The following is a 288,358-nucleotide window of genomic DNA, read 5'->3' on the forward strand; positions in this document are numbered from 1 at the left end:
GAGTTTTCAGTGGTCAGCCTCTGGAGTGTTTATTTGAGATTTCTTCTTCTTACGCCCATCACCTCTACCAGGGGATAGGCTGCCGACATCAGCTCGCCAGAGTTCTCTGTCCTGGGCCAGTCTTTCAAGTTGTCCCCAGATGTAGCCCATCTTTAAAGATCCTTCCTCTCCCAGGGGTGAGGTCTTTGGAACTTTTATTGGCCTCTGGGTTTTTATGGGATGGAGTTGCTAGCTCCATGCACAACCCTCCTCCTTTCACCGCTGGGCTTGGGATCGCCATAGCAGAGTTAACTATTTGGAATCTGTAACCCATCAAATTGCACTTGTCCACAGAATGTCAGGTTCCAAACATCCCACCTGCTGGTTTTGTCCTCCAGACATCTCACAGTGTGATGCTTATAATGGGATAGTCCACAGAGCTGTAAAGCTGTTTCAGCTGTGTTCTCATTTGATAATGACCAGGTGTCGATTGCATGAACTTACTGAGCTGGTTTGTTCTGCCATTTCCAAATGCTCTCCTAAAGCAACAAAACATCCTCCCAATGCCTGCTGGGATACTTGACATAGCTCTGGGTGCTCATGCTCAGTTTTAATGTAGAAGTCATGAGCAGTAGCCGATTAAGCGATCACAGTGGGTGCACATATTCACTGCAAAGTCCCACCCATTGCAGAAGTGGACAGCTGTCACAGTTCACCCTGAAGATGATGGTAATTTTTTTTTTGTGTGTAATAATGTTGTTCGTATACACAGTGCATCTTACTTAATGGCAGCAAATGGATCAAAATGTCATGATTTTTGACCTGCATAGTCAATAAGCAGTACCAACACTGGAATAAAGACACCTGTGTGATTTCAAGTGTCCACCAGAATAGCATTTATATATGTTGAAGTAATAGTTATTCCTACAGGACTTTATTGCTGGCAGTTCTTGGAAGACATGGAGGTTTCTGTGAATTGATAATTCACTTCAAAGATCTTTTCATTGGTGATCTAATGCTGACACTAATCACGGGGGCTTGAGACCACATTGATCAGGGATACCTTCAGGCTGAAGTTATCCAGGACCTATCTGCCAAAGCATGCAAGTACTATTGGTGTTGCCAACTAGAAAATGGCGGTGTGTACAAAACGTGTTGGTTGGCTTTCAACATATCTCAAAGGGAGGAAATCATGATAAAGGCGTCCCAATTGTTCTGTAATTCATGATAAGCTGCTACAAACTTCTGAAACGCTGGCAAAGTTCTATAGATGTGTGGTGGAGAGTATATTGACTGGCTGCATCACAGCCTGGTATGGAAAAACCAATGACCTTGAATGGAAGATCTCTCACAAAGTAGTGGATACGGCCCAGTCCATCGCAGGTAAGGCCCTCCCCACCAATGAGCACATCTACATGGAGTGTTTTCACAAGAAGGCAGCATCCATGCTCAGAGATCCCCAGCACCAAGGTCATACTCTGTTCTCACTCTGCCATCGGGAAGAAAGTACAGGAGCCTCATGACTCACACCACCATGCTTAGGAACAGTTATTACCCATCAACCATCAGGCTCTTGAACCAGAGGGGGATAACATCACTCAGCTTCACTTGCTCCATCACCGAACCATTCCCACAACCTACAGACTCACTTTCAAAGACTCTTCATCTCATGTTCTTGATATTTATTGCTTATTTATTTATTATTATATTTCTTTTCTTGTTCTTTGTTTTTGTATCTGCATAATTCGTTGTCTTTCGCACACAGGTTAAGTGCCCAGTTGGTGCAGTCTTTCATTGGTTCTATTTTGGTTGTTGCATTTATTGAGTGTGCCCGCATGAAAATGAATCTCAGGGGAATATGTAATGACATACAGCATATGTACATTGATAATAAATTTACTTTGAACTTTGATGTGGCATTAATCCATTAGCATAATCTTAACATAAAATCACCTCTTCACAATTGACTTCTGAATGATTTTCTGCCTTTAATTTTCTAGATGAGCTCGATAATTCTTAGGCTAGAATCATGCTTTTCAGCTGCCCTTCAGAAAAGCAGGTTAACATTGGTTAACAGTATAAACATTGGTACTGAGAATAGGTGAATGCAAAATGTATTGTTGCAAGCCTGGCCAGTGCTGGAACTGATCAGGCTTGCAACAATGCCATCATAAGAAAGCCTTCATAAATTGAAGTGTTGAGTACAGGAGCTGGGATGTTATGATGAACTTGTATAAGGCATTGGTGAGGCCTAATTTGAAGTATTGTGTGCAATACTGGTCACATACCTACAGGAAAGATGTCAATAAGATTGAAAGAGTGCAGAGAAAATTTACAAGGACTTTGTCTGGACTTGTGGACCAGAGTTATAGGAAAAGGTTGCTTTATTCCCTAGAGCGTCGAGCATGAGGGGAGATTTGATAGAGGTATACAAAATTATTAGGGTAAATGCAAGCAGGCTTTTTCTGTTGAGGTCATGGGTTAAGGGTGAGAGGTGAAATGTTTAAAGGGAGCTTGAGGGGGAATTACTTCACTCAGAGGGTGGTTAGAGTGTGGAACAAGCCACCAGTAGGCACGGTGAATATGGGTTTGATCTCAGCATTTAAGGGACATTTGGGTAGGTACATGGATGGGAAAGGTATGGTGGGGTGCAAGTTGATGGGACTAGGTGGAATAGTTCAGCACAGACATTTGGGCTGAAGGTCCTGTTTCTGTGCTATAGTGTTCTATAACTCTAGGAAATAGATTTTGATGTTTTTCAAGCTTGCTTGATTTTATCCTGTTTGTTATGATCTCGACCTAGTGATTGCCTTCAGATCAAAATTGCCACAATGTGGTTGGCTCTGATTTGCTACTCTATAAAGTTTCAAACTGCAGCTACGAAAGTTTGTTACCACATGAACTGCAACATCTTTTTCATACGTCAGCAAACAAACTCAGAGCTGGTGTCTGTTTGAACGTGTATGGTTGAACTGTATAATGGGTGCTTGCCAGCTCTATCTGTCAAAGCTCCCACATGAAATTTGTATCACCAGGAAACAAAATGTACCCATTTACATCAATTAACTATTGATGTCATGCCATTATTTTTAACAGAAAATTAGAATTCTCACCAATTTCAGGTACTATTGTACACTGCAAGTTGCTCTGATTGCTCAGACACAACCAACCCAATTCCCTTCCTTGAGTGCATATCCAAAAGATAACTGGTGGGTGGACAGCTGGACTGAAAACTGGCTTGGTCACAAGACAGATTGTAATGGAGGGGTGTTTCTCTTCGTGGAGGCGCATGACCTCTGTTGTTTGAGACATCTGGGTGTTCCAATTCATAATATTTGAAGATGGCTTAAAAATCAGCGGAGTTGTGGATAGTGTGGAAGGCTGTCAAATGCCACAACAGGGATATAGATCATTTAGAAATTTGGACAGAGAAACAGCGGATGCAATTTGATCTTTACAAGTGTAAGGTGTTGCATTTTGGGAGGTCAGATCTGAGGGAGGATTACAGTATAAAGTGAACGATATACAGAGAGTACTTTGGTTCAAGTATATAGCTCTCTGAAAGGAGTGACACAAGTGGGTAGGGTAATAAAATGTCATATTGCATGTTTACCTTCATCAGTTGGAGCACTTGAGTAAAAAAATCTGAAAGTCAAGTTATAGATAATTTTATGTGGAGTATTGTCTGCAGTTCTGGTCACCGTGCTCCAGGAGAGATGCGGAGGTTTTGGAATGAGCACAGAAGACGTTCATCAGGATGTTGTTTGGACTGGAGTATATCAGCTAAACAAATTGGATTGTTTTCCCTTTAGAGTTGAAGGCTGACATAAATATATGAAATTATGAGAGGCATGTAAAAGGGAGAGAGAGAGAGAGATTTATTTTCCCCAGGGAGCAAAGGCCAAATAACAAAGGGCAAAGGATTAAAGTGAAAAAGAGGAAGTTTAAAGGAGATGTGTGAGGTGAAATTATTACACAGAGCGTTAGGTGCCTCGGGCATACTGTCAAGGGAAGTGATAGAAGTAGAATTGATGGAAAAGTTTACGAGCCATTTAGATGGCCACATTCATAGGCAGGGAACAGAGGGATACAGACCATATGCTGGAAGATGGGATCAGTTTAGAATGGTATCATACTTGCTGCAGAATTGGCAGCCAAAGGGCCTGTTCTTACACGTCACTGTTCAGTGTTCTATATAATATCAATAAATAATAAACTAGGATCTGTGAAAGGGCAAGAGTTTTTGTAGAATGCAATAAGATAATACTAGATGGACTGAGAATACAAAGGATTTCTTGATCTTTCAAGAAAATAATAAATAGGGAACAGAAACTTAAAAGAATTGGTTGGAGGATTCCAGAGATGAGGGGAAAAATCAGTCTGGACTTTAGGGTAGGAACACAATGGGAAAGGCCTTTTCTCCACTAACTCAGTAATTGAAGACCAGTAGAATAAGTCAGTTAGGGTTGCAGGTCAAGAGAATGGAGGTGTTAATAAGGCAAATCAGGCTTGGAGTTGGGGGCAAGGATGGTTATTTGGAGAATGGGACAACAGGGAATGATTTTTGGAGGATGAATTATTAACAGAAGCGAGCCTCAAGTTGCGGGTTCAAAGTTTAGATTAAATTTATTATCAAAGTGCATATATGTTACCATATGCTACCTTGAGATTTATTGTCTTGCAGGCATTTACAGGAAAAAGGAAATATATTAACATTTTATGCAAAAATATACATAAACAAAGACTGCCAAATAAAGTACAAAAGAAAACAAACTGTATAAATTAAAAAAATGAGAACATGAGTTGTAAAGAGTCCTTGAAAGTGAGTCTGTAGGATGTAGAATTAATTCACAGTAGTGCGAATGAAGTTATCCACGTTGGTTCAGGAGCCTGATGGATTAGGATTGTAACTGTACTGGAACCCGATGGTGTGGGAGCTAAGGCTTCTGTACCTCCTGTCCAATAGTAGTAGCCCTGGATGGTGTCAGTTACGTGATTGTACTGGGACCTGAAGGGCACAGGGTGCTGCATAAATCTACAAGCAGGTCCTAAGCCCATTGGCAGTGAGGACTGAATACTACTTCAAGACAATGAATGTGTTGGGCCCAGTGGGACAGCATGGGTATCTCCTGAAGTGATGCCAACACAAGCCAATTCACAAGTAAAATCTGGAATCGTGTGAGTGCCCACCTCACTCATGGGACAAAACTGCACAAATGAATTTTGTGCGAGTGACATTAAAACCTGTATCCTGCTGTTTTGACACAAGCCTGAATGTGTGCTGCTGTCCATCGTAATAGACATCATAGTCACAGAGAACCCAGGTGGAATTTGCGGAACTGAGCAAATAAACCGTGAACACGACACAAAAACCCTGTCTAATCCAAGGTTCATGAAATTGATTGAGTAGTGACTATTCCTTAGTTTATTTATAAATCTTCCTAATTTATTTCTGAATAGTGGCAAAAAAATCTTTATATTAACTCAAGAGGCCTGGCTTAGATTCTCCAATAAATGAAAGCTCTGACTGTGGAGTACTCCCTCTGTAGAAGCACCAGCCAAGATCTTATGCTCAAATGAAATGGCAACTGAACCCTTGAATGTGCGGCTTAGAAGATCCACTGAGTCACAACTGTATGTGATTTTACAATCACACTGTATGAATGTCACCTGTAGCTGTTCCAAGGAAACCCAGTGTGTTCACTGTCTCAGAGTAGCTACACATTTAAAGGTGAGAATGTAGTAGGCTGTAAACCAAATATCATTAATCTTAAAAGGAAGGGATGAAGATAACAGACGGCGAGGTGCAGTGCAACAGGGCCACAACACAGGATCGAATAGCCAGCTATCTTTGCAGCGTCAGTACTGAATTTATTTCTTGCAGTTTGGAAAGCTAAACATGACACAGAACTACAAACGGTACAGTACATTTCCATGCTCTGAGTGCACACAATAAAACCCAAACCATTAAAAAAAAGGAAAAATTCATTCAATCTTATTCTCCCTACTTCCTAATGTGGAAGGCACATCCAGATTTCAGTGCAATCATAAATAGTAACATACCTGAGATTTAGGGCATTTGACTTCTCACAGAAGCAAGGAGTCAAGTGTTAGAGACTCCTGACTGTTGGTGTAAGTTGTTTGGTAGCCTTTATACGATGAGTTATTATAATTTGGAAGGCGTTGTCTGAAGGGGAGGTGGAAGTAGATTTAATTAAGCTACTGGTGAAGATGGGCGCAGATTATTGCTTAGCTCATGCAAAATGCTGGCACAGGCACAATGGGCCTCTTTTGTATCATTGTGTGGTAACAGGAATGGGGAAATCAAACATGACTGCTATTATCATTATCAAAAATACATGTTAAAAAATACACCCCACCTTGAGAGAGTCTGCACAGCAGATCATCTGTATTAGGAGGGGATGAATTAGGCTGGCAATCTCTCTAGCAGCAAGGCAGTGATGTGCTACAATGGGAAACTTCTGCTCCTTCATACATTTCCTCCTTCCACAATACAGTAGAACCACTTTGATGGTTTCTTTAAGTGCTGATTAACTGGAGGCCAGAACAAATCTGAAAGACGTTTTACTTCCATTCACTCTGTAATGATGGCAGCCTGAAAGGAAGGAGTTGGTCCACTGCAAGTGCACTTGACTGTTTAAAATACCCTGAGAAATTACTTCCTTTAGCAGTCATGGCTGCCATCCTGTTATTCGAGGCAACAAAATGAAGTAGTTTTCAGAGAAATTGAGCTCAGTTATCTACCTGCCCTGCAACCCTCAGCACCTTCACCAAGACCTGCACCACCGACCCTGACTGGGCCCTGCCAGTAGCAATGGTGCCTACTAGTGCAGTCTTGAATTCAATCACGAAAGAAGCTCATTGCAAAAGGCCAGAACCTTTGGGGAAACTGGAAGGAAAAGATAGTAGTTACCACCTTTCTGCCTTCCTCATCTTTCGATTGACCCAATCCAGTGGTAGGGCAACCTCAAAATCAAACGGCACTTCTTCTAGGAACCTTCTAAAGAAGATGAACGAAACTGAAGTACGGGGGCTAGGAGTTCCCCAGTACTTTTCTATGTCTTTCTTGGATTGTGGAGTGTGGATGGAGGGGGGAGGGGTGCAGTGTGGGGCAAAGGGTACGGAAATAAAGGGCAGCAAATACTTAATAAAATTAACTATTTTTACTTAATTACTTTACATTTAGTAGCTGAGTATTATTGAGGCACACTAGAGAGGAATGTTGCAATGACATTTCCCACAGACTTGCACTGTGTAAGAGTGGGTGTTTGAAGGAAATCAGTCAATTCTAAAGACAAAAAAAAACAAACATTTTGATAGAGACAATCAAGACTGACAATACATAATCTAAATCACAGGGAAAATCTGATGGTTCCAACCACCCATTGTTGCTCAGCCCCTCTGCGCGCTCCGCTTCTACTTGGCGAATGTAGCCAGGTCTGTACCTCTGGGTTCTGACAGAATTGCGATTTTCTCATCATCCTGTCTGCCGATCAATACGAGGAGAACCGCAGAGGTAATATGGTAAAATTCAAAGGTGAACAGCAGGATAAAAACATAGAAATTTGTGGCCAAGATCCACTCACAAATGGCTCCTATGTGTTGCTTTGAGAGATCTGGATGGACAAAAAAAGCCAAATCTGGAGCAGCGTTAAGGATGATACACAGTAAAGACTAATTCACAGTGACGTAGCATAATAGAGCATGGAAACAAGCCCTTCATTATCACTTAAATCATACACATTGATGTTCTTTCTCCCTGCCCCTCCCTCACACATGTACAAATCTTCCCCCACCCATTTCCATCTCCTTTTGAACGATCAGTCCAACTCTGTATGCCATCTACATCATTAGATGAATTGGAAAATTTATCTGAAGGTTGCCACCAAACCAGATTCTGAATCTGATGCACAGACAGCTTGCTTTTAAAATTACTTCCTAATTTTTACATTAATCCAGAGAGTCTGGCCCAACCCCTTACCGGAAGGACATATTATATATAAGAAAAAGAATCAGGATTAATGTCGTAAACACTAATGCCTGCTCTTGTCACTCAAAAAGATCCTGATCGACACTGTGACTTGTTCATTTTCCCATCTGATTCCATATCCTCTGCTCCACCAGCCTCCAAAATTCAGCCAAACTCAGCCTTGAATTCAGCCTGTCTGAAGGGATGTGAAGGGAGTCAGAGAATTTCAAAGACCTACATAAAGACAGTTCTCCTCACCCTAGTTCTAAAAGATCAATTCTTATCCTGATTCTTTGCCCTCCAGTTTAGATTCTCCAGTGCAAGTCACCCTTGGAATGTACCCTGTTGACCTTCCTAGATTCTTGTTTTTCTTAATGCAATTACCTCCCATTTGTACAAACCATTTGTTCTCAATCTCTTTTTACTGGTCTATCCCCTCATTCCAGGAATTAATCTAGTGAATCTGCACTGCAAGGAAAGCAGATCTTCTTTTTCGATATGGAGACCAAATGAAATCACGCCATAGCTCTGCGCAGCTTTGGTTTGAGCTCCTTATTTGTGTATCCGGTCTTCATGAAATAAAGCCAAGGTACAAGTTGTTTGCTGTACTTACTTGTTTACTTTCTCTCTCTCATGAATCGGAATTGACATTCGCTGGTGGTTCCTATAGCTCTCCAATCATCTTCCTGACAATATTATAAATACTGTATTTATTCCATCATTATATAACCGTATTATCATTAGCCTTATTATTTAAGAAAAAGATGATCAGATTTAAAAATTTTTCATTACAATGTACATTCATTGATTACTTTGGAATACAGTGGATTCCATTTTATTGGGACAAATCAGGCCCAGTGCATTTTGGTCCAATTAAGCAGCTGCCCCAATTAGTCAAAGTTTCATGAAAATAGATAAAAAGATATAACAAAGACAAACTGCCATTTAACTGAGTAGAAATTTATGTATTTAAATAAAATATGGAATAAATTAGAACACTACCAATACTTCTACAATGCTATAAAACTGTGTATTACTTCCTAATAGTTATCAACGGAGGAATTCATCTGCCATGTTCTTTTGATTGACTATAAATTAACAAAACCGACGCAGACATCTAAATGGACTGCCTTCATAGAACGCTTTAGGTGATTGCATCCTCCAAGTCTTCATTTTCATTGGAACATTCAAGATGGTTATCAATTGCATTGTAATTCCTAACTAGAAGAAGAAGTGAAATGGTTTCATTTTCACTTCCGGTTGTTTGGGGCATCTCCAAGCCTGAATGCTTGAAACTGCGGTGAACAAAACAGTTCTCAATTATCTTACTGCTTATTTCTCACCAACATTCAGTGACAAAAATCACTGCTTTTTGCACACAGGCACACGCAACTGATGCTAACTAAAAAACCATCACTCTAAGCACGGTCTAGTGTCTAATGGCCACGCAAGTGCATGTGGCTGACGCTAGTTAGAAACTGTTTAGCAACAGTCTCTGCCTCAATGAACAGAATCCACTGTATTCCTTTAAATGTTTTCACAAATCATCCATTGGCAAGTCATTAATTTAATTTCCTATCTAACCTATTCAAATCACGCATAATTAGTTTCACTTAATGGGAAGACTGCCTTTTGTACCTGGACTGTATGTATCCCTTTCAAACTGGATATATTTCATTTCAATTACCCTTACTATGGGTTTTACTATGGGATTAATGATCAATCTTGTATTGTTACAGAAAATATGTCTAAAATGGTCCCATGCCACCTTGCTTCAGAAAATTACATTATATGTATTTTTTATATATATTCTATACATTGGAATGTACATTCCAAATATATTCTATGAATCCATCCCTAAACTGCTTTTGCCAGTTTATTCTGCCTTCATAAAAATGAAAATCCCCCATATTTATTATATTATTTTTGGCAAAACCTCTTTTTATTTCTTAATTAATTTTATTTCCAATCATGGCGATAAACTAAATCTGTTTATTTTTATTCTATTTTAATTGCCACTTATGTTGATACTATTTCTTGTTTTCTTGTACCACCATCAAACATGACAACACCTCATCTTATTTTTAAAAAATCAGATGCAATGCCCAACCAGCCTTCTATCTCCTATAACTTGCAGGTTAACTATTCAACCTTCTTTCTATCACGAGTGTTGAGCCAAAGCCATGTATCATTCCTTGTAACACACACTAAATGCTGAAGGAACTCAGCAGGCCAGGCAGCATCTACGGAAATACGTACAGTCAGAGTTTCAGGCCAAGACCCGTCAGCAAGACTGGAGCAAAAAAGCTGAGGAGTAGTGTTGAAAGGTGGGGGCAGGGGAGGGAGAAACACAAGGTGATAGGTGAAACCAGGAGGGGAAGGGGTGAAGTAAAGAGCTGGGAAGTTGATTGCTGAAAGAGATACAGGATTGGAGAAGGGGGAGTCTGATAGGAGAGAATGGAAGGCCATGGAAGAAAAAAAGTGGGGAGGAGCACCAGAGGGAGGTGGGGAGCAGGTAAGGAGCAAAGGTGAGAGAGGGAAAAGAAGATGGGGAATGGTGAAGTGGGGGTGCTATTACCAGAAGTTTGAAAAATCTATGCTCGTGCCATCAGGTTGGAGGTTACCCAAATGGAATATAAGGGATTGTTCCTCCAATCTGAGTGTGGCCTCATCACGGCAGGAGAGGAGGCCATGGATAGACATATCGGAATGGAAATGGGAAGTGGAATTAAAATGGATGGCCACCGGGAGATCCTGTTTTTTCTGGCAGACGGAATGTAGGTGCTCGGTAAAGTGGTCTCCCAATCCACATTGGGTCTCACTGATATACAGGAGGCCACACCAGGAGCACCAGACACAGTAGATGACCCCAACAGACTCACAGGTGAAGTGTTGCCTCACTTGGAAGGATTGTTTAGGGCCCTGAATGGTAGTGACGAAGGAGGTGTAGGGACAGGTGTAGCATTTGTTCCATTTGCAAGGGTAAGTGCCAGGAGGGAGATTAGTGGGGAGGGACGAATGGACAAGGCAGTCATGTAACGAGCGATCTCTGTGGAAAGTAAAAAGTGGGGCAGAGGGAGGGAATGATGTGCTTGGTGGTGGGATTCCATTGGAGATGGTGGAAATTGCGGAGAGTTATGTGCTGAACGGGGAGGCTGGTGGGGTGGTAGGTGAAGACGAGAGGAATTCTATCCCTAGTAAAGTGGCAGGAGATGGGGTGAGAGCAGATCTGTGTGAAATGGAAAATGCGGTTGAGGGCAGCGTTGATGGTGGAACCTTACTTGTATTGTGTTTCCCTCTGAGCCACTAATTCATCCATTTTATTATGAACACTTTACGTATTTGAATACAATATCTTTATCTTTAATGCTGTATGACTTGCTAGAGGTGGTAGTATTTCCATGTTGCCCTCTTCCTTCTGTTCAGGAGGGGAGTAAATTTTTATAACAAATAAAGGAACTAAATATATGTTAGCCAAATTTGCTGATGAATCAAAAATATACAGGAAAGCAAGTAGTGAGGAGATGGCAAAGAATCTGCGAATTGATATGGGCAGATTAAGCAAATGGACAATATATGTTGGCCGACTGAGTATAATGCATGGAAATAAGAGGTTATCCAGTACAGTATAATAAGACCAGGAAAACAGAATATTGCTAAATAGAGAGACCTGTTGTGCAAAAGGATATAGGTGACTCCATACAAGAAGCTAAGAAGTTAATATGCAGCCACAGGTGGGAATTAGGGAAGCAAATGGAGGATAGCCTTTAATGTAATGGGGTGGGGGAAGTGTAACATAAATATGGGGAAGTCTTACAAGTACAAGGTGAAGGTACTTGGAGGACTGCAAACAGTTTCGTAAACAATTGTTATTTATGTTTGCGTTAGAGGGAATTCAGAGAAAGTTTACTAAGATGGAAGGTTTGTTAATTGGGAAATGGATGCGGAGATTGGGATTCAGAAGAATATCACATGACCTTATTGAAACATTTATAAGATACTGAATGGGATTCATAGAACAGATGCTGAAAATGGTTCAGATTGTGCTGGTCTGGGCTGCTTCATTTTCTGAGGAGGTGAAATGGAATTGAACATGGTGAAATCACTAGTCAAACTCTTTGAATGTGTTAACACTACTCTCACGTTCCATGGGAAATGTAGTTTCGAACGGTTCCTTCTGTACATATCAAATCCTCCGTGCCTTTACTACGTTTACTGATTCTGGCTCCAGAATTACCTGGTAAATTAGCTTGTGCGGCAGCTGGATGGAGTCCACACTGTGAAACTCTGAGGCTAACGCACTTGGGAGACCCACACACGTACATTCACTCTCCGGTGTGAGTCACCAGACTGTGTGCAAATGCCCAGAATCAGTTTATTTGGCTTTCCACCCCTGCACTGTGACACCAACTAATGCAGCAAATGGCATGGACGGATATTACATGAGCTTGGAGGATTCCTTTCCAAGCAAGAAATTTTTTGCATTATGGAAAAGGGCAAGCAGGTAAATATTGACTATTTAAATAAAACCAGCAAAACCACGATGGGCTGAATGGCCCACTTTTATTTTGTAAGGCCCCATAATTCTGGAAATAAATGTTCTGTGCATTCATCTTCCTCTTTCATTCAGTTTAAACAAAGCCAGGAGCAGGGTTGAAAGCCACTCATCATCAAGAAAGGATACAACTGATAGAAAAGATCACTTGAAGGCTGCTCAGCACTCCACGTATCGGCACCAGTAAGTATTCTTTTCCTGTTATACATAGCCTGTACGTTAAGATAGTCTGTAATATGCAATAAATACAACCGCTGACAAAACACAGTGAGGCTCCAAAGTAGTGCAGCACCATGAGAACTGACGGCTGTAAAGAAAGCAAACCATTATTGCTCTTTGACTTTAACACAATGGGTTAAATTACATTCACATTAATTCACAAATTGAAGCATCACACACAAAAGGCTGGAGGAGCTCAGCAGGCCAGGCCACATCTATGGAAATGAACGGATAGTCAACAGTTTGGGCCAAGACCCTTCTTCAGGACTGAGAAGGAAGGGGGAAGACGCCAGAATAAAAAGGTGCGGGGGGAGGGAAAAGAGGATAGCCAGAAGGTGAGAGGTGAAGCCAGATCGGTGGAAAAGTTAATGGGCTGGAGATGAAAGAATCTGATAGGAGAGGAGAGTGGACCATAGGAGAAAGGGCTCAGGAGGAGGATATAGGCAGGTGAGAAGAGGTAAGAGGCCAGAGTGAGAATAGAAGAAGAGGGGAGGGGGAAGGAATTTATTTTTGAATTGAAGTCGAATTAAATTGAAGTTGTAATCTTAAGAAATTCTAGCTGGCTTACTCTTCAATCATAATGAGCAAATGAAAGAAAACTGTTTGTCAAATAATACCCAATCTTTTCTGTCAGCTGTATTCCTGCTGTTCCCACTTCTAATCACTCCCAACATTCAACTTCCAGGATTTTCAATGATGTTTCATTTTTATCATTCAGCATTTTCATTGGAATTTCCGTTTACCCCACCTCCCATCAACAGGATGCTCATTCCTTCCAGTTCCCATCTTTTGAGACATTGCATCTGTTTCCTGTCTTCAATTCCCAAACTCATTCTTCCATCAGAGCTAATATCTTTGATTTTTTTCATCCTCTGTCCATCTCTTTAATATAATTCCTTTTGTTGATTTTCTACTCTTCAGTATGGATATCATTTAATAACCCATCCTAATATGCTGCCCCATTCTAGAGGTATTTATTAGTCCAACCAGGTTACTTATGGCAAATATTACTATGAAGTTCATTTTATCATTTTAAGGTGATCATAATATTTACCAAATGGGAAGCAAAGTTAAAATAAAATAAACATTGAGGATAGTTTAAAATAGGAATGGTTATATTTATTTTGACAGAATAAAAATGGCTATATAAAAATATAAAATGGCCATATTGCATTGGCCACCAATGGAATTGAGGGGTGCACATTAAATCGATATTTTACAAAATTGCACAATACTCAAATAACTACCAGTGACTTACAAATTAACTTCAGGAAAAGCACCAACTTCAGCTCATTGAGTAATATATTTCTGACATTCACAAATTTTTTATATTTACATACTAGTTTAAAATGGCAAATTCTGCATCCATCTAATCATTTGTTTATTGTCCATTGGGATAGGAACCAGCCTTTTATAAACCAATTTGAAATGGTTTGGGCAGCCTCAGCAAAATCACTGATAATGGGCAGCGGGGGTCCCACATTTGATGTTAGTTTGACCATTTTGCTAAGAGATGTCCAAGTCACTTTTGAATCCACATCCCAGTTTTAGATCCACATCCAACTACATATGTTCATTATTTACATTTTATTAATCAGGAAAACACTTAACTCTGGGCAGTCAACAACTAACAGATCAGTCATCAATTACATCCCAGAATAAAGTAAATCGGTCACATCTTATTCACAATGACTTACGTTACAGTTTCCAGCAATGAAGCCTCCCACGGAACCAAAGAAGCCAACAATCATAGCAACCTTACTCAATGCAGCATCATCCACTTTTCGGTCCACTACCTGAGCATGTCGAAAAATACACACAATGGCGACTGGAAGAATCAGACCAGGGACACGTTATTAAAAATGCCTAATTCTAAGTCATTTGTCAGCCATTTGTTCTCTTACAGACACATTCCCTCCCTTTTTTGGGAACAATTGGAACCATAAAGATTTACTGCTCAGAATATTAATCCCATCCTGTCTAAACTGACCTTTGCTTGTGAAATTTAAACTAATTCTATGAACTTTTGTCTCCATCTCATTCAGCCATTTATGGTTTATTTCCTTATAGGGGATAGCTGATTCTCCTTCAGATACAATGTGCATTCCTATTTACCTTACCCTGGGGCAGGCAAAATTGCAGTCAGTGGGATGAGTTGTAATATAAAAGTGGGACAAAATTGAAAAGGGTGACGGATGTGGGACTGAAGGTGTTATATTTGAATGCACACAGTATACAGAATAAGGTAGATGATCTTGTATCGTAGTTAGAGATTGGCAGGTATGATGTCACAGGCATCACTGGGTAGTGGCTGAATGAAGATGATAGTTGGGAGGTTAACATCCAAGGTAAAAAGACCCTGATGGGAGTCATATACAGGCTTCCGAAAAGTAGCCATGATTTGGGCTACTAATTCCAATGGGAGATAGAAAAGGCATGTCAAAAGAGCAATGTTACAATAATCATGGGGGATTTCAGTATGCAGGTAGATTGGGAAAATCAGGTTGGTTCTGGATCCCAAGAGAGAGAAATTGTAGAACGCCTATGAGATGGCTTTTTAGAGAAGCTTGTGGTTGAGCCCACTAGAGAACCGGTTATTCTGGATTGGGTGTTGTGTCATGAACTGGATTTGATTTGGGAGCTTAAGGTAAAGCAATGTTTAGGACACAGTCACCATAATATAATTTGAGAGGGAGAAGTTATAGTCAGATGTATCTGTATTACTGTGGAGTGAAGGGAATTACAGATCTATGAGCAAAGAGAAGCTGGTCAAAGTTGATTGGAAGGGGACACTAGCAGGGATGATGACAGAACAGCAATGGCTGGAGTTTGTGGGAGCAATTCGGAAGCCACAGAGTACATATGTCCCAAAGGAGAAGTATTCTAAAGGTAGGAAAGCACCACCTTGGCTGACAAGGGAAGTCAAGACCAACATAAAAGCAAAAAAGAGGACATAAAATAGAGCAAAAATTTGAGGGAAGTTAGAGGATTGGGAAACTTTTAAAAACCAACAGAACATAACTAAGAAGTGACAAGGTGCCGCACATAAGGTGCGGATGATATGAAGATAGGTGGAGGGGTAGATAGTGTTCAGGAAGCAAGGAGGCTGCAGAAGGACTTAGGCCGACTAGGAGAATGAGCAAAGTAGTAGCAGATGTGACAAAGTGTTGGGAAGTGTATGGCCATGCACTTTAGCACAAGGAATAAAGACACAGACTACTTTCTAAACAGGAAGAAAATTCAAAACTCTGAGGTGTAAAGGGACTTGGAAGTCCTCGTGCAGGATTCCCTAAAGGTTAATCAGCAGGTTGAGTTAGTGGAGAGGAAACCAAAGGTAATATTAGCATTCACTTTGAGAAGACTAGAATATAAAAGCGAAGGTGTAATGCCTTAGGCTTTAAAATGCACTGGAGCAGCCTCAGTTGGAGTATTGTGAGGAGTTTTGGCCCTTTATTTAAGAATGTATGTGCAGTAACGAGTTACGGGATACTCCTGCTGTTCAAAACTGACCAAAGATGTTTCAGAGGCTTATACTTTATATTAGAAATGTATCTTCATCTGAGAACCCAATGTCAGGACTTGCAGGTCACCTTTTGCACTGAGCCAATCCCAGCTTGTCTTTTAAAGATTAGCTTCATTAACAATAAAGATTAATTTTATTTGTCAAGTATATCAAACTTTGAAACATGCAGTGAAATGTGTTGTTTGCATTATCAACCAACATGGTCTGAGGACGTGCTGGGGGCATACACAAGTGTCACCACACTTCTGGCACCAACATAGCATGCCCACAGCTTATTAACCCTAACCTGTACATCTTTGGAATGCGGGAGGAAACCGGAGCACCCAGAGGAATAGCATGTGGTCATGGGGAGAACGTACAAAGTTCTTACAGACAGCGGTGGGAAATGAACCCCACTGCTGGTGCTTAAAGCGTTACACCAACCACTATGCCACCGAGCTGCCTATAAAATTTAATAAATTTGATTATTAAGTGTAACCAAGTGGCACCATTGCTCCATCGGTTGACAGATGTATTACCCACAGGATTTGAGTGAGAAAAACTATTTCACATCAATTGTTATCACTTTTTAACTCATTTTGTGTTGCAAAGCAAAATCTACTTAGAAATGGACTGAGACTATCCCAAGGGTCCTTACTGCTAAAGGGTGCAAACCTTCATACTGCCAATGTGGGTTGACTCAGCTCTAAAAGGTATTGCATTAATCCCTCGTATACATACCTCAACCAGTAGAAACAGATCATAAAGGAGCATGGATTTCTCCAGGTTAGGGTTATCTGGAGGGATTTTTCCAACTTGGTATGAGGTAGAGAGGTGATTACAACCTGGAAATATCTATCATTAACTCAGTGTGTCAGAGCACAGCCTGTTTGTGCTGTCACTCTTGTTTTAACATTTTCAACTCGCTCTGACACATGTATAAATCGTACAGCCACGATAATCCAGCACTCAAATTCATTACTTCATCAAGGCATGTTCTGATTAAAATAGTGTTCTGGAGCAATCCATTCTGAAAAAATAAAACATTATTCGTGCAATATTGCCGTTGCACTATACTCACATAAAACAGACACTGCGTTGAGCACCGCACTGTAGAGGGAGTTTTCAGGGAGGTTCATGCCACTGGTGCTGGAATCAGAAGCAAATATGAGTACAGAAACAATGCAACCTATTCAGCAGTGAGGAAGGAGAAGAACATGAATCACAGTATGGCTCCGGATAAGAAATTGTCTATCTGAGATCCTAGACAATCACTGACTCAGAATTAAGTTTAATACCACTGGCACATATCATGAAATCTGTTGTTTTGTTGCAGCAGTACATTGCAATGCAGAATAAAAAATTATAAATCACAATAAGAAATTTATATAAAAAATAAATTAAATAAGTAGTGCAAAAAGAGAGGGAAAAATAGTGAGGCGGTGTTTGTGGGTTCAATGTCCATTCAGTAATCTGATGGCTGAAGGAAAAAGCTGTCCCTGAAATGCTGAGTGTGTGTTTTCAGGCTCCTGTACCTCCTCCTTGGTGGTAGCAATGAGAAAAGGTTATGCCCTAAGTGATGGGAGTCCTTAATGATTGGATGCTGCCTTTTTGGGGCATTGCCTTTTGAAGGTGTCCTTGATGCTGGGGAGGCTGGTGCCCATTGTGAATCTGGCTGAGTTTACAACTGTCAGCAGCTTTTTCCGATCCTGTGCGGTGGCCCCTCCATACCAAACAAGATGCAGTCAGTTAGAATGCTCTCCATGGTACAACTGCAGAAATTTGCGAGTGTCTTTGATGACACGCCAAGTTTCCTCAAACTCCTAATTAAATATAGCTGCGGTCACGGCTTCTTTGTAATTGCATCAATATGTTGGGCCCAGGAGAGCAGACATCCCACCTCTTCCGGGAGTCTCGCACATATTAATAGTGGCTCCCTGATGCCCGCAAATTATATACAAAGTCCCGGAAATTGATTTTTTTGAGAGCGAGCATGAGAGATCGCGCGAGAAAGAGCGGGAGAGCGAGCGCAAGAGCAAGAAAGCAAGCGCAAGACAGCGAGCGCGAGAGCGAGAGAGCGAGAGCCAGAAAGTAAGCGCGAGTGAGAGCAACCACGAGAGAGAGAGAGAGCACGAGAGCAAGAAAGCAACCATGAGAGAGCGAGCGCGAGTGAGCGACCACGAAAGAGCGAGAGAGAGTGAGAGTAAGAGCGAGAAAGCAAGCGTGAGAGAGCGCGGCCACGAGCGAGAGAGTGCATGCACGAGAGAAAGAGGGCGAGAGTAAGAGCAAGAGCAAGAGCGAGAGTGTTCCAAAAAAAGAAAATGTAAAACGTACATCACCCCAGACTACACTAAAGTGTACCCCTGCCTAATAGGGGTCAAAAATAATGACAGTGTTGCTCACTGCACTGTTTGCAACAGTGACTTTTCTATCGCCCATGGTGGGTTAAGACTGTAAAAGACATGTTGAGGTGAGTTTAACAGGTGTCATTCGTTCATTAGCATAGCTAATGTTATTTAAACTAGCTGGCTAGCGGCTAAGGAGCTACTCTATTGCAAACATCCCACCTCTCCCGGAAGTCTCCAGCAAATTGATGGTGCTACCTTCCTGAAATGAGTTTTTGCAGGGTGGGATGTCTGGAATTCTCAGGGATGTTGACACCCAGGATCTTGAACCTGCTCGTTCTTTCCACTGCTGATCCCTCAACGAGGACTGGTGTGTGTGTCCCCCTCCCCCGACTTCCCCTTCCTGAAATCCACAATCTATTCCTTAGTCTTACTGATGTTGAATGCAAAGTTATTGTTGTTACACCACTCAGCCAGCCAATCCACCTCACTCCTGTACGCATCTTCGTCACCATCTGAAACTCTGCCAACGGCAGTGTTGTTGCCAGTTTTATAGATGGCGTGTGAGCTGTGCTTAGCCTCGCAGTCGTTGGTGTAGACAGAGTTGAGCTGTGGGCTAAGCACCCTTGAGGTGTGCCAGTGTTGATTGTCCGCAAGGAGGAGATGTTATTTCTGATCTGCACAGACTGTGATCTCCTGGTGAGGAAGTCGAGGATCTTGTTGCAGAGGGAGATACAGAGGCCCAGGTTTTGGAGCTTGTATATTAGAACTAAGGGTATAATTGTGTTAAGCGCTGAGCTGTAATCAATAAGCAGCAGCCTGATGTAGGTATTACTATTGTCCAGGTGATCCAAGGACAAGTGGAGAGCCAGTGAGATTGCATCCACTGTAGACCTATTACGGCGATATGGAATGTGCAGTGGGTCCAGGTCCTTGCTTAGGCAGGAGTTGATTCTGGCCATGACCAACCTCTCAAGCACTTCATCACAGTAGATGCGAGTGCCATTGGATGATAGTCATTGAGGCAGCTCACCCTGTTCTTCTTGCGCACTGGTATGATTGTCACCCTTTTGAAGCAGGTGGGAACTTTCTGCTGCAGCAGTGAGAGGTTGACTATGTCCTTGAACATGACCACCAGTTGGTTGGCACAGGTTTTCACTGCTCTACCAGGTACACCATCAGGGCTTGATGCCTTGCAAGTGGTCACCCTTTTGAAAGATGTACTGACGTCGACCTCTGAGACAGAGATCACAGGGTCACCAGATGTTGCAGGGATTTGCACCGGTGTAGTTTTATTCTCCTTTCAAAGCGTGCATAAAAGTTGTTGAGCTCACCTGGTAGTGAAGCATCATCGCAGCCATTCTTGATGTTAGGATTTGCCTTGTAGGAAATAATGTTCTCAATTATTAAGGAGCTAACGCGCGTCCAATTCCACCTCTAACCTCAATCGCAATTGCTTTTTCACTCTCAAAAAGCCTTCTGTAGGTTGTATTGTCACAACCACATACTCTGCCATGGGGTCTGCACACACTTGGAGGTGGGCTGTGAAACATATTCAGCAATCATGCTCGTGAGTATGCACATTCCAACCAATTAGTGCTTCATTGTGGTGGTATTTACCTTCCTTCCTCTCATTCCAGTCTTGTCGAGACATGACCCAAAGCAGAGAAATGTCAACAGTCCCTGCTTACCATTGTCCTGGTTCCAGGACTATCGTTTAGTCTGACACCATTAAGGAGTATTATTTATTTAGTTTGAAGCTACTACTGTCCAGCCACTGTTTCAATGTTAGCTTTAGTTTGACAGTTCTAGTTAATGAACTGTCAAACTAAAGCTAACATTGAAGCAGTGGCTGGACAGTAGTAGCTTCATACTAAATAAATAATACTAATAATGTTGGCCTAGCATTTATTGTTTCTCCCAATGTAATATGTTAGCCTGACTTTGTTTTAGTTTAGTTTAGTTTAGTTTAGTCTTGCTTAGCTCAATTTAGTGTGTTTTTGTTTTGTTTTTCCTTTATTTCTGTACAGTTCCCATTAATGTCAGAGAACTATTGATCTGCTTCAGTGTCTCTCTCTTACCGCTTTTGGGACATAAACACACATCTTTGTCTCATACCTGGACTTCTTCTGTAGTTCTAGATCACTGGTCTTGAATGCCACAGATCTAGCCCTCAGTAGACTACAAATCTCCTGGTTCATTCACGGCTTTTGGTTTGCATATCTCTGGTATGTTCTCAAAGGCACACACTCATCCACACAGGTCTTGATGGAGTTGGTGACAACAGTGGCATACTCATTCATAGTAGAAGATGAATCCCTGAATATCGTCCAGACCACTGACTCAAAGCAGTCCTGTAAGCGCTCCTAAATATCCCTTGACCATACCTTCTTCATCCTCAGCACTGGTGTTGCAGTCTTTAGTATCTGCCTATATGTAGGCAGTAAGAGTACTGCCAGGTGATCGGACTTTCCAAACTGGGTGTGAGATGGCACGGTAAGCTTTCTTGATGATGGTACAGGTTCAATACCCCTTATCAGGAATCCCAAAACCCAAAGACCTCTGAAATCTGAAAATTTTTTGAGCACTGACAAGATGCCACAAACAGAAAATTCCAGAAGGCGCTGGGAAGTTTCCCAGCCAATACACAGGTCTTTGTGCACCACAGACAGTTCTGAGAAGTAATAAACAGAAATTAATAAAAAAAATCAAAAATCACTGCACAAAGTGAAAAATGAAGATCTTGTTTGTGTATTGAAAGAGTGGATTCATCAGCGTTGGAGTGAACATATGCAACTAAATGGCATGCCAATCATGAAACCAGAAAAGATCTATCACGACAAACTGAAAATTGAAAGTAGTTATGAATATACAGCAGGCTAGATGCAGAAATTTAAGAAAAGGTGCAGCATTACATTTTTGAAAGCTTACGGCGATAAACGTTGGCTGATCACGAAGCAGCTGAGAAATTAATTGACGAGTTTGCCAAGATCACTGTTGATGAAACTACAACACTCTGAACGGCTGCATCAGTACATATGTATGATGAACAAGTGTAAGACAAAGATTGTTTGCTGGTAGCACATAAATTCAGAGTCAGAAATGATGGCGATCCCAAGCTATCTCATTATATATTCCAAAATCCAAAACACTTCTAGCACTATGCATTTTGGATAAGGGGTACCCAACTCGATCAATTGTGTTGGTTCCTCTGGTTCCACAGGAGATATGTTGGTGATAGTTGTTCAGAGATTCCTTTAAGCTGGCCTGGTTGACATCACCCGCAATGACAGGAAAGGCATCAGGGAGCCTGTTTCTTGCCAGCTGATTACGGTGCTGAGTTCCTCCAGTGCCTGCCTGAGGTGAAATGTACACCGCTACGAGGATGATAGCGGACAACTCCCTTGGCGGATAAAAAGGATGACAATTAACCACTAGATTTTCTAGGTCAGCTAACCAGGACTGAGCCAGAACCGCCACATCTGTGCACCAAGGTGAGTTAATCATAAAGCGTACTTTACCTCAGCTGCCTTTAAAAGACTGTCCTGTCCTTGTGGAGAATAGCAAAGTCATCAGGCTGCAGCGCTGTGTCCAAAATGGCTGCGGATAGCCACGTTTTTGTGAAGCAAAGTACACAGTAGTCCTTGATGGTCTTCTGGTACTGCAATCTTTGCTGTGAGGTTATCAGTTTTATTTTCCAGATATTGTACATTTGCCAGCAGGATAGTTGGCAGTGGGGGTCAAAGAACTCTGTGTTTCGATCGTACCTGCAGGCTGTCTTGTCTTCCACGTTTCCATTCTTTGAAAGGGGAACTGCACTCACAACCTGAGTCTACAGTCCAGGATCTGCCGATTTTGAGTATCAATTGTGTTTTTAAATGTTTTCAAACGATGTTGCTTACTGAAGTACCTGCGGCTATGACTGTGGATTTCAGCTGTAGTAGTTCTAAACAGGAATATTTGATGATTCCCATTGCAGCTGCACACAAAGGGTCACCACTTATCAGTGCCATCTTAACTTCTATCTTTTTGTTGAGGTTAGTGTATCTGTGTCGATGTTCCCAGGGAAGACTGAGCAAAAGTGAGCACATTCACTCTAGAATGAATAACTCTCACACCTCAAAGTGTATGTCAGCCATGCACTAACATCCCATACACAAAATTTGCGTTAAATCTAGATTCAAGACTGTACCTTCAACAAATAATGGAACAAATGTTTTGTGAGATCATGTTGACTTCATTGAAAAGTTTGTGACATTGCCACTTCCCAGCAACAAAACCTATCCTGAACTAATAAGACAGCTCTAATTTTTGGTTCAGAGGAGCCAAAAAATTCAAGAATTATTAAATCCTAGTTTTTACTCTAGCACAGGAGATGTAAAGACAGAGGAAAGATGATTCTGCTCATCAGAAACCCAGATTTTTGTTTTCACAACTGGAAGGATGCTTGGCACTCAAGATGAGGTAGTAAATTGAATGAACTATTGGCCTTGTGGGATAAGCCAGAGAGTGGTTGTGGATGATTGCCTCTCTGACTGGGAGGCCTGCAGCTAGTGGTGCGCTTCAGGGACTGGTGCTGGGTGAACTGTCATTTGTCATCCAAATCAGCGATCTGGATGATAATGTGATAAACTGGATCAGCAAATTTGCGAATGACACCAAAACGGGGGGTATAGTGGATAGCGAAGAAGACTATCAAAGCTTCTAGCGGGATCTGGACCAGCTGGAAAAAAGTGCTGATTGATGGGAAATGGAACTTAATGCAGGCAAACATGAAGTGTTGCACTTTGGGAGGACCAACCAGGGTATGGGATGGGGCACTGAAGAGTGTGGTAGAACAAAGGGATCTGGGAATACAGATCCATAATTCCTTGAAAGTGGTATCACAAGTAGAGAGTGTCGTAAAGAAAGCTTTTGCACATTGGCCATCGTAAATCAATGCTTTGAGTACAGGAGGAAAGATGTTATTTTGAATTATTTAAGACATTGGTGAGGCCCAATTTGGAGTATCGTGTGCAGTTTTTGGTCACCTGCTTACAGGAAAGATGTAAAGTTTGAAAGAGTGCTGAGAAAATTTACAAGGATGGTGCCAGGACTTGAGGGCCTGAGTTATAGGGAAAGGTTGAATAGGTTAGCACTTTATTTCCTAGAACATAGAAGACTGAGAGGAAATTTGGTAGAGGTATGCAAAATTATGAGGGGTATGGATAGGATAAATGCAAGCAGGCTTTTTCCACTGAGGTACGGTGAGGCTACAATTAGAGGTCATGGGTTAAGGGTGAAAGGTGAAATGTTTAAGGGGAACTTTACTCAGAGAACTGCCAGCACATGTGGTGGACGCAGGTTCGATTTCAACGTTTAAGAGAAATTTGGATAAGTACATGGATGGGAGGGGTATAGAGGGTTATGGTCCGGGTGCACGTCAATAGAATTAGACAGATTAATGGTTTGTCACAGACTAGATGGGCCGAAGGGCCGTTTCTGTGCTATAGTTTTCTATGACCCTAAGATACAACACTTAACTGTGTTTAAACAAAGTAGAGGAAGGGCGGGACGGAGATAGGATACACAGGAGATCTTCTGACATGTCCTCCTCTTCCCAGAAGGAGTTTGGGAATTTGTGCCTTAAGTTCCCTCTGCCACCTTTTACAATGTCATCAGGGATGCTGTTTGCTCTTGTATCTTTGTTATTTTTTCAGTTAACATTTTAACAGAGGGGGTGTCAATCTGCATGGATACTCTGGGATGGGGGTCACTGAATTATACAGCATGGAAGTAGGCCCTTTGGCCCAACTCATCGATACTGACCAAGATGCTTCACTGATCTCATCCCTTTTGCACAGACTTACAGTAAACAAATGAAAAAGTAACAGTCGTTCAACTGGAAGAATCACTATCCCAAAGCACCAGTGACTCAGATTAAGGACACTCGTGTCAGAGATAAAGTAACAAATAAGGAGATCACCAAAGTGTTCCTTGAACAAGTGCCCGATGCTGTCTGTCCTAGGTCAGCACACCTTTACTCTTTGCTCTCAGTTTTTGGGCCACAAATGGCTTCGTCTGCATTATAGAGTCCATGCACGTCTGCATTATCAGCAAGCTGTTGGACCTCCTGTGCTCTTTCGATCACCATCTGTTCTTTAGGTTTAACACTCACAAATTACTGAAGGAGCTCAGCAGATCATCTACAGACGTTTCAGACCTAGACTCTTCATCCTAATCTCACAGCCATCAGGATGAAGGGTCTCAGCCTGAAATGTCAATTTTTTATTCCTTTTCACAGATGCTGAGTTCCTCCAGTATTTTCTGTGTGTTCCAGCATCTGTAGAATCATTGGTGTTCTTTAGGGTGCAGCTTTTCTGTTCAGATTCAGCCTCAAAGAATCTGCAGAGCTCTTTCCTTTCCTTTGAGCTCAATGGCGTTCCCAGTCCAACTTAATTAGCTCCTTGATCTCCTTGTCAAGAGTGAGCTATCCTTTTGATCTAACTGTTTGCTGGTTGAAAAAAAAATTCAAGAGCTTTTTCACAGGTGCTAATTACAGTGAACTTCATGGGAGTCCATGAGCTGTGGAGACCCTGAAGGTCCTGTTGTGTGGGAGTGAACTGACTGTGAGATGCCGTCTAAGATGAGGTACCTTTGAGGTGACCTTGCTTTATTATTACGGTCCAGGACAAGGTCATCTAGTCATGCAGAACTGATTATTTTACGGTAACATTCCTGTTCACACATGGGATCACAATGACGGTGCTAACAGAGCGAATGATGTGGTGGTCATTCCAACAGTCAGCCCTTGGCATGTCAGGTGGGATACACACATCCTTGCCTTCTTTTCTTTAGTTGATGATGTAAACCAATAGATTGGGATTGGTGCCTCAAATACTTATACTTGTCTCTGATCAAAATCAGGAGGTTAATGATAAAATATCACTCTAGGCACTTTATCAAGAGGAGGACCCTGAAGCTGGCCTTCTAAACTTCCTCCTTGCCAATCATAGCTCTCCAAAGGCTTGCCCCCTTTCAGGATCTGGTATTCAAATAATTTAGAAGAATCAGTTGCTCTCCCTCTGAGACCTGGGCAAGGGGAATTTGTCAAGGTACAAGTAGAAGTTCTCCTTGGCCACATTTCCTCAGCCTCTTGATGATCGTAGTATTCTAACTCTGCACTGGAGTGGGTCAGAGGATTATGAAACATTCACTTAACCCACTAATGAAGTCACTGAGGCACTGGACCAGCTCATTCTTAGCAGCATAATCCAATCCATGAGGCAGCACTTCTTTTCTGTTTTGCCTTTTCAGTAGAAGATTCATGCATAGCCTTATTCTTTTAGCTCAGGGGTTCCCAAACCTTTTTAGTGCCATGGAGCCTTACCATAAACCAAGGGGTCTGTGGAGCCCAGGTTGGGAACCCCTGTTAGCTGGACGTTGGGTCTCAGCCTGAGTGGTATTATCAAGAAGAGGTCCATCATTGTCAGAACTGGCTATTCTAGGTTGGGGAGGTGCACGTGCATGACTTCCTTTAACACAAGGTGGTTGTTGCATGCCAGCTACCAGCATGGACGTAGTAGAATTTGTCCTTAGTCTAATGGTCAAGAAGGTCCAAGATGTCTGAAGATCAGGCTATACTGAATGGATTTTAGTAAACAGACATAAATGGTATATGGATGGACAGCTGAAAGACACACACATAGAAATATTGATATGTTATCATTGATACACTCCCAAGACAAATTCATATCGACACACACACACACACACACACACACACAAACAGTGTGGGCTCAGGCTCAAGGGATCTGTCTGTCAATCACTCTATTCAAGCATCTCCCCTCACCATTTTCACCCTTGACCCCATCTTTCCCTGAATTCCTTTTTCTTCAGTGTTCTTCCAGCCCCTTAGCTCCATTTACCCTCCTTCAGTCACCCTCTCTCTCTCTCTCTCTCTCTCTCTTTCTCTCACACACACACACACACACACACACACACATCTTCACTGGGGTATGGATCTCCCTCTCCCTTTCTCCCTCACCCTCACCTTCTCCCTCACCCCCCCAATTTCTCTCTTTCTATCTCCCTCTCTCCCTGATTCCATAACACTCTCTCTTGCTGCCTGCCACATGACCATCTCCTTCCTTCCCTGCACCTCTCTTCTTTTCTTCCTCTGACCGTCTGCTTGTATGGAAATCATTTCATTCACCTGGCTCCTGCCCCACTGTTTGCCAGTCAGATCTGTGAATCCAATGAAGCAATTTTGCTTCTAGATGCGTGTTCAATTTTTCAAAGCTCTTGGCAAGACACTTACTGTACTCTAACTTAATTCCCAGTTATTGAAAAGATTCAGTCTTCCAACCCCAACAGGATAAGATAATTCATCCTCCAGTCATCGTTTGTACTCTTCAGCAAGCTTAAATGTCAGATTATCATTTTCTTTAAACTCTCTGAATGCCCCCATGACATTATTGTCCCTCACAGTTCACCAGGGGCTGTGCAGCGATTGTAGCCAACTTTTGCTACGTGTAATCACCAGAGATACAATGTATTTCTAAGACAAATTCATATTTCTGTGAGATGGAAATGTATTCACTTCATCACTGACATGGTGCTGTGTGCTGTGGCTTGACCCCAGAGCTGTTTCTAAATTATAGTTCAAACTCAAATCTGTGGCTACATTGTTTATATTCAGACTGCAAACCATGCATTTCTAGATGATACAATGTGTGATTTCTATTGTGAATACGGGTGATCTCTACATTACGGTGGGGGGGGCGGCGGGGAGCAGGGGAGGAGGGTCATTCCGAGAAAATGGCCCATTTGGGATTTTCCATAAAGCATCATTTGCACATGTGTAAAGAAATACATGGGGGTAGCCCGTACAGTGAATCTATGAACGAAGCAGTACAATAAATTCTTTAAATGCTTTCTTGCAATTATGTAACTAACAGTATTAACTTCCTTGAACACATTATCTGATTAAAATATTAGCAAGGCAGTTCAGAGGTCATTATGATCCATCTAATTGGGTAACAAAAGAGTTTCTTCCGAATGCCTCATAGAAACAGTGAAACAACTGCAAGGTAAAGTGACTTAAGCGTCTACCCACCCACCAACATAATCTTTTTTTGCTTTTCTGTCTTACAGTCGTGTTGAGTTTCCTTTAAATGCACCTTCTCCATTCACCTCAAGCTCCCTGTGATGGCCATCTTTCTCGCAAAAAATTTGCACTAGATCTCCAACATACTTCGCTTGGAAATGGATCTTCAGAAGCTACACTCCAGAACCATGGCCTCCCAGATCTCCTAGTCAAACTCCAGCAAACAAAGCTTGTTTTGCTGAGATCCCAGCTTTCATTGACTCATTTACTGAAGTACATGAGATGGTTGGCATTATACTAAACATCTGCAAGACAAGGATCCACTATCTGTTGGCCTTCTCTACTCTCTGACAGTAAAGGTTCATGACAAAATCCCAGAAAACACTCAGGATCCACTTCTTGACAATGACAAAACTCACCATTTTCTTCAATGAGCCTTTGAGGAAAACAGTGATTGAAGATCAAGACCTCAGACCTAGCATAAACTTCATGGTCCACCAAGCCTTACTATATGATTGAGACTTGTATTACATACAACAGGGAACCTTAAGACCCTTGAAAAATATCACCAATGTTGTCACTGTTAAACCCTCCAAATACACCAGAACAATAAACAGACAAACATTGGTGTCCTCTCCCATGACAACACCTCCAGCGTTGAGGCCCTATGCTCAGTTGGTGCCACTGGACAGGCCATCACTCACACAACCCACATAAACCCCCCGAAGCAAACAATCTATCATGGGAAGAGATTACCAGAAAAACAGGGAATCCAGATAAAAGCTTAAAGTCTCTTTGGAATAATGTAACATCCCCACCAATTCTTGGGAATCCTTGATATAAGAACACTCAGAGAAAGAACATTATATTGGTATATTTAGGTCGATGCATAAGGAGCTTACAGCAGTCCATCACCTGACAGTCTGTCCACTGTCCACCCTTCTGCTTTCCCCCAACCACCTCCTGCCACACCTTTGGAAGAATCTGCAGTGAGCCTATATTATCCTCAACCTCACAGCACTGCTGATGAAAAAGAAAAATTGTTATCTATCCTCAGCCATCCCTGGACCCATTCTCTCAGCTCCTTTTTCTGATACATCCTGCACTCACACAGAGCTCAGCAACTTTATTACATCTTCTGCCATATTCCACCTTTCCCTATAGTTCTTCTCTGTTCCCAAACTCTCCGTCTCCATCTCAGAGAATAGGTTAGCCCATCAAGCCTGCAGCTTCCCAGCAACTATACTTCCTCCCATCATTCTCCCATTTCTTCTGCCTCCATCTTTGTTTTGTTTTCTCTGCTGATGAGGCATTATACAGGTGCCTCTGAAATGCCTTCCTTCTTTTGAATCATAGTTTCCATTCTACAACTGCTTTGCTTTGTTTAAGATATGACTCCATCCATTTAACACCTACTGCCAAGAGGGTGAGTCTTCGAACTAGGCAGGTAGGGATGGCAGGTGGTTTCATGGGGTTGTATTGGAGGAGCCTCAACCCTTGACCTTGCCCAATAGGTCCAAGATTGTTGCCCCCTATGAGGACGAGAGTGGGGTCTGTAGGAAGGATGAGCACCTGCACTGTGGCACTGTGGCTCAGTGGAGCATTCAAGAAGGGGGAGAGAAGAGAAATGTAGTTGTGACAGGTATAGTATAGTTGGGGGGACAGGCACAATTCTCTGTTGCGAGGATTGAGAGTACCGAAGGCTATGTTGTCTGCCTGGTGTATCTCATCTGACCCGTGGAAGAATGTGGAGTGGGAAGGGAATGATCCTGTTGTCATGGTCCATGTGGGCAGCAATGACCAAGGAAGAACAAGGAAAGAAGTTCTGCCGCAGGAATCTCAGCAGCTAGAGACTAAATTAAAACGCATGACCAAGAAGGTAGTAATCTCTGGATTGTTACCTGAGCCACATGCAAATTTGCACAGGGTTAATGAGATCAGGGAGTTATACGCATGGCACAAAGACCGGTGTGGGAGAAGTGGATCTGAATTAATTGGACATTGACATCCAGAATTGGGAAGGAGCTAAAAGACAGGAAATTATAGGCCAGTTAGCCTGACTTCAGTGATACTAGATGTCAGATAACAGCAAGATATTAGAGTCCATTATTAAAGATGAGGTTTAGTGGTACTTGGAGGCACATAATAAAATAGGCCAAAGTCAGCATGGTTTCCTTAAGGAGAAATATTGTTTGACAAATTCCACTCCAGAGTTTGAAGTGAGGAACTCTAGGTTAATACTCTAGTGAAGTACCAAGACAGTGCTGTGCTATTGGAGATGTTGTTTTTCTGACAAGACGCTAATTTGAGTTTTTAAAAACCCTCTAAGGGAATGTAAAAGATCCTGTGATGCTATTTTAAGAGTACAGAGGAGCTGTTCCCATGGGCTGGCTAATATTCATCCCCTAATCAACAGCGATTATCTAGTCAGTATCATCTGGTACATATTACCTACGTTTCCCACACTACACCAGTAACTAGACTTCAACAGATTTTGGGATGTTAAAGATGTTTTAGTGAATGCAGTCCTTTTAAATAGTCTTTATGTGTAATTTTAAGTATTTCTATCAAGCTGGCAAGTGAACTTCAATAAAAAAAATAGATGAAATAAATGCTCAGCTGACCAGGCAGCATTTGACTGAATGTGGTATCAAGGAGCAAGGAAAATTCCATAAGACCATAAGATATAGAGTCAGAATTAGGTCATTTGGTCCATCAGGTTTGCTTTGCCATTCCATCACGGCTGATTTATTTTCCTTCTCAACCTCTTTCTCCTTCCTTCTCTCCGTAACCTTTGGCACCCTTACTAATCAAGAACATACCAACCTCCGTTTTGAATAAATCCAATGACTTGTTCTCCACAGCCATCGGTGGCAATGTATTGCACAGAATAACTACCCTCCTTCTCATCTGTGTTCTAAAGTGATATTCTTCTATTCTGAGGCTGTTCCTGGACTCTCTCACATGGAAACATCCTCTCCATGTCCACTCTACCTAGACCTTTCAATATTCAGTAAGTTTCAATGAACTCCCACCTCATTCTTCTAAACTCCAACGAGTACAGGCCCAGAACCATCAAATCTCCTCATACATTAACCCTTTCATTCCTGGGATAATTCTCATATAACTCCCCCGGACACTTTCCAATGCCAGCACATCCTTTTATAAATGGTGGGGAGGGGGTGCAAAATAAGTACTTTGATAATAAATTTACTTCAAACTTTGAAAATTGCTCAAAATACTCCAAATGTGGTCTGACTAATGCCTTATAAAGCTTCAGCATTACATCCTTGTTTTTATATGCCAGTTCTCTCAAAATGAGTGTTAACATTGCACTTGCTTTCTTCACTACTAAATCAGCCTGCAAATTATCCTTAAGGAAATCCTTCACTCAGACTCTCAAGCCCCTTTGCACCTCCAGTTTCTGAATTCACTCCCTGTTTAGGAAATAGTCTATGCCTTTATTCTTATTACCACAGTGCATGACCTACACTTCCCTACTCTATATTCCTTCTGCCACTTCTTTGCCCATTCTTTAATCTATTCTAAGTCTTTCTGCAGACTTCCTACTTTCTTAACACTACTTGCCCTTTCACCTATGTTTGTATCACAAAACTTGACCGCAAAGCCATCAAGCCCGCCATCCAGATCACTGACTTAAAACATGGAAATGATGTGGCCCTAACAGCAACCCCTAAGGAACACTACTAGTCCCCTATATTTCCACTCTTTGCCTTCTGCTAGTCAGCCAATCTTCTGTCCATGTTAGTATTTTTCCTTTAATACCATTGGCTCTTATCTTGCTCAGCAGCCTCATGTGCAACACCTTGTCAAAGATCTTTTGAAAATCTAAGTAAACAACAACCACAAACTCTCTTTTGTCTATCCTGGCTGTTATTTGCTCAAAAGCCACTAGTAGTGTGTGAGGTGAGGATGGAAGGTATACTGGACTCAGAGTGCCCAGAGACAGAGAATGGTATAATATAATCATGCAATTATTTTTAATGTCAGAGCTGTAGTGTCATTGTATCAATAATCTCCCACTGTGCTGTGTTCTGTAATCACACAGGGCTATTGGTGCAGCAAGTCTGCTCTTTATAAATAGTTTACCAGCTTACAAACTCAATATTTCCCACTATCCACAATAGATATATCAGCTTAAAATGACTGCTTGGAAAAGCAGGTGCAGATAACATTTATGAGCATCGAGGTGTCCTTGGATACAGCAAACAGCCAACGACATCTACTTTAAATTAAATCAGGTCATGAATACACCCGAGGACAACATTTGCACACACTGAGCTACTCTTCACCTGAGTGTGATTGCATCTGATTAATAACATGTGGAGTTTCTATCTCTCCTTCTCCCTCACCCTTTCTGCAACACACCAATAAGATAATCAAAAGATCAGGTCTTATTGGCCTAGGTTTCAGCGCAGAATCACCCTTTGCAGACCCACCAGTTTGTACTTGCTGATCCAGTGGCGGACAGGTTATTCCGCTGATTTGAAGGACCCTGGACACTAGCTGCCAGGCCTAATCAGCAAGAGAATCTTCTCTGATACTTTGAGGAAAATCCATCCTCAAGTTCCCCTGAATGATCGGACAACTGGCAAAGCCCTGCCCCTGACTTTACTGACTGTAAATCTGAGCAGCTTTAACATCGTTGACATTCAGATAATTAAAACATATTATACCTGAAATAATGAAAACATTTTATTTCCCAAAAACCATTTATAATCACATAATTTGACAAAATAATCTAAGGCAAAGTAATTTTTCAAAAGAAGAGTATCTTTGCCTCCTAATCCATAGGCCATAAAAAATCAATGATATATTGTTCCCTGTGTCTGGGCTGAACTGGGGCAGAGTCAAAGAGGCAATCTCCCAACGCAGCACTGAGTATTCTCAGCAAGACTCTTCTTTTACAGTTTACAAGCCTGCCCAAATTCTTAGAACCTTGAATTCACAATGATCATTTCTTCAAAATCTGGGCATTGTTAGTGAAGCTACCATTTATCAATCTTTCCATTTAAAGGAGTTTTAAAATGCCCTGGAAACAATGAAATGATTGTGTTGCCTTCTGATAAACAGTCGAACAAGCTAGGCTTATACCTGCTGGAGTTTAGAAGAGTGAAACATTTAAAACCCTGAGATCTCATGTTGAGTTTGGAAAATCCAGAGCTAGGGTCACTGCTAAAAAATAAAAGACAGATTTTTATTTAAAATAAATTTAAGACAGAGGAGAAGCATATATTTCTCCATCGGAGAATCATAAGTCTTTGGGACCTTCTTCTTTAAAGGAAGCTGCTTCTGTGAATATATTGTGCCCCACAAGGCTGTGTACTCAGCCCCCTGCTGTACTCACTGTACACCCATGATTGTGTAGCCAAGTTTCCATCGAACTCAATATATAAATTTGCTGATGACACAGCCATTGTAGGCCGTATCTCGGGTAATGATGAGTTTGAGTACAGAGAGGAAATTAAGAACCTGGTAGCATGGTGCGAAGACAATAACCTATCCCTCAACGTCAGCAACACGAAGGAATTGGTTGTTGACTTCAGAAGGAGTAGTGGACTGCACGACCCCATCTACATTGGTGGTGCGCAGGTGGAACAGGTCAAAAGCTTAAGTTCCTCAGGGTCAATATCACAAATGACCTGACTTGGTCCAACCAAGCAGAATGCATTGCCAAGAAGGCCCACCAGCGTCTTTACTTCCTGAGAAAGCTAAAGAGATTTGGCCTGGCCCCTAAAACCCTCACTAATTTTTATAGGTGCACTGTAGAAAGCATTCTTCTAGGGTGCATCACAACCTGGTATGGAAGTTGTCCTGTCCAAGACCGGAAGAAGCTGCAGAAGATCGTGAACACAGTCCAGCACATCACACAAACTAATCTTCCGTCCTTGGACTCACTTTACACCGCACGCTGTCGGAGCAGTGCTGCCAGGATAATGGAGGACATGACCCACCCAGCCAACACACTTTTCGTCCATCTTCCCTCCGGGAGAAGGCTCAGGAGCTTGAAGACTCGTACGGCCAGATTTGGGAACAGCTTCTTTCCAACTGTGGTAAGACTGCTAAACGGATCCTGACCCAGATCTGGGCCGTACCCTCCAAATATCCGGACCTGCCTCTCGGTTTTTTTGCACTACCTTACTTTCCCTTTTCTATTTTCTATTTATGATTTATAATTTAAATTTTTATTATATTTACTATTGATTTGTACTCCAGGGAGAGTGAAGCGCAGAATCAAATATCGCTGTGATGATTGTACCCTCTATTATCAATTGTTTGGTGACAATAAAGTAATAATAATAATATTTATGTCTGAGGTAGATTATCAGAGATAGGCAGAAATATGCCGTGGAGATTGGATGGCTTTAAGAGGCTGAATGGCCTACTGTTACTCTGAATTCATATGTTTGCACATTTATATGTATGTTAATGTACATATGTGGAAAACTATTTTCATAGAAAAGACTGTCCAATGAATTCAATTTTACAAAGTGTTGCTTTGAACTGCCTGTATCTCAGTCTCAATCTGATTGATTTTATTTGATGACAACATACTCTTCGTGTGTGGGGTGTGGGGATTCACTTCGGGCTTTTGCGAAGTAGCGCAGGAACAGATCTGAGTTTATCCAGATGTCAGCCTATCTAGTACAGTACATTGGTTTGGTTCAACGCTCCACTCTCTTCCAAAGGCAACTTTTAAACCTCGGGAAGCTCCTCTAGCTCAAGTATTTAGTTGTTACCAATCCACCTTCGACATCCCTTGCTTCTCCATTGTAGCATTAGGGTCTATTTAGTCGAAGCTCACTTGGAAAGGAAGTAAAAACAGAAAATGGTGGAAATATTTAGCAGGCCAGGTAACATCAAGGGACAGAGAAACTGTCAATGCTCGGACTGATGACATTTCATCAGATCTGATGAAAGATCATCAGCTAGAAATGATACTGCTGTTTTTTTGTAAAAGTTCAATCCCAAGGAGCTGCATAAAACGATTTGATCTGCAGTTTAGAGTACAGAATATACATTAGTTTTCAAGAAAGTTCCACACAAATTGTTAAGACGCTCGTGATACATGAAGAAACTATTATTTGATGTGCCTCTCCATTGCCAAAGGCAGTGGCTCCATCTGGTTTACATTAGCGGTGTTAGTTAGCAACATAATGGAACAAAGATTCAACACAGACTGGGAGGCATTGGTCTCGGAAGCTGTTTTTACCATAATGCACCATGTACTTCGCTGCACTGCCAGTGACCTGTTGGTTCATTCATTCTCTTCCACGAAACCACATGGGGTACTTCAAGAAAGTGGCCTTTGCTAGTCAGATAGAATTCCCAGCCATTTCCACCACAGGTTTACTCCAGTAAAGTGGAGTATTAGTAAAGGCGTCAAAGGTTATGGTGAGATGGCAGGAGAATGAGCTTAAGAGGGAAAATAAATCAGCCATGATGGAATGACAGAGCAGACTTAACGGGCTGAACACCCATATTCTGCTCTTATGGTCTACCCCAATACACTCTCATACCAGTACATCCTATTCTATGTTAATGGCAATAATGAACCAGCACACAACCAGCAATTTTGCATTGCCCTCACACTGCAAACACTTTTTGATTACCGGTACAATTCAATATATTCCTGCAATCTCTCGTTCTCAGGCAGTCCCTTCAGGTTAAGGGTAACTTGCTCCTTGACCAGTTCTGTGGGCTCTCAGGAGGCTGGAGAGATTAGTATGGAAAGACAGCTTCTGCCACAGATGGGTGTGGAGTCACTGGATGGGTGTGTGGACTGAGAGGCGCCGAATTCCTTGCATTCACTCTGTGCCTCACTGCACTGTCAATATTCCTGGAGCAGTCATATTTTATTTTTCTTCTTGGCACACCATAGCTCAGGGCTGAACTCTGGATCCAGCCAGTTCGTAGAACTGATCGGATCTGTTAAAGTAGCAGGAAGTGTTGCGGGTGCTCAGGGTACCTTGGGTAGAGACGAGGTTCAATGTCCTGGTCAGTAATTTTTCATTACGGGGCCATCATTAGACTGAGACAATTGTTCACTTTCTCCCTGGGAGGGGCTGCCAAGCCTGCTTCCGATTTCCAGCATCTGCAATGTAAATGGAGTTTTTCCTCTCACCACAGGTACTACCAGACCAGTTCAGCTTGCCAGCACTCTCCATTGTTTCACATTCTCAGCAACTGATCCGTGCTGCTTCTCACAATTCCAGCAATCTCTCGTTGTCTCCATGCCCGACATCTCTTCGCCATCCCCTGGATTACACCTCTTGCAGACAGGCCTGTTTCTGTTAACTAACAGTTATCATTCTTGCCCTTCAGTTCTGGTCGTTCCACTGTCGTCATTCTGCACTACCAGCTGTTGGTTTTTTTTTGGTTTGATATTATTATCTCAATTTAAATTCCATACCTGGAACGGGGAGAGTTTCAGCCCAGCGATCTGGATTGTTACAGCAGGGCTCAGGGCAGCAGATTACTTAGTGCGTCAGCAACACCACGCTCGAGCAAAATGTTTCTTGTTTTGTTCCTCATCCTCTTTACAATAAAACAATATCTATGTGCCTTCCTAATTACTTTCCGTAATTGCACATTAATTTTCTCTATTTCATGGGCAAGGTCATCAAGCTCCCCCTGTTCTGCACATGTTTGCACAGATTTGGCATGACTTTGATGAACTTCTACAGATGTTAAATGGAGAGTATATTGACTGGCTGTGTCACAGCCTGGTATGGAAACAGCAATACCCTTGAATGGAAAATCCTACATAAAGTAGTGGCTACATCACAGGTAAAACCCTCTCAACCACTGTGCATATCTATATGAAATGCTATCACAGGAAAGCAGCATCCATCATCAGGGACTCCCCCCCCCCGGCCCCCATTACCTAGGACATGCTCTCTTCTCACTGCTGCCATCAGGAAGAAGGTACAAGAGCCTCAGGACTCACACCACCAGGCTCAGGGACAGTTATTACCTCTCAACCATCAGCCTCTTGAACCAAAAGAGATAACTTCACTCGCCCCATCACAAAAATGTTCCCACAACTAATGGACTCACTTTCAAGGACTATTCATCTCATGTTCTCAATATTTATTGCTTATTTATTTATTATTACTATTTCTTCTGTTTGTATTTGCACAAGTTTGTTGCCTTCTGCACTCTGGTTGAATATGCCAGTTGGGCAGTCGTTCATTGATTCTGTTATTGATATTATCCTACAGATTTATTGAGTATGCCCAGAAGAAAATGAATTTCAGGGTTGTCTATGGTGACATATAAGTACTTTGATAATAAAATTTACTTTTGAATTTTGAACTGTAGGCTTTCTCTATTTAAATATAAACACAACAGATTCTGCCAATGCTGGAAATACAGAGCAACACACACAAACTGCTGGAGGAACTCAGCAGGTCAGGCAGCATCTATGGAAGGGAATAAACAGTCGATGTTTCAGGCCGAGACATGATGGAGGGTCTCAGCCGCTGTGGTGACTATTTATTCCTCTACTTAGATGCTGCCTGACCTGCTGAGTTCCTCCAACATTTTTAGTTGTATTACTCCATTTAAACATTCTGCTTTTCTTCCTATCACAGTGGATAATTCACAATTCCCAATATTATACTCCATCTGATAAACTCTAGCTCACTGTTTAACCTCCCTACACCCCTTTGAATTTCTATTCACTCTCATCACAACTTGCTTTCCCATCACTCTTTGTATTGTGAGCAATGTAGCTAGGATATCTGGGGTCATTAACGTGGTTTATAAATAGTCAAAGCTCCAACAGTGGTCTCTATGACACTTCACTGCTTGCCAACCTGAAATAATTAATTGGGTTATTTCAGGTTGGGTGGTGGGGTGGAGATACATCTCTCCCAAAGGAGGTGTAAGGCGCTCCTTCCCTCCACTAGCCTGCAGGTCACCCTTGGGCAAGGTGTAGCACCTGCCTAGCTCCCCTTTCCCCCACAATCAGGGTTATACAAAGCCATGGGAGCAGATGGTGGATGGTTGTATGAGCAGCTGGTGTATATCACAAGTCCTGGTTACGCGATCACTGACGCCAGGCAGACATTCTCTGAAGTGTATTGGTCATGGCTGGGCTCATCCATCTTGTAAAGACACAGCCCAGAAGAAGGCAATGGCAAACCACTTCTGTAGAAAAATTTGCCAAGAACAGTCACAGTCAAAGACTATGATCACCAACGTCATATGACATGGCACATAATGATGATGATGGTGCTGACCCCAAAATATTTCCATGACTAATGCAGTCCAGTATTTTCTAATACACTTAGATCATCTGTACGTATCTCCATCCCCAGTAAACATGTATTTTCCAGGGCTCTACCATCAGCTGACCATTTCCATTATCAGAATACTTCTACTTTAGCATCTCACAGACAACCTGACAACATCAATCCAAGAGGAGCTTTAAGTCCTCACAGCATTTACACTACCTTGAAGCCCTCCATAGTCAACATTTGTGAAGAAATTCTTGGTTTCTCCACCAGTAGACACAAGAGCTGGTTTGACAAGAGGGAAGAATTAATTAAGTGCAAATACAGCACTCTTAGATTAGGCGTTCCATGTTGGTGTTATGTAAACTTCTTAGACAAAGGTAAGAGAAGAGATAAGTCTTTTAATGTAATGGCTTCTTTGTAATGTTTCACTGCTAAGGCTAATGTAATGGCTTCTCTGTAGCAGCAATGTTTGGGTTATGGCTGGAGATAACGGGATGCATGTTAGCCAATAAGAGATTGTTGCTGTGTCTTGTGAGTCTGGAGAGATGTTTTTTTTTCATGGTCTTTTGTGGAGGAGAGATGAAGAGGGAAGACATGTGTGGAGGGAGCTGGTGGACCACCGGACGGAGTGGACTGGGATCTGAGGGTCCGAAGGTCGGCGACGCTCGGAGGAGACCGATGGTGGAAGAATGACTACGTGAGCTCCAATATAATTTTGACTTGACTTTGGGTCCTTTTTTTTGTTTATTTTCATTACTAACCCTATATTCAGATTAAGATTCATAAAATTCTATCATTTAATTGCGTATGGTGTACTGTCTGATATTTTGCGTTGTGAGTTTGTAACTGGGGGTACATTACACAGCATACACACGAACGTGATTACCCAGTTTGGCGGGGCCGAAGGCCGTTTCCCCTAGACGAACACGAGTTGGGCGAGGCTGAGGGTTACATAAAATACACAAACCATATCCATCAATCTCTAGTATCCTTCCATTTTGTCATGATTGTGCAAGATGATTTGAATCTGTAAACTATAATCACTGAAAGTATAATCTGTGCGGTTGAATGTAACTTGACCAAACCTGATTAATTGATAAAGCAAGTTTCAGAAGGCCATGAACAGGGAACAGTGCTGGCTGCTCAAACCGTATAAGTCTGTTCAAATACATTTTGATAAGGTTTATTGCCTTCAAAGTTGAGAGATAAGAATGAGACAGGAATCATAAGTGCAAGATATCATCAGGTCTAACTGAGAGAACAGATATCTCCTGTCCTGGTTTATATGCAGAGTGATGAGAACAACACTGAAGCAGAATGGATGGGTTAAGGTGCCCACTCAGAATAATCAGGTATGGTTACATCATTAAATGGTAATTGTCTTTGTCTCAGTGTGTATAAGATCTATCTATCATGACAATCTGGGAGACTCCTCATTGGAGAGTCTCTCATGCCTGCTCATATTGATTGCTTAAAGACTTGCTACATCCCTGAGTAGTGATTGGACTCTTACAGCAAGGAAACAAACCCTTCAGCCCATCAAGTCCATGCTGATTGTCAACCACTCATTTACACCAATCCCATTTTATTCTCCCCGCATTTTTGTCAGCAACTTCCCCCCCCCACCCCAGATTCTATGCCCCCTTCCTCATACTGAACCATAACAATATACTACACCTCAAGGGAAAAGAAAGGGAGCTAAAGGGGGAGCTTCAGCAGGAAACCTGTGAACTATATTCCAGGTGGTAGATGGAAAGAACAGGGAAGTCCACTAACAAATAAAAACCACAACATGTGTAGAACCTTCAGCACTCTCAAGATTTTATGGTCCATATATAAAGGCCACTTGCTAAAGATAAAAAGGAGGAGGCTGATTGAGGTCGGAGAAGCAGCCAGTGACTGCTAGAACTAACAATTCAAAGAACTCCTCAGCTGTAACTTTGCCATTGACACACATCCTTAACTCCACCCATAACAAACTATATGGTACGGAATTGCTGCCGACCAAACCAACACAAAGTTGAAAAAGCCACATCCCAACTGAAAATAGTAAGATTTCAGACACAGATAAAGTCCTGCTGAAGTTCTAACACTTGGCATTCACAATTTCATAATTTCCCACATCTGGGAAGAGGAGGATTTGTCAGGATGTCTCAGGGATGCCAAAGTCATAGCTACAAGAAAAGAGACAAACCCAATGGTGGTATCCATCAATGGGTATCCCTACAGTCTGCTCTGGGTAAAGTCATCACAATCCTCAAGTGTCTCTTCTCAGTGGCTGAATAGCTGTTCTCCATATGAGAGGCAAAATGGGCATGGTCTTTCTGTATGTCAAAATGTAAATGCAAAGAGGAGCATCAACCACTGTATAATGGCTTCCAAAGCCTTTGACTCTGTCAATCAAGAGTGTCGATGGATCATCCTTCTCAAATTAGGTGGCCATAGCAATTTGTTTCCATCTTATATCTGCTGCATTGTAGCACTTATTTGTCACCTTAACTATAGGTCACAGTACACTGCTGTCAAAAAAAAGTCTGCTTCATCATGCCAACATCTTTCACAATGCAAGGCTCTACCTTACCTCAAACAAGGTTTCCTGCTGAGGTATAATATGAGTTTTTCTGTAACTCCAACCTGTCAACAGAAGAGTCTCAGAGACAGCTGCGTGAAAGTGTTGTTGGGTGTGCATAGGATTCTGGAAATCAGAAATGAGGGCGATAGATCCACCAAGGTTATGACGAGAAGGCAGGTGTATGGGGTTGAATGGGATCCGGGATCAGCCTTGATGGAATGGCGGAGCAGACTTGATGGGCTGAATGGCCTAATTCTGCTCCTATGTCTTATGGTCTATGGTCTAAGGTGAGCACCCTTCGTAAGTAACGCAATTTTGTTTGGCTGTATTCATGGGTATTCGCATATAGCTAAATGGCACTTAAACTTGAACTTGAACTTTCGACACTGCTTATGTATGAGGGAGCAGGAGTATTTCCCTCTAGCCTAATTTGCTACTGAAACATCCTAATTTCTACCTACTCCAGTCCTTGACCTAGAGTCATTGACATAGTCACAGTGCAAGGGAAAAGGCCTTTTGGCACCTTATGCCCAGACTGACCACTAATTCTGTAATTTCTTCTTTTCACAACTTCATTAAGTCCACCACCCAATTAAATTGGTAGTTATTGGTTTATTATTGTCAGATATACCAAGGTATGGTGAAAAATGTTTTTTGCAAAACCGTTCATGCAGATCAATTCATACAGAATTCAATTATCTTAATAACTACCACCTTATTTCTCTCCTACACATGGGACAGACTTCAGTGGCCAATTAACCTACCAAGCATGTGGGCTGAAATTGGAGCACCCGGAAGAAGCCCCACATGGTCATATTGAGAACATGCAAAGTCCACATAGACAGTCTCCAAGGTCAGGATTGAACCCACGTCTCTGAAGATGTGAGATTAAAATGCTAACCATTGTGCCACTGTGAAGCCATCTTCTTTGCTCACTCAGTCTCTCCTCTCCGCCCTACTCCCAGACTTCTCCCATGTTCACACAGTCTTTGCTCTTTCGTCTATCCATCCAACCACTCCTTCACAATGGCATAGCCCATAAATCTTCTGGCTCAGTGCCTTGCAAAGAATGGTTATGCCCATGTTTCTCCAGATATAGGACAATCAGAGCAGCCTTTGAGATCTATTACTGTCACTTTTACTGAGGTAGAGTGAAATACTTGTTTCACTTGGCATTCATGCAGATAATTCCATTACAACAGTGCATTGAAGTATTATGAAGAAAACAACAACAGAATGAAGAATAAAGTGTTACAGTTACAGTGCAGGCAGGCAATAAGCTAAAAGGCTGGATTGAGAAAGACTATGAAGTCATAAGTCTATCCATACTGAGGGACTGTTCACTAAATTCATTACTTGCAGATGAGAAATCTTTTTTTTAGCCAGAGGGTGGTGTATTAATGAAGTTCATTGCCACAGATGGCTGTGGAGGCCAAGTCATGGCATATGTTCAAAACAGAGGTGGAAAGGTTTTTGATTAGTAAAGGTGACAAATGTTATGGGGAGAGGAGAAAGCGTTTGAGAGGAATAATAAATCAGCCATGATCAAATGTTAGAGCAGACTCAATGGGCCAAAATGACCTATGTCTTATGGTCTTATGGCTTAAATAAAATACTTAACATATTTTGTTTGCTCTTCCCAATGGTGCATCCTCTGTCCAAAATTTCTTATATTTAAAGCCCCCTGATTAATAGAAGCAGTCTTATTCCACCAGCTTTTGTCACATTCCTTCATAACTTTTTAACATCTCTATCAAATCAACTACAAGCACTCTGCAATAATAGTTACTGAGAGAATATTACACTGGAAACCCTGTCAGATGGAATTCATTGGCACCACTGGTAAAATTGTGATTGATCTGCTTACCTTACAAATGGCATGTTTTGAATTGCACAGCATTTCTCCAAGGAAGGGACAGAACAGGATCGATTGTACACCCTACAGAAAGGAGATCAAATACAGCTCAAACAGGTTAAACCAAAGCATATCTAGTCAAGTTTCATGAGTTTTAGTTCATAATTACATGTTTCAAATTTAGTAAGTAGTTCAACATAACAGCTCCCACTCCTCTCCCCTTCAGCGTTGTTTCACTACCATGGAGCATTAAAAGAGAGTAGACCAATCACTGCTTCAGGCTTGTTCCATCAATCAGTTAGCCGATAGCTCATCTACACCTCAACTCTCTTTTTCTTCTCTAGTCCTTACTCATTGACACATTTCCCAATCAAAATAAAAATGTATCCCAGACATGGGATTTTGAATAATTCCAACATTTAAAGCGTTTAAGAAGAGTTCCAGATTGCCAAAAGCCTTTGTGAAAAAAGGCATCTACTGATCTCACTTCTGAATGATTCGGCTCTAATTTTCATTGTGCCCATTTGACCTAAACTCCCCGGCACACCAATCTATATCTAATCACAAGAAAGCCTGCAGATGCTGAAAATCCAAAGCAACACACACAAAATGCTAGAGGAACTCAGCAGGTCAGGCAGCATCTATGGAAATGAATAACCAGTCGACGTTTCAGGCTGAGACCCTTCTTCAGGAGACTACATCTATATCTACTCCAAGACTGCTATACTCAATAGAATACAAACTAAGCTTCTGTGATGTGCCCGTTCATTCTGTGTCCTAATTACAGCCAGTATATTCTGCATAAAGAGAGATGTACAAAAAATGATTGAAATATTCTGAGTAGGACCAAAGACTCTACAACTGAAGCACCACTTTCCTTTCCCACCCCTGCACTTCGTACATCAGCTTTCATAAGCATTCAACGGTGCACAAACTATTGTATAATTACTGAAAATGGCTTAATGGAATGCTATTTTCTAATGCCAGCTTTGTATTTACAGAAAACCTTTAAAAAGTCCAAATAAGGTTTCAAGCACAGATTTTAGAGAACCCCCATCTGACTGGGATGACCATACCTAGGGAGCATAGCATCATCATGTCAAGAAAAATTTACTTTGCCCGTATTAGAATATTAAAAAATGTCAACCCACCAGTTGTATAATGGACATACATGCTCATTTGCCAGGGCAAGACCATACCTGGAAAGGAAACACACACACCATTAGAAATGCACTCAGCAGCAATTAACCCTCCCAGGCACATTGGATATTGCAAATAATGAAACCATGACAACATTCTGATGTGATGGATACACGTTTTCATGGACCAGTTTCACAGCATTCCACTCCAAGAAACACTGCATCCTTCCTGTGGAGATAGAAATGCCTGTTTTCATCAGTCACCAGCTTTATTTCTGCCTTATCTGGCAGTTTGAATGGAACTCCACATCATACTCTGAACTATAATCTTGTCAAAGGTAATCAAAAATCACAATGCCTTTCATTCATCGAAGTATTTCCCCATTTTCCTAACCTAGAAAATGGTGTCATGGAAACATTTCTCTGCCAAACTATTTTATATTTGAGGCCAGACCTGAACATGATTACTTCATTTAAACACCGTATTGTAAAGATTGGGCTGACAGGCTGGATTCTGCAGCTGAATCTCTAATACAATAATGGAACAAGGTTTCTAACCCCCTTTCTCTGTTTTGGGTGGTGTTCTGCAGAAACAGATTGAAACTCTTCATTTCTTCCTCTAAGACATGGTGAAAATTTAAGGTGCCATACTAATCCACGGAAAAACACAGCTTGCCGTACAGCAATGAAGAAGTCCTTAACAATAGACAGAAGGTTGACCTTGTGTACAGCTGTGAATTTTGCTCACTAGTGACTTTGGAGCCTGGTTTTAATCCTGCTTTTCACACTATTCATGGTAATATGAACAAATTTGCTTACAATTATTGACAGTGTGAAATATCCACACTGAAGTCCCTCAGACTTTCTGCCATTGCACCCACTTCAGGTCTGGTCTCAGAACCAGAATAGATATTAGTGTGTGGCAGACAAATGTTTCAATGATACTATTTCTAGGGTTAAGGAAATGGGGAAATACATTGACATTGCATGAGATGAATTGTGATTTATGATCATCTTTGATTAGCTTGTAGTTCAGCATCTGAAGTGGAACTTCATTCAACCTGACAGATACTAATGTACAAGGCCTGTAGTCGCTGAAATTTAGAAGAATGAGGGGCTACCTCATTGAAACCTGCTATATATTGAAAGGCATGGAATGACTGGATGTGGAGAAGATACTTTCAAAAGTGGGAGAGTCTAGATCCAGGGGCCACTGCCTCAGAATGGAAGGGTATCCCTTTAGAACAGAATTTCTTTAGCCAGGTGGTGGTAAATCTGTGGAATTCATTGTCACAGAGATCTGTGGAGGCCAAGTCATTGGATATTTTTAAAGTGGAGTTTGAATGGTTGTTGATTAGTTAGGGAGTCAAAGGTTATGGGGAGAAGGCAGGACAATGAGTTTGAGAGGGAAAATAAATCAGCCACGATTGAATGGTGAAGAAGACTTGGGTAGGCTGAATGGTCTAATTCTGCTCCTCTATCTTATGGTTATGCGTTCTTAACCTATTTCAAGTACCTGGTCAGGGAACTTATTCCCTGAAACCTCTCTGGCTTTCTGACACTTCTCCCTCCTCTAAGATACTTCAAACCTACTTTGTTGATCCTGCATGGACATTATTTATCTACAAGCGGCTGAATGACAATTTTTTTTTATTACTCTACTGCATTTGGGCCATTTTTCTTCGATTGTTATTTTTCAGAGCAAACAGCAAAAAAATGTTTTATCATTCTACTTTCAAAAGGCCAAATGGGTATTGGTGGAGGTTTGAGGGAAGCTGTGATTGCAAGTATTTGATACACTTTGATAAAAAACACAATGAAGAGAACACACATTCCAAAAATAACTGCATTACCTAACAATAGTTAATTAGAGCAACACACACAAAAGTTGCTGGTGAACGCAGCAGGCCAGGCAGCATCTCTAGGAAGAGGTACAGTTGATGTTTTGGGCCGAGACCCTGCCAGTTCCTGTATTCAATATTGCAGAGCACCAATCAGAAGCAGGGTATTGACCTTAGTGCTGAAACAGCAGGGAGTGAAAATGCTTTGGGCAAATGGTGCTATGCTCTGATTTATGTCAACTGTCAGTAAGAAAGGGGAAATTCTGGAGTCAGTGCAGAGAAGCGACGAGAAGCCAATCAATTATGAGATGTGAGCGTTGTGGATAGATAGACTAGTGACATCCAAGCTGTGTGTAAGGAGTTTGTACATTCTCCCAATGGCTGCATGGGTTTCCTCCAGATGCTCTGGTTTCCTCCCAGAGTCCAAAGAAGTACCAGTTGGTAGGTTGAATGCTCATTGTAAATTGTCCCGTGAGTGGGCCAGGATTAAATCTGGGGATTTCTGGGCGGTGTGGCTCGGAGGGCCAGAAGGGCCTACTCTGTGCTGTATCTCAATAAATAGAAATAAAAATAAGCTTTTTGAATTCAAAAGAAGACAATTGAGTGAAGAAGGATACAATATAACTAAATAAAGCATAAAAGCAATAACTGCAGAATTATTCTAATTAAATTACGGAAGCTGGACAAAAAAAGTATAAATTAATGAAAAATAAATCTAGGGCTGATATCAGGGGATGTTTCATCATACAGTGATTAAGAGTTGGAATTGATTTGAGGTTAGCTTTGCTTTTATGATGCCCTCTCGCTTCTAAGCCAGAGGTTGTTGATTAGACTTTCGTCCACAACAAATGCTTTTAATCTCAATTGACATTCTTGCTGTACTGAGGCATAGCTGAAATATGGTTTTTGAATACTAAACTATGACCCCACCCACCCTCTCAGGTAGACGCGAAAGAACAGATTCAAAACACAAGAGATTTAGCAGATAATGGAAATCCGGAGTAACGCACACAAAATTCTGGAGGAACTCAGCAGATCAGGCAGCAACTATGGAAAGGAATAAAGAGTCAACGTTTCGGGCCAAGACCCTTCATCAGAACTGGAATGGAAGGGGGAAAAAGCCAGAATAAGAAGGTGGGAGGAGGGAAAGGAGTCCAAGCTAGAAGAAGGTGGTTGGTGAAGCCAGGGGAGGGGGAATGTTGGTGGATGGGAGAGAGGGGATGAACTGAGAAGCTGGGAGTTGATAGGTGGAAAAGGTAACAGACTGAAGAAGAAATAATCTAATTGGAGAGGAGAGTGAACCACCGGTGAAAGGAAAAGAAGAGGGGCACCAGAATAGAGTGATAGGCCTATCACTCATTACTAATTCAGAGTTTGTTGAGAAGACTTTCATCCTCAACAAATGCCTTTAATCAGATTCATGCTCTCAGATGAAGACCAGGGAAGCTGATTAGGTTTCTTAGTTAATACATGCCACTCTACTAATACGGTGGCTTATCTGGCTCCATAGCACAATGATTTGTGAGACATTGTATTATGTTGATACCCATCCTGCATCATGACTGTAAAAACAATTCAGAAGTAGCTCATTGACTGTGAAATGCTTTGGAATGTCCTGAGGTCAGCAACAGTCCTGCCCTCACCCCTTGCCCAGATTTTACCTTCTTAACATTGTCTATATTAGTCATGCTTCAACAAGTCGTCCATGATTTTGTTACATCTAGGTAATGCCTATTCTAATGCTCTGATGACCAGCTTCTATTGTAACTTTCACTCCTTGAAATCCTGGCTGCCCACATCTCCAGTTTATATCAAGTTCCTTTCCTCTACCATACTGAGGCTTAGTTACCTCAACTGGTTCGCAAACAAACAAAAGCTGGAATTTAAAACACTTACAACGTGTTCACATTTCATAATAGTGATGACTCGTCCTATTACCCCACCCATATCCTTGTGGTTTCTTCAGTCTTTTATAGTATTTACTACTCCTCAGCTTTCAACTTTCCAGACCACACTTTATCTCAGGGATTCCTCTCCAACAGCCTTCTGAATACTGTATCATTCATTTCTTAACAATCTGAGGGTCATATAACACAGAAGCATATCCTTCCTGTTACATCCACACTAACCACCAAGTACCCATCTTTACTAATTCCACTTACCTGCATTTTCTTACATACGGTCAAGTCAAGTGATTGCCTAGATACATGGTAAACGTTATGAGAGTACCTGGCTCCACCAGGCAGTGCATTCCGGATTATCACCCTCTGGATGCAAGGGTTTTCCTCAGTTCCCACCTAAACTTCTTATTCCTTATCTTAAACCAATGCTCCAGTTTTAGATACTCTTGTTTTGGAAAAATGCTTCCTGCCACCTTCCCTAGCTATACCTTTCATAAACCTGCTTCCTGCCATCTTCCCTATCTACACCTTTCATAAACCTGTATATTCAATCAGATATACCTCTTCACCTCTTTCTCTGCAAGGAAAACAAACTCAGACAGTCCACTTGTGTTATTGTTATGACGCAGAAATTCAAGTTGTACTCCTTTAGTTAACCTCACTGTGAGGTATTTTTGATGGTTATTTGTTAATTTCAATGTATTTTACGTAGAAACATAGAAATCTACAGCACATTACAGGCCCTTCAGCCCACAATGTTGTGACGGCCATATAACCTACTCTTGAAACTGCTGCATAGGCCTCTATTTGTCAGGTATAATGTGTTTTTTTTCAACTGTATATTTTATAGTAGTTAATAAAATGCAGAATATTATTCTTCAAGATATGAATGCATACACTAATAGTATCCTCTAAAACAAACACCTACAATTTTCATTTAGTTCCAAGAAGTGAGTATTATCGTTAGGCAAGTATTTACCTTTCCACCCGCCGCCCCACCTTATCTCATTCCGCTTAGGAAGACGGTGGTCAGTTTTTTCTTAAATCATTCAGTGTGGCAACAATATTCTAAAAGTGTTGTTAGATAGTTAGTTCCAGGCTTTGGATCCAGCAATGATAAAGGAACAATAACTTACACTCAGTGGCCCCTTTATTAGGTAAACATGTACTCCTGCTCATTAATGCAAATATCTCATCAGCCAATCAAGTGACAGAAACTCAATGCATAAAAGCATGTACACATGATCAAGAGGCTCATTGTTGATCAGACCAAACTTCAGAATGGGCAAGTGACTTTGACTCTGGCATTATTGTTGGTGCCAGATGGGGTGCTTTGAGTATCTCAGAAACCGCTTATCTCCTGGGATTTTCACACAAAACAGTCTCTAGAGTTTACAGAGAATGGCATGAAAAGCAGTTCTGTGGGTGGAAGTGCCTTGTTAATGAGAGAGGTCAAAGGAGAACGGCCAGACTAGTTCAAGCTGACAGGAAGGCAGCACTAATTCAAATAACTACAATGGTGTGCAGAGAGCATCTCTGAATGCACAATTCACCAAACTTTGAAGTGGATGGGCTACAGCAGCAGAAGAACATGAACATACACTCAGGCAACACACATAAAAATTGCTGGTGAATGCAGCAGGCCAGGCAGCATCTCTAGGAAGAGATACAGTTGACGGTTCGGGCCGAGACCCTTCATCAGGACTAACTGAAGGAAGAGCTAGTAAGAGATTTGAAAGTGGGAGGGGGAGGGGGAGATCCAAAATGATAGGAGAAGATAGGAGGGGGAGGGATGGAGCCAAAAGCTGGACAGTTGATTGGCAAAAGGGATATGAGAGGATCATGGGACAGGAGGCCTAGGGAGAAAGAAAAGGGCGGGGGGAGCCTAGAGGATGGGCAAGGGATATAGTGAGAGGGACAGAGGGAGAAAAAGGAGAGAGAGAAAAAGAATGTGTGTATGTAAATAAATAAATAACGGATGGGGTACAAGGGGGAGGTAGGGCATTAGCAGAAGTTAGAGAAGTCAATGTTCATGCCATCAGGTTGGAGGCTACCCAGACGGATATGATCCTCTCATATCCCTTTTGCCAATCAACTGTCCAGCTCTTGGCTCCATCCCTCCCCCTCCTGTCTTCTCCTATCATTTCGGATCTCCCCCTCCCCCTGCCACTTTCAAATCTCTTACTATTGTGACAAGAATACACATAGATTAAGATGTTAGCTGTCCTGTGTGATCAGCAGTTGGTCTGCCACCTGTCTTCAGGAGAGAGAGAGATAAGGAAAACAACGGAGCAGCATTTGGAGATGTGTAATGAAGGGATGGGAGAGAGAGTAACAGAAGGAGGGAGCTGTCAAGAGCGGCTCCCCCTTTGAACCCTGAACTGTTTGAAGTGATGGACAGGCAATACCCCAGCAGGGGGATAAAAAGGGACAGGTTCGCTAAGGCAGGACACACACGACACCCAAGGTAACGAGACACTGGAAGCGGTGCGCCTCTCACAAGTCGGTGGAAAGCGTTTGGACGGCTGATCGCGGGATCAAGCCATAGACGCTCAGGGTGGAAAGGCACGATCGGCGGGAACCTGGTGTGTGTCCACCCTTGCCTGGGTGCCAGGTTCACCGCAGGGAAACGATTCATATCTGGAAACGGAGGGGTCACGGTCGGTGACCTCAGATGACATCACAAAGGGCTCGCACGAAAGCTGATTGCGAAGGTCTGTGTGTGGAAGCCGTTTAAATATTCATTCGTTTTGCTCTCTCTCTCCTTCCCCCCACTGTCTGTGAACTGAACTGAACTAAATTGAACTGAACTTTGCGTCACTTTGAAATTGGTCATTTACCCCTAGACAACGATAGAGCTTGATTGATCCTGTTATCTTAATTCTGTGTACATGTATGTTTATCATTGCTGAACTGTTGCATTTATTATCCTTTTGATTAGAGTACTGTGTTGCTTGTTTCTTTAATAAAACTTTCTTAGTTCTAGTAATCCAGACTCCAACTGAGTGACCCATTTCTGCTGGTTTGGCAACCCAGTTACGGGGTACATAACACTATCTCTTCTTTCAGTTAGTCCTGACGAAGGGTCTCGGCCCGAAATGTCGACCGTACCTCTTCCTAGAGATGCTGCCTGGCCTGCTGCGTTCACCAACAACTTTTATATGTGTTGCTTGAAATTCCAGCATCCGCAGATTTCCTCTTGTTTGCGAACATACACTCAGTGCCATTTCAGTAGGTACAGATGGTGCCTAATAAACTGGCCAGTGTACTCATAAAACAGGATGATGTGTGATCGGAGGGAAACGTTCAGGTGGTGACACTTTCATGCCTCTATTGCCCCGGTCTTTTAGAAAGTAAAGATCACAAATCTGGATATCCTAAACAAAAAGCTTTGTCAAACAAATGCTGGGTAATTTGTGAAAGGTTTACACTGCAATGTTGGTGCAGAGAATAAACACCAAGTGTGTTGGGTGCTAATCATCTAGACTGCTTTGTCCTGAATATTATTGACCTTCTTGCAATAACAACTTTTAGCAGATAGTTGGGCAGGTATGTGTATAGGAAAGGTTTAGAAGGATATGGGCCAAATGCTGGCGTGGGACTAGCTTGGATAGTCATCTTGGTTGGCCCAGACGAGTTGATCTGAAGTGCCTGTTTCCAAGCTGCTTGACTCAGTGACTCTTGGGTCTGGATGGAGATAAGCTCATTCTGACAAGTGGAGAGTCTTCCATTGCACTCTTGACATGTACTTTCTGGATAATGGGAAAGTAGGGGACATCAGGAGGTGAGGCACATTGCAGAATATTTGAAGTCTATATTTACGCAGTCAAAGGCGGTTCCCTGTTATGTGGATAGTAGGTTGGGCAGGTGGGATAACAAATACCCTGAATGTCATGAGTAAGTTCTTTCGTTAGTGATACTGAATGTGAGGTACATTTGTGTGACACAAATAATTCCTTTCCTGAATGTTGTCTGGGTCCTGCCCCATAAGCCACAGTAAGTTTCACTTTATGAGTGGCTGCAAATGGAATTCAATATTGCAAGGTCATAGGTTACAGTCCAACTCCAGACCTCATAGTGGAGAGGGATCATTGATGTAAGGTGGAGTTATGATACCACCCTGAGTTACTCTTGCAGATATGTGCTAGGTCTAAGATAAAATACCTCCAACTATCTATCTCCTTACAGAGAATTTCTCCTGATTATTGTTGATTTCAGTTTCATCAAGACTTACTGATGTCAGACTTACTTATAATTATTACACATTTGATTTCATCATCACCCACTGAAGACTCAGTACAGCAGATAAATCCTTCAGGACTCATCCAGTCCAATCAGTGGAGGCACCCTCCTATGAGTGATTCTGTGCCTTTGCTAGTCTTTACCTCCTCAGTGGGGAAGAGTTCGACATAACAGCTGCCTGATATCAGTAGGGTGTTGGCTTTTCGTTTGGCCTGACATTATAAGACTTCATGGGAGTCCGGAGTCACGGGTGTAGACTCCTAGGGTCCACATTCTCCTCACTGCATGCGACTGTGCCACCGCCTCAGATACATCATCTGGTTGAATAGAACTTTGCAAGGGACATTGATCTGAGGCCAAGGACTGGAGGCCCTGGGGTTGGCATCCTGTAGGTGTGAGGGTGTGGGAAAGGCCTTTGCTTTGTTGTTCTTGCCTTGTTCTGTTCTGTTGTTGCTGCTTGTGTTGCATTAGCATTGAAGGCATGCTAAGTTGGCCCCAGAATGTGTGGCAACACTTACGGGCTGCCCCCTAGCACACCCCTGGGTGCGTTGGTTGTTTAGCACAAACGGCACATTTCACTGTAATTTTCAATGCACCTGTGATAAATAAATCTGAATCTGAAGCTGAAGGAAGATCCTTGAACACCACCCGAACATTATGATTCTGTGAGTTTGCCTGTGCCAGACATTGTTTGTTCAATCTCTAAGAAAACTCTTGCAAATTGGACACAAGTCTTCAATTGCTCATGAAAAAATTGTAGGATCAAATAAACCATAATCTGTCTATAGACATTGTGTAAATGATAATACTAGGATCTTGCTGATAAATAGAAGGAACACACATCAAAGTTGCTGGTGAACACAGCAGGCCAGGCAGCATCTCTAGGAAGAGGTACAGTCGACGTTTCAGGCCAAGACCCTTCGTCAGGACTAACTGAAGGAAGAGCTAGTAAGAGATTTGAAAGTGGGAGGGGGAGGGGGAGATCCAAAATAATAGGAGAAGACAGGAGGGGGAGGGATGGAGCCAAGAGCTGGACAGGTGATTGGCAAAAGGGATATGAGAGGATCATGGGACAGGAGGCCTAGGGAGAAGGAAAAGGTTGGGGGGGAACCCAGAGGATGGGCAAGGGATATAGTGCGAGGGGCAGAGGGAGAAAAAGGAGAGTGAGAGAAAGAATAAGTGTATGTAAATAACAGATGGGGTACAAGGGGGAGGTGGCGCATTAGCGGAAGTTAGAGAAGTCAATGGGCAAGGGCAAGGCGAGAGAAGGATTGGATTACTGTAATCGCTGCCTCAGTGATAATACGGCTGCTGATATCAAAAAGTTGTCAAAATAAAAGCTCACTCCAGGAAACTGAGTACACAATCTGGTTTGAAATTCCATTGCACTAAGAGAGTACCAAACTTTCGGATGAGCTTGTTAAACTGAGTAACACACTTAAAATGCTGGAGGAACTCAGCAGATCAGGCAGCATCTATGGAAAGGAATAAAGAGCCGTTATTTCAGGCCAAGACCCTTCATCAGGATTGGCAAGGTCCCATACAGAGGAAAGAGCATCAAAATTTGACTGCCTAAGGAATAACTAAAGCCAATATTCCAAAGAGTGTTTGTTTAAAAAAGGATTTTCTTATAGGGGAAAGAGATTGAGGAATTTAAGACAAGTAACTATAGAGTCTCGGGCCTGTTCAGTAAAAGGCATGAAACAAATAAATTAAGGGATAATAAAGAGGCGAGATTTGAAGGAACGCAGACATCCCGCGTTGTTACAGACCCAGAGAACATCATGGACATTGAGAGAGACAAGGTCATCGTGATACATGAAAACGAGTTGAGCTTTGCTCAATGAAGGTCAGAGAGCAGATATGCTCAAAGTTCAAAGTAAATTTATTATTGAATTATGTATACATACTGGCTGTGTGGTGAAAAATATGCAACAGTGCCATTTTTACCTCAGATGGTTGAAGAAGTTTGGCATGAGTCCCGATACCCTCAGGTCAATTGAGAACATCCTGACTGGTTGTGTCACTGCCTGGTACTGGAACTGTACTACCCTCAAAAGCAGGGCACTGCAGAGAGTGGTGCGGGCAGCCCAGCACATCTGTGGATGTGAATTTTCCTCTATTCAGGACATGCACGGCAACAGGTGCGTTAAAGGAGCCCGGAGGATCACCAGGGACTCCAGCTACCCCAACCACAAACTACTTCAGCTGCTTCCATCTGGCAAACAGTACCGCAGCATTAAGGCCAGGACCAAAAGGCTCCAGAACAGCTTCTTTCGCCAGGCCATCAGAATTATCAATACGTATTGATTTGATTGCATATCCGGCTGAGCATAAATAAATTAAGGGATAATAAAGAGGCCAGAATTGGAGGAATGTAGATGTCCCACATCTACAAAACAATTATACAATCTTAGTGTTTGGGCAATATCCTCCCAAATTTCCCTTCCTTATTGCTTGTACATCGTGACAGAGATGCAACATTAAGATAATTACTCCATCAAGTTGTGAGATGGATGTGAGAAATAAAATTCGAGTTCTAATTATATGACCTTGAGATTCATCTCCTATCAGGCAGCCACAAAATAAAGAAACTCAAAAGAACCCATAAAAAAAGACTGTCGAACACCCAGCGTGCGGAGAGAAAATCAAATCATGCAAACCAATAACTGCAAGCAAACAGCGTTCTGAAGTGAAGTCCGCAAAGAGAGTCCCGTGGTTCAGCATAGTTCATCGCAGAACCGAGTAAACGTCGTAGAGCAGTGATCGGAACCGGCTCGTCCCTCACCTCGAGCCCCGACACCCTGACCCTTTTAATCTGGCCCGGCGGCTAAATCAACATCCAAATAATGTGACAGCTGAGTCAGAATCAGATCAAACTAGGACATGAGTAACAGAGCTCTGGATAAAATTTTAAGGACAAAATGTACACCCATGTGCACTGAAACAGTTATCTGGAGCAATAAATACAATTCAGTCAACAGCAGAGAACTGAAGGTAAGATGAAGACTAGTGATATAGAAAGGAAGAAATAGTGGTCTTCCTTGTTACGGATTATGAGGTCAAAATCAGCTCCAAAGTTTCAAACTGTTTTTTTTGTTCAGTGCTTTATCATACTACTAATAGCATCAGAGTTACTATTTTGCCTGAAGTACTATAGTGACCATACTTAAAAGTTTGTGCATGGCACTTTATTTTTTTTAAGTAGTAAATTCATAAAACAAAGATTCTGATGACAGTATCTACTAAACTTCTTTATTATAAACACAAGCGATTCTGCAGAAGCTGGAAATCTTGAGCCACACACAAAATGCTGGAGAAAACAACAAGGCAGGCAGCATCTATGGAGGAGAACAAACCACAGATGTTTTGGGCCAAGACCCTTCATCAGGACTGAAAAGGAAGAGGGCAGAAGCCAGAATAAAAGTAGGTGAGAGAGGGGAAGGAGTACAAGCTGGCAGGTGATAGGTGAAGCAAGGTGACGGAGAAGGTGGGTGGGTGGGGAAATATTCCTCTTCCACTTTTCATCTCCCAGCTTCTTTCTTCATCCCCCACTTCCCCAACCACCCATTTTCCCCCACTCCTATCACCCACCTACCCCTTCCCCCACCTTCTTATTCTGGCTTCTGCCCTCTTCCTTTCCACTGCAGTGGAAGGGTCTCGGCCTGAAACATCGACTGTTTATTCCTCTCCACAGATGCTAGCTGACTAGCTGATCCCTCTGGCCTTTTGTGTCTGTTGCCCAAACTTCTTTGTTGTTATTTTTCAAACACATTTGAATTCAAATTGAGATCAGTCTTCTGACTCCATGGCCAATTTTTGCTTGATAACACTCACGCCATGATTTGGGATATTGTGCCAAAGGCAAGATTCTTTTACATCTATCACAGTGCAGTGTCCCTGGATCCTGAAGCTGGAATCTGAGTGGAACTGCCTGTAGCTATCTGGATGCTGACCTGTGATGAGTTGAATGACTTTCCTCATGATCTGTTATCCTGTGATACAAAATGTCTCATTTTTCAGCTTGCCCAGAGCTATCTTTTCAAACAGATGCTTTCTGCCATGTTTAACCAGCTGTAGGGCATTGATATATTACCGTGGTGTAAATATCCTGCTCTAGCTACTAATGCCATGACCATGAACACCCTTATTAAAATATACAGTGAATGAAGCAACACACCAAGCTTCTGTATTCACTTTGATACACAGCAACGTCAGTGTTGTTCAGACCACAGAATGTTTGTCTAGCCCTCTTTTATGAGGATGTGTTATGAGGATGTTTTATGAGAATGTGTTAACTTTAACATGATCTTTCCTAGAGCATATTTGACAGCGAAAGTGAGTTGTAAAATTATAGATCGGGAAAATTAATTGCTGCAGCCCATTGATTCTGATCAATAGCTACGCAGCTAACTTCCAACCTGGTACTTGACCCACTGCCTTACAATTCGTGGCTCTTGCTGTACACTATGAACATTGAACTTAGAACAGCACAGCACTGGGTAGGCCCTTTGGTCCACGGTGTCGTGTTAAGCTAATTAAATTGGCAATTCAATAGCTAATTAAACTAATCTCTTCTGCCTATTCATATCCCTCCATTCTCTGCACATTCACATCTCTTTCTTGCCTCCAATACCACCCTGGCAGTGCATTCCAGGCACCCACCAATCTCTGTGTGCACAGCTTGTCCCACACATTTCCCTTGAGCTTACGCGCCCCCCCCCGCCCCCCCCGCCACCTTAAATTGGCTGTCTACTTTGTCTATGCTTCTCATAATCTTCTAACAGGTCTCTCTTCAGCTTCTACCGCTCCAGAGAAAACAACCCAGGTATATCTAAGTTTGTCAAGTTTCTCTTGTCATAGGACATGCTGCCCTCTACTCCAGGTAACATCCTGGTAAACCTCTTTGTACACTCTCCAAAGCCTCCACATCCCTCCTATGATGAGGAATCAGAATCCCATGCGATACTCCAGATGCAGCTGAACTGGAGTTTTATGCAGCTGCAACACCCTGCCTCTTCAAGTCAATGCCTCAGCTAATAAGGCAAGCACACCATACAACTTGTTTACCACCGTATCAACATGTACAGGTGCCTTCAGGGAGCGATGGAATTGGACCACAAGATCACTCTGTTCATCAGCATTGTTGAGGATCTTACCATTAACAGTTTACTGTCTCTGTAGGTTTGAGCTCTCAAAATGCAACAACTCACGTTTGGCTGGATTAAACTCCACCTGCTATTTCTCTGCCCGTAACTGCTACTGATCTATATTCTACTGTATCCTTTGGCATTCTTCTACACTATCTAAAATGCTACCAATCTTTGTATTGTCAGCCACCCCCCCCCCCCCCATATTCTTATACCTGCCACAAACAGCAGAAGTTTCATTACAAATCATTGTGGAATATCACTTGTCACAGACCTCCGGCCAGAATACGTCCCATTGATTGCTACCCTCTGCTTTCCATGAGCAAGCCAATTCTGAATCCAGATAGCCAAGTCACTGTGAATGCCAGGCATCTTAATTTTATGGTTGAGCCTACCATAGAGCCTTATCATTAAAATCCATGCAGACACATCCATAGCTCTACTTTCCTCACCTCCTCAAAAAAACTTTAGTTAGACATGCATTGCCCTGCAAAAAGCCAAGATGACAATCTGAAATTAGGTCATGTTTTCTAAATCATATCCCTAAGTACCATCTCTAATAGCTTCCCTACCACTGACATCAGACTCACTGGTCTATAACTTCTAGCATCATCCCTATTTCTCTGATAAAGGAAAAGAAGAAACCCTCTAATGTGAGTGTTTCTGCATCCACCAGCCTTTGAGTGAATTCCAAACGCTTCTGCTGAAACATATTTATTTCTTCTTTCTATTGCCAATTACTTTAAATCTGTATCTGTCGGAGCAGTGCTGCCAGGATAATCAAGGACACAACTCACCCAGCCAACACACTTTTCGTCCCTCTTCCCTCCGGGAGAAGGCTCAGGAGCTTGAAGACTCGTACAGCCAGATTTGGGAACAGCTTCTTTCCAACTGCTGAACGGATCCTGACCTGGATCTGGGCCGTACCCTCCAAATATCCGGACCTGCATCTCGGTTTTTTTGCACTACCTTACTTTCCATTTTTCTATTTTCTATTTATGATTTATAATTTAAATTTTTAATATTTACTATCGATTTGTAATCCAGGGAGCGGGAAGCGCAGAATCACATATCGCTATGATGATTGTACATCCTAGTATCAAGGTTTGGCGACAATAAAGTATAAAGTATAAAGTATATCACTGGTATGTAAAAACCCTGCAGAGGTAAGTAGCTCTTTTGTAGGTAACTTATCCAGTGATCTCTACCTCAGGTTAGAGATCTCTCACCAGAACTGGGAAAGTGAGTACACAAACTTGTTTTCAGCTGCAGGAAAGACAGGGAGGAATGGGCAGAACAAAGGGAATATCTCTGAAGGGGCAAGACCAATTGGATAAATGAGGCAATGACAGGTGGCTGATACTTCTCTTTCTGAGTTATGTTTCGCTTACAGCAGGGCTAAAAGACAATCCCGGAGCAGGATAGAGCAATTATTGGGAAAAGAGCCAAAACCATAAATGGATGACAGCTAGAAATAAACAGCAAGTTACCTAAATCAAAAAGGCTACAATCTACACAGACAAAAGATAGGGTATTGGTCATTCATCTTGCATTGGGTCTCACTGTAACACTGTATTCCACTGACAGTTAGGTCAGCATGGGAGTGTGATGGAAAATTAAAGTTGCAGGCAACTGGGAGCTCAGGACCATTCTTTCAGATAGAAGGAAGTTGCTTTTCAATACCATCACCCAATCTGTGTTTGAGTTCTCTAAAATGAACACTGAATGCAATACACTAAATTAGAAGTGGTGCAAATGAATTGTTACTTCATCTGAAAAGACAGCTTCAGTTCCTGGTTGGTGTGAAAGAAAGAGGGAGAGGAACAGGATGTAAGTTGCATGGGAAAGTGCTAGGACAGGAGGAGCAGAGGAGAGCAGTCCCTCTGAAACGCTGAGAGGATGGTGGGTGGAGGGGTAGAAATTGGAAGAAGAACCTTGTTAAGCTGATAGGATTGTGAAGGATGATAAGATGAAAGCAGAGTCTCAAGTTGTAGTTGGATTTCAGGAGAAGCAGAAATGAGAGCAGAGGTGTGGGAAATAAATGGGATGTGGTCAAGGACTCCATCGATTATGGTAGAGGGGAAGTTTCATGAGTCTCACAGGTCAGATAAGTCTCTGGAGCAAACATGACATCAACTGGGGTTTTTGGAGAATGGAACGACGCCCTTACAGGATGAAGGGAGGGAGGAAATATAGTCAAGACAGGCTGTAGGCTTGTGGTTTTGCTCCTGACTAACCTGTCCCAGAGACGGAGATGGACAAATCCAGAAAGAGATGAGAAGGAGATGGAGCATTGAGAGCAAGGGTGGAAAATGGCAGCAAAATTGATAATTCTTTGAATACTGTATGAGTGCAGGAACTGGCACCAAAGCAGTCACCGACAAAAAGAGTTGGAGTGGATGAGTAGAACTGATACAAGACTGTTCTACACATTCCACAGCTTGGTCTCATTCAAGTGTCCATGGCTACACCATTAATTTGGATAAACTGAGTGGAGTTGAAGAAGTTGGTTAATGTGAAGTTTGGTTCAGACAGGTAAATGAGTGTGTTGGTGGATGGGAACGACTTGGACCTCCATCAAGGAAGAAGTGGAGAGCCTTTAGAACTTCCTGATGTGTAATAGAGGTGTAGAGGGATTGGATGTGCATTAAAGACAAACCTGTTGGATTCAAGAAACCAGAAACAGTGGCAGAGGGTATCTAAAGTGTCACCGATGCACTGCTCAGTGGACCAGGGAAGAAAGATTTCTGAGTTATGTTTTGCTTGCAGCAGGGCTACAAGACAAGCCCGGAGCAGGATAGAGCAATTAATGGAAAAAGAGCCAAAATCACAAATGGATGACAGCTAGAAATAAACAGCAAGTTACCTAAATCAAAAAGGCTACAACCTACACAGACAAAAGGTAGGGTATTGGTCATTCATCTTGCATAGGGTCTCACTGTAACACTATATTCCACTGACTGTTAGGTCAGCATGGGAGTGTGATGGAAAATTAAAGTTGCAGGCAACTGGGAGCCAAGTTTCCATCAAACTCAATATATAAGTTTGCTGATGACACAACAATTGTAGGCCGTATCTCGGGTAATGATGAGTTTGAGTACAGAGAGGAAATTAAGAACCTGGTGGCACGGTGTGAAGACAATAACCTATCCCTCAATGTCAGCAAGACGAAGGAATTGGTTGTTGACTTCAGAAGGAGTAGCGGACCGCATGACCCAATTTACATCGGTGGTGCGCAAGTGGAACACGTCAAAAGCTTTAAGTTCCTCAGGGTCAATATCACAAATGACCTGCCTTGGTCCAAACAAGCAGAGTTCACTGCCAAGAAGGCCTACCAGCGCCTTTACTTCCTGAGAAAACTAAAGAAATTTGGCCTGTCCCCTAAAACCCTCATTAATTTTTATAGATGCACCGTAGAAAGCATTCTTCTAGGATGCATCGCAACCTGGTATGGAAGTTGTCCTGTCCAAGACCGAAAGAAGCTGCAGAAGATCATGAACACAGTGCAGCACATCATACAAACCAATCTTCCATCCGTGGACTCACTTTACACCGCACGCTGTCGGAGCTGTGCTGCCAGGATAATCAAGGACAAGATCCACCCAGCCAACACACTTTCCGTCCCTCTTCCCTCTGGGAGAAGGCTCAGGAGCTTGAAGACTCGTACAGCCAGATTTGGGAATAGCTTCTTTCCAACTGTGATAAGACTGCTGAATGGATCCTGACCCGGATCTGGGCCGTACCTTCCAAATATTCGGACCTGCCTCTCGGCTTTTTTGCACTACCTTACTTCACATTTTTCTATTTTCTATTTATGATTTATAATTTAAATTTTTACTATTTACTAATTTTAACTATTTTTAATATTTAATATTTGTAATCCAGGGAGTGTGAAGCGCAGAATCAAATATCACTGTGATAATTGTACGTTCTAGTACCAATTGTTTGGCGACAATAAAGTATAAAGATAGAATCAAGGTAGAAAGAAATATTAGGGGCAAGAGGAAGCGGAATGATAGATCTGCCCAGACAGCCCTGAAAACACCAGCAAGTCAGCCAAACTTTCTTCACATTTTCTGGCCTTTACTCTGCCTTCCAAGCTCTCTCATTAATTTTCTGCTTTCTGTTTCTATCTTCTGAATCTATTGCTCCCACATTCCCGCCAAACTGGTGTAAATCTTCTCTGGCAATAGTAGCAAAACTGTCCATGAGGAACAGATCCCAAACCTGATATGATGTTCCTTGTAAAACATAGCTCAATGTTCTAAGAATCTATAGCTCTCATCCACGCAATTTTTGAAGTCACACATTCATCTCCACTGTCCTATTTCTGTATGCATTGCTATGTGGCACAGAGGATAATCGAGAGATTATTACCTTCACATCCTGGTATTTAATCTCTTTCTTATCTACTTAAGATCCACCTGCTGGTCTACAATACCTTCTCTAACTTTGCTGTTGAACAAATACCCAATTGTTAAAGTGGCCTCATAAATTCATTTAAGCAATTTCAGATATTAGTTTCCCTAATTAATGCCACGCTGCTATACTTGTTATTCTGTCCTTAGCTGTTGACAGCAGAATATATGAAAAATATAAAGTGTGGTGAAATGACTAGTCTGGTATTCCAGAACCCTGGAAAACATGATAGAGTGAAATCCAAACTAGCTTTATGTTTCCCAGTTTTTCCTCTTTTTTCGAACTTCTTTGATGTGTTTATCAATTAAACCTCTAAACCTTCTCCCTTTCCCATTCCCTCTGCTCCTCTTTACTTCTTTATCACTACAACTTCACTGTTTTCTCTTCTATTTTCCTATTCTCTCCCTCTTTTTCATTTTCTCTTTATGTTTCATAAAGATATAAATATATTGCTTCCCATTATTTTGAATAAGACAAAATTGAATTTCATGTTCTCAATTTAGAATGCATAAGCATCCTATGAAGTTAAATTGACTCTCCGTTGCTTGACAAATTCTCGATTCTAATATCCAGCCCAGTCTCCACTATTGTGTTCTCCTCCACATCTAACCACCTCACTGGTACAGACACAGTCACGGACAGTCAAACATTGGCTTGTCCAAATTAATCTTGTCACATTACTCCACTGCATACTGTAGACAGATTATGGAGAGGGGCTGGAGAGGGAGGTTGGACAATGGTTCATATTTCAATGTTTGATTTGTTGAAGGCCAGTTGAACCCTATGGTAACCAGTAGCTCCATCATAAAACATACTTATGAAATGGACAGAATACACCTCTCAGTCACGTGAGATGCCATCGAGTTCAGACTCAGTGTTAACACTCTAGCTGCACCAAGCACATCATTCAGGCAGTGCTTAGGTTGGCTTTGCCTACATATAACTATAACTATAACATATAACTAAGCGTCATGCTCTAATTCCTTCCATTAACCATCCTCTACACAACCTCCAGCGCTCATCCAACACACCCATAATGGCTTTGTGCTTACTGCATCCACCAAAAGCAAACAAACTGTTCAATAATGGAGCAGTTGTCAAATAAACACTTTTTTTTCCCCACAGCCAATAGTTTGAGAACAGTAAATACGCTCAAAGAAAATCTGTGCAAAGCTTTGCTTGAAGGAAAGGTGATGATCAGCCTTTAACTTCTGAGAGTTAGCAACCCCAGTTCAGACTGGCACAGGAATATAATCAGATCAGATCAGTTCAGTGTGAATCCATTAACCAGAAAACCATTACTCTGGACCAGCCTCCACCATCCTTGGTTCCAGGGGTGCAGGCTCAGGTGGGTTGAGTGGTTCACGGTCAATGGACTTGAGGCAGGACACGTGGAAGATAGGTGTAATCCTGAGGGATGGTGGCAGCTGAAGACAGTAAGTGACTGGATTGATCCGATTGCTGATCTTGAAGGGACTGATGAACTGGTGAAAAGGTGTAACCCAGGAAGGAGATGACTAAGGGGGTGGAACTGGCAGTTCTCTAACTTGCAATACAGTTGGTTTTCGAGGAGGCGCTGAAGGACTGAACGAACGTGACTCATGTGGCCATGGGGGTCCTTGGAGAAGATGAGAATGTCATCGAGGTAGACGAACACATACCGATGTGGCATGTCTTGGAGGACCTCATGAGTGAGGGCTTAGAAAACGGCTAGACTGTTGGAAAGTCCGAGAGCCATCAGCAAGTATTTGTAGTAGCCAGTGGGTGTTATGAACACCGTTTTCCACTCATCTCCTGGTGGATATGGATTGTACACACTCATTATTCAAGGATACTCCCCGGAACGTAGTCAGGAAATTCCTTTCTATCTTTGCTCTCTACATTATTCGACCAATATTGAAGCCCCTATAAACCACACTCCTCATTTTACACACATTACTGTAATTTCCTTGCAGATTTCTCTTTTACCCTCCAAGTTCATGTTCAATTGTCATTCAACCACACATGAGTATATCCATGAATACAAGCTAAACGAAACAGCGTTATTCCGGGGCCAAGGTACAAAACACAATACCAACAGTCATACACAGCACATATAAGACAGCAAACTGATACTGTATAAGATTTCAGTAAAATACAATCACATATAATAATATAGTCCAAGACCCTGAGTCCATGAATGTTGCAGAAATCTGCAGTTGATCTCAATACAGCTTGTCTTCTGATGAGAGGACACGGGGGGACAGCACCAACTCCAGCTGCCACACCCAACACCTCTCTCCGGGCAGCTGTAAACAGGCGACAATGTGGCTGGAGGGCTAGTCCTCACTATGACCGAGGCTGTGCAGCTCCCCAGCTGGTCACCAATAAACCGGTGAATCGAACTCGCAGCATTCCACACTAACAATGTCCAAAAGGGTCTTGCAATCATAAAAATACATTTAAAAAGTGCAATAGCACCTTTTGTTGACCCTGTAGAAGCCACTGCGATGGAACACGCCGCCATATTACCAGTTTAGTGGTGAACAATCACTTTAATAGTAAACTGCAAAATAACAAGCCACAAGCGGCCACAAAACAAGTTGATTTGATGGGTAAACAAGGTCTGTGGATGAGAGTTGGGTTTAAATAGGCTGCAGGTAACGAGTTGTAAATGAGTGGCAAGTGACCAGTTGCACAGAGAAGCAGTGTGTTATTGGATTCTAAATATGAATGGAATGAAACTGCAAATGGCTCAAAGATGTTCCTCAGTTCAAAGAATTTATATAACCTTCTTTTAAGGATGTGTCAAGAGTTACACATTTTTTTCAAGCCAACTCATGTACATAGGAGAAACTCAGGGTTGATCTCCCCTAGCTGGTTCTGCCTGCTTCAGGGACTTGGCAAGTTTATTAACATTCCATAGGGCAGGGATCCCTTCACATTGCTGCCTGAGACGTTCTGCATTTAAAATAAGTACGTCAACAAATTGTAGCCAACCCTTTACTCTTAGATTCATAAAATGGTGTAGCACAGAGTGTCATAGTCAAAAGGGATACCAATTAAAATCTAATGTGCCTGTTCTTTCCCAATGTTATTTAGTACCCATTGAGTATACAGTGGATTTTGGTTAATTGGGCCTTTGGTTATCCGGAGCAGCTGCTTATTTGGGACAACCTTGAAAGAACAAAAACTAATTGAGAAAATAGCCAAGATTCCCTCTGTTTATTTGGGACAATATGCCACTTAACTGGGGCAGGACCTGTTGTTGAACATTTTCTAACTAACGTCAGTCACGTGCACATCATGTGGTGGTAAGACACCACACTGTGCTTAGAGCAAACAGTTTTTAAATCGCGTAGGTTGGATGTGTTGGTGTTCAAAAAGCAGTGATTTTGTCACTGGTGACAAGCAGTAAGACAATTCAGAACCATTTTGCTCACTGCAGTTTCAAGCATTCAGACTCGGAAATGCCAGAAACAGCCAGAAGTGAAAATGATTTCATGACTTCAACAAGTTCAGAACTACAAAGATTTTGAAGGTATTGACAATCATCATGAATGTTACCTTTGGTCCCCACTGGACACTCAGCTATTAGCCATAGTTCCAAGTAGCTGTTTGTATGTGACAGCAGCCACACACTAGGACACCACTTTGACAGGCGGGCTAAACCAGGTGAGGGTAGCCAGCAAGACTTATACCCTGGCTAGATAGAGACATGTCTGTCCTAGCACGCAAAGTCAGCTCCAGCGGACTAGCAGATGACATCTACAGTGAGATCCGATGGCCACGAAGGCAGTTCTGCATCGCTTCACTGGAGAACGAAGGGCATGGCACAGAAGATGTCATGATGATCCACTGCAACCAGGGAAGACTCCGGTTGTGACATCTACTTATCCCAATGGATCCGGACCTCTGAGGTCGAGAGAATCGAACTGCCCCAGTGCAGCAGCTATTCCGGTTTAAAAACTCTCACACACAGGTTTCCTGTCACTGTCAAATACAATGGGCAACCTAATTTGTTTTGTATTTCATTTAGATACATAATTTGTTACTCAGTTAAATGGTGGTTTATCTTTTTTATAGCTTTTTAACTACTTCAATGAAACTTCGGCTAATTGGGCCAGCCGCTTAATTGGGCCAAAATGTACCGGTCCTGTTGTGTCCCAGTTAACCAGAATCCACTGTATTTACTGTTGCCTATTTAAAGTTACTTTTGAATCTGATTCTCCCATCCCTCTGGGCAATGCATTCAAAATCAGAACAATCGTTTTACTCTTCAGTTAGACCATGGCTGATTAGTATTTCAACCTCAAGAATTTGTCTTTGCAAGAAGTTGGATGTTGCAACTGTAATTTTTGAAATTTCTTGCTTTCTCACGTGATAGCAAATCGCTATCTTAAAAATATCTCTTCATCACACCTCCGGTTATTTACCAAAAACTGTCAAACTCTAAAGCCATTGTACTAAAATTTGCACAACCCCAATTTATTTTTACTTCCATATAAATACTGTGGATTCCATCCTTTTTAACTATTTCTACGAAAGTTCAGCTGATTAGGACAGCCGCTTAATTGAGCCAAAATGTACTTGTCCCAATGTGTCCGAATTAACCAGAATCCACAGTATATGCTCCGCATTCTGTTGTATTCATGACAGGGCTGCTGTTACAATCAGTCTATGTCCTGTTCCTAGAACCCCAGCGCAGCACTCCATTAGACAGAGACTCAGGAACCTGACATGTTGTGCAGCAGTTCTGGTGTAATGTGGAGGCAGATTCCAGGGTCCAATGAGTGAAACACAAGTTACAGGTTGCAAATGGGCACATTAACTATTTATTTAAAATGAATAGTGGACCACTAAACTGAGCACCTAGCTAAACAAGTGCCCATCTAAACTACCCTAAAGTTTACAAAACCACAATACTGAACATCCAGTCACCCTTTAACTTAATGGGTACTCCATTAAATCTCCCCAAATTATAAGACTAAAGAACTAAGCATGCTGAAATGAATACTTAACTAAACAAATGTGGGGCAGGGTGGAGCCTACAATGCTCTTTCTCAATGGTCCTACAGCGTTGGTCATGATTTCAGCCTGAAGCGGGTGCTGGAGACAAAAGAAAGAGGCCAAGCCTCCCTCAAGTCTTATTCTTATACCCCCGAGGTGCCCAGAACTGGAAACCAGTGCCATGGCATGCAAACCAACCATTGGGAAGGAGCGGCCACATCCTTTAAGTGGGCCAATCAAACACCAACACGGTGGAATTAGCAAGTAAGCCAAACTCCTCCACCCTGACATGACGTCACATAACCTTAACCACTCTTCTGCTGAACTGTGGGACAAGTAGTTGGCTGCCCACCACCACTGGCCCCGCTGTTACCACATGCATATGGTTCTTTCATTTTATAGCAAAGTCTGCCTCCACTGTTACTGGATTTCTTCCACTCACTCAGTAGCATATTCCTCACTACGAGCACATTGTCCCTTCCTGGAGCCGGTGACCCACACTGAGGTTCAGACTTGTAGGTACCAGTTTCTTTCAGTGCTTCATTCAAGATGCCACTCTTCATGTGTAAGCCTGGACATTCATTACTGGCAAGTTATTTGGCTCTCTTGCCCATCACAGTCAATCTTTGCTCTCATCTCATATGAGACCTACATTTATTCAAAGTGTGACAACTAATTACACGATACAAAGGCAGCAACTAGATTGTGCACAGCAATATGATACAGACAAGATGATGCACTCTTTGACATATTGGTTGGGAGATAAATATTCGCCAAGATATCAGAGATGGCCCCATTGTGCTTTTATACAATAGTGCCATGGGGTATTTTGTGTCTAAAAGGGACTTGTTAAATGTCTTAAAGATGGGATATTCAAAAGTGTAACATCTCCTTGTTACTGTAGTGGAGTATCAACACAGGTCAGGTTTGCAATTCTCCAGTTTGGGACTTAAATCCACAACCTTCTTACTCAAAATTCAGTTGGAGAATCTCTGTCCTCATAGATTACACTCAGTGGCCAATTGATTAGGTACACCTGTGCACTTGCTCATTAATGCAAATATCTAATTAGCTAATCATGTGGCAGCAGCTCAATGCATAAAAACATGCAGACATGGCCAAGAGGTTCAGTTGTTGTTCAGACCAAACATCAGAATGGAGAAGAAATGTGATCTAAGTGACTTTGGCTGTGGAATGATTGTTGGTGCCAGGTGGGGTGGTTTGAGTATCTCAGAAACTGCTGATCTCCTGGGGTTTTCATGCACAACAGTCTCTAGAGTTTACAGATAACAGTGCAAAAAACCAAAAAAAAAAAAATCTAGTGAGTGGCAATTAAGGGATTCTGTGTGTGAAAACGCCATGTTAATGAGAGAGGTCAGAGGAGAATAGCCAGACTGGTTCAAGGATGGCAGAAATAACTCAAAAAACATGCATCACAACAGTGGTGTACAGAAGAGCAAACTCTGCATGCACACCACATTGAACCTTGGAGTGAATAGGCTACAGCAGCAGAATACTGCGCCGGGTTCCACTCCTGTACCTAATAAAATAGCCATTGAGTGTATCTCCCAGTGCTAACTGGGGTTATTCTAAAGTAACCAAGAGTGGGAACTTAGTCTGTGCTTCTCCCTCCCTCATCTTGAACCATTAAATCGAACAGGAACCCCCACTGCAGCCTGAAATGCTATCCTTTCTTCTTCCTTATAGTCAGCTACTCACAGGTCTTGATGTATCCAAGAGCTGAGATAAAGAAATCATGACTTGCCCTTAAATCTGTGAGAGTACCTCCATTTCGTTCAATTAAATGAATAAATCTTTGGTTCAGTACACTCAAGAATTAAGGGATTACTTTGGTGTGACCTTCCTCATAAATTCAGGTTATTCACTGTACCAAGTCGACTCATTCCTACTTGTGTTTTTCTCTGCAAGATTTCTCAATATTACTGCTTCAAATTAAAACCCTGTGAACATTTTTAGACGTTAATTTATAGAAAGAGGAGGCTGTGAGTTAGAGATTGCCCAAATGTGGTCAGTCCAGCATAGCTTTCAATGAAGATGCTGCTGAGCTGCAGTCTCTGTTGAGGTCATGGCCATTTTCTTAAGTTCACGGGGATGGTTTTGGGGACAGGGAGAGGAGTTAGGGGTAATTTTTAGGGACAGGATAAAGATGAGTTAGAGGTCAGATTGGGATTTAGGGACAAGATGCAGGTGAGTTAGAGGTCAAAGGATTTCAGAACAAAATGCAGGTGAGTTAGAGATCAGATTATGATTTAGGAACAAAATGCAGGTTAGTTAGAGGTTAGATTAGGGTTTAGGGACAAGAATATGGCAGAATTAGAGGTCAGACCGGAGTCTAGACCACTGCTAAGTGCTCCATCTTCAAAGGCCAGTGATGTACATGGATGACCGAGGAAATCCGGAGTCAAGATGTCCACTCCGTGCTCAAAGACCAGCAATGTAGACGGGTGATGAAGGATATTCCTGGATGTTGGACTGGCCTAGGTCAGTGAGTCCCAAGATTAGATGTCTCTACAAGCGGGAGGCTCAAGGGACGGTGCGTCAGTGGGCCTCGAACTCATGTCCTGTCATCAGCCAGTCCGGGGGTTAATACCAAAGGTCGAAGCGCGAAGATCAATCAGAAGGAAGTCCTGAAGTTGAAGCCCATTAGCCAAACTCTGGAGGTTGGAGGCCCAGAGGTCTGGGGTCAGAAGAGTGACCATGAGTGTGGGTGAGTGGGAGGAAGGAAAGGGTTTTATACTGCGGTGTTGTTTCGTTGCTTGTTGAGTTGTGTGCTGTTCTGTCAAGTATCACAGACATGCTATGCTGGCATAGGAATGTGGGGCAACACTTGTGGGCTGCCCACAGCACATCCTTTGGTGTGTTGGTTGCTAATGCAAATGATGCATTTCACTGTATGTTTTGATGTACACCAGATAAATAAATGAATCTGAAACTTAACTGACATATTTGACCACCGCAAAGATACAGCAATTGACCGATGAGATGAGTGATCCTGTTAATCTTTCTGCCTCAAAGGAACTTTCTTTCAAACAATCTGATAAATGAGCTACTTCAGATGCTGGAAGAAAATCATGCAATGACATTCTTGTGCAACCTCATAAAGAGCCACTTAAACATAATTAGTTATTAAGAAACCCTCAGGCAAGTGCACACTGAAATTACTACATAGCTTAGTTTACCCTCCATTTGTAACTCTATGGAGTTCAGTGAATAGACAATAGACAATAGGTGCAGGAGTAGGCCATTCAGCCCTTCGAGCCAGCTCCGCCATTCACTGTGATCATGGCTGATCATCCACAATCAGTACCCCGTTCCTGCCTTCTCCCCATATCCCTTGACTCCGCTATCTTTAAGAGCTCTATCTAACTCTTTCTTGAAAGCATCCAGAGAATTGGCCTCCACTGCCTTCTGAGGCACAGCATTCCACAGATCCACAACTCTCTGGGTGAAAAAGTTTTTCCTCAACCCCGTTCTAAATGGCCTACCCCTTATTCTCAAATTGCGGCCTCTGGTTCTGGACTCCCCCAACATCAGGAACATGTTTCCTGCCTCTAGCGTTTCCAATCCCTTAATAATCATATATGTTTCAATCAGATCCCCTCTCATCCTTCTAAATTCCAGTGTATACATGCCCAGTCGCTCCAATCTTTCAACATACGACAGTCCCGCCATCCCGGGAATTAACCTCATGAACCTATGCTGCACTCCCTCAATAGCAAGAATGTCCTTCCTCAAATTTAGAGACCAAAACTGTACACAATACTCCGGGTGTGGTCTCACCAGGGCCCTGTACAACTGCAGAAGGACCTCTTTGCTCCTATACTCAACTCCCCTTGTTATGAAGGCCAACATGCCATTAGCTTTCTTCACTGCCTGCTGTACCTGCATGCTTACTTTCAGTGACTGATGAACAAGGACACCTAGATCTCATTGTACTTCCCCTTTTCCTAACACCATTCAAATAGTAATCTGCTCTCCTGTTCTTAACACCAAAGTGCATAACCTCACATTTATCCACATTAAACTGCATTTGCCATGCATCTGCCCACTCACCCAACCTGTCCAAGTCATCCTGAATTATCTCAACAACCTCCACACATTTCACACTGCCACCCAGCTTTGTGTCATCTGCAAATTTGCTAATGTTACTTTTAATCCCTTCATCTAAATCATTAATGTATATTGTAAACAGCGGCAGTCCCAGCTTTGAGCCTTGTGGTACCCCACTAGACACCGCCTGCCATTCTGAAAGGGACCTGTTAATCCTTACTCTTTGTTTCCTGTCTACCAACCAATTTACGATCCATGTTTGCACAGTTTACCATCCTACCTGTCAGATGAAATAACGTACAGAATCACAAATTCTACATGAATTCAGCCTGGTGACATTGCATCCTTTTTCAACACATCCATCTTTAAAAGTGGAAATGCATTGTAAATACAAATCTGGCAACTATTCCGACTTTGTTTCACAAAGTGCTATGTCCTGGTGTCTTTATGATAGATATTCCCACGGATTCAATGTCACTGACCTCTTGGGCAAGTGAAGTAAATGAAACTTTTTGTTCCGAGTAAGTCTGACAATGCCCCAACCTGCAGGCTCAGTGGTCAGGCACTCTATTCCAGCTTATTGGAATGCATCACACCTCACATCGTAATCTTCTTCCCTTCACTTTTGGCTATAGCTCAAGTTCCTGGTTCATTGGATATATTTAATAAATATAACTCAGACAAAGGCAGATTTACTGTAAATACAAACTTTTGAAATCAAAACAAAAAAAATGCATTACTTCAATCAACTCTTAAGCATGAAGCAAGCACACTTATCTCTAGCCTGGCAATTTGCCATAACTACACCTTGAAAAAGTAGTGGATACAGCCCAGTCCCTCAAAGGTAAACCCCTCTCAATCATTGAGCACATCTATATGAAATGCTGTCACAGGAAAACAGCATCCATCATTAGGGACTCCTCAACCCCACACCAACCACCCAGGCCATGCTCTCTTCACGCAGCTGCCATCAGGAAGAAGGTACAAGAGCCTCAGAGCTCACACCACCAGGTTCAGGAACAGTTATTACCCCTTGACCATCAGGCTCCTGAACCAAAGGGGATAACTTCACTCAGCTTCATTTGCCCCAACCCACAAATGTTCCCACAACCTATGTACTCATTTTCAAGAATCCTTCATCTCATGTTCTCAATATATATTGTTTGTTTGTTTATTTATTTATTTATTATTTCTTTTGTATTGTCGGCACAGTTTGTTGTCTTCTGCTCTAGTTGAACACTCCACTCGGGCGGTCTTTCACTGATTCTGTTATGGTTATTATTCTATAGATTTATTGAGTATGCCCACAAGAAAATGAATCTCCAGGTTGTATATGGTGACACATATGATAATAAAATTTAAATTTACTTTGAATATTGGTTTCAGGGGTGATTGATGGCTCTGGACCTCTACTAAAAGGAGTTCAGAAGGATGAGGTGGGAGGAGGTGTCAGTGAAACCTATTGAATACTAAAAGGCCTGGATAGAGTGGACATGGATAGAGAATGTTGCCCTTAATAGAAGGGTCTAGGGTCTGAGAGCACAGCAGAAGAATAAATGGATGTCCCTTGATAACTGAGATGGGGAGGATCCAAACAGAGAGGGATGAATCTGTGGAATTCATTGCCATGTCCCTGGGTGTTTTTAAGACAAAGATTGATCAATTCTTGATTGGTAAGGGGTTTAGTGATTACGGGCAGAAGGCAGGAGAATGGGTTTTTAAAAAATAGCTGCAGTTGAAAGGCAGAGTAGATTTGATGGGTTGGATGGCCTAATTCTGTTTATATATATTATGATTTTACGGTCTAAGATTTTGGAATAATTGTTATGTGATTGCATGCAACATTAAGCAAAGCATAGCTGTGGATTTCTTTCAAACTATCCCAGAACAAAAGACATACAATAGCAAGGTTCGGACAAATGTAGACGAGAACCAGGTCAGTCTAGTAGGCAGAGCAAACATCACAGACATTATAACGGAGGATCAGAAGGCTAGACCACGTCGGCGTTAATGCAACAAGCCTGATCAGTAAGGCTGATGAACTTAGAGCAATTCAAAATTCCAGGGTATAGAACTTTCAGAGACACAAGAGATTCTGTAGATGCTGAATATCTTGATTCACGCACACAAAATGCTGGAGGAACTTAGCAAGTCAGGTAGCATTTATAAAGGGGAATAAATAGTCAACTTTTGGGCTTTTTCACGATTAAGGGTCTTGGCCCAAAACATCAATGTTCATTTCCCTCTGGCTGCTTGATCTGCTGAATTCCTCCAGCATTTTGTGTGTGTTGGAATAGAACATTCAGGCCTGATGGTTGGAGATGGCAGGGATGTACATGGGTGTGGGTAGGAGGTTGAAGGAGGAGACATTGCATTATAGGGTCCTAGGAAACCATCACTGGAATAATGAGGAAGAATGTTCAAATGAGGCTTTATGGGTAAAGTCATTAGGCAAGACAAGGCAAACGCAGACTGGAAGCTGCAACTTCAAGGTAAAATTTCACTCAGGTAATGGGATTCTTCTAAAAGTGAAACAGAGCTCAGCTATTGCGTTCCCAAAAAGGTAAAAAAAAAAAGATGGCAAGTCCAGGGAAGAAGTATTTGATAGCTTAGCAGTCATAAAGTTGCTTAAATCTCCGGGACATGATGATTTGTATTCCAACTAGGCTGGACCCTAATACTGAAATATAAATGGAATGGATAAATAGATATGGTGCTAGGTGACTTGAGAGCTGTAAATGTGGTGCCTCTATTCAATAAGCCAGGTAATTAAAAGCCAGCTAGTCTAACTTCACCAGCAAGACATGTATTGACCAAGGATATTGGTCAATTGATTTATTGGTGGGAGAAGCAGTCTGATTAACTTAATAGAGTTTTTTGAAATCATAGCAAACTATATTGATTGATGCTATATTGTTGATGCATTCTGCTTGCATTTCAGTAAAGACTTGGAAGACAGGTTCAAAAGGTAAAGGCTATGGGACCCAAGGCAATTTGGCAAATTGGATCCAAAATTGGCTAGGAGACAGAGTGTGACAATGGAAATGGAGGATTGCTTTGGTGATTGGAAGCCTATTGGATACCACAGAGATCAGGAGGATATCCCTGTTATTTGTTTTCTACATTAACAACTGAGATAGGAAGATAATAAGTTTGCAAGTGACCAAAAACTGATGACGTTGATAATGAGGCAGAAAGTCTTAAACTCCAGGATGACAATAATCAGTCGGTAGGTTGGTCAGAGCAATTACAGATTGGATTTAATTCTGTAAGTGTAGGTAATAGGTCTTATAAGGGTGGGAAATTTATTAAGAATGGTAGGGTCCTAGGGAGTAATGAGAAACAAAGGGACCTTGCTATTTATACACGTCCAAATGTAGAATGGTGAAGAAGGCATATAGGATGCTCGACTTCCTTAGAGGGGGCATAGAGTATTAGAGCAGGAAGGCATGGTACAACTTAATACAACCTTGATTGGGCCACAACTGGAATACTGTGTGCAATCACAGTCACCATACTTTAGGAAGGAAGTGATTGCATTGGAGAGAGCACAAAAGCGACAGGTACTTCCACATTATTTAAGAAACAAGCACTTGACTTTCACATTATTTAAGAAACAAGCACTTGACTTTCACATTATTTAAGAAACAAGCACTTGACTTTCACATTATTTAAGAAACAAGCACTTGAATCACCAAGGCTATGAGCCAAGTGCTGGTAAATGGGATTAATATACTTAGACCCTTGATGGTCACTTTAATACTGTAAGAAAAAGGCCTCCTCATTGTGCTGCATGCCTCTATAATTCTATGACAAGTAGTTTGTTTGTGGAACTGCAGTTTCAATCCCCATTTAGCCCCACCAAATAGCAACCAACCCCAAAAAGAAAATGACTGACGTGGAATGAAGTTGCTGAGGTCCCCAACCCCTCCCAATTCTTCCTCCCTTCAGACCTGTTTCAAGTAGTTTGGGAGTGTTCTGAAATAGGCATTCCGTGTTCAATGAGATCGGCAAATGGCACCAAACACATATCAAGGCATCTGCTTATTCTAATTAAAAAGCGCAGCCTACAGAAACAACCAAGTGTTGAGTGACTGTGTGTTCGATTCAGCAAAAAAAGGGGCCGGTCCCCTGAATGATTAATCAGAATAAAATACTTCATTTGATCGTGGTGGGGTGGGCGTAGGGGTGGAGTGTGAATGTCGGCCTCGTTGTTTGTAATTGAAAATAGTGCTTTATAATTTTAAAGGCACTTACCTCTTAAAGTGACAGTATTAGGATCAAATCATGGAGCTTCAATAGTCACCAGCTCACTGAAAAGTACCTTTTCAGGAAAGCCCTCTCATGACCTCTCTCATCCCTAAGCCCTCAACAAATCAAAAGCCCGTAACAAACAAGTTTCAACATTAAGTTCACAATTCACCTCCTTCACTTCCCGTAATAACGATTCTAAAGTCAGTGAAGTGAACGAAAGTTGTTAGATTTGGGGACCTCGGAAAACCTGGACTGAGATTTTAGGATGCGACATTGACTTTGGGAATGGAATCGGAAAGTACGAGCTGAGAGACTTCGGAGACGATAAAGTAGCCGGAAGCAGCAGAGAAAGTTCGTTCAAAATAACTGAGGCGAAAAACAGGAGAAAGAGACAGAACGAGGTGAATTGTTGTAGGGTTCCAAAATAAGGGGACTAGACCAAGATGGGAAAAACATTTATCCTCACACTGTCCACGTTCCCGCGATGGATACAATACTGGTCAACAGAGGCAGTAGCAGCCAGCAGCTCATGGTGATTCCCGATGCAAGAGATCAAGCCAGGTCCAACAGCAGTACGATCCACTCGATTACACCATCAGAGAAAACCATCAAGAGGAAGAAAATACAAGAACCCGAGGTGGAAACCCTCTCGCGGTGCCGGAGCCAGAAGCCTTATCCAGCTCCGGCTCGATGATTCACACGTTGAAGACGAGTTCACACCCGAAGAGCAGCCAGCAGGGAGTTTAGAGGAAGTTGCATCTGTCGCCAGCTGTCGCTCCAGGCTCCCCTCTCTCCCTCCCTCTCTCTCTCTCTCTCTCTCTCTCTCTCTCTCCTTCTGAAAGAGTAACATTTCCGCAGATCTCGGGGTCCTTTGCGGACTACAGGTCAATGGTGCAATATCGCAGACTATCTGCGATTAAAGTGCGAACCGTAGGAGGCTCTTCAAAACTACTATATTTAAACCAAATATAATTAGAAACATAGAAACATAGAAAATAGGTGCAGGAGTAGGCCATTCGGCCCTTCGAGCCTGCACCGCCATTCAGTATGATCATGGCTGATCATCCAACTCAGAACCCTGTACCTGCCCTCTCTCCATACCCCGATCCCTTTAGCCACAAGGGCCATATCTAACTCCCTCTTAAATATAGCCAATGAACTGGCCTTAACTGTTTCCTGTGGCAGAGAATTCCACAGATTCACCACTCTCTGTGTGAAGAAGTTTTTCCTCATCTCGGTCCTAAAAGGCTTCCCCTTTATCCTTAAACTGTGACCCCTCATTCTGGACTTCCCCAACATAATTAACGCTATCCAGATTAGTTTGTAAGAATTTTAAGACTACAACTGCCGCAAAATATTAAATCTTCTGCCACTACCTCCACCCAAACCAAACTATTACAGATTATTTTGCACTATTTTAACCCTGAAGAAAATTCACTCATCTCATGTTTGCCTTTCCTCCGCCGAAGCCGCTCCAACTATCTCCAGGGTCATTTCTACTCAGGCACTGTCATTTCTATGTTTATTTATGTGTGAGAGCAGATACGACCACCAAGGGAGTCTTCATTCAACATCTATTGCTTACATGTCAGCCAGCAATGGGAGATCTTGAGTTCCATTAATATAAAAAGAACGCAAACTGACAAACTTGCCCAGCGTCAAAATGTCCGAGCATTCTTTACCGTCAATAAAGAACCTTTTGCAGTGCAGGACTGTGTAATGTAGACGGAAGAAAAATGTTTACTAAAACACCAGCGATTCAGGAACAGCTTTCGTGTGTGTGTATATATATAGTTTAGTTTTCTTTTATATTTATCATGTATTGCATTGAAATGCTGCCGCAAAGTTAAATTTCACAATACCTGTATATACCGGTGATGTTAAACCTGACTCTGATTTCTCCTTTTCAAACAATGTTATAGAATAGTTTACTTTCATCTGTGGAGGAGACAGGACATAGAAAGACTCAGTCTCAATTACTCCAGACTGTAGACCCCCCCTAGAAAGATACTGGCAACACACACAAAATGCTGGAGGAATTCAGCAGGCCAGACAACATCTATGGAAAAGAGTACAGTCGATGTTCGGGCCAGGGTCTCCGCTCTCAGTTAGCCAATTTTCTGTCCATGCACCTCTTATTCCATGAAGTTCATTCTTAATGAACTATTATGCATCACTTTATGTGAAAATCCATTTACACTCACTTACACTTATCAAATGCATTTACTTCATTACTCTCTATTATCACATCAAAAACTCTGCCAAATTAGCTAAATTCTATATGCCTTTAACAAGGCTTTGCTGACTTTCTCTGATCAACCCACACATGAACAAATAATGGAATATACCTTTTCTGAACAAGACAATCACCACTCCTATATCTGGAGATGTATGAAAGATTATGGTCAATATGTCTGCAATTTTATCTCTTGGTAATCTAGAACGCATTCCTCCCGGACTCTGTGACTTACCTATTTTAAGTACATCAATATATCTGGTAAATCTTATTGATGAACCTTTTGCCCAGTTGTGGAGTCAGTTCAGTATTGAGGTGAGTGTAATTATCCAGGCTGGTTCAGGAACCTGATGGTTGTAGGGTAATAACTGTTCTTGAAAATGGTGGTATGGGACCCAAGGCTCCTGTACCTCCTGCCCGAAGGTAGTAGTAAGAAGAGAGCATAGTCTGGATGATGGGGGACCTTGATGATGGTTGCTGCTTTCTTATGGCAGCACTCCTTGCATATGTGCTCAGTTTTGGGGAGGACTTTTCCTGTGATGGACTGGGCTGTATCCCTAATTTCTTGTAAACTTCTTTCCCTAGTACCACAACCATGCTCTCTGCCCCTATGAGTAGATCTTCTTTCTGTTCCCTGATCAGCCCCACCTCTACTGTTACTACCTGTTTATTGCTTATGTGCCCATTAGAGATGGAACCCCTTTTACCAATCTTTCCTCATAATCTGATTTTGCCCCTCCGAGTTCCCTTTTTATACTTCTCTTCTTCTCTTTCCACTGTGAGGTTCAGAACAGGTTTACAGCACTTGTACCTAAATGCACAAAGTCTGTTAAAGAAAAAGACTGGAGAGCTATAATTGCGATTTTTCAATGTGATTATGATGAAGACAGGTCAGGGTTGCTGCACCAAAAGAGAAAAGGAAGGGGTTTCACCTAATTCAGATATAACTTGGAAGTATATTCAATCTTCAGGGAGGCAGGCCATAAAGACTTAAGGCATTGCCCAGAGAATAGTAAATAAGCTCCAATTTTACACTCGGGATGTTGGAAGATAAGAGTGAATGAGGTGCAGTGTGATGGCATAGCCTGAAGGATCATTGAGTAAACACAGAAAGAGGCCATCCATTCAGTTCAGAGTCCATGCCAGGTATTTCCAAGAGCAAAGAATCCCATCCATTCAGTTCAGACTCCATGCCAGGTATTTCCAAGAGCAAAGAGCCCATCCATTCAGTGCAGACTCCATGCCAGGTATTTCCAGGAGCAGTCTGGTTTATCCCACCTATCTCTATTATATGATTTTTAAAAATCAGTTGATCATTAGTGTAGTATTACTTGAGGACTAAATGTCAACAAGGACAGCAGTATTGCCAACCAATTTTGCATTTTACTGTGATACAGTAGAAAGAATGTTGGTTTTACTTATCTCCAGCAGTGCAACACTCCCTTAAGTCCTACCTCAGAAATGTCCTAGATCAGGACTTGAAACTGCAATTTTTCAGGCTCCAACAGCAGTGACTAAGAGGATGGAATGAACTGTGTTCGGATGGGAATATTAGAACTAGACTGTTTTGTTCCTTCTCTGGGTGGCCATTTGCATTGTATAGAACACCACTGATAGAATAGATCGAAAGATTATCCAGCATAACCTTAATGCACCAAACTGTGTAACTTTTGGCCAGCTGCAATTAGCTGGTTACACCCATATGACTCCAGCAACAGAGTAAATAGCTTGTTCAATCATCTATCCCACACATTGTTACTGCTGTAACCTTCTGATTTAACCAGCACATAGAGAAGGTCACAAATAAACAAACATGATTGAGCCCAGGCACCAATTACATCAACACATAAAGGAATACATTGTCATTTGTTCCTTTCTCTATCCATTCTATTTCTTCTCCGCATCCATTTCTGTGTGACTTAGTACTGGTTCTATTGTGTTTCATGTATTTGCTGTGTACGCCCACAAAAAAATGAATCTCAGGTTTGTATATGGCGGCATATATGTACCTTGATAATAAACTTACTTTGAATTCAATCAAACAGTCCCTTCTTATTTGCAAACACAACCACGTTTGAATTGATAAAGTGACCTTAACACAGAAACTATGTCAAGATGTTCCACAGCAGAGAAAACGGACATGATATCAAAGGGGCACATGGAAGAAGTAAACAGATGGATGGGCAGAACTTTCAAGAATATGCTTAAAGGTGACAAGTAAGACCAAGGTTTATAGGAGAGTGTCTCAGAGAATTTAGAGTACTGGAGTGAAAGAAATGAGAATAAGGAGGCTACTGGTCTTGACCAGCACAAGGAAGATGCCAAAGTGAATGCCAAGGTGGGAGGCCTTGCAGGATTTGTAGAATGCAGGTGTGATTCTCACTCCACTGCTTGAGAGTTGAAACAGTTAGTGGATCTCCCACCCAGTACAGAAAACATCACAGAAACCTGTTCAAGAATACTTCTCAAACACGTGGTAACCCTTATTTAGCAGGCCAAGGGGCAGAGGGACATTTTGACCTTTGAGTTCCTTTTCAAGCTGCACATATCATCCCAGATTGTACATTTTAAATCTTTCTTTCATTGATGCCTGGCCAAAACCCTGAAATTCTCCACCCATCAAAACAATAGGTTTGCTATCAAAACACCACACTGACTTCAGCAGGTTATGTAGAAGATTCACTACAGATTTTAAAGAATTAGCAGGGATGGGAAACAATGATTAGTTTTAATAAAATTACCACATCCCATTCATCATTTTTAAAAATTCTGTGGAAACTATTCAGGCTGTGGTTACAGCACCACCTTGAGTTGTTTAGTGGTATTGCATTTAACTGTATTGCAGAATATTCCGGGGCAAACTCACAGTTTCCATGTGACTTGGCTCATGGAATATCCAACATGGGCTGTTTGCTACATATTCAATGCACTGAGATCGGAGAGCTTGCTTTGCTTATAGTTAAACTCCTGACTTGTCATTGAATATAATGTGGAATCCACCTTTGCAACACACAGATTGCTGGAAAAACTCAGCAGGCCAGGCAGCATCTATGGAGGATAATAAACAGTCGATGTTTCTAGCTGAGACCCTTCATCAGGACTGGAAAGGAAGGGGGCAGAAGCCAGGATACGAAGGAGGAAAGAGGGTGGGGAGTACAAGCTGACAGATGATAAGTGAGACTAAGTGAAGAAGGTCTCAACGGATCTTTATGGCATCAAAGGCCAGGGAGTGGGGCTGAGGAGGGAACGAAAAAGGATCAGCCATGATTGAATTGTGGAACAGACTCAATGGGCCAAATGGCCCAATTCTGCTCCTATGTCTTATGGTCTAAGAAAGAAAATGGGTAGCGGAGGGAGTGATATAAGAAGCTGGGAGGCTCTAGGCAGAAGAGGTAGAGGGCTGAAGAAGAAGGAATCTGGTAGAAGAGGACAGTGGACCATTGAATAAAGGGAAGGAAGTGGGATACCAGAGGGAGGCGATCAGCAGGTCGTGAGGGTGAGGGAAGAAGAGAAGGGATGTGAGGGCCACCAGAATGGGGGAAAATCAAATATAAAAAAAGCAGTGGAGGAGGGGAGACATAGAGAGGAGTGGTTATCAGAAGTTAGAGAAATCGATGTTCATGCCATCTGATTAGTGACCACACAGACAAAATAGGTGTTGCTCCTCAAACCTGGGTCTGGCCTCATCATGGCAGTCAAGCAAGGTCATGGACAGACACGTTAAGTATGAGAATGGGAAGTTGAATTGAAATGGGTGGTCACTGGGAGGTACTGCCTTTTGCAGTGGGCAGAGCTTGATGAATCAGTCCCCCAGTCTGCATCAGGTCTCAACAACATAGAGGAGGCTGCACCAGGAGCACCTGGTACAGTAAATGGTACTGCCAGACTCACAGGTGAAATGCCACTCACCTGAAAGGACTGTTTAGGGCCCTGCATGGTGGTGTGAGAGAGGTGTAGGGGCAGGTGTGGCACTTGTCGCAGTTGTAGCGATAAGATAGATCTGTGGGGTAGACAAATGAACAAGGGTGTCAAGTTGAGGGCAATCTCTGTGGAAAGTGGAGGAAAGGAGAAGGGAAAAATGTCTGGAATTCACATTTTTCTGCTTTTTGAACTGGAGTCTAAGAACAGCTGTTGATCTTAAAGTGCTATTTTGGAAATTCTGGGTGGAAGGTGAAATTCGGATTTTAGAGGAGGAAACCATATCACGAAGCAGCAGCTAGAGAGGAGGAAAACTCTGCCCTTGTATCCACCTCAGGATGGACCACCTGCTCATCTCCCTACAGCCAAAGAGTTACCCAAGCCTTGGCTAGAGATAGTTGATAAACTCAGTGAAGGAACTTGGGAATTTGGATTCAGTGATGGAAAATGTAGAAGAATCCTATTAAAAGTGCCCGCCACACCTTTTGATCTCATTTGAAAGACTGTCTAAATGCCTCTTAAACATTGCTTTCATTTCTGCTGCCACCTCTTCCCTTGACAACTTCTTTCAGGTCATCCTTCAACCACCAACACACCAGAGAAAACAATCCAATTTGTCCAACCTCTCCTTATAGCTAATACTTTCCAATCCAGGCAATATCTTGTTGAACCTTTTCTGCACCCTCACCAAAGCCCTCACATCCTCCCGGTTCTGTGGTGACCAGAAATGCACAAATACTCCAAAAGTGGACCTAACCAAAATTTTATACAGCTGCAACATAATTTGCTAACTTTTATACCGGTCAACAATCTCCTGAAGGATTCAGCATATTTGCCTCTCGAGAATGCAGGCTTGGTCATCGCTGTGGTGAACTTTTAGGCCGGATTGAACTGTCGAGGCCGGAGAGCGGAAACAATCTGGTATTGAGCACCATTATTCAGTGTCCTTTAAAGCGCCAAGCCAAATTAAAGTGACAAGGCCCACGAGCAGAAAATGACCTGGTGTTCAGTGCCATCCTGTATTTGACCTATCTCCCTCTCATCTCGCTACTACTATCATTGGACGGGAGATGCAGGAGCCTTGGGTGCCATGCTGCCAGATTTGGGAGATTTGGGAGCAATTGATGTCCTGCAGCTGTCAGTCTCCTGGTCTGGTATCATTCACCTAGGCACTGAATGTAGCTGTGGACTGACTTCTGGGGACTCTGGGGCTCATGTTCTACAGAGTATTTGTGCACAATTTGTCCTCTTTTGCACATTGGATGTTTGTCTGTCTTTGTTGTGTGTGGTTTTTCATGGATTTTACTGCATTTCTTTACTTTATGGGTGCCTGCAAGAAGATGAATCTCAAGGTTGTATATGGTGTACGTACTTCAATAATAAATTTGAACTTTGAACTTTGCCCCTAGTTAACAAAGCCAAGCCTATTCACTTGTGTTGCCAATTTCAGAAAATTGGACTCGGACCCCATGATCCTTCTGAATATCACTGCAACTAAGAGTCCTGCCATTTACTGTATACTTTCCTCTTAAATTAGATCTCCCAAAGTACACTTGTCCAGATTAAACACCAACTGTCACTTCTGTCAAGTCTGTATTCTGCTGTATCCTTTGACAACCTTCCTCACCATCCGTTACTCCACCAATTTTTGAGCCGTCCTCAAACTTACTAATCAGTGTACCTACATTTACATCCAACTCATTTAGATATATCACAGACATAGAGGTTCTGAAATGAATCCCTGTAGAACACTACTAGTCACAGATCTCCAGTCAGAATAACATCGTCCCACCAGTACCCTCTATCGTCCTTGGCTAGGCTAATTTTGAATCCAGTCTGACAAGGTACCATAGATCCCATGTGCCTTAATCTTTAGGATCAGTCTACCATGAGGGACCTTGTCAAATGCTTCACTAAAGTCCATGTAGAAAACATTCTCTGTCCTACCCTCATCAATCGTCTTCACCACCTCCTCAGAAACTTCATAAGACATGACTTTCCCTGCTCAAAACCACGATGATTATCCCTTATAAGTGCATAATTTTCCAAATGTGAATACATCCTACTGTCAAGAATCTTCTCCAATAATTTCACCACAACTGATATAGGCTCACTGGCCTATATTTGCTGGGTTATCCCCATTGCCCTTAAACAAAAAAAAATTTCCTATTCTCCAGTCCTCTGGGATTTCATTGTGGCTGAAGAGGATACAAAGATCTCTGTCAAGTCAATAGCAATCTCCTCTCTTGTCCTTCTCAATAAAATGGGATAGATGCTATTATGCCCTGTGAACTTATTCACATTAATGTTTTTTCAAGAGAAGCAATACTCCTTCTTCTTGATATTAAGATATTTTGGTATATCAGCATATCCTTCCTTCCTGATCTCAATATCCTTCATAAACAACAGGAATTCTGCAGATGCTGGAAATTCAAGCAACACACATCAAAGTTGCTGGTGAACGCAGCAGGCCAGGCAGTATCTGTAGGAAGAGGTGCAGTCGACGTTTCAGGCCGAGACCCTTCGTCAGGACTAACTGAAGGAAGAGTGAGTAAGGGATTTGAAAGTTGGAGGGGGAGGGGGAGATCCAAAATGATAGGAGAAGACAGGAGGGGGAGAAAGGGGCTTCCCTTCCTCCACTATCAACTCTGCTCTTAAACGCATCTCCCCCATTTCACATACATCTGCTCTCACTCCATCCTCCCGCCATCCCACTAGGAATAGGGTTCCCCTGGTCCTCACCTACCACCCCACCAGCCTCTGGGTCCAACATATTATTCTCCGTAACTTCCGCCACCTCCAATGGGATCCCACCACTAAGCACATCTTTCCCTCCCCCTCTCTCTCTGCATTCCTCAGGGATCGCTCCCTACACAACTCCCTTGCCCATTCGTCCCCCCCATCCCTTCCCACTGATCTCCCTCCTGGCACTTATCCGTGTAAGCGGAACAAGTGCTACACATGCCCTTACACTTCCTCCCTTACCACCATTCAGGGCCCCAAACAGTCCTTCCAGGTGAGGCAACACTTCACCTGTGAGTCAACTGGGGTGATATACTGCGTCCGGTGCTCCCGATGTGGCCTTTTATATATTGGCGAGACCCGACGCAGACTGGGAGACCGCTTTGCTGAACATCTACGCTCTGTCCGCCAGAGAAAGCAGGATCTCCCAGTGGCCACACATTTTAATTCCACATCCTATTCCCATTCTGACATGTCTATCCACGGCCTCCTCTACTGTAAAGATGAAGCCACACTCAGGTTGGAGGAACAACACCTTATATTCCGTCTGGGTAGCCTCCAACCTGATGGCATGAACATCGACTTCACTAACTACCGCTAGGCCCCACCTCCCCCTCGTACCCCATCTGTTACTTATTTTTATGCACACATTCTTTCTCTCACACTCCTTTTTCTCCCTCTGTCCCTCTGAATATACCTCTTGCCCATCCTCTGGGTCACCCCCCCCCCTTGTCTTTCTTCCCGGACCTCCTGTCCCATGATCCTCTCGTATCCCCTTTTGCCTATCACCTGTCCAGCTCTCGGCTCTATCCCTCCCCCTCCTGTCTTCTCCTATCATTTTGGATCTCCCCCTCCCCCTCCAACTTTCAAATCCCTTACTCACTCTTCCTTCAGTTAGTCCTGACGAAGGGTCTCGGCCTGAAACGTCGACTGCACCTCTTCCTACAGATGCTGCCTGGCCTGCTGCGTTCACCAGCAACTTTGATGCGTGTTGCTTCAATATCCTTCATGCTCTTTTTCATGGTGGGTACCAATGTGAAGTAGGCATTTAGCACCTTTTCCACTTCCTCTGACACAAGGCATAAATTCCCTAATTTTTTCTAGAATATCTCTACCCATAAAACTGCAAAATCCTAAGACATAATGTGCAATGGTTCCTTCCTGTTCTTGTGGTCAAAGCAAGCATAGAAGGCATTGAGCTCATCTGGAAGCGAAGCTCTGCTATCCCCTATGTCGCAAGATTTAACTTTGTAGGAGCTTATGGTGTTCAAATCCTGCCACAGCTGTCGAGCATCCCTCATTTATTCCCATCTAGTCCAGAATCTCCACTTCGCCCGAGAGATGGCTTTCCGGAGATCATACTTGCGCTTCTTGTAGCAAATTCTGGATTTCAGTGTTCATCCAGTGCTTCTGACTGGGCTAAACCCTGAACTATTTTGTGGAGACACACTCATCTATAACTGTTTTAATAAAGTCTCTGGTGTGGTCATTCCAGTCCTCTGATGGACCAGTCCACTGACTCAAGGCAATCCTGTAACCGTTCCTCAGCCTCCAGCGACCACCTCTTAGTTGTCTTGATCTCTGGAGCCTTGGCTTTAAAGCTCTGTCTGTATGCAGGTAGTAGGAGTACAGCCAAATAATCCGACTAACCAAAATGCTGTCTCAGGAAGGAAGGATAGGTATTCCTTATTGTCATGTAGCAGTGCTCTAGTGTGTTAGGACCTCTGATGCAACAGATTACATGCTGGTGATAATTGGGCAGGAATTTTTTCAAACAGGTCTGGTTAAAGTCACCGTCTATAATTTGAAAAGCGATGGGATGGGCTGATTCTTGTCTGCAGACAATATCATGCAGTTTCGCGAGCTGGTGGCATGTAAACTGTGGTCAGGATCATGGATGAGATCTTCTGAGGCAAATAGAGAGGTCTGCATTTAATTATTAGGCATTCATCAGTGGAACAAACAGTCGACATAACCCCAGTGTCCAGGCATCGATGAGATTTGACTAAAAAGCACATGCCAGCACCTTTTTCTTACTGGAGTTCATGGTTTGATCCATTCTGAAAAATCACAAAAGCATCTGGTCGTATCACTGCATCCAGAGTGTAACTCTTAACCAAGTTTCAGTGCAACCAACAGTTAAGCTCTGCCTCCATCTGCCTCAGATACGGCAGCCTTTAGGGAATGCTGCACAAAGAATTCCAAGTCCCTTTGCACCTCTGATTTTCTCCCCATATAGAAAATAGTCTATGTCTATATTCTTTATACCAAAGTACATAACCATACACTGCCCTACACTATATTCCATCTGAGACTTCCTTGCCTGTTCTTATAACCTAAGTCCTTCTGCAGACTGCCTGCTTTCTCAACACTATCTGCTTCTCCACCTATCTTCATATGTCCACAAACATGATCACAAAACCACCAATTCCTTCATCCAAATCATTGACATGTAACATGGAAAGGAGCGGTCCCAACATCGACCCTTGTGGAATATCACCAGTCACCGGCAGCCAGCCAGAAATGTCTCTCTTTAATCCCACACTTTGCCTCCTACCAGTCAGCTAATCTTCTATCTCTGCCTGTATCTTTCCTGTAATACCACGAGCTCTTAACTTGTTTAGCAGTTTCCTGTGCAACACTTTGTCAAATGCTTCTGAAAATCTATGTAAACAACACCCACTGACTCTTCTTTGTCTATACTACCTACTGTTTTCTCAAATAATTCCATCAGATTTGTCAGACAAGATTTCCCCTTAAGGAAACCATGTTGACTCTGGCCTGTTTTATCATGTACCACCAAGTACCCTGAAACCTCATCCTTAATTATTGACTCCAACATCTTTCCAAACACTGAAATCAGGTTAACTGGTCTATAATTTCCTTTCTTTTCCCTCCCACGCTTCTTATAGGGTGGAGTGCCATTTGCAATTTTCCAGACCACAGATGGCATTCCAGGATCTGGTGATTCTTGAAAGATCATTACTAATACCTCCACAATCTCTTCAGCTACTTCTATCAGAACATTGGGGTGTAGTCCTTCTAGTCCAGGTGATTTAACTACCTTCAGCTTCCCAAGTACCTTCTCCTTTGTAATAGCAATGACACTCATTTCTGCCTCTGACACTGTCACATTTCTGGCATTCTACTGGTATCTTCAGAAGAGAAGACCGACATAAAATACTTACTAAGTTCTTCCGCCATTTCCTTGTGTCCCATTACTACCTCTCCAGCATCATTTTCCAGTGGTCCAATATCCACTTTTGCCTCTCTTTTACACTCTATACATTTTCCCTGGCTACCCTTGTGTAAAGCACCTTCTGAATTTTCTTTAATGCTACTTTCTGGTGACATTTAATTGTTCCTGTTAGCCCTCCAGATTCCTTGTTCAGGTTCTTTCCTGCTTCCTTTGAGTTCCTTTGTGACATCTCCTTCCCTGTACTCTCTTGCTGATCCAAGCCAATAGACAATAGACAATAGACAATAGGTGCAGGAGTAGGCCATTCGGCCCTTCGAGCCAGCACCGCCATTCACTGTGATCATGACTGATCATCCACAATCAGTACCCTGTTCCTGCCTTCTGCCCATATCCCTTGACTCCGCTATCATTAAGAGCTCTATCTAATTCTTTCTTGAAAACATCCAGAGAATTGGCCTCCACTGCCTTCTGAGGCAGAGAATTCCACAGAAGCCAAGTGTTGATCAAGAATTGAATTAAGGAAGGTCCATTGCCCCTAATAAAATGTAAATCATTAATTTTGGAATCCATGCTCCTCATATTTTCAGTGATGTGTTAACACTCCTCACAAAGCTTCCAGATATTCATGCACTCATCAATCAACACATAAATGTCAGCTGGAAGTTAGGTATTAGTAAAGCTGATTTTAACATTCCTGTCATAAAAATGAATGCTATTAAGAACAGATTAACATATCAAAGTTAGAAGGTACAGAAGGTAGTTTGCATGTTAGAACAAAAAGCAAATAGAAGATTGAATAGTAGATTGGTATTAATATCAAACCTATTGAATGTTGAAAGGCTTAGACCGAGTGAATGTGGAGAGGATGTTTCCTGTGGTGGGGGAGTGTAGGATCAGAAAGCACAGGCTCAGAATAGAGGAGTGTTCATCTAGGACAGAGATCAGGAGAAATTTTCTTTAGCCAGAGGGTGGTGAAACTATGGAATTTGGTGTATTTAAGGCAGAGGTTGCTAAGTTCTTGATCAGTTTGGACATGAAAGGTTATTGGAAAAAGGCAAGAGAATGGAGTTGAGAAGGAAACAGATTAGCCATGATGAAATGGTGGAGCAGAATCGATGGGCTGAATGGCCTAATTCTTCTCCTACATCTTATAGTCTTATGGTCATATGCTGGTGTCTATAATCATGGAGAAAACATTTATCTTGTAGGGATGAATAATGTAAACAAATGAAGTCAATTAATCCAAAGAACAGCAGGGATTGCTGGGCAGAATGGCTCGAAGAGGCAGAAGGGCTTAATTTAATTTGAAACCTCTTTGCCCATGCCCAAATCCATCTACGTTCTTCTGAAAACACCCTGCTTCCTCAACACCACCTGCCCTTCCAACTATCTTTGTATCATCCACAAACTTGGCTAAAAGCCCATTGATTCCATCACCCAAATCAACATCAAAAAAGCGCCCCCAACACCGAACCCTGTGGCACACTACTAATCACCGATAGCCAACCAGAAAAGGCCTCATTTATTCCCACTCATAGCCTTCTGCCAATCTCTATCCGTTCTAGTACCTTTCCCGTTATATCATGGGCTCTTATTTTGTTAAGCAGCCTCATGTTCAGCACTTGTCAAAGGCCTTGTTAAAATCCAAGTAAACAACATCCACTGACTCTCCTTTATCTGCTCTGTCTGTTATATCCTCAAAGAATTCCAATAGATTTGGCAGGCAAGATTTTCCCTTTAGAAAACTATGCTAACATTGGCCTATTTTATTATTTGCCTCCAAGTATCCTAACGCCTCATAGTTAAAAATAGAATCCAACATCTTTCCAACCACTAAAGTCAGGCTAACTGGCCTATAATTTCCTTTCTTCTGCCTCCCTCCCTTGTGGAGTTCCATTTGCAATTTCCCAGACCTCAGGTGCCATTCCAGAATCTAGTGATTCTTGAAAGATCATTACTAATACCTCCACAATCTCTTCATCTACCTCTTTCAGAACCCTGGAGTGTAGTCCATCTGGTCCAAGTAACTGATCTAACTTCAAACTTTTCAGCTTCCCGAGCACTTTCTTCTGAGTGATCACAATGACACTCACTTCTGCCCCTGACACTTTCACACTGCTGGCATTCTGCTAGTGTCTCCTACTGTGAAGACTGACACAGAAATACTTACTAAGTTCCTCTGCCATTTCTTTGTTCCCCATTACTACCTCTCCAGTGTAAATTTCCAAAATCCACTCCTGTCTCTCTTTTACTCCGTCTATATCTGAAAAAACTTTTTGTATCCTCTTTTATACTATTGGCTAACTTACCTTTATATTTCAACTTTTCTCTGCTTATTTTTTTTTAAGTTGCCTTCTATTGGTTTTTAAAAGCTTCCAAATGCTCTACCTTCCCACTATTTTTTGCTATATTTTATGCCCTCTCTTTTGCTCTTATGCTGTCTTTGACTTCTCTTGTCAGCTGTAATTTCCTTATCCTCCCTTTAGAATAATTCTTCATCTTTAGGATGTATCTATCCTGCACCTTCCAACATTTTATATTGGAGGCAGAGAGTCATAGAAACAGGCCCCTCAGCTCTCTGAGTCTGCACTGAGAATCAACCACCCATTTACAATCATCCTACATTAATTCCATTCTCCTTATATTCTCTCAACTTTTCCCTACCTACACTATTTACTTAAACTCTGAGGGAATTTATAGTGGCCAACCAACCCACACATCTTTGGATTATGGGAGGAAACCAGAGCACCTGGAGGAAACCTACGTGGTCACAGGGAAAACACGCAAACTCCATATAGACAGCACCTGCAGTCAGGTTTGAACCCAGATCTGTAACACTGTGATGCAGCAACTCTGTGAGCTGTGGCACTGCGCTACCCCACATAAATTTTACGCAGTGAGAACTTGATCAACAATGCATGGATGAAGATGTAATCAAAGATTGCACAGGAAGCCAGAAGAACCTAACTCTTGAAGGCAGAATACAGGGTTAATGGCAGGATTCTTAACAGAGTGGAGGAACAGAGGAATCTTGGTGTCTATGTCCATAGATCTGTCAAGGTTACTACTCAAGTTGATGGAGTGGTTAAGAAGGCCTTCATCTGTTAGGGGACTGAGGTCAAGTGAGTTAATATTGCAGCTCAATAAAACATGGGATATTGTATTCAGTTACGTTTGCCTCATTATAAGAAGGATGTGGAAGCTTCAAAGATTTGCCAGGATGCTGCCTGGATTAGGGAGCATGTCTTAGAAGGATAGGTCGGGTGAGCTCAGGCTTTTCTCTTTGGAGCAAAGGAGGATGACAGGCTACTTGGTAGAGGTGTACAAAATAATAAGAGGCATAGATCGAGTGGATAGCCAGAGACTTTTTCATGGGCGAACATAGCCAATACCAGGGGACATCATTTCAAAGTGATTGGAAGGAAGTATTGGGGATTGTCAGATGTAAGTTTTTTTACACAGAGAGTAGTGAGGGTGTGGAACACCCTGCCAGGGTTGGTGGCAGGGGAAGATACATAGGGGGCATTTAAGAAACTCTTAGATAGGCACATGGATGATAGAAAAATGGAGGGCTATCTGGCGGGAAGGGTTAGGTTGATCTTAGTGTATATTGAAAGGTAGGCACAACATCGTGGGCTGAAGGGCCTGTACTATGCTGTGATGTTCTATGTTCTAACTTAAAGCAAATTGAGTGAGAAAAACACCAGAAAGGAAGTTGTGCAATATATGTTTTAAATTTGAATACTCAAGTAATTGCCTGAACACTTGCAATGAAACAAAATCCAGCTGTCAGGAAAGGCCGAACAATCTACTAAATTTTTCTTTGGAACTTGATAAGAGTTCTGTAAAATTTTGGATATATTTATAGGTTAAATATAGAGAGGATGTTTCCACTTATTAGGTGTTGAATCCTAGAGACTAACAACTACTAAATAATTAGCAATTCCAAAAGAATTCAGAAGCATCTTTTCCAAGAAGGTGTGGTACTTTGCTTTAAGTGGAATTGGAGAAAGCTTCAGTTAAAAACAAGTATGTACCCGTCGGGCCAAATGAATTGTGCCAGTACAATAACTTCAAAGAAGCAAGAATAAATAAGATTCTAATCCGCATATTTCATAGATTTGTAAGTAAAACCTTACCTTTTCTTGTCCCTTTTTCAGTTAATTTGCTTAGATACGTTATCATCTATTGTTGACCCTCCAGCCTGTACAAAATGTCCCTATGTAATCAATCAAATCCCTTCTGACTGATTAAATAGGGACAGTATCTACAGGCTGAAGAGTCAGCAAAGAATGATCCGGAGTTACGCAAATTAATGGAAAAAAGGGACAAGAAACAGCAAGATTTTTATAAAATCTCCTTCAAATTCTGTGCTTAACCAGGTTTCAAAAGCAGGAGCAAGGATGACATGCTATAGTTAAACTGTTATCTCATTTAGCAAGTAGGAGGGATTCCCAGGAAGCAGAGCATTATTGGAATTAGTGCTAAGAGAAGCCAATGTAGCATTGCAAATGGAAAGATGCCACAAGCATGCCACGAACCCGGCATAAACTCTTACCCCCACCCCCTGCTGCAGCATGCCACAATGCTGGGAAACTGGGTGCCAGGACTCTAGCAGAAGCTGAGAATTTTTGAAGTAGATACCTTATTGATCCCAAAGGAAATCACACTGTCACAGTATCATTACAAGTGCATGGATATAAATATTAAAAGAGAAGTAGAAAGATTAAAAAGGAAGTCAACACAAATAGTTTAACAAGAGGGGATCATCACTTCCCTGGCTATAAGGTGACTCATTATAGAGCCTAATGCGCCGAGGGTAACAATGACCTCATATCTCTTTGAAGCAGTGCAGTTGTCTTAGTCGTTTACCTAAAGTGCTATTCTGATCAGCCAAGGTGGCATGCATTATCTAAGTACATGGCCAAAAGTGAGAGAGAATCCAGAGAGATGGAGAGATTTAATCATGAGTGACATCTTCATATACAATTAACAGAATATATTGAGTGCTGAAGAAGTCTGCTCATAATGACATCATTAAGTTGGTTCGACACATCACATCCTCCGCTCTAAATTGTGTGAGAGCATCACACGCTCTTCTCCCTGAGAATAATCTGTAATGGAAGGATTCACAGGTTGTCCAGTTGTTTTACTGCATATAATTGAAGTTATTTCAGTACCTTTACACTTTTCTTATGCAGTGGAAGGTGACCTGATGGAAGCATATAAGATCCTGTTGAAGGTTTTACGACGTTGATGTGGAGATGATGTTATCCTGATGGAGAATCTAGATCTAGGGCTCATTATTTAAAATTAATCAGGCACTCACTTAAGACATAGGTGAGACATTTCTTTCTGACAAATCAAATCAAGTTTAATTATCATTCAGACCAAACATGGATACTGTCGAATGAGACAGCATTCCTCTGGGGCCCAGATGCATAATAAAATATTCAAAATAGTGAGAGAGAAAACACACACACACACGCACACTCACACAAACACACACAATTGAGTGGAAAAGCAAATTGTGCAGAGGATACAGAGAGTCTGCAGAGAGATATAGATAGGTTAAGTGAGTGGGCAAGGGTCTGGCAGATGGAGTACAATGTTGGTAAATGTGAGGTCATCCACTTTGGAAGGAAAAATGAAAGATCAGATTATTATTTAAATGGTAAAAGATTGCAGAATGTTGCTGTGCAGGACTTGGGAGTGCTTGTGCATGAATCACAAAAGGTCGGTTTGCAGATGCAGCAGGCTATCAGGAAGGAATGTTGGCCTTCATTGCTAGAGGGATTGAATTTAAGAGCAGAGAGGTTATGCTGCAGCTGTATAAGGTACTGGAGAGGCCGCACCAGGAGTACTGTGTGCAGTTCTGGTCTCCTTACATAAGGAAGGATATACCGGTTTTGGAGGCAGTGCGGAGGAGGTTTAAGACAAGGTGGGTAGACTTTTGCATAGTAGGGGAATTAAGGGTTATGGGGAAAAGGCAGGTAGGTGGAAATGAGTCCACGACCAGATCACCCATGATCTTATTGAATGGTGAAACAGGCTTGATGAGCCAGATAGCCTACTCCTGCTCCTATTTCTTATGTTCTTATGTTCTTAAGTTCACCAGGTTGATTCCAGAGATGTGAGGGTTAGACTATGAGGAGAGATTGAGTTGCCCAGGTCTGTACTCACTGGAATTCAGAAGGATGAGAGGAGATCTTATAGAAACATATAAAATTATGAAAAGGATAGATAAGATAGAGGCAGGAAGGTTTGTTTCCACTGGTAGATGAGACTAGAACTAGGGGTCATAGCCTCAAGATTCTGGGGAGTAAATTTAGGATGGTGATGAGGAGGAACTGCTTTTCCCAAACAGGGGTGAATCTGTGGAATTCTCTGGCCAATGAAGAAGTGGAGGCTACCTCAGTAAATACAGTTAAGACAATGTTGGATAGATGTTTACATAGTAGGGAAATTAAGGTTTATGCGAAAAAGGCAGGTAGATACAGATGAGTCCATGGCCAGATCAGCCATGACCTTATCGAATGGTGGAGCCAGCTCGACGGGCCAGATGGCCTACTTCTGATGTTTTTATGTTCTTACCCAATCCACCAGATTCCACGATAATTTACCTCATCTTCAGTTTTTAGATTCTGAGGTGACTGATGAGGCCAATGTGGGACCAGCAGATGGGGCAGGATGTGTTTGGTAGGGCAGATGGATAGTTGAAGAGGTAGCATACTTACGTCACTTGGACCTGAGGATCTCTGTGTCATCTGAGAAGCTGCATCTCCATTTTGAGAGGTCAAGGTTTAGGGATTCCATGAAACAGCTGTTAAAGTAGATTTTGAGAACATTCTGGAACATTCTCAGAACTCTGATAGAGTGCCAGTTTTGGGAGTGTACATTCAGGAATGGAAATACCATGGAAAATCCAGAGAGGCAAGTTACTGAAATTAAGACATCCATACTGGGGATGTTGACTTGGGAGAGGATGCTAACTTCAGTTCAGATACCTTCCTGGTGGATTTGATAGGCTTTGCAGAGATAGCATATCTTTTCCTTCCTTTGAAGACCTTGCTGTACGTAATTCAAGCTTCAGAAACATTCACGCAGATCCTTGTATGTAGGCACAGCAAGTAATTAGGAAGCAAGTCTGACACTGTCCTTTTTTTGGTTTATTATTTCCGGTCAGTCACCTCATGTACAACTTAGCATCACTTTATGGACATACAATCAATCTATGTACAGAAGCTATCTCATGTATTTACAGTATATTTATTGTGTTTTTTATTATTATTGCACTCTTCATCTTTCGCGGGTTTTTTTTGTTCTGCATCAGATCGGAAGTATCAATCATTTCATTCACCTTTATAGTTGTGTTCAGGAAATGACATTAAACAAACTTGAATCTTGAATCTTTCTCCCTTTTATTCCATGGTCCACTATCACCTCCTCTCAGATTCCTTTTTCAGCCCTTTACCTCTTTCACCTATCACTTCCCAGCTTCTCAAGTCACTCCCCCTCCGCTACCCACCTAATTTCCCCTTCACCTGGTCTCACCTTTCACCTGCCAGTTTGTACTCCTTCCCTTCCCCCTGCTTCTTCCCCATTCCTTTCCGGTTCCGATGAGGGGTTCAGGTTTGAAACATTGACAGCTTATTCACTAATATAAATGCTGCCCGACCTGCTGAGTTGTTCCATCACTTCCTGTGCATTGCTCAAAATTTGCAGCATCTGCCAAATTCCACTTCTTACAAGGTGTATTCTATAATATGTGCATCTGTATCATTATAGCTTTGATAATGCATCCACAGTGGCATTGCTCGGATGTTCCGTATTCAATATCACTCTCCTATGGGAATCAGAAGATTGCAGACCTATCACAGAAGTTGCAGACCTTCATCCAAGAATAGTCTGAAAGGACTTGTGGTTGGTTGCCATTGTGAATAGTCGACCTAAAAGAGCCAGCTAGTAAATTATGATACCAAGCATGATGACTATGTCTCCCTTTTCTATGCTAGCACAGTTCCTCCAGCTTTGTGAGTATACGTAATGTACACCAAGACAGCTCTCCCAACCCTTGTCCACTGTCTTGCCAATGATGCCTTAAAGAAATTCCTTGAGATAATGTGGTAAGATGGATCAGCAAATTTGCTGATAACATCAAGACTGAGGAAGTAGTACATAGTGAGGAAGGCTAACAAAGCTCGCAGCATGATCTTGACCAGCTGGGAAGATGGGCTGAAAAGTGGCAGATGCAATTACATCCAGACAAGCGTGAGGTATTGTACTTTAGGAGGACAAACGAGGATTGAACTTACACAGTGAATGGTAAGGCACTGAGGAGCAAGGTAAAACAAAAGGACATGGGAATATGGACCACAATTCCTTGAAAGTAACATCACAAGTAGAAGGATTTGAAAAGAGAGCTTTTGGCACGTAGACCTTCATATATCTGGACGTTGAGTACAGGAGTTGGGATTTTATGTCGAAGTCGCACAAGATGTTGGTAAGGCTAAATTTAGAGTATTGCATGCAATTCTGGTCATCTACCTACAGTAAAATTATCAATAAGGTTGAAAGATTGCAAAGAAAATTTACAAAGATATTGCTGGGAGTTGAGGACCTGAGTTATAGGGAAAGGCTGAATAGGTTAGAACTTTATTCCCTGGAATGCAGGAAAATGAGGGAAGATCTTATACAAGTATATGCAGTTTGAAGGATATAGATAGGTTAAATGCATGCAGGTTTTTTTTCCCCTTCAGGTTGGATGAGACTAGAACTGGAGGTCATAGGTTTAGGTGAAAGGGAATCAAAGGGGAAACTTTTCACTCAGAGAGTGGTGCAAGTGTGGAGCAAGCTGCCAGCAAAAGTGGTAGATATGGGTTCAATTGTAACACAGAAGTTTGGATAGGCTACATGGACAGGAGGGTTTGGAGGAATACAATCTGGAAGCAGGTAGATGGGACTCTGAAGAAGATTGGGTTAGTATTTGCTGGATGGGCCAAAGGTCCTATTTCCATGCTATAGTACTCTATGACTCAATGACTTCACACCTTACTGGTATTGATAGTTGATTTCATATTGGCTTTCAACGTAAATATACATCTAAATATAAAATTAGATCCACAGCTACTATTGTGAGTATTATATGAATAGTGAGGAAATAAGGTAGAAGGGCTTTTGGATCATGTATCTCAGCCACTTCAGTTCTCCTTTCTAGAACATATTGCACAAACTACCATCTCAGTAAAAAAAAATTAGCAACAAACAAGAGCAGTGCTCCAAAATTCAGTCAGGTCATGGCTTATGTGATCTTGGTCTCAACTCACATTGCTGATTGATCTCTTCACTTTGAAACTGTATTCTCTGATTAGCTCATCCTGGGTGAAGATTTCCATTGCTTCTGCAAACAGGTAAATATCCTTTGGCAATCATTAAAATTTGATGTACCAGTTTGGCTTTCTTCATTGAGTTGTTGTACTCTGAATAATTTGACAGTTCTTCTCGGTGGGATTCAAGCACATCACATCAGCTTCTTCACCATTTTTGGCCCATTTCCCTGACCAGGTTAATGACTTTTTTGTTATTCTTTGGGGAAAGTGTCACAAAATCTTTTGAAGTTTTGACACATTCTGGCTGCACATGTCATCGAACAAAATTTCCTTATTATTGCCTAATCTTCACCACCATTGATGATCTGAGAGAAGGCATTAAGTAAACAATGAGCTCTGAATATTGCTACTACCCTGTGATCCAGCAAGGATATTGTGTGGCAGGAAATCAAGCTTAACATTTTCTAATAATTATCAAGTTTATCAGACCTAGAGTTTTATCTCAGATAAACAATATCTTAATTTCAAGGTTTTATCTGGCAAAAACTTGTTTCCACAGAAGGTTTGCACAAAAAAAACACCATTTTCATGCTCCTAACTTTAAACCTTCACACATCATTTCCAATTGTTTTACCATTTCTCCCCTTGTGCCTTTGCACAATCAGTATTATCCTTACTCTAAGAATTTGATTAACTGATAAATTTCAGGCTTTCCAAACTAGATCTATCCTTACAAGTTGAGGCCATGTGCCTTTTCTTGCATTTTGAAACATTTTGCTGCTCTGATTTGGCATACCTGTAACGTCTGATCCCTGATCTATACCAATCCAGCTTTTCCCATCTCTCATTTTTCACCACAATTCCCTCATGTGACTCAGGTTTAATGTTGGAACCTCTCCATTGCTACTGGTGTTTGCCAATATACAATGTTAACATTATGCAGTTGCCAAATTCTTTTAATATTTTTGGAATTTCCATCCATGTGGTAATGTTACATGAACATTGAAATGCTAACTCCTGTGCATTCAACAATTTACATTGAATTTCTTTGTTAAACCACACAGAAACTTGCCCCATAGCAGTTAATTCAGGAAGCCACTGAAATTGGGGTCAAGATATAATCACTGTCCATTAATCGCTAATGGTCTCTACTGACCTTTAGTTTCATGTATCCTCCCATAATCTCTTCAAAAAACAATAATCTCATGAAATTTTTTTTTTATTTTCCATGAGGTCAGAAGGTCTTTTCCAGCTGAAAACCCACAAGTATCTGAGCATGTTTGGTTTCCTATAGCTTTGAGGGGCCACATTATGAACAGGCACACTATCACTTTCACCCAAAACTTCAATTACATTGTTTGCTCTAAAGCACACCTCCATCAGTTCTACATAAGAAATGCAGGGCTCATTGCTTTACCATAAACACCAAGATTCTTGATAGAGTTGTATTAGATTTGAGTTGTCGCCTTCCCAACTAAACAGATTAAGAGGTTGATCCATGGCATTCCGCATGCATTTCTGCTGTATTCAAGTCTGAAGCTGAGGTCTGTCATTTCAAGTCTGTACTTTAAAATTTCTGTAACTCACCCTACCACCACTAATATACAATCAGTAGATAAATTTGATAACTTTATTACTCTGGGTTACTAAGTTTCTAAGTCTCCGGTGGAACAGGGTGAATTGCGTGAGGAGTAATAAGCAGGCACCACAGCAAGTTTCAAAAAGTATATTTGGTTTATTCAAGGTTGTTCCCAGACCATGTACATAAAATGTGTCCACAACAATATATAATGTGACATTATATGCTTATACAATACTACAAAGGATGTAATTGAATGGATACTTAAAATAACAGGGGAGAGGTACAGCAGAAGATAAGTTTATTAAAGGAATTCCAAATCTTGAAGGCATGATAGCCAGAAACAAGCCAAATTAAACTGGAGATCAGAAAAGAATATGGAGTTATGGAAACAAAGAGGCTATAGAGATATAAATGAGTGATATGGATAATGAGGACATTTTATCAACACAGAGAATACAGAATCAATATCAAATGTAATACCTTTTTTAAAAAATTATCATTATAACTAAAATATGGCTGCTTAGCCATCCATTTACATTGGCCAGTGCTAGAAACATTTCAATTGCTGCCAAAAATATATCATTCATTCTATTATAAAAATCAAACTTTTATTAAAAAATTAAATTTAAGATAAATGTTTCAAAAATACCAATGGAAATAGACAAGCTTGTCTTCTCAAGATGGCTTCAACTGTAGTATTTTGATTACATCGAGTATCTCTTTGCCACTTTACATCAAACAGGAATGCCACAGAGATATCCTGATCATTTGGATTTTTATGGTGCTTTAAGGCAAAAATTACAGATCAACCTGCCTGTTGATATTTCAAAGTCTAGATCATAGCCACAGCCTCTTGTGTGCAGTTGCCATGTATTCTGGGAACTCTTCTGTTGTCTGATTTACAGTGGGTCTTCTGTGTTTCCTTTGTCAGCATTTCCAGAAGGGTGTTTTGAGTGATAGAGCCAAACTCCACTGCAAAGGTCCCATAGAAAACGAGGACAATAATAGTGAAAATCCATTCGCAAATAGCCGCTGCATGCTGAAGATCTGAGCTTTGCTGAATGAAGAAGACCCCACCTAATAAGGCTGTTAAGGAACTTTATGAGAGGTTAAATTGGATAAGGGTATTGCCTTCATACTGAAGTTCTACATTGTATTCTGGGTATAATTTAATATCATATTTCAGGTTTTTTGTGCAGATTTGATCAGCTTAATATTTCAGATGATTGAACTAGATTGTGTTGAGCTGCAGCACATTGCACTAAGTAAACAGGGCCGTGCACCATGGTCCCCATATATGTGTACCTAGCTGTACCAGGTGCAGTACAGAGAGCCAGACCTGCTGCCCTCCACATTCTTAAACACGAGAAAATCTGAAGATGCTGGAGGAACTCAGTAGGCCAGGCTGCAACTATGGAAAAGAGTTAACAGTCAAAGTTTCGGGCAGAGACAGTCCTGATGAAGAGTCTTGGCCCAAAACTTTGATTGTTTACTCTTTTCCATAGCTGCTGCCTGGCCTACTGAGTTCCTCTAGTGTTTTGTGTGTTTCGTCCACGTTCTTAAGATGGCAAAAGACCAACAAGGCCTCTGGTGGTATGATGCTGAGGTTCCACCTCTAATATGCTCCTGACAGGCTTCGACATAATGCAAAGTTCATGTCAAAACTGTTGAGGAAGTTGAATTAATAAGTCCTTTAAAATTGAAGTGACTGATAGAAATACTGTAAAGTTAAATAAAATGCAGTAAAATTCAAATTAAAACAAACTATTTTTAAGACTTACTCTCCCTGCTAACTACTGGACTGGTGGACCTATTGAAGTCAATAGGATCTCAGATACAGTACCTGGACTGATTTGGCATAGAATCCAAGTGGTGGTTTTCCAGCATAATACTGGGAAACCCAGAAGGATGGATCCCTTCCACTGAATTTCATGTGAATCAGAAGGTGTGGTGGAAGATGCATGGAAATCTTAGACTCACTGAAATGTCAATGCCTGAATATTGACAATTGCAATCAGAGTTGTTGACTTCAGCTATCAAGATAGTTCTTAATGCTCCAGATTAAATTCCAATTATTATTTTGGATTGCAGTCTTGGTAGCTCTCAACAGAAATCAGAAATATTTCGGCATTAGTCCTAATTTCCACAGTCTGTTGAGAAAATGATAACTTACTATGCTCTCTGAAGTATACAGACATTAAGGAGGTTGGATTAAGACAAGTCCAGAATGCTACTGGTAATTCCATGATCTCACAAACTAGTTGTGCAAAAGAGGATGTTGTCAATTCTGCATTATTCCTAGAGTTCATATGCTCTAAAGTAAAATTGACTCTAATTTTCTAAGCTCTAATCTTCAATTTTTAATGACTCATAAACAAAATAGGTGCAAATAAAAGAGAAAAACAGTTTAGTTTAAGGCTGCATAATTTTCTGCAGTTTGCTTGCACCAGCATCTAGAAAAATTCAGAAGGATATGATCAGCAAGTATAGACCTTAATCCAAAAAGAAGTTAAAAAGATATGCCACCAAGTTGTAGTAGGGTGTAAAAAGAGTAGGGTTGTGATAATGGAGGATTTTAACTTTCCCAATTTTGATTGTCATTGTGTAAAGGGCCTAGATGGGGTGGAACTCAGAAAATGTATTCGAGAGAGATAGTCCCACTGCGGAAGGACTATACCTGATCTTATGTGAGGGAACGAGGAACGGCAAGCAGTGGAAGTATCTGCAGAGGAACCCTCTGGGATCAGCAGCCATGGTCCAGAAAGTTCTGAAAGTCAGGTTCTAGAGTTATGGTCTTAATTGGCAGGGTAAGTTGATTTCAGCAGTATAAGTTGAAAGTAGATTCGGAGAAGCTGATAAGTGGAAAAACAACATCTGATCAATGGAAGGCTTTTAAAGGCTAGATCTGAAGGAGGAAAAGAGCCTGAAGAAACAGTAAAGGAAGAAGGATGAGTCGGATGTCGGTAGAAAAGAGCTGTTGAAAATGGCTGTCATTGACACTTGAAAGAAAGAACTAAAGAGCAGGAAGAAGAAAAAGATGTTGAATTGAAAGTCAGGACAAGCTGAAAGTGGTGTGAGACAATGCTGCCGAAAGGTAACAGATGATGTTGTGTTGTGGTAAACTCAAGTCAGAGGATTGTTGGAGTAGGGGCTGATTTGAGAGTGGCTTAGAAGAATGTGTCAATGATCTGCAGAATTTCTACTGCTGATTCTGCACACTGCTTTAAAGAGATGTTCAAAGAAAAGGATACTAAGGGCAAGGTTGATGAAAGCCAGAACGGTAAGAACGGCTCGACAGTGACCTATCCGATAATCCAGCGAATTCTTTGCAATCTTGTAGGTGAGGATGGTTTGGAAAAAGATGAACAACATACTATTGGGAAATCCTATCCCAGCACCAATGTAGTGTATCACTTTAGCATTGTCAACCTGCAGGCACAAGAAAATACAGTTGTTAAATACAATTTTCTTTCAGTTATTTTTTTCAGCAGAATGTTATCCCTGATGAAAGCAACATGTGCTTACCTTCCTTCCAAACTACACTAACACATCCTTTTATAAAGTCATATAGCCCAAGTTACTATTTGAAGATTATTTTGTGGACTCATTGGCGTCGGGGCCAGTGCACTTCACCAGAAGTGGTGTGGCACGGCATCCAGGCTGGAGTCGGTGCCCCCCCAGTGTTCACTCAGCGAAGAGAAGCTCTACTGTGGTCGACTGAAAATTTCGATAGGCTGGGGGGAGGTCTGGATCTGGACTATATTTGTGTGGTTGTATGTAACTGATATTCTATATTGCCTTGTTGTCTTGTATGTGCGAGGACTGGGGGGGGGGGTGGCATCGGGGCCAGCGGACTCCACTGGGGGCAATGTGACACAGTGTTCAGGCTAGAGTCAGTGTTGCCCCCCCCCAAGTGTTCAATCGGTAGGAGAAAGGCTCTATTGTGGTTAACACTGGATTGATGGTGCAAGTTTTGGTCTCTTTTTTTGCATGAATGGGATGCCATTTGTACATGCTACCTTGTGTGTGCTTTGTGCTGTGTGTGACTGTTGGTACTATATCTAGCACATTGATCCCAGAGTAATGTTGTTTCATTTGGCCACATTTATGAGTATTCATTTATGGTTGAATAAAAGAGCTAAATAATTTGAATGCATGAAGGTGTAGTGTGATGAAGTACCACAGAAGTATGTTAGCAGCAATAGGATAAACTGGATCAATATCATATAATTCATTCCACTTTCAATCATAACAAAAATTCCAAGCAACACGCAAAGTGCTGGAGAAACTCAGTGTGTCAAGCAACTTCTATAGATTGAAATGGACAGAAGGTGTTTCAAGTTGAGACCCTTCATCTGGACCAAAGTGACTTAGATGGAGACCAAAAGGAGCTTGCATTCATAGAGAACCCCAAGTTGCCACTATCAGAGTAAAAGGGTTTTTCTGTAGGGTTTTTAGGGAGGATCTTGGCATGGAGCTTCCACTTGAATATCAGTATACCCCAACAGCATATTTCTGTATTTATTTCGTGATTCCCTCAGCTTGTAATGGTAATTATCCATTTTTCTCCCATCTTTTGTCAATTATCTTGGGTGGAACTTATAAATACCCTCTTCTATTTTGAAACAAATGTATGATTAAAGAAAATTTGATGAACAAATTAAGATAGCCGAGCAAAAGCTGAGGCAAAGCTTTGGGTATTAAGAAGTAATTTGAGAAGAAGATGGAAGAAAGGTTGAGAAGTTTGGAGCTAAGGAGGTGAGAGGTAGGCAAAAGAAATTGCTGGCCGAATGTTCTAGACTACAAAAGATACTGGTCTCAAGGATGGATCATTAAAACTGAAGAAAAAATGTGAAATGGCAAAATGTTAGCACTCTTGGAAGGTTACAGTGCAAGGGGATATTACAGAGACCCATGGTTAAGAATTCTAATATGTATGGTTTTAATTTAAATTTAAAAAGCAAGTATTATTGGCAAGGCCTGAATTTATAATCAACTCTAATTGTGCTTGAGACAGTTTTAGAAATGGTAAAGGTTTATTCATTAGAGGGGAGCTACAGAAAGAATAGGACAAGAGTGAACCACAGTATTAACTTGTCTCATAGGCTGGAAGAAAGAAGCATCTGTGAAATTGCTCCATATTATTGAGAATGGAGGCAGAGGTTAAGGTTCACAGAATCAGTGAAATTTACAGAATGTGAGGTGATAATTTGGTCCATTATGTCCACACTTGTTAAAATTGGACCAAATGAGTCCCATTCCCAGTTTTTGGTTCATAGTCTTGGTAGTTATGGCTGAGAGTGTCTGCCTCCACTACGCTTTCAGGCAGTGAATTTCACACCTTCACTACTGGTTGACAACACTCCTCTAACACATCACAGTAAACTTTCAATCGCCCAAAATCAGATAATTCAGAAATCCCAAGGGTTTGACATCCTGTTCACCCGGTAATCTTTGCCACATTCTCTTTCTCATCACCGAGACTTTGTTCATACACACCTTCCACTCATTGGGGCCTGTGTTTCTGTACAGGACAATTACTCTCAAGGCCTCAGCTCCCATTTTTCATGTTCCTTTCTCACTCACTGAGGTCCCAGTACTTGTGTTTCTTTCCTATTTACTGCATCTCCTGTTCCTGCACTCCTTTCCCATCACTAGAGCCCTAGTTCCCAATCAGCATTGCTACTCACAGCAATGCCCACTCCTGCATGCCAGGGCCCCAGCTCCCACATGTCCCTTCCCCTCATAGTGGTCCCAGTCGCTGTGCTCTTTGTAAACTTATCTGGTTCACTGGATACTATGTACATTTGAAAAAATGTTATTTAAAAATACGCACGGGTTGTTATAAAAATAATTTCCAATAGCTCAAAAAGTCTGTCAGTCAAGCGCTATCAAAGACCTGACTTGCATTGAATTACCTGGGTTTTACAATCCTCAAGTCTATGCCCTCCCCTCATGGTTCTCTCTGCCAAGAGGATCAGATCACTCTCAGTCTCTCACGTTCTTTTATACCATTTTAATAAAATCTTCCCTTTAAGACCATTTAAAATGATTTTCAGACTGAGACCTGTAAGGAGCAATTAAGACAGGTGACCATGTTTTCATGAAGCATCTTTAACAGAGTGATGAGAGGTAGGCAGACTTAAGGAGAGTATTGCAGTCTTTACAGCCTAGTCAGCTAGATGGAGAACTGATGAAAACTCGGGAAGTCAGGCAGCATCTGTGGAGGTAGAAACAGATTTGATGTTTTAGGGCAAAGAGGCAACAAAGTCTACATTGACTATTTCTCTTTCCACAGATACAGTCTGAAGAGCTGAGTATTTCCAACATTTCTATTTTTATTTCAGATTTCCTGAGCCATCGAGTCAAACAGCACAGAAACCAGCTCGTTGGCCCAGCATGACCAGGCCGACCACCATCTATACTAATCATATTACCAACACGTAATCCATAACTTATACATGACAATTCATCCAGATGCCTCCATGAGGGTCCCTGCTCCACCAATCACCCAGGCAGAACAGTCCAGATTCCAGCAATTGCCCACATGAAAATAATTCACTTAAGTCCATCTAAACCCCTTCCCTCACACTCTGAAATTATACCCTCTGTAATGGAGAAAATATCTACTTTCTGCCCTATCTATACCTTTCATAATCACCCCACAGTCTCATTTATTACAAGGAAAGTAACCCCTATACAGTCTTTAACTGAAACATGTCTACATTAACTCCACCACTCACATCAATATATTTTGTTACTTCTTCAGAAACTTCAATCAGTTAGACAGAATCCTTTACCAACAAAACCATGCTGATGATCATTGGCATATTCCTATTTTTCATATTGTAGATTCATATCACCCTTCAACAGGTTTTCTAATAAATTCTCAACACCAATATTAGACACACTGGCCTCTAACTTCCTGGTTTATCCATGCTGCTTTTCTAATTAAAGGTATCACATTTTCTATCATCTGGCACCTTAGCTGTGGGCAGTGAAAATCTCCATCAAGGACCTAGTGATCTTCCCTCTTGCTAACAGCCTGGAATACATCTCATCTAGCCCAATAATGCCCACTGAGGTATCTAATAACTCCTTTTTAATCTTAATGTGCACAACAATTTTATTGTTCCAAATGAAATATCCAACTACAATGATATTCTCCTTAGTGAACACAAATATGGCCTTCATCAGCCAATGCATTGAGTGCAAGAGTTTGGGCATCATGGTACAGTTATGCGAACTGTTGGTGTATTTTGCGCAGTTCTGATCACCGCACTACAAAAAGGTGCGATTAAGATAGGAAGAAGATTCACAAAGGTGTCGCATGGATTAAAAGGCTTGCGTTATAAGCCTAAATGTGTTGTTCTAGGAATGAAGGAGGGTTGACATGATAGGAAGGAGATGAGATATACGGCTCTCGTTACATGCACGTGCAGTTCAACTCTTCAAGTGATTATGCAGGAAGTTTGAAGTTAATAACTCATCTCCTTCTACTTTAGGCTGCAAACCTTTCAATCACCCTGATTAGTTATTAACTGATGAGTTAATGCACGTGCGTGTAAAGAGTGCCGTATAACTCATCTCCTTCTACCTTAGGCCTCGAACTTATCAATCACCCCTGCTGTGGACACTTTCTGGAGGTCCAAGATCCATATACTCCACAACCGCTGGACTAAGTGTGTAAATGTAGGAGGGGACTATGTTGAAAAATAAATGTGCTAGGTTTTCTAAAATTGACTCCTTCTACCTTAGGCCACGAACTTATCAAACAACCTTCATAATATAGGTAGGCATGATAGTTAATACAGACATTGTGGGCTGAAGGCCTATTTCTATGAATCTTTGTATTAACTTAAAACCTCATCTATGTTCTCAAGATCTGTGCAGTTTGTCTCTCTGCTCACTAATGTTACCCTCTTGTTCATAATAAAAATGACTTGAGAATTTCCTTAATCTTGTCGGCGATAGATATTTTGTGACCTCTTTACCTTCCTAATTTCTTTTCAAAGTACTGTCCTACACATTATATTTCAGTGCTCCATTCTACCATACACTTCCTTCCTTAATCAAACTTTCTGCTTACCTGGGCTTGATCTCTTTGAACTTAAGAAGTTGCCCCTGAATTCTCATTATTCCACTTTTAAATGAACCTATTCTGTCTGATGTCAATTTACCTGTAAGTACTTCCTCCCTTACCACCATTCAGGGCCCCAAACAGTCCTTCCAGGTGAGGCATCACTTCACCTGTGAGTCGACTGGGGTGATATACTGCGTCCGGTGCTCCCGATGTGGCCTTTCATATATTGGTGAGACCCGACGCAGACTGGGAGACCGCTTTGCTGAACATCTACGCTCTGTCCGCCAGAGAAAGCAGGATCTCCCAGTGGCCACACATTTTAATTCCACATCCCATTCCCATTCTGACATGTCTATCCACGGCCTCCTCTACTGTAAAGATGAAGCCACACTCAGGTTGGAGGAACAACACCTTATATTCCGTCTGGGTAGCCTCCAACCTGATGGCATGAACATTGACTTCTCTAACTTCCGCTAGGCCCCACCTCCCCCTCGTATCCCAGCTGTTACTCATTTTTATGCACACATTCTTTCTCTCACTCTCCTTTTTTTTCTCCCTCTGTCCCTCTGAATATACCTCTTGCCCATCCTCTGGGTCACCCCCCCCCCGTCTTTCTCCCTAGGCCTCCTGTCCCATGATCCTCTCGTATCCCCTTTTGCCTATCACCTGTCCAGCTCTCGGCTCTATCCCTCCCCCTCCTGTCTTCTCCTGTCATTTTGCATCTCCCCCTCCCCCTCCAGCTTTCAAATCCCTTACTCACTCTTCCTTCAGTTAGTCCTGACGAAGGGTCTCGGCCTGAAACGTCGACTGCGCCTCTTCCTATAGATGCTGCTTGGCCTGCTGCGTTCACCAGCGACTTTGATGTATGTTGCTTGAGTAGTTGCTCCTAGTTAATTTTCATGATAAAGAATCTCAGCCTGAAACCTCAACTGTTTATTCCTCACACAGATGCTGCCTGACCTGTTGAGTTTCTCCAGCATTTTGTGTGTGTCACTCAAGATTTCTAGTATCTGCACAGTATTTTGTGCCTGGTAAACCCTTGCCAGATCCTGTCTTATCATGTTGATATCAGCCTTTCCCCAATTCAGAACTTTACTTTCAGACCACACTTATCCCTTTCTATATCTTACTTGAAGCTTAACAGAGCTCCAGTCAACATTTCCAAAACGCTGACCCACAGACACTGCAACCCGCATAGGCCCCAGCTATGCTTGTGTCGTTGCTGGCTGTGTAGAACAGTCCCTGTTCAAAGCCTTCCCTGGTAATGCACCCCAACTCTTCCTCCACTACATTGACAACTGCATTGGTCTTGCTTCTTCCACCCATGCTGACCTCGTCAATTTCATCAACTTTGCCTCCAACTTCCACCCTGATGTTAAATTCACTTGGTCCATCTCTGACACCTCCCTCCCCTTTCTTGATCTCTCTGTCTCCATATCTGGAGACAAAATGTCAACTGACATCTTTCATAAACTTACTGATTCCCACAGTTATCTCAACTCTACCTCTTCCCATCCTATACCCTTTAAAAATTCTATTCCCTTTTCCCAGCTCCTTCACTTCCACTGCATCTGTTCCAGGACGCAGCTTTTCATTCCAGGACATCAGAAATGTCCTCCTTCTTCAAAGAAGAGAGTTTCCCTCCCTCTGCTATTGATGCTGTCCTTACCTGCATCTCTTCCATTTCCCAAACATCTGCGCTCATTCCATCTTTCTGCCGCCTTAAAGTGATAGAGTTCCTCTTGTCCTCACCTACCACCCCATCATCCTCCACATCCAGCACATCATCCTCTGCAACTTCTGCCATCTCCAAAGGGATCCCACCACTAAACATATCTTTGCCTACTTCCCTCCACTTCCATCGATGCTGCCTGGCCTGCTGAGTTCCTCCAGCATTTTGCATGTCTAACTTGGGTCTCCAGCATCTACAGATTTTCTCCTGTTTCCTCTGCTTTCCGCAGGGATCGCTCCCTCCACGATTCCCTCCCGTCCAGTTGTCCCTCCCCACTGATCTCCATCACGGCACTTATTCCTGCAAGAGGCTCAAGTGCTACACCTGCCTACACACCTCCTCCCTCACCTCCATTCAGGGCCCCAAACAGTCCCTCCAGGTGAAGCAACACTTCACCTGTGAAATTGCTGGGGTTGTCTATTGTGTCCGGTGCTCCAGATGCAGCCTCCCCTACATTGATGAGACCAGCCGTCAATTCACTTCGTCAAGCCCCTCTGCTCCATCCGTTACAAGCGGATCTTCCCAATGGCCTATCATTTTAATTCCCATTCCCATTCGCATTCTGACATGTCGGTCCATGACCTCCTCTTGTGCCAAAACAGAAGAGGTGAAAAGGAACACCTTTTATTCTGTCTGGGGAGCCTCCAACCTGATGGCATGAATATCGATTTCCACTTTCAGTGAAAAATTTCCCCTCCCCTTCCTCTAATCCCCACTCTGACCTTTTACCTCTTCTCACCTTCTTAATACTTCTCCTGGGTCCCTTCCTCATGAATAAATGTCGACTGCTTATTCATTTCCATAGATCTGCCTTACCTGCTGAGTTCCTCCAGCATTTTACGTGTTGTTTTAGAATTCCAGTATCTGCAGACTTTCTCATGTTTATGATCAACCACTTGCCTGGATTTATTCTTTCAGGTTAGATCCAACACAAGCAAGTCCTGACTTGCTCAAAAGTTCTCCTGCTGAACTTCTAAACATACCACACGCTCTAATCCTTTCACAGTAAGCCAACCTGTGTCCTGTATCTCCTTGACTATAAGGATGTCTGTGGTATAAACCCAGCAGACTAATTACATTTTTATTTTTAATCTTTACACAATGGGCCTTATTGGTAGAATCTTCTCGAACATCCTTCCTTGTTACTTCAACTAATAGGCATCCGTTAGTCTCGTGAGACCATGGATTTGCGCCTTGGAAGGTTTCCAGGGCGCAGGTCTGGGCAAGGTTGTATAGAAGACCAGCAGTTGCCCATGCTGCAAGACTCCCCTCTCCACGCCACTGATGTCGTCCAAGGGAAGGGCACTAGGGCCAATACAGCTTGGCACTGGTGTCGTCGCAGAGCAATGTGTGGTTAAGTGCCTTGCTCAAGGACACAACACGCTGCCTCAGCTGAGGCTCAAACTAGCAATGTTCAGATCACTAGACCGCTGCCTTAACCACTTGGCCATGCGCCAACACACTACAACTAAGAGTCTTCATAATCAACAATGTGAAGCCTCCAATCTTGGACCTTAAGACCATAAGAAATAAGAGCAGAACTGGACCATTCAGTCCGTCGAGTCTGCTCCGCCATTTCATCTTGGCTGATTCTTTTTCCCTCTCAGACCCAATCTCCTCCCTTCTCCTTGTATTCCTTCTTGCCCTGATTAACCAAGAATCTATCAACATCTGCCTTAAATATACACCAAGACTTGGGCCCCACAGCTGCGTGTGGCAACAACTTTCACAAATTCACCATTCTCTGGCTAAAGAAATTCCTCCTTATTTCCTCTCTAAAAGGATGCCACTCTATTCTGAGGGGGGTGTCTGCTGGTCTTAGACTTCCCTACTATAGGAAACATCCTCTCCACATCCACTCTATCGAGGACTTTCAACATTTCATAGGTTTTAATCAGGTCACCCCTCACTCTTCTGAATTCAACTGAGTAGAGCCCAGAGCCATCAAACACTCTTCATATGACAAGCCATTCAATCCTGGAATCATTTTCATGAACCTCCTTTGAACCTTCTCCAGTGTCAGCACATCCTTTCTTAGATAAAGGGCCCAAAACTGCTCACGATAGTCCAAGTGAGGCCTCACCAGTGCTTTATAAAGTTTTAACATTACATCCTTGTTTTTATATTCTAGTCCTCTTGAAATGAATACTAACAATATATTTGCCTTTCTCTCCACTGACTCAACCTGCCAATTAACCTTTAGGGAATCCTGCACAAGGACTCCCAAGTCCTTTGCACCTCCGATTTCTGAGTTTCTCTCCATTTAGAAAATAGTCTATGCTTTTATTTCTTCCGCCTAAGTGCATGACCATACACTTCCCAACACTGCATCTCATCTTCTTTGCCCATTCCCCTAATCTAACTTCTTCTGTAGCTTCTCCACTTCCTTAAAACTACCTGCCCCTCCACCTATCTTCATATTGTCCACAAACCTGGCCACAAATACATCAGTTCTGTCATCCAAATCATTGATATATAACGTAAAAAGAAGAGGTCCCAACATAGACCTCTGTGGAACACCACTAGTCACTGACAACCTACCAGAAAGGTTCCCTTTATTCCCACACTTTGCCTCCAACCAATCAGCAATGCTCTATCCATGCCAGTATCTTTCCTGTAATACTATGGGCTTGTAGCTTGTTACGCAGCCTCACATATGGCAGCTTGTCATAAGCCTTCTGAAATTCCTAGTACACAACATCCACCAATTTTCCTTTGTCTATTCTGCTTATTATTTCTTCAAAGAATTCCAGCAGGTTTATCAGGCAAAATGTTACAGTAAGGAAACCATGCTGACTATGTCTTATTTAATCATGTGCCTCCAATTACCCAGAAATCACATCCTTAACAATCGACTGCAACATTTTCATTGAGGTCATACTAACAGACCTATAATTTCCTTTCTTCTGCCTCTCTCCCTTCTGGAAGTGTGGAATATCTTCGGAACCATGCCAGAATCAATTGATTCTTGAAATATCATTATTAATGCCGCCATAATCTCTTCAGCCATAGTGTATACCATATGGTCTAGGTAACTTATCTACCTTTAGACCTTTCAGTTTCCTAAGACCCTTCTCCATAGTAATGACAACTTCACGCATTTCTGTCCCCGATACTCTTGAACTTCCAGCATACTGCTAGTGTCTTCCACAGTGAAGTGTGAAGTAAAGTACTTATTCAGTTTGTCTGCTATTTCATTGTCCCCCATCACTACCTCTCCAGCATCGTTTTACAGTGATCCAATATTTATTCTCATCTCTCTTTTACACTTTAAATATATGAAGAAATTTTTGGTATCTTCTTTAATATTATTGGCTAGCTTACCTTCATATTTCATCTTTTCCTTCTTTATGACTTTTTTAGTTGCCATCTGTTGGTTTTTAAAAGCTTCCCTATTTTCTAACTTCCCACTAATTTTTATTCTATTATATGCCCTCACTTTGACTTTTATGTTGTCTTTGACTTCTCTTGTCAGCCACGGTTGTATCATTCTGCCTTTCGAATACTTCTTCATCTTTGGGATATATATATATCTTTGGAATTGTTCCCTTAAATTCTAGCCATTGCTGCTTTGCCATCATCCCTGCTAGAGTTTCTTTCCAATCAGTTCTGGTCAACTCCTCTTTCAAGCCTCTGTAATCCCCTTTAGTCCAGTGCAATACTGATAGATCTGACTTTAGCTTCTCCTTCTCAAGTTGCAGGGTGAGTTTGATCATATTATGATCACTATCTCCTATTTACCATGAGCTGCTCTTAAAAAAACATCTCGTAGGCATTCTATAAATTCTCTCTCTTGGCGTTTTCTCAATCTACCTGCATATTGAAATCCCCCATGACTATTGTAATATTGCCCTTTTGGTAAGCATTTTCTATCTTCCAATATAATTTGTAGACCACATCCATACTACTGTTTGGAGGTCTGTATATAACTCCCATCAGGCTCTTTTGACCCCTGCAGTTCCTTAGCTCTAGCTACAATGATTCAACACCTGATCCTATGTTACCTCTTTCTAATGATTTGATTTATTTTTTTTACCAACAGAGCTGTACCACCCTCCTCTGCCTATCGGACTGTCCTTTCGATACAATGTGCATCCTTGGATGTCAAGCTCCCACCTATAATCTTCTTCCAGCCATGATTCAGTGATGCTCACAACGTTATACAAGTTGTTTATCTGTAACGGTGCTGCAAGTTCATCTACTTTATTCTGTATACTGTGTGCAATCAAATACAACACTCTCAGTCCTATATTCACCCTTTTTGATTTTGTCCACTCCTTACATTGCAACACATCCCATTGACTGCAATTTTGCCTATCATCAGCCGCTCATTGCTAACAATAGTCATAGTCATACTTTATTGATCCCGGGGGAAATTGGTTTTCATTACAGTTGCACCATAAATAATTAAATAGCAATAATAAAACCGTAAATATTTAAATAGTAATATGTAAATTATGCCATGAAATAAGTCCAGGACCAACTTATTGGCTCAGGGTGTCTGACCCTCCAACAATCTCACTACATTACACCATCTTTAGTTTCCTCTATGACCTACTCAACCTTGGAACATTGAATTACCAGTCCAGCTCTTTCTTCAACCATATCTGTACGGATATAAGATTTTTTTTAAAGAAAGTTGATGAAGCCAGTGAGATTTTTTAAAGTTTCTCTGCTGGGATGACAGGAATTTAGAATCGGAAGCTGATGGCTGATAAAGGTTGGCGGGCGGGGGGGGGGGAGTCATTGCATAGTAATTTTTTAACAGCAGAGGACAGAATAAAATAGCAAGCTTGTGTAGTTCAAAGTTCTACAAAAGTTTTTTTAAAATCTCATCAAGGTCACTGATTACTACTGTATTATCAACAGGAAATGCATATTGTTTATAGATAAAAAGTGAAACAAGTAATATTTGTAATCTACAAAATGAATGCAAACCCCCTACACAGATTGAGGTGTACAAAGCACATCAGGCCTAGAAACAGCTACCAATTGTTTTCACACAAAGGGCAAGACATTTGACAGCAATTAAGAAACGTGGATTGGTGCTGTTGAGATTGAACAGGTATTCTTTGGATATGTGTTAAGATGGATCCTTTCTATGTACGTGGTGTTTCCAAGCGTCAACATACACATGACTCAAAGGATTCTGGGGTGAAGTATTAATTCAGATCAGGTCCCTAGGCTAGAATTGTCAGGAACTTGAAAGCTAAAATTTCATTTTATAATGATATAACATAATGATATACTAATTATTATCCTCAGAAGCCCAGCATGAGGGAAGAATTACTTTCTAATACTGTGCCACAACAGCATGTTCAATCCTGTGCTCCAACAGGCCATCAGTTACTGAATTATGGCAGCTGTATGGTATTTACTGAGTTTATGTGAAATGCTTGCAATCAAAACATCTTTATCACAGGCTACTTTTCTGAAATGGTTTTTAAATATTTCAATTTATGATGTATAATTAGCTTCATGTTTAATGCACTTTACAAGGAAGAGTAAATTTCACAATTGTTAGCCATTATCAAATAAAAACTCCATTTTATCTTTGGGGTTAATCTTTTGATCTTATGTAAACTGTCAGAGCGACACCATGTTCTCTAATATCGAGCCAACAGATATGAATACTGTATGTTTGAACTGTAATTCCTTTTATCTTGCAATTTCAACAGAAAAGCAGCTATTATTTTTCATTTCCCAGTTACTATATTTAAGAATGTTCTGTTTCAGGAAAGTACTTGAGCTGCTTGGAGCGGCAAACACCCATCCAAAGCTAAAATAGTGCAGATGCTGCAAGTGTGAGATAAAAATAGCAAATGGTGCAAATGCAGTAAGTCAGACAGTATTTGTGGAGAGAGAAACATTTAAAGTCACTGATCTTTTGTCAGAATCAGAACTGTAATATAAAGCTAAAACCATGAGGGTAGCGTGGTAGGATAGCGGTTTGCTTTACAGCGCTAGCGGCTGGGATTCAATTCCTACTAGCGTCTGTAAGGAGTTTGCACTTTATCCCTCGGTTTCCTCTGGGTGCTATGGGTTCCTCCCACAATTCAAAGGTGCATGGTTAGGTTCAGTAAGTCGTGGGCATGATACCCTGGCACTGAAAGTGTGGTGGCACCTACAGACTGCCCCCAGCAAATCCTCGTTGATTTGATTTGATGCCAATGACACACTTCACTGTGTGTTTCAAAGTGCATGTAACAAATAAAGCTAATCTTGATCTTCATAAACCTGCTTCCAGCTGTGAGTCAGATAAATGGACAAGTATAAACTTATCTTTCCCGGTCACTCAATGACAGTACAGCAGGAAGGCATTGAGTAATACAATGTGATCCTTTCATTTTAAACAGCTGGAAAGAACCTTGACAACCAGCTGAACAATTGATTCAGAAATTGCCATTTGTCATATTAAAAACGTTTCAAAATCTTAAGTACTTAAAATATTTATAGATATTTTAGCCAAAATTAATTTTATAAATGTAAATTAACAGCTTTCTCTTTCCATCAGATGGATGGTCAATGAAAGACCAACAAAAAAAAACAACAGGTTAACACACACAAAACGCTGGAGGAACTCAGCAGGTAGGCAGCATCTATGGGAAAGAATAAGCAGTCGATGTTTTGTGCCAACACCCTTCTACAGGACTGGAAAGGAACGGGGGAAAGATGCCAGAATAAAAGGGTGGGGAGAGGGGAAGGAGGCTAGCTAGAAGAGGATATGTGAAGCCATGAGGGTGAGAAAGGGAAAGAGCTGGTGAAGAAGGAATCTGATAGGAGAGGAGAGTGGGCTGTGAAAGAAAGGGAAGGAAGAGGAGACCCAGAGGGAGGTAAAAGGCAGGTGGGAAGACAAGGTAAGAGGCCAGAATGGGGAATAGAAGAAGAGGGACGGGGGAGAGGGAAAAAGATTACCAGAAGGAGAAATTGATGCGTATGCCATCAGGTTGGAGGCTATCAAGTCGGATTATGAGGTGTTGCTCCCCAACACTAAGGGTGACCTCATCTTGGCACAAGAGAATGCCATGAACCAACATGTCAAAACAGGAATGGAGATAGGAAGTAAGATGGTTGGCCACCGGGAAATTCTGTTTTTGGAGGATGGAGTGGGGGTTCTCAGCAAAGCGGGCCCCTATTTATGCCAGGTCTGACCAACGTAGAGGAGGCCTCTCTGGGATACAATAGACGACCCCAAAAGATCCGCTAATGAAGTGCTGCCGAACCTGGAAGGACTGTTTGTGGCCCTGAATGGAGGTCAGGGAGGAGGTGTAACATTTCTGTTGCTTGCAGGGATATGAACCAGGAAGGAGATTGGTGGGGAGAGCTGAGTGGACACGGGAATCATGGAGAGAGTGATCCCTGTGGATCAGTGGAGAATGCAGGGAAGTAAGGATGTGCTTAGAGGTGGGATCCCTTTGAAGATGGCGGAAGCTGCAGAGAATGATGTGTTGGATTCGGAGGCTCATGGGGTGGTAGGTGAGGACAAGAGGAGCTCTCTCCCTGTTAAGCTGGCTGGAAGATAGTGTGAGCGTGGATGTCTTGGAAATGGTGAAGATGCGAGTAATGCAGCATCAATGGTGGATGAAGGAAAACCCCATTCTTTGAAGAAGGAGGACATTTCTAATGTCTGGAAAGGAAAATCTCATCCTGGGAACAGATGTGGTGGAAACAAAGGAACTGAGGAAACGGTATAGCATTTTTACAGGAGACAGGGTGGGAAGAGATATAGTCAAGATAGCCATGGGAATCGGTAGGTTTATAAAAATAATTCTGTAGACAATTTTTCTCCAGAGATGGAGACAGAGCAATCAAGAAAGGGGAGACAGGTGTCAGAAATGGACCAAATAAATTTAAGGGCAGGCTGGAATTTGAAGGCAAAGTTGATTAAATTAACAAACTCAGCAAGGGTGCAGTCATTTATGTAGTGCAGGAAGAGTTCGGGAGCGCACAGTTTTCTGACTTCTGCATTCTGCCAGAATTTAGCATTCCTGATATTTATAGTGGTAAATGCCAGCAGCCCAGTGCAAAATATTTCCAGCTAATATTTTGTAAGTGCGTTAGCAGCAAATGAAAGAACAAGGGAGATGGTGTGCAAATCATTAAAAGGCACAGGATGTTACATAATACGAAAGATAATGGTGGAAGGTGTGAGGTTGTGGTCACGGAACAAGAAAAGATATATAAACAGGATGTAAAGGATTAATAATGATCTCATCACTTTCCAAAGACGCTGCCTGACCTGTCAAGAGTTTCGAGCAATTTGTTGTTACTTTGAACCTAATGGAAGCATTAATTGGAATAACAGAATCATCTCATCTCTGGCAACACAATAATCAGCCAGGGTGTTGATCAAGCTTGGGGCTGTAAGTAACAGTGATTGATTTTATGCACAACTATCCTTCAATCCTTGCATTTTCCTAGAGAAACTTACCTTGTTTCTATGAAAGAACTTACAGTATTTTCCTTCCCTTGAAATATTTACTGAATACAGTCGGCCCTCTGTATCCACGGGGGTTTGGTTCCGGGACGCCCCGCGGATACCAAATTCTGCAGATGCTCAAGTCCCGTATATAAAATGGCGTAGTATTTGCATATAACCTACGCACATCCTCCCGTATACTTTAAATCATCTCTGGATTACTTATAATACCTAATACAATGTAAATAGTTATTATACTGTATTGTTTAGGGAATAGTGACAAGAAAAGAAAGTCTGTACATGTTCAGTACAGACGCAACCTTCGTAACTCTTCTGGGAACGCTGATGCTGCCTCGGCCTCAGCCAGCGCCAATTCTCCCATGATCTTTAAGTTCTTGAGGCTGTAGCACTTTACGTAGCTAGCCAGCCATCCCTTACTAGTCTTAAACTTCTTCCCCTCGCTCACAACACAAGTAGCAAACGAACAAGACGCAAGGCGAACAATGCTCAAGCAACGAGTAATACTTTTAATCATCTCTGGATTACAGTACTTTGCGCTCCCTCTTAGCCTTTGAGGAATTGCTTTGACCACTTAATTGCTTTTCAGGAGCCACTTTTTCACAGGAACAAAGGGTACACACAACACAAGTAGCGAACGAACAAGACGCGAGGCAAACAATGCTCAAACAACGAGTGCTAGAGAGAGAACTTCTGGGTTTTTTTTTCCGATCCCGATCCGCAGTTAGTTGAATCCGTGGATGCTGAACCCGCAGATACAGAGGGCTGACTGTACATTAACTTTTCTTGCTGAACTGTTCACTGTGAGATTGTTTACTCTGATGATACATCCCAGTCTACCTCAAACTCACTGGCAGATGCAGTGTTGCAAAGGCAAAAACCCTGCCAATAATACTGGGAGGATTTCATCACAAACTCCAAAAGTCATTGTTTTGTACAGCATTTGAAGTTCTCCCAGAGAAGTGGGAGGGCTGGAGAGAACAAAGTCTATGATAAGGGGTATACCAAGAGAGTTGATATGATGAAAGTTCTAGGAGTGTTGGCTGAATGACGTGGTGAATCATAGCTCATCTGTCCTGAGGGTTTGTAAATAGAAGAAGATGAAATAGGACGGGAGGGAAAGAAATGTTGGAACTATGCGGTACATTTGCTGCATATTTGAATAGCCAGTGTGTTGAAAGCTGATCTCTTTCTCAATATCTCAGGAATTTGGATACATTGAACAAATCACTGCAAAAGCAGTATGTAGTGTAGGATGAAGTTAGTTTTTTTGTGGCTAGTTGTTGCTGAAGCACACAATTCTAGCATTGTTCACCAACCTTACCCAGAGTGGATCACTTAACGTTGGAACTATTCACTGACTTCAATTTAACAAGGCTACAGCTTGGACTAGATTCATTTAAAAATAACCCTTCTTTTTCAGTGGCAATGTTTACACTCAGTTGTTTAACTAAAGTTGCATTTAAACAGACCATTATGGATGCCAACGTGACCACAAGAGGAAATATCCAGGGTGTATTAGTTCATCCAAATCAAGCAACCACAATCAAGTTTTTTATTTGCCGTGTTCAGTGAAATAGGAGATAGCGTAGCTCCAGTTGCCATAAAGAACATAAGTCTGATGGAAAATTCCCGATTTTTCTCAATCAGAACTATGCTTACCAGCTGCCCTTTCAGTATGCCTGAGCACTTTTCAGACACGTGCTTACGTAGTTGGCTTGTGAAAAGATTTCCTGTTTGTTCAAATCACTGAGAACTATGACGAATATATGCCGAGCTACGGAATTGCCATGGCTTGTAGAATTGCTAGAATCACAGAGAGATCACTGGTCCCCAAAACTGTTCTTGGATTCAAAGGGTATGGGGGGGGGCATTTTAAAAAACTCACATTTATTTATGAGACACAAAAGATTCTGCAGATGCAGATCTTAAGCATCACACACAAAATGCTGGAGGAACTCAGAGAGTCAGGCAGCATCTATGAAGGGAAATGACCAATCAATATTTTGGACTGAGACCCTTCATTAATCTTGATGCTGCCTAAGTTCCTCCGGCATTTTATGTGTGTTTCTCACATTTATTTAATTTATTTCAATATCCTTCAATACTTTGCAGCTGGTTGAGTTACTTTTGTAATCCGTTCTTTGCAATTGACCCCACAACTTTCTGACTCAGAGATACAACTGAGACGTACTGTATCTGACATTGTCACTGCCTGGAAAATACAGAGATTCTGAAATCAACTGCTTGTAAACTTCGTATATCATAATAAACACATGGGAAAATGACTTACTTAAATTTGGTTGTCATTACATTGATTTCAAAAAAGGAATTTATATTTATATAGGAATATTGATCTCTGTAACACCACCCCAGGTCCCTGTCTTGCTGTGTTTTCTCTCACAGCATAAAGGAATGCTTGCCATGGATAATTAATACCACCTGGTGTCATTATAGAAACAGATAAATTTCTAGACTGCTTTATGAATCAAGACATTGTTGCACAGCTACTCAATTAATGCCAAAATACAGTCACTGCTGTTAAGTAAGAAAACACAGCAGTCAATTACATCAATTACCCAAAAAGTAAAGGAATTAAATGACTGGTACATTCATTTCTTGATGATTTTGGTCAAAAATGAATATTATTAAGCTAGCTGCCCTATTTTTAATAATCAATCGTATAAATGATTTCTGTGCTTAAAATAAGCAAACTTTCAGTTATTTCTAACAATAATAGAAGAAATAGATAAAGTGGCCCTTTTAGACCTGGTCTGCCATTCAATATTGTGGCTTGCTTCATTTCTACTTTCCCATGCCCCTTGGAACCTGAGAATTTATTCTGTCAATCCTGAGAATGATTGAGCAACCACAGCTCCCAGATGCAGAGAATTTTGAAGACACACAATTGACTGAGATGCTTAGGCAATTATTTCCTATTTTAGACTATCTAGTTGTGGCAGGTAGGGTGATGTGGTGGAGATATGTCTAGACCAAAGGAGGTGTAAGACATTCCTTCCCTACACTGGCCTGCAGGTCACCTTTGGGCAAGTGTAGCCCCTGCTTAACCCCGCCCCCCCCACCCACCGATTAGGGTCATGTGAAGCCATGGGAGCTGGTGGTGAATGGTCATATGAGAAGCTAGTGAATATACAAGCCCTGGTTATGTGACCACTGACGCCAGACAGAAAACTTCTGAAGAGTATTGGTAATGGCTGGGGTCACCCATCTTGTAAAGACACTGCCTAGAAGAAGGCAATAGCAACTATTTCTGTAGAAAAATTTGCCAAGAACAATCATGGTCATAAATCATGATCACCCAGGTCATACGACACAGCACATAATAATGATGTGTCAGGAGATATAGTCTGAAAGATGGGCAGATGGAGTTTAATGCTGAAAAATGTGAGGTGCTACATTTTGGTAGGACTAATCAAAATTGGACATACATGGTAAATGGTAGGGCATTGAAGAATACTGTAGAACAAAGGGATCTAGGAATAATGGTGCATAGTTCCCTGAAGCTGGAATCTCATGTGGATAGGGTGGTGAAAAAAGTTTTTGGTATGCTGGCCTTTATTAATCAGAGCATTGAGTATAGGAGTTGGGATGTAATGTTGAAATTCTATAGGGTATTGGTAAGGCCAAATTTGGAGTATTGTGTGCAGTCTGTTCACCGAATTATAGGAAAGATGTCAATAAAATTGAGAGAGTACAGAGGAGGTTTACTAAAATGTTGCCTGGGTTTCATCTCCTAAGTTACAGAGAAAGGTTGAACAAGTTAGGTCTTTATTCTTTGGAGCATAGAAGGTTGAGGGGGGACTTGATAGAGGTGTTTAAAATTATGAAGGGGATTGATAGAGTTGACGTGGATAGGCTTTTTCCATTGGGAGTAGGCAAGATTCAAACAACAGGACATGAGTTGAGAGTTAAAGGACAAAAGTTTAGGGGTAACATGAGGGGGAACTTCTTTACTCAGAGAGTGGTTGCTGTGTGGAATGAGCTTCCAGCAGAAGTGGTTGAAGCAGGTTCGATGTTGTCTTTTAAAGTTAAATTGGACAGATATATGGACAGGAAAAGAATGGAGGGTTATGGACTGAGTGCAGGTCAGTGGGACTAGATGAGAGTAAGAGTTCGGCACGGACTAGAAGGGCCGAGATGGCCTGTTTCCGTGCTGTAATTGTTGTATGGTTATATGGTTATATGGTATCATAGTAGCAACCCTAAGGATTTCTAAGGATTTTTATGCATTTCTAAAATCAATCTCTCATTCTCTTAAACTCCAGAATATATGTCCCATCTCACTCATTTTCTCCTCATGTTAAAGAGCAGCACACACAAAATGCTGGAGGAACTCAGCAGCTCAGTTCAACCCCTGATCTGTCATCTTCTAGCTTGTATTCCTTTGTCTCCCCCACCTTCTTACTCTGCCTTTACCCCCACCCCCTTCCTTTCAAGTCCTCGTGAAGGGTCTCGGACTGAAATGTTGGTTCTTTATTCCTCTCCATAGATGCTGCCCAACTTGCTGAGTTTCTCCAGCATTTTGTGTACGTTACTCTTGATTTTCAGCATCTGTAGAATCTCATGTTGTTTATGTCCTCAGTTAAAGTTTTTCCAGGACCTGACTGAATAACCCTTTGTTTTTAATAAGGTTATCCTAACATATCTGAGTTAGGAGATTGCAGTTCCAAGTTATATTCTAGTGGCATGAGTATAATCAAGTCTAAGGCAGCAATACACACAGCCTTGTTTAAGACAGGCCTCTAGGATGCTTCTTATCCCTGCAAGAGGTCCATACACCTCCTCCCTCACCTCAGCTCAGGCCCCAAACAGTCCTTCCAGGTGAGACAACACTTCAGCTGCAAATTGTGTCCAGTACTCCTGATGTGGCCTCCTCTACATTGGTAAGACCCGCTGTAAATTGGGGGAGCATTTCATCGAGAACCTCCGCACCATCCGTCACAAGTGTGACTTCCCAGTGGCCGAACATTTTGAATCCCATTCCCATTCCCACGTGTCAATCCATGACCTCCTTTTGTGCCAAGATGAGGCCACCCTCAGCGTGGAGGAGCAACACCTTATATTCCGTCTGGGTAGCCTCCAACCTGATGGCATGAATATTGATTTCTTCTTCCAGTGAATAATTCCCAACACTGCTTCCTCTATTCCCCACGCTGACCTTTTACTTCTTCTCACCTGCCTATTACTTCCTCCTTGGTCCCCTCCTCCTTCCCTTCCTCCTATTGCCCATGCTCCTCTCCTATCGAATTCTTTCTTCATCAGCCCTTGACTTTACCTATTATCTTCCAGCTCTTTCCCCTCCCCCCACATTTTTATTTGGCATCCTTCCCCTTCCTTTCCAGTCCTGACTAAGGGTCTCGGCCCGAAACGTCAAATGTTCATTCATCTCCATAGATGCTGCCTGACCTGCTGAGTTCCTCCAGCATTTTGTGTGTGCTGCTGTAGGATCAGACATTAAGCCAAGGCCCTGTCTGCACTCTTGGGTTGTAAGAGATTCCACACACAATTCAAAGAAGAGAAGAGAGGTCCTCTTGGTGTCCTGGTTGATTGTGATCCCCAGAGCAACATCAAAAGCAGAAGATTCAATCATCTATTTCATTGTTGTTTTGGGATCTACTGTAAATACCTTGTTGCTACATTTCAAGGATGACCATCAGATGTAAAGCCTGAGATGGAGAAAACTAGTTTCAAAACATTACATTTTTGTACCTGACACCAAAACCTTCTAAGTCAGGTGAGATATGGCTGACATGGTCAACTTTGAGGAAGAAATTAAAATAGTATGATTCCACTGTCAACTAAGTCTAAAGGTGTAAAAATTCATCTGGAACAATAATTCAATCCAATCTCACCATGAAATGCTTATGTGATAAGGTAAAATTGTACTTGAGCAGAATCAATTGCTCTGTCACCTGCAATCCCTCCAAGTTGAAGTGAAATTATTATTCAACCATACCTGAATACAGCCAAACGAAACACTCCTCCAGAGCCAGGGTGCTGAACACATTACCAACAGCACAGAGCACACGGTACATAGCACATAGCGTAAATAGTTATGATTTCAGAAAAATGGCACAAATATGGTTACAATTTCAGAAAAAATACAGTCATAAAGAAAAAAATATATAGCCCCAGTCCTTGGATGGCATCGCTATAGATTGATGGTAAGTTGTCCAGATTCAGCTTGTTCTTCCACTGAGTGAACACCGGAGGGCAGCACTGTTAGGAGCGACCAGCCCCCAAACCAAGTACAGATTCCAGCATCCCCACAAAGCCCTTGATCTCTGCCTCACCGCCTTGGCATCTCCTCCCCTGGGTGGCTGCAACAGCCTGCAATGTGTCAGGAGGGCCTAGTCCTTGTCACAACCAAGGCAACACAGCTCCCCTGCCATTTGTCTCGCTAACGAACCAGTGAATCAGACTTATAGTGTTGTCTGTTGCCATTGTCCAACAGGGCCTTGCAATCACAATAAAAATGTCCGAGACAATCACTCGTACTGCTCACTGTCCAACAAGTCCAGGCGACAACACAGCAACGGTACGCAGTAAGTCCAGTTCCATCATTATTGAGCAACTCAATTATCAAATACTCGTGCAATACTTGATGTTCGCAGCATCCAGCAGTGACTTGCGATCATAAAAACGATGTACAAGGTGAACAAATACACTGTTGACTGGACCCAGAGAGGCCACTGTGTCTGAGCACAACACCATCCTACCAGCTCCAAGCCTTGAGTTTTCTATGCAATGAGCTTTTTTAATGACATCAGCTGCCATTAAAGGTATCATAAATGGGCATTAATATAAGTTGTACAAATCTTAAATTAAGATTTATACGATCTTAATTTTAAATAGTTACAATAAAATTAAGGGCAGGTTTGTAACATCTCTCCTTGGTGGTCATTTATTCTCCAAACCATTCATTTAACTTTCCTTCTCTAATATTTAAATCTCATTTTACACCTTTAGCTAAAATTGATGTTTTAATGTATGCTTTATCTTTGTGTATTTTGCACTCAAGATTGAAATTAGTCTTCCTGCAGAACTCCATTATATCCTGATTTGAGCTGGGACTTGAAACCTCAAAGATTCACTTTTCATAGTGAGTAAAATGCTCTCTGAGGGCCAGTGTTACTGCTAATTGCTTACTACTCCAGTGAGAGGTAAGTCTCCCCTGGAGATGATTTCTAAGTTAAACTTCAGCAGCAGACTCCATAGTCTTGTATCTACACCAGCTGGTGCAAAATGCTACAGGACTACACTTACTGCTGACGAACCAGCATGAACTACTAATAGCATTCAAGTGCATGGAATTGAACCAAGAGATGGTATTTTTCCCCAATGTGTTCCAGATTTAAGAAAAAGCACTTGCACGGATTTGATAACATTATGATATCGTAAAATGTTTACTAGAAGAGGAGAAAAAATGGGTAAATCAGTGTTAGGTGAGCATCCTAAAAGAGGTTTAACATTCCACTGGGATTTTTGTTAGAACTGAAAATGTGAGCTGCATGTCTGGGAAGTCCTAGGCTTTGTTCCCCGAGGTGTCAGATAGTCAAGTGTACATTAGAGGTCCAAATACTCTCATCAGGTGCCCTGCAGTTAAAGACACCTCTTCTTGTGAAGAAGTATTTTCTGAAATTATCAATTTGAAGTCATGTCTCCTAAGTTTACTCTATTAGTGTATCTTAACATACATTTTCTGTATAGTCTATAGAAAATAATTTATAGAACCCATGGAAAGAAATGTTAACTTTTTCTATAGAGTTGTTACTTTATAATTCCTATACTCACCATTCAGAAGCCACTACTCAAGGGCTAAAAATTCAGAAATGGAACAAACTTATTGGCTCTAAATGGGCTTGAAACTCATTATGGTGAGTGATATATTCATAGAGGCACCTCAGCATTCCTTGATGAAATTCTTCATCCCTCTGAAATTCACGTTCAGCTATCAGCACTTCAGTTACCCATCTCTTCTCCAAGGACCTATCACATCCATCTGTTGCCAACAACAAATTCAAATTTGTTGTAAAGAAGGCCTGGCATTCTGTATGTGACAGACTTCTGCTTCCTCACAGGCCTGGTGCTAATCAACTTCTGGGCCCAAACTTTTCTCCTCTCTTATCATTAGTAAATTCTCTGACATTGGAGATGCACCTCACTGCTATTTGCTGTACTGCCCCCCCATCACCTGACAAAGGTACCTTTGTGACCAGAACTGTGTGCAATACTGAAAGTACAAACAAAGCACAGCACAAATTCATGGCTACCATTGCACTTTGTCTACTAAGAGTTTAGTTCTGTTTTATTTAATACCTTTGTCAATAAATTTAAGACATATATCCATTCAGCTATAGTTTAGCTATTATGCCCTCCGTCCATCCAATACGTGTGGTGTCTAATTTTTCTTTCATGTGATTGTTGAGCTACTGTTGACATTGGTTGGTCTACTTGACTTCATAAGTATTTTTATCACCGTAGGGTACCCCAAGTAGAATAGCTATCTGTAGCATTTTCTGGACTGAATTAGCAGATTGTCACTATAAACCCCAAGGCAGCTCCAGCTATTAGGATGAAAACTTACAACCAACAGAGGGAAGAAATATTTCCTAATCTCAAACCTATACAGCCATTTCCTTATTTTAAGATTATTCCCCCAATCCTAGACTCTCCACTAAGGAAAAGAAGCTTTCAGCATCTGTATGGTCAAGTTCTCTCAGAATCTCAAATGTTTCACCTCTTATTTCTTTGCATTCTAGAGAGTATAGCCTACTTTCACATCAGAAGATCTTTTGGGAATCAATGAAACTTCACTGTACCACCTCCAAAGCAAGTAAAATGAGTTTAATATGTGACAGCTCCTCCAAGAGGACCTGGAGGCTAGTGTGCGTCAATGACCCAGAGAGCTGTGCTGGCTGGAGTCATGGCTCTTGGCTCTTGGTGGGATCACCCATGCCAAACAGGTAAAAGGGTAGAGGCTAGATAGACTAAGCGTGGTCCACCAGTCCACCAGGTTTAGGGGTTCGGCTCAGGGCTAACAATCCTGACTGGTCTAACAGAATTGTTATGTAAAGAGCAATGAAGAATCCTTCCAAGACATGGATTTAGGACCTTCATTGCTGCCTGAACACCAGGACGTAACAGGCAGTAAGTAAGCAGTGTGCCAGGTGCTCAATGATGATTGTGGAATTGTTTGGGCAAAGAGACTCTGTAAAACTTTGAGATTGAGCACTGATCTCTAAAGCAAACAACAGAAATTCTGCAGATGCTGGAAATTCGAGCAACACACATCAAAGTTGCTGGTGAACGCAGCAGGCCAGGCAGCATCTGTAGGAAGAGGTGCAGTCGACGTTTCAGGCCGAGACCCTTCGTCAGGACTAACTGAAGGAAGAGTGAGTAAGGGATTTGAAAGTTGGAGGGGGAGGGGGAGATGCAAAATGATAGGAGAAGACAGGAGGGGGATGGATAGAGCCAAGAGTTGGAGGCAAAGTTAATAAAGTCAATGAGATCTCTAAAGCATCTCACTAGTGACTACCTGCCAATGTGAAAATGACCACCTACACTGGCCACTGTCTGTTATCAATGCTATTATACTACTGTCAAACCCATAAGCATTTATCTTGTAAAGTAGGTTTCAGTTTGGCGTCTTGGCAAATAACTTCCAGAATTCAAATACTCAAAAACACAGACTTCCTGCGCTTTCAGTTGCTTATCACCTTAATTCAGCTTTCCACTCCCACTCCAGTCTTTATGTCTCCGGCTTCCTGTCAAGCTTAAGGAACAACCACTCCTCTGGGCACATGGACTCTTTTCCAGTTCTAGATAATTCACTCTTTCTTTCTGCTTATATAAGAACGGGTCAGTTATGACAGTCATCGTCTTAGCTCAGTTTTTCTTTTTGCTTTTTGCTGGGCATATCGTACAACCCTGCTATTAAAGGCTTTTGGTATCACCCTACCTGTGATAGTCTCTTTGCTCTGTCCATCCCCTTTTCTGCCACTGAAAACCAATTTGCTTTCTTCACTCTGACAGACGGTCCCAGAATTGAAATGCAATTGTTTCATAATTGCTCTTTCCACAGGTGCTGAGTATTTTCAGCTGTATCTGTTTTTATTGACTAAATCATATCTGGCAAGGTAAATTTGGCCTTATTCCAAATTAAAACTTTCTGTTTTGCTCTGTTTTTGTCCTTTCCCACCACAACATTGAATCTAATGGAATTATTAATGCAGCCACAAGTTGCATTCGCACTACTCTTCTTAGACCTGAGGATCACTTGCTAATTCTGCAAGTTCTGAGGCCAATGCAGGACCACCTTACTCTGCTGCTATGTTACAGGAGGCACTTTATAGGACCCGGAGGTGGGTAGCTTATGAGGTGCAACATGCCACCTGCCATTTACACTTAGCTCCCTTGTGCTCTGTGATGTACGAATATGAAGCCCTTTGTGCCATTGTTCTTAAAGACATCTTTACACCTTTTACCTTTAATCTCCTATTCTCTAATCTCTTGCTATGACAAAACTCAAAATAGAGGTCAGGAATTTAGTGCCACCTGAAGCTGACTGAGACCAAATAGGGCATTCAGAGCTGGATATGTTAACCTGGAAGAAGATGCTGGCATTGATTCTTTTAACTGTCCAGCAGATTTGGAGGAAGATGAGGAGACAGTGTTGGTGGCATCTCTCCATTGCCTTGCAGAGGCTATGAGTTATCCAAGTCTCAGTTCAAGAGAGGAGGGCAGGGATCATTGCTCCCAGTCATCAGTAAGGTTTGAGGTAGTGATCTTCAAACAGCCTTTTCCTCTGTTGGACAAAGGCTGCACTGGCCACTGCAGGCTAAGGTGAATTTCATTTGCCTTTGCTGAGAGACAGTAACTGGGATGTGGGAAGGATTGGGAATCTCTTGATTTCTTGAATTGTTTATCCTAGAGGTTTGTAAAAGGTAAGTCACAGGAGATGTTTAAAGAAGGTAGATACTTATTTGAAAAATAGGGGGATTGAGATCTCTGGATCCCTAGCACAGAACAGGAGCTGAGCCTGGGTTAGATCAGCCATGACCATATTAACAAGGCAGGACAGGCCAGGTTGACTACTCCTCCCCCAATCTGTTGAAGGATATAGTTGTACAGTCGAAAAAACATGTTAGTGTTCACAAATGTTGAGCACATTGCCTGGCCTCTCTAGTGCTTTAGTGAACAAATCAGCAATGACCAGGAGTGTGTCCAAGTGTCAATGTGTACTACGGCTCAGTTACTGCAGTTGGAGTGACCTCAGTTTCAGAGAGGATCCAACATGCATTGAACAGTTTCCCATTTATCCTGCAGGTAATTTGCATAGCAGGAGGAAACTTGCCGGAGGTGATATGCATCATTGCAGGGAAAAAGATTAAAGATTATCTTCCAGCTTCTCTTACAGCTCCTCCAGACCTAATGTGTAGACATGGGAAGTTGGATGGGCTCCAGCTGTCCTGGCCTTTTCACTGGCTGTGTGGAACAGGCCATGTTCCAAGCCTTCACTGGTAACACTCCCCAAATCTTTCTGTGCTACGTTGATGACTGCGTTGGTGCTATTCAGACACCCAAGGTGAGCTTGTCAATTTCATCAACTTTGCCTCCAATGTCCACCCTGTCCTTAAGTTCACTTAGTCCATTTCTGATACCTCTCTCCCTTGTCTCGATCTCTCTGTTTCCATCTCTGGAGACAGACTGTCTCCTGAAATCTTTTATAAGCCTACTGGCTCTCACCGTTATCTTGACTATACTTCTTCCCACCCTATCACTCATAAAAATGCCATTCCCTTTTCTCTGTTCTTCTGTCTCCACTTCCTCTGTTCCCAGAATGAGACTTTCCTTTCTGGAACATTAGTCAAAGAATGGAGTTTTCCTTCTTCCACCATTGATGCTGCTGTCATATGCATCTCCTCCATTTCCCAGACATCTGCCCTCATCCCATCTTCCTGCCACCTTAGCAGTGATAGAGTTCCTCTTGTCCTTACCCACCACCCCATGAGCCTCCACATCCAGCACATCATTCTCCACAACTTGAGCCATCTTCAACAGGATCCTGCCACCAAATATATATTTACCCTCCTCCCCTCACTCTCTGCTTTCTGCAGAGATCGCTCCATCCATGCTTCCCTCGTCCATTCATCCCTCTCTACTGATTTCCCCTGCAAGCAGCCTCAGAGCTACACCCGCCCATTCACCTCCTCCCTCACCTCCATTCAGAGCTACAAACAGTCCTTCCAGGTGAGGCAACACTTCACCTGCGAGACTGTCGGGGTCACCTACTGTATCCAGTACGTCGCTGAGACCCATTGTAGACTGGGGTGCTGCTTTGCTGAACATCTTCACTCTGTGCCAACCATTTTAATTCCAATCCCCATAAACAATCCCACTTGTCGGTCAGTGGCCTCCTCTACTGCCACGATGAGGCCACTCTCAAGTTGAAGCAGCAACACCTCATATTCTGTCTGGGTAGCCTCCAGTTGACAAGATGAATGATTTCTCTAGCTGCTGGTAATTTCTCCCCCTCCCTCTCCTCTCTTCTTCCAATCCACTTTCTGCTCCCCTCTTACCTCTTCTCTTCTCCTCACCTACCTCTCACCTTCCTCTGGTGCCCATCCTCCTTACCTTTCTCCACTGGACCACTTTCCTCTCCTTTCAGCTTCCTTCTTTGTCGGCCCTTTACCTTTCAACCTTCTCACTTCATTCCTCTCTCCACCTGCCCCGCCATTGTACCTTAAACCTCACCTGGCTTCACCGATCATCTACTAGGTTGTACTCTTTCCCCTCCATCCATCTTCTTAGTCTGGCATCTTCCCCCTTCCTTTCCAGTCCTGATGAAGGGTCTTGGCCTGAAACATTGACTCTTTCTTCCTTTCTCTACATGTTACCTGACCTGCTGAGTTCCTCCAACATTTTTTATGTGTTACTTTGGGTTTCCAGCATCTGCAGAATCTCTTGTCTTTGTCAAAGATTGAAAGACTTGTTGGGGCATTGATGCTGATTCACTGATGCACTGAAACTGGATCAGCCGAGGGCAGGTCAGTTAAATTAGATTAGATTAAATTATGATTATGATTATGAGGACACTCAGTCCTCATTTATTGTCATTTAGAAATGCATGCATGCATTAAGAAATGATACAATGTTCCTCCAGAGTGATATCACAAAAAAAAAACAGGACAAACCAAAGACTAACACTGACAAGACCACATAATTATAACATATTGTTACAGCAGTGCAAAGCAATACCATAATTTGATAAAGAGCGGACCATGGGAACTGTAAAAAAAAGTCTCAAAGTTCTGATTGACGCCTGATAGTCCCCGATAGCAGGCGGCAGAAGGGAGAAGCTCTCTCTGTCATAAACCTCCAGGCACCGACAACTGTCGATGAACAAATATAAGATGGCAGCAAATGCTTTGGCCAGCTGAATTTGAGGAAGGTTCGCACAATCTCTTGCAGTTGGAGTAAAAGGATCATATACAGAGATTTGGGCTGCTGAATTTCTCTTGGAATTGCTTGTAAATGAAGATCATATCCACTGTTCTCAAAATCAATAGCATCCTGTGAGCAACTCTGAGGCCAGTGGAGGAGATGGTTGGAATGAACTCGACAATGACTTTCTGTGTGCAAATAATAAGGGAGAGTCCTATGAGGTACCACAGTCCTTTCATAAATATGATCATGAATATGATATCTAGAGTGTCCCCTTGCATATTATCCCCTTCTCATGTGTAAACGATCAGGCTGTGAGTTTATGACTTCAGCAGCGATATGCATAATCGCCTTCGAAATCTTTGTTGTGTTTCACTTGGCACATAGCCCTTTGGATTTCTTCGTCAGAGCAGTTCTGAGGCTACACCAAATACTTTGCTAAATCAAAGGGTACTTATGTCATTGAAAGAGGCATGATTAAGCTCATCTTCAAAGAGTTTCTTTCAGTAGGCACTGAGTGCTCCTTTGTCCTTAATAAATTCACAAGACCGTAAGACATAAGAGCAGGATTAGGGTTAGGGTTAGGGTGAGTCTGCACTGCCATTTGATCTGAATTATTATCCCTCTCCTCCCATTCTCCTGCCTTCCCTCCACAACCTTTGACAACCTCAATAATTATGAACCTATCATTCTTTGCTTTAATGATTTAAAGATAAAGATTAGCTTTATTTGTCACATCAAAACATTCAGTGAAATGGTTTGTTTGCATCAACGATCAACACAATCCGAGGATGTGCTGGGGGCAGCCCACAAGAGTCACCATGCTTCCGCTGTCAACATGGCTTGCCCATAACTTTCTAACTCTAATCCATATGCCTTTGGAATTTGGGAGGAAACTGGAGCACCTGGAGGAAACCCATGCAGTCATGGAGGAAACATGCAAACTCCTTACAGGCAGCAACAAGAACTGAACCCAGGCCATTGGTGCTGGAAGGAACTATAACACTGCTATCCTACTATGCCACTCCAATATACCCAGATATACCCATTTATTTGTCCTCCACAGCCATCTGTGGCAATGCATTCCCCAGATTCCATAAGATTATGAGACATAAGAGCAGAATTCACCACCCTCTGGCTAAAACAGTTCCTCATCTCTGTCCTAAAGGGATGTCCTTCTATTCTGAAGCTGTGCCCTCTGATTCTAGACACTCTCGCTATTTGAAACACCCTCTCCATTCTTCTAAACCCCAGTGACTACAGGCTCAAAACAATCAAATGCTCCTCATAGATTAACCCTTTCATTCTTGGGATCATTCTCATAAACATCCACTGATCCGTCTCCAAAACCAACGCATCCTTTCTTAGATATGGGACCCAGAACTGCTCACAATAACCCAAAGGTGGTCTGACTAATGCCTTATAAATTCTGAGCATTATGTGCTTGCTTTTATACTTCAGTCCTCTTGAAATGAATGCCAACATACATAACTGTCAGTGGGATAGTGCCTTGACAGAAATGAAAATCCTGTGTATATCATGGCAGTCAGCAATTTGTTGGCCCTCTGGTGCTCTTCCCACCTCGTTCTATCCTTTAGGTCACTGGCTTTCTGCTCAGTTCTCAGATACCTGTTTCTTTTCTCTTGAGGTTGGGTGGAGATTTTAATCCCAGAACACCTTGAGACTTTGATGAATTAATTCCTGAATACCCCTAGTTACTGCCACTGCATCCTCTTGGTACCCAAGCCAATAGTCTCTTTGAAGACTAATTAAAGTGAATTACACGTGAGTTCATATGTTGTAAACATCCGAGCCTCCTTTTGGCTGAGATTGGATTGGTTTTCTGAGGATCTAAGAGGTACCCTTGAGTTACCTGCAGTGACATTAATTTTCTTGCTGCAAGATTTCTGTTGAGGTTGATGTTTTCAACGCCATCATGGTGGAAATGATACAGTGATACAGGCAGTGGTCTTTCCAATGGTCCAGACTACCTGCCATGGTGTTTGTAATACAGTATCTTTGCTGTCTGCCATTCAAATGATGATATTTGAAACAGCTTCCAGTAAAGTGGTGGCACGCTTGGTTGCAGTGGTCCGACAAATGTACAAATATTTTTCTTGTGATCACAAGACCGTGCTGGATATTGGTAATACAAAATACTGTAATTTCAATTCATTGGTTTATTGCCAAGACTGACAGCTGTGGAACTAAACATCCTCGGCTGTTGCCCAGACCAGCCCTTAAGCTGCAACTTTACCTGTTACAGCCTTCCAGGGAAGGACGCACCAGAGGAGGTGTGGGAGAGAACAGAGGCCTGGTGGGCATGCTGAAATCCTTGCTGGGTTTGGGGTTGGCTCTCCTGTTGGTGCTGCTCTCTAGTGTTCACTTACTGGAAGACAAGTTGGATTGCTTTCTTCTGCAGCTGACCCAGCATGACACGAGATGAAGAACTACTATATGCTTGTTCTTGCAGAAAAGTGGCTCCCAGACAACAACCCATGCATCATCAATCTACAGGCCATGCCACTCAGGAACATGTTAACATTAATGTTGTGACTGTATATGCTATCGTAACCATATGTGCTGTGCAATGTATGTACTGTAACTGTATGCACCCTGGCCCCGGAGGAACACTATTTCATTTAGCTGTATGGTTGAATGACAATTAAATTTGAACTTGAACTTGAATTTGAACTTAATAGTATCTAAAAAGGTGCCAGTCGCTTAACTGGAGGTGTTGCCATAAGGTTCAGTGCTTGCCTCTCTGACAAGACAGAGTATTGGTTATGACAAGAATATGCTCTGAGCATTTTATGAGGAGGTGGGCACATTTAGAGTTAGGCTTCTGTAGGGTATTTAATATTTCAGTAAAATTTGAGTAATATTGTGAATATATTGTTTAATTAAGTAGTCTTTGTTGTTTACATAATTCATTATGAGTTATATGTAAAAGTACATGAATGGCATACGTCACTATGCCACCACGTCATATGTGAGTGCCTCACTAAAAGTAAAACAAAGTAGACACGTTTTCCTGGACTCCCGTGTTTTTCTTTCGATTAGTTTTTGGACTAACAAAAAATAACAGCCTCCTTTTTCCCGCCCTGACAACTATATTTTGACCAAAGAAAAGGCTAATGTTACAGAGTATTTCGATAGCTGAGACATCCTGAAATCTTGTAAAGTGACTCTCTACCGCTCTTGGTTTACTTTTTGTTGTAGAATTATTTTGAAATGCAATTTATGTTGCAGTGTAGATGTGGAGTTATCTGTTTCAATGAAGTTCTTACCTTACTAATAGAGAAAAACAATTTCATCGAAAGGACTAACAGGTAGGCAAAAGTCTCTCCTCCACCTAAAGTTTCTTGATTTTTTTTACCTGGAAGTTTCCCACAATGATGAGCCCTGCAGCACAGCTCCAACACGTAACCAGTGCTGCGGTATTCAGTAAACACTTCTGGTGTCTCTCCTTCACATGTGCATAGCGCAGTAAACCGAGCAACATCACTGAAACAAAAGGACATTGTGACACTTTGGCTGATTAAGCTGCAACATTTCAAATAAAGCAGGATTAAAGAGGAAACCTCTTGCCATACACCATGGAACTACAGTAGTCTACTCACAACATTCAGGGTTTACTAACTTTGCAGCAGTTCACAAAAAGATCATTTATCAAAAAAAAATATTTTCACTCACAAGTACTCTTTTAATCTCTTGGGCAATATTGAGTAAGTTCAGTTATAACTTATTTCCTTTTTAAACAATACACCCTGAGAACTTATTCAAATACTGTATATTTTATATTCATGGATCCATCCTCAAAGGCCAATTTTCATTCATTGCCTGCATCTATTTGTTGGGAAATGTTGTGACAGACTTTCTACATCTGATCTCAAAAGTACTGACTCACATAAGTGGCCACAGCAGTATAAGATTAAAAAAATAAATAAAATGGGTCTTAAATTACTTTTTTTAAAAATGTGATGTTCAGAAGCCATATACAAAAACTTGGTTAACAAACAGCATTTCTTATTACCTCAGTTCGGCAAACTACACTGAAGTCAAGTCAAAGCATTTTCAAGTTCAGTAGATGCTAAGATATGAGGAAACAATGGACATGAGGATGATTCTTCTTAGAGATTATTAACGTTGAATTGCCATCGTCTGCAAAAGATTGTGCACTGGCAGTTATGCAGAATAATAGTTACTTTTGATTTATTTATATTTTAAAAATGTGTTCCCTACCGTGATGTAGAGACTGTGGCAGCCAATTTGTACTCTGATAAATAGAATTGAATAAAAAGACTAGATAATTTGTTTAGGTGTTGATGAATGATGTACAGTATCTATGGATTATTCCAGCTTTTTGAAAAATGTACACATTTCTAAAATATCTCTTCACACAGCAGGTAAAGCTTTGAATTCCCATTCCATCCATAAGGTGGCACTTCTGACAGTATAATACTACTGTATTAATTTCAAATCCCTCGAGTCGGATTTTAACCCGGCCTTCAGACCGAGATATCACAGAGCCAGTCACTGAGCCACAGTTGGAATCTTGGTAAATGATGGGTTACATTGTAACAAGGAGAGGTTGATAATTTGGTGTTACACCCAGTCTAATGATTGTTACGGAAAGGTGGAAAAGATGTTATGAAAAACAGATTTCTCAGCAGCATTGACTGAAGTTAAGAAGCACAGAGCAGGAATGGTTCCACAGTCCTATTTACCAGCTGGTTGGCAGTGGCGACCCGAAAGTCCACAGAATCATCCTCTTAATACATGTGGCTTGTGGTGTAAAAGATCTAAATGCTCTCTTTTTATCTTGTCTGCACAATTCTGAACCCATGATCAATCCTGCAGTTTCTCAGAACTGCTTCTTATTGGGGTAATGGCCACAGACTGATCCTTTATAATATAGAAATAATACTCCTAAATTCTCAAAACTAGCCGAAAAATAACACACATTCTAAACTCGCACTAAACTACCAATTTAGCATTCACTGTAGACTGTAAACCCCTTGCAAGTTAGAAGTCTACTTTAGAGAAGTTAATTATATCACAGTGGGAATAACATTTGGCTGAGTAGGAAAACTCATTGACATAAAGAATGTCTGTTAAACTAGAGCAGGGGTTGCCAACCTTTTTTTATGCCATGGACCAATACCATTAAGTAAGGAGTCCATGGATTCCTGAACTAGACCATGTCAAGTATAAAAAGGGAAGAAGCTGCAAATGTTACATGAAACAACATCCATAGATTTCCACAGAGAAACCACCAGGAACACGGACAAAGTTTTCTCTAGATTTTCCAGAACATTTATGGGTTGGTGAGCAACACTTGTTCCAACATTGTGTTTCTTTCTCCCGTTGGAGAGTCAGCAGTTCTACAACATGCTGAGTGTCATCAGAATGGAGAAAGCACACTCCACTTGACAGGCCTCCACAAACAACCATTTCCTCTTCCACATGTGATCTGTGATGGAAGAACTTATTCATCTTCGCTGAGTTTGAGACCCAGACTAGCAAACTTTCCCACAAAATGAACAAAGGCAGCAGATATGTTGGAACACCACTGCCTGCAAGTTTCTCTACAAATGGCACATCATTCTGAATTGGACAGATATTGTGGTTCCTTTAGGGTTGCTGGGTCTAAATCCTGGAATTCTCCACACAACAACTTTGTGAGAGTATATTCACCAGAGAGAATCACTCAAGAAGGTAATTTTCCTTGACAGTAACGCTCACCTTCCAATTAATAATACTTTAAAAAACAGGGAGCTGTAGAACTAAATATACTGTTTTTGCACTGCAAATCTTATGTATTATTCTTGGGTTTCCTCCCCACTTCTAACCATTGAACTCCAGTCCAATTGCATACAATTATATTCCAATAATTACAAAGCACCCATCCAACCAATCCTGACTCCAGAGTTCCCTTTATCTGCTGATGAAATTCCAAATCCACTCCCTGTGTGGGCAAGTCTCTCAGCCACAACCTCCATCCTAGCAATGATTGTCAGCTCATTGCATTTCTCCACTGGCTCTGAAATGGTGGAGCAGGCGGATTAAATCTGAATGAGTAACTTTGGTTTTGTAACAACGGCATTACCTTTCAGTTTAAAAAAAAAGGAGGGGAACAGTACAAATATGAGGAAGGATACTAGCTACAGGAATATGGATTTGAAATCTATATGGGTGGAGATAAGGAGCACCAATGGGCAGACTAGGAGAGGTAATGGGGATTTTATAAAGACCCCCAAACAATAGTGGTTATGTCTGGAATGGTATTGCACATGAGATTTGAGACATATGCAAAACGGATACAACTCTAATTATGAGTGACTTGAATCAACATGAAAACAGGGCAAACCAGATTAGCAATTCTGATGCAGATGCAAGGCATTCTAGAGTGCACGTGTCTTTTGGAACAGTATGTTGAGAAATTCCGGTCTGGATACTGCGCAATAATGAAGGATTAATAAACCATGGGTGACCCATTAGGCAATGCAGCAGGTTCGTGCAGGTAGTGTAGGAATTCCCTGCAGCTATCTCCCTCGCAAACAGCTATACCACTCTGAATGCTGCTGTGGGGGATTGGTCTCCCAGAGGAAATTAGCAGGAGCCAAGTTCATGGCACCACTGCAGGGTAGGGAGAGACTAGGAGAGCCATTGTAACCTGGAGACATGGCCATGTGGGATATGGCAGGAAATAGGAGCATTATGGAGAAAATATGCATACCGCACTGGGGTTCAGGGACGGAGTGGGTCGCTGGAGCCCTGCAACAGCTGCATTTACTGTAACACCCCTTCAGACATCAGAAACAGTGGGTTGATATCTCAATCTCACTGGCACTAGCCTCCCTACTATTGGGAACATCCTCAAAAGCCAATGGAAGACAACATCCATTATCATCACCATCCAGGACATGCACCCTTCTCATTACTATCATCAGGGAGGAAGTGTAGGAGCCTGAAGATGCATACTCAATGTTTCAGGAACAGCTTCTTCCACTTTGCCGTGAGATTTCTGAATGGTCCATGAACCCATGAACAATGAAGTCTACCTCACTATTTTGCTCTCATGTTGTACTATTATTTAATACATACATACATACTTATATATATTTATTATTGTAACTTATAGTAATGTTTTATGCTTTGCATGTACTGCTGCAAAAGCACAAAATTCACAGCGAATGGCAGTGGTTATAAATCTGATTCTAAGCAATGAGCTAATGAGCATCATTTTCACATGGAAAATAAGTTGAGCAAATTGCAGTCACTCACCCTCCTTCCACTGTGTTTTAGTGCAGGACTTACCCATAAAAGCACCAGTGTTGCAGATCAAACTGAAGAGACAGCTCTCGGGAGGGAGGGTACCACACTTACTGTAGGGGGAGAGGAAGGAGGGAGAAAAGGTTCTGAACATTGTGCATGTAAAAGCAGCCACATGAACTTTTAACTGAACTGCTCAAGGCAAAAAACCACGAGGAATTTTGTGCATTTTCAGAAAGATGCCAGAGTCACAGCCTGGCTAGAAGTGCGGCTTATTTTTCAATTACAAGTCCTTGGCACTACAGTTGGAATCGTCTGGTATTACTGAATGTCTCAGCTTCCAATCAGTAGCTTTTTATCTGGCAGTAACAACCGTAATGTATACCGCAGTGAGCCACTCAGTAAAGCCTCATCAATCACCAAATTCTTGATGGCGTCCGGTCATCTTGCCATTCACAGATTGTGGCATTGGTCTCATCAGCTGGAGTGGAGTCATATTTCCAGCCTCATAGGCACTGTTATTGACAGTTTCAAAGACACATCCCAAATAATATGTTTACCCACTGGACAGGCAATGCAAATACCTCAATTTCCTATATTATTAAGAAATGTGGGAACAAAATTTCCAAACTATTAAGTTCTGCCTCAGTAAATTTTGTGAATGCAGTTAGATATTTAAAATCTATATCGCGACACATCACACAGGACCCATTCTTCAGTATCAAGCATTATTACTTATTTTTATCACATCCTGGTGTCTCATATGTAAATAAAACTCTTTTTTAAATAAGATTTAATTACAAAACTGCTTCATCAAAATTTTTAATAGCAGCATCTGTCATGAATAACTTGTTATGTGAAATGGATCCCGTATTCTGGGGTCTTGTCATAAATCTTTACCGTTGGAGAGCATTGGAAGGGTTCTTAGTGGAGCTTGCTTTGGTGGTGCTCAGTTAATGCCCACACTCTCACGTGCTTCAGTGAACAAGTCAGTGATGGTTTAGAGCTCAGCCTCTCTGCTCCAGTGGCACAATTGTAATCCAATTCAAGCAAAGAGTTAAATGTGAACTGGGATAATTGCCCGTTGATTCACGGGGTGAACTCAGTTTATCTCCAGCAACCCCAATTTCTTCATTAGTGCAAGGTATGACTACAACATTTACAGTCTTCCACTCTTGATTCCCATTGACTTTGTTCGGAACTTTGAGGTCACAGCTGGTAAAACACAATCATGATGTTATTGGCTGTCACTCTCAACCCACTTTGGAATTCGGGTCCTGGGTCTATGTTTAAACTAAGGATGTGGTGAAGAGCAAATGAGCCTTGTCAAATCCACATTGTATGCCAGCGAGTAAATTAGAAGCAAGAGCATGCCAGTTTATTACACTATCAAAAACACCTTTATTATTTTGTTGATGATTGAGAATGCAATGATTGGTCCCTAATTAGCTGGAATGCATTTTATCCCGCATACTGTAGACAGAACAAGATAAATGCCCATGTTGTAACTGCACTGGAGACTTGGCTAGTTCTACTGTAGACTGAAAGTCTATATAAAAATGGTTGTAGGCAAGTGTGCTCCCATAAAATCATTCAGTCTTCCTCAACCAGAAGTCCTGGATGAACCATGAGATCCACAATCTGTTGAGAGCCAATCAGTGGCATTCAGGTCTGGTGAATACAAGAGGTCCAGGTACGATCTCCAGAAATTCATCTCAAGTGCGATGTGGCAATTCCAGACCAATCTTGAATCACTAAATGCTTGACAGCTGCGGCAGGGCTTGAGTACTATCACCTCCTACCAAGTGAAAGCAAGCAACATAGGTGACAACAGGGCCTCGCTCCCAGATGAGCTCAAAGCCTTCTATGCTAGCTTTGACCATCAGAAAATGGAGGAACCTTCAGGAACACCCACAACCCCCTGATAATCCTGTGGTGAAACCATGGAAAGCATCCAGCCCAGACGGGGGAACCAGGCCGAGTACTAAAGACCTAGGCAGATCAACCGGCTTGAGGGTTCACTGAAAGCTTTAACCCCCCTCATCGGCAGTCTGAGAGAGCCGCCTGCTTCAAGTAGGCTTTAATGATATCGGTGCCTAAGAAGAATATGGTAACCTGTCTCAATAACTATCGTTCAGTGACACTTATATCCACAGTGATGAAGAGTTTTGATAGGTTGATGATGAAACATATCAATTCCTGCTTCAGAAATGACTTGGATCCACTCCAATTTGCCCTCCGTCACAGCAGGTCAAAAGCAGATGCCATTTAGTTGGCTCTTCACTCAATCCTGCAACATCTGGAAGATGCTTACATAGGATGCTCTTCATTGACGACAGTTTGGCATTCAATACTATCATCCCCTCAAAACTAATCAATAAGCTTCAAGTCCTTGGCTTCAATACCTCCTTGTGCAACTTTATCTTTGATTTCCTCACTTGCAGACCCCAGTCAGTTCGGATTGGCAAAAACAATCTGCATCGGCACAGATGTACTACAAGGCTACACACTTTATACTTGCTCTACAAACTTTATACTTATAACTCTGAGGATAAGCACAGCCCCGATCCATATTTAAGTCTGTTGATGACACTACTGTTGTTGTCTGAATCAAAGGTGATGACAAGTCAGCATGCAGGAGGAGATTGAAGAACTGTCTGAGTGATGCCACAACAACAACCTCTCGCTCAATGTCAGCGAGACAAAGGACCTGTTTATTGACTTCAGGAGGAGGAAACTGGAGGTCCTTGAGCCAGTCCTCGTAAGCGGATCTGAGGTGGAGAGAGTCAGCAACTTTGAATTCTTCAGTGTTATCATTTCAGAGGATCTGCCATGGGCACAGTACATATGGGCAATTATGAAGAAAGCACAGCAGTGCCACTACTTTCTTAGAAGTTTGAGAAGATTTGGTATGTCATCTAAAAGTCAGACGAACTTCTACAGATGTGTGGTGGAGAGTACATTGACTGGTTGCATCATGACCTAATATAGAAACACAAATGCCCCTGAATGGAAAAGCCTACAAAAAGTAGTGGATACAGCCCAGTCCCATCACGGATAAAGCCCTCCTCATCATTTGAGCATATCTGCACAGAGTGTTGTCACAGGAAAGCAGAATCCATCACCAAAGACCCTCACTATCCAGGCCAGACTCTTGCTGCTGCCATCTGGAAGAAGGTACAGGACCCACACCACCAGGTTCAAGAACAGCTATTACCCCTCCGCCATCAGGCCCTTGAACCAGAGGGGATGACTTCACTCAGTTTCACTTTCAAAGACTCTTCATCTCATGTTCTCCATATTTATTGCTTATTTATTTATCATTATTATTATGATTATTACTTCTTTTTGTACTTGTACAGTTTGCTGTCATTTGCACATTGGTTGTTTGTCCGTTCTGTTGGGTGTAGTCTTTCATTGATTCTATTGTGTGCTTTGTATTTACTATGAACGCCTGCAAGAAGATGAATCTCAGGGTTGTATATGGTGACATATATGGACTTCGTTGATAATTTACTTTGAACTTTGAAGTCTCAAGTATTAGAGGTAGGATTTTGACTGCCTCCAAGCTTTTGTTCTGTCAATGTATGGACTGAAGAAATACAATGTATAGATTATAGGCATACAAACTGAATTAAATTGACTGAAGGCTGGCTTTTGCAATGGAGGAGATCTCATGTGGTAGCCGAGATAGATTATCCACTTGGAACGTAGTTGAACATGACCTTCAGTTGTTGAAGTTGCGCTCATTCAGGTAAATGGAGAGTCCTTTATTACACTCCTCACCTATGCCTGTTGGAAAGGATTGGCAGGATGTGAGTTATTCGCTGAAGTTGAGGATGGACTTGATCTTGGGTCTACCTACTTCCAATAGATGTTTAGTCGACCACTGCTGTTTTTTATTATTATTAGATATGGTAGGGCAGCAGATCTTTGAACTAATTTGTTTGTTGTGAGATTACCTGGCTTTGTTACTTGCTGCTTTTGCTATTCAGCATGATCTATCCTGGGACCAGTACTTTGATGCAATCATGAAAAACGGCATACCAGTGACTATACTTCATTAGGAGTTTGTTGTCCCACCGAAGAGACTTGTAGATTTCTCCAGATGTACAGTGGAGAGTCTTCTGACTGGTTGCATCACAATCTAGAATGGAGTCCCCAGTGCAAGAGGCTGCAGAGAGCTGTAGACTCAGCCACCTCCTTCACGAGACAGCCCTCCAGTTTCAAAGATTAAGGACATCTTCAAAAGGTGGCACCTCAAGAAGGCAGCATTCATCAGTAAAGACACTTACAATCTGGGATATGCTCCTTCTCATTATGACTGTCAGTGAGGAGGTACAGGAGCACTGAAAACCCAGACTCAAAGTTCACAAACAGCTTCTTGTCCTCTGTCATCATCAGATTTCTGAACACTACCTCACGATTCCTCTTTTTATGTCTGGCACCGTATTGGCTCAAAACAACAAATTTCACAACAAGTGCCAGTGATCATAAACCTGATTGTGAATTGACTGCTGTGCTGCATCCTCACTGGGTTGGTAGCTCATTTTCTGTATGCTGGGTGCTGCTCCTTATCACCCCTTGAACTGATTATAATCTGGAGTAAAGTAAGTTCCCAGCTTTGAGGTTGCAAATTGCAATGAATTATATTTCTGTTGCTACTGATGATTCACAGAACACAGTTTTGAGCTGCCAGACCTGTCCTACTTCTTCCCCCGTTCAGCACAACGTCAGTGCCACACAGCATGATGCATGTTCTTGTCGTGAAGATGGGACTTTGTCTCCAGGGGGACGGCGTTTCCTACTAATGATATCATGAGCAGGTTGATAAGATGGGGTCGTCAATTTATTTCTCATGTTGCTCACCACCTGCTGAAATTGTCCTTCGGAACCTGGACTGATTAGTCAGTATTGGTACCAACGACCCACTCCTCATGTCCACCCCACAGAAAACAGTCAGTGCCTTTGGTACTTGTTCCAAACAAGTAGCTGTTAATCAGATAGTTTCCTCGTCTGTGTTTAACCTAGGCAGGAATGTGTCAAAGCAACGTTTCTTTTTCTGAGAGAATAGCTACAAAGAAGAAATTTACTGCAATTTGGCGAAAGAGAAGCAGAATGGGAATACTTGTGTCATTCAATCAAAGTGCCAGCGCTGGCAAAATGGATTGTCTCCTCCTACTCTGTATGAACTAATGTTTTTATTAATATTATCTTTAGAGAGTAGCATTGGGTGCTACCTTACCTGACCAATGGGATGTCATCTAATGTACAACAGTTTTTAGGTTCATCTTGGTCGAATTTCTCATCACATGAGTCATTGTAGGTCCTATAGAGTGAATCAAAATATATTAATAAGAAAATCATTTCTATTTCACCACCACACAGAAAGAAAATACTTTTTTTTTCACCTTCTCAGGCATCCAATGCTTGTCATCTACCCCCCCCCCCGCCCCACCTTGATCAATCTATAGTCATAGTGATACTTTATTAATCCCGGGGGAAATTGGTTTTCATTACAGTTGCTCCATAAATAATAAATAGTAATAGAACCATAAATAGTTAAATAGTAATATGTAAATTATGCCAGTAAATTATGAAATAAGTCCAGGGCCAGCCTATTGGCTCAGGATGTCTGACCCTCCAAGGGAGGAGTTGTAAAGTTTGATGGCCACAGGCAGGAATGACTTCCTCTGACGCTCAGTGCTGCATCTCGGTGGAATGAGTCTCTGGCTGAATGTACTCCTGTGCCCACCCAGTACATTATATAGTGGATGGGAGACATTGTCCAAGATGGCATGCAACTTAGACAGCATCCTTTTTTCAGACACCACCGTGAGAGAGTCCAGTTCCATCCCCACAACATCACTGGCCTTACGAATGAGTTTGTTGATTCTGTTGGGGTCCGCCACCCTCAGCCTGCTGCCCCTGTCTCATCTACCACCTCACTTCTATACACTGAGCTAATCACTTTCAGTGGATAAAGGCATGTGAGAGGATACAGGTGGGTAGGTGATAAGTGGAACAAGATGAGGAAGGGGGAGGGAACGACAGACATTGGAGTCAGTTGGGGTTGATAGGATAGAGGTTAGTGCAATGGTTTGCAGCTACAGCTGTAAGATCGGGTTCAGTTCCTGCCGCTGGCCATAAGTTCTCCCTGTGACTGCGTGGTTTTCCTCCCAAGCTCCAGTTTCCTCCCACATTCCAAAGATGCACGAGTTAGGGTTGATAAGTTATGGGCATGTTACGTTGGTACCAGAACTGCGGTGACACTTGCGGGCTCCTGACGTAAGTAACGCATTTCACCGTATATTTTGATGTTTCAATGCACAAGTTACAAATAAAAGAATAAATCTAATAAAGATAATCTCTTTAGATTGGCTGAATAGCCAAAATCTTAAAGTGAGACGGGGACGATTTAAAGGGGACCTGAGGACCAACTTTTTCAAACAGAGAGTGGTGAGTATATGGAATGAGTTGTAGAGGTGGGTAAGATTATGGGATATACAAGACACCTGGAAAATTTCATAGATAGGAAAGACTTAGACGGATATAGGCCAATACAGACAAATAGGACTCGATCAATTAGGCAACTTGGTCGGTACAGAGTTGCGCCAAAGTACCTGCTTCTGTGGTATATAACTCTCTGACTCTAAAACTAATACTCTGCTCTCATAAAAGCAAAATTTTAAGATTCTAGATCAAGTATTGACACAAAAGTTAAACCAGGAAGCATTTTAACTTCAGTTATATTTTCATTCATCTTCATTCCAGATGTCTTCCTTTAAGAGCTATTATCAGCCATGACAGAATGCCAGAGCAGACTCGATGGGCCGAATGGCTGAATTCTGCTCCTACATCGTGGTTTTATGGTTTAAGAGAAATAATGTGGCAATGAAAAAGATGAACATTTTACAGAATCTTAAATAGTTCAGAATGCATGCATACTAATTTTAGGAAATCTTGGCTTTTTTCCTAATTTGAATAATAAGGAATACAAATATGTCAATATTAATTAAATTCTAATTGATACCCTATCTCATATAGATCACTTCTCCATAGAGAACACCTGAATCATGGTCTTAAAGGACAGGCTGAATACTGAGGCCCTCCATTGGTCGGAGGTTGGGTCCTAGCTGATACACAATCCAGGACAGTACAATATGGAGAGAAAATATTGCCCAAGCAGCTGATGAATCCAGAGGAATGGCAGAGACCAATACAGCTTGGCACAGGTGGCATCTGTTGCCATTCAGTGTTGAACTTAACATAAGAACTCCAGCTCTGGGGTTTTTCCTTGGTGTTTAACCCCGAAGCCTTCCCCATGAATGGGTATAGTCACAAGGCAGCAGAGGTTTGAGTTCAGAGTTTTCCTTCTCCACAGCCAACCACAGCTGTCGAGCCCTATCTGCCAGAAGTGGCTGATTTTAAGGCACCGGTAACCCACCTTTGCCCCTTCTCCTGTCAGTAGAAACAGTTCCACCAGGCTTAGTAGCTAAGCCACACATAAAGGCCAGGAGCTGGACTTGCATTTCTTATACCCCTAAGTACCTCATTTGTTCCTACCTTCATATACCTGCTATGCACCTCCTTCTTTTTCTTAACCAGGGCCTCAAGATCTTTTGAAAACCAAGGCTCCCTAAAACTGATATCCTTGCCTTTTATTCTGAAAGAAACATACAAACTGTACTCTCAAAATTTCACTTTTGAAGGCTTCCCACTTACCAAGTACAACTTTGCCAGAAAACAGCTTGTCCCAATCCACACTTGCCTGATCGTTTCTGATACCATCAAAGTTGGTCTTTCTCCAATTTAAAATCCCAACCCAAATACCAGACCTATCCTTTTCCATAATTACCTTGAAACTAAAGGCATTATGATCACTACATGCAAAGTGTGATCTGACAGTCTGGTTCCCATCCGCCTGCAACTCTAGTTTAACCCTCCTCTACCTCCCCCCACCCCGCCCACCCCCCGTGCAGCACCAACAAACCTTCCCACTAGGATATTAGTCCTCGTCCGCTTCAGGTGCAAACTGTCCCTTCTGTACAGGTCTCACCTTCTCTGAAAGAGAGCCCAATGATCCAAAAATCTGAAGACTTTCCTCCTGCACCATCTCCTTAGCCACATAAACTGCAGAATCTTCCTATTTCTGGCCTCACTAGCACGTAGCATGGGTAGCAATCCTGAGATCGCAACCCTAGAGGTCCTGTCCTTTAACTTAGCACCTAACTCCCTGAGCTCACCTTACGGGACCTCATCACCCCTCCTACCCAAGTCATTGGTACGACCGGCTACTCACCCTCCCATTTAAAAATGCTGTGGACTTGATCCTCTGACCCTGGCACCCGGGAGGCAACATACAATCTGGGAATCTCCTTCTCATCCACAGACCTTCCTCTCTGTTCCCCGAACCAACCAATCCCCTGTCACTACAGCTTGCCTTTTCTTCCCCCCTCCCTTCCCTTCTGAGCCACAGAGCTAGACTCAGTGCGAGAGACCTGACTGCTGTGGCTGTTCTCTGCTAGGGCATCCCCCACCCCCATCCCCATCAAAGCAGTATCCAAAGTACATCTATTGTTGAGGGGATTGGCTACAGAGTACCCTGCATTGACTCCCTATCCCCTTTTCCCCTCTTGACGGACACCCAGTTACCTGTGTCCTGCACCTTGAGTGTAATTATCTCCCTGTATGTCCTGTCCATCAACCCCTCAACTCCTGAATGATCCAGATTCGTCCATTTCCAGCTCCAACTTCTTACTGTTAGAAGCTGCAGCTAAATGCACTTCTTGTAGGTATGGCATCAGGGGTTCTCTGGAGTTCCCCGTGCCTTCCCACATCCCACAAGAGGAGTATTCCACTATCCTGCCTGGCATCCCCACAGCTCTAAATGTGCAAAAGAAGAGAGAAAGAATAAATAATGAAAAATATTCTACCTACAGCCGATACCTCTCCTTGCCGAAGCCTTGATGAGCCAAAGCCTCAATTCCCACTTTTAGCACTTGCCCACTCACATAATGGCCGCTCCACGTGAGTCTAACTTCTTTTTATCAGACCTTGCCAAGTGCGTAATTGTGCACAATTCAAAGTCTCCTCAGGAACTATGGCACAATGTGCCAACTGCCCCTGTTCACTTCTTCAAAACTCTCTCTGATTCTACACAATCCAATGTCTCCTCAGAAATTACGGCGCAAAATGTGCCGACTGACGCAGCTTATTTCTGTTAAACTCGATCTCCCTCTATGTAATCCAGTGTCTCCTCAGGAACTGCAGCACGCAAAATAAGCTAACTGCTCCAGCTAGCTTCTTTTAAGCTCTTTCTCCCTCTACATAGTCCAATGGCTCCTCAGTAACTATGGCACGCAAAATGTGCTGACTTACCCCACTCACTTCTTTTAAGCTCTTTCTCCATCTACACAGTCTAATGTCTCCATGGGAACTTTGGTGCGCAAACTATGCTGAATGCCCGCGCTCACTTATCGCTTAGTGATCTTTGGGAAGACTATGGCATGAATATGCCCTGCAGCAGAACTCTAAAATCCTCTATACTGAACTATGTCATAGCACAAGAGTATGAGGAGAATAGAGGAAAATAATCATAATAACACAGAAGAAAGATGCAGGAGTTTGGCCTGTCTGCGCTTGCTGCTCCAGTCAATGAGACCATGGCTAATCTTCTACCTTTCTGTTAAGCCCATAGCCTTTGATTTCTTTTAAGAAAGTTCTCACGGCTCTCTTGAAAAACTGCAGCATCCCTACTGACTACTGGAACTCTTTGGCATGTCCGCTCAAGGAGTAGAAACATTAAGGTTGGTGCAGAGAACCTTGATTCCAGGCATTGGGAGCACATGGAAACCCAGAATAGAGACCGGGAGGATTCCACTAGCTCACAATTTACTCACCGCCCACCCCTTCAAGCATTTCCTGCTTCACTGAAGCATCTGGATCCCACGCTGACCTTATCAGTCAGCACAGAGTTCTCAGAACTAGGCTGGAAACATTCCATTCTGGATTTCGGGGAATGCTTAAAAAGAAGATCTTAATCAGATACATATTGTATGATTGAATTTCGTTGTGTACAGGCTAAATACACATTCCCTGGAATTTACATCTCGCATCTGTGGGCATACAAACCTCATGAAAACAGCACCAATATTTTTGTGCAATATAAATGCTTCACTTAATAGTCACTTACATCCTGTATGAAAAGATTGAGTTTCCAGGGTACCCTCATAAAGTATAATTTACTTTCTTTCTTTTTCAATCTTTTTATTAATTTCATAAAATGAAAACATAACAAGACAAAAATACAAGTAGTAGGAGATACATTGTTACAGTTAAAATGAGTAATTGTAAAAACATATAGTATAAATTGACGAAACTCCCAATCGTGTAAAGTAACAATGAGTAATACAAAGCAAACAAAAACTGAAGAAAAATCATGAAAAAGAAAAAAAAAATAGAAAAGAAAACAAACCCCATCCCAAACAAAAATAAACTAAACAGAATTAGTAAACTAAACTAAAAGACTTGGGCAATACTAACAACTTAAAAATGGGAAAGAAGAAAACCTTAGTGTCGACGACTCCATTCCTCTCAACCAACAGTACAGAGAAATAAAACAAGTTTGGAAATAGTCAAATTACATCAAATGAAAATGCTGAATGAATGGCCTCCAAGTTTTTTCAAATCTAATAGAAGGGTCATAAACCACACTTCTAATTTTTTCCAAATTCAAACATACCATAGTTTGTGAAAACCAATGAAATACAGTAGGAGGATTAATCTCTTTCCAATTCAGCAAAATGGATCTTCTAGCCATTAGAGTAAGAAATGCAATCTTCCTATGTGCTGAAGAGGTTAAAAAATTTGAATCTATCATTGGTAGTCCAAAGATAGCAGTAATTGGATGGGGTTGTAAGTCTATATTCAAAACCGTGGAAATAATGTCAAAAATATCTTTCCAATATTTTTCCAACAAAGGACATGACCAAAACATGTGAGTTAAAGAGGCTATCTCGCAATGGCATCTGTCACATATTGGATTAATATAAGAATAATAACGAGATAGTTTATCTTTGGACATATGAGCCCGGTGCACTACTTTAAACTGTATCAACACGTGTTTAGCAGAGGATGAATTCACCAACTGAAGAATTTTTTCCCATTTTTCAATTGGTATAATAATCTTAAGTTCTCTTTCCCAGTCAGCTTTAATTTTATTGGAAACATCAGGGCATAAATTCATAATTATATTATATATAATTGCTACAACACTTTTCTGTGAAAGATTTAAATCTAAAATTTTTTCCAACGTGTCCATTGGATATGGGTGTGGAAAATTAGGAGAAACAGTAATTAAGAAGTTTCTAATCTGTAGATATCTAAAAAAGTGAGATCTGGGTAAGTTATATTTATTAGAAAAGTTGATCAAAAGACATGAAACAATTATCCAGAAATAAATCACGAAAACGAATTATACCTTTGGTTTTCCAATCAGAGTAAGCTTGATCCATAGTGGAGGGTTGAAAAAGGAAATTAGATATAATAGGACCTGCTAAAATAAGTTGATTAAACCCAAAAAATCTTCTAAATTGAAACCATATACGTAAAGTATGCTTAACTATTGGATTAATAGGAAGAGGCGCAGTCGACGTTTCAGGCCGAGACCCTTCGTTAGTCCTGACGAAGGGTCTCGGCCTGAAACGTCGACTGCGCCTCTTCCTATAGATGCTGCCTGGCCTGCTGCGTTCACCAGCAACTTTGATGTGTGTTGCTTGAATTTCCAGCATCTGCAGAATTCCTGTTGTTAACTATTGGATTATTCATTTGTTTATACAGTTTGGAAGAAGTAAAAGGAAGGGAAGTTCCTAAAACCGAACCCAAGGAAAACCCTTGTAATGAATTACATTCAAGATTTACCCAATGTGGGTTTAAAGATACATCCAAATCTCGTAGCCAAAATTTTAAATATCAAATATTAATTGCCCAATAATAAAATCTAAGATTCGGGAGTACAAGTCACCCCTCCTTTTCAGGTTTCTGTAAATATCTTTTCCCTAACCTAGGATTTTTGTTCTGCCATATATATGAAGAAATTTTTGAGTCTATGTTATCGATAAAAGATTTTGGGATAAAAATTGGAACCGATTGAAATACATATAAAAATTTGGGCAAAATATCATCTTAATAGCATTAATCCGATCGATCAAAGACAAAGAGATTGGTGACCATTTAGTAAACAAAAGTTTAATCTGATCAATTAAGGGTAAGAAATTAGCTTTAAATAAATCTTTATACTTTTTCATAATTGTTATCATTAAATATATAAATGAATCAGTAACCAATTTAAATGGTAAATATCCATAAATAGGTACCTGCTTAATTAGGGGGAATAATTCACTCTTATTAAGATTCAATTTGTAACCGGAAAAACTACTAAATTGAGCCAACAAATCTGGAGTAGCAGGATTTGACTTCTCCGGATTGGAGATGTATAACAACAGATCGTCTACATATAGCGATAATTTATGTGTTTCGTTTCCGCTGGTAATACCAAAAATGTTGGGCGAGTCACGGATAGCAATTGCTAAAGGTTCAAGGGCGATATTGAAAAGTAAGGGACTAAGAGGACATCCTTACCTAGTACCACGAAAAAGACGAAAAAAAGGAGATCTATGATTATTAGTACAAACCGAGGCTACCGGGGAGTAGTATAACAATTTAATCCAAGATACAAATGTCAGACTAAAATTGAATTTCTCAAGGACATTAAACAAATAAGGCCATTCGACTCTGTCAAAGGCTTTCTAAGCATCTAATGAAATAATACATTCTGGGGTAATAAGTGAGGGGGTATAAACAATATTCATTAACCTCCTAATATTAAAAGATGAATAACAATTTTTAATAAATCCAGTTTGATCCATAGATATAATTTGAGGTAATACCTTCTCTAACCTAGTTGCTAGAATTTTTGAAAAAATTTTTGAATCTACATTCAAAACAGATATCGGTCTATATGATGCACAATCAGTAGGATCTTTATTCTTTTTAAGAATTAAAGAGATAGAGGCTTCATAAAACGATTGTGGTAATTTACCTAAACTGATAAAGTATAATTTAAACTGAAGCCCAAATGACAGAGGCCCCAGCACACTTAAGGTCGTTGACACAGATTTTGCTGTGTGTTTCATTGTTTTGATGTATATGTGCAAATAAAGTTCATCTTTATAAATTGGGAGCAAGAAGGTGCAGATATTCTTCTGGGACTCCACAAGAAAATCTTGGGACTTCCTAACTCCAAGTATTTCCCAAACCTGATGTCAGAATCACATTTTGACACCGTATCCTCCAATCCCACCCTGCGCCATCACTTCACAAATTGCCAGCGTCGTGCACATCCCGATTCCCATTCCCAACGGTTATCCAGTCAGAGCTATCTGCAAGATTCAAGGATGACACAGAACCTCACAGGGAAACAGAATTTGAAAGTGAAAATATATTCAGTCTTTCATATGGGAGCTTATTTCTTGCCCTTGTCCCTCCTATACAAATTGATCCAACCCCAAGATAAAATTTAGAAATAATCCAGTGGAAATATACTTTAGAAATAGTGATAATAGGTTAGTTGAAGATGAGTTTACAGTGTTCCATTCCATCATGGCTGATACATTATCGGTCTCAACCCCATTCTCCTGCCTTCTTCCCGTTAGCTTTGATGCCTTCACTAATCAAGAATGCTTCAGCTTCTACATTAAGTATACCCAATGACTTGACCGCCACAGCAGCCTATGGCAAACAATTCAACTGATCCACTACCCTCTTCATCTCTGTTCTAAATTGACATCTCTCTACTCAGAGGCTGTGCCCTCTGGTCCTAGACTCCCCTGCAGTAAGAAACATTCTCTCTACACCCACTCTATCTAAACCTTCAATATTTGTTAAGTTCAATGAGATCCTCCCTCATTCCTGTAAACTCCAGTGAATATAGGCCCAAAGCCATCAAACGCACCTCATATGTTCACCATTTCATTCCAAAAATCATTCTTGTGAACTTCTTCTGAACTCTCTCCAATGCTGGAATATTTTTTATTAGAAAAGAAGCTCAAAACTGCTCACAATACTCCAAATGTGGTCTGACCAATGCCTTATTAAATCCTTGGTATTACATCCTTGCTTTTATATTCTACTCTTGAAATATATGCTAACATTCCTTACCACAGACTCAACCTGCAAGTTAACCTTCAGGGAATCCTGCACAAGGACTCCCAAGTCCCTTTGCACATCTGATTCTTGAGACCAGTGAATCAGAACTATGCAAGAAATCCAGGTACAACCTGCAGAGGGCTATTTTAAGAGTGAAAATTCAGTTCCGAATGACATTAGAGAGGGAATCGGATGTACGTCAACTCTAGCAGGTTTGCACGGCATTACTTCCTACAAAGCCACAAGTGGCTGTGATGCTTCACTCCCAGATGAGCGAGAAGCTCAATGTCTTTTACCCACACTTCAAAAGGGAGAATAAAACTACACCTGTGCAAATTCCTGCAACATCTGGTGGCCCTGCGATCTTGTCTCGAAGGCCGACATCTTTTAAGAAGGTGAACTCTCCCAAAACGTCAGGCACTGATGATGTACTTGGTAAGGCATTGAAAACCTGTTCCAACCATCTACAGATCAGCAGTTTCAAGTTCCTGGGTGTCAACATCTCTGAAGGTCTATCCTGAGCCCAATATTTGGTGCAATTACAAAGAAGGCATGACAATGGCTATACTTCATTAGGAGTCTGGGGAGACTTGGTATGTCATCAAAGACTCTCACAAGTTTCTGCAGATGTACCGAGGAGAGCATTCTAACTGGTTGCATCACCGTCTGCTATGCAGAAGCCACTGCACAGGATCAGAAAAAGCTGCAGAAGGTTGTGAACTCAGCAGCTTCATCATGGGCACTACCCTCCCCAGCATCGAAGACACCTCCAAAAGTCAATGCCTCAAAAAGGCGGCATCATTAAGGACATCCATCATCCAGAATATGCCCTCTTCTCATTGCTACCATCAAGAAGGAGGTACTGGAGGTACAAGAGCATGTAGATACATACTCAGTGTTTCAGGGACAGCTTCTTCCACTCCACTATCAGATATTTGAATGGACAATGAACCCACTCCTACCAAAGTGTATGACTATACACATACCTGCACTATATTCCATCTGCCATTTCTTTAGCCATTCTCCCAATCTGTCCAAGTTCTTCTGCCAACTGCCTACTTCCTAAACTCTACCCGCCCCTCCACCTACCTTCATGTTATCCACAAACCTGGCCACAAAGTCATGAATTACATCGTCCAAATCATATAACATGAAAAGAAACAGTTCCAATATCGATCCCTGTGAAACACCACTAATCTTCAGCAGCCGACCAGAAAAGGCCCATTTATTCCCATTCTTTGTCTCCTGCCAGTCAGCCAATCTTCTTTCCAGGCTAGTATCTTTCCTGTAATCCCATGGATTCTTATCTTGCTAAGCAGTCTCATGTATGATGTATTGTCAAAGGCCTTCTGAAAATCCAAATACAACATCCACTGACTCTCCTTTGTCTACCTTGCTTATTACTTCCTCAATGAAATTCAACAGATTTGTCAGGCAAGTTTTCCCTGTGCATGCTGACTCTATGCATTGGCCTATTTTATCAGGTACCCGAAACCTCAACCTTAGTAATAGACATCTTACAAACCATTGCAGTCAGGCTAACTGACCTATAATTTCCTTTCTTCTGCCTCTGTCTCTTCTTAAAGATATTTGCAATTTTCCAGTTCTTTGGAACCATTCCAAAATCTAGTGATTCTTGAAATAGCACTACTAATGTCTCTACAATCTCTTCAGCTACCTCTTTCAGAACACTGGGGTGTAGTCTACCTGGTCCAGGTGACTTATTTTCCTTTAGACCTTTCAGCTCGCCAGGAAACCTTCTCCTTCGTAACAGCAACTACACTCACTTCTGCATCCTCATAGTCTCAAATTTCTGGTTTGCTGCTAGTGTTTTCCACAGTGAAGTTTGTGAGCCATTTCTTTGTCCCCCATTACTATTTCCCCAGTGTCATTTTTCAGCATCATATCCATTCTCACTTCTCTTTTACTCTTTAAATATCAGAACAAAAATTGATATTTGATAGTTTTCGCTATATCATACTTCATCTTTTTTCTCCTCATGAATTTTTAATTATCTTCTTTTGGTTTTTAAAAGTTTCCCAAACCTTTAACTTCCCACAAATTTTTTCTATATTATATCCCCTCTTTTTTGCTTTTATGCTGTCTTTGACTTCCCTTGTCAGCCATGGTTGTGACATCGTCCCTTAAGATTATATCCTTTTCTTTAGGTTGTATGTATCCTGCACCTTTCGAATTGCTCCCAGAAACTGTAGCTCCTCTCTTATGAGTCTGTTATTCCCTTTACTCCACAGTAACACTGATACATCTAACTTCAGCTTCTCCCACTCAAACTGCAGGGTGTATTCTATCATATAACGATCATTGATCTCTGTCTCCTAAGGGTTCCTTTACCTTAAGCTCCTTACTCAGATCTAATTTATTACACAACACCCAATCCAGAAATGCCTTTCCCCTTATGGGGCCAAGCACAAGCTGCTCTAAGAAGTGACTTCATAGGCATTTTACAAGTTCCTTCTCATGGAATCTAGCACCAACCTGATTTTCTCAATCTACCTGCATATTGCAATACCCTATGACTATCATAACATTGTCCTTTCTGCATTCCTTTTCTGTCTCCTGTTGTAATTTTTACCCACATCTTGGCTACTATTCGGAGGCCTGGATACAATTCCCATCCAAGGTCTTTTTTACCCTTGCAGTTTCTTAACTCTATCCACTAGGATTCTACATCTTCTGATACTATGTCACCTCTTTCAAAGGATTTCATTTCATTTTTTACCAACAGAGCCATCCCACCTCCTCTGTCTACCTGCCTGTGCTTTCAATACAATGTGTATCCTTGGATGTTAAGCTCTCAACTATGGCCTTCTTTCAGCCACGCCTCAGTGATGCCCACAATGTCATACCTGCCAGTCTCTAACTGCACTACAAGATCATCTACTTTATTCTGTATTCTACGTGCATTCACATATAACACTTTCAGTCCTATATTCATAACCTTTCTCAATTTTGCTGCATGTTACACTTCAACTCATCCCACTGCCTACAATTTTGCCCTATCATCATGACTTCTTCATTGTCTCACTACACATTGCATTGACTTCAAAACCAACATCCCTATCCTTCATCCTATCCCTCCAGTTTGGAAAGCACAGAATCAAATATCGCTGTGATGATTGTACGTTCTAGCATCAATTGTTTGGTGACAATAAAATATAAAGTAAAGTATAAAGTTCCCATCCCCCTGCTAAATGAGTTTAAATCCTCCCAAACAGCTCCAGCAAACCTCCCTACAAAGATATTGGTCCGCCTCGGATTCAGGTGTAACCTGTAATTTTTGTACAAATCATAGCTTCTCCAGAAGAGATCCCAAAAATCCAGAAATCCGAAACTTTGCCCCCTGCACCAATTCCTCAAACACTCATTCATCTGCCAGATCACTCTATTCTTACCCTCACTGACAAGTGGCACAGATATCAGTCCAGACATTACTACCCTGAAGGTCCTGCTTTTCTGCTCAAGTCCCTATATTTTCTCTTCAGGGTTTCTTCCCTTTTCCTACCTGTGTCATTGTCCCAACACATACCATGATTTCTGGCTACTTACTCTCCATTTTTAGAATGCTGTGAACTCATTCTGAATCATACCCGACCCTGGCCCTTGGGAGGAAACGTACCATCTGTGTGTCTCTTTCACGTCAACAGAATTTCCTGTCTGCTTCCCTAACTGTGGAATCCCCTATCTCTACTGCGGTCCTCCCCCCACCCCACCTCCTCTGTTGAGCCACAGAGCCAGACTCAGGGCCAGAGACCTGACCACTGCAGCTTTCCTCTACTGGGTCATCCCCACCCCCACCTCCAACTCCCAATGGTATCCAACCCCCAACCTGTTGTTGTGTAGAAAGTCCACACTGGCTGCCTGTCCCCTTTCCCCCTTCTCACGGTCATCCAGTTACCTGTGTCCTGCACCTTGGGTGTAACTATGTCCCTGTCAATCAATCCCTCAGCCTCTCGAATGGTTCAGAGTTCATCCAGCTCAAGGATAACCGAAGCAAGACCTCCTACATTTGTAAAGTATTCCCCTACCACAAGCAACAATATTCTATCAGGTTTCTTGATCATTTGCTTCACTGCATGAACATGAACATACAGATCCCTCTGTATCTTAGATATCTGCAATATCTCACCAGTTAGATTATTTTATTACCAAAATAGGCAATATCATATTTTCCCACATTTGCCAAAATTTTGCTCACTCACTTCACCTGTCTTTATCCTCATTGTAGAAAAAACATAAAATACTGGGATATTCAGCAGTTCGGGCAAGTTCTACAGAGTAAGGAACAGAGGGCTCGCTTCTACAGAGTGCAGAAGGAACAAACTTCTACACTTTGGGCAAGTAACAACTCAATAATTGTCAAGGTTATACATATTTTATTTACAATATTGTCAGCGCTGAGACCTGAACATTTTAGTCTCAGATAACACTTTACAAAGCTTGCTAATCTGGATACAATTGTTAACATCACAACCCAACGTTATTGTTTAAAGGACCTCATTCAAATGTCACTGATAAGCCATGGGCATCAACATACAGTTTAGGGCAATGATGCTTTGGATTTTTGGCCTGCTGGGTCACTGGAAGTAACCTGCAGGTAGGCCTTGAAGGGGAATAGTCATTGGGTAGATGAAGAATAATTACTGCGGTGTGACGGAGATAATCAGGCGAAGAAAAACTTGGAGAAAAAGAAGAGATAATTTAGGAAACGGAAAGATTGCCTGGAGAAAGCAATAGGAAAAAGTAAGAGTGATTGTAGGCAGAAGAACATAAATGTGGATGAAATATAGTGATGAGAGGAGAGTATACGATCAAGAGAGGGTAATATGTATTGGAAAGGTCAATCCAGAGAGGAGATATGTGAACAAGAGAAAGAGGATCAGGATTAAGTATTTTCCAACATTTTTGTTTTTATTTAACATTTCCAACACCTTCTGTTCACTGAATTTTTTTTGATAATTGGAACTCTATGAATGACATCCAAACTTTTGCGAAGTCTTTATGCTATTGCTGCATGCTGGATAGAGAACACTGACATTGCACTCCTTAGAAAATAAATGCATAACATTCATTTAACATTAACTAATCTGGTTGGTATTCTGAGTAAATTTTTGAAGTGGTCATGCTGCATGGCCAAATGACTGTTGTCTTTGAAACTTCAATAACAAACAAGCCCACCTGCAGCTGAACAATCCTAAACAATAAAGGTAATATGTCTAGTGTTGCAACGTAAACTTGTTCGAGCAACTTTCTGTCTTATAAAGGTGCTCAATGACGTGATCATATTTCTCCCATGAAGGTAAAACTAGTTCGTGAGCATTGAGTGTGATACTCACAGTTGAAAGCAGTGCACTAACTAACCCTCCCCCACCATCTCTGCTACTGAAAACTAACTGGGAACTAGAACATTAACTGTTCCTCTTTTCTCAGATGCCTCCTAACCTGCTGAGTATTTCCAATATCATCTGTTTTATTAACAAAAACTGAGTGGGATCTGGACAATCTAATTTGAGCAAAAGAAATCACATAAATATTTCCTGTGGATAAGAAAATGCAAAATCCTTCCATTTCGTACAGATCCTAGCTGAATCCTGCTATTTCACGGATAAATGCTCTAGAACATAAATCAGTACAGCACAGGAACACACCTTTTGGCTCATGATGTCTGTACCAACCATGATGCCAATTTACACTCATCCCATCTGTGTGCACATAGTTTATATATCTCCTTTCCTTGCCTGTTGATGTGTCTGTAAAATGTCTGTATCATATATGCTTCTTCCACCTCCCTTGGCAACATGTTCCAGGCACCTACCACTCTGTGTAAAACACATGCCTCACAAATCTCCTTTAAACTCCCCCCCCCACCTTAAATCAATGTCCTTTAGTATTTGATGTAACCACTGTCTCCAAAGCCTTCACATCCTTCCAGTAATATGGTTACCAGAACTACACACAATACTCTAGGCAAAGCTCTCCAGTTTTTTCAACAGCATTCCAGACTAATCCTTCTAATACGCGAGGTACAGTTTCCAGTTAAATCTTCTCAGTTTCTCATCATACATTCACTGTCAAAGAAATTTATTTGTTTTGAAACCCAACCAGTAAAACATTATTTCTCATAGACTTGTGCTAGTTTTAAATGACGTCAAAGCATAATGACTGCAGTAGCCCGGGTATTTTTTATTCTCAAAATGCTGAAAATCGATCTGGCCTAATGAAAATATCCAATACAATTTAGCATGGTTGTTTACAGTAGGCCTACAGCTGTAGTCTTTGGCCATTAATCCTTATTGTGAACCACACCATGTGCATATGTCACTGCTGCAACTTATTAAAATGATATTGTATTAAAAGTGGTACAGAGAACAAAGCACAGAGCAAATTCCAGATTCAAAGAACAAGGAAGAGGGATCCTTTTGATGAGGGGGATGTGCTGGAGTTGTGGGTGGGAAGGGGATGAAGGATTGTAATTGGTGGAGTGAGGGTGCATGAAGAAGACGATCCTAGCCAAGGGCAGCAAACTTCTGGCACATGTGCCCAAGACACACAGCATGCAGTGCCACCCCTCAATTCTTTAAACCCATCCATAATAAAAAAAAATACATAACAGTTATCTTTACTGCCAAATGAAGCAGCAAATTCTCTTTTACAACCCAAACCAGTGAAAAACTTTCATAAGAAACTCCTCATGCCAGCTTGGCACCAGCTAGACTGTTGCCAGAACACGTCATTTCAATTGTCTTTTTAAAAGATTATTAACAATTTTAGAAATGTTTTCTAAAGTGATTCATTTATTTAAATCTGTTTTTGTTATACTTTTATTAATGGTAGAACAATAAGTATGCATTAATAAGCTACAGGATTCATCCTTTTTCCTTAAAACATCCATATTATTGTTACTAATACATTAATCAATGATCATCTTTGCTCAGAGTTACCATGGCACACAAAAGAGCTTTTTAGTATATTATCACCAATTTGGGCACACACTCTCAAAGAGTTCACCACCCTTGGTCTACAATAACAATTAGTTCACCTCCAAGACTAACATACCCTGAGATATGGAACAATGCTTAAAGATGCGTAAAATCTAACAAGGTATGTGAAGGTGAAATTGTTACATTCTGCCTTTTTAATTGGCAGGTATCACCTTAACGTACACAATTCCTCCCTTCCCCAAGCTAGTCAATCAGTGAACAGCCAGCCATTAACAGTTCTCACTACTCCTTACCTGCCTGCTCATGGACAGCAATATATATCTATATCACATCTATCTATCTAGCCGGCTGGTAGCTCCTGAGTTCAAATCCAGCTGGCTCCCTTACACACTTTCCATCCGTGCTGGCATGAGCGTCGAGCTAGCAACTCAACCTCGTAAAAATAAGAAAGCCTACTAAAAAAATGCCATCATGACAGCATCCCAATGACTCCACTCGGAGTTAAGGGCTTTAAAAAAAATCTATCTATATATCTATACATACATATATATGTACCCCTCTCTCAGTCTATAATTCTGATGGCTCTGCAGGAAGGATTCTCCTCCTGATGGGCTATGGGACAACAATGTCCCATAGATTTTAGTATCAGAGTTACCTTTGAAAGTATCTTACACCATTCTTTGGGCACTAAAGAATCCTGAATCATATTATTGCCTTTATCTTTAGCATCGCTGACTTAGCAGGGAGAGACTCTTCATCAATGTCAATGGGATTCCTGAGGAGATGGAGAAGCAAATGGAGTCATAGGATTACTCAGAGGATAAAGAGTCTCTGGCTGATATGGTGAGAGAAGGGCAACCAGCTTCATTGAGTCACAAAAAAAGGGAGAAAATCATGAAATATGTCGCACAAGGGGCGACCCCTGGCTGCAATGAAGTAGCAGGTGAAGGGTATCTATTATTTTAGCTCACACACAGGTGAGTCCACACTATAAAAATGCTCCAAATGAGAATGCAAGCAGTGATGCATAGTGAAATATTAAGTGCATTGCCTAGTTTGTCGACTGAACGTGCAAGATGACACAGAACATGAAGAAGTCTAAGACCCTTGTCATGCTGCAAGTTCAAAGGACCCAACAGAGCCTTGGTTCAAGGTATGACGCACTCTTCTGTGTTAGCCACTTCAGCATCACAGCAGTTATTGCTTTCTTGAAGGCATCAATGGTATGAAATAAAAGAAAGGGAAAATGCTGGAAACAGTTAATCAGTCAACATTTTTAATAAAGCATGTCAAAGGTAGTTTCCCATTTGACATAGCCCTGAGAAACTCCTATGTGGATGTGCTGGGACAGGAATAATTGACCTCTGATAGTCAAGGTGTGCATCCAAGCATCACAGTGTTTTTCCCATGATGCCAATTGCCTTCAGATAAAACACAGGGATCTGCAGGCAGTCGTGTTCTGATAATCTTGATGGTCTTGCTTTTCTCACTGGTAAAAGATGGAGGTTTGTGAGGTATTGCCAAATACCACAGGAGTGTAGCTGGATTGCACTTTATTGATGATACAAACAGCAGCCACTGAGTACAAATAATACGGAGAATGAAGTCATGGATCATAATTTTGCAATCCAGAAATCAGGAAATAATTTAAACAACGTGAACCAGAGGGTAATAATTCAGGATTAGACCTGAACAGAATGCTTGCAGAGTACTGTGCTCCTGGGCCAGATCTAGAAAGGTATGGACTGAATTGAATGATTTGGCTGACTTAAATTGCTATTCAATGTTCTTGCTGCAAGTCGTGCAGAGGGAAATTTAGAACAACATGCTAACATGAAGGTGTGGGTTGGTGGAAGTCAGGGAAGGAAGAAGATAATATGGGCAGGATCTGGAGCGGAAGGTTAAAAGAAACATAGGACCTTAAGAAAGAACAGATTAAGAGAAAATCAAATTTATAACCATTGAATTTAGTACTATGTAAGTGAACAGTCAAGAGATTGAAAACAGAATGGAAAACCAGAAACATGAATTGCAATAGAAGGACACAATATCTGGTTGTGTACTTGCATAGTCATGGCCTGGAAGTTGTGTAACTCTTGTTTGATTGTTATATACACAGTGGGCTGAATGATCTGCTTCTGTATCACAATTTTTCAAAAATATGAATGTAAATTTTTAAACCAGATGTGCAAAAGGAAACCTTATTTCTGCCCATGTATGGATTTTCAGAGTGACTTGGGAAAACAATGCATGATAAATATAGAGAGTTGGGATTTTGCAGGTGATCCTTGCCAACAATTTGGAGAGCCATAGGCTACTTGGATCAAAACCAACCCATGCTGAAAATTCTCCTGAAAATAATAAAGAACAAGTCCATTCAACCCAGCATGCCTGTGCAGCATTTTGGAATAGCAATTCAATTATTTCCACTCCTCTAAACTTTCTACAGTCCTTCAGATGTCTTATGTTTGTGTATGTTAACAATTCTTTCTGGAAGTTACACTTGAATCTGCCTCAATGCCTCTTTAAACAGTGCATTGCAGTTTCTCCTTACCGCTATTATTATTATTATTTTACCAGTTCTAAAACTGCATCCTCTTGCTCACAACTCTGCCAATGAAAGTATTTTGTGAAAATCCCTTTTACTTCTGAACTCTATTAAATCATCCATTACCCTTTTCTGCTTTAAGGAATTGCTTTCCTACACTTCTTTGCTTCCCTATCCATTATTTCTCCTTTAAAGTCATAAAATCAAAGAGACACGGAGTCATAGAAAAGTACATCACGGAAACAGGCCCTTTCACCCATCTAGTTCATGCTGAACCATTTAAACTTCCCACTCCCATCAACCTGCACCAAGACCATAGGCCTCCATACCCCTACCATCCATGTACCCATCCAAACTTCTCTTAAACGTTGAAATCAAGCTGGCATGCACCACTTGTGCTGGCTGTTCGTTCCATACTCTCATGACCCTCTAAGTGAAAAAGTTTCCCCTCGTGCTTTCCTTAGACTTTTCACCTTTCACTCTTAACCCATGACCTCTAGTTGTAGTCCCACCCAACCTCAGTGGGAAAAGCCTGCTTGACACCCTATCTGTACCCCTCATAATTTTGTATACCTCTATCAAATCTCCCCTCAATCTTCTACATCCCAAGGAATAAAGTCCTAACCTATACAAACTTTCCATATAACTCAGGTCCTCCACTTAAGCCACTTTTAAAAATGTTTGGTGGTTGTGTATCACAATGTGTAGCTTGATGACAAATTTTGTTTGATATCACTACTTGGTATATTACGAAGATAGGTTGTTGCCATTGTTACAAAAACTTAGAAGTCTATTTTAGTGAGCATTTGATAAATTTCAGAAACATTTTAAGGACCATCCCATGATGAACTACTTATACTTCTATTCTTAAACCTAATAAAGGACAATGAATAGCACAAGACCAAATCTGTTAGTGTGATATTTTAACACAATAGTGACAACTGAGTAGACGTTGATGATCAGATTTGTTGGAATATTCAGATTAGATTGACCTTTGGAAAACTCTAAGATATTGTATCCCTATCTTTTCACTGCAAAGTAGGAAATGCTAGATTACCGTACCAGTTGTCCACAGGGCAAACGTGATGATTCTGCACTGCCACTGCATACCTGTGCAAAAGAGAAATCAGAGATCAGTTACTCAACTGATCAATTCATCAAAGCAGTGCTAAAAGTAGTTTAGAAGTACCTGCTGAGGACTGTTGGTAATGGCAATTAGAACATTCCACTTTTCCCATACACAAACAGACCGGAGAAAGCCGCTCACCCCATCAAACCTATTCCATGATCCAGACATTAACTTCTCCTGCAATCTAACTTCACCTCCCTATCTTGCCATATCCTAATAAAAAAAATCCACCAATCTCCATTTAATTCTGGGTTTTTTTCATCTCAAGGCTCAACCATCTTTTTTATTGGAGAGCGATGTAGAACTGAAGGTGTAGGGCAGTGAGAGGACCGAAGGAAGGAAAAATTTTAGATATTCACATCCTTTATGTGAGGGGCTGCTTCCCTGAATAGTCTACGTCTTACTCTTACTCTGGTCTCCACCACCGAGTAGAAGTTGAATCCTTCCATTGTTTCCCCTTTACAAAGTAAGAGCGATATGAACACTCACGTGGCTAGCTGGGTTTTAATCAAAACGGTAATGGAAGTTTGTCCGTAAACTTATGGCAGTGATTCAGTTAATTAACAAAAACACATTATTTAGATTGTATAAATTCAGTTTGTAGCTAAATCATATTTTTCTGTACAAAACATTCTGTTCTAGAAAGTGTATCCTGTCTTATCAATATCACAATATCAACTCAGCTCAGCTGTAGAAGTTGCCTTAATGTCAGAATGCTGTAAGTTCAAATATAATGGCTGATGCTTTAGTGCAGTGGGGGAAAGGGGCTACATTATTATGTGGGGCTGTTTGTGGGAATGATGGCAAATTGATTGCCATTTTCTTTGGCTGACTTCACAACTTTACTTTTAAAAATAAAAGAAAGATAGACCTGCATTATGAAGCCACCGAATGTGCCAAAGTATTCCACAGCCTGTGAGTAGATTTGAAATTGAAATTGCTGTAATAATGTACAGTATTTAGTACATCGGGAGTGAGACATGCTAAAGTTCTACTTCAAGCCGAATCTGATTATTCATGAGTTAAGAAGTCTGTCACCACCAAATATTTCTTCAGATAGAATTTTTTTTTTAAACAAGCTGGAATGAAGCCAAAAAATCTCAAAAGGAAAAGCTTTCAGAATCTGGAAATCTGAAATGAAACAAAAACTACTGGAAATATCTGTGGAGAGCAGAACATTCCACAGATGCTGTCTGACCTGCAGAGTTTTGTCAGTTTCTGCTTGTACTCCGGGGAAAATAAAATAGATTTAGATGAAAATATTGGCACATTCTATTTCTGTTCAGTTACTATAAACAAAGAAAGCAAAACAAACTTAAGTTTTCACTCTTAGTTCCTTTGGGGACCTTGAACAGTGCAATTACAGATAGATTGCCAATGAATCGGCCATTGTGTTAAAATTTCGGTTTAACCATATCCACATCACATTAAGAATAAAATCTAAAAATGAAGAAAGAGCATTACCCTAGGGCAAAGTCTATACTTTTTTCCCTACCATCTTTCAAAGACGTGCAGGTTGGTAAGTTAATTGGCTTCTGTAAATTGTCCTTAATGTAATTGGATGTGTGGACACACAGGGTGACGTTGACGGGCTTGTGAGAGAGAATAGGTTGCAGGGAAATGCATGGGCATGGGATTGATAAATTTAGTCTGACAGCTGACAAAGACTCAACGTGCTGAACAAGCTCTGTCAATATTTGAAAAGCAAAATTAATAAAGAATGTAAGATAAACACATTTACACTGGGCAATCTCAACAGAAATATGCATCAAGACATTCTTTGTGGATGGTATCTTACGTCTCCCCTCTGTTCTTCCCAATCTCATTCAGTTGGAGGATATGTTCTCCCCAATAGTTACTAGAAGTGGGGTGGAGGGTAGATTCAATGTAGCCATGAAATGAGCAGATTCAGTAACTCCACCATGAGGCAGAATGAGCAGTGATGGAAAGCTGTAGGCAGGATCTTTGTTAAGGCCAATTCTAGTTAGGAAAGACAGCAAGTTTGCCCCAGGGAACAAGAACAAGCATTGCTTGTGCTCTGTCTTTGCCCACAAACACAGCTGTAAAAAAAAGCTTACCTTTCTCAGTTTCATTCATCTGGCAGATTTGCTGATTCCGGGGAAGCACGGCCCTAATCATTTATGTTTTTTCCTGTAACAACTCACCAGCAAAATTAAATTACTGATCCACCTACACGGATCATCCATGATTTAAGATGAAGATGCAACAGACATTCAAGGGTGGATTGTTGCCGGATTCTCAAGCAATGGAGCATCCCACTGCACTATTTAATCCAAAGGTTGGCGATTTTTCTCCGAGCTACTTCTAATTACTGCACAAGTATTATCCAAGTTTCTCCACCTCAGAATTTTCAATTCATCAGTGGAAAAGCCAGATTTCTAAGCTTCAGCATGATTGCCAGGAAAGCAGTGTGCAGAGGACCTCACACAGTGGACTTTCCACGAGGGAAACTGTAATTAGAAGTGTCATAAAAGCCGACCACCAGCAACAACTAAGGAGAAGAAAGCTGTTTCTGAGCTTGCAATACCTTCTTCATGAGCGTTGAACAATGATGAATTTAAATAGGCAAAATGAGTTTCACTCTCTCCATGAAGATCCATCCTTCAAGCAATTCAGCAGGTAAATAAGGCAAGTACTCTCTAAGAAAATGTTATTTCCCTGAGCATATCTGGCATTGACCACGATAGCTTTCTTCTCATCTCCATCAAGAGTTGTCAATGAAGAGAATGATTCATGAAGAACTCATTGAAAGGTTAGCCCAGGAGCCACATGGACACAATCTGTCATTTTCTATACCTTTGGAAAGTCTGCAGTCTTTGCAAATGTGTTTAGCTGCTTTGCTGAATTGCCTCTGCTGAAGAAAAGGTATAGCATAACAAAGATCTCTTTTAGCCTGGCAGGCAGGGTGGGACATAAAGTTGTAGATGAGAAACATGAAGCAAATATAATGGTTAAAGCAAGTGAGTTCAGTAGAAAGGACAAGCAGGGACAGGGCAGGGAGCCTGGGTGGACTAAAATGCATTGACTCTAATACAAAAGGCCTTACAGGTAAGAGAGATGAGCTCAGAGCACGGGTTGGCAAATTGGCACAATACTTCAAAATAGTCATGGAAAACAAGAAGTCTGGTCCTCAAATCCTAAACTGATGGAAAGGCTCATTTCAATTGCAGCAGACAGGAACTCTCAAATGTTAACTGGGGAAGTTACGGGAATGTCTCGCAAGCAGGAAAGATTTTAAAAATGGGATTAGTACCATATGTGCCTGTTGGAGTGAAGGGCAAGGCTGTCAAGATTAGGGAATCTTGCTTCAAGAGAGATATTGAAGTTTGTTCAGGAAAAAGGAGGCACAAGCCCTCGAGGAGTCCAAGTGATAAAGGAAATTAATAGCACAAAAAGGGGCCATGATATATTTCTTGGTGGAGAGATTAAGTAGAATTCTATAAGATTCTATAAATATATTAGGAGTAAAAAGTTAGCAAGGAAATGTGTATAAATTCCCAGGGCCTAACCTGGTGTGCCCTTGGAGCGTTGTTGAAAAGAGAGATCTTGAAGTTCAAGTATATAGTAGTTGAAAGTTTTAACACAGGAGAGTGGTGAAGAAGGCATACGCTATTCTTACTTTCATTAAACAAAGAATTGAGTATAAGAGTTGGGCTACCTCATTACAGTTGTACAATGTTAGACTGTACTTGGAGTATCATGAGCAATCAAGGAAGGTATGATAAAGCTGATAAGGGTGCAGGAAAGATTCACACAGATGTTGCCTAGATTGGAGGTCTTGAATTATAAAGATTGATTAGATAGTCAGGTCTTTTTCCCTGGAACGAAGGAGGTCGAGAGATTATTTGTTAGAGGTAAATAAAATTATGAGAGGTATTGATAGGGTTGGTTGATAGCCAAGAGGGCATAGGTTTAAGGTGAGAGGGAAGAGGCTTAAAGGGGATCTGAGGAGTAAATTTTTCTCACAAAGTGTAGTTGATCTCTGGAATGGGCTGCCAGGTGAGTAATAACATGTAAGAGGTTTCCAGATAGGTAATTAAAAGGGTATGGTATAGAAAGGTGTGGAATTAATGCAGACAAAAGGGATTTGTATAAATAGGCATGACGGTTGGCATAGATGTAATGGGCTGAATGGTCTGTTTAGATGCTGATAAATCTATGACTCTGATTTTCAGGATCTAGGCATCACTAGCAAGGCCAACACTTACTGCACACCTCTAATTGCTCTGGGAAAGTGATGGTGAGCTGACTTCCTGAAACTCCATGGTGCTGTTGGGCTTGGAGTTCCAGGAATTATATCCAGTGGTAATAATGACCAACAATGTATTTCCATGTCAGGCAGAAACCTGCAGATAGTGATCATATCTCCACTAACCTGCTGTCCTTATCTTCTTGTGAGAGGTCAGGCACTGTTAGAATAGTCTGGCTATGTAACTGGTGCATTTTGCAAACTGTACATGCTGCAGTACTGTGAATGAATACTTAGGTTGTTTGATGGGGTGCAAATTCAGCAGGTTGTGTTACCCTGAATAGTGCCAATTTCTTGAAAGTTATTGGCATTGCAATGATCCAAGCAAGTAGTAATTACTCCATTGTGTTGTTGATTTGGTCCTTGTAGTTTTAGAAATGTCTTGGGGTGTCAGGAACTATATCACTCACCGCATGATTCTCAGCCACTGAACTGCTCTTGTAACCACATTACCACATTATTTATACAACCAGTTGAGCTGTGGTTCTGGTTAATAGAGATATTTCACATTATTAGCAGGTTGGGTTTCCTAGCTGTAGACTCAATGAGAAAAGGGAACATATTCCACGCCTCCCCCCACCATTGAGCACATCTGCAAGAAGCACTGTCGCAGGAAAGCAGCATCCATCATCGAAGACCCCCACCACGCTCTCTTCTTGCTACCATCAGGAAGGAGGTACAAGAGCCTCAAGGCATGCACCACCAGGTTCAGAAACAACTATCAGGCTCTTGAACCAAAGGGGATAACTTCACTCAACTTCATTCAGCCCCATCACCAAACGGTTCCCACAATCTGTGGACTGGCTTTCAAGGACTCATCTCATGTTCTCAATATTTAATGCTTATTTATTCATTCATTCATTTATTTCTCTTTCTTTTTTGCATTTGCACAGCTTATTGGGTTTCTTTTTGCTCATTGTTTGTTGTCCCTCCTGGTGGTTGTGGTCTATCATTGATTCGGTTGTGGTTCTTGTATTTATTGTGATTACCTCTAAGAAAATGAATCTCAGGGTTCTATATAATGACATACATGTACTTTGATAACAAATCTATTTTCATCTTTGAACTTTAAATGGACTGTGATTTGGAGGGTAACCTGTACGTGGTAATGTCACCATCTGTCTCCTTCTCTTGATTATGGGAGTCAAAGGTTTGAGAGGTCAGGGTATCATAGGTAATTATCTGCAGTATATTTTGTAAATAGTGCATGGTGCAGTCATGGTGCACTCATGTTGGAGGGATGAACATTATTCAGGAACAGTTATTACCCTTCAACCATCAGGCTCCTGAACTAGTGTGGATACCTGCACTTACCTCAACTCAAAACTGATTCTGCAACCCATGGACTCTACAACTCATGTTTTCAGTATTATTTTTATTTATTATTATGATTGATATTATTTTGTACTTGCACAGATTGCCTTCTTTTGCACATTGGTTGTTTGTCAGTCTTTGTGTTTAATTTTTCATTGATGTTATGCCATTTCTTTCTTCTACTGTGAATGCCTGCAAGAAAGTGAATCTCAGGGTAATGTACATCAAAAGTAGGTGGTTACTCACTTGTTAGAGATCAATGTTACTTGCCATTTATTGGCAATGTCAGATGGTCAACTTCTCAGGAGATCCAATTGAAATTGGACTATTATCAGCAAACATCCCTATTTGTGATCTTCTGTCGGAAGGAATTCCATTGATGATGAAAAAAAGACATTTGGGCTGAGGACACTAAGCTGACAAATTCCTGTGCTATGTTCTGGTCTCATATTACCCCAAGTGATATGATCAGAAGATGCTGGAACTATGGGAAATCAACCTAAATATAATATTTCATCTGAGCTTGGAGTCCATTAACAAGTTCTGACATGAAAATATTTAGTCAACAAAGCCTCAGTAAAACATTATAGGTACAATCGGTCACAAATGCCTGAATTTATAGTAATGTCTCAAAAAAATTTAAAATCCAAAGTTATTAACAATGCAAACAGCAATTAAAGAACTTGGAAATCTGCTAATACTATTTAAGAAAATTGCTTTCTGTGTGTTTCTTCGAGTCTACCTCAAAACCAGCTTGGAGGAAGGAATCAAATATAGTTCAACCCAGCTCTAAAATGAGTGCAAATGATAAATCTGGCAGATACCTATTATGTGATTAGTTTAAATAGATACTGAACCACTAAGCAAAAGTTAGGCTATGCACTTGAACCCATCCAGGTTTCATTTAACAGCTTTCAGCAGGAAAGTGAAAGAATTTTCAGTGAAGTCATTTAGAATCATTGAGTGCAATTCAAATTATAGGGTGAGATCTCTCATCCACAACTGGGTACAAAACAAATTTTGTCATGAGCAGATGAAACTCCAACCATTTTGAACAATTGAATGTCTGCAATTAAGCATCACATTAGGAGTTTATGAAGGCAAGTTTAAAGCAGGTCACAGTCTAGGTGACATGTAGATGGCATTAACAGATAATTGACAGCATTAAGGGTTCCTTCAGGTCGTCATAGCTGGGGGTCACTATAGTGGGATCATCTCCCAGTACCTATTAAATGCTCCCAATGGTGTGTGTCTCGAATAGCCTCTTACAACCAGGTTCAGCTCCTGGTCTTCACGTGTCTCTTAGCTACTAAACCAGGCAGAACCACTTCTACTGACAGGAGAAGGGGCAAAGGTGAGCTACTGGCCCCTTAAAATCAGTCACTTCGGGCAGATAAGGCTCGTCAGTCATGGCTGGCAGCTCATCTAGGAGAAGGAAAACTCTGGTCTCAAACCTCCTCTGCCTTGCGGCCATACCCACTCATGGGGAAGGCTTCAGGAGTAGACCCCTAGGAAAACTCCAAAGCTGGAGTCCCTAAGGCAGTCTGACATTGAGTTCGACACTGACCGGCAACTCCTGTGATGCCACTGGTGCCAAACTGTATCAGTCTTTGCTGTTCCTCAACTGCATGGAGAGGGAGAGCCTGCTGTATGGGCAACAGCTTGCTCTCCATATCACACTGCCCTGGCTTGCATATTAGCTTGTGTATCAACTGTACATAGACAGATAGGACACAACAACTGTGGTCGACACCGATCAACGGAGGCCTCATTAAGAGTTGGTAACTGTATAGGACTGCATGGTCCATACTGAGTACATGTAGCAGTAGAGGTGATATCACAAGTGGCTGTTAGTAGAAATCATAGTAATAATTGATAATAGTATTGTCGTTAACAGTGGCAGCATGGACGGCAGTTTATTGGATCAATAAAATTGGAGTGGATCAGCCTTGATAAAGTGGTGGAGCAGACTCGATGGGCCAAATGGCCTAATTCTGTTCCTATATCTTACGGTCTTAAGTAGGTGTCTCTAGAGGCCATGTATGAATCAAATTGCATTAATGTACTGTAGCTAAAATACATACGTACCGGTATAACCTACATCATGAATAAATGACAATATAGTTTGTATCAAGAAATGTAGGCATTTACAGCACAGAAAGGAGGTTGTTTGACCTGATATATTCATCCACTGTGATAAAGTGCTTTGAAAGGTTGATCATGCCTGTCTGATCCTGCCTGAAGAGTGACTTAGATCTGCTCCAATTTGCCTGCTGTCACAGCAGGTCAACAACAGATGCCATTTCACTAGCTCTTCACTCAGCCATGGATCAGCTGGACAGTGAAGATGCATACATTAGGTTACTCTTCAATGACTACAGCTCAGCATTCAATATTCTGAATGAGTATTCAGTACATTCAATGCCCTGAAAATTCATTAAAAAGCTCCAAAACCAAGACCTCAATACCTCCTTGTGCAACTGGATCCTCAAAATGTGCTATTCCCCCTTAGTTCAGTCCTTTCCTACCTACATCCATGACATTTAACATGCTCTGGATCTTTTCAATGATTTCAGGTTCCATGGCCCTCATCATCTTATTTTTACTATGGATGTCCAGTCCCTCTACACCTCCATCCCCCACCAGGAAGGCCTCGAAGCTCTCCATTTTTTCTGGACACCAGACCTAACCAGCTCCCCTCCACCACCACTCTCCTCCGCCTTGTGGAAATTGTCATTACTCTAAGTAATTTCTCCTTTGGCTCCTCCCATTTCCTTCAAAGGGGTAGCTTTGCACACTTGCATGGGTCCCAGCAATGCCTGTCTATTGGCTACATGGAACAGTCTATGTTCCAAGCCTGCCTACACTGGTGACTGCCCCGCACTTCTCCTACGCTACACCGGTGACTGCATTGATGCTGCTTCCTGTACCCATGCTGAACTCATCAACTTCATCCACTTTGCCTCCAACTTCTGCCCTGCCCTCAAATTTACCTGGTCCATTTCCAGCACCTCCCTCCCCTTTCTCGATCTTACTGTCTTTATTTCTGAAGACAGCTTATCTATTGATGTCTATTATAAACCCATAGACTCTCACCACTACCTGGACTATACCTCTTCCCACCCTGTTACTTGTAAAAATTCCATCCCCTTCTCTCAATTCCTCTATCTCCGCTGCAGCTGCTCCCAGAATGAGGCTTTTCATTCTAGAATGAAGGAGATGTTCTCCTTTTTCAAAGAAAAAAGCTTCCCTTCCTCCACCATCAACGCTGCCTTCAACCGCATCTCTTCCATTTCATGCACGTCTGCTCTTACCCCATCCTCCTGCCACCCGATCAGGGTTAGGTTTCCTCTTGTCCACACCTACCACCCCACCAGCCTCTGCATCCAGCACATAATTCTCCGAAACTTTCACCGTCTCCAACCACCAAGCACATCTTCCACTCCCACCCACTTTCTTCTTTCCGCAGAGGTCGCTCCCTACACAACTCCCTTTTCCAGTTGTCCCTCCTGGCACTCATCCTTAGGAGTGGAACAAATGCTACACCTGCCCCTATACCACCTCCCTCACTACCATTCAGGACCCCAAATAGTCCTTCCAGGTGAGGCGACACTTCACCTGTGAGTCCATTGGGGTCATCTACTATGTCTGGTGCTCCCAGTGTGGCCTCCTATATGTTGATGAGACCCGATGTAGATTGGGAGACCATTTCACTGGGTACCTACGCTCCCTCTGCCAGAAAAAGCAGGATCTCCCAGAGGCCACTTATTTTAATTCCGCTTCCCATTCCCATTCCGATATGTCCATCCACAGCCTCCTCCACTGTCATGATGAGGCCACACTTAGGTTGGAGGAACAACACCTTATATTCCATTTGGGTAGCCTCCAACCTGATGGCATGAATATCAATTTCTCAGACTTCCAGTAATGACCCGCACCCCTCCCCCCTTCACCATTTCCCATCCCCTTTTCCCTCTCTCACCTCATCCCTTTGCCCACCCATTGCCTCCCTCTGGTGCTTCTCCCACTTTCTTTCTTCCATGGCTTTCTGTCTCTCTACAAATCAACTTCCCAACTCTTTACTTCATCCCTCCCCTTTCAGGTTTCACCTATCACCTTGTGTTTCTCTCCCCCCTTCCCCCACCTTCTAAATCTACTCCTCAGCTTTTTTTCTCCAATCCTGCTGAAGGGTTTCGGCCCAAAATGTCAATTGTACTCTTTTCCATAGATGCTGCCTGGCCTGCTGAGTTCCTCCAGCATTTCGTGTGTGTTCCTCAACATCTTCACTTGCAGACACCAATCAGTATGGATTGGCAACAACATCTCCTCCACAATTACCAACAGCACAGAATGGTTGATACAACAATAACCTTTCACTCAATGTCAGCAAAGTCAAAGAGCTGAATACAGAAGGAAGAAACCAGAGGTCCATGAGCCAGTCCTCATCAGGAGTTCAGAGGTGGAGAGGGTCAGCAACTTTAAATTCCTTGGTGTTACTATTTTAGACTATCTGTCCAGGGACCACCAAGTAAGTGCCATCACAAAGAAGGCATGGCATACCTTTACTTTCTTCAAGGTTTGCGCGGATTCATCATGCCATCTAAAACTTTGACAAACTTCTACAGATGCACAGTGGAGAATATCCTGACTAGATTCGTCATGGCCTGTTATGGAAACACCAATGCACAAGAATGGGAGGAAAAAAGCTACAAAAGGTAGTGGATATAGTCCAGTCCATCAAAGGAAAAACCTTCTCCACCAATGAGCACAAGAAGGCAGCATCCATCTTCAAGGACTCTCACCATCCAGGCCACACTATCTTCTCATTGCTGCCATCAGAAACGAGGAGCAGGAGCCTTAGGACCCACACCACCATGTTCATAAGCAATTAATACCCTTCAACCATCAGGCTCCTGAACCATTGTGGATAACTTTATTCAGCTCAACACTGAACTCATTCCACACTGACTCTGAAACTCATGTTCTCAATATTAGATGATACTTATTATCATTACTTGTTTTGATTTGTATTTGCAGAGTTTGTCTTCTTTTGCACGTTGGTTGTTTGTCCCTCTTTCTTTGAGTACAGCTTTTCTTTGAATCCATTGTATTTCTTTGTGTCTACTGTGAATGCCCACAGGTGAAAGTACACACTGGTGCGCCAGTAATTGACAGAAGTGATCATTGACAGTGGGTTGTAATCCATATCACATTGGAAACAGGGGGCAAATTGCAACAGTTTGTGACACCACAGTTCATTATGAGAATACAGTAACTAACAGCATCTCATGTTATCAAGAGGAGGTAACAGTATGTATTGAAAAACTGACACAGTGCAGACCATAGCAAGATTAGGTGGTAATATAGATTGTGGAAAAGCGCAAATATTCTCATGATGCAGCTAGCAGTTCTGATCATATCAAGAATGGGTGATAATACAGATCAAATCAAGAGTGGATGAAAGACTCACCATATAAATCGCATGTGACTATGCGGCCATGGAGAATTTGAGATAGTATTGAGAGAAGGAGACTGTACAATAGTACAGATCATATCAAATGGAGATGAAAGGGCAAGACTACAAATCAAATTACTGTACATAACATTGTAGACTGTGCTGATGTTGCAATTTAGAAGAAATCCAGTGTACTTGACAATACATTTTAGAGTCAAAACCTAGCATTTCAAAATGTTCTGCCTATTGATGACTGTAAAAGCAATTTTTCCTGTATGTGAGGGCACAGACCATAAAGATAATTGCTTATAGAATCTTTGGAATTCAAGATTCCAAGATTGGACAGAGAACATTGACTGTAAGTGTACAGCAAAGACAAGACAGTGTTTATAAAACATCTTTTACAGAGCAAAAATGACTCATAAAACTTCACTGGAGCAATTTCAAATGAAATTACAAAATTATGCCACAAAACAAGACTGTGACCTTTAAGATCACATCAGAACGCGATCATGCTAAATTGGATAGACTCAAAAGAGATCTGACAGCTCAAAACTGGGCATCCATGAAGAAATATCACCTGAAGCAAAAATGTACACCATTGCAATTTATAGTCTCAATATCTAGTGTAATCCTCACTCTACTGTTAATTTAAAGTTAGGGGATTAGCAGTGGTTCACAGAGGAATGAAGAAGAACTGCTAGAAGCAGCAGTGTAGTCATAACATTTAACACACTGGAGTAAAAAATTGAGGGTGGGATCTCACTGGAACATTGAAAGACCTAGATAGAGTGGATATGGAGGATGTTTCCTACAGTGGCTGAGTCTAGGATCAGAGGGCACAGCCTCAGAATAGAAGGACAACCCTTTAGAACAGAGATGAGGAGGAATTTCTTTAGCCGGAGGGTGGTGAGTCTGTGTAATTTATTGTCAGAGACAGCTGTGGAGGCCAAATAATTGGGTATATTTTAAAGAGAGGTTGATAGGTTCTTGATTAGCAAGGTTGTTAAAGGTTATGGAGAGAAGGCAGAGAATAGGGTTGAGAGTGAAAATAAACAGACCATAATAGGCCACGGAGCAGACTTGATGAGGTAAATAGACTAATTCTGCTCCTATGTCTTACGGTCTCATGGTTTTTTCTAGCATCTTCATATTACACTCAGTCAAATGCTGCCTGGTCTGCTCAGCACGTCTTTTGTCTAGTTTTTATGGTAGGTCTCTTCCAAGCAGTGGTAAAATTATACATAAAGATGATTTAAAATCACTGCATTCACTAAAGTTCCTAATTCTGTTCCTATGCTTTATGATCTTATGGTTGAACATACATGAATGGTAGTGGATAATTAGACTACCAATGGAAGGTGAAGGCTCCATTAACATCCTCAACCTCAACAATGATGGAGTTCAGCATGTCAATGCTAAAGATAAGGAGTGAAGCATTTGCGACCATGAATGAATTCTTCTCGCGCTTCCAGCTAGGTACAGGTTCTGGCGCGGCTTTTGGGACCACCTGGTGAAGGAAGCAATTAAAATAAAACTAGAGGAAAAGAATTTTAACAAAGACAAAGATCTTGATCTATGTAAGAACTGGAATTTGATTGTAAGCAAGGTGAAACAGCGGAAACCTGATTGGATGAGAACTAACCAATCAGGACGGATGGGCGATGGGGGCATAAATACCACCGGACCCGGGCATCATCCCTGATGAAGATGGCAGAGCTTGTCATCGAAATGTCAGTTTAAATCGATATTTGTACCCGGCTGGAAGCCCAAGAAGAGATCATTCATCATATACACTGGGAAAGCACTGGATCTTTTTTCATTTGTGACCATGGTCAGGCACAAGTGCCATCCAAATACTTACCTCAGCCAGGTCCCATCACCACAAAAGCTGGTCTTCAATCAATTCAATTCACCCCATGTGATGTGTAGAAACAGCAGGGATCTAGGCCCAAACAAGTCAACTGTTTCATCAATGACATTCCTTCTCGCAGACTCTGACAGCACAGAGGGAGGCTCTTCACCTCACCATGTCCACAGTGACCATTAGATTCCCAGTTGCACTAATCTCATTTATCAGCAGCCTTCGGGATCCTGGCAATTCAAATGAATTTCCAGATACTCTTTAAACATTGTTCCACCACCTACTTAGATACTGCAGCTTCCAGCTACACACTAGAAAATAATTCCTCAAGAAATCTCTAAGCCTCTTTCCCCTTATTCTAAACCTATAGTCAATAGTTTTTAACATTTCTATTAGAGGAAAGAGTTTTTTTTGTTATCTATCCTGCCTAAGTTGCTCATAAGATTTCAATCAGCTTCTCCCTCAGGTCTACACGGCTCTATCCAGTCTCTCTTTATCTCTGAATTCACCAGGATGATCCCGGGGAACAGACTGGGTGAATTCCATCTACAGCCTCTCCATTGTAATCCTGTCCCTTCTTTAGTGTTGTGACTGGAACTGCATGCAGTTAACCAACTGTGTCCAAGTCAATGCTTTATAAAACCAGAGTATATCTTTCCAGCTTTTACTGTATATTCCATGCCCCAGATGATGAAGGTGAGTATCCTGTCTCCTTTCCAAATTGCCCTATTTAACTGCCGCTTCTAGGGAATCTTGGACTTGTACAGAAACTGGCCTCTCAATCCTCCATGTCTTACATGTAGGACAAACCTTCCTGAAGTTCACGTAAACCACATCAACCACACAGCCCTCATTGATATCTTTATTTTATTTGTTCGTTATGTGCCGTGCCATATGACATAGGCAATCATGGTCCTTCACCATGATTGTTCTTGGCAAATTTTTCTACAAGTGGTTTGCCATTGCCTTCTTCTGAGCAGTGTCTTTACAAGACAGGTGACCCCAGCCATGATCAATACTCTTCAGAGAATGTCTGCCTGGTGTCAGTGGTCGTGTAAGTAGGACTTGTGATATACACCAGCTGCTCATAAGACCATCCACCATCTGCTCCCATGGCTTCAGGTGACACGGACTGGGGGGCTAAGCAGGTGCCACACCTTGCCCAAAGGTGGCCTGCAGGCTAGCAGAGGGAAGGAGCATCTCACACCCCCTGTGGTAGAGACATATCTCCACCACACCACCCGCATCTTTATTTATCTCTTCAAGAAACTCAATTAAATTAGTCAGAGAGGATCACCCCCAATAAATCTGTGCTGACTATCCCTGATAAATCCCAGTTCTGTGAGTGTAGGTTAATCCTGCCCCTTAGAACTTTCCCCATTAAGTTCTCTATCAGTCACATGAGAATAATTGTCCTATAATTACCTGCTTTGTCCCTGCTTCCGCTGTTGGACAAAAGTACTACATTTGCTGTCTTCTGGTCATCTGTCCCCTCACCTGTAGCCAGTGAAGATTTAAACATCTTCTGTTGGGACCCTGCAATCTCCTCCCTTGCCTCAAGACTAAGCAGCAGACAAACAAGCAGGTGAGAGCGCTGACACTACTGAGGGTAAAGGCCACGACAGTTCACGCCGAGAGTGATAGACAGTCCCAGTATTTTCAAGAATAGATGGTAGGTCACGGCATCAAGAGAAGATAGCAATATAATCCACACTGGCAGCAAGTGACAGGAGACCGCACTGAGTGCAGTTAGCAATATCATAAAGAGATGGCCACACAGATGTGACAGCACAGTAAATAGCAGGTGTAGTTCACACTATGACATTATAGTGACAGTATTAACAGTATTGGGAGTGGCTAATACTGTAAACCTGTCTCATGAACATCTTAAACTGAGCGTCAGGTTCAATGACAAGAATAAAGAACCAAACTGAAAGCAGATGACCATGTCAACCTTGTCAGGTGTAGACAGCAGTAAAGACAATTTTGAATGGACAGTACCTTGTGGCGTCCAAGTGACATGACTGAGAATCGATAGTAATCTTGCCCATGGTGAGAACAAGAGTATCTAGCTACAATGACAGTGTTGACCACCCTGAGGACAGACGACAGTAGACTATGAGTGCGATTGACTGTGCCAGGAATAGATGGTCATGTAGATGACACTTCAGAGAGATAGTGAGACTAAGGACCCAATTACAGTAAGCAGTGACAGCATTGAGAGTGGATAAAAGTAATGACAATGTTGAGAGTGAATACTAAAATGGACCATACTGAGTGTAGATAAAGATACCAGCATCAGGAGTTCATGAGAGAACTGGCCTCAGAGAGAGTGGAATGGGTGCCAGGGAGAGATGCCAGTATAAACAGTGTTGAGAGTGGATTGCAGCCGAGGACAAGAATAGTTTGCAGTGACAAAACTGACAGTATGAAGAGTAGGGGACAGGACAGATTGAATCTAGAAGTAGGTGATAGTGCAAACCACGTAGCTGTCGGGCTGAGGGGGTTGGGGATTTGCTGGCGGTATAGACTGTGGTGAGAGCAGGGGGCTGAAATGCCAGGACTGAATACACTGACAGTAATGGGAACAGACGGTAGCTAGATTGTTACCCGTTCCCGATAGTCATCCGCACCCGGTACAGAGCATAGCGAAAGCAGGTGACGGTGCCGGAAAGATCAAGAATTACCGATGCATACAGTGCTAGGTGTGGATAACATTGCAGACAGTTGACAGTTCAAGCCATGCTGACTGTAGGTGACAAGTAGGGACGGTGGGCTGAATGGATGAGCGCAGGTGACAGCGGCGAGAATATTCAGAACAGAGAGTGGTGTGTGATTGAAGCGGCAAGAGGTTATGATGCGATCTAAATCGAGTCTGCGATGGCACAAACTTTACAATCAAGAAGCCATCGAAAGCTGCAGAGATGAGGCAAAACAGGTATCTGTGCAGCCGCGGTAGAAGCCTTGGGTTGGTACTGTGTAGAGAGAAGACACGCGTACAACTTGACGCAGAAGTCCAGTTGTGGCTACGAGGAAACGCTAATGAGAGCCGGTTATGTTTGTGCCGGATACTCACACGACCCACAATGCTGTGATGGTGGAGACGGACAGGCTAACGGGAAGGATGACCCAGGCTGCCATTCCAGGAAGCAAACGGTATGTAGTTTTCTATACATGTGAACGATCTCCGCCAGTCACTGTAACAGAACCCGGAGCAAGGATCAGTGAGTAATCATCCGTGCAGACAAATCCAGGAGCAGTAAGATCGACCTAAACTCTCCACAGTCCCACATACTGCTTGTTTACTTTATTTTCCTTCCCAGCCAAAATATTCCACGCAGATGCCTGGTTTCTGGAGCCTGTTTCAATTCCGTTTAACTCCCGGAGGGGCTCGAGGTCCGAAGTTCATCCCGGGGAAGATATAGCCCCTTTCCCTTCCCACCACTCTTCAGCCCATTCCACGCCTCCACTTACTGATCCCTCTCTTTCCACTAGACCGCGGGATCCCTCGCTGCTCAGCACCAGACCGCCCAGGACTCCAGCGACTCCGCGCCTGGGCTCCACAGAAACCACAGCCCTACAGCCGGTATAGCTCTAGAGGGCGCCCATGAGGGAACAGCCCGGTCAGATGTGGGACCGAAAGAAGAAAAAATGGTTTTTTATGAGAGAGACATGGAGATAGAGAGGCAGAATCTAACAAAGAGGGAGAACTTGGCTTTCAATGGGAGTTAGATGTAGAGATAGAGAGGCAGAATTTAACAGAGAAACGGGCGAACAGTGAAAGGGAGAGACTGATAAAGTGAGAAACTGGCGTATTATCTTGCGCATTTTAGAAAATCTGAAATAAAATCAGTAATGCTGAGGTTAGACGCCATCTATCAATATCCTTTTCCCGGAACTGGCCACATACTCAGAGATCGAAATAAACAAAGATAGAGCGAGGTATGAGAGTGACTGTGACTTAGAGATTGGGCGGGAACCGACCGGAGAGGCCGCTTTGGAGTCTTTGACCACTGTGGAGAACGATGGTATATAGAGCGGCAGAAGGTAAAAGAGAGCCAAATAAAGAATAGTGGGGTAAGAAACTGAAAGAAAGAAAAGACTTTAACTGAGATGTGGAAAGACTCTGTCCCGCTCTACTTCAGGGCAATGACACGTGGAGGAGTGGGAACAGCATCGCACTTCCACTCTTGGAACCTACCCCGAACGAAACCTACTCCCTCCCCGAGATAGAAAAAAACACTCCTGAGTGACTTTCACCGTCCTGGGAGTACTTTGGTGACAGAAGTAGGACATTCTACAAACTTTCACTTAGAGATAGAGAAATCCAGCAACGACTTGGCAGATCTGTGTGTAACTGAAATGCAGAATTTAGGGTGGGCAACTCTAACATGATTACTCAGTGAGTTTCAGCATTGGTTCAGTAGTAGCATTCATCTTTTAAGTCGGAAGCTTTTGAGTTCAAACCTCACTCCAAAGGCTTGATCGTATGATCAAGATTGACACTTCCCTGTAGACTGCATTGTCAGCATTCAAATGTGTGGATTTGCCCTCCTGATCACTATAAGGACAACTCGCAATTCTAAGGGAAACAATTGGCTGATAAACCTTACAATGACTAATGTCTAGGGCAATATTTATATTACAACCTAGCTAACTAGGCCTACAGGACCAATTAAATATATCTGTGTGTGTATATATATATATACATATAGATGTCCTGTGAGTTAGGAGATCACAGTTTAAGTAGCCAGTCAGAAGCTGATCATGTGGCTGACGACCAGTGCACAATGGGGATAAAGAGTAGAAGATTTGGAAACTGTTTAATAGTTGGAGGAGGAAGAAATCCAATGAGTCAAAATGCACTTGGAGAAGTCAATGTTTTAGTCAAAACCAAGACAGGACACTCAGCCCAGAATGGATATCTGAAGGATAATGATATAGAACTATATACGTCAGTGCAAAATGCCCTGGATATGTTTGAGGGCTATGCTTATCCACTGAAGGCTGTGGTATTTTATCATCAATGTCTTCCTTCACTTCTGACACATTGAAAGTGGTGTACATTTTCCAATGGTTATACCATCAACCTCTGCTGTTGGAGACTGGGGTGGTGCAGTGGGGAGCAGGTGAATAGAGGTCCTTTGGTTTGCATGTGTTCAGAGTAAGACCCATCCCTTTGTATGCTCCATCAAATGAAATGGTTATGGTTTGGAGTTTGATTTCAACAGTGTGTAAGTTGAAGGTGGTAGGGTGGAGATACAGTACATCTCTACCAAGGGAGGTGTAAGGCACTTCTTCCCTCCACAAGCCTGCAGGGCACCCTTGGGCAAGTTGTAGCATCTGCTTCCCCCCCAAAAAAACATCAGGGTAATGTGAAGCCATGGGAGCAGGTGGTGAATGGTCATGTGAATGGTCATATCACAAGTCTTGGTATGCGACCACTGATGCGAGGCAGACAATCTCTGAAGAGTACTGATAATGGCTGGGGTCACCCGTCTTGTAAGACACCGTCCAAAAGAAGGCAATGGCAAACCGATTCTGTAGAAAAATTTGCCAAGAACAATCATGGTCATGGAAAGAGCATGATTGCCCATGTCATATTACACAGCACATAAGGAATGAAAACAAGTTCATGCCATTTACATACTGCTACTCAACACCTAAAGTTAGTGTGACTTTTGTTATGAATTATTTTCACTGTAAATTGAGCAGTACCCCTTGATTTCTGCAGATTATCCTGCACCCCCCCCTCCGCTTCACTCCCGAGTGTTGTTGGAGGTGAAGTACAACACTGTGGTGAGAAATTCTGAGAAAATATAGGGCCACTGACGCGGGACTTCACTGAGAGTGGTCACATTGAAGGCTTGTTAGGGATCATGGCTGCATGTGATCATGAAGCAAACATAAAATATTGATACATTTCTACAGGCTGTTGAATTTAATGAAGGTGTTGCACAATCCAATTTTGCGAGCTTTAATGAGGTTGAGAAAGGCTAGTAATTGTTAGCGTTTCTTGAATCTCCCTTGAAGCTGTTCACCTGGTGAAGATCAAGTCAATACGCCCCTAGATGAATCGAGCCCATGATGCAAGTTGGGAAGTAACTCTTCAGTCACTGAGACGAGACCATATAGCAGAAACCTGGTAATCATTTTCTCAGAAGGGACAGCTGTTTTTATTTCAGATATCAGATGGAGTTTAATGCTGATAAGTGTGAGGTGCTACATTTTGGTAGGAGTAATCAAAATAGGACATACATGGTAAATGGTAGGGCATTGAAGAATGCTGTAGAACAGAGGGATCTAGGAATAATGGTGCATAGTTCCCTGACGGTGGAATCTCATGTGGATAGGGTGGTGAAGAAAGCTTTTAGTATGCTGGCCTTTATTAATCAGAGCATTGAATATAGGAGTTGGGATGTAATGTTGAAATTGTATAGGGGATTGGTAAAGCCAAATTTGGAGTATTGTGTACAGTTCTGGTCACCGAATTATAGAAAGGATGTCAATAAAATTGAGAGAGTACAGAGGAGGTTTACTAAAATGTTGCCTGGGTTTCATCTCCTAAGTTACAGAGAAAGGTTGAACAAGTTAGGTCTTTATCCTTTGGAGCGTAGAAGGTTGAGGGGGGACTTGAGGTGTTTAAAATTATGAAAGGGATTGTTAGAGTTGACGTGGATAGGCTTTTTCCATTGAGAGTGGGGAAGATTCAAACAAGAGGACATGAGTTGAGAGTTAAAGGGCAAAAGTTTAGGGGTAACAGGAGGGGGAACTTCTTTACTCAGAGAGTGGTTGCTGTGTGGAACGAGCTTCCAGCAGAAGTGGTTGAGGCAGGTTCGATGTTGTCATTTAGAGTTAAATTGGATAGATATATGGACAGGAAAGGAATGGAAGGTTATGGACTGAGTGCAGGTCGGTGGGACTAGGTGAGAATAAGAGTTCAGCACGGACTAGAAGGGCCGAGATGGCCTGTTTCCGTGCTGTAGTTGTTATATGGTTATATCCAGTATAGCAGATGTTTACTTTTTGACATAAATACAAATCTTCCATTTAGTTTAGTCATTAAAAGAGACTTTATTTTCCTCTATGCTGCTTTCATTTATTTGAATTGCTTTCTTGCCAATGCTTCACTGAGAGTTTCCACCTACCATAAGAACTTGTTAATGTAAAGCTTCACACTATTTTTGGTCAGCTTATACTTGTATGAAGTACATTTATTATCAAATTATGTATACTATGTACAACCTTGAGATTTGTCTTCTTAGAGACAGCCACAAAGTAAAGAAGCTCAATAGACCTCATTAAAAAAGGAAACAGCTAATGTACAAACAATGGAAGTGAGAAAATAACATTCAGAACTGAAGTTCAGGAAGGTGAGTCCACAGCCACTAAGTCAGTCAAAGCCGATCCAGCAGCCCATTAGTTGCAGGCCACAACCTCAGTTCAGCACAGAGATGAGTAAACCTCACGAGCAGTAAGCTGAACACTGTCCAGTCCCTCTCCTCTGGCCCCGACACACTAACCTCTTCAAGCTGGTCCAGCGCTTAAATCGGCCAAATAGGAGGGTCATCCCTCAACCTCAGACCTGGGTCCTGCCGCTTTGATACACTCTCAGGCCCAGGATCCACCACCTCAATTCGGCCCGTACCTGACCTTTCCAGTCTGGCCCAGCACTTAAATCCGTTGGTTTTAAACATTAGCTTATTCCTCACTCTCAGGCCCAGGCCCCGCTGCCTCGACTCTTCCTCACTTCAGTTCGGCTGCTTTGAATCACCTCCAAGTCCACTCCAGCAATGGCCAAACATTGGCTCTTTTCTCGCTGTCCGGCCTGGGCCCCGCTGCCTCGATCAGCCCATACACGCTAAGCCGCAACCATCCTGCACCTTTGAGACTTGAGTTCACATCATAAAAATGCCTGCTAGTTCATGTGGTTCAAAAGCTCATCTCCGAAAGGGAAGTTACAGATAATTGATTGCAGTGATCATTTTTGAAAAAAAGCATTATTAATATAGTAGTTTTGTTGGCTGCCAGTAAGTCGACACTGTGCTTCACCAGCACCAGCTTAAACTGGAGCAATCCCTTGTCCCAGTCTCATAATTATATCCAGAAATCAATCCTCATTATGGTGTATATCAACATTCCCTCTAATTTTTTCTTAACAGCTGCGCGCACCAACCTTTGATCTGAGCAGGAAACTTTTTCATGGCCTGAAAACTGCACGGCACTTAAAATATTTTAACTTTGTAATACGTTCAGCTGGCCGGCAGTTTATTGACAAAGAGCTACCGACTGCCATTCTGTGTTTGTTGTTACAATTTGTAACAGTGTCGTAACTTGAAACATGGACAATGTAAATACAATGAAGCTCTAAAAATGTTTCAAAGAGTAAAGGTTGTGGTATGTTTATTATTTAGAAAAGTTATAGATTATATTCATTAACACAAAATTAATTACAGGGTATTTCACAATTATACTAACACAGATTGCAAATTTATATTTGCATAATGTCAAAATTATATTATTACATAAGAGACAATTCCAGCTGTACAGCAACAGAGACTATGTGTGCTGGAGCATTGCAGTTACTGTGTGGCTGCAGATTAGAAGGAGTAGTGATGTACATATAACATCACCTGCAAAGAAACTCATTTTCTGCACTAAAAGTCACCAAACATTCTGTATATCACCTGCTTCAACCAAAAGTGAGCCTATATATATAAATATACATACACACACACACACACACACACACACACACACACACACACACACACACACACGAAGGGTGATTGGTAAGTTTGTGGCCTAAGGTAGAATGAGATGTTATTAACTTCAAACTTTCTGCATTTTCACTCAAAGAGTTGAACTTCACGTGCATATAACGAGAGCTGTATAACTCATCTCCTTCTACCTTAGGCCATGAACTTATCAATTACCCCTGCTGTGGACCACCTGGAGGACCAAGACGCTCTCATTACATGCACGTGCAGTTCAACTCTTTGAGTGATAATGCAGAAAGTTTGAAGTTAATAACTCATCTCCTTCTACCTTAGGCCATGAACTTATCAATCACTCCTGCTGTGGACCACTTCTACAAAGAAGGGATCCATATGCTCCACGATCGCTGGACTAAGTGTGTACATGTAGGAGGGGACTATGTTGAAAAATAAATGTGCTAGGTTTTCTAAAATTGACTCATTCAACCTTAGGCCACGAACTTATCAATCACCCCGTGTGTGAGTGTGAGTGTGTGTGTGTGTGTGTGTGTGTGTGTGTGTATGTGTGTGTGTGTGTGTGTGTATGTGTGTGTGTGTGTATGTATATATATATATTCCTGAATGGCATAGGAAACTGAAAGGAACCAGTTTCTTGGATGTATATGGGTAACGTGATAACATGATTCCCACTTGAAAAGATACACTAGCATTTATTGGGTAATGCAGATCAGAGGAATAACTAAGGGAGAATAGTATGTTGATAAACACTGGAATTGCTCTATAGTGAGCCCTTCACTATGTGTGAATCAGATTACCAGATTATACTAAAGAGCCAAAAATTGAAATATTCTTAATTGACAGGGAGGAAGAGCTCAGTGAGCCTCTATTTATTAACTAAGCTATAGCCAAGCTCCCACTTGCTATTAAATGCTCCCAATGGATTGCGCCTCAAATAGCCTCTGACAACCAAATCTAGCTTCTGGCCTTTCCATGTGGTTTAGCCACTAAGCCCGGCAGAACCGTTTCTACTGACAGAAGGAAGGACAAAGGCGGTTTACTTGTGCCTTAAAACCAGTCGCTTCAGGCTGGTCAGCTGTGGTTAGCAGCTCATCTAGGAGAAGGAAAGCTCTGATCTCAAACCTCCACTGCCTTGCAGCTATCCATTCATGAGGAAGGCTTCAGGAGTAAACCCAGAGGGAAAAATTCCGGAGCTGGATTCCCTAGGCAGTCCTGCATTGAGTCAATGCTAACTGGCGGCTCCTGAGATGCTGCTGGTGCTGAACTCTACCAGTCTCTGCCATTCCTTTGGGTTCATCAGATGTGTGGAGAGGGGGAGTTGCTACAAGGGCAACAGCTCGCTCTCCATATTGTACTGCCCAGACTTGTGTATCAAGACGGCTAGGAGACAATATCTATGGTCAACTCTGACCAACGGAGGCCCTCACTCACTCACTCATAGCCATAGCTAAGGGCTGGGTTTCTCCCTGGAGGCACTTAACAGAATGAGATGTTCCAGGCTATTCAAAATCCAATGAATACCTATTAGTTTCCTGAGCTGCCTGCAAAACGTCGCCACATTTCACCTGCACCATCTGATTTGGAAACACCAATGATCGAAAATGGAAAGGCCTACAAAAAGTGGTGGATACTGCCCAGTCTATAACAGGAAAGGCCCTCCCCACCAATGAGCACGTCTACAGAGAGCACTGCCACAAGAAAGAAGCATCCATCATCAAGGATCCTCGCCATCCAGGTCATGTGCTCTTCTTACTGCTGCCAATGGAAAGGAGATACAGGAGCCCTAGGTCCCATACCATCAGGTTCAGGAACAGTTATTACCCTTCAACCATCAGGCACCTGAACCAATGGGGATAACTTCACTCACCTCAACTCATAACTCATTTTACAACTCATGTACTCACTTTCGATGACACCCCAACTCATGTGCTCGGTATCATTCATTCATTCATTCATTTATTTATTTATTTGCACAGTTTGTCTTCTCTTCCACATCGGTTGTTTGTCCGTCTTGGGGTTTAATTTTTCATTGGTGTCATGGTATTTCTTTCTTCTACTGTGAATGTCTGCAAGAAAATGAATCTCAAGGTAGTATATGGTGGCATATACATAACCTGATAATAAATTTACTTTGAACTTTGAATTCATAGACACAGCAATATCTTACAATTCAATTGCAGCCATAAGTTTAGGTGTTGGTTGAGGAATAAGTGTTAGCCAGGATCTCTGCTTTTCTTCATAGTGCACAAAGAGTTATTTTTAAATCACCTGGGAGGGAATGCAGAACCTCATTTTAACCTAAAAGTCACCTCCAATGATGCAGCATAAGAACATAAGAAATAGCAGCAAGAGTCGGCCATCTAGCCTGTCGAGCCTGCTCAGCCGTTCAATAAGATATACCTGTGGACTCAGCTCCATCTACCTGGCTTCTACTCATAACCCTTAATTCCTTTGCTAAGATAAAAATCTATCTAACAGTGTCTAAAATAGACAGCCTCTACTGCTTCCCAGGGCAGAGAATTCCACAGATTCACTTTTCTCTGGGAAAAGCAATTTCTCCTCATCTTCATCCTAAGTCTATTCCCTCAAATGTTGAGAACAAATCCCCTAGTTCTAGGCTTACATATCAGTGGCAACAACTTTCCTGCCTCAAATATGAGGAATTCTGCAGATGCTGAAAATTCAAGCAACACACATCAAAGTTGCTGGTGAACGCAGCAGGCCAGGCAACATAGAGATGCTGCTTGGCCTGCTGCGTTCACCAGCAACTTTGATGTGTGTTACTGTCCTGCTTCTATCTTAGCTATCCCTAATTTTATACGTTTCTATAAGATCCCCTCACACTCTTCTGAATCCCAGTGAGTACAGTCCCAGGTGACTCAATCTCTCCTCATAGGCTAACTCCCTCATCTTCAGAATCAAACTGGTGAACCTCTTCCTCGCTACATACCGCCTCCAAGGCCAGTTTATTTTTTTCTCAAATCCCTAAACCATAAGTCTGTGTGAACTGCACTGGAAGGTCATTTGGGGTCTTTTGAAATCCCTGGTGAGTATTTTGAACTGAAATGACTCAGAGAAGTATCTGCTACAAAAGACAGCAACTGATAACTAATGGGAAAACAAGGCATGCTCAATAGAAAATTAATTATATTAGTGTGTTTAGACTGTTCTACTGCTTGTGTTGAGTCCACATCACCCCACAACATCCTTGCCACTATCCCACCCTCTTTTACTCCAGTATCCCTGCTTCCCTGCCACCCTCCCTAATAAGGAGTTTACCTGCTAGGAACATAGGAACATAATCACGAATGGAATATCATGAGAATGGGTTTCTGCGACATCAGGTTGATAATACAGGAGGTGGTGGGAAAATGAGGTCAACTCTGAGCTCTTAGGTTGTCCACCTAGTTTCTAAAACTCCAGGACTAAAGATTTAAAGAAATCGCCACAAATAATACATTATAAGTTAACAGCACTAATTATCAGCAGTTTCCCCAACAACCTACAGGCCCATCCCTTTTCAGGTGAATCAAATTAGGCTAGATAGATTCTCCAAGGCCTGACAATGTGTTCCCTCAGACCCTGTGGAAGGCAAATGCAGAAATTTCTGCGGTGCTAGCAAAGACATTTAAATGAATCTTAACAGCAGGTGAGGTACCGGAGGATTGGAGGATAGCTAATGTTGCTCTGCTGTTTAAGAAAGGTTCTAGAATAAACCATGAAATTATAGGCCAATGAGCCTGACATTAGTAGTGGGAAAGTTATTGGAAGGTATTCTAAGGAACCAGACATATGAGTATTTGGATAGACAGGGGCTGATTAGGGATAGTCAGCATGGCTTTGTACATGGTAGGTCATGTCTAACCAATCTTATAGTGTTTTTTGAGGAAGTTACCAGGAAAGTTGATGAAGGCAAGGCATTGGATGTTGCCTACATGGACTTCAGCAAGGCACTTGACAAGATCCCCCATGGGAGGTTGATCAAAAAGGTTCAGTCACTTGGCATTCAAGATGGAGTAGTAAATTGGAGTAGACATTGGATTTGTGGGAAAAGCCAGAGAGTGGTAGTAAATGGCTGCTTCTCTGACAAGTGGAGTGCCATAGGGATCGGTGCTGGGTCCATTGTTGTCTCTATAATGTGGTCTCTATACTGTATTGTTATTATAATATGTATTGTTATGTTATATTATATTGTTGTCTCTATATGATAATGTGGTTAACTGGATCAGCAAATTTGTGAATGACACCAAGATTGGGGGTGTCGTGGACAGTGAGGAAGACTAATGAGATTCCAGGGGATCTGGGCCAGCTGGAAAAACAGACTGAAAAATGTCAGATAGAATGTGATGCAGACAAGTGTGAGGTGTTGCACTTCAGTAGAACCAACCAAGGAAGGTCTTACACAGTGAGTCGTAGGACACTGAGGAGCGTGGTAGAACAAATGGATCTGGGATTGCAGGTCCATAATTCATTGAAAGTGGTGGCACAGGTAGATAGGGTCATAAAGAAAGCTTTTGGCACGTTGACCTTCACAAATCAAAGTATTGAGTACAGGAGATGGGATGTTATGTTGAAGTTGTATAAGACATTGGCGGGGCATAATTTGGAGTATTGTGTGCAGTTTTGGTCACCTACCTACAGGAAAGATGTAAGTAAGGTTGAAAGAGTGCAGAGAAAATCTGTAAGGATGTTGCCGGGACTGGAGGACCTGAATTATAAGGAAAGATTGAATAGGTTAGGGTTTTATTCCTTGGAACATAGAAGATTGGGGGAGATTCGATAGAGGTATACAATATTATGTCGGGTATATATAGGGTAAATGCAAGCAGGCTTTTTCCACTGAGGTTGGGTGGGATTACAACTGGAGGTCATGGGTTAAGGGTGAAAGGTGAAAAGTTTAAGGGGAACATGAGGGAAAACTTCTTCACCCAGAGGGCCATGAGAGTGTGGAACGAGATGCAAGTTCGTTTTCAGCATTTAGGAGAAATTTGGATAGGTGCATGGATGGCAGAATTATTGAGGGCTCTGGTCCAGGTGCCGGTCAATGGGAGTAGGCAGTTTAAATGATTTGGCACAGATTAGATGGGCTGAAGGGCCTGTTTCTGTTCTGTACTTTTCTGTGAGTCTATGACTCTAAATTAATGGTAAAGATCCAAACTAGAGTCCAGCAATCTTGAGCTCAGCTACCAAACAGGAACTGGCGCTAGGGTACTCTGTACTGGGAATGCAAATCTGTCATTTTGGGTTTTGGAATTAGTCTAAGACACCAAGTTAACTACAGGTCCAGCCTTGAAGATGCCTTGGTAGTGTGTCTGAATCAGCAGTGGGAATAGACAAAGGATTCCAACTTAATGTGAACATCACCTTGACAGACATAACCATTTTCATGCAAGCCAGGGTATTAAAGTTAGGGTATTACAGGCTCCAACAATCCATGTGATGAGTAGCAATCTCCTCCCCTGTTTCATTTGCCCAAAAGAATCATGCTGATATCAGGTCAGGATTCAGATCTGGATCTGCTCTCTTTGGAATTGGGTTCAATTCCTACATTTCCAGACCCAGGTGGGAATACAAGCATAATCTAAAGGCCCTGTCCTGCCTGTCATTCATATGCACATATTACATTCCCTCAATGGTTCATTTGTGTCCTAGTTGACTTAATGTGGAGAACTGCAGATTGAAAGTTAAGTCCAGGGCGCTGGCCTTCAGTGCCATGAATGCTGCAGTAAGTATGATGAGGGTGAGATAACTGACATGCTGAACAAGGTTAATCATACAACATACTTTACATATTACTATTTAACTATTTATGGTTTTATTACTATTTATTATTTATGGTGCAACTGTAACAAAAACCGATTTCCCCTGGGATCAATAAAGTATGACTATGACTATGTCTACTATGACTATGACTATACAACAGGGTACCATGAAACCAAGTCATTTAGCTCCTCTCATATCATAAACATCATGAGATTCCAAGAACCTTGGGAATTATTGGAAGGTTTAAGCAGAGTGCGATTAGATCCTGCTACTACAAGAAGTAACTGAGAGAACTAGATGGGAAGTTGATCAGAATATGAAGAGAAATGGAACAAAGGGATATTTTCAAGGGGATATATAGAAAGTAATTAAAATATTTAAGAAACTGCTGATGATGAAAGTCCAAATATAACATATACAGCAAGATACAATTTGATTACAATATAAAAAAATTACATCTAATTTAGTGTTGTTAAGGGAGAAGTGTTTGCCAGGACATTGAGTGAACTCTCTATCCTTAATTATATTGTATGGTGAGATTTTTGCATTCACTAAAGAGGGAACACAAAACTATTTATGGCAATTCTAGCATTAAGGAGAGGGTTGTATTTCTTGGAAACCATCCATATCGTGATGTTATAAATGGATATTGCCATGTTACAAATGGAGATGTAGTCCTTCGATATGTTTTATTTTCCCTAACATTAAGCTGTATTGTCAGTGACGACAAAGTGACCCACCAGTGTTATTCAACAACTGAAGCCAGCTTTAGAAAATATCAGGGAAAAAAGGTGGGATTTGAGGATGGAAGTTAAGGGTAGAAAGTAATGGGTTAAAGTTCTGTGACTTATTGGAAGCAGAATAAAGGCCAAGAGATTACTTTAAGGAGCCAATGTAAGACTGACAGTGGTATCTGTGGCTCTGTTAAATACAGCATTCCAAAGAAAATGCTTCACAGATGAAAGAACAAGGCCGCATTGCACTCTCAGACGCCTGTTCACTTGTCCTTGGACTGGAGAGGGACTCAGTTGTCACTGCCAACCCAAGCAGTGTGGTGACATATACCCAATATACTATATCCTTAAAGTAAAAATTGAAAATTGTCTGCACCTTCTGAATTTTGTGTTTATTTTTACACATAAATACTGCAAGAGCAAATTTTATTTGGTATCTCGTATTTTCAACAGGGATTTCCAAATTGTTCAAGGGCAAACTTCTGTTACCCACGCTGCCTTCAACACCAACAAAACTGAAACTGTGTCTTTCTTCTCACGCAATGGTTCTTAGATCTAGTGTACAATTATGTTTTCTTTACCCAGGTGGAATATTAAAACAAGTTAGTTTGTGATTCACTTTGAAAAGTTTAACTTGATATTCTTAACATATTATTATAGAGGACTGTCCAGCTGTAGTTAGGCTAGTTTGTTATCCAAAAACAACAGCCATTTCTCCATATGACATGGCCATATGAAAATTTCACTCAGAATATCTCCAGATTAGTTAATGTTATGTAAAAGTTAAGATTTTTTTTTCTAAGAAGCATAATGCCACTGTTTTGTACCCAGAAAATAAAGATGGTGTTAAGACTTCTCATATCATATGTTGACATTCTGATTTCTGCTCCAATTATCAACAAAATACAAAACGAAAATCTGAAAAATGGCCAATACTGGAAATCTGAAAAAACCAACAGAAAATGTTGAAAATGCTCAGCAGGTCAGGCAGCATCTGTGGACAGAGACTCTTCATCAGCGCCAAAACAAACTGCTGGAGGAACTCAGTGGGTCAGGTAGCATCTGTGGAGTCAGAGGTTGGTCAATGTTTTGGGTGAGACCCTGTGGGTGGAAGGGTGAAAGCCAGTATAAAGAGTTAAGAGAGAGGGAGAGAGATATGGGCTGATTGATGATTGCTGGAACTGGGTGAGGAGGGGGTTTCTGGGCAAGTGGAGGTGAGGGAGGGAGGAGGCAGAGGTTGGAAGCTGATAAGTGGAGACAGAGGAGGCTGCAGATGCTGTAATCTAATAGGCAAGGAAGGTGACATAGAGAGATCATGGGTGGATGGAACGAGTGGAAGAGGGGATAGTTTATCTTCCCAGTGATTTTGGAGGGTTTTGTGGAGACAGCGAGGAGCGAGCTGGTATTTGGCTGATTTAAGCGCCGGGATGGATTGGAAAGGTAGGGCATAAGTTGAACTGAGGCGGTGGGCCCGGGCCCGAGAACGTATCAAAGCAGCAGGGTTTGGATCCAGGAGCGAGGAAAGAGCCAGACTGAAAAAGTCAGGGTGTCAGAGCCGGTGTTCAGCTCTCAGCTTGGCGAGATTTACTCATCTCTGTGCTGAACGGAGGCTGTAGCCTGCAACAAACGGGCTCCTAGTTCGGCTGCAGTGATGACCGGATTCGTGGCTGTGAACTCACTTCTGCGAACTTTAGTCCTGCATGTTATTTGCTTACTTTTTATTGTTTACACAATTTGTTCTCTTTTTTCCCCATTGGGTGCTTGACAATCTTCTTTTTAATGGGTTCGGTTGAGTTTCTTTGTTTCATGGCTGCTCATAAGGAGACGAATCTCAAGGCTCTCTATAGTGTAGGTACTTTGAAATGTGAAACTTGGAGTTTTAAATTGTACTTTTTCAGTGCCTGCTGCAAGTATTCTGGGTTTCATTACTGCCCAGTAAACCATATAGTTTTGCCAGGGATCTTTTCGTCAATCGACCAAAGGCTGTGCTGCCTTTGAATTTCATCACAGATATCTACCTTCACCAACAGGTGGCTCCTGACCGTGGGAGGTGGTCTACCTTTTTCAGGATCTTATGGTGAACCCCTGTTATTGGAGGGTGGCTAAGGCAGATTTTATTGTATGGCCGCCCGCTTAAAGTCTCCAGGAACATACAGATGCAAACATCATCCGCATGGCAGCCCAGCTTTTCAGATTTAGAAAATAGGCTAAATTATTTTTTGTTGTTGTCTCGAGTAGTTATTTTAAAACATAAAACACACAAAACGAGGGTCTGGGAATAAAGGCCAAACAAGAACGTACAGATTATTGAGGGGAAGGTGTAGACCATAGTGAGAAAGAAGAAAATAAAGGATTAGTCAACAAAGCATGGGAGCATAAAACAGCAAGGGATGCTAGAATGAGGTCGTTTGGTTCCATGTTGCATGTTCTTTGTGATCTATAGAATATTAAAGATAGTGAAAGAAAGTTAAGAACAAGGGGAAATCATATGGAAAAGAGGAAGGCAAGTTGAGAATGATTTAAAGAGGCCAAATAATTCACTGTTCACGAGGGATCCAAAGGCACAGTGTAAAGCTTAAATAAAAAGAATCAGAATCAGGGTTATTATCACTCACATACGCTGTGAAATTTGTTATTTTGATGCAATAGTACAGTGCAAAACAAAAATATACCAGTGGTAGTGTTCACAGGTTCATTGTCTGTTCTGACAGAGGGGAAGCAGCTGTTCCTAAAACATTGATGTGTGTGTCTTCAACCTCCTGCACCACTTCTTTGATGGCAGCAATGAGCAATGACAGGAGCATGTCCTTGGTGGCAGGGGGTCCTTAATGATGGATGCTTTTTTTTGATGCAGCGCCTTTTGAAGGTGTCCTCAGTGGTCAGGAGGCTAGTACCCATGATGGAGCTGGCTGAGTTTACAAAACTCTGCAGCTTTTTCTGATCCTGTGCAGTAACTCAGCCATACTAGACAGTGATGTAACCAGTTAGACTGCTTTCCACAAACACCAGTGGAAATTTGCTTGAGCTTTTGGTAACAGACCTGATCTGCTCATACTCCTATCGAAATATACCGCTGTAATTACACCGACGTGTTCAGCCCAGGGTAAACCTTCAGATATGTTGACTCCTAGGAATGAGAAACTGCTCACACTTTTCCACTGCTGACCTCCCCCCACCCCCCCCCCCGACGTGGACTGGCATGTGTTCCCTCGACTTCCCCTTTCTGAAGTCCACAATCAGTTCCTTGGATTTGAAGGCACACACTCAGCGATTCAGGAACAGCTTCTTTCCCTCTGCCATCCGATTCCTAAATGGACATCAAACCCATGAACGCTACCTCACTTTTTTAATGTATATTATTTCTGCTTTTTGCACAATTTTTAATCTATTCAATGTATGTATACTGTAATTGGTTTATTTATTATTTATTATTATTAATTTTTTTCTTCTTTATATTATGTATTGCATTGAACAGCTGCTGCTAAGTTAACAAATTTCACGACTCATGCCGGTGATAATAAACCTGATTTCTGATTCTGACATTGAGTGCAAGGTTATAGTTATGAAACTACCCAACCAGCGGATCTCTCTTACTCCTGTATGCCTCCTGTTTCCTGGGTCCTGTACAAAAAAAGAACAGGGAGAATTGGTGAGAGTAAAATTCTGAGAAAGAAAAAAGGGATAATGGCAGAGCTAGCTAATTGAGTACAAGACATCCAGAATATATAATAGTTACGGAAAAATACATTGAGCAATAGAGTAATGCAATGTGATAATGGATGCATTGACCCAACTGGTCCGTGCCAACCACAGCATCCTCCCTGTTGGTCCCAGTTGCCCACTCATGAAAGAGTCTGACAAATTACATTTCTATAGCATCCTAACATGGTAAACATCTCAAATCATTCTCAATTTTGCAGTCAGGCATAATATGAATGCAAGCGAAAGAAAGAAATATGTCAGACTGAAGGCTTAGTCAAGAAATATCTTAACATAAACCGTGTTATTGAAACAGAAGAAAGATGTTTTAGCGAGAGAAGTACAGAAGTTAGGGTTTGGCAGGAAAATAGTAATGGGGCACAGGCTGCCAGGGATGGACCACAGTAAGCAGTGCCGGGTGAATGCTGAGTTCTTTGAAAATTGTTGGGCAGTGGGGACCGAGGCTGCAGACAGATGTGTCAATGAGGTCAAGAACTTTAAAATCAAAAATGAAAGAGACAGAAGTGAATAGAAAATGAGGAAGTAAGAATCTTAAAATGAGGAAGTGAATGCAAGCAGGATTTTTCCACTGAGGCAAGGGGAGAAAAAAATGAGAGGACATGGGTTAAGGGTGAGGGGGGAAAAGTTTAAAGGGTACATTAGGGGGGGCTTCTTCACACAGAGAGTGGTGGGAGTATGGAATGAGCTGCCAGACGAGGTGGTAAATGCGGGTTCTTTTTTAACATTTAAGAATAAATTGTACGGATACATGGATGGGAGGTGTATGGAGGGATATGGTCCGTGTGCAGGTCAGTGGGACTAGGCAGAAAATAGTTGGGCACAGCCAAGAAGGGCCAAAAGGCCTGTTTCTGTGCTGTAGTTTTTCTATGGTTTCTATGGTTTCTAATCTGGAAAATTGCTAAATCGGTTTATTATTGTCACATGTACCAAGTTACAGTGAAAGACTTTGTTTTGCAAGCTATTCACACAAATCACTTCATCATATCAGTACAGTGAGGTAGATCAAGGAAAATGCAATAACAGAAAATTTGAAAATGAATAAAGTCTGCAAATTATTAAGATAAACTAGAAAGGAGAAAAGATTAGTCACATCTCCAGTGAGAAATTCAAAAAGAAAATAGTTACTAGCACGACAGAAGAAATGGCACAGAAGTAAAAGAACTTTAAATATGAACATTCTCTTGATTTTTTTCAATGGCTTATTGAAGAAAAACACTTCATTAAGGTAGCAACCATCTGCCCAGCATATTGGAAAAACTCATGTTGAGCTCATTTGGAAAAAAGTTTTCAATACCTCAAGATCCCGATCCATTCTGTCAGCTCACTCCAAGCCTGGCAAAACCTCTTTCCATAGGAAAGGAAGTCAGATGTTTGCTGCAGACTCACCCTGCAAATCCACCTGATCTGAGATGGCAGTAATGAAGGTTGCAGAAATGATTTTGGGAACTAAAATCTGAAGTGCTAAGCTCAAGAAATACCTTCTGTAAACTCTTCATGTATCTTTCACTCTTTTTTTAAGACTCTCCATAAAACTTTGACTACTTTGGTCAGCTCTCAAAGAGTAAAATAGCACAGAAACAGGCCCTTCAGCCCATCTGGTCCATGCTGACCAAGACTCAACCAAGGTACTCCCATTTGCCTGTGTTTAACCTAAATCCTTCTAAACTTTTCTTATCCACGTACCTGCCCAAGTACCTAATAATGTTCCAAGTGTACCTGTCTCAACCACTTTCTCTAGCTGCTAATTAGAGTGCCTATAAAAAGTATTCATCCCCACTTGGAAGTTTTCATATTTTATTATTCGACAAAATTGAATCAGAGTGGATTTAATTTGGCTTTTTTGACACTGATCAATAGAGAAAGACTCTTTTGTGCCAAAGTGAAAACAGCTCTCTACTAAGTGATCTAAATTAATTACAAATATAAAATACAAAATAATTGATTGAATAAGAATTTGCCCCCTTCAAGTCAGTATTTAGAAGATGCACCTTTGGCAGCAATTACAGCCTTGAGTCTGTATGGATAAGTCTCTATCAGCTTTGCACATCTAGACACTGCAATTTTTCCCTATTCTTCTTTACAAAACTGCTCAAGCACTGTCAGATGGCATAGGGATCACGAGTGAACAGCCCTTTTCCAGTCCAGCCACAAATTCACAATTGGATTGAGGTCTGGACTCTAACATGGCCATTCCAGGACATTAACTTTGTTGTTTTTAAGCCATTCCTGTGCAGCTTTGGCTTTATGCTTGGGGTCATTGTCTTGCTGGAAAACAAATCTTCTCCCAAGTCACATTTCTCTTGCAGACTGCATCAGTGTTTTCCTCCAGCATTTCCCGGTATTTTGCTGCATTCATTTTACCCTCTACCTTCACAAGCCTTCCATCGTCACAGCATGATGCAGTGAAACATCCCCACAGCTCCATCGTCACGCATGATGCAGTGAAACATCCCCACAGCTCCGTCGTCACACATGATGCAGTGAAACATCCCCACAGATCCATCGTCACGCATGATGCAGTGAAACATCCCCACAGATCCATTGTCACGCATGATGCAGTGAAACATCCCCACAGCTCCATCGTCACGCATGATGCAGTGAAACATCCCCACAGATCCATCGTCACGCATGATGCAGCCACCACCATGCTTCACGATAGTGATGGTGTGTTTTTGATGATGTCCATAAGCCAAGCATAGCATTTAGTCTGATGGCCAAAAAAACTCAATTTTAGTTTAATCAGATCATAGAATCTTCTTTCAACTGACTTCAGAGTCTCCCACATGCCTTCTGGCAAACTCTAGCTGAGATTTCATGTGAGATTTTTCAAAAGCATCTTTCTCTTTGCATTTTCCCATAAAGCTGCGACTAGTGAAGCACCCAGGCAACTGTTGTTGTATGTGCAGTCTTTCCCACCTCAGCTACTAAAGCTTGTAACTCCTCAAGAATTAATGTAGGTCTTTTGGTAGCCTCCCTCACTAGTCGCCTCCTTGCACAGTCACTCAGTTTTTGAGGACGGCCTGCTCTAGGCAGATTTACAACTGTGCCATATTCTTTCCATTTCTTGATGATTGGCTTAACTCTACGCCAAGGGATATTCAGTAACTTGGAAATTTTCTGGTATTCATCTCCTGACTTGTGCTTTTCAATAACTTTTTAGTAGAGTTGCTTGGAGTGTTCTTTTGTCTTTGTGGTGTAGCTTTTGCCAGGATACTGACTCGTCAGCAGTTGGACCTTCCAGATACAGGTGTAGTTTTACTACAATCAATTGAAACACCTCGACTGCACACAGGTCTCCAAAAACAGATCTCCATTGAACTAATTTTGTGATGTCTAAAACCGATTGTTTACAATAGTGATGATTGGTGTCATATTAAAGAGGGTGAAACCTTATGCAATCAATTATTTATGTTTTCTATTTGTAATTAATTTAGATCACTTTGTAGGGATCTGTTTTCAATTTGACACGAAAGAGTCTATTTCTGTTGATCAGTGTCAAAATAAACAAATTAAAACATGAAAACTTCCAAGGGGGGGTGGGGGCGAATACTTCTTATGGGCACCGTACGTATACTGGGCTCTCTCTGGGAGAAAAATTTGCCTCTTGGGCATCTAATAAATTTTCTCCACTTACCTTAAATCTGTGCCCTCTGCTTCTTGATTCCCCAACCGTGGGAAAAAAATCTGTGACCATTCTCCATGTCAATACCCCCTCGTAATTTTATATACCTCCATAAGATCACCCCTTATTCTTCTCAACTCCAATGAAAAACCTCTCACCATAACTCAGTCCCTCAAGTCCCAGCAAAATCCTCATATACCTCCTCTGCATTCTTTCCAACTTGATGACATTTTTTCTACAGCAGCGTGACCAAACCTGAACACAATATTCCAAGTGCAGCCTCATTAACTCACAACTGCAAAATTATGTCTCAACTTCTATACTCAGTGCCCTGACTGACAAAAAACGCCATGCGGTCTAAAGACTGATTTATACTTGTGCGTCAAATGTACGCCATAGGTACGGCTAGCAACATACCCTATGCTGTACTCTACGCCAACCCTATGCCGTAGCCTTAGGCGCACCTCTCCCAAAATGTAACTATGCGTTGCCACGTCGCAGACGGCATCAACTGTGATTGGTCCGCTTGGCAGCATCGCATTTCCTCCTACGCTGCAATAGCTTGCCATTGGGCGACTGAAGGGCAGGGAAGGAACTCTGGCTGCAACGCTTTCCATAAAGCTACAGACCTCCGAAACTATGGAGGACCCTGTGCTTGACGCCAGTTTGTAGCTAGCTGCTACAGCCTGTTGACTTCCACCTAAAGCTAAAACTTGAATGGTGATTGCCAGTCTCTGAGTATAGTGTGCGTACACTGATGTGAAATAAATGGTTAGAGACGATGAACCAAATCGTCAAATCTACCTGCCAACATCTGAAAATATTTGAAATGCATTTCCTCGTCCATGTCTCTCAGTGGCCGGACAAGCACAGAAAATTCACCCTCCTTCAGTTTCAGTCGCCATTGTTTGAAGTTTGAGTTTCTTCGTGTTGAGTTTCAACATGAAGAAACTCAACACAGCGGCATAGAAACCCCACCGCCAACTAGCGTTTTGGCGGTGAATTGCAGAGCGACACAGACACACCAATGCACAAGTATAAATCAGCCTTAACTGCGACATCACTTTCCAGGAACCATGCACTTGTACCCCTCAATTCATCTGTTCTAATATTTGTTTATATACTCAATGTCATGTCTCTTTTTGGCGTCACTTTGAAGGCACTGGGATATTTCCCCACATTAAATCTATTGTACAGGGTTGAGTAGAATGGTGAAGAGAAATAAAACATGACTGGTGTCTTACATCACATCTCAAAATGGTTTAATAAACCTGTCTTCAAAATACATTCCTTCAATTCTGAAATAATTTCATGGAAGTTTGCATTTTACCTTTTTTAAAGACAATATACCATTCCTAAGCTGAAGCACCCAAAACTGAATTCACTACGCCAAATGGTATTTGCCAGCATTCGGTCTAACTCGCAGCATTTGCGATTCAATCGCAACAGCCGGCCCTCAATGCCCACATCAAAATCAGAATATATTTAAAAAGTTAAATTAAATAAGTAATGCAAAAAGAGAAAAAAAACAGTAATGAAGTTGTGTTCATGGGTTCAATGTCCACTCCAGTAATCTGATGGCAAAGGGGAAGAAGCAATTCCTGAAATGTTGAGTGTGTGACTTCAGGCTCCTGTGCCTCCCCCCTGATGGGAGGAATGGGAAGAGGGCCTGTCCTGGGTGATGGGGGTCCTTAATGAGAGATGCCGCCTTTTTGAGGCATCGCTCCTTGAAGATGTCCTGGATGCTGCGGAGGCTGGTGTCCATGTTGGAGCTGCAGCTTATTTCAGTCCTGTGCTGTGACCTCTCCCACCCCTGCCCACATGCCAGACGAAGATGCAGCCAGACAGAATGATCTCCACGTACATCTATAGAAATAGATACATACTATAAATAAGTACACATTCAAAAAAACAACATTTTCTTAACTTTTTTCCACGTATTTATGCATATTCTCCTACGAATATGCTGGGGTCGTCTATTGTGTCCGGTGTTCCTGACGCAGTTCCTCTACATTGGGGAGACCCATCATGAATGGGGGGACCGCTTTGTTAAGCACCTCCACTCCACCCACCACAAGCAGAACTTCCGGATGGCCAACCATTTTAATTCCAATTCCCATTCCCATTCTGACAAGTTGATCCATGGCCGCCTCTTGTGCCAAAATGAGGACACCCTCAGGGTGGAGGAGCAACAACTTGTATTCCGTCTGGGTAGCCTCCAATCTGATGGCATGAATATCAATTTCTCCCTCTGGTAAAAAAAACCCTTCCCTCCATTCTTCCTCTATACCTCACACTGACATTTCACCTCTTCTCTCCTACCTTTCACTCTTCCCCCATCCCCACCCCCACCCCCACTATACCCTCCTCCTCCCTTTCTCCTATGGTCCACTCTCCTCTCCTATCAGATTCCTTCTTCTCCAGCCAGCCTTCTCCAACCTTTCCCACCCAGCTGACTTCACCTACCACCTTCCAGCTATCCTCTTTCCACTCCCCCCCCCCCACTTTTTTTATTCTGGCATCTCTCCCCTTCCTTCTCGCTCCGGAAGAAGGGTCGCAGCCTGAAATGTTGACTGTTTATTCATTTCCATGGACACTGCCTGACCTGCTGCTCCTCCAGCATTCCCTATCTCTATCATTCCCAGATGTCCTTATCTCCTAACTATTCTACATTTTCCTTCCTATAAGGAAATATTTTGATTCGTCTTTCAGCCAAGATTCTGCCAATTAATTTATTCTGTTCTTAATCCTTTGTAACAGCCTGACTGTATCCACAAGAGGATTCAGAAACATAAGTTTGAATCCTTCCGACAGCATCTGATAGGTTTAAATTCAAGTCGGTAAAAAAGCACAGAATGACTTCGACCTGCGCGACAGTGAACAGGGTTTTTACTTTGGCAGCACTGGCAGAGTCCACAAGAGGGAGCCCTCGCCGAACAATCGGCAGGAAAAGCGTCGAGCGCCTGCCCGTAGGCAATTAATCTGGTATGTGCGAAGCAGCTGCCCTGCTCTCCCAGCCTGGAATGGAGAGCTGTCGGTACTGTAACGTAAGAACAGAAAAGTGCTGGAAACACACCACAGGCCAGCCTGTACCTGCAAGATAAAAGCAGGATTAATGTTTCATGTCAAAACAATTCGTGAGTTCAGATGAAAATTAATTCATTCGTCTAAAACATCGATTCAAGATCCCCTGCTCAGCTCGATTTATACTTATGACTGTGAGGCTAAGCACAGCTCCAATGCCATATCTGAGTTTAAATCATTCCTACAGTTCTGATCAAAAAGCTCCAAAACCTGGGCCTTTGTACCTCCCTCTACAACTGGATCGTTCTTCCTAACCGGAAGACTGCAGTCTGTGCCTATAGGAAATAACATCCCAACCTCGTTGACTATCAGCACTGGCGCACTTCAAGGATGCATGCTCAGCCCACTGCTCTCTACAGCCATGACTGTGTGGCTAGGCACAGCTCAAATGCCATCTATAAATTTGACGACAACGCAACTACTGACGGCGGAATTTCAGATGAGGCCGAGGAGGCGTGCAGACTGAGACTGATAGCTGGTTGAGCCGTGTCTCTGCAGCAATCCTGCACCCAACGTCAGCAAAATCAAAGGACTAACTATGGGGTTCAGTAAGTTAAGAACACTTGTCCTCATCAGGGGATCAGAGGTGGAAAGGGTGAGCAATTTCAAGTTCCTAGGTGTCAATATCTCTGAGGATTTATCGTCGGGCCAACATGTCGATGCAGTTACAAGGAAGGATTGACAGTGGCTATATGCCAGTAGAAGTTTGAGAAGGTGTTGCATGTCATCAAAGACACTGGCAAATTTCTATACATGTTCCACGGAGAGCAATCAAACTGTCTGCATCACTGGTAAGGGGGAGAGCACTGCATGGGATCAAAATAAGTTGCAGAGGTTTGTAAACTCAGCCAGCTCCATCATGGGCACTAGTCTCCCCAGCAACCAGGACATCTTCAAGGAGCAATGCTTCAAAAAGGTGACATTCCTCATTAAGGACCCCCATCACCCAGGACATGCCCTCTTCTCATTGCTACCCTCAGGGGGGAGGTACAGGAGCCTGAAGGCACACACACAATTCAGGAACAGCTTTTTCCCCTCTGCCATCAGATTTCTGCATGGACAATAAACCCATGAACACTACCTCACTTTTTTTTCTGTTTTTGCACTACATATATACGTAGTGCAAAAAATATATATGTATATATATACATTTATATGTGTATGTGAATATTGGTATACTTTCTGTAATTTGCAGTTTTCTTTATTGTCATGTATTGCAACATACTACTGCTATATAACAACAAATTTCACGACATATAAGACTCTAAGACCATAAGATATAGGAACAGAATTAGGCCATTTGGCCCATCGAGTCTGTTCCTGCACTTCATCATGGCTGGTCTTAGACTCTCCCACCATTGGAAATATCCTCTCCATATCCACTCTTTCAAAGTCTTTCACCAATTGTTAGGTTTCAATGAGGTCACCTCTCATTCTTCTGAACTCCAGTGAATACAGGCTCAGAGTCATCAAACACTCTTCATATGACAATCCTGGAATCACTTTCATGAACTTCCTTTGAACCCTCTCCAGTTTCTGCACATCCTTTCAAAGATAAGGGGCCTAAAACTGTTCAGAATATGCCAAATAAGGCCTTACCAGTGCTTTATAAATTCTCAACATTACTTGCTTTTATATTCTAGTCCTCTTGAAATTAATGCTAACATTGCATTTGCCTTCCTCACCACAGATTCAACCTGCAAATTAACCTTTAGGGAATCCATCACAAGGACTCCCAAGTCCCTCTGTACCTCAGTTTTTTTGTATTTTCTTTCCATTTTGAAAATAGTCAACCCTTTCATTTCTTCTAACAAAGTGCACGACCATACACTTCCCAACACTGTATTCCATCTGCCATTTCTTTGCCCATTCTCCTAATCTGTCTGAGTCCTTCTGTAGCCTCTCTAATTGATCAAAACTACTTGCCCCTCCAACTGTCTTTATATCATCTGCAAACTTTGCAACAAAGCCATCAATTCCATCATCCAAATCACTGACATATAACGTAAAAAGAATCGGTCCCAACACAGACCCCTGTGGAACACCACTGGTCTCCAGAAGCCAACCAGAAAAGGGTCCCTTTATTCCCACTCTTTACCTTCTGCCAATCAGCCACTATTTTATCCATGCTAGGGTCTTTCCCATAATACCATGGGCTCGTGGCTTGTTAAGCAGCCTCATATGAGGCACCTTGTCAAAAGCCTTCCAAAAATCCAAGTACACAACATCAACCAATTCTTTTTGTCTATCCTGCTTGTTATTTCTTCAACGAATTCCAGCAGATTCGTCAGGCAAGGTTTTCTCTTGAGGAAGCCATGCTGACTATGACCTATTTTATCATGTGACTCCAAGTATCCTGAGACCTCATCCTTAACAATTGACTCCAACATCTTTCCAGCCGCTGAGGTCAGCCTAACTAGCCTATATTTTCCTTTCTTCTGCCTCTCTTCCTTCTTGAAGAGTGGAGGGACATTTGCAATTTCCCAGTCTTCCAAAACCATTCCAAAGTCTAGTGATTTTTGAAAGATCGTTACTAATGTCTACACAATCTCTATGGCCACCACTTTCAGAACCCTGGGGTGTACACTGATCTGGTCCAGGTGACTTATCTATCTTCAGACCTTTCATTTTCCCAAGGGCCTTCTCTCTGGTTATGGTAATTTTACACATTTCATAACCCCTGATAGCTGGAACTTAGACCACAGTGCATCTTCCACAGTGAAGGCTGATTCAAAATCCCCCATTCATTGTCCCCCATGACTACCTCTCCAGCATCATTTTCCAGTGGTCTGATATCCACTATTGCCTCTCTTTTACATTTTATGCATCTGAAGAAACCTTTGGTATCCTCTTTAATATTATCAGCTAGCTTACTTTTGTATTCCATGTTTACCTTCTTAATTACTTCTTTAGTTCTCTTCCATTGATTTTTTAAAAGCTTCCCGATCCTTTAACTTCCCACTAATGTTTGCTGTATTATATGCATTCTCTTTGGCTTTTATGTTGGCTTTGACTTCTCTTGTTAACCACAGTTGTGTCATCTTTTTGGAATACTTCCTCTTTGGGATGTATATATCCTGTGCCTTCAGAATTGCTTCCAAAGATTCCAGCCACTGCTGTTCTGCCGTCATCCCTGCGGGGTTCTTTCCCCAATCAATTCTGGCCAGCTTCTCTCTCACGCCTCTGTAATTTCCTTTACTCCACTATAATACTGATACATCTGACTCTAGCTTCTCCTTTTCAAATTTCAGGGTGAATTTCATCATATTATGATCACTTTCCCCCAAGGGTTCTTCTACCTTAAACTCTCTAATCTATTCTGGTTCATTGCACAACACCCAATCCAGAATAGCTGATCCCTAGTAGCCTCCACCGTGAGCTGCTCTGGAGGGGGAGAGAGGAGTGGGGAGAGAGAGGAGGGGGGGAGCGAGGAGGGGAATTCCCTCCTGGAATACAGCACCAACCTGATTTTCCCAGTCTACCCGCATATTGAAGTCCCCCGTGACTTGTAATATTGCCGTTTTGGCATGCATTTTCTATCTCACATTGCAATTTGTAGGCCACATTACTACTTACTACTGTTTGTATACAAATCCCATCAGCATCTTTGCAGTTCCTTAGTTCTATCCATGATGATTCAACGCCATCCAACTCTATGCCACCTCTTTCTAATGATTTGATTTCATTTTTTACCAATAGAGCAACGCCGCCCCCTCCTGTCTTCCTGCCTGTCCTTTCGACACAATGTGTACCCTTGAACATTAAGGTCTCAGCTATAATCTTCTTTCAGTCATGTTTCAGTGATGGCTACAACGTCATACCTGCCAATCTGCAGCGGTGCTGCAAGTTCATCTACCTTATTCCGTATACTGCGCACATTCCAGTACAACACCTTCAGTTCTGTATGCACCCTTTTCGGTTGTTTCATTTTTACATTGCAACTTATCCTGTTCACTGCAATTTGCCCTAACAACAGCCTCTCATCACAACACATCGTCTCTGTTTGTAAACCAGCTATCTCACCTTCAGCACTATTATCCACTTTTCCTATGATACTTCTTGCATTAAAATATATGCAACTCGGGACACGAGTCACACCATGCTCAATTTGATTCCTAACTTTGTCTGAGGTCTTATCGACATCTGCCTCCGCAAGCTCTCCGCTAACTGTTCTGACTCTCTGGTTCCCATCCCCCTGCAACTCTAGTTTAAACCCCACCGTGCAGCACTAACAAACCTTCCTCCTGGGATATCAGCCCCTCTCCAGTTAAGGTTCAAACCGTCCCTTCTGTACAGGTCTCACCTTTCCTAAAAGAGAGTCCAATGATCCAAAAACCTTATGCCCTCCATTTTACATCAACTCCTTAGCCACATATTAAACTGCATAATCTTCCTAATTCTGGCCTCACCAGCATGTGCCACGGGTTACAATCCTGAGATCACACCCCTGGAGGTCCTGCCTTTTAACTCAACACCTAACTCCCGAACTCCCTATGCAGAGCCTTGTCACTCATCCTACCTATGTCATTGGTTCCTGCATGGACCACGACTTCTGGCTGCTCACCCTCTTACTTAAGAATGAGAATATCCTGGAAAGCGGCCAGTGAAGGAGTGGAGCTTTGAGGCTTTGACTCGAGAGATTCTGGCAGCTTTGGCAGTTGGACTGTGCATTCAAGTCCATCAAGATTTGAATAGCTCAGCAGAGAGCCGTTGATTAGACAATCAAGATTTGAATAGCTCAGACTCAGCAGAAAGCAGCTGATTGGGCAATCGAGGTCAGGTGACCAAGCAGTTTGAACAGCTCAAGCAAGTTGTATATTGTATCATTTCTTGATGCATGCATTACTAAATGACAATAAAAGAGGACCGCGTGCCCTCATAAACTAATCTAAATAAATGGAGGGGTAGCCCAAGCGGAGCAGCCTGTGGAAAGCGGCCAGTGAGTGAGTCGGCCAGTGAAGGAGTGGAGCTTTGGAGGCTTTGACTTGAGAGGCTTCGATGAGAAGAGACAGAGGACAAGCTTGTTCCCAGTTAGTCTTTACAATGCCTCCTGAGACAGCGATGTGCCTCTCATGTGAGATGTGGCGGTCTTGGGGAAACTCCCCTCTCCCGCAGTCACATCTGCCAGAAGTGCATGTGGCTGGGCAATCTGGAAGACCGTGTGAGGAATCTGGAGCAGCAGCTGGATGACCTTCGACTCATAAGGGAGAACGAGGCAGTCATAGATGAGAGCTACAGGGAGGTAGTCACACCTAGGCTGTCGGAAGCAGGTCGTTGGGTGACAGTCAGAGGGGGGAAAGCGAAGGTGAGCAGACAGGTAGTGCAGAGCACCCCTGTAGCCATTCCCCTGAATAATAAGTTTACCGTCCTGGATACTGTTGGCGGGGACGACCGACCAGGTGTGAGCCACGGTGGCAGGGCCTCTGAAACTGAGTCTGACCCTGTGGTACAGAAGGGTGGGACGGAGGAGAGAAGAGGTGTCGTTATTGGAGACTCTATAGTCGGGAGCGGACAGGAGATATTGTGGACGTGAGCAGGACACCCGCATGGTTTGTTGCCTCCCGGGTGCCAGGGTCCGGGATGTCTCTGACCAAGTGCATGACATCCTGGAACAAGAGGGAAAGCAACCAGAAGTCATGATGCATGTTGGTGCCAACAACATAGGCAGGAAGAGGGACGAGGTCCTGAAGTGTGAGTTTGGGGAATTAGGCGGAAGGCTGAAGAACAGGACCTCAAGGGTGGCGTTCTCAGGTTTGCCGCCACTGCCTCGTAACAGTGATGGTAAGAATTGGAGGAGATGGCAGTTGAATGTGTGGCTGAGGAGTTGGTGCAGGGGGCAGGGTTTTAAATTTTTGGATCACTGGGATCTCTTCTGGGGAAGGTGGGACCTGTACATATTGGATGGGTTGCACCTGAACGATATGAAGCTATGGGGGAGCAATATCCTTGCAGGTAGGTTTGCGAGCATGGTTCGAGAGGGTTTAAACTAATTTGCGAGGGGGATGGGACCCAGAGCGATAGAGCAGTGAAAGAAGTGCATGGAGTAAAGCCAGATCTAACATATAGAGAGGCTTTGAGGAAAGAGAAGCAGAATAAAGTGTGTAAAGTTAGTAAGGTAGAAGGGCTAAAGTGCGTGTACTTCAATGCAAGAAGCATCAGGAACAAAGGTGATGAACTGAGAGCTTGGATACATACATAGAATTATGATGTAGTGGCCATTACAGAGACTTAGATGGCACCAGGGCAGGAATGGATTCTCAATATTCCTGGATTTCAGTGCTTTAAAAGGGATAGAGAGGGGGGGAAAGGGGAGGAGGGGTGGCATTTCTGGTCAGGGATACTATTACAGCTACAGAAAGGGTGGGTAATGTAGCAGGATCATCCTTTGAGTCAATATGGGTGGAAGTAAGGAACAGGAAGGGAGCAGTTACTCTATTGGGGGTATTCTATAGGCCCCCTGGTAGCAGCAGAGATACTGAGAAGCAGATTGGGAGGCAGATTTTGGAAGGGTGCAAAAATAACAGGGTTGTTATCATGGGTGACTTTAACTTCCCTAATATTGATTGGCACCTGATTAGTTCCAAGGTTTTAGACGAGCAGAGTTTGTTAAGTGTATCCAGGATGGATTCCTGTCACAGTATGTTGACAGCCAACTAGGGGGAATGCCATACTAGATCTAGTATTAGGTAACAAACCAGGTCAGGTCACAGATCTCTCAGTGGGTGAGCATCTGGGGGACAGTGACCACCGCTCCCTGGCCTTTATAATTATCATGGAAAAGGATAGAATCAGTGAGGACAGGAAAAATTTTAATTGGGGAAGGGCAAATTATGAGGCTATAAGGCTAGAACTTGCGGGTGTAAATTGGGATGATGTTTTTGCAGGGAAATGTACTATGGACATGTGGTCGATGTTTAGGGATCTCTTGCAGGATGTTAGGGATAAATTTGTCCCGGTGAGGAAGATAAAAAATGGTAGGGTGAAGGAACCATGGGTGACAAGTGAGGTAGAAAATCTAGTCAGGTGGAAGAAGGCAGAATACATGAGGTTTAGGAAGCAAGGATCAGATGGGTCTATTGAGGAATATAGGGTAGCAAGAAAGGAGCTTAAGAAGGGGCTGAGAAGAGCAAGAAGGGGGCATGAGAAGGCCTTGGCGAGTAGGGTAAAGGAAAACCCCAAGGCATTCTTCAATTATGTGAAGAACAAAAGGATGATAGAAGTGAAGGTAGGACCGATTAGAGATAAAGGTGGGAAGATGTTCCTGGAGGCTGTGGAAGTGAGCAAGGTCCTCAATGAATACTTTTCTTTGGTATTCACCAATGAGTGGGAACCTGATGACAGTGAGAACAATATGAGTGAGATTGATGTTCTGGAGCATGTAGATATTAAGGGAGAGGAGGTGTTGAAGTTGTTAAAATACGTTAGGACGGATAAGTCCCTGGGGCCTGATGGAATATTCCCCAGGCTGCTCTACGAGGCAAGGGAAGAGATTGCTGAGCCTCTGGCTAGGATCTTTATGTCCTCGTTGTCCACGGGAATGGTACTGGAGAATTGGAGGGAGGCAAATGTTGTCCCCTTGTTCAATAAAGGTAGTAGGGATAGTCCGGGTAATTATAGACCAGTGAGCCTTACGTCTCTGGTGGGAAAGCTGTTGGAAAAGATTCTTAGAGATAGGATCTGTGGGCATTTAGAGAATCATGGTCTGATCAGGGACAGTCAGCATGGCTTTGTGAAGGGCAGATCGTGTCTAACAAGCCTGATAGAGTTCTTTGAGGAGGTGACCAGGCATATAGATGAGGGTAGTGCAGTGGATGTGATCTATATGGATTTTAGTAAGGCATTTGACAAGGTTCCACACGGTAGGCTTATTCAGAAACTCGGAAGGCATGGGATCCAGGGAAGTTTGGCCAGGTGGATTTAGAATTGGCTTGCCTGCAGAAGGCAGAGGGTCATGTTGGAGGGAGTACATTCAGATTAGAGGGTTGTGACTAGTGGTGCCCCACAAGGATCTGTTCTGGGACCTCTACTCTTAGTGATTTTTATTAACGACTTGGATGTGGGGGTAGAAGGGTGAGTTGGCAAGTTTGCAGACAACACAAAGGTTGGTGGTGTTGTGGGTAGTGTAGAGGATTGTCGAAGATTGCAGAGAGACATTGATAGGTTGCAGAAGTGGGCTGAAAAGTGGCAGATGGAGTTCAACCAGGAGAAGTGAGAGGTGGTGCACTTTGGAAGGACAAACTCCAAGGCAGAGTACAAAGTAAATGGCAGGATACTTGGTAGTGTGGAGGAGAAGAGGGATCTCGGGTACATGTCCACAGATCACTGAAAGTTGACACACAGGTAGATAGGGTAGTTAAGAAAGCTTATGGGGTGTTAGCTTTCGTAAGTCGAGGGAGGTAATGAAGAATCGCGAGGTAATGATGCAGCTCTATAAAACTCTGGTTAGGCCACACTTGGAGTACTGTGTCCATTTCTGGTCGCCTCACTATAGGAAGGATGTGGAAGCATTGGAAAGGGTACAGAGAAGATTTACCAGGGTGCTGCCTGGTTTAGAGAGTATGCATTATGATCAGAGATTAAGGGAGCTAGGGTTTTACGCTTTGGAGAGAAGGAGGATGAGAGGAGACATGATAGAGGTGTACAAGTTATTAAGAAGAATAGATAGAGTGGATAGCCAAAGCCTCTTCCCCAGGGCACCACTGCTCAATACAAGAGGACATGGCTTTAAGGTAAGGGGTGGGAAGTTCAAGGGGGATATTAGAGGAAGGTTTTTTACTCAGAGAGTGGTTGGTGCGTGGAATACACTGCCTGAGTCAGTGGTGGAGGCAGATACACTAGTGAAGTTTAAGAGACTACTAGACAGGTACATGGAGGAATTTAAGGTGGGGGGTTATATGGGAGGCAGGGTTTGAGGGTCGGCACAACGTTGTGGGCCAAAGGGCCTGTTATGTGCTGTATTATTCTATGTTCTATTCTATGTTAAACCAAGATGTCCCGGACCCTGGCACCCGGGAGGCAACACACCCTCCAGGAATCTCATTCTCACCCACAGAACCTTCTGTCTGTTCCCCTAACAAATCCCCTATCACCACAGCATGCCCTTCCCTTCTGAGTCACAGAGGCAAACTCAGTGCCAGAGACCCGACCACTGTGACTTTCCCCTGTTAGGTCATTCACCTCCCCCCCCACACTGTATCCAAAGTGATATAGTTGTTGCTGAGGGGGACGGCCACAGGGGTACTCTGCACTGGCTCCTTAACCCCTTTCCCCTTCCAGTCACCCAGTTTTCTGTGTCCTGAACCTTGGGTTTCTCTAGATGTCCTATCTATCACCCCCTCAGCCTCTCTACTATCCCAGCTGAGCAGATATAAAGAAGGGAAAGGAAAAAAAACTTATCCTTGTGTTTTTCTTTTCTTTTGCTTTCTTTGACTGACGCCTCTCTTTGCTGAAGCCTCAAAGAGCTAAAACCTCAAGATCTCCACTCTGACTCTGTCCAGTCCGACAACAGCCACTGCACTTGCCCCTTTCCTCCTTGCTAATCAATCCTAAACACCAGTTGGCCACTGGTCAAAGCTCTTTTTCACTGTAGCGACCCATTGCTGCCTTTTTGTACTCAGGCAGTGGACCTGATTGAAGTCCCCTCCTCTCCAAACTTCCGATGGACAGATTGGCTGCTGGTCAAAGCTCTTTTCCAGTGATATTAAACCTGATTCTGATATAGGAGAGAGATGAAAAATCTGGGTGAGTGGTGCCACAACAACCTCTCACTCAATGTCAGCAAGACTAAGCAGCTGATATTGAGTTCAGGAGGAGGAAACCAGAGGACCATGAGTCCTCATCAGGAGATCAAAGGTGGAGAAGGTCAGGAACTTTATGTTCCTTGGTGTTATCAGTTCAGCGGACGTGTCCCGCACCTGGTATATAACTACCATTATGAAACAAGCATGGCAGCACCTCTACTTGATTAGAAATTTGTGAAGATTCGGCATGACATCTGAAACTTTGGCAAACTTCTATAGACGTGTGGTGGTTGCATCACGGCCTAGTATGGAAGCACTAATGCCCTTCAGCAGAAAATCCTGCAAAAAGTAGTGGATACGGCCCAGACCATCTTGGATTATACCCTCCCTAGCATTGAGGATATCTACACAAAGTGCTGTCACAAGATAGCAACATCCATCATCAAGGACCCCACTGCTGTTTTCTAACCCCAAAACATAAATCTAATTGCCAGAAAAAGACGAGAGCCCAGGAAATAACTCACATGTGCTTGTTTTACTTTTAGTGAGGTGCGCACACAAGGCGCGGTGGCATCATGGCTCTTATATTTACCCATAACCCACCAAGCATTTTTATATGAGCTAGAATGCTTAATCAATCAATATATTTATGATATTCGTCAAATACTACTGAAACATTAAATACATAACGTCTTTCCGGACAAGGGGGAGGGGTCACTTGCTGGCAGGTGAGACTCGAGGCTGTGGAACACTCTCAGGTCCTGAGGCCTCCTCCGTGGTGGTTGTAGGAGTTCACTCTGGGTCCATGAGCTAGATCTCATGGAGGCAGAAGGAATTCTTTCCAATGTTGAGTGAGGCCCACGGACAATGGCAGTGGTCCCAGTAGCCAAGAAGATTGGGTCTGTCAGGATCTGTAGTGATTGTAAGGTCATCATCAACCCAGCACTGAAAGTAGATCAATACCTTCTGTCCTGATAGAGAATATGTGGCAAAACTTTCTGGAGGGAAACACTTCAGCAAAGTGGACTTAGCTAAATGTTCACAAATCAGCAAAGCTTGTTTCGGTTGGAGCAGATAAATTTCTAAGCAAACTGTATGCCTTTAAATCCCATGCACTCAGCAAAACTGGCACTTGTTTCTCATTGGCTTTACTGTACAATCCATTCAGTATACATATTCCAGTTCTCTTTTATGTAATCAAACATGTCAATCTTTCCAATGTAGCCACCTATTTCTGCTCTTTTTTAAGATTATTATCACCCAGTACTCACTGTTTATGAACCCATAAATTAGTCCATTTGCACCTTTTTTTAGCTTGACAATTTCTCTTCCCCTTTCAAAGAGACGAGCGCTGCTCTGATTTTTTTATTTAACTCTAATATTTTGCTGCACTTCAACAGCTAGGTAAGTCTCTTAGGTACACTTTAAAAGTATTTTGTCACCACTGCTACGTCTTGTAACTCCAAAACATAAATCTAATTTCAAGACAAAGATGAGAGCCCACAAGATAACTTCTGTTTTTTCTTTAAGCTAGGCATGCATGTATGACATGGTAGGGTCATGACATATGCAATTCACTTATTTTCACATACAATCCATAATTAATTAATTCAACAAACAAGAATGCTTAGTCAAACAATATATTTACAATATTACTCAAATACTACTACGTGATAGTGAAGGTATGAATGGGAGGACAACTGTGTGGCTGAAGAAATGGTGCAGATTAAAGGACTTTGGCCACTTAAGAAATTGGGTTCTTTTCTCAGGCAGGAGAGATCTGGACAATAGGGATGAATTTTCGCATGGGATTGTGATATTGCACATTTATGGTCAAGGATAGACAGGCCTCACAGTTCAAACTTCTGGGGTACCAGTGCTTCTGGCGTGACCAAGCTGGAAGAGAAGAGGGGGATTTGCGCTACTGACCAGGGAAAACATGACAGCAGCACCTAGAGAGGATATACCAGGAGGCACGCCCCGTGAGTGTAATGATGAACTCAGGCTAGCGGGAGTCGAGTATAAAACACTGACGAGGGTTTATTTAATCAACTAATTTACACAGGTCACTCAGAGCAAACATCACTAAGGAAAGGCTAGCTCAAGACTGAGCGACAAGTGCTCAGCCCATGTAACTTAAATAGTACAAGGTCACACAAGCAACCTGCAGTTGCCAATAAACGGCACCAAAAAAAATTCAGGAAGCAAACAAGGAACAATTAGGTAAATAACAACGAAGTAGAGTGCAAGGTCTGCGATTCCGCGAGGGCTTCCTGTTGATCCAAAGGGATCATGACTGAACAACCACCTGCCCCCCCCCCCACCACCACCTTCTATGGCCTAGCTCCTGACAGTCCAGGGCGATCAGAAAGGCGGATGTGAAATCAATTCAGGGTTTGAATGTCTCGAGAAAGAACGCAGCACTTCTCCTCTAGATCATATCCTTCCCAGTCCACAAAATATTGCACTTTGCCATGTACCATGCGGAAGTCCAACAGTCACCGGACTGTATACACCGATTGTCCGTCAATAATATGGGGAAGTGGAGGAAGTGGTGTGGCTCTCTTTTGCTAAATACCTCCAGCAAGTCTGAATATTCTGGAGGCACTCAGAACAACTCAATTCACTTAGAGTCCAGAAGGAAACTTATGACCAACGACTCAGCATAATCCACAGTGGGTATCTCGGGAACAGGCTGGCACCTCGGAAACAACTCGGGAAATCACTTAGGCAGGCAGCTCAGGAAGTCTGGCAGGCAGCTCAGGAGATCCTGTAGACAACTCAGGAGATCCTGTAGACAATTCGGAGATCTGGTAGACAACTCAGGAGACCCTGTAGACAACTCAGGAGATCCTGTAGACAACTTGGGAGATCTAGGAAGCAACTCAAAGTCCAGAGGACAACTCAGAAGGTAAAACATTGGTGAGAGATGAGACTGACCACCCCTGGATGGTGCCAGTGGACAAATTGATCAGAGTGTTGTGGACAGCCAGCCAAGGATGTCCAAGAATGAGTGAAATCTTAAGGGAGAAGATAAAATAAAATTGAACAGATTCCACGTGCCAGCCAACAGTAAGTTGAAGATTTGCCCTGGGACAAATGGTCTCCCATCCAGAGCCATGGAAAAGAGTGGCTGGTCTAAGTGGGAAAAGGGCACTTTAACTCATCTGGCCACCCCAAGATCTAGGAAATTCCCCACAGCACTGGGGTCAATGAAGGCTCCAAAGGCATGCTGATGTTCCCCCAGTACAAACTGGAAAGTAACACCACTCTGGAATTTGTCGAACTGGGACAGAGGCTAGGAGCTGTCACAGTTCTTCCCCTCACTGGACAGTCCTGGGAGTTTCCCGACAACACAGGATATGAAACTCGAAAAAGGCCAGCCTTACCACAGTAAACACAGCACTTCTCTCTTCTTCGTCCCTCCTGCACAGATGGAGAGAGCCTGGTTCTGCCTATTTGCATTGGCTCCTCGGGAGGGGGAGCTGGTTGAGTCCTCAGACATGGGGTTGAAGGAAACTTCGAATAGGCGTGAAGGAAAGTTCTTTGGGAAGATTCACCATTCCCCTTCTCAAATAGTCGGTTATCAATCCAGATTGCCAGGTCTATGAGACTCTCCTAATCTTCAACAGGGTCCCTGGCCGCTAAAACATCCCTTGGATCATGATGATCCAAGATGACCATGATGAAATATGGCAGTCAGATCCTCCATGTTCCAACCACTCTCTGCAGCCAAAGTGCAAAATTCTATAGAGTAGTCTGCCAGAGACCAGGCGCTATGACGTAGATGGAGCAGTATGTTGACTCCCTCCCGACCATCAGTGAGGTGAATGAACACCCTGCTCACAGTTCTAGTAAAGAGGTCTACGTCAAGCAAATGGGTGAATCCTTCTCCCGTAGTGCCGTTGCCCAAAAGAAAGCTCTGTCCAAAAAGAGTAAGATGATATATTTCTGAAGGGAACTCGGAAGGCTGTAACTCAAATGCTTAAGAGCATTCTATCAAAAACCCCCCGGCAAGACTCAGGGTTACCATCGTACAGCCCAGAGGCCAGTACGTTTAACAAATCCCTCCTGGAGTTAAGGGACACACAGGCAACTGCACAAAACTAGAACCAATCTCAGAAAGATGTAAATCTCGTTAGTCTTGCGAGACCATGGATCTGCGCCTGGAAAGTCTTCACTCTCCAGGGCGCAGGCCTGGGCAAGGTTGTATGGAAGACCAGCAGTTGCCCATGCTGCAAGTCTCCCCTCTCCACGACACCAATGTTGGTTAGGGCACTAGGACCCATACAGCTTGGCACCGGTGTCGTCACAGAGCAATGTGTGATTAAGTGCCTTGCTCAAGGACACAACACGTTCCCTCAGCTAGGGCTTGAACTCACGACCTTCAGGCCACTAGTCCAATGCCTTAACCACTTGGCCACAGAGTAGCTGTAGACTCCGGTATAAAACTCCAATAAGAGTTTATTCACAGAGGAATCAATGGAGATGCGCAGGTCACTCAGAACAGATATCAGTATGGAAAGGCTGGTTCAAGACTGAGCGACAAGTGCTCAACCCACATAACAAATTGTACAAAGTTGCACGAGAAACCCACAGTTACATACAAATATCACAAATAACCTTCAGGGAGCAATTAGCAGATAAAACAAGCCACAATTAGGTAAATTACCGATGAAGTAGACCACTGAAGTCAGGAGCCCTCGGAAGCCTCCTGTTGATCCAAAGGGTTCATATAAGAATATATAGGTAAAACTTATAAATAAAAGTAGGTGGATTATTTTGATGGGATTATACTACAGGCCCCCAAACTGTGAACAGGAATTAGCATGTATGCATGTTGGGAAATTGCAAACAGATTTAGGAATAACTTCCAAGTTATAGACTGTGACAACATTGGTACTAAGGGATTAAATGGGAAAGAATTTGTTAAATGGGCTCAGGAAAATTTTCTGAAGCAATATGTAGATGGTCCAGCTAAGGAAGGGACTATACTCAAACTCTTCTTTGGAAATAGGGCTGGACATGTGTGTTGGCTGGGGAGTACTTTGAGACCAGTGATCGTAATTGTTCTGGTTTCAAGACAGTCATGGAAAAAGATAGGCACTGTCCTGAAGTCGAGGTCCTAAATTGTTAGTTGGCACTGTTGGGAAGACAGAGCTGCCAGTGTAGAACAACTGCATGATGTATGTGTGTATCAACGGTGATAAGAGTAGGTGGTGCAGTGTTGATATTGTAAGATAGTGTTCAAGAGTAATAGCATTAACCCTGCCCAGGCAAGGAGGTCATGGAATTTTTCTTGTACTGGGAACATGTGCTGGAACATCTTACTTATGACACAGATTCACAAGGATGTTCCTGGGACTGGAGGGCTTGAGCAATAAAGAGAGACTGCATAGGCTGGGGCTTGTTACCCTTCAGTCCAGGAGGTTTAGGGGTGATATTCATCATTATTATGTGCCTTGTGTATGACATGAGCGATCATGGTCTTCCATCTGTCTTCAATCTGTTTATACTTTTCTCTAGCTATGACTATGAATGTTCTTGTCAAATTTTTCTACAGAAGTACAGTAGTTTGCTATTGCATCTTCTGGGCAAAGTCTTAACAAGACGGGTGATTGTCTTACGAGATTGTCTGCCTGGTATCGGTGGTCGCATAACCAGGACTTGTGATGTGCACCAGGTGCTCATACAACCATCCATCACCTGCTCCCATGGTTTCGCGTGACCCTGTTCAGAGGGCTAAGCAGGTGCTACACCTTGCCCAAGTGTGTCCTGCGGGCTTGCAGATGGATGAAGCACCTTACACCTCCTCTGGTAGAGACGTATCTCCACCGTGCCACCCCAAGAGTAATATTATATATGTATATAAAATCTCCATGAGGGCTATGGATAAGGTGAGTGGTCATGGTCCTTTTCCCACAGTAGAGGACAGTAAGAGTAGGAAGCATGTGTAGGTAGGCACCTGGGCTAGTACGGCTCACTGGGCTGTGCAACCTGTTTGTGTATCGTATGACTCTACGATTCTACTCTCACAGTCTTGCTTTATCTCTGCCTGCAGTGTCACCTGAACTGGCATAAACACTCCACTACTCAGCCTCATAGACTAGAATATTAAGATCATTAACTACAAGTACAAGGGCACACGCTCTGCCCAACTAAACATCTAGGCATTTATCTTAAAGTTTCTCTAAATCTACATGTTCTGGTCAGGCCTCCTTTTAGACCTAAAGGATTGACACTGCCTGACAGAGAATCATCTTCAAGCTGAACAATTTAAATGTATATATAGTATACGCGGTGATGCACAAAAAAACTCTGGCGGAAAATGTGCCCCAATCACATTCTACCACGCAGATGCTGCCTGACTTGTTCATTATTTCTGGCTTTAGCTTTCATTTCAGATTTCCTGCAGCTGTAGCGTTCTCTAACTCACCATTCCACCTCATTCCTCAGTCATCTTCTAACTACATCTGTTCCAAACAATTCGCAATACGTCACCATGCTCTTCCAATCAGCACTACCACCAAATCTACAGTTGCTAGATCTCCACCCATTCACACACGTCCCCTTTGTTCTCCCTGTCTCCCCCACTTCCATGCAACGTAAGATATAACTCTTTTTGAGGTTTTATTAAAAGCTAAGGAAAAGTCAGTGACTCGAAACATTAACTCTGTTTTTTTCCCCCAATGATGCCACCTGAATTGCAGAATAATTACAGTTCTTTCTATTTCCATTTCAAATTCCCAGCACTGCACTTTCTTGACCACTTTAACATGTGTTTTGAAGAGCGGGAAAACAGAGAGGAATAACAGACCAGCTGAGTGAATAGGCAATGACAGAAGAACAAAAATATTCACTGCTGAAAATATCTGGAAAATAAAATCGAAGACCTCAGAGCAAAATTTCTGTACAGGAGGGACGTCAAAGACTGCTGAGTTTTTTGCCTCATGGAATCTTGTTATCCCCTGCTGTTCCAGATGCAGCGATACAGCTGGTTGGCTTCACAATTCACTATCAAGGCAGGACTGCTGTGTCTTTCAGAGGCAGAGGAGGTGGAGTATGCTCTATGATTAACTCCTCGTGGTGCACAAATGTGGTGATTCTGTCCCAGTCCTGCTCACCCATACTGGAACATCTAGTAATCAAGAGTCATCCATTTTATCTGCCATGGGAGTCTTCAGCCATCATCTTGGTAGTGGTGTACATTCCACCTCAGGCCTGCGTCAAGCAGTCTGAAGACAAACTGAGCGATGTAACCAACAGGCCTGAAACAGCGAACTCTGACGCCTTCCCCAACATTTATGGGGATATCAACCAGGCCAGCTTAAAAAAGTCCCTAAATAATTATCACCAACATATCACTTGTGGAACCAGAGGAGTCAACACACTGGACTACTGTTGTACCAGCATAAAGAACGAATATTGTGCCATCCCACACACATAATTTGGGAAGTCTGATCTCCTGGCTGTACTTCTACTCCCTCAATATAGGCAGGGGATGCAGAGAAAGGCACCAGTGGAGAGGACCAAGAAGGTATGGACAAGGGAAGCAGAGGAGTGCTTATAGTGATGCTTCACTCCCAGGTGAGCTCAACGTCTTTTATGAACAATTTGAAAGGGAGAATAAGAACTATGAAGATGCCTGCAGCATTGACGACCCTGCGATCTCTGTCTCGAAGGCCGACGTCAGAACGTCTTTCAAGAGGGAGGACCCTTGCAAAGGCAACAGTTCCCGATGATGTACCTGGTAGCGCTCTGAAAACCTACGCCAACCAACTGGTAGGTGTGGTGAAAGGCTTATTCAATCTCTCATTGCTACAGTTGGAAGTTCCCACATGCTTCAAAAGGACAACAACCATACCAGTGCCTCAGAAGAGCAGGGTGCGCTACTAATGAACAGTAGCACTCACATCTACAGTGATAAAGGACTTTGAGAGGTTGGTAATGGTTAGAACCAACTGCTGACTCAGCAAGGACCTGTACCCACTGCAATTTACCTATTGCCACAATAGGTCAACAGCAGATGCAATCTCATTGGTTCTTCATGTGGCCTTGGATTACCTGGACAACATTAATACTTAGTCAGGCTGCTGTTTATTAACTACAGCTCAGTGTTTAACACAATAATTCCTACAGTTCTGATCAAAAAGCTCTAAACCCTGGGCCTCTGTACCTCCCTCCAACTTCCTCACCAGAAGATAACAGTCTGTGCAGATCAGAAATAACATCTCCACCACGCTGACAGTCAACACTGATGCACCTCCAGGATGTGTGCTAAAGCCCAATTTATACTTCTGCGTCAAACGTACACCATAGGTACGGCGTAGCTGCGTACCCTACGCAGTATCTACGCTGAACCCTACGCCGTAGCCTAACGCGCACCTCTCCCAAAATGTAACTATGCATTGCAGCGACGCAGACCGCAACAACTGTGATTGGTCCGCTTGGTAGCATCGCATTCCCTCCTACGCATTTCCGGTTGCTTCTTCTTCTCCACCATTTCAGAATTGAGAGAGAAGAAACTCTTGTTCAACATTTATTAGCTCCAACTCCAACATGATGCATTCAGTTTCAATCGCCCTTGTTTGAAGTACAGGAAGAAACTCAACACAGTGGCATAGAAACCCCACCACCAACTAGCGTTTTGGCAGTGAACTGCAGAGCGACGCAGACACACCAATGCACAAGTATAAATGCTCACAACGGCATAGGCCACTTGCGTAGGCTACGGCATCAGCTATGCCGTAGCCTGTACGCACAAGTATAAATCAGCCTTTAGCCCACTGCTCTACTCTCTCTACATCCATGACTGTATGTCTAGACACAGTTCAAATGCCATCTATAAATTTGCTGACAATACAACTACTGGTGGCAGAAGTTCGGACAGTGACAAGAGGACGTACAGAAGCAAGATAGATCAGCTGGATGAGTGGTGTTGCAACAACAACCCTGCACTCAACATCGGTAATACCAAGGAATTGATTGTGGACATCAGGAAGGGGAAGTCGAGGGAAAACACACCAGGCCTCATCGAGCATTTAGAAGTGGAAAGGGTGTGTGGTTTCAAGTTCCTGAGTCTCAACATCTCTGCAGATCTGTCCTGGGCCCAATGTATCAATGGAGTTACAAAGAAGGCACGACAGTGGCTATATTTCATCAGGAGTTTGAGGAGATTTGGAATGTCACCAAAGACACTCGCAAACCTCTGCAGATGAACTGTGGACAGCATTCTAACTAACTACATCACCATCTGGTATGGGGTGGGGTGGGGGGGGGGGGCGCATTGCACAGGATCGAAATAAGCTGCAGAAAGTTGTAAACCCAGTCAGCTCATCATGGGCCTGAGCCTCCGCAGCATCCAGGACAACTGCAAGGAGCAATGTCTCAAAAAGGCAGCATCCATGCTTAAGGACCCCCATCACCCAGGTCATGCCCTCTTCTCATTGTCACCATCAGGGAGAAGGCACAGGAGCCTGAAGGCACACAGTCAATGGTTCCCCTCTGCCATCAGACTTCTCAATAAACATTGACCCATGAAAACGACCTCACTACTTCTTTTTCTCTTTTTGCACTACTTAATTAATTAATTATAATGTGTGTGTGTGTACTTACTGTAATTTACAGTATTTACTATTATATATTGAAATGTTCTGCTGCTGCACAACAACAAAATTCATGACTTATGCCAGTGATATTAAACCTGATTCTGATTCGGATGCAGCAAAACTTTCTGAGGTGCCTTCTTGAAGCCCCTTGATTCTACCACCCACCTATACACCAAGGCCAATTTATAACAGCAAATTAACCCCCAACATACTAGTCTTTGGGACTTGGGAGGAAACCAGAGCATCCAGGAGAAACCTATGTGATCACAGAGAGAATATGGAAAGTCCAGAAAAAAGTGGAGGAGATCAGGACTGAACTCAGGTCTCTAGAGCTTCTGCATTGGGTACAGTTCTTCAATTTTCTTTGCTATTAATCATTCATCACTCCTTCTACAAACCCTCCTCAACTGGGCATGCTGCCTTGGGATTTGTGCATGAGAGAAATTGAACACATACGACTCTTGCACAAAGCTGGCACAGGACACTCGTACAGTGCTGAATTAGTTGGTCTGTTACATCTTCTAAACCATAACCTAACAATAGAGGAAGTATTCGGGTAACCGTTAACCAGGTAGTAACTTCGTTCAATATTCCACTTTAATTAGAATCCAAAATCTTCCCTATTTCTTCACTGCTATAACAATACATCTAACAACATATAGGGTCTTCCGATATTTATTTATTTATTGGGGTACAGCACAGAATAGTCCCTTTGAGCCACGCTGCCCAGTGGCCACCATATTTAACCCTAGCCCAATCACAGGATAATTTACAATCACCAATTAACCTATTAACCGCTATGTCTTTGAACTGTGGGAGGAAACCAGAGCACCCGAGGAAACCCACGCGGTCACAGGGAGAATGTATAAACTCCCTCCAGACAGAGGAGTTGAACCCGGGCCACTGGTACTGCAAAGCGTTTGTACTATCTGTGATGCCACCGTTTGTATATTGTCTCCTGCTCTCTGATTGTACCAATCTAAATTCACACTTAATGCAAAGATGTCTGCCCATAATTCAGGCTGCTACTTTATGATCGGACAGGAAAAGTGCCGCACTATTGGACAATCTGCTGTTCAGATGATACATGATATTAAGGCCCCACCTGCCTTCTCGGTCAGATACAATTATTCTTCTGACTCCATTACTTTTAGTGTCTCACTCAATTTTCTCCCTCAATGTAATTTACACTAAAACATAGTAAAGGAACCTGAACAATTACGTTGTATCACGTCACTAGAAGTATTAGCACGCTGTGGCAATTTCAGTCTGAGCTTCACTTTCTCATCTATTCTTTGAAGCATCAATTCCTTAACTATTTTTCTCACCTCAAATGGATTATCTCTTAAATCTTCTTCATAATAAAAGATTGATTCCTGGGATGGCAGGACTTTCATATGATGAAAGACTGGATCAGCTAGGCTTATACTCGTTGGAATTTAGAAGATTGAGGGGGGGGATCTTATTGAAACGTATAAAATCCTAAAGGGATTGGACAGGCTAGATGCAGGAAAATTGTTCCCGATGTTGGGGAAGTCCAGAACGAGGGGTCACAGTTGAGGATAAAGGGGAAGCCTTTTAAGGACCGAGATTAGGAAAAACTTCTTCACACAGAGTGGTGAATCTGTGGAATTCTCTGCCACAGGAAACAGTTGAGGCCAGTTCATTGGCTATATTTAAGAGGGAGTTGGATATGGCCCTCGAGGCTAAAGGGATCAGGGGTATGGAGAGAAGGCAGGTACAGGGTTCTGAGTTGGATGATCAGCCATGATCATACTGAATGGCGGTGCAGGCTCGAAGGGCCGAATGGCCTACTCCTGCACCAATTTTCTATGTTTCTATGTTTCTATATTAGAAGGAAATCTACTTGAAGCAGGTTAGCCAAATAAAACATTTGAGACATTGGAGGAAAACTTCAGGTATGTGAGTTCAAAACAAGGTTGTATATAGAACATAGAACAGTACAACACATTGCAGGCCCTTCAGCCTACGATGTTGTGCCAACCCTTTAACTACTCCAAGATCAAGTTCATGCCTAATTATCATTCAACCATACATGAATATAGTCAAATGAAACAGCGTTCCTCTGGGGCCAGGGTGCAAAACACATTACCAACAGCACACAGCACATATGATCACGATTTCAGAAAAACATACAGTCGCAAAGAAAAGAAGTAATCTAGCCTAAGTCCCTGAGTGGCATGACTGTAAGATTTATAGCAAATTGTCCAGATCCAGCTTGTTCTTCCACCAACTGAACACTGGAGGGGGGCAGCGAGCAAATACCGGAAGGCAGCACCAACGGGAGTCACCAGCACTCAACCCAGTTGGATTCCGTCATGCCCCACAGAGGCTCTCCCACACTACCTCAGTATCTCCTCTCCTGGGCGACTGCAGCAAGCAATCCCTCGGCTCAACCGAAACAATGCAACTCCCTCGTCATTGGTCTCACCAATCAACCAGTGAACCGGACTTGCAGTGTTCTACGTTACCAATGTCCAGCAGGGTTTTGCAATCCCAATAAAAACGACCAAGACAGTCAATCATTTGCATCACACACCTTCTCAGGACAATGGTACGCAATAAGTCCAGGCGACAACAAAACAACAGTACTCAATAAGTCCAGCTGTATCACTATCAAGCAAATCACTGATGCAATAGTCCTGCAGTACCTGATGTTATTAGTATCCAGCAGTGACTTGCGATCATAAAAAAGACATACAGGACAAACAAATACAGGTTTGTTTGGACCCGAAGTCACCTCTGTGTCCGAGCGCATTGCCATCTTACCTGAAGATTAATTTAACCTTTCCCTCCCACACAGCTGTAACACCTGTGTAGTGCTCATCTTGTGTGACTGGTTTCCACACTCCTTATGAGAAAAATCAAATTACATAGTACGATATCAGGTGCTAGTGGGCCATCAGAAGCTCTAGGTATTGAAGGAGGCAGTGAATAGAAAACACACACTTCTGGAAGTCTGTTTATAAAAAAATAGCAACATAAACAATTATTTACATGAGTAAGAACCGTTAAAAATTCTAACATTCTGTTTAGGTTCTAAATCTCAGATATCAAATGAAAACCAAATTCCTTTTTAGTTAGAATCAGTGAGATTCACTAGAATAACATTTATTACTCTAATTTCTCCAATTAATTAGATCTAGTGTTACTCTCTACTTAAAAGTTTACAGATTAACATTTGCCTTTCTATTCGTCCCTAGTTAGTTAGAAAACTAGTTGAATCTATAATAAGTATTATGGTTAACTTCAGTTTCAGTTTCAGGTCAGTATGTCTACAAATTCAGATTCAATCCCAAACATATATCTATACAGTTTAACTCCTTTCACAACAAATCTCCAACATCCACAACTTTTAAACAAAGTAAATCTCATCCAGTAACTTATCAAATTCTTTGCAATAATAATCGGTTATTCCAGAAAATCAAATTCAGTTTCTTCGAATGAGAAATAAACTTGCACATCCAACCGTATTAAATCCTCTATGTCTTGAAACATTTCGTTCACACGCTGGTTCTTCGATCTTGGGACGCTCGCCATCTTGTTTCTTAGTTCATTGGATGAAATAATGGGTCATCCATGGAAGGTTGATTCACAGTACTTACACAAAAAAGAACTTGACCAAATCTCTTGGTATGATTTAACAGAACTAATTCCCGGTTACACGGTAGAGATCTTGGACACTCTCTCTGCCAATATCATCTGGCTAAAGCTGATGCTTGTTAGAGCCATAGCTTCAATAAATCTTTCACCAATTTTATCTCCCTCTGGGGGTTTCACCCTGAGGAGTTCCAGTAAGTAGGATAGAGATACTAACTACTAATTCTACTTTTAACAGTTTTTATCTTTAGTTAGTTTCTATAGCTTGCTGCGTTTTTGTCGTTCTTGCATTGCTATTTTTTTCAAGTTCTCTTTTTTTTATTCATTAAATCTTGTTTTCATCCCTCCACAGGTGGAGCTTTCTAAAATTACATCTTTTGGGTTTAATTAACCTGGGCTACACAGCCCTCCATTTTCCTTTCATCCATGCACCTATCTAAAGAGTCTCTTAAAAGTCCCTAATGTATCTGCCTCTACCTCCACCCATGCAACTGCCACGCTTTGTGTGAGAAACCTACCTATGACATCCCCCCCCCCACTTTCCTCCAAACACTTTAAAGTTCTCCCCCCTCTATTAGCTATTTCCATTCTGGGAAAATGTCTCTAGCTGGCCCCTCCATCTATGCCTCTCATTTGTACACCTCTATCAAATCACTCTCACCCTTTGCTCTGAAGAGAAAAGCCCCAGCTTGCTCAACCTATCCTCATAAAAAATACTCTGTAATCCAGGCAGCATCCCGGTAAATCTCCTCTGCACCCTCTCTAAAGTTTACATGTTCTTCCTATAATGAGGTGACCAGAACTGAACACAATGCTCTGAGTGTTAAGACTATTTCATAATATATTTCAGATTATCGGGGGATTAGATGGTAACGTAAGGAGAATAGTCATAGTCATAGTCATAGTCATACTTTATTGATCCCAGGGGGAAATTGGTTTTCATTACAGTTGCACCATAAATAATAAATAGTAATAGAACCATAAATAGTTAAATAGTAATATGTAAGTTATGCCAGTAAATTATGAAATAAGTCCAGGACCAGCCTATCGGCGCAGGGTGTCTGACCCTCTAAGGGAGGAGTTGTAAAGTTTGATGGCCACAGGCAGGAATGCCTTCCTATGACGCTCTGTGCTGCATCTTGGTGGAATGAGTCTCTGGCTGAATGTACTCCTGTGCCCACCCAGTACATTATGTAGTGGATGGGAGACATTGACCAAGATGGCATGCAACTTAGACAGCAGCCTCTTTTCAGACACCACCGTGAGAGAGTCCAGTTCCATCCCCACAACATCACTGGCCTTACGAATAAGTTTGTTGATTCTATTGGTGTCTGCTACCCTCAGCCTGCTGCCCCAGCACACAACAGCAAACATGATAGCACTGGCCACCACAGACTCGTAGAACATCCTCAGCATCGTCCGGCAGATGTTGAAGGACCTCAGTCTTCTCAGGAAATAGAGACGACTCTGACTCTTCTTGTAGACAGCCTCATGTTCTTTGACCAGTCCAGTTTATTGTCAATACGTATCCCCAGGTATTTGTAATCCCTCACCATGTCCACACTGACCCTCTGATGGAAACAGGGGTCACCGGTACCTTAGCTCTCCTCAGGTCTACCACCAGCTCCTTAGTCTTTTTCACATTAAGCTGCAGATAATTCTGCTTACACCATGTGACAAAGTTTCCTACAGTAGCCCTGTACTCAACCTCATCTCCCTTGCTGATGCATCCAACTATGGCAGAGTCTTCCGAAAACTTCTGAAGATGACAAGACTCTGTGCAGTAGTTGAAGTTCGAGGTGTAAATGGGGAAGAGAAAGGGAAACAAGACAATCCCTTACAGAGACAGACAATAAATGGGATTAGTGTAAATGATGGTCGTTGTGGATTTGCTGGGTTGAAGAATCTGTTTCCATCAGTATGATTCCAAGTTTAATATACTGTATAGTTAAAATTAGAGATGAACTGTTCAGAGTTGATGTTCATTTGCGCTTTTTCCACAGAACAGAGTGGGAATCTGGAAGCCCCTTCCACAAAGCAGCTCCTAAAGCAAGCAAGGTGAGTGGAAGGGTCAACTAAAAATTCTAGAATTTATCTTGCTACATTTATCTAGTTAAAATTATCTGGGAATAAGAAACAAGATGGGTTTATAAAATCTAATTATAGAAAGCGTTTATGTAGTTGAATGGTGGCAAAAAGCCCTATTCTTGCTGGTTTGTTACTATATTCCTTTTCTGGCTTCTGCACAGGTTTGTAAAACTGCAGAGGTTAATAAAGAACAAGGGAAGATGGATGACTCAAAGTGGAAACATATGATCGTACAGTCACATGCAGAATGCTCATACACTTGTTGAGATATTTATTTTGCTGACAATGTGCAATATGTAGGTATTTGGTTTGGTGGCAGAATTGAAGAATGTAGCAATCCTAGATAGAAGGGAGCATAGGAGGAATGAAAAACTAGATTTGTACTAAACTCAGAATTTCTGGAAGCCTTTACAGCAAATGAATTACTTTTGAAATGTAGCCAATATTGTCTGGCAAATGAAGGTACCTGCCAATCACCCAGGAAAAACATTTCTATTAAAAAAATTAGCGGGAATATTACTTTGATTTGGCAGTCATTCACAGGGAGACAATAGGCCAGGATATTGTGGAAAATATCTCAGTGTTCAGAATATCTTATGGGATTATTTAGGTTTTCTAAATATCAGATGGTGTTTTGGTTAAACATATTTTTCGGGTACCTCCCAGAGGATTTTGCAAACACTATGCATTTAATGGGGTAGAATTGTTCATGACTGGAGTGTTCCACAACTTGCTGAAACATGAATCATGCAGGCAAAACCCAGAATACAGTTCAAACCCACAATCTACTGGTGTTACAGGTTTGATTAATAGGAATGGATGTTACAATCCCTAAGGTTATTTTGCACTGCACTTGACTTGAGTGGAAGTAGTTCTTATAGATGACCACTAGATGATGTTACTACCATTACGACACATCTTCAGTTGTGTACCTCGACATCACTGGGCGTTTTGGCCTTTTATCACAAGACACCCTCAGCCGAGGCAGGCCCACCACAGGCTGATCGGACCTGGGTGTGTGTCACATGGTGAGTCTCTAGATGCTCACTTGGCAGCCCAGACAGCATCCCTTCTTTTCAGCCACAGCCAGTGACTGCTCAATTATCAATTTGCTAGCTATCGCCAAATAAATCTCCCTCTGTAATTTCTTTTCATAGACTCGTAAAGAGTTCACAAAATCATTCGGCCCTTCATGTTGGTGTGTAAGTCAGGAACTTCCCAGTCTAATTCTACCTTCTAGCACTAGACCAGTAACCCCACAGATCACCACCTGCCACCCTCCTCCTAGCCCAACAGAGACAATTCCAAGGACCAGTCAAGAAGAAGTTGTCTCAACCACCTTTGCAGTTAGTGCAGGGGTTCCGAGCCTTTGTTATGCCATGGACCAATACCATTAAGCAAGAGGTCCGTGGCCACCAGGTTGGGAACCCCTGAGGTAATGAGTGTCAAACCATCCTTTGACCGAAAAGCTTTTTTCATCTCATCTCCCCTTTAAACTTTCTACCAACACTTAACGTCCCTTGCCCTCTAGTTTATGATCGCTCTGCTATGGCAACTGTATCCTCATATTTACCCCATCTAAGCCACTAGTAACTTTAAAAAGTTTCCCCTTTTTCTACTCCAAACCTTTCCCAGGCGCTCAATCCTAACAGCATCTTTGTAAAGCTCTTCAGCATCCTGTCTAGTGCACTCACAGCTTTCCTGGGAGGTAGTGGCCAGAAGAGTACAAGTTACTCTAGATGTCAATTAACCAGAACTGTACAGAATTTCTGCAAGACTTCTAGCTCTTTTTCTTCAGCCTCAGGTTAAAAACAAGGCTAGAACCACATATACCATTTTAATTAGCTTACTGACCTGTCTTGCAGCCTTTGAAGGTCTGGTAATATACTGCAGAATCTTTTGTTCCTTCACACCTCTTGATATCCTCCCATTTGTTGTATTGGTGTTTTGCTGTATCTCCCACTCACAACATTCAGTTACATTTACCATTTTTCATCTCAAGTGACCAAGTCATCTATATCTTCCTGAAGTCTGAAACTGCCCTCCTCATTGCAAACCAAATGGCCAGATTTATAATCTTGCCATTCACATGTTTGTCCAATTTGCCAATCATGGATCCTATGGGTTTTTACTTTTTCAACTGGCTACTTCCATTTGTGGATGTATTTATAGGTAAGACACAATTTTCAAATCAGATGGGCTTCACATTATATTGCAAAGCAACAGGTGAAATTGGATAACATCCTTGGAGTAGTTGTCATTCTCCACAAATAAGAGAAACAGCTTTGTAGGTTTGAACCATACTAAGTCTCACAATTATCCTTCAGCCTTCAGTAACCCCAATAGCATTGACACCCCTCTCGCCCACCAGTATAATTACCCACCCATCCCCTTGTCTGGCCTTGGCTTCTGCTTTATCCACTAACATACCATTGTATCTTGTCCCCATGCCTCCCTCTTCCAACCACTAATCTTCTCCTTAATACAGCAAATATTTAAAGTCTGACACTGATCTCCAAAGAGCTCCCACCACTCCTCTAATAAAGTCCATAACCTCCATTCCTCCCTGGCCACTTAATTGACCACCAACATGTTCCCAACACTGAAGTCTTTGGGCACTATTAACGTTTCCAGCAGAAGACCACAACGCAAACAGTCATGGGCTTATCATATATCAACTATATTATACACCCATTAGAGCACTGTAGTATTTCAAGTTTACAGGTGTTTCGTTCTTGAGAAATACATTTATTAAAGGCTGTGGCTGAAATGGCTGTCAACAACAATTTATGATATCAAATCCTGTTGGTTACGATGAATGGACACAAATGGACTCTGTGCTTTCATCAGTTCGCTGTTTGGTAGAAGTCTGAAAAAAGAGTTGTTAATGAAGAAGACCAGTACTGATATATTATTGCATTAGTCATTGTTCGATGATCATCCTTTGTCCAATGGCAAAAGGAGTCTTGGTACAAAGTGTCATGAGTCGTGTGGCCTCTGCAGCTTGCTGTAGAGCGTTGGGCATCTAGGTTTCTTGAGAGCCTGTGTTTACTAATTGTTGTCTTAACAACAGTTGTTAAACTCTGGTGCTTTCTGTTTAATCTTGTCAAGTTAATTGTGACTGTAATCCCAGTAAGCGCTGATCACGGAGTCCTAGTGTGGAGAATGGTTTGTCTTGCGGTGTCGTTCGGTTATGCCATCAACGGTCTGCTGGTGTTCCAATGTGTAACCTTTTGTTTCCATCTCTACATGGGAGTCTGCTGTACCCGCCCCCCCTCCGGGACATGTCATTGCCAGTGCTCACTGTGACAGAGTCTGCCATTCCTTCACACCTGGGATATGTCGTTGACAGCACACACCGTGGCACAAAGTCTCTGACCGAAGAAAGAAAGGATCAATAATCTCAAGCAACATACATAAAAGTTGCTGGTGAACACAGCATCTCTATGAAAAAGTACAGTCGATGTTTCAGGCCAAGACCCTTCGTCAGGACTAACTGAAAGAAGAGCTAGTAAGAGATTTGAAAGTGGGAGGGGGAGGGGGAGATCCAAAATGATAGAAGACAGGAGGGGGAGGGATGGAGCCAAGAGCTGGACAGGTGATTGGCAAAGGGGATATGAGAGGATCATGGGACAGGAGGCCCAGGGAGAAGGAAAAGGTGGGGGGGGGGACCCAGAGGATGGGCAAGGGGTATAGTCAGAGGGACAGAGGGAGAAAAAGGAGAGAGAGAAAAAGAATACTTATATATAATAAATAAATAACGGATGGGTTACAAGGGGGAGGTGGGGCACTAACAGAAGTTAGAGAAGGCAATGTTCATGCCATCAGGTTGGAGGCTATCCAGACGGAATATAAGGTGTTGTTCCTCCAACTTGAGTGTGGCTTCATCTTTACAGTAGAGGAGGCCGTGGATAGACATGTCAGAATGGGAATGGGATGTGGAATTAAAATGTGTGGCCACTGGCAGATCCTGCTTTCTCTGGCGGACAGAGCATAGGTGTTCAGTGAAATGGTCTCCCAGTCTGCGTCGGGTCTCGCCAATATATAGAAGGCCGCATCGGGAGCACCGGACGCAGTATATCACCCCGCCAACTCACAGGTGAAGTGTCGCCTCACCTGGAAGGACTGTCTGGGGCCCTGAATGGTAGTGAGGGAGGAAGTGTAAGGGCATGTGTAGCACTTGTTCCGCTTACAAGGATAAGTGCCTGGAGGGAGATTGGTGGGGAGGGATGGGGGGGACGAATGGACAATAATCTCATTAATCTCAAACTGCTTTTGTTTCTGCAAAATCTAAATAACAAATTGAATGAGCGCTAAATAGATGGAAAATCCAACAGTATATTTTTACAATCCCCTGCACCTATGATTGAATGTAACTGATCAAAAAATCTATTCAGATTTCCTGATGAAGATTAAACTTTGTTTAGAGCAACCGTTATATATATCAAGATCCTATTAATGGACAGAATTAGATTTTCTCTCCTACACTACACCCACATTCAAGGAATAGTAATGACCACAGTAATGCCCTCTTTTGCAAGAGATTTGACTGCATAGATGTGGAATCAGAATCTGAATTAGATTTACTACCAACTTATATGACCTGAAGTTTGTTGTTTTGCTACAAAGAGATAAAATTGCCATAAATTACAACAATAAATAAATTGTGCAGACAAAAAGGAATTATCAGTTAGCAATCATGGGTTCATAGACTTTTCAGAAATCTTAACTGAATGGAAAGTGGCTGGTTTTGAAGCATTGAGTGTGGGTCTTCAAGCTGAATGGAAAGTGGCTGGTTTTGAATCACTGAGTGTGGGTCTTCAAGCTCCTGTACCTCCTCCTGACGGTAGGAATGAGAAGAGGGCGTGCCCCGCATAGGGAGGGTTCTTAGTGATGGATGCTATCTTCTTGAGACACCATTACTTGAAGACATCCTCGATGGTGTGGAAGGCTGAGCCCATGATGGAGCGGACTAAGTCTTCAACTTTCTGTAGCCTTTCATGATTCTGATCATCGGAGCCTCCATTCCAGGCTTTGGTGCAAGCATTCAGTAAACTCTCCACTCTACATCTAAAGAGGTTTGTCTTTTGTGATATGCCAAATCTTCTCAAACTTTTAACAAAGTAGAGCTTCTGATATGGCTTCTTTGTGATTGGAATGTATTGGAGAGGATACATGGTGTGTGATGGTGAGTCTTAAATATTACTTCACTGACAAAATCACTTATTCTTTAAAGCAAATGAATTGAAGTATTGTCTAAAAGTATAATTAGGCTGAGATGATATTACTACATGCAGAGAAATTACATTAACTTTGAATATCATTTTGGCCATTTCGTTCCTTTTTGCTACAAGCAGTTCTGATTTTTTATTGTTTACAGAAGGTACGTGAAAGATTTATTAGAATGACTCAAGAACTGAGAGATTAAATCTATCAGAAATATTGAACAGGCTTGACTTCCTTTCTCTCTATAAAATGGCTGATCTGATAATGATTATTAAAAGTAAGGAAAAATTGAATAAAGAGATATGTTTACAAATGCAGAAGAAACCACAGGTGGAAGCTTTAATATGCGGTAAATCCATTAGAAAATTAGGAAAAATTTTCCAGAGAATGATTAAAATGTGGGCCTTGCTTTGTAAATTTTAAAAGCATTTAAAAAGAAACCGGATAAATATATGACAGAGAAGGATTTGAAGGGTAAGTTCTTGAAGTTAGATTAGATAGAAATAAAGAACTGTTGTACAGATGTAAGTACTGAGAGATCTGTTAGACTGAATGGTCTCTTTTTGTGCATCAAATACCAAGTAATTCTATTTAATGTAAAAAATTGTAATGGAACAAATTCAGTACAGAGTCTGCATTGTGTGACCTGAAGCACAAAACTTCAAATGATACTTGGACGGAAGCAGATGGCTCACCCTTTTTTATCTCAAATATCTCTGGCCAGACATTTAAAGTTTTATAATTCTTCAGCCGTTTTTAAAAATAATGTATTCCCATAAAACGCATTTAACAAGTTTTTATCGACTGGACTTAACATACTTTTTTAATAGTCAATGACGTCATTCAAACGAAGGAAGCCTCTCTGAATGTAACAGCTGTGACAGTTGTAAAATAGAGGAATCAGATACAAGGTGGAACTAGCCCGTTGTCCCAGAAAGTTATGGAGTTAAATTTTAAGGAAAGTGGTAGAAGAGTAAAAATAAAACCATAAAATGCTGGAAATACTCTGCAAGTCAGTTGGCGTCTGTGGGAACACAACCAGAGTTAACCCTCGCCTGAAACTTTAACTTTGGTTAACTTGCCACAGATGCAGCCTGACCTGCTGAGCGTTTTCTGCATTTTCTGATTATACTTTAAGTTATCGAAAAACCCTGGACTCAGCAATTACAACTGCACCTGACTGCTCACACCCTCTGTACTTTCACAGCACAGTGTACAAACGTGCAAGTCCAGTTTGTCTGTACAAACCTGGAAGCACCACCGGTCAGTCATTGGAGAGAACCAGCAGAATGTTTCCATAAACTTAAATAATATTTCAGTAGCACATTCTTCTCTGAGGAAGAATTCTGTCCCAAAATAGACCCGTTCTGCTATTTTTGGTCTTTTTTGCTCCATTATTATTTTCTTTTTCCAGCTTTCTAATTCAGGAATCTAAATAAGAGTTTATTTTTGTGAATTGAAATAATGTATTTCCACCCCCCTCCACCAAGGACAGCATATTAGGGATACAAAGTATTTTGTTAATTGGGCTCATGGCCTCAAGTTTCAAAAAAGACCTTGAACAATTGTTTTCATTTGGAAGCAAAGCAGCATTCCACGTCACTGTGCTGAAGGTCTGATAAAAAAAATGCTGCTCTTCTATTTAAGATGAAGACCTGCAATGGCAGCCTCAAGTCCAGGCTTTCTAGACCTTTCTGTAGTAAGAAGAATTATTTACACTATAATATGCTACCACTGTTCTTTGTTGAGAAATACATGTTTTTTTTCTGAAACAGTGATTTGAAAATATTCCCCTGATACTTCACTCCCAGAGTGGAGCCCATTCTGGATCATTTCACATTGCTGCAGAAGTTCAGCTGAGCACTAACGGGCATGGGTAACACTTTATCACCGACACAACTTCTGCATCTAGGTCACTCTCTGGTCTCTCTGGGATGGCTAAGTCTCCCCAGCACGGAACTGAATTGGTACCAATTAGGCAGGATCCTTCAGCACACACAAAATACAGGAGGAACTCAGCAGACCAGGCAGCATCTATGGAAAAGAGTAAACCGTCAGCGTTCTGGGGCCCAGTCCCTTCATCAGGACTGGGAAAAGAAGATCAAGAAGGTGGAGGGGGGGGAGGCGAGAAAGAAGTACAAGGTGGTAGGTGATAGGTGAAACCAGGACAGGGGGAGGGATAAAGGAGTACAAGGTGGTAGGTGATAGGTGAAACCGGGACAGGGGGAGGGATAAAGGAGTACAAGGTGGTAGGTGATAGGTGAAACCGGGACAGGGGGAGGGATAAAGAAGTACAAGGTGGTAGGTGATAGGTGAAACCGGGACAGGGGGAGGGATAAAGAAGTACAAGGTGGTAGGTGATAGGTGAAACCAGGACAGGGGGAGGGATAAAGGAGTACAAGGTGGTAGGTGATAGGTGAAACCGGGACAGGGGGAGGGATAAAGAAGTACAAGGTGGTAGGTGATAGGTGAAACCGGGACAGGGGGAGGGATAAAGAAGTACAAGGTGGTAGGTGATAGGTGAAACCAGGACAGGGGGAGGGATAAAGAAGTACAAGGTGGTAGGTGATAGGTGAAACCGGGACAGGGGGAGGGATAAAGAAGTACAAGGTGGTAGGTGATAGGTGAAACCGGGACAGGGGGAGGGATAAAGAAGTACAAGGTGGTAGGTGATAGGTGAAACCAGGACAGGGGGAGGGATAAAGGAGTACAAGGTGGTAGGTGATAGGTGAAACCGGGACAGGGGGAGGGATAAAGAAGTACAAGGTGGTAGGTGATAGGTGAAACCGGGACAGGGGGAGGGATAAAGGAGTACAAGGTGGTAGGTGATAGGTGAAACCGGGACAGGGGGAGGGATAAAGAAGTACAAGGTGGTAGGTGATAGGTGAAACCGGGACAGGGGGAGGGATAAAGGAGTACAAGGTGGTAGGTGATAGGTGAAACCAGGACAGGGGGAGGGATAAAGTAAAGGGCTGTGAAGCTCTTAGGTGAAAGAGATGAAAGGACTGGAGACTGCACAATAATTGGTAGGAGAGGGTAAAAGGCCATGGAAGAAAGGAAAGGGGGAGGAGCACCGGAGGGAGATGAAGAGCAGATAAGGAGATGAAGAGAGAGGGGGAAATGGGAATGGGACTGGTGAAGGGGAAGGGGCAGCGATTACTGGGAGTTCCAGAAATCAATGATCAACCTATCAAGTTGGAGGCTACAAGGTGATGCTCGTCCAGCCTGAGTGTGGCCTCATCACAGCAGCAGAGGAGGCCATGGACTTTTATATAGGAATGGGAAGTAGAATGGAAGTCGGGGGTCACCGGGAGATCCCACTTCTTCTGGTGGACGGAGCATAGCTGCTTGGCGAAGCAGTCTCCCCATCATCGGGTCTCACCAATATACAGTAGGCCACATTGGGAGTACCAGATACAATAAATGATACCAACAGGCTCACAGGTGAAGTGTCGCCTCACCTGGAAGAATTGTTTGGGGCCCTGAATGGTAGTGAGGAAGGAGGTGTAGGGGCAGGTATGGCACTTGTTCCACTTGGAAGGTAAGTACCAGGAGGGAGATAAGTGGGGAGGGATGAGTGGACAAGGGAGTCATGTAGGGAGCGATCCCTGCAGAAAGCAGAAAGTTGGGGGGAGGGAAAGATGTGCTTGGCGGTGGGATCCCGTTTGAGATGGCGGAAGTTATGGAGAACTATGTGTTGGACACGGAGGCTACTGAGGTGATAGGTGAGGACAAGAGGAACCCTATTCCTGGTGGGGAGGCAGGAGGATGGGGTGACAGCAGATGTATGTGAAATGGAAGAGATGTGGGTGAGGGCAGAGTTGATGGTGGAGGAAGGAAAGCCCCTTTCTTTGAAGAAGGAGGACCTCTCATTAGTTCTGGAATGAAAAGCCTCTTCCTGACAGCAGATACGGTGAAGATGGAGGAACTGAGAGAAAGAGATGGCATTTTTACAAATGAAAGGGTGGGAAGAGGTATAGTCCAGATATCAGTAGATAAAATGTCTCCAGAGACAGAGACAGAGAGACCGAGAAAGGGGAGGGTGGTGTCAGAAATGGACCAGGCAAATTTGAGGGTAGGATGGAACTTGGAGGCAAAGTTGATGAAGTCGAGGAGCTCCGCGAGGGTGCAGGAAACAACCCCAATGCGATGGTCCAAGTAGCATAGGAAAAATTGGGAAGTGACACTGGTGTAGGCTTGGAATGGAGACTGTTCCACGTAGGCAGCAAAAAGGCAGGCATAGCTGGGACCCATGTGAGTGCCCATGGCTACACTTGTGGTTTGGAGGAAGTGTGAGGAGCCGACGGAGAAATTATTGAGAGTGAGAACCAGTTCCTCCAGATGGAGGAGAGTGGTGGTGTGGGGGAACAGGTTGGGTCTGTTATCTAGAAACAAGCGGAGAGCTTTAAGTCCCTCCTGATGGGGGGAGGAGGTGTATAGGGGCTGGGCATCCATGGTGAAAATGGTGGTCCCTTCCTTTAACTGTTCCACCCCATCCCAATGTCACCAGACTCCAGTATTGCTGCCTGTACCTGAGCACTATGCTATAACCTAAAGAGCTGGACATAACAATCAACCTGATTCAAAACATCTGTTTGCCTCTGTCATCATGACAAATTTCTAATCCTACTTAAAATTCTCAAAATTAGGATAAAGTGATAAGCAAATTTACCCCCATCTGGATCTGCAGTAGAATTTTATTATGGCAAAAGAATTAATACATTTCAATCAAGTTTTACTTTGATTCATGGTGACTCAGTTATATGCATAAGGAGTCAAATGTCTGATGTTGTCTCACATGTAACAAGCCAGCCACATAAAGCAGGTGAAGTAATTCAGTGAGAGGATAACTTGTTCATCATGAGATGAGTTATGGAAACAGTGAGTCAGCCTCTAGAGCAAGTCCAACCCCCTCTAACAGGACAAGAGCATCAGGCTCACGGGATCATCATTTACTGGGTCCCTTCCAAGTTCCACAGTTGGTCCTCAATCATTACTGGATCTAAATCCTAGAGCTTTCAACCCAATAAAAGCACCAGCAGTGAGAACAGGTTCACTTGGGATTTGGACCCCATTCGGAGGAGCTTGGGCAATGTGTCAGCAGGAGCTTGTGATGATTGTCCACCTTGGCACTCTGACCAAGTTAAATGGCCAAGGATGTTCGCTAGCTTCTACACGTTCTCCTGAGTGTGCAACACTTTAATTGCAAGGATGCAGGGTCTACAGTTGGCCATCAGACAAGCCAGGGGAGGTTTTCCAAACATGCTACTTTGATAGGTCAAAACAAGATGCTGCCATAAGAACAACTAAAATAAAATCAATAAAACAAATAAAAGGTTGTTCATCATTACTACAGTCAATAAGATTACAGTCAGCATGGCCTGTGTAGGGCAAGCTGTATCTTACGAACTTGATTGTGCTTTTTGAGGACGAGAAGGGAAAAAGAGGGTGGCTAAGTAAAAATGTTCACCCTTATATGGGGTTACATAATGGTACTTAAAATAACACACTGAGAAATCGTTTCTGGAAGTAATAATATTCTTGATAATGTACCAGGTGGTGCATTGAGAAATAGCGACTTATTGTCTTTGTTATTTCAACTCCCAAGTGCTGGCAGGTTGAACATCCTTACCCAGCAAAGACTGAGAAATTGCATCTGTCCCAAAGCCAATGAATAAAATTCTTTCTAAATTGACAAAGCAGTGCTGAGCCCACTGCTATGCCCTCTGCTCACACACAAACACATGGCTGAACACCCCAGCAATCACATTGTCAAGTTCACCGATAACACAACAGTGGTGAGGCTCATCACCTACGACAAAGAGAAGGGAGGTGCAAGAGTTCAAGGCCTGGTGCTAGGCAATACCCCCTTCCCTAATGTCAACACGATAAAGGCCCTACAAGTAGTTAAAAATGGCCAACACATCACTGGCACCAGTCTACCTGCCATCAAGGACACATATACAGAAAGGTGCCAGAAAATTGCCAGCAATCTCATGAAGGACCCCACCCACCTTGCTTATGCACTGTTTGTCCCTCTCCCGTCAAGAAAGAGGCTGCATTGAATCCGTTTAGGACCACTAGACTGAAAGACAATCACTTCCCCCAGACTCTCTGGCTGATCAACAACTCCACGTGTTAACCCACCCCACCACCACTGCATACACGTCATTTAGCATCATTTTATATATGTACATACAATCAGTCTATGTACATAGCAGTTACCTGCACACTTATTTCACTGGACTGCTTTAACACTTATTTATTATGGGATTTTTTATTGTGTTCTTTATGCGTATTGTACTTTCTTCTGTGACATCAGTACGGAGTAACAATTATCTCATTCTCCTTACACTTGTGTGTGGAAGAAAGATGATAATTAACCTTGAGTCTTGAATTTTAGTGGCCTTTGTGTGATCTCATATTCTGTACTCTGGTTAATAGAGGCTAGCATCATGTATATCTCTTCACCACCTGATATGCTTATTGCTGCCATTTTTAGAGGTCTAGGGACTTCACATCAAGTTTCCTCTGTTCCTCAGTGCTCCCTAGGCTCTCCCATTCATTGCCTCAGTAGACCTCCCAAGTGCATCATGTCACACTATTCAGCAAACAATAAGGGTCCCAGCACTGAGCCCTGTGGTATATCACTCATCACAAGCTTCCAATTACAAAAGCATCTCTCCACCATCAATAGGAAGAGGCGCAGTCGACGTTTCAGGCCGAGACCCTTCGTCAGGACTAACTGAAGGAAGAGTGAGTAAGGGATTTGAAAGCTGGAGGGGGAGGGGGAGATGCAAAATGATAGGAGAAGACAGGAGGGGGAGGGATGGAGCCGAGAGCTGGACAGGTGATAGGCAGAAGGGGATACGAGAGGATCATGGGACAGGAGGTCCGGGAAGAAAGACGGGGGGGGGTGACCCAGAGGATGGGCAAGAGGTATATTCAGAGGGACAGAGGGAGAAAAAGGAGAGTGAGAGAAAGAATGTGTGCATAAAAAAGAGTAACAGATGGGGTACGAGGGGGAGGTGGGGCCTAGCGGAAGTTAGAGAAGTCAATGTTCATGCCATCAGGTTGGAGGCTACCCATACGGAATATAAGGTGTTGTTCCTCCAACCTGAGTGTGGCTTCATCTTTACAGTAGAGGAGGCCGTGGATAGACATGTCAGAATGGGAATGGGATGTGGAATTAAAATGTGTGGCCACTGGGAGATCCTGCTTTCTCTGGCGGACAGAGCGTAGATGTTCAGCAAAGCGGTCTCCCAGTCTGCGTCGGGTCTCACCAATATATAAAAGGCCACATCGGGAGCACCGGACGCAGTATATCACCCCAGTCGACTCACAGGTGAAGTGATGCCTCACCTGGAAGGACTGTTTGGGGCCCTGAATGGTGGTAAGGGAGGAAGTGTAAGGGCATGTGTAGCACTTGTTCCGCTTACACGGATAAGTGCCAGGAGGGAGATCAGTGGGGAGGGATGGGGGGGACGAATGGACAAGGGAGTTGTGTAGGGAGCGATCCCTGCGGAATGCAGAGAGAGGGGGGGAGGGAAAGATATGCTTAGTGGTGGGATCCCGTTGGAGGTGGCAGAAGTTGCGGAGAATAATATGTTGGACCCGGAGGCTGGTGGGGTGGTAGGTGAGGACCAGGGGAACCCTATTCCTAGTGGGGTGGTGGGAGGATGAGTATGGGTAGCCTCCAACCTGATGGCATGAACATTGACTTCTCTAACTTCCGCTAGGCCCCACCTCCCCCTCATACCCCATCTGTTACTCTTTTTTATGCACACATTCTTTCTCTCACTCTCCTTTTTCTCCCTCTGTCCCTCTGAATATACCTCTTGCCCATCCTCTGGGTCACCCCCCCCCGTCTTTCTTCCCGGACCTCCTGTCCCATGATCCTCTCGTATCCCCTTCTGCCTATCACCTGTCCAGCTCTCGGCTCCATCCCTCCCCCTCCTGTCTTCTCCTATCATTTTGCATCTCCCCCTCCCCCTCCAGCTTTCAAATCCCTTACTCACTCTTCCTTCAGTTAGTCCTGACGAAGGGTCTCGGCCTGAAACGTCGACTGCGCCTCTTCCTACAGATGCTGCCTGGCCTGCTGTGTTCACCAGCAACTTTGATGTATGTTGCTTGAATTTCCAGCATCTGCAGAATTCCTGTTGTTCTCCACCATCACCTTCTTTATCCTATTAGCAAGCCAACTTACTGTACTTTGACCTCATGGACTCTAACCCTTTGGACCAACCTTCCATGTGACAGCTTGTCAAAGGCCTTACTGAAATCTGTGTAGTCTACGTGAACTGCACTGACCTCAATATATTTTGTTTTTTCCTGCAAAAATGTCAATCAAATTAGACGGATGGGATCTCCCAATAATAAACCCCACTAATCTTCCCTGATCATGCCCTGTGTGGAAGAAGGATCTGCAAAAGGGTTAATGAAGTAAGTAGCTAACTTGCAATTTTCTATTTGAACTTTGTAACCTGCAGACAGCAGACAGTCTTTCATAATCAGGATGCCAAAAACAGGAACATGCATATGCACATGGTTTGGTCACTTGGCTGTTCTATGATTAAAAATATCTTGTGCTACGGATATACGTCCTTGCTCCTGATTACATATGTCTGCTTGTGTAACTTGCATGCCAATAGGCAGTATATTCACCTGTTTAGAAGTATAAATATATGCTGAAGTTGTCCTGTAACTGAGAGCCTTACACACTTCTGCAAGCTCTCCACGATGCCATGCTGGATAAAGGTATCACCACTTGAACTCTGATCTCTAAAGTCATTTTTCTTCCACACCTGCCTTTACAAGTGTAGATTGATTCTTTCCTCGGATATTTTTCAGTAACTTCCCCACCACTGTTGTAAGATTCACTGGCCTCTATTAACTTGCCTCACCATGCTGCCCTTCTTGATTAAAGGTCTCGAATAAAGAAGGCTTTAGCAAGGAGAGGCAGAGGCTATCGGTAGATTTCGGGTATCTTACTTTCTTTCTCTCTTTCTTGTTGCACAGTTAGGGCAGGATAGTGGAATACTCCTCTTGTGGGATGTGGGACGGCAGGAAGACCTCCAATGTTCCTGACAACCACGCTTGCTAGAAGTGCGTTCAACTGCAGCTGCATACAGACTGAGTTAGGGAAATGGATCTGGAGCTGGATGAACTCAGGATCATTCACAAGGATGTGGGGTTGAGAGACAGGACATACAGGAAGGTAGTTGTGACTGTTCCACTCAACAATAGGTATACTGCTTTGGATACCATTACGGGAATGACCTGGCCGAGGAAAGCCATAGCAGTTGGGTCTGGCTGAGACTGGCTCCATGGTTCAGATGGGAAAGTGGGAGAAGAGGAGAGCTGTAGTGATGGGGGATTCAATAGGTAGGGGAACAGACAAGAGGTTCTGTGGACAAAAATGAGATTCTGAGATGGTATATTGTGTCCTGAATGTTAGGGTCAGGGGCATCCTAGATCGAGTCTACAGCACTCTTAAGTGAGAGGAGGAACAGCCAGAAATTGTAGGTCCATGTCGGTACCAACAATACGGTTAGGAAGGTTGATGAGGTCCTCCAAAGTGAGTTCAGAGAGTTGGGTGCTAAATTCATGTACAGGACCTCCAGGATTGTGTTCATGGGATTGCTAACTGTACAGTCTGCTAGTGAGGCCAGAAGTAGGAAGATAATACAGTTTAGCATGTAGCTAAGTAGATGCTGCGGGAGGGAAGGCTTCAGAGTTTTGGATCATTGGGCCCTCTTCCAGGGAAGATGGGAGCTGTATTGACAGGACAGCCTGCACCTAAAATGGAGGGAGACGAACATCCTTGTGGGACGGTTTGCTGGTGCTGCTCGAGATGTTTAAACTAGAACTGCAGGGGGTGGGAACCAGAAGGCCAAAGCCAATAGTGAAATGGTTGTGGGGAAAGGTGCTGTTAAGCCTGCTAAGAGATGGCTTTTTAGAGTACCTTGTGGTTGAGCCCATTAGGGGATCACCTATTCTGGATTGGATGTTGTGCAATGAAACAGGATTGATCAGAGAGCTTATGGTAAAAGAGTCTGTGTGGATAGTTCTTTATCAGCTTTGCACATCTGGACACTGCAATTTTTCCCCATTCGTCTTTACAAAACTGTTCAAGCTCGTATCAGATTGAATGGGGATTGTGAGTGAACAGCCCTTTTCAAGTCCACAAATTCTCAATTAGATTGAGGTCTAGACTCTGACTTGGCCACTCCAGGACATTAACGTTGTTGTTTTTAAGCCATTCTTGTGTAGCTTTGGCTTCATGCTTGGTGTCATTGTCTTGCTGGAAAACAAATCTTCTCCCTAGTCACAGTTCTCCTGCAGACTGCATCAGGTTTTCCCTGTATTTTGCTGCATTCATTTTATCTTCTACCTTCACAAATTTTCCAGGGCCTGCTGCAGTGAAGCAGGCCAAACATAGAGTTTAGTCTGATGGCCAAAAGGTTGTCAGGTCACTGGAGCAGGATCCAATCGCAAGCCCAGTACTGTGCACACAGTGATATTAATTGAATAACATATCCTGAGGTGCAAACAAAGTCAGCGTCAAAGTTCAGGCAGAGATCAAAACATCCAGAGAAATCCAAAAACCTGAATCGGTAAACAGGCAGAGTCAATTTTCACCTTCACAAGCCTTCCAGGGCCTGCTGCAATAAAACATCCCCACAGCATGATGCAGCCACCACCTTGATTCATGATAGGAATGGTGTGTTTTTGATCATGTGCTTACACCAAACATGGTGTTTAGTCCGATGGCCAAAAAGCTCAATTTTGGTTTCATCAGACCATAGAATCTTCTTCCAGCTTCAGACTTTCCCACATGCCTTCTGGCAAACTCTAGCCAAGATTTCATGTGAGTTATTTCCAACAGTGGCTTTCTCTTTGTCACTCTCCCATAAAGTTGCGACTGATGAAACACCGAGGCAACAGTTGTTGTATGCACAGTCTCTCCCATCTCAGCCACTGAAGCTTGTGACTCCTCCAGAATTGTCATGGGTCTCTTGGTGGCCTCCCTCACTAGTCCCTTTCTTGTACAGGCACTCAGAATTTGAAAATGGCCTATTCTAGGTAGCTTTATAGCTGTGCCATATTCTTTCCATTTTTTGATGATTGACTTCACTGATGATATTCAGTGACCTGGAAATTTTCTTGTATCCATTTCCTGACCTGTGCCTTTCAATAACCTTTTTGCGGAGTTGCTTGGAGTGTTCTTTTGTCTTCATAGTGTAGTTTTTTACAAGAATACTGTCTCACCAACTGTTGGACCTTCCAGATACAGGTGTATTTTTACTAGGTGTATCTCTTACTCACTCTTCCTTCAGTTAGTCCTGACCAAGGGTCTCGGCCTGAAACGTCGACTGCACCTCTTCCTAGAGATACTGCCTGGCCTGCTGCGTTCACCAGCAACTTTGATGTGTGTTGCTTGAATTTCCAGCATCTGCAGAATTCCTGTTTGTTTGTATTTTTACTAGATTAGGTTCAACTTTATTGTCATTGTGCCGAGTACAGATACAAAGCCAATGAAATGCAGTTAGCACCTAACCAGAAATGCAAAGAATAGTGTTATTTACAAAATAACTGTGAATAAAAAGTGCTACAGCACACAAATATAAAAGTACTGAGACAGGCCAATATTGGTGTAATACTGCTTAGCGCTGTGATGTGAGGTTCACCAGGGTCACAGCCTCAAGGAAGAAGCTCTTCCTGTGTCTGCTGGTGCAGGAGCAGAGGCTCCTGTAGCACCTACTAGATGGGAGGAGAGAAAAAAGTCCATGGCTAGGGTGAGAAGCATTCTTGATAATGATTTTCGCCCTGCCCAGGCAGCGTTTATGGTAGATGTTCTCAATGGTGGGCAATTGGGTGTTGATAATCCGCTGGACAGTTTTCACCACACACTGGAGTGCTTTGCGGTCCGATACGGGACAATTGCCATACCACACTGAGATGCAGTTGGTGAGTATGCTCTCAATGGTACTGCAGTAAAAGTCCGTCAGTATCCTGGGACAGAGGTGAGCTTTCTTGATGCTTTCTTGATACTACAATCAATTGAAACGCCTTGACTGTACGCATGTCTCCAAAAATGGAACTCCATTTAACTAATTATGTGATTTTTAAAAACTAATTGACTGCACCAGTGATGATTTGGTTGTCATATTTTATAGGTACTGTACATGTGACAAATAAGCCAATCTTCATCTTTAGTCTTTAGTCTGTTTTTGTCAGTCCCACTTATGATATTGAAATTAAGCTTCCCCCCAGTACAGGTCAATTATGTGGATCCAACAAACCTCTTCATTAATAAAACATAGGTCTCCATGAAGATGTTCAATTAATCTTAACAGCTGATGGGAAAACAGAATATATTTTGGAAACTGGATCCCGAGCAAACACTCTCCTATGAAACAACAGTATTAATCTTAACCAGATCCAATCCTGTACAGCCTCAATAACCAGAAAGTAAAATAAATTAAAGCCATAGAAAGAGATACTAACTGATACACACTGTAAAGTGAATATGACATAGCCCTTTTGTGGTCCATGAGAAATCCTTCTGTTTGTGATTTTACCATAGGAAACATTTGTGGTATCTAAGGTCTATTCTTTGTTGCATTCTTTCCTTTGAGTGCTGCAAGTCTGGGTTCAGCGGGGGGAGGATCAGGTGTTAGATGCCCAGGTGGGACCTTGCATCAATTGTGGCATTCTATCCAAGCTCATATGGACCTTGTTGAGGCAGAAGGGTAGTTTGACTGGCCAGGGTTCATTTCCTTATGGTGGAAGCGGCTTGCATAATTGGAAATGCAGCTTTGATGGGGGGAATTGCAAAATCACGGTGCTTAGGGGGTGAATTCAGGTCTTAGAATCATGGGGGATTGTGGATAAATAATTTTTGAGGATACTGATAAGGGGTTTGTCGATCAGGGCCGGTGCAATTTGGGGTTGGAAATGGAATGATCAGTTTTGAAGGATGTGGATGGGATACTGTACATCCATAATATGGAGAATATGTGAGCAGACTTAACTGCCTAGACCAGCACTAATAAAATTTGGTTCTCCTAGGAGAGAACTTCAGAAGGTTCTCCCAGGACAGCCTTAATTTATTTATCAAAAGAAACACGGCATATACAATGATGTGTATCTGATCCAGAAATCACAAATGATACACAATGATGACTCATGCTTGAAAATGAGTGGTTGAATGTCCAGAGTGTCAGAGAAAGCTCATTTTTAATCACAAAACGTTGATCCAGCACCATGCAATCAAATGTCTATCGTGTTTTATTCACTTTCTTTTGAACCTTCTTTTATTAGTTATCAAAATATTGGAGAGAGGAGAAAGTTTGCTTGACTGGACAGGACCTGCTGAAACTAAAATATCTATTCATGTCAATAAAGTACAGCACTGATAAGTTCAAAATAGGCAACGGGAAATTGACTTTTCCACCAATGAAGAACAATAATAACCAATTCCGGTTCAGAAAATTATACTTGGGATCACAGGATGATGAAATTACCCATCCAGTTCTCCTTTTCGATCATTCTAGAGGACCTTGGATCTAGGGAACATGGTGTCTCAAATTGGACTACAAGGAAAGTAACATCGATCCTACCCACCTGCACTAAAAGAACCAGGGCCAATCCCCCCTAACAGTTTCTAAGGATATTTTTGTGTGGCACATTCCAATATTTTAGGCAATTATGGTTAGTCCTTGAGACTTTAGCTCCACATCTTTTCAAGCAGTTTTTCAAAAGTAATTGAACTGAAATTGATTTATGGGTAGGAAAATAAATTTTCTTTCCATTTTCTTAAAGGAATCAGTTCCAATTTCACAGAGACCATTCAACTACCCCAAGATGCTATTTTTCATTTATTAAATCACTTAGTGACTCTGCTTTTTGCGAATTATCTTGAAATAAACCTTCTCACTTTAACGTCAGAATGACAATGAACAAAAGTGCAAGCCGTGCTGAATTTGCACAGTCCTGTATGGAATGTGGTGGCCAGCATGTAAAGCAAAGGAAGAGAACAATTGCTGTTCGAAGTTAATCATTGGAGCAGAATATCGCTCATGCAGTTTCTCAGAAAATTGTCCTTTTCCCAAGAATGTCCAATTTCAGTGAACACTTTCCTCTGCCATGACTTTTTAGTTCTTTATATCCATTCATAATACCTCCGGAGATAAAGCAGTCCAAGCAGGCAGCATTCAGGCTTGCTGTGACATTCTTTATACTGAAATGCTGGAGCAATCACATTCTCCAGCAAGAAGATGCAGTGCCAGCTGTAGTTAGGGCTATTATCTCCAAACATTCCCCACTATATCCTGAGAGTCACTGTTAAACATAAGCTTAATTGGGCGAGGCATATAATAATAATCGCAAAAGCTAGAGATATAAAAGTTTGAAAATTCTTCTAACCATCCACGTCGCTCCAGACTGTGCTAGAAAACGTCCCATTTGTCTAAAGGGAAGCTTACTGCCTAATGGATTGACATTAATTGATGTTGCTCCCTCTTGATTCAATATCTGCACTACTATTACCAGAGCAACATTGCAGTGTGTCAAAGATCAATCAGAAGTACATTTGCAGTTATTTTGTAAATAACACTATTCTTTGCATTTCTGGTCAGATGCTAACTTCATTTCATTGGCTTTGTGTCTGTACTTGGCACAATGACAATAAAGTTGAATCTAATCTAATCTAATGAGCAAATACCTGTTGGGCTTTCACACTGCCTCATCCAAAACAAGATCAGTAATGCCACAAGAACATTATCATCAAGTCACATAACATACCAAGTAATTTCTTAGATACAGCTGGGTCAAAAGACCATAAGACCATAAGACATAGGAACAGAATCAGGCCATTCGGCCCATCGAGCCTTCTCTGTCATTCCAACATGGCTGATTTATTATCTCTGTCAACCCCACTCTTCTGTCTTCTCCTCGTAACCTTTGACATCCTTATTAATCAAGAACCTATCAATCTCCGTTTTAAATATACCCAATGATTGGCCTTCACATCTGTCTGTAGCAATGAATTCCATAAATTCACCACCCTCTGGCCAAAGAAATTCCTCCTCATCGCTGTTCTAAAGGGACACCCTCCTATTCTGAGGCTTCACCCTCTGGTTTTACACTTCCCCACTATAAGAAGCATCCTCTCCACGTGCACTTTATCTAGGGCTTTCAATACTATTAGATACTGTAGGTTTCAATGAGATCCCCCCCTCATTCTTCTAAACTCCATTTGGAGTTTATGCTGTGTATGTTTCAGATATTACCATAGCTAACCTTACTAAAGATTTAGGACCATATGCTGTTATAAAATAGCATTATGTAGTGGACAGTTTCTGCTATAGCCTGAATGTGCCAAATGGGAGTGGACCCTCATAATGTGCCAGAAAAAGGGCCCTGTTATTTAGTGACCTAAATTGTATATACATGTTGTTTAGTAACTTTAATAACTTAAAATGTATAATCAACTACATCAAGGAAGATTGATTATCATATGACATTGCCATCCATATTCCAGAAATGGAGATAATTACATGTGATCAAGAAGAGAGCTCAAGGGTAATTAAATATAGAAATATATACCTGCATTGTCAGTGATGTATCTCTAAGAATGAATATTTTAAAAAATAACCTATACTGGGTCAAGCAACATAGCAACGATCTGGAAACAGGAAACCTCGAAAAGTTGTATCTTGCTTATCACTAGCATAATAATATCAGTTGTCACCATTAATTGAATAGTTAAATACTTAAGCTCTAAGTTGCTCCATATATTTCTATCAGAGTTCAAATTGAGGAGATTAATGATTCTACAGGAAACAGTCTGGTTCCAATCCAAGTGCACTTAATTAAGATTGGACTTTAAGTTATTCAATAGCATCTAAGAAGGCTTTCAATATAGTTGCTAAACAAATCTCAGTGTTCTTCAAGTTCAAAGATCTGTAGCAGTGCCATACATAATGACTTAAATTATATTTCATAGAGCATTTCAGGTCTTGCTGCATTATGTAGCATCTCCATATGATGGCCCAAGAAGAAATGCTATATCTCATCATTCCACATTACTTCCAGTGTTCAATCATCCTTCTTGTCTGAAGAACTCTTCCTGCACTTTCAGTCAAGAGGCGTACAGTCCGAGATAGCAAAGATGAGTGAGAAGCCAAAGGATTGGGAAACTTTTAAAGAGCAACAGAAGATAACTAAACAGGCAATACGTGGAGAAAAAATGAGGTACAAAGGTAAACTAGCCAAGAGTATAAAGGAAGATAGTAAAAGCTTCTTTAGGTATGTGAAAAGGAAAAAAATAGTTAAGACCAAAACTGGGCCCTTGAAGACAGAAACGGATGAATTTATTATGGGGAACAAGGAAATGGCAGACGAGTTGAACAGGTACTTTAGATCTGTCTTCACTAGGGAAGACACAAACAATCTCCCAGATATAATAGTGGCCAAAGGACCTAGGGTAATAGATAAACTGAAGGAAATTTATATTAGGCAGGAAATGGTGTTGGATAGACTGTTGGGTCTGAAGGGTGATAAGTCCCTGGGACCTGATGGTCTGCATCCCAGGGTACGTACGGAGGTGGCTTTAGAAATCGTGGACGCATTGGTAATCATTTTCCAATGTTCTATAGATTCAGGATCAGTTCCTGTGGATTGGAGGGTAGCTAATGTTGTCCCACTTTTCAAGAAAGGAGGGAGAGAGAAAACAGGGAATTATAGACCGGTTAGCCTGATGTCAGTGGTGGGAAAGATGCTGGAGTCAATTATAAAAGATGAAATTACGACACATTTGGATAGCAGTAACAGGATAGGTCCGAGTCAGCATGGATTTACAAAGGGAAATAGTGCTTGACTAATCTTCTGGAATTTTTTGAGGATGTAACTATGAAAATGGACAAGGGAGAGCCAGTGGATGTAGTGTACCTGGACTTTCAGAAAACCTTTGATAAAGTCCCACATAGGAGATTAGTGAACAAAATTAGGGCACATGGTATTGGGGGCAGAGTACTGACATGGATTGAAAATTGGCTGGCTGACAGAAAATGAAGAGTAGCGATTAATGGGTCCCTTTTGGAATGGCAGGCGGTGACCAGTGAGGTACCGCAGGGTTCAGTGCTGGCACCACAGCTGTTTACAATATATATTAATGATTTAGATGAGGGAATTAAAAGTAACATTAGCAAATTTGCCAATGACACAAAGCTGGGTGGCAGTGTGAAATGTGAGGAGAATGTTATGAGAATGCAGGGTGACTTGGACAGGCTGGGTGAGTGGGCAGATGCATGGCAGATGCAGTTTAATGTGGATGAACGTGTGGTTATCCACTTTGGTGGTAAGAACAGGAAGGCAGATTATTATCTAAATGGAGTCAAGTTAGGAAAAGGGGAAGTACAACAAGATCTAGGTGTTTTTGTACATCAGTCACTGAAAACAAGCATGCAAGTACAGCAGGCAGTGAAAAAAGCTAATGGCATGCTGGCCTTCATAACAAGGGGAATTGAGTATAGGAGCAAAGAGGTCCTTCTGCAGCTGTACAGGGCCCTAGTGAGACCACACCTGGAGTATTGTGTGCAGTTTTGGTCTCCAAATTTGAGGAAGGACATTCTTGCTATTGAGGGAGTGCAGCGTAGGTTCACAAGGTTAATTCCAGGGATGGTGTGTCATATGTTGAAAGGTTGGAGCAACTGGGCTTGTATACACTGGAATTTAGAAGGCTGAGAATGGATCTGATTGAAACATATAAGATTATTAAGGGATTGGACACGCTGGAGGCAGGAAGCATGTTCCCGCTGATGGGTGAGTCCAGAACCAGAGGCCACAGTTTAAGAACAAGGGGTAGGCCATTTAGAACAGAGTTGAGGAAAAACTTTTTCACCCAGAGACAACAGACAATAGACAATAGGTGCAGGAGTAGGCCATTTGGTCCTTCGAGCCAGCACTGCCATTCACTGTGATCATGGCTGATCACCCACAATCAGTATCCAGTTCCTGCCTTATCCCCATAACCTTTGATTCTGCTATGAGAGAGGGGTGGATCTGTGGAATGCTCTGCCTCAGAAGGCAGTAGAGGCCAAGTCTCTGGATGCTTTCAAGAAAGAGATGGATAGAGCTCTTAAAGATAGCGGAATCAAAGGTTATGGGGATAAGGCAGGAACTGGATACTGATTGTGGATGATCAGCCATGATCACAATGAATGGTGGTGCTGGCTCAAAGGGCCAGATGGCCTACTCCTGCACCTATTGTCTATTGTCTGTTGAGATGGGAAAGAAGATAAATAGAGGATCTGTAGATGGGCTACTCTTGTTAGGGGATGGGGAAAGTGTTGATGATTGTTTATACATACATCAGAATAGTAGACATATCTATCAAAGACTACATTGAATATTTTCATGTACCACATTAAACACATTAAAACAGTTTTCTTCCTGTTTAAGGCTGCCAGTAATTTAGCAGGGCAAGGTAATTAAACTCAAATGCCATCCAGGCCAGGACCAGAAGAAAACGAGTCAGTAATAGATCACAGGTCAACAAGAACCTGGGTTTGAGACATCACCAGATCTCCAGATATTACAGAAGATGCGAGTTTTCCCTGGAGACGATGGCAATGAGATCAGGTGATTTCAGTAACATGACGAATCCCCAAAGGCAGACTCATGATTGGATAGCAAGCTGAATATCTGACTGCTTTCTTGGAATATTATAATTCAATCACTTGCTGTGCTGTTCCTCATTAAAACTGTTTAACACTGTGTGGTGTCTGTTTCAATCCTTTTCCATTTCTCCTCCAGGAATAGAAAAAGAGGAAGAGTCTGTTTTATTTCTCGGCATGTCTCAGGTAACTGCTAACTCACCAAGTAAAATGCCTTGAAAGATCGGATTGAAGTCCTACAATCACCAAACATTTTAGACACATCATTTAGACCGTTTTAGACACGTCAAAAAATGTTGCAATAGGTATGATGCCAACCTTACTGTTGTCAAAGGACAGTGAATCAGATTTAACTAAACAATATCACAGAAGATCTATGGGTTAATTCACAGCTGGGATTTCATAATACTAGTAGTAAATAAATCTCATTTATCCTAACAATAGAGATGAAGGTGCAGTAATTCACTGTTGGAAATGGAGTGCTGACTGTGTTAATGTGTTACTATACAACAGTATTGTATTCAGTGAGTGTGGGTTTAAATGCACAACTCAGCATTTACCTATCAGAAAACTGCAGAGCCTGGCTTATTTTAGCCAACAACCCATTGTTCTCTTGCACATATTTTACTGTTCTTTGGATACATACTGTGCAATAAGATAAAAGCATTATAATAAGATGATTGGAAGGATCGTAGTGATTGGAGCTGCTGTGTTCTTTAACCTACCAGTGCCGCACGGAAAGGAAATTTGTCTCATGTCCAAGTGCAACCAATATTAACTGAAATGTTTTGATAAGAAATTGTTCTACCCCTCCACAGCTTTTTGTAAAAAGATTACAAAATGTGAAGGTCTGGCAGACTTAACTCCAGGCAAAGAGATCTGGGGGTTTGTAATATAGCAAAAAACGCATTCCCTGACAGTGGGGATATCACAGCCATGGATTATACATTCTCAGGAACAGCAATTGGCTATTTAGCTCATTCCACTATACAGTTAGAACGTGCCACTACATCCACACCAGACACTCCTCTCCACAACCTCTCAGCACCCTTCGTCTCCCATGCACTGCCACTTAACAGTTACTTCTACATTTCGTTTTATAGGCTTGCTTTTATATGTATAGTTATTGTGTTTCTATGCTGCATCAGATCCAGAGTAACAATCATTTCATTCCCCTTTATATTCATGTACTGAATGACAATAAAATACCTTGAATCTTGATAATTACTGGAATTCCATCTTTTAGCCTTGGTTGCTGCACAGATCTGAGCAGTATTTCCTTTTGTGGTGTACTGTCAAATGCCACCTGATAATGCCCCCGGGGGGAGGGGGTTGACCTAACATGTATTTTATTATATTAAAGGTGCTATATCATTTTAAACTGTTATTGATAGCATTCATCAACATCTCATTTCAAATTAAAGATCTGCTGCTGGATATGGCCGTAACTAGTCATTCCCGAACAGAGGCTGCAGCAGTGCGTTTGTGTGCTGTTTGGCTTCCAGTGGAACACCGGCAGGTTTCAGCCCTCAGGCCAGGAAAGCCACCGGTTGAACTCAGGCCCCTGAACTTGTGCCAGCACAATCAGATTTATTGTTATTGACATAAGTCGTGAAATTTGTTGTTTTGTGACAGCAATAGAGTGCGGGCATAACAAATTATAACTTACAATTTTTAAATATAAATATAAAAAAACTGCAAAGGAGGTCTTCATGAATTCATGGACTGTTCAGAAATCTGATGGCAGAGGGGAAGAACTGAAATGTTGAAGGTGGATCTTCAGGCTCCTGTACCTCCTCCCTGATGACATGATATTTGTTATTTGGTGGCTGAAGTACGGTGCAGTGATATAAAATTGTTATAAATTATAAAGATATATGAATAGTGTAAACTAAATAATCAGGTGTTGTTCATGGGTTCATGGACCGTTCTGATATCCCATGGTGGAGGGGAAGAAGCTGTTCCTGAATCACTGAATGTTAGTCGTCGGGCTCCTGTACTCCTCCCCAAATGCAGTAACAAGAAGATGGCATGTTCTAAATGTTGAGGGTCCTTGGTGATGGATGCCCCCTTCCTGAGACACCACCACTTGAAGATGCCCTAGATGGATGGCAGGGTTCAAAGTTCAAAGTAAATTTATTGTCAAATTACATATATGCCACCATATAGAACCCTGAGATTCACTTTATTGCAGACATACTCAATCAATCCATCATAGAATAATAACCATAATAGAATCAATGAAAGTCCGCACCAAATTGCGTGTTCAACCACTGTGTAAAAGACAAGAAACTGTGCAAATACAAAAAGAAAGAAATGATAATAATAAATAAATAAGCAATAAATATCAAGAACATGAGATGGAGAGTCCTTGAAAGTCATTCCATAGGTTGGGTGAAGTTGAGTGAAGTTATCCCCTTTGGTTTAAGAGCCTGATGGTTGAGGGGTAATAACTGTTCTTGAACCTGGTGATGTGAGTCCGGAGGCTCCTGTACCTTCTTCCTGATGGCAGCAACAAGAACAGCACATGACCTGAGTGGTCCTTGATGATGGTTCAAGGTTCAAAGGTGGAATTTAATGTCAGAGAAATGTGTACATAAAACATAGAACAGTAGAGGAGCAGGCCATTTAGCCCACAATGTTGTGCTGAGCTAGCTAAAAGGCCCAATCACTAATCCCTCCTACCCACACTATGTCCATTTCCATCCATCTTCCTTACATCCGTGTGCCTATCCTTAAAAGCCTCTAATGTGATTGGCTCTACCACCATAGCAGGCAGTGCATCACAGGCATCCACCACTCTCTGAGCAAAAAACTTACCCCTCACATTCCCCTTGAACTACACCCTCTCACCATCAATGCATGCCCTCTAGTATTAGACATTTCAACCCTGGAAACAGATACTCCCTGTCCATTCTATCTATGCCTCCATCGGATCTCCACTCAGCCTCCAATGCTCCAGATAAAACAATACAAGTTGACTTTTGAACTCAACTCCTTGACTAATAAAAGCGAGCATTCCATAAGCCTTCTTGACCACCTTATCGACCTGTGTAGCCACTTTCAAGGAGCTATGAACTTGGAGCCAAGATCTCACTGCTCAGCAACACTGTTAAGGGTCCAATTCTCAATCCAAACAAATAATACACCGCGGACCACATGCATCTTAATCTTCTGGATTATCAAGAAATATAATAATACATCGACAAAACCAACGGAGAGCAAGACGGCATTTGAGAAAAAAGACGTGATCGCTGTGCATGGGAACACGGTCCAAATCAGTGTTTCGCATATGGCAAAATTTGTTATAACTGTGGTAAGATTAATCATTTTTCATGCTGTTGTAGAAGTAGAAAGAAGGAAAATGAAATGAAACAAGTAAATGCAGTGATTGAAGATGAACGTGAGGAATTTTATATCGATGCGCTTTATGAAAATGCTGACATGGAGAATATAAAAGCAGTAGCTGCAGTGTCTGAGACGACCAAACAGGAGGCAATTGATGATGTGAAAAAGCAATGGCAGGAAGAGGTTGCTTCAATGCAAACGATTATGAAAGAGACACTGAGAGAATATGAGATTCAGTCTAATCACCGTCTAGAGCAAGAACGCTCACAGTGGGCACAGTATAAGCAAGGAGTGAAAGCGCAAGTAACGGAATTGAAAAGTTTTATTGAAATGATGAAATCTCAGCATAAAAAAGAGATTACACAGTTAATGAATGAATTATATGAAGAAAAGAAATACTGCATTTCATTACAAATGGAAGTGGAAGGAATTAGGAAAGATACAGTCCAAACAGAAGCAGGGAAGCAGATTGCTGAGGAGGATAGCGTGAACTGCTTACCTGAAATTCCAGATTCTAACCAGGAGCCATGTGAGAGTAAACCAAAAAGTTTAGTTGAGATACATGAAGAAAAGCTTAAAGCAACAAAGAAGAAGAAAAAGAAGCACAAGAAGACTCATAGCACACATAAAGAAGAGCCAACTTCAGAGTTTCAGTTAGCTGATATAGACTTATTTATTGGTTAATGTTGTTATTTGTTTTTCTTTTTAAGGAAAAGAAGATGTGATTCTTCAGAGATTCAGTTAACTGATGCAGATGAGACAAAACATGTAAATAACAACAAGTAAACCCACAGAGAGACTGATCAAGACTTGTTGAATTGTCTTTGTTTTGATTAGTGTTGTTCTTTATTTTTTCTTTTTAAGGAAGGGAAGATGTGGTGACATCACGTGCAATGATGTGCCAGTACCTGACTGGACAGCACTGAGCGGGGTTTGGCAGAATGCATCAGCATGTGGCGGGGTTAAGATGTGTTTGTTTAATTCTGTAAATAAAAGTTCTTTAATTCTTCCAGAATATGATTTTTAATTGGTAACCTACGGTATGTTTAAGTAGAAGTAACATAACAGTGGATCCTCTCCACCTCTGGTGCTCTGATGAAGACTTGCTCCTGGAGTCTGGTTTCCTCCTCCTGAAGTCAATAATCAGCTCCTTGGTCTTGCTGATATCAAGAGGTTGTTGTATTGGCACCACTCAGGCAGATTTTCAAACTCCTTCCTATATGCTGATTTATCCCTACCTTTGCTTTGGCCAATGACAGTGGTGTTGCCAGTAAACTTGAAAGTGGCATTGGAGCTGTGCTTACCCTCACAGCCATAGGTGTAAAACAAGTAGAGCAGGGGGCGAAAACACAGCCTTGTGGTGCACCTGTGCTGATAGGCTGTTCCTTTGATGGAACTGGCTGTGTCAATAACCCTCTGCAGCAATGGTTCTGTTGCTGTCTCCCATCAGAATGTAGGTTCCAATTCACTGGCAAAGATCAATGCAAGGTCTCTCTCAGGGTACGTGAGCCCTGGCTTCAGTTTACTGGCTGGCAGCTTTGACATTTAAATTGTATCTTACAGGGCTGTAAAAGTATAAAAGAACATTAATTTTTAATAAAATTGTTAAATATATCATCTTAAAATATTAAACAATCAAATATGAAGCTTCACTTTCCTTTCTCCCTGCAGGCAACCTACTTAGTTGGCCCATTGCTGCAGAGGGCAATAGACTCAGTTCACTCCATCACAGGCACAACCCTTCCCGCCCCTGATGCATCCATCATTAAGGACCCTCACCATTCGGAACATGTCATCCTCTTACAGCTACCATTGCGAAGGAGTACAGGAACCTGATAACCCACGCTCAACAATTCAGGAATAGCTTCTTCCCCTCCACCATGGGATATCTGAAAAGTTCATGAACCCATGAACATCACTTTATTATTCCTTTCATTTACACTATTTATATATCTTCATAATTTACAGTAATTTTATATCTTTGCACAGTACTGCAAGACCACCCTGGGACAAACAAAATGTCCAAAGTACAAATGTACTGTATTTAATATTTTCAAACTATATGCATAAAGTATATATTCAGGGGAAAGAAGCATCTTCACAGTGCAAGTATCCCTCAGGGCAGCAGAAGATTTCCATTAGCTCAAGAGACAAGATGTTAGACAAAGAATTATAATTTAAGAAGCATCTTAAATGGTGAGCAAAAGGTAAAGACGTGCACTCCATACTCCACTCTCAATCTTTCCTCTCCACTCCTCATAATGTAGAACTATGAAGGTAATCTCTCCGATCCTCTGAACCCCCCCAGGTTCCTCTTGTCCTTTCCTTTTCCAATTTTAATATAGTAACCTAGTGAGTGGTTCAACTCAAAACTAAGGTCCCAGAGCTCTGTTCTTTCTTTTCAAGTGGACCCTGGGATACCAACATCTGTCGACTATCATCAACTGATCTAGAATAAGCAATTCCCTATACGACTCTTAATTAATCAAAACTCACACTTTATTGCATCTGTACCGACATCAAAGAAACTATGTTGACCCCAGGCCAACAACTTAAAACATGAATTCTGCTGTTCGCTCTGTACCAGTACGCACTCAGACCATATCTCCAATTTATTACAGCAAAATAGGGGATCTCCAGGTGGCCGGGCAATGGATCCTTCTTCTTCCAGCTCCTGTTGTGAGGGTCTTCCTTGAAATAGTTAGTCTTTGGAGTTCTTGCCCCTTTGCAATTGAAGTCTCTCATACTTGTACTCTTTCCTTATCAGTTCAAATGCTGTGACTCGAACTTGTTAGTTCGAGGTCATGTGACTGATTCCCATTTGATGTAGCCAAGGGCTTCAGAACTTCATGTCCTAAGTAACTTCTTTTGTTCTATTTGACTCTGGTTCAAACCAGTCAAACCAGCTCACCCAGACACTGGGCCTAGAGAAGGAGATTACTTCCACAAACCTGCCGTTTTCGCAATAACCATCCTATCTGAGGATGGTCTCAGGTTTAGCAGATCATTAACAGAAACTCCTTGTATCCACGTTCAATTTCTCTAAGTTATCCCACAGCAAGAATCAGTTCATCAAATTGTTCACAAAATGGAGGTTACAGATCAGCTTCACTAAATGGCAGCCTCCATTCCTTCAAGCACTTGATAAGAACAAAGTCGTCTGGATTGTCTACTTCCTCTGTCCTTGACCCATTCAAGTTTGATGGTTTCTTCCTTATTTTCTTTCTTCATGGCCATTGATAGAGAGTTGTAAGGGAAAAGACCACTCAGCCCATTTTCATCTTTGCTGACTAAGACTATGTTCAAGCACTCACAGCCTGCATCTGCCGCCACTTCCTAATACTGTATTAAATTTACCATCCCTCACTCAGACTGATTAATTCTGTCATATCAATATGGAGATCTATGCAATAGACACCTTTGAAAGAACTGGACATTCTTCGCATGCAATAAAACCTGATGGATATTGAGTCTGTGTGCAGCATCTCAGTAGGTCTATAAGCTTTCCACATGGACTCTGTTGTGTAACTAATTGACAGTTCATAGTGACTGTGGTAATCTGTTCCTTTATCCATTGATGGGATGTGAGTATTGCTGACAAATACTTCACCCTTACACCACAGTGAGACACCATATGGAACAGTTTGCTGTTTTCACAGAGAAGCCCGGTGTAACTGCAGGATCAGAATTATTATCACTGGCTTATCTGATGTGAAAATTGTTGTTTTGCAGCTGCAGTAGAGTGCAAACTATAAAACTACTCCTAGTTACAAAAATAGATAAATAGTTCAAACAAAAGGTAGTGTTTGTGGACCATTCAGATATCTGATGGCAGAGGGAAAGAAGCTGTTCATGAATTGCTGTGAGTGGGTCTTCAGGCACCTGTACCTCCTCCCCAATGACAGTAATCAGAATCAGTTTATAATATCACTTACATATGTTGTGAAATTTGTAATGAGAAGAGGTCATGTAGGATAGGCATTGTATTGAGAGGACAGGCAGGTAGGCGGAGGGGCTAGAGTGGATCTGTTGGCAAAAAATGAAATCAAATCTTTAGAAAGTGGCGACAAAGAACTGGAAGATAGAGAATCCCTGTGGGTAGAGTTAATAAAATGCACAGGTTAAGAAAAGACCTTAATGGGAGTTAAGTAAAGGCCTCTGAGTGGTATCCAGTGTGTGGGGTACAAATTAAAATGGGAGATAGAAAAGGCATGTAAAAGGAGAATTATGATAATCATGAAGATCTCTATATGCAAGTAGATTGGGAAAATCTAGCTGGTATAAAATCCCAAGAAGGGAATTGCTAGGATGCGAGATGGCTTTTCAGAGCAGCTTGTGGCTGAGCCCATCAGGGAAAAGGCAATTCTGGATTAGCTGTTATGTAACGAACCAGATTTGATTAGGGAACCCTGAGGAGGCAGTGATCATAATGTGATAGAATACACGCTGCAGTTTGAGAAGGAACATCTAAAATCAGGTGTACCAATATTACAGTGGAGTAAAGGGATTCACAGAGGCATTGGAAAGGAGCTGGCTAAAGGGGACAATAGCAGGGATGAAGACAGAACAGTAAAGGCTGGAGTTTCTGGGAGCAATTCGGAAGGTGTAGAATAGCTGCACCCAAAGAAGAAATATTCTATGGGAGGATGAGGCGACTGTGGCTGACAAGAGAAATCAAAGACAGCATAGAAAGAAAAAAGAGGGCATACAATAAAGCAAATATTAATGGGAAAGTAAAGGGTTGGGAAGCATTTAAAAACCAACAGAAATCAACTAAAAAGGCAATAAGGAGAGAAAGGTAAAATACAAAGGTAAGCTAGCCAATAATATAAAAGGGTTCTGAAAGAAGTAGTTGAAGTGCAGATCCAAGAAGTGTGGAAATGGAGAAATCCTTATTAGAGTTCAACTCCATTGCCACCCATTTTGGGCAGTCAGACTGATTATAAAAGAAAGATCAAAAAGTCAGACAACGTATATTGGCTGCCCAGTAATATAAGCAAAAATTAGGCAAGGCTATGCTACCTTCCCTTTTAGGTTTTTGAAGGCGAACTTTATTAAGTCTGGAATGTTTGCACTTCCATAGATAGGACGAAATAATAGAATCTAACAAATCAAAAAAGCTAAACTAATTGTTAATCCTCTCATTAGACATACTCTGAGAATATGGGCTTAGTTCAGAAAATATTATGGTCTTTACGGTTTCTCTCTCTCTAGTCCTATTTTACATAACCATCTTTTCCGACCTTCTATGCAAGACTTAACATTTCATGTCTGGTGCAGAAAGGGCATCAGGCACTTTGAAGATCTTTTCATAGATAATCATTTTGCAAATTTTGAACAACTGTCTGCAAAGTTTAACCTACCTAATACTCGTTTTTTTTAGATATCTTCAAATTAGACATTTTATTAACCCTTTAATACCAAACTTTCCTGAGATGCCTGAAAAAAATGTTGTGGACTTGTTTCTTTGTATAAATCCATTGGGTAAAGGTTTAATATCTACTATTCGCGATAAGTTAGCGACCTTGAGGCGTGCCTCCTTTGATAAAACTAGGACTGCCTGGGAACATGATTTAAATATTTCTCTGTCTGACGAGGTTTGGGATTCAATTCTTAAGTCAGTTAACTCAACCTCTTTATGTCTTTTGCAGTTCAAGGTTGTACATGGGGCTCATATGTCTAAAACTAAATTATCGCAGTTCTATTCTGATATTAGTCCCTTTTGTGACAAGTGTAAAGTGGGTTAGGCTTCTCTTATCCATATGTATTGGGCTTGTCCTAGTTTGGAGAAATTTTGGAGAGAAGTCTTTTTAACTTTATCCCATATCCTTAATTGACACTTAGAACCTAACCCTTCGATTGCTCTTTTTGGCACCTTGGGTGAAGTTGACATGCACTTGAGTCCGACTAAACGTCGAACATTGTCTTCTGCCTCTCTTTTGACTAGACGTTTAGTTCTTCTGAGGTGGAGAGATGTTACCCCACCCACTCATGCTCAATGGCTTACAGACATTATGTCCTGCTTAGACCTTGAAAAGATTCATTATTCACTTCTTAATTCAGACATAAAGTTCAATAAGGTGTGGGGACCTTTTCTCGAGTATTTTCATAATTCCTCTTTGGACTAAAGGTTTATCCTCCCTTTTTTGTATTTTATTCCCTTACTTTCAGCTTTTTTTTCTGGTTAAATTTTATGGTTTTTTTCATGTGAAATATATTACAATTTAGGTAATAGGCAATATACTTTTTTATATTTACAGCTCTGTGGTAACAAAAGCTTTGTTTAACATTTCTTTATATCAAAATGGTTGGCTTGGAGTTGCGTAGTGAGAGGGTGGGGAGGATACTGACTACATAGGATTTTATTTTGGGTGCTTTTTCTTTGTTGTTATGAATTGTATATTAGACATGTTGGTTTTGCACTGTGTAAATCTCTTTTTTGCTGGTGGGTTTTTTTTCTCTTGTATTGTAGAAACTCATAAGAAAATTAATTTTAAAAAAGTAGTTGAAGAGAATGTAGATTAGAATCAGGTATAATATCACTGACATGTCATGAAATTGAGTGTTTTGCCGCAACAGTACGATGCAATACATAGTAATTTTAAAACTGTGAATTACGGTGTGTATATATACAGTGCCTAAAAAAAGTATTCACCCACCTTGTATGTTTTCATGTTTTATTGTTCTGCAAAATTGAATCACGGTGGATTTAATTAAGCTTTTTTGACACTAATCAACAGAAAAAGAGTCATGTCAAAGTGAAAACAGATCTCTATAAAGTAATTTGAATTAATTATAAATATAAAACAAAAAAAATTGATTGCATAAGTATTCACCCCCTTCAAGTCACTGTTTAGTAGATGCACCTTTGGCAGCAATTACATCCTTGAGTCTGTGTGGATAGGTCTTTATCAGCTTTGCACATCTGGACACTGCAATTTTTCCCTATTCTTTACAAAACTGCTCAAGCTCTATCAGATTGCATGGGGATTGTGAGTGAACAGTCCTTTTCAAGTCCAGCCACAAATTCGCAATTGGATTGAGGTCTGGACTCTGACTTAGCCATTCCAGGACATTAACTTTGTTGTTTTTAGGCCATTCCTGTGTAGCTTTGGCTTTATGCTTGGTGTCATTGTCTTGCTGGAAAACAAATCTTCTCCCTAGCAGACTGCATCAGGTGTTCCTTGTATTTTGCTGCATTCATTTTACCTTCTACCTTCACAAGTTTTCCAGGGCCTGCTGCAGGGGGAGGATCAGAGGGATATTGGGGTCTGAGTCCATAGGACACTCAAAGCTGCTACGCAGGTTGACCCTGTGATTAAGAAGGCATACAGTGCATTGGCCTTCATCAATTGTGGGATTGAGTTTAAGAGCCAAGAGGTAATGTTGCAGCTATATAGGACCCTGGTCAGACCCCACTTGGAGTACTGTGCTCATTTCTGGTCGCCTCACTATAGGGATGATGTGGAAACAATAGAAAGGGTGCAGAGGAGATTTACAAGGATGTTGCCTGGATTGGGGAGCATGCCTTATGAGAATAGGTTGAGTAAACTAGGCCTTTTCTCATTGGACCGACAGAGGATGAGAGGTGACCTGATAGAGGCGTACAAGATAATGAGAGGCATTGATCGTGTGGATAGTCAGAGGCTTTTTCCCGGGGCTGAAATGGCTAGCACGAGCGGGCATCGTTTTAAGGTACTTGTAAGTAGGTACAGAGGAGATGACAGGCGTAAGTCTTTTTACGCAGAGTGGTGAGTGCGTGGAATGGGCTGCCGGTGGCGGTGGTGGAGGAAATGATAGGGTCTTTTAAGAGACTCCTGGATGGATAGATGGAGCTTAGAAAAATAGAGGGCTATGGGTAAGCCCTAGGTAGTTCTAAGGTAAGGACATGTTCGGCACAGCTTTGTGGGCTGAAGGGCCTGTATTGTGCTGTATGTTTTCTACGTTTCTATGTTTCTAAAGCTGCGACTGGTGAAGCACCTGATCAACTATTGTATGCGCAGTCTCTCCCATCTCAGCCACTGGCGCTTGTAACTCCTCCAGAGTTGTTATAGGTCTCTTGATGGCTTCCCTCGCCTTCTTGCACAGTCTCTCAGTTTTTAGGATGGCTTGCTCTAGGCAGATTTACAGCAGTGCCAAGTTCTTTCCATTTCTTGATGATCGACTTAATTGTACTCTAAGGGATATTCAGTGACTTGGAAATTTTCTTGTATCCATCTCCTGACTTGTGCTTTTCAATAACCTTTTCGCAGAGTTGCTTGGAGTGTTCTTTTGTCTTCACGGTGTAGTTTTTGCCAGGATACTGACTCACCAGTAGTTGGACCTTCCAAATACAGGTGTATTTTTACTACAATCAATTGAAACACCTTGACACACAGGTCTCCAGAAACAGATCTCCATTTAACTAATTATGTGACTTCTAAAACCAGTTGGCTGCTATAGTGATGATTTGGTGTGTCATATTAAAGGGGGTGAATACTTATTCAATCTATTATTTTGTGTTTAATATTTGTAATTATTTTAGACCTCTTTGTAGAGATCTGTTTTCACGTTCACATGTAAGAGTCTCCTTTTCTGTTGATCAATGTCAAAAAAGCCTAATTAAATCCACTGTGATTCAATGTTGTAAAACAATAAAGCATGAAAACCTCCGGGGGTGGGGTTAATACTTTTTATAGTGAATACTTTTAATGTCCATTCAGAAACTGGATGGCAGAGGGGAAGTACTGCAGCTATTCCTCAATCATTGTGTGTGTGCCTTCAGGCTCCTGTACCTCCTTCCTGATGGTAGCAATGAGTAGTGGACATGTCCTGGGTGATTGGGGTCCTTAATGGATGCCACCTTTTTGAGGCATTGCTCCTCGAAGATGTCCGGATGCTCTGGAGGCTAGTGCCTATGATGGAGCTGAGTGAGTTCACAACTTGCTGAAGCTTCTTTCGACCCTGTGCAGTAGGACCCAACCCCCCTATCAGACAGTGATGCAATCAATTAGAATGCTCTTGACAGTATCTCTGTAGAAATTTGCGAGTGTCTTTGGTGATGTACCAAATCTTCTCAAACTCCTAATGAGATAAGCCACTGTCGTGCCTTCATTGTAGCTGCATCCATACGTATTACAAGAAAGATACCAGCATGGATAGAAGATCGGCTTACTGGCAGGAGGGAAAGAGAGGGAATAAAGGGGGCCTTTTCTGGATGGGTGCAAATGACTAGCAGTGTTTGGCAAGGCTTGATCTGGGACCACTTCTGATCACACTACATGCCAAGGACTTGGATGACAGAATTAATTGCTTGGTGGCCAAGTTTGTGGATGAAGCAAACATAGATGGAGGGGCAGGTCAAGTTGAGGAAGCAGGGAGTCTGCAGAAAAACCTACACAGATGAGGAAAATAGGCAAGGAAGTGGCAGATGGAATATAATGTTGGGAAGTGTATTGTAGAAGGAATAAAGGTGTAAACTATTTTCTAAGCAGGGAGAAAATTCAGATATCAGGGGTGCAGATGGACTTCGGAGTCCTCATGCAGAGTTCCCTAAAGATTAACTTGCAGCTTGAGTCAGTGGTGAGGAAGGCAAATGCAATGTTTGCATTCATTTTGAGAGGACTAAAATATAAAAGCGGGGATGTAATTCTGAGGCATTGATCAGATCGTATTGGGAGTATTGTGCACAGCTTTGGGCCCCTTATATAAGAATAGATGTTTTGGCATTGGAGAGAGTCCAGAGGAGGTTCACAAGAATGATTCTGGGAATGAAAAAACCTATTAAATATTAAAAAGCCTAGATAGAGAGGATGTGGAGAGGATGTTACCTATAGTGAGGGAGTCTAGGACCAGAGGGCACAGCCTCAGTATAGGGGGACATCCCTTTACTACACAGATGAAGAGGAATTTCTTCAGAGGGTGGTGAATCAGTTGAATTCATTGCCACAGATGGCTGTGGAGGCCAAGTCATTGTGTGTATTTAAAGCAGAGATTGGTAGATTCTTGATTAGTCAGGGCATTGAAGGTTACAGGGAAAAGGCAGGAGAAAGGCGTTTAGAGGGTTAATAAGTCAAGCATGCTTGAATGGTTGAGTAGACTTGATGGACCAAGTGGCCTAATTCTGCTCCTCCCATGTCCTATGGTCTTATGCACACTTGCAGACTGTCCCTCACACACCCAAGGGTGTGTTGGTTGTTAGTACAAGCACATCCACTGTATGTTTCAATGTACACGTGATAAGTAAACTTGAACCTTGAATTAAGACAAATTTCCATTGCACGCCAGTTTCGTATTCAAACCTAGTTATAGACCAGTTTATGTTAAACAGCAATTTCATTTAAAAAAATATTTTCATTAAAAAGTGGAAGGAGTTTGCTTGAATGTCATATGATTACTTACTAACAGTGACTTCTGCAGAATTTTGCCCTGAGTCTATAAAAATAAATAACAAACCTCCATATGCTGTATGTTACAGGAATGCAGAGAAGCAAGAAATAAGAAAAATCCTTTGGAATGAAAGAAAGTACACTCAGTCATCAGTGCTTGTGGTGCTATTTTGAAGGTCATTTGATGGTCATTTTCCTGTTCTTACCCTAGTGACTGTTCATTTTACTTTTTATGGATTAAGGTACCTAGGCCTATAAGTTCTTCGGGTTGGAACAACACATTAAGCACATGGTTCATGACAGCCCAACAACTGATTTCAAAGTGGGTGCACAAGTGTAAAATTATGTTGCAAATGAGGCTCAAGGCATAAGGAAAGCAGACAAGTTATCAGTACTGTTTACAGATCATTGTGGGGTCAGGATACTACTGAAGGTCAGGGACTTGTGGAAGGAAATAGCTGAGAGAGGGTCAGAGCATCAGTCAGAAAAGTACTGTGATCCAGATGTCCAAATGATCGAACTTTCCACCCTAACTATCTCTTCTCATCTTTGTCATTTTGTGTTTAGTCCATTCCAACTTAGATTCTCAAAGTCATCTCTTGATATTTGCCTCAAAGCTGCCACTCAAACAAAATATACATAGATCTGACTTGATTAATTGAATATTTAGCAAATTGATAATCTGCCTGATAACATATTTGATTAGGTCTATCCATACAAAACTACCCTTCATTCACCTGTGCTGTTCCTAATCCATTACCCGCCCAACTCCAGCATTTGATAACAACACCCATTGCTTTTCTGAGCCAACAACCAATTACTCAGGCTCTAACACGAGGAATTCTGCAGATGCTGGAAATTCAAGCAACACACATCAAAGTTACTGGTGAACACAGCAGGCCAGGCAGCATCTCTAGGAAGAGGTACAGTCGACGTTTCAGGCCGAGACCTTTCGTCAGGACTAACTGAAAGAAGAGCTAGTAAGAGATTTGAAAGTGGGATTCAAATCTCTTACTAGCTCTTCTTTCAGTTAGTCCTGACAAAGGGTCTCGGCCCGAAACGTCGACTATACCTCTTCCTAGAGATGCTGCCTGGCCTGCTGTGTTCACCAGCAACTTTGATGTGTGTTACTCAGGCTCTACCTACTTTATCCATTCCTCTCAGTATCCAAGATACCTTTAGTTATGCACAGCTATCCAATACAAGTGCTAAAGAACTTGGCAAAGCTGAATGTTCTGTAGATGATAAATGTCAGTATTGATCCTGTTGTAACGTGAACAAAGTCACCAGAGAGACACTGAAGCTAGTGGATGGAGAGGTGTTTTATTCAACAAAAATGAGGAGCAGGTGTCATATTGAGACACTCTTGGAAGAAGCGGCCTCCCAACCCAATATTACATGACATTTTATATGCTAAAGATCAATGGTAACAACAGGACAATTCTATAGTTATAATGTATCTACAATGCTTCCTTTGAATTACATATAGTTTTCACACACCGCCTTCTTTGCACCCACACTCCAGACACCCAAAATGAAAGTTAATCAGCATTGTCTGGTTTGTAATCAACTCCAGAGCACAGCTCCAGGAACACTATTGTTCAGGGCTGCATTGTAAATTTAAATTTAATCTACAATCCACGATCATGTCTGAAGATTAGTTGCTGGTGAGGTTAATATTTGCTATATAACTCCAGAGTACACCCTAACAATCCAATGTAACAGTCACTCTGGAATTGTGAAGTTAAGTATAGCATAATTATGGATTAATTAAAGTGAGAATTAGTCTTCAGGAAATAAAACCTGTACACAATTTAGCTTCCAGCTGTGGCTAGAGAAATCAATAATTTGCTGTGGGACATTCGCTGTCCAATTGAAACTGCAGAGGGAAAGACAATGGATGAATGTTCCTTCTATTAGCATATTATTAAAGGTGTATCCTTGCCACTTCATCCACAGCTCAGGAAAGATCTGTTTAGTCACTTTAGAGATCAGTAAATTTGTCTGGCGCTTCCTATTGTGAGTCAGCCTTATGATCCTAATGTTGATGTTGTCCATGTCAGGGTTGGACAGTATGAAGTACAGTATGTTCCCGTGTATTTCTCTCCTTTTGTATCATTCCTGTGGAACTTAAAGTACACTTTAGGTCAACATGCTGCACGCACAAAATGCAGGAGGAACTCAGCAGGTCAAGCAGCATCTATGGAAAGGAATAAACACTCGACGTTTTGGGCCAACATTCTTCTTCAGGACTGGAAAGGAAGGGGGAAGTTGCCAAATAAAAAAGTGTGGGGAGGGGAAGGAGGATAGCTAGAGGTTGATAGATGAAGCCAGGTGGGTAGGCTTCACCCATCATCTTCTAATTATCCTCCTTTTAGATAATGAGAAGCGCTGGAGAAGAAGGAAATGGATAGAAGAGGGCCTATAGGAGAAAGGGGAGGAGGAGAGGCACCAGGGAGAGGTAATAGGCAGGTGAGAAGAAGAGATTAGAGGTCAGAGTGGGGAATAGAAGAAGAGTGGAGGGGTGATTTTTTTTTTTAACCAGGAGAGCTGAGCACTGATTTCATTAGCCACAAAGTATTAGTTGGAAGTTAAATTGCCCAGAAGACCTGTAGGTTGGGTGGGAGTACTCCTGTGCTCCCTGACCATATTGTACTGGCCAGCCTCTGGTACTCCCAGCTTCCAGCACACTCTCAGGCCACTCTGATCCATTTCCGTCTCTCTGACCGCCAACATAATCTAGAAATCCCCAAGCAATCCCAGTCCTTCTAATAAGTAGCCTACCCTGGTGATTGTCTCTTCTCTCCTGTCACATCGAACCGACAGTAGAACGACTGAAAGCACATACCACCATGCTCAAGGACAGTTTCTATCCCTCTGTTATCACACTCTAGAATGGAACTCTTGTACGATAAAATGGACTCTTGGCCTCACAATCTGCCTTGTTATGATCTTACATTTTATCGTTTATCTTCACTGGATTTTTTGTGAACTTTTACTCTTTATTCTACATTGTTATTGATTTACCTTTACAGTGCTCGATGCACTGTGTAATGATTGCAAGAGTTCACAGACAAGCTTTTCACTGTATCTTGGTACATGTGACAATAATAAACCAATACAGAAAGCAAAATGATATTCTGGCTTCATTGTAGAGGGTATGGAGTCTTGATGAGTCATAGGTGAGCACCACCTGGAATACTGTGTACGGTTTTGGTCATAGAAACATAGAAGATAGGTGCAGGAGTAGGCCATTCAGCCCTTTGAGCCTGCACCAAGGGCTCATTCAGTATGATTATGGCTGACCATCCAATTCAGAACCCTGTACCTGCCTTCTCTCCATACCCCCTGATCCCTTTAGTCACAAGGGCCATATCTAACTCCCTCTTAAATATAGCCAATGAACTGGCCTCAACTGTTTCCTGTGGCAGAGAATTCCACAGATTCACCACTCTCTGTGTGAAGAAGTTTTTCCTGATCTCAATCCTAAAAGGCATCCCCTTTATCCTTAAACTGTGACCCCTTGTTCTGGACTTCCCCAACATCGGGAACAATCTTCCTGCATCTAGCCTGTCCAATCCCTTTAGAATTTTATACGTTTCAATAAGATCCCTCCTCAATCTTCTAAATTCCAGTGAGTATAAGCCTAGTCGATCCAGTCTTTCATCATATGAAAGTCCTGACATCCCAGGAATCAATCTGGTGAACCTTCTTTGTACTCTCTCTATGGCAAGAATGTCTTTCCTCAGATTAGGGGACCAAAACTGCACACAACACTCCAGGTGTGGTCTCACCAAGGCCTTGTCCAACTGCAGTAGAACCTTCCTGCTCCTGTACTCAAATCCTCTTGCTATGAATGCCAGCATACCGTTCGCCTTTTTCACCGCCTGCTGTACCTGCATGTCCACTTTCAATGACTGGTGTACAATGACACCCAGGTCTCGTTGCACCTCCCCTTTTCCCAATCGGCCACCATTCAGATAATAATCTGTTTTCCTGTTCTTGCCACCAAAGTGGATAACCTCACATTTATCCACATTAAATTGCATCTGCCATGAATTTGCCCACTCACCCAACCTATCCAAGTCACCCTGCGTCCTCTTAGCATCCTCCTCACAGCTAACACTGCCGCCCAGCTTCGTGTCATCCACAAACTTGGAGATGCTGCATTTAATTCCTTCGTCTAAGTCATTAATATATATTGTAAACAACTGGGGTCCCAGCACTGAGCCTTGCAGTACCCCACTAGTCCTCTTACTATAAAAAAAAATCTATAGTAACATTGGAGGCAGTACGAAGTAGGTTCTCTAGGCTAATTCCTGGGAGAGAAGGTTGCCTTACCAGGAGAGGCTAAATAGTTTAGACAGATTTAAAGATGAATGGTAATATTATTCAAACATTTACGATTCAAAACGGCTTGATGTTAAGATGTTTTCATCAGTCGAAGAGTCTCGAACAAGGGGACATAAGGAGATGATCATTTAAAACTGAGATATGTAGAAGTCTCACTTCATAGAGGACGAGAGATCTCAGGAATTCTCTGCCTGGTGGGAAGTAGAAGCCAAATCATTTAAAGTGGACGCAGATAAATATTTCATGGATTAAGGAATAGAGATGTATGGAGAAATGACACAGGAGTTGAGGCCAGCATAGATCATATTAAGTGACAGGGCAGGCTTGAAGGACTCCTTCGGCTTTTTTTTTGTTGTTCTTGTGTGTCCTCCTCCAGTGCATTGATGGGAAACAAGGGTTCTTCAAACCATTCCTTAAAACTGAGTTCCAGCTACGATCTCCACCTGCAGTCTGCAATGTATAATGCTGTTTTCACCCCATCTCTGATACACAATTCTGACTTCATTCCAGATCCTGTTGCAGATTGCTTCCTCTTCTCACCCCCAAATATAGGCTCTGAGATCCCTCATTCCCAAGCAGCTTCTGGCAAACCTTGCAAGTCAGACATTGTGAGCGGAAGATCAACAGCACATGTTCAAGTGCAAAAATTATGCAAAACCTAGGCTTTTGAGGAACTAAATTTTGTTAGTGGAATAAAGGCCAAATCCGCAGCTGCCTCACATGTACCACTTAAGCACGTGTTTCTTCATAAGTGTTTTCTAATTAAAATGCTATGCAAATTGAAGTATTTTATATAATAAACTTTGCAATTGCATTTTGATAAATTTGCTGAATGACTTCTGAGTAGGCACTAAATGTACTTGCATAAAAACCACAACTTATTATCATAATATTGTACATTTAAGTAAATGAACTGTTAATGTACTTTGCATAACATAATGATGTATGATATGTCAATGAATAGGAACTATGACAGCTCCTGTTTAATTCTGGAACAGCTGCAGTTAGAGTAATGAGCACACATTCATTATGCAGATTGATATTCATATTAAATTGGGTTTTCACCCAGAGGGTGGTCAGTACATGGAAGGGGCAGCCAGAAGAAGTAGTTGAGGCAGATAGATTAACAACATTTAAAAGATATTTGGACAGGTACAAGGGAAGGAAAGGTTTGAGGGATATGTGCTAAGCCTGGGAAAACAGGCTAGCTTAGATGGGAATTTTGGTCAACATGGACCAGTTGAGCCAAAGGTCCCAGTTCCCAGACTCCATGACTCTACAAAATATAAAGATTGTGCCAGGTGTCTGGAAATTATTTGTGGTCTGTTTTAATACCTTGGTAATTTTACCAGGTTCAAAATTCCAGCAGATTTTACTGATACCGAAAAGCCTGGAGCCATTGACACCCAAGAGGCGGACATGTTCGAGTGCCCTCTTGAAGGAAGGGGATTAGTACGACAATAGCCTAGGACAATGAATAGACCAAAAATGTATCTCTCTCAGTCTTGTGGGCATCAGCGTTGTGGATAATTGTGATGGAGGTGCTGCTGCCTATCCTTGCAGATTGCAGTCTGCTGGTCAGGAAGCCAAGGATCCAGTTGCAAAAAGAGGAGTTGAGTCTCAGGTCTGGGAATTTGAAGATGGGATTGCTTGCAATTATGTTACTGAAGGCAGAGCTGCAGTCAATAAATAGGAGTCTGATGTACGTGTCTATGTTATCCAGACGCTCTATTCATGAGCGTAGGGCCAGGAGGAAGTACCTGTTTGAGTGGTTAGTGAACTGTAGTGGGTCGAGGCTACCTGGGAGGCTGGAGTGCATGTGTGACATGACCAGTCTCTCAAAGCACTTCATGATGATGGGTTCAGAGCCCCTGGGTGGTATTCATCAAGGCACACTGCTTTATTTTTCTGATGACTTTTCGAATTATAACTATTTGAATTCAATTACTGTAATGTGTTTCCTATAGGAACGGTCTCATTTCAGTTATTTGCTAGAGACTCTTTCTTGGAGCCTACATGGGGCACACATTGTGGTTTGCTGAGAGCAGCTAATCAAGGATCAAATTCAAGACCTCTTGTCTCATGGATACAACGATCACTCTATGTCTCCAGTCAGTCTACGCTGAAACAGTCCTGCGTGTTTCAAAAACGGCACCAAAGGGACATTATCAATAAGTGAGTATAGGGATTAGTGACACCTAAAATTCAAGGGTTAAATTGCTTCCTATTTGTATTACTGTGTTTGCAAGTCATGTACCAAAAGGCTGCCACGGAATATGCACGGATGATAATCTTACCAACACACACAACTGCTGGAGAAGCTCAGCAAGTCAGTCAGCGTCTATGGAGGGAATAAACAGTTAAAGTTTCAGACCAATAGCTTTCATCGGGACTGTTTATTTCCCTCCATAGATGCTGCATGATTTGCTTGAGTTCCTCCAGACTCTTGTGTGTGTGTTGCTCAAGATTTCCAGCTTCAGGAGAATTCTTATGCACATAATATATGTTTCCTATGGAGGAAACAATGCTTACCATCATAACTGCTCCCATCTTCATTATTCAAAGACACCTCCAGTCCAGTTCGGCAATCTCCAATAAATGAAACTACTGACCTATGTCAAAGTAACAGAATTTGTGATTTCCACACCAATACTTTTCCTTGCTGTTATCTACTGCCTACCAGCTGACATTGATAAAGTAAAGGTGTAATCCTACATCGATCCATCCAGGTCATCTTCCATGATCCATCTGCATTCTCTTTCACTGAAAGTCGGCAGTTTTCCAGAGTATCATTGCAGCCACTGAGATAGTATTTTAGAGTTTTGCAGTCGTATCCTCAAAGTAAGTTTGTCCAACAGAGTTTGCCTTCCTGAATCCATGCTGTATCTAGCTAAAGGAACGACTTCTATCCAGATGTCTTGCCACTGCTTCCCTAATGATAGCTTCAAGCATTTTGCCAACTACAGAGGTTAAGCTAACTAACATACAGTTAACTGCTTTTGCCTGCATCCTTTTTTTAATCAAAGTACATACAGTATTTGTCACCATATACCACCATGAGATTCATTTTCTTGCAGGCATTCACAGTAAGTATAAAGAAACACAGTAAAATCAATGAAAAACTGCATGCAACAAAGACAGAAGAACAACTAATGTGCAAAAGGCAACAAATTGTGCAAATACAATATAAATAAATAAATATCAAGCAAGTGGGTCCATCGGTTGTGAAATCAGTACAGTGTTGTTGGGGTGAGTGAAGTTATTCCCTCTGGTTCAAGAGCCTGATGGTTGAGGAGTAATAACTGTTTCTGAACCTGGTGGTGTGAGCCCTGAGGCTCTTGTATCTCCTGATGGCAGCAGCAAAAAGAGAGCATGGCCTGGATGGTGGAGGTCCTTGATGATGGATGCTGCTTTCCTGCAACAGCTCTCCTTGTAGATATGCTCAATAATGCTCTCCTTTAGCAGGGATGGACTGGGTGTACCCACTACCTTTTGTAGGCTTTTGGTTTTGTTTTTCCATACCAAGCCATGACGCTCCAGAGCATCAATCGAAGTTTGTCAAAGCTTTAGATGACATGCTGAATCTTCACAGACTCCTAGGAAAGTAGAGGGTTCACTGTGCCTTCTTTGTGCTGGTACTTACATGCTGGACTCAGGACAGATCCTCTGAAATGATATCACTGAGGAATTTAAAGTTTCTGACCCTCTCCACCTCTGATTCCCTGTGAGGACTGGCTCATGGGCCTCTGGTTTTCTCTGGACTCAATAATCAGCTCTTCAGTTTTGCTGACATTGAGTGAGAGGTTGCACAACAGTGCCTCTTTCACCTCAGATGGTTGAAGAAGTTTGGTATGCCCCCCCCCCCAGGTACTAAGTACTTGCTACAGGGACACAATTGAGAGCATCCTGACTGGCTGCATCACTGCCTGGTATGGGAACTGTATTTCCCTCAATCGCAGGACTCTGCAGAGAGTGGTGCGGACAGCCCAGCGCATCTGTAGATGTGAACTTCCCACTATTCAGCACATTTACAAAGACAAGTGTGTAGAAAGGGCCCGAAGGATCACTGGGGACCCGAGTCACCCCAACCACAAACTGTTCCAGCTTCTGCCATCTGGGAAATGGCACCACAGCATAAAAGCCAGAGCCAGCAGGCTCCAGGACAGCTTCCTCCATCAGGTCATCAGACTGTTTAACTCATGCTGACACAACTGTATTTCTATGTTATATTGACTATCCTGTTGACTATTTATTATAAATAACTATAAATTTCACATTGCACATTTAGACGGAGACATAACGTAGAGATTTTTACTCCTCATGTATATGAAGGATGCAAGTAATAAAGTCAATTCGATTCAATGTTGTTGTGACATACTCAGCCAGATATTCAATCCCGCCCCTCCATATGCATCAGTATCTTTAATTCAGCCAACAGCAGTGGTGTCATCAGCAAATTTAAATATGGCATTGGAGCTGTACTTCACCTCAGTCATAAGTATAAAGCAAACAGAGTGGAGGCTAAGCACCCAACCTTGGAGTGCACCTGTGCTGAAGAAGATGGTGGATGAGATGCTGTTGTCAATACTGACTGATTGGGTTCTGCAAGTGAGAAAAACAAGGATCCAGTTGCACAAGGAGGCCTAGGTCTTGGAGCTTATTGATTAGTTTTGAGGCGATAATAGAGTTGTATACAGAGCTGTAGTCAATGAAGAGCATCCTGATGTATGCACCTTCACTACCCAGATGTTTCAGGGTTGGATGAAGGGCCAATGGCATCTGCTGCTTACCAGTTGTGCCGGTGGGCTAAATGGAGCGGATGCAAGTCACTCCTCAGGCAGAGGTTGCTACGTTTCATCACCAATCTCTCAAAGCACCTCATCACAGTGGATGTAAGTGCTACCGAATGATAGATAGTCATTGAAGCAGGTTCTGTCACAAGGGAGCGCTGGGAGTGGACCCAAATGCAAGACACAGACACTGATGTACTAGGAACAGGACTCAAGAGCATCAAGAAAGCAAGAGAAGTGGGGAAGAAAGGACACGGGACATTGACAGAGGCCCTGGATGAGACTAGGATGCAGGGCCTGGGCTAGGACATGGGCTAGGTAAGCAGGACAAGGACAAGGAACACGGAACTAGGAGCCTGGGCTTGAACTTCAAGCCAGAGACTGGACAGGGACCCAGAACCTGGGTCTTGACTCGGGCTTGGACCTCGGAACTAGGCGAGGACATGATGTGGCTACAAGATTGGATGAGGCTTGGGTCTCTTTGAGGCAAGGACATGGACTCCGAGCCAGAGACTGGGCAAGAACCCAGAACCTGGGTCTTGACTTGGGCTCAGACTCCAGAACTAGACAAAGACATGACATGGCTACAGGACTGGACGAGTGATTCCTGGACAGGAAGAGGGAACCCCAGCACCAGGCTGAGTACTCCTGGGCTAGGCAAGGCACATGGACAGGACAAGAACACAAAGCCTTGACTTGGTCAAGGGAGACAGGAACACAGAACCTTGGTCAAGGGAGGATCAGAACACAGAGACATGGAACACAGAGCCAGGACCCCTCCTTGGGAGCAGGACTTGGGGCTGGGGCTCTACACAGAGTCAGGACCCCTCCTAGTGAGCGGGATATAGGGCCAGGACTCATACACAGAACATAGAGAGACAGTTCCCAACACAAGGTAGCAGCAAACAGCCAGACCTACCTAACAGGCATGGACACAGAGACAGTTCAAAACAACAATAGACAGTTCCTTATCTTGCTCCAGCAATTGAACTTGACAGCAGTGCAGGTAAAGGTTACAGGCAAGGCTCCAGGAGTGAGGGCAGAGAAGGGATTCAGACAGGGGTCTTGGGCAGGAACAATCCAGCAACCGAAGCTGACCCAAGGAGCTATTTATGTAGCCAGCCCAAAATGTGAATCAGCTGCCTCAATTAGAGCACCCAACAGAAAAAGGGAAAACCAGAAAACCTGGAATAAGGAACATTGGACGGGACCGTGAACCGGAATCCAGACTTCACGGACCAGACCATGACAGGTTATTACATTCTTTGAACAATGGAAGGCACTAGGTGTAACTAGGGCATCAATGCTGAGCTGTAGACCTAAGACAGGGATGGTTGCTTATTCTGCCATTGGACTTAGAAGATTTTGCAGAGACATTGTTGGCAAATATCACTTCAGTGCTCTGAAGTGCCTGTTAAAGATAGTCAGAGGTGCACAGGTGGCTGTGGATTATGTTCAAAGCTCAAAGTAAGTTTATTATCAAAGTACATTTATGTCAGCATATACAACCTCGAGATTCATTTTCTTATGGGCAATCACAGTAAATACAAAAAACACAATAGAGTCAATGAAAGACCGCACCCAACAGGATGAAATCAACAAACTGTGCAAATACAAAAAAAGGGAAAAAAAGAAATATTAATAATAATAAATAACAATAAATATCGAGAACATGAGATGAAGAATCCTTGAAGTTAGTCACTAGGTTATAGGAACAGTTCAGTGAAGTTGAGTGAATGCTCCCCTCTGGTTCAGGAGCCTGAGGCTGTTGGGTAATAACTGTTTATGAACCTGGTATTGTGGATCCTGAGGCTCCTGTACCTTCTTCCTGATGGCAGCAGTGAGAAGAGAGTTTGGCTGGATGGTGGGGGTCCTTGATGATAGATGCTGCCTTCCTATTGACAGCACTCTGTGTGGATGTGCTCAATGGTGGGGAGGCTTTACCCATGATGCACTGGGCCATGTCCACTACTTTGTGTAGGCTTTTCCATTCAAAGACATTGGTGTTTCCATACCAGGCCATGATGCCACCAGTCAATACACTCTCCATCACACATCTATAGAAGTCTGTTAAAGTTTTGGATGACATGCAAATTTTCACAAATTCCTAAGGAAGCAGAGGCATTTCCGTGCTTTCTTCATAATGGCACTTGTATGCTGTACCCAGGACAGATCCTCTGAAATGATAACACCGAGGAATTTAAAGTTGCTGACCCTCTCCACCTCTGATCCTCAATGGGGACTGGCTGGAGGATGATAGTATAGAATGCTGAGCTGCAGTAAATGAACAACATCCTGCTGTATTCACCTTTGCTGTTCCAGATGTTCAAGGATTGAGTGGAGCCAATGAAATGGATCTTCTGTGACCTGTTGTGACAGTGGCCAAAGTGGAGTGGATCCAAGTCACTTCTCAGGCAGGAGTTGTAATTGTTCATCACCAACATCTTAAAACACTTCAGCACTGTGAATGTAATTGCTGCTGGACGATAATCATTGAGGTAGGTTACCTTGTTCTTCTTGAGCAGTGGTATAATTAAAGCTTGCATAAGCAGGCAGGTACCTCATACTGTTGAAATAAGAGATTAGAGATATCAGTGAACACTCCGGCCAGTTGTTTGCCACAGGTCCTCAATACTCGGCCAAGTATGCCACCTAGGCCAGATGCTCTCCATGGGTTCACCCTCACGTCAGCCTCAGGACTGAAATCACAGGGGCTCCAGGGGCTGTGGGAGTTTGTGAAGGTACCTCAATGTTTTGTTAGTCAACGTGAGCATAAAAGGCATTGAGCTCATCTGGAAGTAAAACCTTGTTGTCATGTATACTGCCTGGTTTTACTTAGTAGGAGATGATAGCACACCTGTCCAGAGTCCAGGGGATTTTGGAAAATTATCACTAACACCTCTACTATAACTTCCACCATATCTTTCAGTATCCTGGGATGCACTCCATCAGGAACAGTGGACCTGTCTACCTTTAGGCCCACCCTTTAGTGATAACAAGGTCCTCACCTCCCATCACATTCATAACATCTCTCTTTGGCATGTCAGACATTTCCTCTGCCATGAACACTGCCACAAAATAGTCATTCAAGGCCTTGGCCATTTCCCTATTACTCAATATTAATTCCCCTTATCATCTTGCAAAGGAACTGCATTCACTCTAGCCACCCTTTCCTGCTTTATATAGTTATATACACTTTTACTGTCTGTTTTTATAGTTTGTGGTAGTTTTCTTTCATAATCTGTCTTCCTTTTCCTTATTGCTCACTTAGTGGGTTCTTTGTTACTTTTTAAAGTTTTTGTTATCTTCCATGTTCCCACTACTCTTGGCAACTTTATATGCAAGGCTTTATAACAGGTAGTTTAAACTGCCCAACACATCACAGGCACGAGTCTACCCATCATCAAGGATATATGTACAGAAAGGTTTCAGAAAAGGGCCAGCAGTATCATGAAGGATCCCACCCACCCTGCTTACGTCCCACTCCCATCAGGGAAGATGCTACACGGCATCCACACCAGGACCTCCAGACTCAAAAACAGTTACGGTCCCCCAAGCCGTCAGACTGATGAAGACCTCCACATATTAACTCATCCCACCACCACTACATCTACAACAGCCAATCCTCTCCACAGCCTCTCAGCACCCTGCATTCCCCCCACTTTACAGTCCACATCTCATACCTACACTGACACAGTCACTGCCCTACTGTGTTTTCACCCGCCCTGCTGCTACCTAGAAGAGTTCCTCTTGCCAAGGTTCACTCTGTCACTTTACCTTATCATTTCCTGTCGTGTAATGTTCAGATATTCCTGCACTGAGGGACCTACAGTCAATAGATGTATATAAGACTATCTTATACTATTTGTACATTGTGTTTTAAAGGATTTTGTTTTGTACTTATTGTTTTTAGGCTTACTGTGTTTTTTTTATGCTGCATCATATCTGAAGTAACAATCACTTTGTTCTCCTTTACGCTCGTGTACTGAAGAATGACAATAAAGAATCTTGAAGCTTGAATGAGCTTTTAGTTTCATGCCTTCCTTTACTTCCTTAGTTATCCAAGGATGGCTCTCCCCACCTTCACTGTCCTGGCTTTTGTTAAGCACTGTAAAAAATCTCTTTGAAAGTCTTCCACTGTTCCTCAACTGCCCACCATACAGCCTGTGCTCCCAGTCTACACTAGGCAAATCCTCCCTCATCCCATTATAATCTCCCTTGTTTAGCCATTACACACTGATTTTAGATCAAATTATCGCACCCTCCATTTGTATGAGTAATTCACTCATACTGTGATCACTTTTTCCAAGAGGATCCCTAACTGCAAGATTCTTTTCAGTTTACCTGTCTCATTGTACAAGGCTAGGTCTATGATAACATTTTTCCTATCACAGGTGCATTCTATGAGCTCCTCCTCAAAACTGCCTTGGTCTACTTGCTGCGCCCAATCTATGTGCAAATTAGTCCCCTTTGACTACTGCTGTTCCATTCTTACATGCCACAGATGTTTTTTGGTTTATCGTATATGCCACTATAATGTTATCATTTGGTGGCCTATAGACTACTCCCAGTGGTGATCTTTTTTTTCCATTTACTATTCCTAATCTCTACCCAGATGGATTCAATATTCTGCTCCTTAGATCTTATTTCATCCTTAAGAGCACTACCCCACTTCCCTTACCTTCCTGCCTTTCGTATTACCTGATACCTTTGAGTATTTAATTCCCAATCATCTCCATCCTGTAACCATATTTCTGTAATAGCCACTAAATCATATTCCTTTGTACTGATTCATGCCAGAAGTTCACTGATCTAGTTCTGAATACTACAGGCATTCGGATAAAGTGCCCTTACACTCATTGCCTTGCATAATCTAATAACCATTGTGCCTTTGCATCTGACTTTTCTGTACTCCACCGTTACTTTTGTAATGTTTGCTTTGGTCTCTGAATTGCTTCCTTTTGTCTTTCTGCATTGATTCCCATATCCTTACCATATTAGTTTAAACCTTTCCCAAAAGCACTGGTAAACCATCCCCTAGGACATTGATTCTGATCCTGCCCAAGTTTAGACCGTCGGGTTTGCAGAGTTCTCACCTCCCTCTCAAAGGGTTCTAATGCCCAGGAATCTGAAACCCTCCCTCCTGCATCACTGCTCAAGTCACATATTCTTCCTAACTATTCTGCTGTTCCTGTAGTAACTAGTATGTGGCACAGGAACAATCATGAAATAATTACCTTTGAGGACTTTGCTTTTTAATTTATCTCCTAGCTTCTAAAATTTGGCTAGTAGGACCTCATCCCGCTTTTCACCTATAGTGCCTATAAAAAGTATTCATCCCCTGTAAGTGTTCATGTTTTATTATTTAACAGCACTGCATCACAGTGGATTAAATTTGGCTTATTTCACACTGATCAATGGCTCTTTTGTGTCAAAGTGAAAATAGATCTCTACAAAAGAGATCTAAATTAATTACAAATAGAAAACACAAGATAATTGATTGTATAAATATTACCCCCAACACTTAATATGACACACCAAATCATCACTGGTGCAGTCAATTGGTTTTAGAAGTCATATAATTAGTTAAATGGGGATCTCTTGTGTGTAGTCCAGGTGTTTCAACTGATTGTAGTAAAAATACACCCATATCTGGAAGATCCAGCTGCTGGTGAGTCAGTATCCTGACAAAAACTACACAATGAAAACAAAAACAACAGGAATTCTGCAGATGCTGGAAATTCAAGCAACACACATCAAAGTTGCTGGTGAATGCAGCAGGCCAGGCAGCATCTCTAGGAAGAGGTGCAGTCGACGTTTCAGGCCGAAACCCTTCGTCGGGACTAACTGAAGGAGGAGTGAGTGAGGGATTTGAAAGTTGGAGGGGGAGGGGGAGATCCAAAATGATAGGAGAAGACAGGAGGCGGAGGGATGGAGCCAAGAGCTGGACAGGTGATTGGCAAAAGGGATACGAGAGGATCATGGGACAGGAGGTCCGGGAAGAAAGACAAGGGGGGGGGGAACCCAGAGGATGGGCAAGGGGTATATTCAGAGGGACAGAGGGAGAAAAAGGAGAGTGAGAGAAAGAACGTGTGTATAAAAATAAGTAACAGATGGGGATTTTCACCCTGCCCTCAGGTTTACCTGGTCCATTTCTGACACCTCCCTCCCCTTTCTAGATCTTTCTGTCTCTGTCTCTGGAGACAGCTTATCCACTGATGTCTACTATAAGCCTACTGACTCTCACAGCTATCTGGACTATTCCTCTTCTTACCCTGTCTCTTGCAAAAACGCCATCCCCTTCTCACAATTCCTCCATCTCCGCCGCATCTGCTCTCAGGATGAGGTTTTTCATTCTAGGACGAGGGAGATGTCCTTTTTTAAAGAAAGGGGCTTCCCTTCCTCCACTATCAACTCTGCTCTTAAACGCATCTCCCCCATTTCACGTACATCTGCTCTCACTCCATCCTCCTGCCACCCCACTAGGAATAGGGTTCCCCTGGTCCTCATCTACCACCCCACCAGCCTCCGGGTCCAACGTATTATTCTCCGTAACTTCCGCCACCTCCAACGGGATCCCACCACTAAGCACATCTTTCCCTCCCGCCCTCTCTCTGCTTTCCGCAGGGATTGCTCCCTACGCAACTCCCTTGTCCATTCATCCCCCCCATCCCTCCCCACTGATCTCCCTCCTGGCACTTATCCGTGTAAGCGGAACAAGTGCTACACATGCCCTTACACTTCCTCCCTTACCACCATTCAGGGCCCCAAACAGTCCTTCCAGGTGAGGCAACACTTCACCTGTGAGTCGGCTGGGGTGATATACCGCGTCCGGTGCTCCCAATGTGGCCCTTTATATATTGGCGAGACCCGACGCAGACTGGGAGACCGCTTTGCTGAACACCTACGCTCTGTCCGCCAGAGAAAGCAGGATCTCCCAGTGGCCACACATTTTAATTCCACATCCCATTCCCATTCTGACATGTCTATCCACGGCCTCCTCTACAGTAAAGATGAAGCCACACTCAGGTTGGAGGAACAACACCTTATATTCCGTCTGGGTAGCCTCCAACCTGATGGCATGAACATCGACTTCTCTAACTTCTGCTAATGCCCCACCTCCCCCTCGTACCCCATCTGTTACTTATTTTTATACACACATTCTTTCTCTCACTCTCCTTTTTCTCCCTCTGTTCCTCTGAATATACCCTTTGCCCATCCTCTGGGTTCCCGCCCCCCTTGTCTTTCTTCCTGGACCTCCTGTCCCATGATCCTCTCGTATCCCTTTTGCCAATCACCTGTCCAGCTCTTGGCTCCATCCCTCCCCCTCCTGTCTTCTCCTATCATTTTGGATCTCCCCCTCCCCCTCCAACTTTCAAATCCCTCACTCACTCTTCCTTCAGTTAGTCCTGACGAAGGGTCTTGGCCTGAAACGTCGACTGCACCTCTTCCTAGAGATGCTGCCTGGCCTGCTGCGTTCACCAGCAACTTCAATGAAAACAAAAGAACACTCCAAGCAACTCTGTGAAAAGGTTATTGAAAAGCACAAGTCAGGAGATGGATGCAAGAAAATTTCCAAGTCACTGATTATCCTTTCGGGTACAGTTAAGTCGATCATCAAGAAATGGAAAGAATATGGCACTGCTGTAAATCTGCATACAGCAGGCCATCCTCAAAAACTGAGTGACCGTGCAAGAAGGGGACTAGTGAGGGAGGCCACCAAGAGACCTATGACAACTCTGGAGGTGTTATAAGCTTCAGTGGCTGAGATGGGAGAGACTGTGCATACAACAACTGTTGCCCGGGTGCTTCACCAGTCACAGCTTTATGGGAGAGTGGCAAAGAGAAAACCCCTGTTGAAAACACACACATGAAATCTTGGTTAGGGTCTGCCAGAAGGCATTGGGAGACTCTGAAGTCAGCTGGAAGAAAGTTCTATGGTCTGATGAAATCAAAATTGAACATTTTGCCCATCAGACTAAACTATGTTTGGTATTAGCCAAACACCACACATCATCAAAAACACACCATCCCTACCATGAAGCATGGTGGTGGCTGCATCAGTCTGTGGGGATGTTTCACTGCAGCAGGCCCTGGAAGGCTTGTGAAGGTAGAGGGTAAAATGAATGCAACAAAATACAGGGAAATCCTGGAGGAAAACCTGATGCAGTCTGCAAGAGAACTGCAACTTGGGAGAAGATTTGTTTTCCAGCAAGCAATGACCCCAAGCATAAAGCCAAAGCTACACAAGAATGGCTTAAAAACAACAAAGTCAATATCCTGGAGTGGCCAAGTCAGAGTCCAGGCCTCAATCTAATTGAGAATTTGTGGCTGGACATGAAAAGAGCTGTTCATTCACTATCCCCATGCAATCTGACAGAGCTTGAGCAGTTTTGTGAAGAAGAATAGGGGAAGAATACAGTGTATAGATATGGAAAGTTGATTAAGACCTATCCACACAGACTCAAGGGTGTAATTACTGTCAAAGGTGCATCTACTGATTTGATGGGGGGGGGGGAATACTTGTGCAATTGATTATTATATTTGTAATTAATTTTATATTTGTAATTGATTTAGGTCATTTTGTAGAGATCTGCTCTTCTCTTTGACATGAAAGACTCCTTTTCTGTTGATCAGTGTCAAAAAAGCCAGATTAAATCCACTGTGATTCAATATTGTAAAACAATAAAACACAAAAACTTACGGGGTGCGGGGGGTGAATACTTTTCGTAAGCACTGCATATTGTTGGTAACTATATGAACCTTGACAACTGGTTATTCACCCTCCCCTTCCGAAATGCCCTGCAGTTCCTCCAAGGCATCTCTGAGCCTTGCATCTGGGAGGCAACACACCAACCAGGAGTCCCATTTGTGACTACAGAAGCTGCTGTTCATTCCCCTAACTCTATAACTCTACTATTTTATTTTTCCTGCCCTCCTGTGCAGCAGAGACAGTCATGTTGCTATAACCTGGCTACGGCTGTTTTCTCCTAATGAGCCATCACCCCAACAGTATCTAAATCGGTATATCTGCTTTGGAGGGAGATGACTGCAGGGAACTTCTGTAATATCTTCTTCCTACTGCACTGTCTATTGGTCAGTCATTCCCTTGGGCCCCTAAAATGGGGTGTGACCAACTTCATTTTTCGCCGATTAAAACATCAAGGAAGATTGAAACATCGAGGCGAATGTGGAGCCGAGCGAGTGTTCAGTACCAACTAACTTGCTCGCTGCTGCTGACTAAGGTGACTGTGTGTGATGGGTCTTGGAAGGTCTCTCTCCCTCGAGGATGTCACTGAAGTTCTGGGATTTATAGATTGGGCTGTAGTTCAAACTAACTGCAGGCAGTTCAAATTGGTTTCTTTCAGTCCTATGTTTCTTCTTGTATTCTGTGTTTTCGCCCATCCTTTCTTGTTGCCGTTTGGCACGACTGGTTAGTTTTTTTGCATGGGGGGGTGATATTCTTGTTGCCGTTTGCGAGATCTGTTTTTTTTGTGTGGGGGAGTTGATGTTTTTCTTTGAATGAACTCCATGGTTTTCTTTGTTTCATTGCTATCTGTAGAGACAAATCTCAGAGTTGTATACTGCATACGTACTTCAATAATAAACGAACCTGTAGCCCTGGAATATGTTTACTTGTAGACAACATATCCTGGAAAAACAATGAGTATATTTGTTTTGTTCCTCATATTTGGATCTAGTTTCACTGAAATTTAAATTAATAGCAAGGATATGTGAACGTTTATACGTCCGAGTGACTTTGAAGAGAGATCAAAATAATATTGTGTTTTGTAATCCAAAATATGTACATTCAACAATGGAATCTTGTGGCCGCACTGTACTTCACACCAACAAATCTTCTAAATTATTTCAATTGAAATTTTTGATTCAGCCTGGAGCAACCTCTTTGGTGTTCTGAAAGATAGGTGTTTTGGGCATTCAATTCTAGGAGTGCACCCAATGGGCCAATTGGCCCTAATTCTGCTCTTATATTTTATTGTTTTATGGAATGGGGATTAGCAATCCCGTAAGAGAATTAACAGAGACAATAGAAGGGTGTCCCATGCTTCAAGCATTTTGATTGATTGAATCCCTTGTAGGAACTGTTGGTTCATCTGCTTCCATCCAAAGGCAAACTACACACTGCAGTGACTACTAGCCGTCAGGACCTTCCAAAGATCTCAAAGCTTCCAGCAAAGGTAGGTAATATGGTTAGGGAGGTTTGTGGGACGTTGGTCTTCATTAGTAGGGGCACTGAAGACTGAAGTAGAGAGATTATGCTCCAACTTTATAAAACATTGGTCATGCCTCAACTAGAATGTTTCAAAGGTACACTTGATGTCAGAGAATGCTGCATGCAGTCCTGGTCACAGCACTATAGGAAAGATGTGATCGTGCGAGAGAGGAAGCAGAGATTAAATGCTCCATCCTAGGTTTTTGCCTGGGATGGAGTGATTCAGTTAAAAGGAGAGACTAGAGAGGGTGGGTCTGCTCTGATTGGAGTGAAAACGGTTAAAAGGGGATGTGATTGAAGTATATAAAATTATGAGGGTAGGGTTAGACTGCAGGAAAGTTTTCACCATATTATAAAGTCATAGAGCCAAACAGCATGGAAATAGGTCTGTTGGCCCAACACATCTGTGCAAACCATGTTACCTAATACTCAGCTCAATGTTCTGGAATACCAGTGTTTTAAGCATGACAGAGGCATGGACAGGAGCGGAGCAGTTTCTGCCTTTTTGATAATGGAGGACGTAACATCTGAGCTTAGAGAGGATGTTCTTGAGGGATCATCTAATGAGTAGAACTGGGTAGAACTTAGAACTAAGAAGGAGATAGCTTCCCCCACCCTCCCCCCCACAAGTCAGTGGGAACTTAAAGAACAGATGTGTAGACAGATTGCATGTAGTTGTAATGACAGTAGGGTAATGCTAGTGGGAGATTTCAAGTTTCTTGGTATCCTGGGACCAGTTGGCTAAGGTGGAGTGGAATTTGTGTGGTGTGCCCAGGACAGTTTCCTCGTACAATATACAAAGGAACCTACTCAGAAAAGACCAATACTGGACCTCCTCTTGGGGAAAGAAGCAGGCCAAGTAACCCAAGTAGCAATCAATGACCACAATTCTATTGTTTTTAAATAGTTATGGAAAAAGATAGAACAGGTCAACTGGTTAAAATCCTGAACTAGAACTGAAACTTTGAGGGCATTGGGCAGGATCTATCTGGAGTCAGCGGGGTGACTCCATTTAAAGGCAAAGGATCAGTTGGCAAGTGGGAGGCTTTTAAAATGGTTGCAACAAGAGCCCAGGTCTTGTTAGGGGGAAGGATAGACACACCAAGTTTAAAGAACTCTGGCTGACAAAGAGTTACAAAATACACGTGGACTAAGATGTTAACTATCCTGTGCTATCACCAGTGGGATCATCAGTTGATCTGCCACCTGTCTTCAGGAGTTTCGGCCCGCTTATGATCAAGACTCCCTTGAGGTGGTGGGCCAGCAGTACTAAAGCACCACCTCCCACTGGTGAGCTTAAAAACTTGGCATCTGCCTCTATCAGAGTTGTTGGTCACTTCCATCCAACAGATAGTCTGCTCTTCAGGTGTCTATGCAACTACTGAAGGGTTTGCAAAAGATGTATACACTGTCTGACAATCTGCCCCTCTGGACATACTTGGTCCACACCCATGCTGGTCCTTTCTCTGCTGCCTCAGCTAGCCCTGCTGGTTGACTTGATCTCTCTTCTAGTGAAGCCAAGGTCACGCAGCCACTTCTGGAGAGTGAACGCAATAAACCCACGGCAGCCTACTTCGAATGTATAGCATGAGACCTTCCACCCTCTGTCTCTGCACTCTGATCTTAATTCTGCATACTTAGTTAACTTGCGCTCATGGGCTTCATCGATGTTGTCTTCCCAGGGGAGTGTGAGTTCACCAATAACAGCTTCTCTACTGCTGTCAGACCATATCTGGACTCAATGTTGTGAAAGCTATTTGCTCCAGGAAACTGTCTTTCCCATCCAGGTCGGCCTTGACACACCAATCACTGGCTGAAGAAAGTATGCTTGATCGTGAGCCTGCGCTGTACACCCTTGACTTAGAGCTTTCTTTCACAAATGATATGCGATGTTCTGTGCAGCATGGGGCATGAGATAAGTTGTGCTGCAGTACTCTCTGCTCATCCACTTCTGTTACAACTTTGAGAACGCTGTTATGTCTCCAAGTGTACATGCCACTGGAAAGATTGACTCTGCATGCACTCAAGATACTGAGGCTCTGGTAAGGAAAGAGAAGGAAGTATGCTTTGCTTTAAGGCAGCTGAATCCATCAATACACTGTAAATGCTTAAGAGGGAAATCGGGAGGGCAACAAAAGGGCATGAGATGGATTTGTCAGGCAGGATTAAAGATAATCCCAAGAAGTTCTACAGTTATATTAACAGTAAAAGTGTGAATAGAAAGAGACTAGGTCCTCTTAAAAATCATCAATGCCACTTATGTCTGGAGCTGCCAGAGATGGCTGAGATTTTTAATGTATTTTTCTTTTCTATGTGTACCAAGGAGAATATCATCATCATGATGTATCGTGTCATATGATGTGGACGATCATGGCCTTTGATTGTGATTGTTCTTGGCAAATTTTTCCAAGAAGTGGTTTATCTTTGCCTTCTTCTGGGTAGCCTCTTTACGTCTGTGGTGGGAAAGCTGTTGGAAAAGATTCTTAGAGATAGGATCTATGGGCATTTAGAGAATCATGGTCTGATCAGGGACAGTCAGCATGGCTTTGTGAAGGGCAGATCCTGTCTAACAAGCCTGATAGAGTTCTTTGAGGAGGTGACCAGGCATATAGACGAGGGTAGTGCAGTGGATGTGATCTACATGGATTTCAGAAAGACATTTGACAAGGTTCTACATGGTAGGCTTATTCAGAAATTCAGAAGGCATGGGATCCAGGGAAGTTTGGCCAGGTGGATTCAGAATTGGCTTGCATGCAAAAAGCAGAGGGTCATGGTGGAGGGAGTACATTCGGATTGGAGGGTTGTGACTAGTGGTGTCCCACAAGGATCGGTTCTGGAATCTCTACTTTTCGTAATTTTTATTAATGACCTGGATGTGGGGGTAGAAAGCTGGGTTGGCAAGTTTGCAGACTACACAGGTTGGTGGTGTTGTAGATAGTGTAGAGGTTTGTCGAAGATTGCAGAGAGACATTGATAGGATGCAGAAGTGGGCTGAGAAGTGGCAGATGGAGTTCAACCCGGAGAAGTGTGAGGTGGTACACCTTGGAAGGACAAACTCTAAGGCAGAGTACAAAGTGAATGGCAGGATACTTGGTAGTATGGAGGAGCAGAGGGATCTGGGGGTACATGTCCACAGATCCCTGAAAGTTGCCTGACAGGTAGATAGGGTAGTTAAGAAAGCTTATGGGGTGTTAGCTTTTATAAGTCAAGGGATAGAGTTTAAGAGTCGCGGGGTAATGATGCAGCTCTATAAAACTCTAGTTAGGCCACGCTTGGAGTACTGTGTCCAGTTCTGGTCACCTCACTATAGGAAGGATGTGGAAGCATTGGAAAGGGTACAGAGGAGATTTACCAGGATGCTGCCTGGTTTAGAGAGTATGCATTATGATCAGAGATTAAGGGAGCTAGGGTTTTACTCTTTGGAGAGAAGGAGGATGAGAGGAGACATGATAGAGGTATACAAGATATTAAGAGGAATAGATAGAGTGGACAGCCAGCGCCTCGTCCCCAGGGCAGCACCGCTCAATACAAGAGGACATGGCTTTAAGGTAAGGGGTGGGAATTTCAAGGGGGATATTAGAGGAAGGTTTTTTACCTAATGAGTGATTGGTGCGTGGAATGCACTGCCTGAGTCAGTGGTGGAGGCAGATACACTAGTGAAATTTAGGATACCACTAGACAGGTATATAGAGGAATTTAAGGTGGGGGGTTATATGGGAGGCAGGGTTTAAGGGTCGGCACAACATTGTGGGCCGAAGGGCCTGTATTGTGCTGTTATTGTACTATTCTATGTTCTAAGGTGGGTGATGCCAGCCATTATCAATACTCTTCAGAGATTGTCTGCCTGGCGTCAGAGGTCGCATAATCAGGACTTGTGATATGCACCTGCTGTTCATACAACCATCCACCACCTACCCCCATGGTTTCAAGTGACCCTGATCGAGGCGCTAAGCAGGTGCTTCACCTTGCCCAAGAGTGTCCTGCAGGCTAGTGGAGGGAAGGAGTGACTTGCACCTCCTTTGGTCGAGACATATCTCCACCCCGCCGCCCAGTAGGAGAATATCATGGAAGCCAAAGAAATGCAGTTAATAAGTAGAGAAGTCTTGGATCATATGCACGTTACGTGGAAGGAGGTAATTGCAGCCTTGAAGTGCATTAGGATGGGCTAATCCCCTGGGCTTCATCAAATGCACTCCCAGATCTTATAAGAGGCCAGGAAAAGAATTGTGGAGGTGCCTGCAGAAATATTTGCTTCATCATTAGCCACTGGTGAAGCTTCAGAAGACTGGAAGGTGGCTAATGTTCCATTGTTCAAGAAGGGTAATAACGGCATGCCAGGGAACTACATGCTGGTGAACCTGACTTGTAGGGAAGTTACTGGAAGGAATTGTGAGGTACAAGATCTACCATTGTCAGGATCAGCAAGGTCTTACATTGCAAATCTTTTGGAGTTTTTCGAAGAGGTAACTAAGGGGGATAGATGAAGTTAGGGCAGTGGATGTGGTCGATTATGGAGTTTAGTAAGGCCTTTGACAAGGCCCCACTTGCCAATGTTAGGTTGCATGAGATTTCAGAATTGGCTTAATGATAGGAGGCAGAGGGTGATGCTTGAAGGTTGATTCTTGGAAGGTAGGCCCATGAATAATGGGGTGCTCTTGTTGACATGGACCAGTTGGGCCAAAGGGGCCTATTTCCGTACTATGTTACTCTATGACTCTAATATGCCTCTTGTCCCATTTGCCTGTGTTTGGCTAAAATGTTTTCATACTTTACCTGTCCTTGTAACTATACTGATTTAATAGTTTGGGCAGCTCATTCCATAGCCTTGCCACTGTGTGAAGAAGTTCCCCCTTGCATCTCTTTTAAATCTTTCACCTCTCTCTTCAAACTCAAGCCCTCTAGTTTTGGTCTCCCCTAACTTAGAAAAGACTTCAGCTATTCACCCTTCCAGAGATAGAAAATATCATGTCCAATTTTGTCTATCTCTGGTTAAGAGGCAAGAGATTTCGAAGGGATCTGAGGGGGATCCTCTATCCATGTGTTCATCTAGATGATGTGTAAATGTTGTTGGTGTGTCTGCTTCAACACCACCCTTTGTATGAAGAAACTGCCCTTGGCATCCCTTTTAAATCTCTCACCTCTGATCTGAAATTTCTGCTCTCTTGCTTTGGGACCTCCTCTCTGAGAAAAAGGCAGCATGCTTTCACCCTGCCAATGCCCTACGTGATGTTATATACCTTTAAAGTTCTCATCTATGCAACCTGTCCTTGTAATTCAGACCCCCAATTCCAGGCAAAATCCTGGTACATCTTCTGGGTACACTGTCCCATTTAATAACATCTTTCCTGTAACAGGGAGACCAAAACTTTGAACAATACTCCAGCCTCCCCGCCATCTTGTATAACTGCAACATAACTACATGAATCCTATATTCAGTGGTCTAACTGATGAAGACCTGCATGCCAAATGCCCCCTATTCATCATCCTATCTACGTGGGACATTGCTTTCAAAAAATATGCCCTTGCACTCCAAGGTCCGGCTCTCTCTAACACTCCCAGAGCCCTACCATTCATTACCTAAGCCCAGCCCTGGTCTGATCTCCCAAAATACAATACCTCCCGTTTATCTGGATTGAATGCCATTTGATAATCTTCAGCCCACATAGCTGGCTGATCAGGATTCCCCATAAATTTTCAACACCATCAACCTTATCTACAACACTACCTACTTTAGAATCATCCACAAACTCACTAACCATGTCTTGTACATTCACATTGACACTGTTGAGATAAATTACAAACAACAGAGGTCCCAGCACTGACCCTGTGACACAACAATAGAGACAGGCCATCAGTCTGAGAAACAACCTTGACCATCACCCTCTGCTTCACACCATTGAGCCAATTATGAATCCAATCACTATCTCCTCCTGGATCCCATTTGACCACCCTTCCAGACTACCCTGTCATAGAGGCCTTGCCAAAGTCCAGATACACAACATCTACTATCCTGTCCTCATCTACCCTCTTGGTTACCTCCAATGGATTTGTCAGACATGACTTCCCACACATAAAGCTGAACTGACTGTCCCAAGTCAGATCCTGCCTCTCCAAATGTTTGTAGGCCCTGTCCTTCAGAATCCCCTTCAGCAATTTACCCACTACAAATGTCAGACTCACTGGCCTATAGTTTCCTGACTTGTTCATGCTTCCCTTTTGAAACAATGCAATATCAGTCACTCTCCAGTTTTCTGGAACCTCAACTGCGGTCAGAGATAAAGCAAAAAATCTCAGCAAGGGCCTCCACAATAACTTCTCTCGCCTCCCGAAAGCTCTATGAATGCACTGGGTCAGTCAAGTCCCATCAAGTCAAGTCAATTCAAGTCAAGTCGGGTCAAATCCCTGGGGATTTATCCACCTGAATGCACTTTAAGCCTCCAGTGACGCCTCCCTGCTAATTCATATGTGGTCCAAGAGAACACCACTCATTTCCTTAGCTTTCATTGTGTTCCCCAC

At 42.2% G+C, this 288,358-nt stretch overlaps 2 protein-coding genes across 2 annotated transcripts; both read right to left on the bottom strand.

Moving 5' to 3' along the window:
* Nucleotides 1-5,827: 5,827 nt before the first annotated feature.
* Nucleotides 5,828-75,133, bottom strand: si:dkey-228d14.5 (uncharacterized protein LOC796266 homolog). Its single transcript, XM_063070189.1, has 7 exons — nucleotides 74,843-75,133; nucleotides 43,522-43,569; nucleotides 42,383-42,454; nucleotides 17,327-17,394; nucleotides 14,441-14,571; nucleotides 12,654-12,831; nucleotides 5,828-7,640 (listed from the first exon to the last, which is right to left on the bottom strand). Exons 1-7 carry the CDS (start codon nucleotides 74,905-74,907, stop codon nucleotides 7,417-7,419), a joined length of 786 nt encoding a protein of 261 aa, XP_062926259.1. The 5' UTR covers nucleotides 74,908-75,133; the 3' UTR covers nucleotides 5,828-7,416.
* Nucleotides 75,134-97,538: 22,405 nt separating this feature from the next.
* zgc:154058 (Transmembrane protein 150A-like) lies at nucleotides 97,539-177,699 on the bottom strand. Its single transcript, XM_063070190.1, has 8 exons — nucleotides 177,601-177,699; nucleotides 177,203-177,323; nucleotides 161,157-161,204; nucleotides 141,625-141,708; nucleotides 136,425-136,492; nucleotides 132,481-132,608; nucleotides 100,634-100,811; nucleotides 97,539-98,459 (listed from the first exon to the last, which is right to left on the bottom strand). The coding sequence occupies exons 2-8, from the start codon at nucleotides 177,265-177,267 to the stop codon at nucleotides 98,215-98,217; spliced, it is 816 nt and encodes a 271-aa protein (XP_062926260.1). The 5' UTR covers nucleotides 177,268-177,323; nucleotides 177,601-177,699; the 3' UTR covers nucleotides 97,539-98,214.
* Nucleotides 177,700-288,358: the final 110,659 nt, after the last annotated feature.

Source organism: Mobula hypostoma, chromosome 18 (assembly GCF_963921235.1).
Source record: "Mobula hypostoma chromosome 18, sMobHyp1.1, whole genome shotgun sequence".
Classification (NCBI taxonomy): Eukaryota; Metazoa; Chordata; class Chondrichthyes; order Myliobatiformes; family Myliobatidae; genus Mobula; species Mobula hypostoma.

Bases quoted from the DNA above. Each gene is read 5' to 3' on its own strand.
- zgc:154058 (XM_063070190.1), bottom strand. From the start codon at position 177,267: ATGGCAGCCTGGGTCATCCTTCCCGTTAGCCTGTCCGTCTCCACCATC. The intron at 161,205-177,202 runs GTGAGTATCCGG...TCTTTTGCACAG, and splicing joins ATCACAGCATTGTGGGTCGT to GTATGCAGTGGCAGTGCAGA. The intron at 98,460-100,633 runs GTATCCTTTTCT...CAGCCTTATTAG, and splicing joins TTTCATCAACCTTGCCCTTA to GTGGGGTCTTCTTCATTCAG.
- si:dkey-228d14.5 (XM_063070189.1), bottom strand. From the start codon at position 74,907: ATGAGCTGCTGGCTGCTACTGCCTCTGTTGACCAGTATTGTATCCATC. The intron at 43,570-74,842 runs GTGAGGATAAAT...TTTCCTTTCCAG, and splicing joins ATCGCGGGAACGTGGACAGT to GTATGGTCTTGCCCTGGCAA. The intron at 12,832-14,440 runs GTAAGTCATTGT...CTTTCTTTACAG, and splicing joins TCATTGCTGGAAACTGTAAC to CCGTCAGTTCTCATGGTGCT.